Consider the following 288,358-nt stretch of genomic DNA (forward strand, 5'->3'; position numbering starts at 1 on the left):
GATATCGGTTTTGTAATTTTTTTACCAATAAATGCCGCCATCTTGTGGGTGTTTTGAGAATTGCGCGCAGGATCGCCATTACAGCGCATGAGGGGAGACGAGACAACGGCGTGCACAGGTAAAGTATACTTACCTGCGTTGCTGTAATTGGTAAACTTTATTTAACGTAACAGCCATTAATGCACAAATTAGATGTGTTAGCTACATAAATGCCTGAAATGTAGCTAGTTTATGCAGCTTGTCTCTAAGAAATAGAAAGAAGCTGACGGAGTCATGTAAGAAAGCCTGTCCAAATAAAGATGTAACTTTACATGAATTAAATAATACAGCTATTAATGAGCACATGAGTGCTGAATTTAATTCTCTCTCTGTTGTCTATGCTCATCATTAGTCTCGTGAAGTCAACTGCATTTTGCGGGTTGATGCTCTGGAAATGCTCCTCCAGCACGGCCACCGCATGTAACTTTTAAGAAGATTACTTGTTTAAAACACTGTAATTATATACACATTTACTATATAACCATTAATTCGCAAATAAACATCCAAGTGTAAACAACTCTATGGAAATTCATTATTAGATATAGATATAGATAAACAGCAGATATTTCATAATCTGTTTGTTATATTCCAATATTCCAGAGAATATTATTCAGTTATTTAACATTATCCAGCGAATTATTCTTCACTGTTTAGCATATTAAACAGCTTAGAAATCTACTAAAACTGTAGTTTAAAATGAAGTATTACATTTCTGCAAAGTTGATATGACTCCTGTCTTTAATTTATTTTTTCCATTTGAAAACATTAGACATTCTACATTTATTTTGGGTTTTGTTAACATGGGTGTTGCTGCGGCTGCTGCTGCTTTTTAAAGAAGATTTATTTTGTTTTCTATGCAAGGAGGGAGTGATTGTTATAAAATGGTTTGTTGTAATCGTGTCAAAAACAGAAGTATAACAGTAAATAAATATTGGTTCCTCATATTGGTTATTGTGCACATAAACACACAAATTATCGGTATCCATTCTAAAATAAATAAATAAATAAATAAATAAATATCAGTCGAACACTCAGTATTGCAAAAAATAGATTTTGGTGTTACTGATTTCATTTGGTTGGTAACAGGCATTTTTCCTATTATTCTAATTGAATTTATTGATTAAATTTAAGAATATGACATAAAAGACGCACACATTTAGAAAAACTTTGTCCGTATAAGGAAAAAAGTCCCTGGAAATCAATTTAAGGAGCAAATATTTTGCCTTAAAAGAAGAGCTCATTTCTGTCATAGTGCAGGTATGTTTGCATCATTACCTGATGTGCATAATTCCTCGAGTAAATTGTGTGCTAAAACAACAGAGAAAGCACATACAAGTAAATTACAACACTATCATTAAGAGCAATTCATTCTTAATAATTCCCCTCCTGAGTTTTCTCTCTGTGAGAAAAAATTAAATCAATAAATCTATTATTCCTCAATAACAGTGTAAAACACTGTTTACTGGCACTAATCCATTAGCATGTTAAAGCTGCTATTATTCATTACGTTATAAAAGAAAACAAAGCTAATTAAATTAGCTTTGATATGCACATAATAATTAAAGAGGATAGAATTTGAGGTCTAACCAGAACATTTCTGTTTGTTTAAATTGCATGCTAGATGAAGACCCTTGTGAAAAAGCATATTTATACACTTGTTAACTTTAAATGTATTATTAAATAACACACTACAATAAGTTAAAATTATAATCAAGTACTTTGTGCTTTAGTGTGTTAGTCAACACATCAAAATAAGTGCTACTTTAATGCATGACAAAAGACTATTAAAACATAATCATTAAAAAAGTAAAACTTTTAATTTGACATTATTATTTTTAAAAGTGTACTTAAGTGTAAGTAACAGAAAGTGTACTCTCTTTAAAGGGTTACATTTCTGTCATTAATTACTCACCCTCATGTCGTTCCAAACCTGTAAGACCTTTGTTTATCTTTGGAACACAAATTAAGATATATTTTGATAAAATCCAAGAGGTTTTTTGGCAACGAAATTCAAGGTCCAGAAAAGTAGTAAAGACATTGTTAAAATAATAAAACATGACTACAGTGGTTCAGTGCAACGCTTCCGTGTTTACGTCCGAAAGCTGGCTTATTATTAGCCAACTCCTGCGTCAGCATCACACGCAAGCGTCATGTTGCTCATGTGAACAGTGTCGGCCAGTACTGAGCCGGCGTTCTGATGTAAACATGGAGGTGCTGCACTGCATCAACTGCGTAGGAGAATGACATGGTAGAGGAGAAATTGTTGAATAAAGTCGTTATTTTTATTTTGTTTTTGCACACAAAAAGTATTCTCATGGCTTCAGAACATTACTTAGGTCACTTTTGCAAAACTCTTCACACAGTTCTCCTAACCAACTTTCAGCTTGGCAAAGCAGTTCATTTCACATTCAAAATGCACTAAATCTACCAAAACACTTTATTCAGGTCTCAAATCAACTAATTCTTCCAGAACACTAGCAAAGGTTGACAGCCGACAAACACACTTTGTCACCCACAAAACAATGACCTAAAAAATACAATTCAACTGATTTTATAACATTTACAGTTTTTTACGATTGCTTACACACTAAAATTAAAAGTAGTACACTATTAGCAAAACCTTACACTCAAGAAGCAAAACATCAGCCCATATTTGCACAACTATAAGCACATTGTCAATCTCACACTTGTTGCAAAACTCTACACACAATGATTTGCAAAACACTAAAAACACTTAACATACACTACACACAAAAATCTATCATGAAGTCACTTCCTTGCAATACCAAAGCACTGACTGTCAAATTACTGCACCGTTCAACACAGTCAGGTGTGCAAACACTTGTTTGCTTACAGTTTTTGCCCGTTGCTTGAACACTATAGACCCATGCTTAGACTAAAGTAACACAACTTGAAGCTTTTGTTACCATACCTCAAACACATGTACCCATACCTTAAACAAAAGCACTGCTTTGCAGTCTAGTTGCAATTCTGCAACACACTTACTCCTTTATGCAACACACTTGGTCCTGCATACTACACTCTATTTCATTCATAAGACACTTCATTCAAAAATGAAATCTCAGGGTGCCATTTGGAAAACACATGTATCTAAACACATCGGGTAATTGCAACCACTCAAATATACACCTCAAAAAACGTACTTACAAAACTGAACACCAATCAGCCAGCTACAAAAAGGCCTCAGTTAAGCCATTTTGAGAATTTTGCAAGCATGGAGAGCAAGAGGTGGAGGCAGAGGAAGACAAAGAGAGAGAGGAGTAGGACATGGTCAAAGAGGCATGGAACAATATTTCAGATGATATTAGAGCAATGGTGGTGGATCATGTGGCCAGACCCAAAAAGATGGCAGGATCTATAATCCCACCCACGCACAATTGGCCTGTTTTTCTGTATTTACAGTAGTGTATTTTGTTTTATTTTTGTATTATTGCGTTACTGCATTTACTTTACTGTACTGTATAGTACTGTGATGTGCAGTATTGAGTTGATGTCATCTGTAAACTTTCATTTTTGATTATTGTGAAAACCTTTGTTGGAAAAAAAACAGAACAAAAACTGTAAGTGTTGCATTGAGCTTCACAGAACTGAATGAACTGAATAAAAACAGTGAAAATGAAAGACTGCAGTGTTTTATATAAAGTAGACTAGTGTGTTCCCCCTGATCTGAAAGTGTATGCATATGATGCAAGTGTGTGTCATTTTGTCATCAGAGTTACATTTTGACAAAGGAATGTTAGGTTTTGATAGCAGAGTTTCAATTTGACAGAGATGTGAATGGTATATTTCCCAGTGTTGTGTCATGGTTCCCTTTCGTGGGAACTATCGACGCTACGTCAGTGACGTGATGGGAATCCTCTGCATTTTTGTGTTCGTGAAGCACTATTGTATCTAACCAATGAGAGAACGCGACGTCAGAGGCGGGTGACGTCACGAACCGGAACCTATAAAGCATGCCCGGAAACAAAGAACGCTAGCTTCTGTTGTCTTCAGTAAGCGCTATTTGTATCTTGTCTGTCTTATTTACTGTTGTCTGTCTACCATCTCGCCAGAAAGTGATCTCTTTGTCTGAGGACAAGAGTTTCTAAACAAGTGAAATAAGACACATAATAGACATATATATATATAAAATGACGGAGAAAAGCCAGCGTTTCACTAAGTGTGCACCTCCTTGCCCGCGATTCATCGTGGAGGGAGATACACATGAGATGTGTGTGAAATGCCTGGGAGTTGAGCACGCACAGGCAGCTCTTGAGGGGGCTGTCTGTGTGCACTGTGAGTGGCTCACTCTCAGGGCGCTGCGCTCACGCCGGGCGCTCTTTGAGGAGGGCGCCGCGGCGAGTGTTCCCCGCGGGTCTGGTCCCGCTGCTGCCGAGGCACAGCGAAGGCTGCACTCGTGGGGTTCACAAATGGATCTAGCAGAGGGGGGAGAGACGGGCTCTGCCTTATCGCTTCCCTTACCTGCTAGATCTAGTGTCTCTCCTTTGGTGGTGGAAGCACGCGCTGCGGTTTCTTCCCCGCAAAGGGAGGCACCGGCACTGAATATATCTTCCTCCGAGGAGGTTGATGTTGAAGGTGTCGAGGGTGGTGATGAGGGACCGTCATCCTCATCTCCAGCCCATGAGGAAGTATGCACTAGCGGGAGTTTTGTAGCTCCACTCCTGTTGGCTTTATTCTCGAGGGAATAAAAGTCTAAGCTCGGATCTCGCGCTTGCCGAGGCAGCGCGTGGATTGGGTTTTCATTAAAGAATATATGGCTCGGATCTCGCGTTGCCGAGGCAGCGCGTAGATTAAGTCTGCAAGAATGAATATACAGCTCGGGTCTTGCGTTTGCCGAGGCTGCGCATGTATCACGTGTCCGTAATTATGCATGTGTGTGTATGTATATGTGTATATATATTTATATATTAAGGGATCTGAGCAGACGGGAGTTTCCCTTTCTCTCTTTCCCTAAAATACCTTGCGAATTATTACGAGCTATAATTCTTTTTTGTATTCTAAATATATTCAGTCTGTTCAAAAATATATATATTTATATAAGAACTGGCTGCATTTAATTTGAGGATTAAATGAAATATTGAATACATTAAATTCTGAGGAATTTAAAAGAAAGTGTCGCCACCCTTGGTCCCCCGCAGAAAGCTTGGGGACAGGGACAGGCGACACAGCCGAAGTCTTTGTGGGGTAACACAGATCTGCGGACTGTAATTACTTCCAAGAAGGCTTCGAAGAAGTCCTGATGCCAGTGGCGCGGGACATTGGAGGGCAGTCCCCTCCAGAGAGGGTTGGGTATTAAAATACTTGGTACTCATCCCTCTTTGGCGCCCTCAGGGGGCCGTTCTGCTAACCCTGCCACCCAGTGTGTTTCAGGGCGCAGCGGTCTCCACCGATCCTCCGAGGAGGGCCGGTCATCATTTGATTCGGCTGTTCCTTGCCGGTTCGCCGCTTCAGGGTGCCGAGTCAAGTGTTCAAAAAACACCAGAGGCCAGTCTCGAGAGACTGGTTCCCTTTGTAAATAAGGCAGAATGAAAACTTCTCCCAAATATTTCAAAATGGGTGCTGCTCACAATAGAAAAGGGTTACAAATTCGGGTCTCGCCCGCCCCAGTTTAATGGGGTCCTTCCCACAGTGGTGGCCCCGAGCAGTCTCTGGTAATGGAACAGGAGGTTATGACGCTCTTGCAAAAAGGAGCTATAGAAGGGGTTCTCCTCCCAGCAAGCTGTCAGGGTTTCACAACCTATACTTCATTGTTCCAAAGAAGGGACAGATCAGGTCCGAGGAGCTGGTTTGTTGTGATAGACCTGAAAGATGCTAACTTTCATGTATCCATCCATCCTTCTCATAGGAAGTTCCTCAGGTTTGCTTTCGGGGACAAAGCTTACCAATACAGGGTTCTTCCTTTCAGCCTATCATTATCACCCCGCACGTTCATGAAGTGCGTGGATGCAGCGCTGGCTCCATTGAGACTCCAGGGCATCTGCGTGCTGAACTATATCGACGATTGGTTGATATTAGCTCAAACAGAACAGTTGGCAGTTCAACATCGAGATGTTGTTCTGTCGCACATGAGAAAGCTTGGGCTGAGGCTCAATGCCAAAAAGAGTGTGCTGGTTCCGAGTCAGATTGCAAACTATTTAGGAGTAATCTGGGATTCTACCACGATGCAGGCGCAGCTGTCTCCTGCTCGTGTGAATTCCATTTTCGGAGCCGTGAATGGGGTGAAGTTAGGCCAGTCACTCACTGTAAAACAGTTTCAGAGACTGTTGGGTCTGATGGCAGCTGCGTCCAACGTTATTACTATTGGCCTTCTGCACATGATACCCTTACAGTGGTGGCTCAGGACCAAGGGGTTTTCCCTGAGGGGAGATCCTTTTCACATGATCAAAGTCACGCGGCGATGCCTTCGTGCTCTGGTCATGTGGAAAAAGCCTTGGTTCCTGTCCCAGGGACCAGTGCTGGGAACTCCTCGTCGTCGCGTAATGCTTACGACAGATGCTTCCCTCACGGTCTGGGGGGGGGCGATCATGAGTGGTCGCTCGGCTCAGGGTCTAAGGGAGGACCATCAGCTCTCCTGGCACATAAATCGGCTGGAGATGATGGCGGTGTCTCTAGAACTGAAACACTTCCTCCCAGACCTGAGGGGCCACCACGTGTTGGTCCGTACGGACAACACGACGGTGGTCTCTCTTGACCAGTCATTCACTGTAAAAGTTTCAGAGACTGTTAGGTCTTATGGCGGCTGCGTCCAACGTGATAACTTTTGGCCTTCTGCACATGAGACTCTTACAGTGGTGGCTCAGGACCAAGGGGTTTTCTCCGAGGGGAAATCCTTTTCGCAAGATCAAAAGTCACGCGGCGATGCCTTCGTGCTCTGGTCATGTGGAAAAAGCCTTGGTTCCTGTCCCAGAACCCATGTTTGGGACTTCTCGTCGTCGCGTAATGCTTACGACGGATGTTTCTCTCATGGGCTGGGGGCGATCATGAGTGGTCGCTCAGCTCAGGGTCTCTGGGAGGACCATCAGTTCCTGGCACTTAAATCGGCTGGAAATGATGGCGGTATTTCTTGCAGTAAAATACTTCTTCCCAGACCTGAGGGCATTAAAATGTGGGAGCAGACGCCCTGTCGAGGCAGGGGCCGAGGCCCGGGGAATGGAGTCTCCATACTGAGGTGTGGAGCTCACTTTGGAAAACTTTGGTCGAGCTGAAATCGACCTATTTGCTTCAGGGGAATCAACCCAGTGTCCACTGTGGTTCTTCCTATCTCATTCAGCACCACTGGGTCTGGATGCCATGGTACAGACGTGGCCGAGGCTGCGTCTGTATGCATTTCCCCGTTCGCTCTGCTCCCGGGAGTTCTGGAGTAAATACGCCAGGAAGGGGTCAGTCTAATATTGATAGCCCTGTACTGGCCAACCAAAATATGGTTCTCAGACCTAGTGCCACTTCTAGATGGCTCCCTGATGGAGCTTCCTCTCAGGCAGGACCTCCTGTCTCAAGCGGGCAGCATGATAATTCATCCATGCCCAGAGCTATGGAGACTGTGGGCCTGGCCTCTGAGGGGGCCAGGCTCATACATGCTGCTCTCCCAACTGAGGTTGTGGAGACCATACTCCACTCCAGAGCTCCCTCCACGAGGAAGTGTATGCGGCCATTTTTGGCCATAGTCCTCTGGGGGATTCCTCGGTAGGTCGAGCCCCCCCTTTTTATACGCTTCCTCCGTGGTACTCTGAGGCTGGGGCCTTCAGTACCTACAAGGACGTTGGCCTGGGACTCGGCCGTGGTATTAGAAGGGTTAGCCGAGGCTCCCTTCGAACCACTAGAGGAAGTTTCAGAGAAATTCCTCACCTTTAAAGACCATATTTCTACTGGCTATTTCATCTCTTAAAAGAATAGGAGATCTTCAAGCACTTTCAGCTGCTTCTTTGTGTTTGGAATTTGCACCTGGAATGGTCAAAGCGTTCCTGCACACTAGACCAGGCTATATGCCTAAGGTCCCCACCAAAGTCCCAGGTTCCATCGTACTTTAGGCCTTCCATCTTCCTCCATTTACAACTTCGGATCAGGAGAAACTCAATCTGCTCTGTCCAGTGATGGCTTTAGATGCATATGTCCACAGAGCTGCCCTGTGGGGAAAAACAGATAAATTGTTTGTGTGTTTTATGGGTCTCATTAGAAAGGAGGTCCAGCATCTAAGCAGAGAATGAGCAAGGGGGTGGTCGAGGCTATCACACTTGCTTATGAGGGGGCCGGACAGCCATCTCCATTAGCTGTCCGTGTTCACCCGACTAGGGGTATGGCGGCCTAAAAGGCCTTAATGTCAGGAGTATCCATTAATGACATATGTGGTTCTGCTGGATGGTCATCCTAGCACACCATCAGATTTTATAATCTTAATGTGAGTAGAACTCCGGGTGCTTGGTTTTACAAGATAGTAGCCAGGCACTCGGAGGCACGGCGTAGTTGGGACAGCGTTCCCATCACGTCACTGACGTAGCGTCGATAGTTCCCACGAAAGGGAACGTCTTGGGTTACGAGTGTAACCCTTGTTCCCTGAGTAAGGGAACGAGACGCTACGTCACGTTGCCGTACCTCCAGCATGCCTGGAGCGCTTACTTCAGACATGTCACAGAAGCTAGCGTTCTTTGTTTCCGGGCATGCTTTATAGGTTCCGGTTCGTGACGTCACCCGCCTCTGACGTCGCGTTCTCTCATTGGTTAGATACAATAGTGCTTCACGAACACAAAAATGCAGAGGATTCCCATCACGTCACTGACGTAGCGTCTCGTTCCCTTACTCAGGGAACAAGGGTTACACTCGTAACCCAAGACGTTACTTGTGTGTAGAGTTTTGGCGCAATGAGCGAAGTTTTGCAAAATGTGCTCAAGCAACGGGCAAAAACTCACAAATCAGGTGTATAAGCACTATAAAAAGCATCAGGTGAGTTCATCGGCCTTGAGCACAAAGGAAAGAGTCAGAGAAAGAGTAAGACAAGGAGGACAACGAGGAGAACGAGGAGGAGGACAAGGAGGAGGAGGAAGGGGAGGAAGAGGAATCAACAGTGGAGGAATCAACAGAGGAAGAGGAAAAGAAGGAGGAAGGAGAGGAAGAGGAATCAACAGAGGAGGAATCAGCAGAGGAAGAGGAAGAGAAGGAGGTCATGCTGGAGGTAGAGGTAGAGGAAGACAAGATGGTGCTCAAAGTGGACCGAATCTGACAAATGAGATCCACGCAACACTGGTTGACCACGTTGTCAACCACGGCCTGACACTGAGGGAGGCTGGACTGCGAGTACAGCCAAATCTAAGCCGATACACAGTGGCAAGTGTGATATGAACATTACGACTGGAAAATAGGTATTGTAAAAATATCCTCATATCAAAAACATCTGCACGGTTTCAGTAACTGCTTACAGTACTGTATTCTATGCACTATCAGCACTTCTGTTACCATTTCCTGTGAAATTACTGTACTATTGTATACTGTTTTTCTACATAGGATTGAGGGTCGGGAATGACAAGGGGGAAGGCCTCGTATGTTCACAGAACAGCAAGAGAGGGAGATAGTAAACATGGTTTTGGCCAACAATGCTATAACACTCAATTAGCTCCAAGCTAACATTGTCAATAACCACACCACTTTCAATGATATCCATCTGGTCTCAACATCAACACTGGCACGCATCCTAAAAAAAAAACAAATGAAGCAAATTTATCAGGTGCCTTTCGAGCGCAAATCCAAAAGGGTGAAACGACTTCGGCATGATTATGCAGAAGTATGTATTCACTAGCAGTGTGATCTTGCATACTGTTTCATAATCTTACTGTACTGTAATATGTATACTAGATCTACACTGAACTACACAATTTTCCCTGACACTGTTCTTCAGAGAGTTTTACGAATGGATGGAGAGGAGATCCAGCATGAGTTCATTTACGTAGATGAGGCTGGGTTCAACCTGGCGAGAACACGAAGGAGGGGAAGAAACATCATTGGCCACAGGGCAATAGTCAATGTCCCAGGGCAACGTGGGGTAATATAACACTCTGTGCAGCCATTACACAGAATGGGGTCCTCCACCGCCATGCCCATATGGGCCCTTACAACACAGCACTCATACTTACTTTCTTGGACCAATTGCACAACATAACAGCAGCAAATCAAATCGATCATATGCAATACATTGTTGTCTGGGACAATTTGTCTTTCCACCGCTCTGCTCTGGTTCAGAAACTGGTTTCAGCAACATCGACATTTCACCGTCCTATATCTTTCACCATACTCTCCATTCCTCAACCCTATAGAAGAGTTTTTCTCTGCATGGCGGTGGAAGGTATATAATCTCCGTCTCCAGGCTGAGGTACCCCTCATCCAAGCCATGGAGGAGGCCTGTGACCAGATGGAGGTAGCAGCAATGCAAGGATGGATTCGTCATTCAAGACGTTTCTTTCCAAGGTGTCTTGCTAATGACAACATTGCCTGCGATGTTGATGAAATTCTCTGGCCAGATCCAGCTAGGCGAAGAGACAATGTCTAGTTTTTTTGTTTTTTTTTGTTTTTTTTTTACAGTAAACTTACAGTACAATACGTAAAGTGACATTTTGTTACAGTATTATGAATCTCCATGTCAACATTTTTGGCGTGTTGACAAATAAATGAGTTTCTTCAGTCTGCAACATTGGTCTTGTGTAGTGTTTGGTGAATTTACATTATATTTGTACTTTGTTGATGGTAGCCTACTCTAATCATAGGGAAGTAGAAGTGCTAAAAGTTTTTTAGGTTTATCACAGCAGAGTGTAACTCGTGCAAACAGAGTATAGTAATGTGAAACGTGTGTGTTTCATATGGTAACAAAGTGTGTTTTTTAAACAGAAGTGTATAGTTTTTACAAGAGTGTTTAATTATGCAAAGAATCTGAAGTGTTTTGCTAATTGGGTGTGTGGTTGTGCTAATTGTGTGTAGTGTTTTGAAAACACGAGCCCTGTTTTGAAAATCGTGCTTAAGCAATCCAAAAAAAACTGTAATTTTAAGATTTAAAATATATTACATTAAAATATTACTGTAGGAATGTAGCAAATTGCTGTCTTATTCATTTTTTTTATTATGTTATTGTTTTGAACATAAGTTTAACAGTTTAACAGTGAAAACAGTATGTAAGCATGTGCAAATTGGCGTGTACGTACAAAGAGTTTTGGCAGTTGTTGTGTCTGAGTGAGAAAAAAATTCATGAAATTTGAGAGATGTAGTCATTGAATGCATTTTGTGCCAAAGCAATGATAATTGATCCTCAGTTTAGCCCACATAGACTTCTGTTGTGCTCACTGTGTGAAGAGTTTTGCAAAAGTGACCTAAGTATTTATAAATGTGTCTAAGCGTCTGTAAAAAACTGTAAGGTTGAAACACTGCAGTCACGTTGACTATTTTTGTCTTCACTTTTGACTTTTCAACAATATCTAGTGATGGGCGATTTAGAAACACTGCTTCAAAGCTTTACGAATCTTTTGTTTCGAATTAGTGGTTTTGAGCACCAAAGTCACATGATTTCAGTAAATGAGGCTTAGTTTACGCCATCCGAACCACTGATTCAAAACAAAAGATTCTTAAAGCTTCGAAGCAGTGTTTCGAAATCGTCAATCACTAGATATAGTTGAAAAGACCGTATTTTGTTTTTTTGGCATACAAAAAAGTACTATATATAATATTTAATATTAAGGTAGAACCACTTTACTCACATGAACTGTTTAAATATGTCTTCAGTACCTTTCTGGATCTTGAGAGGATCAGGGACATTACTGACAATAGAGACCTCACTGAGCCATTGGATTTCATCAGAAATATCTTAATTTGTGTTCCGAAGATGAACGAAGGTCTTACGGGTGTAGAACGACATGAGGGTAATAAATGACATTATTTTCATTTTTGAGTGAACTAACCCTTTAATGGTTAATCAATGTATCATTTAGTACATCTATAGATTTCTATAGATACAGATTTTATAGATATAGTTTCTAGTTTTTTGCAATTTCTGATACAGATAACTAAAAGTAAAAGGAAAACAGTGAATGACTGTATAACATCAGACTGATCAGAGATACATCAGAAGAAGAGAGAAAGATGGCATCAAATACAACATCAAATAACAGAGACTGACACATTACTAAAACTCACCCTTATAAAGGTCAACTATTGTACAGATTTAGTCATATGGCACAGTGAGAACATTTACTGTATTGGCAGCAAACTCTGTTCTAGCACAAAACCTTATGGCCGTGTCATAACACACTGAATAGATCCTATTACAAACATTATGGATTTTATGCCAATTATGTAATTTAGGTAATGTAAGTGTATTTTCTAATGTGGCATCTGTAGCCCATAACTGTAATTATTTCAGAAACAAGGGTGATTTGAAACATGCATCTTGCATTGTTTGCTATTGAATTGATTGTTAAAAGAATTAAACTGAAATAAGATCATACTTTTGTGTTTCTGTGATTAAACCAAATGTTCCCATTACACAATGATCTTGTGTTTTGAAACAGTGTTTATGTAGAATGAAAATAACTAGAATGAAAGCATGAGATCAGGTTTTGAAAGAATGACTGTGTTACAAGTGTGATCAGTTTGGATTTTTGTAAGAGTTTTGAAAATGTTCACCTTTACATGTCAAAATAGTAGCAAAGTGCACTCAAAAAAATGGTTTTGCAGCACTGTTGGTTTTACCCTAATCTGTTTTGTTAAAATAACACACATACATTTCTTTTCCCACCAAAACACTATTGTATTGCGTTTCATTAACTGAAACTGTGCCAATCTCCACTATACTTAATTATCAGTCGTTAAACTAATGTAAAGTGTTTAAGTTCGCGATTCAAAAAACCGGATGTGACGACTTCCAACGTATTTGATGAAGACGGCGCGAAGGAGGTGGCAAGGTGAATGGCGTCAGACGTCAGTCAGTGAGGTAAGAAAATAAAAAGTTAATCTAAAGGCTTTAATTTCTGTTAGTGTTTCGCAAAGTCTGCGCTGGGATGTTTTTAATATATTGATATTGAATATTGTGTTAAACTTTATTGTTTAACGTTTATTGTGCCATTAATGGATGATTCCATGCGATTGAAAGATGCGTGTTTATTTGTAACATAAGTACTTGTACTTGTTACACTAATCTGTAGTGTAAAACGCTTAACTTGAAAAAGTTTTACGTGGCTTCATGCACTAAGACAGTGATATTAAAAGTTAAAACTCAGTACGCACCTTATTAATAAACTAAATGCAGATGAATCCAGCATATGAATGCAACGCGTTTAGTTAACGTAACGTTAAACGTCGTTCATATTTTAGGTTAAACTGCACGAATAACATGTGGTTTAGGCTATCATCAGAATTTGATATTTTTAGATTGCTGTTTCGGTATTAATAGCTATGTTAAGCATGTAAAACATGGGAGGAAAACGCTTATCGTGTAACTAAACGCATTGCGTTGATATTTTGGGCTCATCTGCTTTTATTGGAATTGTGTTTCAGAGTTTGGTCTTTGATTATCACAGTCTTGGTATATTAAGGCCTGGTTTCACAGACAGGGCTTAGGCTAAACCAGGATTAGGCATTATTTCAATTAGGGCATTGTAGCTTTTATAAACGTAAACTAGAAAAAACATTACTGGTGTGCATCTTTAGATAAAACAATGACATCCACATATTTTAAGATGTATCAGTACAATTTGCTTTTAGTTAAAACAGCTAAAATATGCATTTTAGTCTGTGAAAATGGGGTAAAGCGTTTTAGCTCCTAAAACCTCCCAGTGTAGTTTCTAAGCTATGCAAGTCCCAGTAAAATTGTACAAATAATGCCACGTTCACCTTGCAGATGCATACATTTTGACATTTTATCTGATATTACTTTTTTATGACAGTTTTTCATCATGGTTTTTGGAGTTCGTCACTGTCTTTGGTGAAATAAAGGAAGGAGATTTATTGAAGGAGAAAATGGCGTTTTGGCTAAGGTAAGTGAAGCACTGTATTTGTCTTTTTAGGTTTTAATAAAAGTAGTTAGTTAGAACCCATGGCTTGGCACAATAAAACTGCTAAACCTGCTCTTCATAACGTCTTTGTTTTAAATTTATCCCATTGGTGTCAACATTCGTTGTCAAGCTGGATGGATACTCTGGAAAACGGATGTTTGCAAATTGAGGAGTCGTCCTTGGACAAAAAATTAAACATCTCTTGGTGCCCACTACACTGGTATGAAAAACTACACTCAACAAAACCTTAAATTAAAGCGTTAGTTTACCCAAAAATTTAATTTCTGTCATTACTCTCCCTCATGTCGTTCCACACTGGTAAGACCTTCATTCATCTTCAGAACACAAATTAGGATATTTTTGATGAAATCTGAGGGTATCTGATCTACTCATAGGCAGCAACGTCATTACACCTTTTGACGTTCAGAAATATAGTTAAAAACATGGTTAAAATAGTCAACGTGACTGCAGTGGTTTAACCTTAATGGTATGAAGTGACGGGAATACTATTTTGCACAAAAACAAAAATAATGACTTTATTCAACAATTTAAACTGTTGTCATACGTAGTGAACTCACTGCTGACTGACTTGTTTACGTCCGAATAACAGCTCGTTATTGGCTGACTCCTGTGTCAGCATCAAATGCACGTGTTCAGCTTCAGCCTATACTAAGTTGGCATTCGGATGTAAACAAGGATGACAGTTCCAATTGTTGAATAAAGTCATAATGTTTGTTTTGTTTTTGACCACAAAAAGTATTCTTATCGCTTCATAACATTAAAGTTGAACCACTGCAGTCACATGGACTACTTTAACCATATTTTTAACTACCTTTTTGGACGTCAAAAGGTGCAATGACGTTGCTGCCTTTGAGTAGATCAGATACCCTGGGATATCAGCAAAAATATCTTAATTTGTGTTCAGAAGATGAACGAAGATCTTACTGGTGTGGTACGACATGAGGGTGAGTAACAAATGACAGAAATGTAATTTTAGGGTGAACTAACCCTTTAAAACAATATTCTCTCACTGGGGTTATGGTCATGAGCATGCATAAAAAAACGGATATAAGATTGTTTATTACCATGATAAATACAATAAATGCAAAGTAACTGACAGATGTTACATGTATAACACTATTGTTAATGGACAATGTTCTGCAGAGTTTAGCTCTAACTTACCCCAGCGCAAGCTGAAAGTTTAACACTTTGTTCTTATTTGAAAATTCAAAAAAACATTGATGGTTCAGGTGCATTTAATTTGGGTCGAGCTAAACTCCGCAGAACAGTCCCTCTAAGAGCAAGCTTTCACACCCCTGATGTAAAGCATGAGGCGGATGGATAACTGAAAGTGGTTGAGTATGATGGGAGCAATGGCAGGGTAATCCTATGGAAAGGTGAATTATTTTCATTTTAAAGGGTAAAGGCTATATTTGGGTAATGTTGTTGTTGTTGTTGTTTGCATCTTTAGAATGGTGACATTGAACTGAAGAGAGAGTGCACAATCAAATCTCTCTGTGTCTACATGAAAGAAGGCCCTAGCAGTCTGATCTGTATATGGTGAGTATATGTGCATTTTAAAATGTTGTTTATTTTCAAGGATGCTAAATGCTTTGTTAAAGTTAATACACAGGAATTTAAGAGTACTGTTTTTTTTTTGTTTGTTTGTTTTTTTAATATCCACACTAGGACAGGACAGGAGGCGATTCAGAAGACTTTGATGGGGATTTATTTCATAAGACTGGAAGGTGCAGATATAGAAGAGAGCCTAGATGTTGGAGTGGTGTTAGAGGGGCAAAAGGTTCTTCAGACCTTAGCAGTGTCCCATATGCCATATACAGCCATGTTGATGAGAGTAAAATATGGACTGAATTTGAGCTACCCTCCTGGATTCAGGTATACTTTCAAAGCACTGCAAAAGTTGATGGCAACAAGTTATCCAATAAAGTGCATTGAAGGGCACAGTACCATCTGGACACTTTTTTTTGTAAATTTGTATAAAAAAAAATTTAATTGTATTTATCCTTTGTTTTTTTTTGTTTTTTTCTAGGTTAATTTTCACTTTCTGAGTTTGCAGAAGTCTTTTGATTCTAACATTATCTAAAATTACTTTTACATCAGACTGTTAAAAGCATTTGCACAAGTTTAAAGATTCTTGAATGTAATGACTGAATAGGCTGTTTAAAACATAGTTTATTGCAACTGACAAATACAGTTTGATAACTTGTTACATATCTTGTCTTTTTTTTTGTCTCTACAAGGTAATCACACACAAATAAATGCTGCTTTGAAGGGAGTTACTTTAAATAGAAATCACTGAGTTAAAGTAACAAAACCTAATTGGATGGAACCACTGTCCATAATTTAATTGAGTTATTTGAAACAAATCTCCTTTTGTTGGTTGAATGAAACATATTTGGCTGGTTTTAAATAAACTAAAGCATGTCCACTAAACTTAACAAGTTTAAGTTTCAGGGAAGCAATTGCATTGATTTGATTTGACATTGCTATTTTAAATAGATTTGTCCTCATTCAGTTGTGTTGTCACAACACAAGAATTTTACATAGATTAAAAAAATTCTATTAATGTTAATAAAAAACAATTTGCTTGTGTGGAACCACTGTCCATAATAAAATTAAGTAGGTTTAAAGGATCATTTTTTTGAGTGTGAATAAAAAACCTGTAATGACAAATTTCATTTTTGGGTATAAACTAACCCTTTATTTCATTAATATATTATCTACAAGTATTTTTTTTTAAATATACTTTTAAGATTTAAGATATACTTTTAAGAAGTACACTACAAGTGCACATTAAATACAATTAAGCATACTTCTTGTTCACAAGGTGTGATGTGATCCTAAACTTGTGTTTTGACTGCAAAGTATTGCTTATATGCAGTGTTAAAGGACAGATGTGCTTGCTGAGGAGTAGTGCATTAGCACACATTGAAATCGTCTCAGGTTTCAAACGAGACGCTGCGTGGTAACGCATTGGGAACCTTCTGCGTGATGTCGTCACTGAAGCACTCATGTATCTAGCCAATCGCGAAGCGAGACGTCAGAGACGGGTGACGTCACGGACCAGGAAACTATAAAGCACACTCGGATGCAGAGCACGCCAGCTTCTAAGTAAGTCTGAAGCAAGCACTTGCAAGTGTGCAGGGGTACGGCAAGAGACGCAGCGTCTCGTTCCCTACTCAGGGAACCAGGGTTACATCTGTAACCTGAGACGTTCCCTTTCGTGGGAACTGTCGACGCTGCGTGGTAACGCATTGGGAACGCAATCCCAACTGAGCCGTAGCTCAAGCACTTGCCAAGGTTATCTTGACAGGACAGAGGACCCCGGAGTGGAGCCAACATCAAGGTTATAATATTTAATAAATGTGTGCTGGCATGACCATCCAGCTGCATCACATATGTCACTCATGGAGACTCCTGACATCAGAGCTTTTGATGCCGCCATACCCCTGGTAGAATGGGCGCGAACATTCAAGGGAGAGGGCTGTCCGGCCGCTTCGTATGCAAGTGAGATGGCCTCGACCACCCACTTGCTCATTCTCTGTTTTGATGCTGGGCCCCCTTTTCTAGGGGACCCATAACAGACAAACAACTGATCTGACTTACGCCACAGGGCAGCTCTGTGGACATAAGTATCCAAAGCCCTTACTGGGCATAACAGATTCAATTTTTCCTGATCCGCAGATTCAAATGGAGGAGGATAGAAAGACTGAAGCACAATGGGGCCTGGGACATTGGTAGGGACCTTTGGGACATACCCCGGTTTAGGATACAGGAATGCTTTCACCATTCCTGGAGCAAATTCAAGGAAAGAGGGAGCAACAGAAAGTGCTTGTAAATCTCCTATCCGCTTCAGAGAAGTGATAGCTAATAAAAGAATCGTTTTCAGAGTGAGGAACCTCTCAGGAACCTCCTCTAATGGTTCAAAGGGAGCCTCAGCTAACCCTTGTAAGACCACAGCCAAGTCCCAGGTTGGCACCCTTGTGCGCACTGGAGGCCTCAACCTCAGTGTGCCACGGAGGAAGCGTGTGACGAGGGGGTCTCGACCTACCGAGATATTCCCCTCAAGAGGAGCATGATATGCTGAAATTGCTGCAACATAAACCTTTAAGGTTGAGTGAAATAGGCCCTCCGAGAATTTTTTCTGGAGGAATTTTAGCACAAAGCTAACAGAAGAAAGGACAGGGTCCGTATTATTGTGTCTGCACCAGGTAGAAAACAAATTCCATTTGTAGGCATACAACTTCCTCGTGGCGGGAGCTCTGGAGTTAAGAATGGTCTCCACAACCTCGGTTGGGAGACCAGCATTTATGAGTCTGGCCCCCTCAGAGGCCAGGCCCATAGTTTCAGTCGTTCTGGGCGGGGATGTATAATCATGCCGCCCGCTTGAGACAGGAGGTCCTGTCTGAGAGGAAGCTCCATTGGGGAGCCGTTGAGTAACGACACTAGGTCTGAGAACCATATCCTGGTTGGCCAGAATGGGGCTACCAGTATTAGATTGGCCCCTTCTCGGCGTACTTTTTCCAGAACTCCCGGGAGCAGGGCGATCGGGGGAAATGCATACAGGCGCAGCCTCGGCCACGTCTGTACCATAGCATCCAGACCCAGAGGTGCTGGATGTGTTAGGGAGTACCAGAGCGGACACTGGGTTGACTCTCCCGAGGCGAACAGGTCGACTTCCGCTCGACCAAAATTTTTCCATAGGAGACTCACCACTTCTGGGTGGATTTTCCACTCCCCGGGCCTTGGCCCCTGCCTCGACAGGGCATCTGCTCCCACATTTTGATGTCCCGGGATGTAAGCTGCCCTCAGCGAGAGCAGCTTCCCTTGGGACCACAGGAGGATCTGACGGGCCAAGTAATATAGTCGGCGAGACCGCAGACCCCCCTGATGATTTATATATGCAACCACTGCAGTGTTGTCCGTACGAACCAACACATGGTAACCTCTCAGGTCTGGGAGAAAGTGTTTCAGAGCTAGGAACACTGCCATCATCTCTAGCCGATTTATGTGCCAAGAGAGCTGATGGTCTTCCCAAAGACCCTGAGCTGAGCGACCACTCATGATCGCTCCCCAGCCCGTGAGGGAGGCGTCCGTCGTAAGCATTACTCGATGAGTAGTGGCCCCCAACACGGGTCCCTGGGACAGGAACCGGGGGTCTTTCCACATGGTCAGAGAACGAAGACATCGTTTTGAGACTTTGATCATGCGAAAGGGATTTCCCCTCGGGGAGAACCCCCTGGTCCTGAGCCACCACTGTAGGGGCCTCATGTGCAGAAGGCCAAAAGGTATCACGTTGGACGCAGCTGCCATCAGACCCAGCAGTTTCTGGAACTGTTTTACAGTGAGTGACTGGCCTAACTTCACCCCTTTCATAGCCATAAGAATGGCACTCACCCGAGCGGGAGACAAATGTGCCCGCATCGTGGTGGAGTCCCACACTACACCCAGATAGTTGGTGGATTGAGCTGGAACTAGCACACTCTTTTTGGCATTGAGCCTCAGCCCAAGCCTCTTCATATGGGACAGAACAGCATCTCGATGCTGAACTTCTAGTTGCTCTGACTGAGCTAGAATCAACCAATCGTCGATATAATTCAGTATGCGAATGCCCTGGATCCTCAGCGGAGCCAGAGCTGCGTCCACGCATTTCGTGAATGTGCGGGGTGATAATGATAGGCCGAACGGAAGAACCCTGTACTGGTAAGCTTCGCCCCCGAAAGCAAACCTGAGGAACTTCCTGTGAGAAGGATGGATGGACACATGAAAGTAAGCATCTTTCAGGTCTATTGCCACAAACCAGTCCTCGGACCTGATCTGCGGTATAATCTGTTTGAGTGTCAGCATCTTGAACTTGAGCTTTTGTATTGAGCGATTTAGCACACGTAAATCTATAATAGGTCGTAGACCTCCATCCTTCTTTGGAACAATGAAGTAACGGCTGTAGAACCCTGACTGATTGCTGGGAGGAGGAACCCTTTCTATAGCTCCTTTTCGCAAAAGTGTCGCAACTTCTTGTTCCATAACCAGAGACTGCTCGGGGGTTACCACTGTGGGAAGAACCCCGTTGAATCTGGGCGGGCGAGACCCGAACTGGATCTTGTAACCCTCTTTTATAGTGAGCAGCACCCATTTTGATATATTCGGAAGAAGTTTCCATTCTACCAGAAAATTTACTAAGGGAACCAGTCTCTCGAGACTGGCCTCTGGTGTTTTTTGAGCACCTGATTCGACGCTCTGAAGCGGCGCACCGGCAGAGAACAATCGAATCAAGTGGCCGGCCCTCCTCGGAGGGTCGGTGGAGACCGCTGCGCCCTGACGCACCCTGGGTGGCAGGGTTGGCATAACGATCCCCTGAGGGCGCCGAAGGGAAGCGGCTTTTAGATGTATTTTCCTTCGGAGGGGGCCGCCCTCATCGGTTCCTGACCCACAGACATCAGGACCGCTTCGAAGCCTTCCGGGCCAGGATAACGGCGCGCAGGTCCGTTCTGCCCCTAGAAGGCTTCGGCTGAGCGGGCCGACCCGATCCCCAAGCTCTCTGCGGGGGAGCACGGGCGGCCACGCTAATCTTTTGTTGCGCTCTGTGGTGCGCTGAGGAGCTCGTTGACGGCCGAGGCTGATCCCGCTCATCAGCCTCGGGGGGAGGGATTCTTGGTTTGTGGGGGATGAACCTCTGGAACGCCGCAGATTGTTTCTTAGCCTCCTGGAACCTCTCGACGACTGTTGTAACGGCGTCGCCGAAGAGGCCCGCAGGAGACAGCGGCGCGTCCATAAGGGAGGCTTTGTCACGCTCCCTTATGTCCGAGAGGTTCAGCCACAAGTGCCTCTCCGTAGCCACCAATGCTGCCATAGAGCGGCCGATTTCTTTTGCCGTCTCTTTGGTGGCACGGAGAGCCAGGTCAGTTGCCATCCTGATTTCCTGGATGCACTCATACGTGGCCTCCCCGCTATTCTCCACTTCCCCCAGCAGGTCGGCTTGATATGCCTGTAGGAGCGACATGGTATGTAGACATGCCGCTGCCTGACCTGCTGCCGCATAAGCCTTGCCCACCAAGCCTGATGTAGTTTTTAATGGCTTGGTGGGCAACGTCGGGGTTTTCAGCGACGATGCAGACTCGGGGGAGAGATAGCCCGCAAGCGTCTCTTCCACCTAGGGCATCGCCGCATAGCCTTGCTGCTTCAGCCCCACGATGTTACTATACATTGAGGTCTGGGGGCTGAAGACACGATATGATGCCGGCTTCTTCCAAGACCTCGAGACCTCGGTGTGGAGGTCCGGAAAGAAGGGCAAACCCCGACGCTGGGGTAGTGACCGAGCGGGCAGAAAGCGCTCATCCAGCTTACTCTTTGGTCTAGTATCTGCCCGCTCTGCTGGCCAGTCAATTTTTAATTTGGCAACAGCCCTGGTCACTACCTCCAGGAGCTCCTCATGTGCTGGGGAAGAGGATGGCGGTTCCTCTTCCCCCACGCTCATCACATCAACCTCCTCAGAGGAAGAGAGATGAAGCGCGGGTGCCTCTCTCTGGGGGGAAGAAACCGCAGCGCGTGCTTCCGCCGCCTGAGAAGAGGCACTGGGGCTGGCAGGTAAAGGGCGAGATAAGGCTGGGCCCGTCTCAACCCCCTCTGCCAGCTCCATTTGTGAACCCCACGAATGAAGCCGCCGCTGCGCCTCAGCAACAGCGGGACCCGATCCGCGGGGAACGCCGACCGGAGCACTCTCTTTATCGTGAAAGAGTGCCCGAACTCTGAGGGTGAGCTTCTCACAATGAACACAGACAGCCCCCTCGAGAGCTGCCTGTGCATGCTCAACCCCCAGGCAGACAACACACATCTCATGAGTGTCCCCATCTGGAATAAACCGTGTGCATGGGTGAACACACTTTTTAAATTGTCTGCCTTCCGCCATTTCACTCGTGTCTTATTCACTATATATATATATATATATATATATATATATATATATATATATATATATATGTGTGGTGCACAATAACACTCTTGTCCTCAGACGAAGAGATAATGTTTTCCAAAAATAAGCAGGACAAACAACACCAAATAAGACACACAAGATAACATAGAGCGCTTGCTGAAGACACAGAAGCTGGCGTGCTCTGCATCCGAGTGTGCTTTATAGTTTCCTGGTCCGTGACGTCACCCGTCTCTGACGTCTCGCTTCGCGATTGGCTAGATACATGAGTGCTTCAGTGACGACATCACGCAGAAGGTTCCCAATGCGTTACCACGCAGCGTCGACAGTTCCCACGAAAGGGAACAACATCTCAAATCTTTCAGAATCAGCTCGCTTTTATAAAATATAAGAAAATATTGAAATGTCTTTAAAATTGACAAAAATAGATTTCTTGGTCATTTTCAACATAATGTATAGCTTTTGTGGTATGCTATTTATAAATCATTTTAATTCACAGTTCATATGAACCTACTGTAAGAAACAAGTGTATATATATTTTAACATAAGTGATTAAAATTAGTATTTTTTTATTTTACTTAGATAGATACATAAATAAAAGATATATAGATTTATAAAGAAACTGCTTCCATCAATTGTAGCCATGTAACAATAAAACAAAATTACACTATTTGAAAACAGTCGGTATATGTTGTAAACAATGGTTACTTATGTTAAAAGAACTTTCACCACACTGAACCAACTACTGGACCCACAAACTGTGCCCAAGGGGTTTCTTTGTCCCAACCAACCAAGGTCTTACTGACCTGTTTCGAGCCAAGGAAATCACACTGATTAAGGTGCTCACCTTTCTGCAGACCCTCTGTCCTTTACAACATATGGCAAACCTTGGAGTTCAAGGACACCACAGTTTCACAGATAATGGCTGATTCATTACCAGCACTGACATCAATCTTACAACAGCCCCCCCATTGTCACCCCCACCAGGAGCAAAGGGGACCTCCTCTCCACAATAATCCACTCTTGCATTTTACTATCTGTGTGAAAAATGTTTCAGTATGCTGCATGATGGCGCTCAAATTATTCCTACAAAATGCAGTCAGTGTTTTTCTTGCAGGGAGATTTAAACATAAAGATGTGTATTTTAACTGTGCCTAAGAGTATTTTTGAAAGGGTGTCGGGGATATGGTTAAATGTTTTGCTTTAATGGAGACCAGTCCTCCCTCCCTTTTTATCTTTTTTAACTGTCCTGTTTCTAGACCACCCCAATAGACCAAGGGAGACAAAGATACAGTTAGTAAATGCAAATGATAAGTGTGACATCCATTTATCCAGCAACTGCAGGGAGACCAGGTGTTTTATTTCAACATCTGTAACTGTCATAAACATTTACCTAATGCTAATTCTTTAAACTTTTCAAAAGTTCTTTCAAAATCTACTAACTACACCTAAAATGTGTATCATGTAAAATACAAAGAGGTCGACTGCAATGTGAATAGAAAACATTGACATCAGTTTGCATGTGCAACTGAGTTCATGATTTAAACTCACTATAAAATTTTTTTTTTTCAAAGTTGGAAATAACACAAAGATTATTGGAGTATGTTTTATATTATAAGAACATACTTTCAGTCTTTGTACAACACAATTTGACATTTAATTGTATTACTTGACATTTATTTGTAATTAATTGTGAAATTAGTGAAAACACTAGTGTTTCTACATCAATTTTTTTTTTTAGTGTGATAAAATGATTTGTTTAAACTTGTAAAATCTGACTATAGATTATATTTAAAATGTTTGTAAATTTAATATTGTAATCTGGTTGTGAATAAAATCATTCAATTTGTAAAATTAGTTAGTGCCAGTCCTTAAATTTGATTGGACAAACACAAATAAGGCTGATGTTAGGTCCAAAAGCACTGGGACTTGTTTCTATTTGTATCCCTCTGTATGTGTTTGCACATTTCCATACAGGCTGTCAGTCTGTGCATTGGATAAGATAATTTGTTCTGCCGGGTTGCATCATTATGATAGTAGTAGGTAGATAATGTCAATCTTTTATACGTCATTGAATAATTCACCCAACCAGGCTGTTAAAATGCACTGATTTAATTTAGTAATGCTGTATAACACCACTATGTGTGGGGATGCTCATTCTGCTTTGTTTTTGAAAAGATTTTTTTTTTTTTTTTGCAACTTCTGTGAAAATGTTTCAGAGTTTTGCAAGTTCTGTGAAAATGAAAATTATCCCATGATTTATTCACCCTCAAGCCATCCTAGGTGTATATGACCAAAAAAATGCATCCATCCAAAATCAAAGTAATCCATACGGCTTCAAGGGGTTAATAAAGGCTGTCTGAAGCGAAGCGATGCGTTTTTGTAAGAAAAATATCCATATTTAAAACGTAATAAATTCAAATAACTAGCTTCCGGCGGATGACCGCACACATAATGCGCATGTGGAAGTTGATTTGCTCCAAATGAGTAACCCCTGATGTGATGTATGACGCAGGATGTAGGAGTAGTGTAAGCTTAGACGCCTCTCGCGGTTCAAACAAATAGGTCTATGCAACTAACTCAAGCTCCTCTTCTCTTATATCAAAATCCTTTGACATTTCTCTTTACAATTTCTCATTTAAGACTTCTAATTCATGAGTGTTTGTTTTGCTCTATCTATTTGCTCTATGCGCTTCCGTGTTCATCATTGCGTCTACCATCGGGTCAGAGGTTGCTCTTCTGCTACAAATTGATGTGTACGGCCTTTTGCCGAAAGTATTATAGTTAATAAAGTTTTAAATATGGATATTTTTCTTACAAAAACCCATCACTTCACTTCAGAAGGCCTTTATTAACCCACTGGGGCCGTATGGATTACTTTTATTATGAATGGATGCATTTCTTTTTGCTTCAAAGTGTGGCCCCCCATTCACAACCATTATAAAGCTCTGAGGAGCAAGGATATTTTTAAATATATCTCCAATTGTGTTTGTCTGAAAGAAGATATACACCTATCATATACACCTTGGATGGCTTGAGCAAATCATGGAATCATTTTCATTTTGGGTGAACTAACCTTTAAGGCCAATTCACACAGCACTAACAAATGCTGACCAACGTGGACAATCACCAGATTACAGTATTTTACTTCTCAGACATTTCACAACAAACATGGTCAAATGGCGAAAACAAGCACAAACCAATGCCAACAGATGCCAACAGGGGATCACATCAGACAAAACCTGATAAAGGCTACACTGTCAATTTTTGGAGTTGATAACCGCATTTAGTTACAGATGAGTCTCGAAATGTCCTGTTCACACAGCAACTTGCAGTAGCATCTCGAATACTATCAAGCCAGTAGCCATAGCGACAGTGACCAAAGTAATATCAAAGATTGCGATGTCCATAAAACTGAAAAGTCTTATTACTTTTTGACATGACAAGAGTCCAATTGAGTCACGAGTTCATCCGTATTCATTACTCTTCATTAGACAGAAGCTTTGATGTAAATACGTGCCAGCCGGATGCATTTAACCATTGCACTCGAGTCTCACATCCTTTGCAGCAAAGAATATACACTAACAAGAAGTGACACTCAATAGAACGTTCCATTGCAACAGCCGCCCTGCGTTTCCGCCATTTTGTGGTGAAAGCGACTTAATAATAATAATAAACTTTATTTTATATAGCGTCTTTACAGGTAACCTCTCAAAGCGCTTGGCAGTTCACTAGTGTCTACGGCAATATCAGCTGCTATGTTAAAACAAAAAGTACATTAAAGCTGAAATCGAACCTGAATGATGACAACACAGAATAAAATACTATCACTGGTGATCATCAAATCAAAAAATCCTTTTAACAGTTTATTTTACACACTTTGTGTTTAAAGGATTAGTCCACTTTTAAATAAAATTTTCCTGATAATTTACTAACCCCTATTCTACTTACGGAAAAAAATTAAACTGGTGCTGCGTTCGATCCGTAAGTTGAATAGGGAAGGCGTAGGACATACGGTGTAAGAGTTTTGAAGAATGCGGAAAACGGAAGCAAGTGCAAGGTGATAATTTGAGTTTCCTCGTCTGGTATCGTTTAAGGCCCTTCGAAGCTGCACTAAAACTGTAATTCCGTCTGGAGGCCACTGAAGTCCACTATAAGGAGAATAATCCTGGAATATTTTCATCAAAAACTTTAATTTCTTTTCAACTGATGGAAGAAAGACATGAACATCTTGGATGACATGGGGGTGAGTAAATTATCAGGAAAATTTAATTTGAAAGTGGACTAATCCTTTAATTTGTGGAGCCATACAATTACTGATGACTTAATTTAAAAAACTGTTCTATTGCGCCTCTGATTTGGCAGTGAAATTCACCGATTTTCGGTGCGTAAGTTCCGTTCACACAGCGCGGGTTTTCCGAGAATGCGGCTGTGAGTCCTAAAAATGTACCGATGAGAGTTTGGTTATAGAATGCAGTTGTCATTCCAGTAAATAACTGTAATGTGTGTGAACGAAACTGCATTAAGGACTCAAATACAGGACTGACAACCATATTCTACTGCTGTGTGAATGTGGAGTGTCTGTTGCAGTTGATCGTTGTCTGTCGGTGCAGTGTGATTGGCCTTTATTGTTACTTCTCTCCCCTCTGATTATGATATTTTATACTCATGCTTTTCCAAAAACGACCTTCTCCCTTGAGAAACATAATTAACCTATGTCTATTTGTTTGCCTCAAGACATAACAAACAGACATGAAGTGAGGGAGATGTGGTGATTTGGGGGAGGGGTGGATCTACACCATAATACCAAACACTGAAGGAATTTGCTTATTTTAAAAACAGTCTGTTCGCTCCAGGCAGCTAACACAACCTTATTAAGAGTGGCCAACCGATGGAGGTCATCAAACAATCAGCTGAGAGACTTTCTTTTTACTCCCACACACTGTGATGTGAATGAACCATTTAACCTCATCAAATGTCATGCTATTTATGTAATATAAATCTATAATGCAGTGATTTTGATGGTTATGGGATGTTGTTAAATGGTCTTGTAGGTTTTTACTTTATCTTATTCAAACAAATCAGTGCGCTGGGACATAGAAGCCTTTTTGGTTTCCGTTATTTGTCAAAGGACACTGCATCCCCAGTCTAGAATGTTTCTAGAAGAAGATACACACCTTATCAGCATGCCATTTACATGAAGGATCTTGTGAACTGGCGGACTATCTGTTTAGTAGAATAATACATTCAAAGTAACATCAACAATGGGCTTATGAGTGATGAGCTGTACATGGATGGCTGAAAGGTGAATGGGATGTCACATTCTTATTTTTTTTTTCTTTTCTTTATTGCTCTCAACTCTGTCTTTGTCTTCTTCACACTCTGTCTGAGGCCATCTGGACTCTGGCGGTGTCTGCTCACTCAAGGTGAAAGTAAACTACAGCCTGGGCACTTGTACCACCAAGGCCGCTGCAGTAGAATGAATGAATGGAGTATGTGTTTTGACAAACTAAATAGAAAAAAAAACATTTGTATAATTTTGAAATTATACTATTATGGCAATATTTTAGTATTAATATACAGTGGCCATCCAAATGTATTTGGGCTGTTAAACTTAAAAATGAATGAATTTAATTGCGTTAGAATCAGCAAACAAATGATTTGAGACATTTACTTTTTTTTTGGCATTATATAAATTTGTAAAGTGTCACAAAGAATCTTCTATTTTCTCCAAAACACACAAAGATTCACACGCACACACACATAGAGTAAGACAGGCATCCTCCTGCAGAGGTGTAAATAGGCTGTGGGTGTTGTTTCTCGGATGGATGATGAGAAAATGGCTTATTTTGTCTTGAGGGCACCATCTGTTCTTCCTTTTTTAATTTTTATCTAAACACTATGGGTGTTTGTGTTATTCTGTGAATACTGAGAAGACGACAACAAGCTCAAACATGTTGAATGACAAACATGACAATTTGTTGGATAAAAAGACATATAAGAATCTTTGAGACTAAGGAAATGCCTGATCCATATGTACTAAGGTCCGACTTACATCTCATACTGTTTTTACTGTTTTATCTGTTTCGCTCTTTGCGTGTTTGTGTGTGTGTGTGTGTGCAGGTGTGTGTGTGTGTGTGTGTGTGTGTGTGTGTGTGTGTGTGACAGAGAGATTTGCAATTTGTGAACAAAATTTTAATAACACACTGAATAGATACTATTACAAAAATTACGGATTTTATGCCAATTATGTAATTTAGGTAATGAGAGTGTACTTTCTAATGTGGCATCTATAGCCTGTGTTACTGTAATTATTTCAGCAACAAGGGTGATTTGAAACATGTATCTTGCATTGTTTAATATTGAATGAACTGATTGTTAAAAGTACTAAACTGAAAAAAGATAATACTGTTGTGTTTCAGTGATTAAATCAAATGTTCTCATTACATATCACAATGTTCTTGTGTTTTGAAACAGTGATTATGTTGAATGAAAATATGTACAACTGGAATGAAAGCATGAGATAAGGTTTTGAAAGAATGACTAGTGATGTTACAGTTTTTTTTTTTTTTTTGGTACTATTTTCACAAGTAAGGTGTACATTTTCAAAACTCTTAGTACAAAAATCCAAACTGATCACACTTGTAACACAGCTAGTCATTCTTTCAAAACCCTCTTATGCTTCCATTCAAGTTGTACATATTTTCATTCTACATAATAGGTCTAGATAGATTTCCGCTTTGCTGAATGGCCAATTTTGATACATTTTAACTGAGGTATTTTATATTTTAAATACATTTTCATGTATTTATGCCCATCTCTGTTGCTAGGACCCATTTTTCGAGATGAAATTGACTATCACCTATCAGCTACTTCTAATTGCTCTGATATTATTTGATTTTTTTTAGATTCAAAATATATTTCAATATAGTTTTACTGAGTAAAGCAAGGCAATTTATACTTTTAAAACAGAAAACATATTACAGTCTAACTATATAATATTTTCGTCATGGAAAAGTAATGGACAATTAACAAATTAGTAGTTTTTGAGAAGCTGATTCTCAATAATTACACTGAACTCAGATGGCTTCTCCACTAAGTAAACCCATATCAACAAGCTCTCCATGCAGAAAAAACATGGGATAGATATTTGAGGTGTCTGACAGATGTTCCCATAGAGAAACAATCAGTCTCACAATCCATTACTGTCAACCATCTATAGAAGTTTATTATCTCTGTGCAGTCATTGTAGACACATGAACAACATTCAGAACAACATTCAGGCAACATGATAGGTGTTTTTCAAGAGACTGTACAAATGTTTTCAAAGTTCTCCAGTCTGTTGTGGACACACTCACTCTGTGATTGTAAAAATCAAGGTTGTATTATGAATAACCCACACTATTAGTCACTGCATGTCTGGTCAAATGTCACTGAAATGTGAAACTGAAATATACTGCACAATGTGGAGTAAGTCTATAACCATGTTTACATGTGCAGCAATAATGCGATTATTTATCATAATCAGAGTAAGGTCTTGATTGCAGTAAGATGTTTACATGACACGAGCAGAACTCTTTACTCCAGTTTTACATGCAATTTTCATTATTTAATAAGTATGGTTATACCACACTTAGATAGGCATACAGTGTGCATGTTACCGGCCATTGGATATTATTGTATAATACTGGATATTACTCAGTGCCGAGATGAATATTGCAATGCCGGGTTTGCCTACGCTTCTGTCGCGTTCTACTTTGTGGCGTCTCGATGAAGATACGGAGCAGAGACTGTGTGCGTCGAGTTGTTTTGGCAGAGTTTAGCAATTTGGAGAAAGGAAAACTTCAGAATAATGTCACAAAGTTCATTCATGAAGTTGTGTGTACAACACACGGCATCCGTGTACGTACGAGCACATGCGCATTTTTGTCAGAGCGTTAATAATGCGATTAAGGTGTTTACATGCCTGTTTATTGCGATTTAAAATCGGCATACACCATCTAGTTTAATGTGATTATGGTTACTACGATTATGAGCTTAATTACATTAGTATGTTTGAAGTATTGCGTTTACGTGAGGTAAAGTTTAACCACAATATTGCCAAAATCACATTATGAGGGTACATGTAAACGCACTGTATGTGTGTTAAATCCTGGCAGTCTATCCATCAAGTCAATAAAATGTTCAAATTCTGATATTACATTTTGTTAATTTATTACATTGGAAATAGAACGTGAGATTAAATGCACTGCATTGTGGCATACACTACTCGGTGTACCATACCTTGTTGACAAGATGCCTAATTGTATTGAATGCACATTTGTAGTGTACTTCAAATCTTAAATGTATATTTTAAAAACAAACTACTTCATGTACTTCATCATGACTATCTTTCTTATCCTTCAGTACTACATATTACAGTGTTAGTATGAATATCATAGTATGCTCTTCTAATCATAATATAGCCTTTATCAGCTTTCATTAGCTTATTAGCATATTTCAAATCAGCCCATGTTGTTAACGAGCAACACAAGTCCAAGCAGGACACATTAGCAATCAATGTTGTTCAGACAGGGCTGTAACTCTGTCCTTGTGGCCTACTGAGGAGTATAACCCTACTCAGTAGCCTTTCACATGCAATTAAGCTGTTTGTTTTACATGCATTTGTGGGTCCTGGAGGTCTGACAGACACAGGGCAGACCCTGCTCCCTATTGAGAACCATCTGCCATACAACCAATTAATATTCAGTAGGCCTTCTGGTAGAGCTTATATTCACATAACCTGCTCAGAGAGCAGCTGATGAAGGGGAGGTACCTCTGAGAATCACAGGTTTCTTGTGTGGACAGGCTGGGACAATGTCAATGCTATTCAACTTCCTGTACATGTGAGATGTGTTAAACTGCAAAGGAGCAAACAGATTTTCTCTTGCAGGGTTCCACTTTTAGCCTGGTGGATTGTCTTTGATTTACTCAGCAGTTCATATGAGTTGAAAGGGTTAGTTCCTGTTTCAAACTGCCAAAGTCACAACCCCCAGTGGTAAACCATTGAAATTTCAAAACATAACATTAAGGTTGAACTACTGTAGTCACATGAACTGTTTTAAGTATGTCTTTAGTAGCTTTATGGGCATCTGAAAGTGTTAGTTATCTTGCTGGCAAAGGTCTTATGTGTATGGTATGGAATGACATGAGGGTAACTAATTAATGACAAAATTTTCATTTTTGGATGAACTAACCCTTTAAGCAATAATATAATCACAACATAGTATAGTATAACCATGGGGTCAAGGTTGGGCTGGTTAGCATGGTCCAGTTAGCCTCTGCTAGAAGATATCGTAACTTGGTCCAAAAAACATCATCTCCATTGACGGCCATTCACAAGCAACATTATACAGTGCTGTTTAAAAGTTGGGGTGCATTGAGACATTTTTGGAAAGAAATTAATACATTTATTCAGTAAGAACACATGAAATTGTTCAAAACTGACAGTGAAGACATTTATATGTCTTATGATGATTCATATTTCAAATAAATGTTTCTATTCATCAAAGAATCCTGAAAAAGTTATCATAGTTTCCACAAAAATATTACAGTAAGCACCACAACTGTTTAAGATTGATAATTGTTCACTGAGCAGCAAATCAGCATATTACAATGATTTCTGAAGGATCATGTGATGCTGAAGACTGGAGCAATGATGCTGAAAATTCAACTTTGGCATCACATGAATAAATTACATGTTAAAATATACTAAAATAAAAAACAGTTCAATTTAATAATATTTTTTACAATATTACTGTTTAACTGTATTTTATCAAATAAATGCAGCCTAAAGAGCATACTATATGAGACCTCTTTCAAAAACATTTAAAAATATTACTGTCCTTACTGACTTTTTAACGGTAGAACAAATCAATTACAAATCAGCGACAAGAATGCTTTTTGTGTGCAAAAACAAAACAAAAATAACGACTTTATTCAACAATTTCTTCTCTCCCCTGTCATTCTTCTAAACAGTTGAAGCAGTGCAGCGCTTTTATGTTTACGTCAGAACGCCGGCTCAGTGTTTGTTGGCTCCTGCGTCAGCATCACACGCATGCGTCGTGGTGCTCATGTGAACAGCTTTGGCCAAAACTGAGCCGGCGTTCTGACGTAAACACAACTGCGTCAACTGCTTAGGAGAATGATAGGAGAATATAGGACTATTATCTGCCATGATATACTGTATATATCTTCTTGTGGAAAATGGGTTTTTGAATACCTTCAACTGCATAATCTATTATCTCATATTAAATTGATATGAATGCCAGGAATTATACACAGACAGTGATTCATTTAAAAACTATTATGTAGAAATGAATTTATGACATGCTCTCTCTGTTTTTTATCAATCTCACTTTATTTCTATGATACCTAACATTAAACACTCTGTATTAAGCAAATCAAAGTATAACATGTTTAATCAATCATTTTAAGTATGCAATATATTTTAATAATGCATGCCTCTTTAAGTAGATATAGATACTAAAATGAAAAATAGGAGCCATATTCTTTGTGGTTTGAAAAGAGCGAGTTAAAATACAAAAAAGACAAGCATAACACAGGCCCCTCTAAGCTTCTTCTCGCTTGACCGACCTTGAATGAAGCCTCTGATGAGAAGAAAAGCTATTTTCACTTACCTCACCATGCAGACGTGCCAGTCCTGGAGGCCTGTGATCTTCACTGCTCAGCTGGGCTGTTTTCACCTGCCTCTATTTTCCAGTGGATCTATAACCATAAAACACTGTTCAATTAATATTGTCCCTAAACATTCACACACAGGAATTGTGTTGTATTAGAGAGTTGATATTATAGCAGACATACTACTTAACAACCAAGGGTGTGAAAAAATAGTAAGAATAGTGCATTTAGTGTAGCAATAGAGTTTGATTTCAGTTTATAATTCACAATGTAGTGATGTTCAGGTCCGTAGGCTTTGAAATTGTGATTTGGCAATCATGTTAGTAGAGGATAATGTACAGCAAATGGGTCATTATTGCAGAATACACACTTGATGCGAAGTATGACCTGTTTGGTATGACCTTGAAGGGGTTTGTTTTGTGATAATGACCGGCTGACAACACGTTATCTGGATTATTACGTGGCTAGCTGCAAAATACATGGATGGCAAATATTGATTTTGAGTTATGAGAGAAGACAATGATGGAGAATGATAGAGTGATACAAGCAACATGAAAGTAACACAGCCATTGAATGAGAAAAGGCAATATATAGTATATTTGCTAAAACCTATACATACAATTAACTGCAGTTTCCAGCTGAAATGAACAGTAAAACAACAACAACTTTTATTCCTTTTCACACAAATTATGATTACAGGGGCAGATTATTGATTAACAGACTTAGCCTTTTTCTGCACTTCCTTTTCCTTGCACAATACTATGTTATTATGACCTCAAAACACTTTTACCATAATGAATGACATTTTGACGTTTGCATCACATAACCAGATCCACATGTATGGCTTTTCTGACAACTAAAATTACCATGAAATCAAAATGGATTTTTTTTAATGGAATATTTCAGTATTTATTATAAATGATGTATCTGTGCACGTCATTATTTTTTAAAATTCATGTGCCCTTCTAATCTTTTTTTCAAAATAACTTCCCCTCCCTCTTGCGGCAACATCTCTTCACTTCTCTGAAGACTTGCAAGGGCAGGACAGCCTGAGATCACAGCAATAGCAAACGAAAATGATCCAACCATCCGATCAATTGCTCCAATTCCTGGACTCGTATATGTGTCACAATAAGCAGGGAAAAGACTATTGCAACTTCCATTTCATGATGCCGACTTTAAACTCACTCAGTAGCTCATCTGGTACATCACAGGGACGAGTCCTGTGAAACACAAGAAATGAAAGACTTGCTTCTAGCAAGCTAAAACGTGTTTGCTTTTGTTAACACTATCTGATAGGTTAAGGGTTGGGTTTAAGGTTTAGGGTTTAGCGCCACTCACCGAACAATTAATTTCAAAACTGCCGAGACAAACATAATAAAACATTGGCAGATTCACATTCATCTGTTTCAGATAAAAGTGAACATGCTTTTAGCCCCACACATTGGACATTTCACTTTGAGAGTGTAGTGAAACGTTCAAGAAGCGGCATGCTCATTTTCAGAAAATGCCTGGGATAACAGTCTGGGATCATTAAACAACAATATTTTATAGCAGAAAGCTTCAAATGACCAATCAAAATCATATTTTCTAGAAAACTGAACTGCATTTGAATTCACATTAGCTGCTCTAACATGCACTTTACTTATATTTTTCCTACTGATCTAATAGACTTTACAAACTTAAAAACATTACCAAGGAAATCAAACATGGATGATTTGACTTATTTCTGCTTTCAAAAATAATAACTGTGAGATATGGGCTTTTTACATTGATGAGAAAAAAGTGAAGCATAAACATCTTTTTGGGAAGGGTTCAAGATCCTTGACTTGTCTCTTGCAAATACTTTTGAAATGTGTAGTCACAGCTATAAAATGGACTGTGAAGAGAGAAAGTTGTAAAACAGAGCAATGGGTCATGTTTCAGAGAGGATGTTGATGTACAAAGTATACCTCCCAGTGTTCTAGTCCTTATAGTCTGCCGGCTATTTACAACCTTGTGGCCAGATCTATCACATCATTTGTGCAGCATCTCGGGGCCCTCATCCCTACAGGCCCAACCTTTGGACCTCTAGGTCCCTCCCTCCCTTTTCCGACCGCCCCATTGTTGCCGTCTTGGAAAATCATCAGCTGACAGATTTACTGGTGTGAGCATTAGCTGAACTCAGGAGAGGGTACAGCTTCATAGAGTTGCACTCCAAGATGGCTCCCCTCCTCTTTGGAGGCTCAATAATTTACTGTACTGGCATCTCTGTGAATGCAGCAGTAAATGTTCTGTTACTGTTAAAGGAGATATGAATCGGACAGCTGCTCTGAGCAGATTCATTGCAGTACAGTCACCCTAATGACTCTGTTTGATGATATATAACAAAGACAGATTAAACTGCTGTTTTTAAGACATCCTGAGAACTTGATTTTCTCTCCTGCCCTAATCATGATGGGTCTGTAAAAACCATCTTGTTCTTTTCTCTTAAAAGAATGTTTTTCAGATATTGCATTTTTTTATACAGTGCATCCGGAAAGTATTCACAGCGCTTCACTTTTTCAACATTTTGTTATGTTACAGCCTTATTCCAAGAGGGATTAAATTAATTATTTTCTTCAAAATTCTACAAACAATACCCCATAATCACAACATAAAATAAGTTTGTTTGAAATCATTGCAAAAAAAAAAAAAAAATGAAAAAAAAAAATCACATGTACTTAAGTATTCACAGACTTTGCTCAATACTTTGTTGAAGAACCTTTGGCACCAATTACAGCCTCAAGTCTTTTTAAGTGTGATGCTACAAGCTTGGAAAAACCTATTTTTGGGCAGTTTCTCCTATTCTTCTTTGCAGGACATCTCAAGCTCCATCAGGTTGGATGGGGAGCGTCAGCACACAGCCATTTTCAGATCTCTCCAGAGATGTTCAATCAGGTTCAAATTTGGGCTCTGGCTGGGTCCCTCAAGGACATTCACAGAGTTGTCCCATAGCCACTCCTTTGTTATCTTGGCTGTCTGCTTAGGGTTGTTGTCCTGTTGGAAGATGAACCTTCACACCAGTCTGAGGTCCAGAGCAGATTTTCATCAAGGATGTATCAGTACATTTCTGCATTCATCTTTCCCCTCAATCCTGACTCATCTCCCAGTTCCTGCCCTTGAAAAACATCCTCACAGCATGATGCTGCCACCACCATGCTTCACTGTAGGGATGGGATTGGCTGTCATGTGCCTTTTACTGAGGATGGGCTTTCGCTTGGCTACACTACCATACAGGCTTGATTGGTGGAGTGCTGCAGAGATGGTTGTTCTTCTGGAAGGTTCTTCTCCACAGAGAAATGCTGGAGCTCTGTCAGAGTGACCATTGGGTTCTTGGTCACCTCCCTGACTTTGGAGGTCTACAGACAATTCCTTGGACTTCACGGCTTGGTTTGTGCTCTGACATGCACTGTTAACTGTGGGAACTTATATAGACAGGTGTGTTCCTTTCCAAATCATGTCCAGTCAACTGAATTTACCACAGGTGGACTCCAATCAAGTTGTAGAAACATCTCAAGGATGATCAGTGGAATAAGGATGCACTTGAGCTCAATTTTGAGCTGTGAATACTTATGTACATGTAATTTTTTCGTTTTTTATTTTTAATAAATTTGCAAAGATTTCAAACAAACTTCTTTCATATTGTCATTATGGGGTATTGTTTGTAGAATTTGGAGGAAAATAATGAATTGAATCCCTTTTGGAATAAGGCTGTAACATAACAAAATGTGGAAAAAGTGAAGCGCTGTGAATACTTTCTGGATACACTGTAAATTGATCAGGAATGTCGGGATTACGTTTATCTAATATTTCTTGAGTAATACATAAATTGTCTTTATCCACATATACAGTAATAGCTTGAGCCTAATGTTAATTGTCTGGGCATTTACATTTTCTGTCTGTCATCTTCTGTTATATCATCTAATAGTCTTCAAGGTGCCCTAGAACCAGTTTTTACAAGATGTAATATAAGTCTAAGGTGTCCCCTGAATGTGTCTGTGAAGTTTCAGCTCAAAATACCCCATTGATTTTTTTTTAATACATTTTTTTAACTGCCTATTTTGGGGCATCATTAACTATGCACTGATTCATGCTGCGGCCCCTTTAAATCACGCGCTCCCTGAATACAGTGCACTATAATAAAGTGCATTTACAAAGTTCACACAGCTAATATAACCCTCAAATGGATCTTTACAAGATGTTCATTATGCATACTGCATGCATGCATCGGATCATGTGAGTATAGTATTTATTTGGATGTTTACATTTTTTTCTGAATGAGTTTGATAGTGCTCCGTGGCTAACAGGCTAACATTACACACTGTTGGAGAGATGTCCATGTATTGTATTCTTGTCTATGTGAATACAGTAATAAATGATGGCAACTTTAACCACATTTAACAGTACATTAGCAACATGCTAACGAAACATTTAGAAAGACAGTTTACAAATATCACTAAAAATATCATGATATCATGGATCATGTCAGTTATTATCGCTCCATCTGCCATTTTTCGCTATTGTCCTTGCTTGCTTACCTAGTCTGATGATTCAGCTGTGCACAGGTCCAGACGGTAATACTGCCTGCCCTTGTGTAATGCCTTGAACATGGGCTGGCATATGCAAATATTGGGGGCGTACATATTAATGATCTCGACTGTTACGTAACAGTCGGTGTTATTTTGAGATTAGCTGTTTTTCGGTGGTCTTTTAAACAAATGAGATTTTTGAGACTGACTGTATGTCATTTCCTTGTACTGAACTCTTGTTATTCAACTATGTCAAGGTAAATTCAATTTTTGATTCTAGGGCACCTTTAAACAATGTCAAACATTTATTTTATTTGTTTCATTACATTTGCCATCCACCATTAAAGTGAGGCATTATACAAATAATGAAGGTCGGTGAGATTTATTTTTTTAAATAAATTATTACTTTGGTAACAATTTAGAAAACTGTTCTACAATAATGAATAACTACACAGGAACAAATCAGTAATGCAATATTAACATTCCAGTTAAGTAAAATATATTGAATATATAGGCTAATATAGTGCAAATATTTAGTGAAAGAGTCCACTTCTCTAGTGAGCTAACGTGCTGTGGATGCTGAATGACTTGCCTCAGAATGTATGTGTACCGAGACATTTACCTCAGAAATATAATGCTACATGACAGTGTTCACAAGCTGTTTTATTTGAGAGATGTGACCTTGTGTCTTAGAAAGTAAAAAACACAGAGCTTATTGCTATTATTGGTGGTTAAAAATGGTTCATGGGCTACAACTCTGTACCGAATGTGTACCGAACCGAAAGACACGTACCAAAAATTCTCGGTACACATACATGTACCGTTACACCCTTTGTAGTTACTATAAATGTTAATATTATGTTACTCCTTTGTTCCTGTGTAATTATTCATTAATAACAGAACAGTATTCTAAAGTACTTTTTCAGCAAGGAAGCATTAAATTGATCAAAAGTGAAAGTAAAGACATTTATAATTCAAACCCGATTCCAAAAAAGTTGGGACACTGTACAAATTGTGAATAAAAACAGAATGCAATGATGTGGAAGTTTCAAATTTCAATATTTTATTCAGAATACAACATAGATGACATATCAAATGTTTAAACTGAGAAAATGTATAATTTTAAGGGAATAATAAGTTGATTTTAAATTTCATGGCATCAACACATCTCAAAAAAGGTGGGCCAAGGCCATGTTTACCACTGTGTGGCATCCCCTCTTCTTTTTATAACAGTCTGCAAACGTCTGGGGACTGAGGAGACAAGTTGCTCAAGTTTAGGAATAGGAATGTTGTCCCATTCTTGTCTAATACAGGCTTTTAATTACTCAACTGTCTTAGGTCTTCTTTGTCGCATCTTCGTCTCTATGATACGCCAAATGTTTTCTATGGGTGAAAGATCTGGACAGGCTGTTTTCCAAAAAGAACTTCAAATTTTGATTTGTCTGACCACAGAACAGTTTTAAATGAGACTTGACCCAGAGAAAATGCCTGCGCTTCTGGATAATGTTTAGATATGGCTTCTTTTTTGACCTACATTATAGAGTTTTAGCCAGCAATGGCAAATGGCACGGTGGATTGTGTTCACAGACAATGTTTTCTGGAAGTATTCCTGAGCCCATGTTTTGATTTCCATTACAGTAGCATTCCTGTATGTGATGCAGTGCTGTCTAAGGGCCTGAAGATCACGGGCATCCAGTATGGTTTTCCGGCCTTGACCCTTAGATTGTTCCAGGTTCTCTGAATCTTTGGATGATATTATGCATTGTAGATGATGATAATTTCAAACTCTTTGCAATTTTTCTCTGAGAAACTCCTTTATGAAATTGCTCCACTATTTTTCGCCACAGCATTGGGGGAATTGGTGATCCTCTGCCCATCTTGTCTTCTGAGAGACACTGCCACTCTGAGAGGCTCTTTTTATACCCAATCATGTTGCCAATTGACCTAATAAGTTGCAAATTGGTCCTCCAGCTGTTCCTTATATGTACATTTAACTTTTCCGGCCTCATATTGCTACCTGTCCCAATTTTTTTGGAATGTGTATCCAAAATGAGCCAATATTTGGCATGACATTTCAAAATGTCTCACATTTTAATCATTTGATATGTTATCTATATTCTATTGTGAATAAAATATAATTTTATGAGATTAGTAAATTATTGCAAATTTTTCCTTTTTTATTCACAATTTGTACAGTGTCCCAACTTTTTTGGAATCGGGTTTGTATTAGGCCTACAAAAGATTTTTTATTATATTTTAAATTTTAATAGAATTCCAGAATATCACTGTTCTTACTGTGTGTGTGTATATATATATATATAAACTTACTAATCCCCAACTTTTGAATAGTAGTGTGCATATATACATAGAAAAACAAGGTGCTTTGAAATTGTATCATTTAAGCCTCTAAAACAACAGAGAGTATAGCAAAGAAATTTGAACTAACAGCCTTTTTTTCAGTGAGCAATGTTGCTTTACAGGGAAATCATCTCATTTCTGTTCCAACCTCCTTGTGTTCAGCTAAGTCATAAATAAAATGCATTACGCAAAGGCCTGGATTACAGTATTGAGAGCTTTGATTAAAATTCATAGGAGTTTGATTTGGCAATTCAGTCTTTGAGGGAATAATGGGAAATTAATGTTTAATCCTATTAAGATAACAATGTGTTCTTGGACTTGGACTTTCTGTATCTCCACAGCAACCATCCACCATAAATTGAATTCCTTCTATGACTGCAGAAGTCTCTGGCTTCCCTCAAGTCATTACTAAATCCATGACCAGCTCAAAACATACAATATTGTTATGATAGGGTGCTTATCTGATTACCAAATGGAAATCATGTGTGAACTAAATCACTCTGAATAACAGCTCTGATAGTATTAAAGGGATTTTGCCTGACACTGATAAGTAAAAGCAGAAATATGTTTAGATGACATGACTGCCCTTGGTGATATCATCCATGCACATTACATCAAAACAGCTTCTTTGATTCTGAAAAGGGATTTTTTTCACAGATTAAAGCAGGACATGTTCACATAAGTTTATATGTGGTTGAAAGGAGAGAAGTTGTTTTGTCAGTCCTTTTTTCAGCCTCAGAAGTTGAAAAAAAGTCAACAAAATTGTAGAACTGAATTCTACAATGCTTAAATACCATTTCATTCAAATGACCTAAAATAAATATAAGGGATAGATTTACATGGGTTAGCTGTGTTGATCTTGTTTATGGAAAAGTAGTTATGTGTCACATTTATAAGCTTCATCTCGGTTATTTGATCATAAAAGTAGCTTCACAGTACTACCTGAATTTCTGGTGGTTCCCGAGTCACTTATTCACATGGCATTTACGGCTTAGGAGATTGGCTCAAAAAACAAATGACGTACTTCCAACTGAGCAACTGCCATTGAGATGAATGGGAATACTAACAAATAGCTTTCTCCAGGTATTATCGACCTCCTTGAAAATAACATACATGTGAAGTAAATCTATAAAAATTTAATTCCACTGCCAATGGCACATTTCTGCATGTGTTTTGTGACAGCTGTGTGCAATGACAGCAATCAATGAACAGAAAACCTTTATCATTCCATAGAGGCTTTTATCTCTTCTCACTTTACTTCCCACTCTCATTGTTCAACCTTCAGCCTAATCCATCAAGCTCATGACTTGGATCCCCTCTCTCTATCTGGAAACTTCTATTGCAATACGGTCCATAAAACTCAGCAACAGTTATTACCATCTCACAATAGCATGGCTGAAGATCCCACCCTGTAATTAATGAGTGAACTAAGAAATGTATTAGCCCTTTTAGACACAGTAGCTTACATACATAATGAAGCATATCCCAAAATTTAAGTAAAGGACTGTCTGGAATGTTGAGATTGAAATAATGAAGGATAACAATGGGCTGTAACTGTGGAATAATAGGGTGATTAATTGCAATAGATGCAATGCATTTTCATAGACAAATCCGGATAAGTACTTGAAAGTTATTCTGTTTATATTAAAATTATTTGCACATATGCATGTATAAAAGAAGAAATAAGTATGTTGGTGAGTCTTGATTACAGAATGGACAGGTATCTTTTAAATAAATAGCACATTGTCTATGTTGTTGTCTTCTGTAGTGTAAATGAAGTGGCCTTATTTGCATGTTACACAACTCATGCTGCAACTGCAGTGGATGATTTCAAAGCATGAATAATAAACAAGGATGGTTTAAAAACATCCATATATAATACAGAAACCTGAAACCTTAACTTAAGAAGAATCATTAAGAATAAAAAGGTGATAGCTCCACTGAAAATCCACCAAACCTTGTATTGTTTCTGTTTATGTGTAGCAGCCCTTCATATTTCCTGAAGCATTCTGACTTTGAAAATTGTGGGACATTTTTGCATGGATCATTTTTACATTTATTAATAAAAGTGCAAAGTTTGCTCCCACTTTATATTAAGTAGCCTTAACTACTATGTACTTAGATTTAAATTAATCATTTGATACAATGCACTTATTTTGTACATGTTTTTACATTGTACTTTTATTTAAAAAAAAAAACACTTGCATGTAATTACATCTGTAATTAATTTCTGTTATTGCATTTATAATTAAACTGTTGATTCATCCGTTACACTTCAACCAACCCTTAAACCTACCCATACCACCAAAGCTTACCCTAACGTTACCTGTGTCCCACCTCAATAGCAGCAAAAGTGTTTTGCAATATATGAACCCAACATTGTACTTATTTTTTTTGATGTAAGTACATAGTAGTTAAGGCCACTTAATATAAAGTGGGACCCAATGTTTTATCCAATCTTTTAACTTGTGTCATGCAAACAACACCAGTTAACCTATTAACTTTTACATGTCAAAAGCAAATCAACATAGAAAAGTAGGCCCGCCATACAGTAAAGTGAACTCTACATCCCAAATAATAATCAACTTACTTTAACAAAAAAATTGTAACTTGACCTTTATGCTTTTAAACCCTTTGAAATGCTGACCTGGTGGTATGTGACTTACTGTATTCTTAATTATTATTAAAAAAAGAACTGAGGTGTGTGTCAAAATATTTTCTGTGGTAATTGACAGCATGTCACAGATGCTGTCAAAAGAGCTTATCTTGTATTGAACCTGGAACATTCCTTGATCATTTTCACACACTTCACTAGCTCTTCTCCTGTTTCAACACTTCCTATGGCTCACACTTAGGTCAGACTTCTTGAACTATCTCACCTGTCACACTTTGTCACCAACTAAATTTGAGCATAGCAAGGGAAGGAACTAACCTCACTTTATGGAATACATTAACAACTAGAACGACTCTGCTAAATGCCACTGGGGCCAAAAATCCACCGCGGCTTGGCGTGACTTATTGAAACGTAGTCCAGCATGAAATACCACCCACCATGCATTTCCCCTCTGTGCAGGCCATGTTCATAGCTACTGTAATTTCTGCCCGCCAATGGCCTATGACTGCTTTCTGAAGACATTTAGACCAAAACAAAAAGGAGAAGAATGCACAATCATTGAAACATAAAGTCCCATCATGTTTTTATTTTTTATATACTATGTATGCTTTATTAGCTTATTGTTTTTTCCTCATCCCAGAGTTTTGCTACATACTCATGACTTTACACATCATAGTAAATGTGCATTGTATTGTATTAAATGTGCACTTTCTGAAAAACTGGACATGCAGATAATATAATAGTAATGAATTAAAAGGACACTTAAATGTAGAGAGTTCACTTTCTTGGTTGTTTCTTTACACACTTAGATAAACTTTTAAAAAGTGCACTTTGTAACAAGGTCAAATGAAAAGTTTTACTTTAAAGTAAATTTTTAAAACATCATGTTAATTTTGATGTGTTGACTAGCACAGTGGTTCTCAAACCTGTCCTGGGGACCCCTCACCACTGCACATTTTGCATGTTTCCCTCATCTAACACACCTGATTCAACTTATCAACTAATTAGTAGAAACTGCAACAGTTGAATTGGGTGTGTCTGATGAGGGAGACATACGAAATGTGCAGCGGTAAGGGGTCCCCAGGACAGATTTGAGATCCACTGGACTAGCATACTAAAGCAGATGTAAAGTACTTGATTATAATTTTAACTGTAGTGTGTAGTATTTAATATTACATTTAAAATGTATTGTTGTTACAGTGTACAAACAAATAAGTACTGAGTTTTATTAAATAACTACATGTACTGTAAGGTTAGGGTTAGGGTTTGGTTTAGTGTTAGTTACTTGAAATTATGCATAACGTACTGTTATAACTATAGTAAGGACATGCAACGTGTAACTACATCACCTTAAAATAAAGTGTTACCCAATTAAGTTAACGTATTTAGTTTATGGCCCTGTTTAGACCTGGTATTAAGATGTGTTTTGGTCGATCTGATCACAAGTGGACAAGGGAGACACATATTACACCCAATATATTAATTCATCTCTTTTGTCCACTTTCAACCACTTCTGTCCTGATTTCTTAGAGGGAAGGGGCTATGGGTGGGTAAATGTTTGGTTTTTTTCAGATCTTTCAATCTAATGGACAAAATAAACTCATGCAATTTACATATGAGCGTGCACAGAGACAACAGAAAAATATACAGAGAGCAGCAGCTTTTGTTTCTGCTCTGATAGCCGCAAGACCATGTCAAACACTGTGAGTGTGTGTTAGAAATCAGGATTGGTCAGAGAACATTGTGCTTGGTACTTTTTTCGTCTTCAAACTAAACTTGTGTCTTCAGCCGACAAAGTTTAAATCCCGTCTGGCTAACGTGCTTTCCATATTGTTTACGTATTAAGTCAGTAGGCGGAGAGTGGGTGGTCTTTTGCGCATTCTACCGCATGAACGTTTACACTACGAAAGCAGTCGAATGTGTTTTCAACTACCTCTGGAAGTGGCCGAAAGTGAACAAGCTCAAAATGTTTTAGACCCTGTTTACACCTGTATTTAGCGTCGTACACTTGTAATCTGATCTACCAAAATGCATCTTATTAATACCATGTGTAAACAGGGCCTATAAGTACTCTTTCTACTGTGTCAAGTATGCTAAAATGTACTAGTAGTTGCAGTTTGCTGTAGATGGTGAGTTAATGCAGGGTTACAGAAGATTTGGATTTCATTGTCGGGATGAATAGGTTGAGGAATCCATCAGATGACATGCAGCTTTTCTGGCCTTGCTGCGTGGGGGAAAGTGGCAGAACACAGTTGACCTCCCCAGTGGTAGTCCCCTCTTTTGTTTACCCACAACATCCCACCCTCCACAAACCCACAAGCCCGCAGTGCTGAGCTGACCCTCTACCACCACTTGACTTCTACCCAATTAAACCAATTTGTGTCAGGGAACCGGGGTGATCTGTCAACATCCTGAATCAAAGTGTTGTGTGAGAAAGCCAGCCAGAAGAGAGTGCCCTGGAGCGTGTGAATGCCTTGAGATCATGCTGATGAATGTTAGAGTGTTCGGACTAACTCAAGTGGTTACAGTGGCCTCAGAGCAACAGTCCATATGGAACATTCCCATATTGTCAGAACCCTGTGACTGATTTTGGAGTTGTTTCACAGAATGGATTTCTGATTTGCTATGAAATAATAACAAACTATTCTTTAATTGAGTCAACCATTTCCAGTTGGTCATCCAGAAAAATGCCTGCTTTTCATTATTTTTTTCTTCTTTCCTCCTTGAGAATACATTCTCAATAAGTTAGCGTTTAGGGAGTGGCATCATCCGAGCCAAAAAATACAGTAATGGGATTTATCCTGTCATCTTCACTGGGATGTTCCCTATTTGCTGTCATCACTTACGTAAAATCTCAGCATTCTGCCTTAAGCATTGATGTATCAATGCCATCATTTCAGTGTGCTGACCCGCTGTGAACTTTTGGGGTTGATCTGTGAGGCCAATTTCGGAGCCCTTTATTGTGCAGCCAGTTGTTTGCGGAAAACATCCATAAGAAGTGCTGCATAATCCCTAGTTGTTTTTATCTTAAGGGAAACAATCGTTTACAGGAGTACAGCAGTGCTTTGTCTTTGTGATGAATCACTCAGCCGCTGTGTAAATGCTGGGCTTTAAAATGGCCCCTGCTGACTGATGAGAGGGCCCACAACTGTATTTTAAAAGGCTGGGACTGATCCTCGGCCACTAATGGAGGGAATACTTAGTCATCTCAGCGGAAGAGAAGAGCAAATGGAATTGGGTAGAAGTGTTGCTCAGGTTTGTGCGGTGTGAGTGGGTAGAAGTGGTGCATACTGCCAGGTGATAAAGAGAGTGTAGCAAAGTCATTTTTCATTGAGAGTTGTGGCTTAAAATTAAGAAACAGGCTAGATTACAGTGACAAATGAATGGGCCAGGCTCGATCTTTATCTAAAGAGTGGAATTCAACCTTGTCCTGAATCCTTCAGATGATTCTAAATGAAAATAAGACTAAATGTGTTTGGATCATGTCCTTTGAAATGAATGGTTTCCAAAAATCTGGAATATTTTCAAAGTGGAATTTAGGAGTTGTAACTTTGCAGTTCCTTTACAGTTGCTGATAAAAGTATTATATATATATAAAGTATTATATATATATATATATAACTGATAACTATAAATTTTGTTTGGATCACCCGATTTCAAAGGCATGCTGATAAATACATACCTATGACCATACAGTCTATATTAATGAGCTCAGTTGCAATGTTACTTGGCAGCTGCAAACAGTCTACAGTTATTATTGGATTATGTGACTTGAAAAAGAATTGCTTATGCAGAATATTATATTTAAAGGATTAGTTCACTTTCAAATGAAAATTACCCCAAACTTTACTCACCTTCAAGACATCCTAGGTGTATATGACTTTCTTCTTTCTGATGAGCACACTCTGAGAAATATAATAAATATCCTGATGCATCCAAGCTTTATAAAGACAGTAAGTGTTACCAAACGAGTATGAGCTGAAGAAAGTGTCTCCATCGATCATAAACATATTCCACACGGCTCCGGGGGGTTAATACAAAAGACGGTCTGGCGGAAGCAAGATATTTTACTTCATAACTTGTTATATATATATTTATTTATTTTTTTTCAATATCATTTTCAACACATCACTTCGATTCAGAAGGCCTTTATTAACCCCCTGGAGCCATGTGGAGTATGTTTATGATGGATGGAGACACTTTCTTCATCTCATACTTTTTTGGTAATGCTTACTGCCATTATAAAGCTTGGGTGCATCAGGATATTTATTAATATTTCTCTGATTGTGTTCATCAGAAAGAAGAAAGTCATATACACCTAGGATGGCTTGAGGGTGAGTAAAGCTTCGGGTAATTTTCATTTTAAAGTCAACTAACCCTTTAATACATTTAATTGTTAAACGTTTTGTGGTATGTTCACTTTTAGTCTTTTATCATATTGCCATTGCCAAAAAGTTGAATTGCTTAATTGCATTGAATGTGCTCAATTGTATTTATTTGTATTGTATGTGCACTTGTAGTGTAAATCTTAAAACTTTCTTTAAATGTACTTAACAATGAATATTATATTATAGTTAATATATTTTAATTGTACTAAATTGCAACATTATCATTGTAATTGTGTAATATATTTAAATACATGGAATACACGTTTAATCAGAAATTACATTAAATAGGCTATAGTATATTTTAGTTTACATTCAGCAGTACACTTTCAACATATTTAAAAGAGAATAGAAGAACTTGTGAAATAACTTAAATCCTACATAAGAGGGTCAAAAAGCACTCTAATGTTAAGCTAATTGCAATTCATAAAAATTTAAACTATAATACTTAAATTTTGATTTAATTGCAATTGACTTTCAATTAAATGTCAGAAAACATTACGTTCATTTTGCACTTAAGTATATTCTTTTAAAGTATATAATTTACGTAATAAGTAAACAATGCTTAAGTCTACTTATTTTATAATAATTTTTTTCTATGGCCCTTATTAACAAAGCAGAGATACATTTATGGATCTGTATAATATATTTTTAAGAGTTTAATGGCTAGAAATTATTTAATGGTTTTGACTTGAAACTAATTAAATTCTAATAGCAGAAGTTTCCATCTTGAGAGAATTTTTTAAATGTAAAAACTTAATTAAGATCCTAATGCTCACATTAATACTACAAATTGTATCATATCGTATTTTCAGTAGAATACATTGAAATAAAACATTAAATTTATCATGTTTAAGACAGAAAGCTCATTCAGAAGAAAGATGTAGTAAGCCACTGCTGGCGACAATCCAGCAATGCTGTTCTTGTTTAACTGGCTGAATTACACTGTATTGCTCTGTCATATTGCTGCTCAACTAAATCCACTGATGTTATTAGCTAAATGATGGTGACTGATGCTGGTTGTCTTAGGAGGAACAGATTGCAGGGCAGCAGTACAGCGCTCTAATATAAACCATTGATACTTCTTTTGATGTCAGTACTCTCTAGTCATTAGATTGTGCACAGGATTTGTCTGTTCATGAAAGTGTTCATCCACAAACAAAGCCAATCCATCTCAGTGCATCAGAAACACCTGTTCCATTTGATGCTGGTGAATGAAAGCTCTGTTCACGATCTCTCCTTCAGTTCAGGTGAGGCTCTCCTCCTTTGTTCTGTCTGACATGAAGGTCAGTTCAACTCAAGTAGCAGCTGGCTAAGAGTTCACTCGCTGTTTTTAAAGGAGAAAGTATGATATCAAAGTCAGGTTGCATGCATTAGGGTAGACCAGAGAGTGTTGAAACATTTTGTCTGTAACTGTTTTTTTGAAAGTCTCTCAAATTTTGATGTAATATTCTCACTTGTCAACCGCTATGCCAATCACTCTAAAAACATAACACACTGTTACACAGAGACTTTTACTTCTAATGTCCCTTCAGGAGTGTGGTGGTCATACTGTATAACTCTTGTGAAAAATAAGTACACTTTAAAAATACTAATAGACTTTAACAGAATATCAATGTGCAAACTGAATGACTGAATTACATTGTAATTTACAATCTAGTCAGAAGCTAGATATTTTACTTTATATCTGTTTAAATATAGATATTTTTCTTACACAAATGCATTGCTTCACTTGAAAGGGCTTTTATTAACCCCCAGAACTATGTGGAGTATGATTATGATGGATGGATGCACTTTTTTTTCAAACATGTGGTTTCTGTGCACTGCCACTATAAGCGTCAGAGTGATTATTATAACTCCGATTGTATTCGTCTGAAAGAAAAAAAAACAAAAAAACACCTAGGATGGCTTGAGGGTGAGTAAATCATGGGGTAATTTTCATTTTAAGGTGAACTAATCCTTTAAGAGGCCTTTTTTTAAATTTAATATTATATTATCTGCAAGTATAGTTAAATATACTTTTAAGGTAATGACGGCAATTTCGTTGCTTTTAATGGTGGATAAAAAAAGCATCTTGGATTTCATCAAAATATCTTAATTTGTGCTACGAAAGATGAACAAAGGTCTTATGGGTGTGGAATGACATAAGGGTGAGTGTATAATGACAGAAATTTAATTTTTGGGTCAACTAACCCTTTAAGCACACTTCTTTTTCACAAGGGAAGCTAATGATTTCACTCCTGTAGTTCCTGTAGTTCACCACTACAGAATGCTCTTTTCTGAAGAAACAGCTTCTAACAGATGGATAAAAATGCTTGGAAATCCGATGAATAACCCAAAACACAAATCTTAGCACTAAATTCTGAGTGCTAAACATTTTGAAGATTTTGTAATGAGGCCTAACCTTGTAGGCGCATAATGTTTCTTTTCGCTTTCAGCAGGGCAATCATGCACACATATGTTGCCCTTTGCAAGTGGCATTACGGTTACAGTCCGCAATCCCCCAAAATTCAGTTCTGTACTTTATTCCACACATTTATCTCTGATCATGAGCCATACACACCCACATGCCAGATATTGTTTACACAAGCCTTTCTCCTCCATTTCTGCAATCTTTCCATAGAATTGAGCTAATTATTGTCATTCCGGCTTACATGTGATTTTAATTCCAGAGCACATTTGCCTAGAGAAACAGGCACAGATTCATCATTTGTCCAAATACATTATGATGTCACTGACATTTACCCTCCCTTGAGTCAGTTAGCTGTTAAATGTAAAGTTTGATAAATTCTCATTTTGGATATTAATGCTCCAAATTTAAGTGTAAGTTGGTTGTTAGACAATCTCAAGAGACGTCTGTTTTCAAACTTGGTAGGAAAACATAATTTAAGTAGAGAGTTGGAACAGTTCTGTTTCCTTATAGGTGTGACCAAAGAAAACAGACCTCATCCTAATTTGTAGAAAATATTTTCCCAGCTTACAAATAAGCCTCATGCATTATTTCAATGTCTTTGATTAATTATATGCAAGTACACGTCTAGAAGCATTCTATGAGCCGTTTAGAAACATATGCACCAATGAAAGCCTTCATTGACTTGACCAGAGTTTCTTTTTCCAAGCAAAGTGACTTACCACACTGCAATCAGTCTTTCAGGGGAAAGTAAACTGCAAGTTCCGAAGGTAAAACTGTGCCTACATCAAAGTCAGCCCAGTCTAAATTGAAAAGGCATCTGCAGGCTGATGGCTTAAAAATGATAGGAAAACATCTGCATGGGGAACAGAACCAAACTTGCAATTTCATTTTCTAATTTACTGGTGGTCCAGCAATTTAGCTTCAAGCCCATATCCAAAAGTGATAAGAGAATATAATGATGATTGTTTTAAATTGATTATTTGAAAGTAGGCTGTGGGCCACATTATGACTCTTTATTTTAAAGCGCAGTAATTCTTTGAAGAATCGCTCTGTTGATTTGGTCAGGAGCTTGTGAGCAGCCGCATATCTTTTCTCGTCTCTCATCCTACACTCTGAAATAAATTAGCGCTTCAGGCACGCAGGTGCATGAGATCGGCATTTACAGTGTGAGTGCCTTCTGTCACTGGCCTTCTGTCACAGGTGTGATCCACACCACCTCTTACACTAATCTACATGTGAGGGAGCAGACATCATGGAAGCTGCCGTTGCTACACCTCTGGTAAGATTGCAAACCCCCATGTTGACACTCTAATTCAAGGTGGTTTTCAGTTCTGGTGATGCAGGGTCACCATCTTGAGTTAGACACAGGTTGTGAAATCAAGGTGTGCTGCACATCTGCATTGAGTTCCTGATGGTGTAACTGAATGTCCAGAGTGCAATTTCTTCATATGTATTTTTTTTTTTCTCTGTACAGGGTTGTGCAGCATTCTGAATAACTCAAGGGCATTTGAGGGGGAATATTTAGTTATTTAATAATGTTTCTTAGCACACTCATGTACACTTCTAAAAAGTGCACTTTGTAATAGTCTCAAATTAAGTTTTACTTTAAAGAGATAGGGACCACTCAGGTAGCAGCCTCCCCACTGAATGAACCAAACAGAGACAGGGGAGTCAAATGGTGTTTTGTTTCAGGAGGTTGGGCAGAAGGTGTTCCCCGTTCATTCCAATGTTGCCAACTTAGCGAATTTGTCTTTTCAGTCCCCTTATAGTGACTTTTTTTCAAAAAAGCGCCTAGCAATAAATCTAGCTTTTGGGCAAACCTCAGTACAGTGTTGCCACACATCAATCACTTGTTTGCTTCTCCTTTGTTTTATATTTAAAAGAATTTAGTTTGACTGTTTTGATTTACATTCTTTTTGTGTGCGTATCCCTTATATTACTCACTATCACAGGGCTATGGTTAATTCCAGTTTCCGAACTCTCTGAATTTAAATAATTTAGACTGCACATATTCAAACACAATAATACATTTTAAACTTTAATTAAACTTGCACACATGTAAACACAAATGTAGTCTTTACCGTCATCATATTCGTTCTGTTGTCTGACAGAATATATGTAAATGAGAACAGCTTTATAGGGGTATGCGCGTGACGTCACCGTCGACCGTTATAACTGTGGTTACGCCCACTGAGTGGCAAAAGACTGAGCTGCGGCATTGGTTTTCAGCGTGAATGTCGCAAAAAACACACAAAACACATCCAAAATGGGAAAGAGCTTTGTGATTGACTGTACACATAGCTTTGACACAAAGCCTGAGGTATATATTTAAAAACTGCAGAAAGCAACAGAAAAAAACAAACAAACATGGATTACTGCAATTCACAGAAACAACTCGACTCCAGCAGAGAAACATGGATTTGCAGTTATCATTTTGTGTCAAGTTGTTGGATTTTGAGGTAAAATCATACCGTATATATTGTATTGTTGTATATTATGTTGACAACTCATCAATTAAATATGTTCCATCTTATATTCTGCATAATTGGGTGTTTTTAAATAAACACTGACAAAAACTATACTATAAAACTATATATGTTTTAGGGCTGGACAATATGACGATATAACATTGATACAAGTGATTACATGGATTTAAACGTACCTATATTGTAGTTATATAAAATATTCACAGGCAGATTTGCTTTATGTATTTCCCCGCTGTCGAAATCAGGCACATATAGGCCTAAATGTCAGGAAACACGACTCCTGGCTGCATGTCAATATCCATGGATTAGGTTTATTTGACAAGTTGTAAGGAACACATTCAATTCCAACCTTTAGTGTAATTTGTTAGTATTACTCGCGTTTTTGCAGTTTCCTCTATTAAATCCAGTCACGCAGCAGGTTCTTTTGCCACTCAGTCCAGCTGAGGGAGCGTGCTTTCGGCGGGAAAAGTGACGTCGATGCATATCCTCTATTGGACATTTGTCTATATGTGAGCAGAAATTAGAAGAGGCGTGATGACATCACGGATAGGCTAATTGACACATGACGTAATTTAGCGACACTTAGCGACTTTTTGGGCCGGCTTTAGCTACCCAAGCATTGCTACTCTGACGCAGTGCGAGTTCCCTCGAAAGGGAATGTCTTAGGTTACTACTTTAACCATTGTTCCCTTTTAAGGGGGTGCTGTGTCAGAGTAGAGACGCTATCGAGACACCCCATAGCATTGCTACTCTGACGCAGTGCAAGTTCCCTTGAAAGGGATCGTTTTGGGTTTTGACTGTAACTATTGTTCCCTTTCAAGGGGGTGCTGCATCAGAGTAGAGATGCTATCGGGACACCCCATAGCATTGCTACTCTGACACAGTGCAGGTTCTTTCTTTTTCTTCTGTTCTTTTAAAATTTAGCATCTTCAGATATTTGTACAACAAAATTTTTCAGGGCCATGACATTTTGAAAATGATCAAAAACGCGGTGGCTGGCAACTTAAAAAAAAAATGCTGGTGGGGAAAGAGTTAAGTATATTGTTTTAGGGTAATATTCTTTTCTGTGATATGCATGTAGATATATGCATAAAGCTATATTTTAAAAAGAATGCTATGGTGTAGGCTACTTCCAAGATTTTGTCTCTACTAAGACAAAGTAGTACAATTAAAAGACTATCCAGAAGGCAACACTATTTCAAACATATTGGAACAATCTAAACATCCCATCATATTAAGCTAAGCTTCCGGACGTGAGTAGCATGCTTTTCAAACCACTGTAAACAAAAGGATTCCATATGTAGAGTACTTTCAACTGTTATAGCAAGTTTTCTGATTGGTTGCACTCTGAACGGAACTGACAAACCAAGGGTATGATTATGGTGTCAATACCTGCTGTGCAGACCATTTGACTTGTTTACATCTTGCATGAGTGCAGCCTCAAAAACGCTGGTTGCACTCCAGGAGCAGATTTCAATAAGGATTCAGTATTATCAGCTAGCTCAGTATTTGAACCTAATTCAAAGGGCCACACATTGGACTCATATTGATTTGCATATTGAAAGACTCTTCCAGTTGAGATTGGATGATAACAAACTAGATTGCTTTTTGTTTAAATACAACTTCTATGATGAGTTAATTCTATGATAAATTAGCAGATTTTTTTTGTCTTGTTAATTTTAAATTTAAAGTCAGCATGAAATCAAAATCGACCCTATTTAATAATAATTGTGGCGAGCAGGGCGGGCGAGAGCCGTGAGGGAACGGCGCGAGGCCGGTGGCGCGAGTGTTAATGAGCTTCACCTGGGTGGCGCACCGGCCTTGAGTCCCTCACGGAGGAGCTCCGGGAGCATAAAAGGAGGAGCGACTACCGTGGAGGATGAGAGAGGACCAGGCCTGGACTTTATTTTATGTTTTATTATGTTTGTGTGGCCGGCAGACGTCCGCGAAGGTCTGCCGGCATTACTTTCGTTTTGTTGTTTGTTTATTTTTGAATTAAAGTTACGTTGAATGTTCGCCGGTTCCCGCCTCCTTCTTCCCATATCTACTAACCTTGTTACAATAATAATAATAATAATAATAATGAAGGTGTAAATATGAAGAAGATCAGTAAGATCTGGAGGAGCGAGACTGTGAAGTGCCTTGAATGTGAGAAGGATTTTAAAGTCAATTCGATATTTCACTGGTAGCCAGTGAAGTCGCTGGAGAGTTGGTGAAATGTGCATGGTAGAAGGGGTTCTAGTAAGAACATGAGCCGCAGAGTTCTGAACCAACTGAAGTTTATAGAGAAGTTTGGAAGGAAGACCAGTAAGAAGAGCATTGCAGTAATCAATACGTGAAGTAACCAGTGCATAGATGAGAATTGCATTATTGTTCATTGAAATGGAGGGACGAAGACGATTAATATTATGCAGATGAAAGTATGCAGTACGTGTCATATTATTAATATGGGCTTCAAATGAAAGTGTGCTATCCAGAATAACACCCAAACCCTTAACCTGTGAAGAGGGATAAATGGGATGTTGATTGATATCCACAGAAATACAGTTAGATTGTCCCTACAAGTAAGACCTCAGTTTTATTACTATTAAGCTTAAGAAAGTTAGCTGAGAGCCAGTCTTTAATTTCAGCTAAACAACGGGACAAAGAAGGTGGTGGAAAAGAGTCAGAGGATTTGGAAGACAGGTAGAGCTGGGTGTCATCGGCGTAGCAGTGAAAGTGAATACCATATTTCCTGAAAATGTGACCAAGTGGGAGTAGATAGATAATGAATAAAAATGTACTTTATTTACTTTCTTAGTGCATATTACTAGTCTTAACTAATCTTATTGTGGTAAACAATTAATCTGTTCAAGTTAAAACACAGAAAAAAAATGTTTGTTGTCGCGGTAATCTTTAATCAAAATCTGAAAAGTTACTTCCGGTCTGGAATGGCGTTCCTTCTCTGATAACATCCGTTTGACGGCTTGGGTTGAAAACGCGTAAACCGCTCCCCTGCAACCGTTAGTCTGCTATGAGCGAGAGATGGAGAGTGAAGTAAAACTCTGCCCTCTATTCAATATTCGTTTCACCTGGAAATACATCACACAACTTGGAAATACGTTACATGCTGCCACTTGGCAATATTATAAGAAAACATGGAATTAGTTTCCACTGCTATGCCGATGATACTCAGTTATATATTTCAACACAACCAGATGAAATCTCTAAATTATCCAATCTGACAGAATGTATTAAAGAAGTAAAACATTGGATGACTAGTAATTTTCTTCTATTAAATTAAGTTAAGACTGAAGTATTACTTAACCGATATTCTATCGCCCTACAATCCGTCACGCTCTTTAAGATCACAAAACTCTGGACTTCTGGTTGTATCTAGGATATCTAAGTCCACTAAAGGAGGGAGAGCGTTTTCACATTTGGCTCCAAAACTCTGGAATAGCCTTCCTGATAATGTTCAGGGCTCAGACTTGCTCACCCAGTTTAAATCTAGATTAAAGATGCATCTCTTTAGCCAAGCATTCACATAATGCATCTCATATCAGATCAATTGAACATGAATATCTTTGCTTAATGTTATTGTCATGATCACCGTCTGTTCCTGTCAGTTCCCGGACTACATCTCCCATCATCCTCTCTGCCACTCACCTGCACACACTTAACACTAATCACTAATCACCACACCCAGCTGCTGCTCATTATCAGGACTATAAAGGACTTCCACTCACACCACCTCACCGCGAAGTATTGTTAACTGTTGTTGCAATTTCCGAGCGTTTATTCCCTGTTTGCCTGTCTGTTCTCGACCTTGTCTGTTCCTGTTTTTGATCCGTTGCTGCCTGTCCTGATCCTTGCCTTGTATACTGTTCTGTGAGTGATATCTGCCTGCCTTTTGACCTACCGCCTGTACCCTGACTACGACCCTGCCTGTCCTTTGCTGCTCCTGTTTGTTCCTGATTGACCCTGCCTGTACGACCATTCTCATTCTTAATAAAACGCTGCACTTGGATCTCCTGCCTGAGCCTCCCATTCACAACAGTTATGAACAGCAGCTATGTGAATTGAATTGTGAATTGAATTGAATTGAATTGAATTGAATTGAACAACACTGGAAAAGAGTCATTTGCAACTTCCGGTTCACGCAAACTTTAATAAGTTAGTACATCCTATTGAGTTCCATGGTTTTCTGTATCAGGGTGTAATAAAAAAATCATCTGGTCCTTGGCAGGTCTTAAAATTTGGAAAATAAAACCTCAGATGAATAAAAACACATGACACACCGTATCATTATTTATTTAACAAAAACTAGGCCAAAATGGAAAACCCATGGGTGACAAAGTTAGGACACCCTTACTGTTAACATATTTTAGAATTAACATAGGAATTAAGTAATGGCCAGGCACTGCTAATCAAATGCTTTTGATTAACTGATCATCATTAAGGGTGATCAACTCTATAAAAGCTGAAGTTTGATCATCTGGAGTCTTCAGGTGTGTGTTAACACAATGCCAAGGAGGAAAGACATCAGCAATGATCTCAGAGAAGCAATTGTTGCAGCCCATCAATCAGAGAAGGGTTACAAGGCCATTTCCAAACAGTTTGAAGTACATTATTCTACATTTAGATAGATTATTCACTAGTGTAAAATATTCAAGATAGTTGCCAGTCTTCCAGGAGTGGACTTCCCAACAAATTCAGCACAAGATCAGAGCTTGCAAATGCTCAGAAATTGCAGACCACCCAAGAACTACACCTCAGACTCTACAGGCCTCAGTTAATGATAAAGTTCAAAAGAGTACAATTAGAAAAAGATGGGAAAAGTATGGAATGTTTGTAAGGATTGCCACGAGAAAGCCTCTTCTCTCTAAAAAGAACATGGCAGCATGGGTTAGGTTTGCAATGTTGCATCTGAGCAAACAATAAGACTTCTAGAACAATGTCCTTTGGACAGATGAGACCAAAGTGGAGATGTTTGGCCATACTGCACAGTGCCACGTTTGGTGAAAAACAAAAACAGCATATCAGCACAAACATCTCTTACCAACGGTCAAGCATGCTGTTGGAGGGCTGATGATTTTGAGTTTGTTTTGTAGCCAAAGGCCCTGGGCATCTCATAGTCATTGAGTCGACCATGAATTCCTCTGTATACCAAAGTTTTCTATAGTCAAACGTGAGGCCATATGTCTGACAACTAAAGCTTGGCCAAAATTGGGTCATGTAACTGGACAATGATCCAAAGATCACCAGCAAATCTACAACAGAATGGCTGAAAAAGAAAAGAATTAGCCATAGTTATTGGCATATTCTGCTCAATAAGTGCCATAATTAATGAGGACTTAGGGGATCAAATTGTCTTTATTAGTACTGTATTAATGGCAGTTTAGCCATAATTATTGGCATATTCTGCTCAATAAACTTGAATATCCCTCAGTAAGCACCATAATTAATGAGGATTTAACTTTCACTTTAGAATAGGGGGTCAAATTGCCTTTATTAGTATTGTATTAGTGACAGTTTAGCCTTAATTATTGGCTTGTTCTGTTCAATAAACTTGAATATCACTCAATAAGTGCCATAATTAATGTGGACATACCTTTTACTTTGGGGGTCAAATTGTCTTTATTATACTATTTTAGCAATTTATAACTGAAAACCAGCAGTAATTAAACATAACTACTCGTTTATTGTTCGGTTAACTTAATAGAATGGCACATAAATATAATTACATCACTTGACAAAAATAATTATTAAGTTATAGATAATGACTAAAAGGTGTTTACTGCACCATTCAGTTAATCATTAATTACTAGGTTATTTTTTGTTTATTTATAGCATAAATGTGTATCTTTCAAATATTTGTAAATAATGGCTAATATGCCAAACTATATGTTAAGTTAATCATTATTTACAGTTGTGTCCACCCTTAACTAAAGCATAGTTGTGAACAAGTAAATCAATAATTTACTTTATTTTTGCTTAACTAATGCATAATTCGGACCCTTACAGTATTAAGTTAAGCATTAATAACTAGTGTGTTCATTCTTAACTAATGCTTAATTGTGAACAAGTTCATCATTAATTAATGCTTAACTAATGCATTATTCTGGACCCTTATAATAAAGTTTTAACAAAAAAGGTCAGAATTCCAAGATATAAACTCAGAATCACAAGAAGTTAAGATAAAAATTATGGCATGTTAAAATAAAAAGTCGCAAAAAATAAAAATAAATATAAAAATAATAATAATAAAAATAAATAAAAACGCAAAAAAAAAAAAAAAAAGTCAAAATTGTGAAAAGTAAAGTTGCAAGTTACCTTTTTATTTTTTATTCCATGGTGGAAACAATAAGCTTTCATAGATTTAATCAACATATAAAATATTGTAATGATGAAATTAATAAACAATGAATATAAAATAAAGAGTTTTATAAAAAATAGACTGTAGTTGAAGATGTATTTGGCCTATAATGACTTGATTCCTCATACTGATTTTGGGGCTCACTACTCTTTCTGAGTGATGAATATCTCACACAATGTGGACCATCTATTGTACATGGTAAATCTGCATAAAAGGTCTAGTTGAAAGACAAAAATTTAATATTTTAGCTGACTGTATAAGTTATCTCCTCTGTTAACGTTTGCAAAAGTGTTAGTGGACCATCACACAATTAAGAGGCATACCTCCTTTCAAAGAGTAGCATGGCATGTTTGTTTGAAAGGGCCTGCCACAAGAAATACTTCTGAAGTGGAGATCGGAGAGAGATCTCACTTCAGATGAGACAGGTTAATCTAATTGCTGCAGTTTCTGACCCCAAAAAACAAATCCTGTTTCCATTCACCACTCTCGTCTTCCCCATGCATGCAGCTCATCTTTTCCCTTCCCATTTGTGGTTGCCACTACAGAGCTGAGAGTAAAGATCTGTATTTACAATGGGTTCATCATTGCAATATCTATATTTTGGTAAGCCAATTTAGGAATCCAAGCAGTGATCTGCTTATGACATTAATAGAAAACTGAGAAGCTTTGGCAACATGGCAAAACATGCTTGTAAAGGCCTCTGTGCACACTGTCCCCATAAAGCCCTCTGTGATCTAAGCACTCCTAACAGTGTTTGACAATCCAAAGCACTAGTGAAAGAGTCACGGCCAGAATCCAAATGGTCAGTAATTGTAAATGTCAGGCATAATTAAGAGGGGAATAAATAGCTTTACCTTTGTGCTGGAGATCAACAATGCACAATCCATGAAAAACACGTTCTCTCTTCCCAACGGGAGGCTTTTGTCTGGCAGTGCACTCCGAGTGAACAAACCCTGTTGTGACAGCGCCTAATTGGAGAAACATGTTACACTTAATGAACAATAGCATAATAAGTGGTTTGTGATTCATGAAAGAGTTTGTTATCGCCACAACATCTGTTTCATCCAAGAAGCAAACATGAAATCATTTCTCACTTTCCCATGAGATAAATAAAGCAACCGTGTCTAAACGCTTTTTTAAATCTCAAAAAATTACTGCAGAACCAATATGGTATATGTTTACCAGTACACAGAGTTAAGAATATTATCACAATTCCAAGAAATTTCACAGATGCATAAAATGGACATAAAAAGGAAAGAAAACGGGGTTGCAAAAAATGGAAAAGTTCCCTTCAATTAAATAGAAATAAATAAGAAAAACAGCTTAGAATGTAATTTGAAAGGTACTGTATTAACTAAATGGATTTAATGAAATTCCTTTGAACTTATAATGCAACTTATTAATTTTCTAACAATATATTATTCAGTTTTACTCTGCAGTGTAGAGTTTTTTTTTTGTTTTTTTTTTTTGCATCAGGTTAAAAAGATGATACATTTTCATGCTTTGCAATTATTCAGCAATATCTGTGCAAAATCCAGTTCCAAAGGTATCTTTGAGATATGGGAAAGAGGCTAAATATATTGTACAAGTATTTTTGAGACAAATATATCTAATAAAAAAGGTACAGGTAAATACTATAATGTGCAAAAGCTTCAGTTGATAGTCAATTTAAAAAAAATAAATAAAATATCTTTAAAAAAAACTGTTTGTAAAAAATTTGTAATAGCTTGACCTCCTGCTTACCAACATTTTATGAAATTAAAATATCTCCTTTTAACAACCACTTATTGAGAAAAAAATAAGACCATTTTACATAAAGTGCTATAAACAAGAAAACAAATAAATAAGTGATAGGCCTATGTACATTAAATAATATAATCTTGGAAGGACATTGACCAGATATGAAAAGCCTGATTTGAAATCAGTCCAGCAATGAGATTAGGGTTTCAAAATTCCCAAGGAATTACTATGTTTTAGGCTGGACCGGATTTCATGGTGGAAGGCGGAAAGGATTGGTCATGTCTGAAGAGCATGGAAACATACTGCACATGCAGGGGGAGGCAAGACAAGCTAATGAAAGGAATTAAATTAAAACACAAAAACAACTGCATTCTTCAAGATTAGTGGATTTGGAAGCCTCAAAGCAGATAGTATAGCAGTTCTGCAGTGAATAGTAGTGTATAGGGCTGCATGAACCTCAATGTCGAGAACCATTAGGTCAAAACAGTCACAGCTTCGTGTTGTTTTACTAGTGAGTTATGGCCTGCATATAGCTGATTCCCCCTGCTTTTCTCGGGCTGGTTAATAGCTCTGCTCTTGTGGGCTCTCCTCTCAGCATGCAGCTTCCAGGCAGCTCTGTAGTGTCTTTGTTTGTTAGCCGCTGCTGTCCACAGGGAGCCTCGTCCACGCCGTCCCCCTGGTGTCCAGATGTTGCCTGGTCAACTGGCCCTCGGTACGACAGCCTGACCTACTCCAGCACAGTTTACCTCGCTGAAATCTAACCGAACATACTGTAGCATTTTCATAGAAACAAACATCTGTTTCAGTTCAAATTACTATTTAAATAATTGTCTACTTCAAGATCATGTCAAAACTGTCTAGGTTGATTAGTCTTAAAAGTAAAGTGTGCAATGTCTTTGTCGTCAGCATCATCAAATACAATATAAAATACAAAATAAAAGCAGCTATATATTTTAAGACTCATTTATACTGTGAGGAAAAGAAATTATGTGATAAATTAAACATTTTCATTATATGTAATTAAGTTAAATATTATTATTAATCATAAAATAGTTATTAATACTTCAAATTTATTTAGCCCTTTTTAAATTAATTATTAATTAAACATTAGTTTTTTTTTGTTTTTTGTTTTTTCATTAAATGTTCCCTAGATTCCAGTTTGAAATCCCTTGGTGTAATTTATTTATTTATCATTCTGGTATAATTTTGTTTTGTATAATATTTCACTTTTCTGATTTTTTTTTTATTTTTTATTTTTTTATTAAAATTTGTCTGTTGAAGTTCATGGTGACTACCCTTGCAAACTGCAAAATTCACTTAACATACATAGAAACTATTGCAAGTATTGTATCTTATATATATCATATATTTATATAAGATAAAATACTTAAACACAGACAGAATAAAAAATAAATAAAAATAAATAAAAACAAACAGACAATACTTATAATAGTTCGACCTGAGGTTGATGACAAACATTTTATGAAAATAAAGTACCTCTTTTTACTGACTGGTCATACAGTCAACTTGAGAATTATTGGTACCATCGTTAAATATGATCAAAGGTGGCTGTGAAAATAAATCTACATTGTTTATCCTTTTGATCTTTCATTCAACAATTTTTAAACTATAATCAAAAGTAAAATAGTGGAAAGTGGGGGAAAACTCACATTATAAAATAAATGTTTTTCTCCAGTTAACACTGGATGCAATTATTGGAACCCAGTTATTGGAACGTCCTTTTCCCAAGATAACAGGTCTGAGTCTCCTTCTATAATGCCTGGGAGTTTGAGAACACAAGAGATTAGACACCATTCCTCCACACAGAATCTCTCCTGAACCTTCACTTTTCCAGCTCCATGTTGGTGCTTCTTCTCTTCAGTTCACTCCACTCATTTTCTTTAGGGTCCAGGTCAGAGGACTGGGATAGTCATGGCAGAAGATTCATTTTGTGCTCAGTGACACATTTTTGTTTTGATTTTGATGTTTGTTTTGGATCATTGTCCTAAAGGAAGATCCAACCATGGCCCATTATAGGATTTCTAGCGGAAGCGGCCATTTATTTGTATCTGCTGGTATTTGCTAGAATCCATGATATCATGTATATGAACAAGATGTCCAGAACCTCCGGTAGAAAAATATGCCCACAACATTAAATATCCAGCAGTATATTTAACTGTGGGCATGGGGTACTTTTTATCCCTGAAAAAGCTCTTTTTTTTTGTTTCATCTGACCAGGTCCCTTTTCTGGTTCTGGTTGTATCTAACAACTGAATATGCTGGAGTTTGTTTTTGGATGAGGGAGGAGGATTCTTCTTGAAAGCCTGTGGTTTTGTAGGTGCTGTTTGATCATTTTTTTTAGCCTTTCTGACCCCAAGAATCAACTAATTTCTGCAATTCTCCAGCTGTGATCCTTGGAGAGTCTTTGGCTACTCAAACTCTCCTCCTCACCACGCATTAGGACGCTATAGACACACATCCTCTTCCAGGCAGATTTGTAACATCTTTAGTTGATTGGAACTTCTTAATTATTGCCCTGACGGTGGAAATGGGGATTTTCAATGTTTTTGCTATCTTCTTAAAGCCACTTTCTATTTTGTGAAGCTCAACAATCTTTTGCTGCACATCAAAATTATATTCTTTGGTTTTATGCATTGTGATGAATGATTGAGGGAATTTGGCCTTTTGTGTTTCCTCATATTTATACTCCTGTAGAACAAGTCATGGCTGGACAATTTCATGTTCCTAGTCACCCTGGTGTGCTAAAAAACATAAATATAAATGGAAAGATTCTTCAGAGATATTTTACTCATAAGAATTTCTAGGGGTGCCAATAATTGTGGCCAACATGCATTGGAGAAAAACATTTATTTCATAATGCCAGTTTTCCCCCACTTTCAATTGTTTTACTTCAATGAAAGGTGAAAGGTTAGAATTTTCTGAATTTTTTGAATCAAAGATCAAAAGGATATACGATGCAGATTTATTTTCACAAGGGGTGCCAATTATTCTGGAGTTGATTGTATCTTGTGCTCTGTTTACAGAAAGTCCATCCATCCATCAAACCATTTGTCCTCTGTAGGGTTGCGGGGACTTGTTAACCGGTTAACTTAATTCTTACCACATGAATTTTTACAACTACAGTGTAGCTGTGTCTGCATTTTAAGGAGAGATTGAAATAATATTTAACATAAAATAAAATAATAATGTTGAAGGACAAGCATGCTGAAACATAGATCAATCACCAACTAAAAATGTCTAAACTCAAGCTACACTCTAGTGTCCAGATAATGAATATCATGCTTATTAAAGGGATAGCTGGTAAAATGCGGGAAACAGGCAAGATCTATGGATCACTGCAGTCACACCTCTAAGTGTCACATTCAGGGTCAGCGGGGAAGTTTTGAGAGATCAGTCAGCAAAAGGGCACTCCATCACCAGCCTCTAGTCCATACCATAAAAGTCAAAGGGGAAAGATGATGATTGTTAGAGGCCTGTAAATCTTCTATAGGGTTCAGTTAACTGCTTTTGATCTGTGGCAGCACTGTATGAAATATATCTCCAATATGAGATCAGAGAGTGGGAGCTTTGGACGGGGGGCCAATTGTAAGGACTGAACTGCAGTAGCTTCTGCGGCGCCAATGAAATGTCATAATCAGGAATATCTTGCTCAGAGACGAGTTTGAGCTGTGGTAGCCGGGCTTGGCTATTGTGTGATGAGCAGCCTCTTCAAATCACTCATCATTTATCTGAAATCAATTATCATTGTGAAGATGAAGGCTGTGCTTGCAATAGACATCACAGACCCAGCTGTTGCCCTCTGTACTTATTAGCCTCACTCTGAAGACAACCATAGTATTAATCTGCAAACTCAGGACAAATATAATTACACGTTCATTCAATAGCTGTCACACTTAAAACCCTCGTGATGATGTATTGTTGTGGGATATACAGATTAGGGTTTCATAATTAGTTCATGTCGACATGCATATTGCAAAACAGCAGTGATGTAATGGACCCAAGCTAATTCTCCAAAATGGGGAAGGATGCCTGCTCTGGACCATGGAAATGAAGACGTCTGTTCTTCATCTCCGTGGCAAATGTTTGGAAATGAGTAAGTGTGCTTGAGTGGTTTTCAGTTGTCCCACTTCAGACGATTCAACACAATCAATCATAGGATCATCTGGCAAATCTTTAAGACATGAAAAGAAAAAATAAATAAATAAGAATAATAACATCTGCTTAAATAAAGGAGGTTTGAATAAATTATTTTCATTTATCTCCTGCTCTGGAGGTACACAACCTGTTTGATGCCATCTTTGCTCATGGGCACTTTGGAAACTAAGAACATCATTGAGACTACACTGGTGTGTACACAAAGGCAGCAGACAAAGAAATATATCAATTTGAATAAAACCTCATAATGCATTCAAACTCTGTTTGGACAAGTAAAAGCATATTGCATCTGATCAATAACTTCTTATTGAGTGAATGCTGTTTTGGTTGTACCTATGTTATTATCATGTTATTACTACATTTTCTTTTTTTTTTAATAATTATAAAATTAGAAACTTCATGCATTCCAGTGAATTATTAATGGGATATATCGTAAATTATATCGGGAGAACAGACCACAAATGTGCAGTATGTTGTTGTCCTTTTTCATACTATTACAGCGGTATACAAAGGGACAAAAGAAAATAACCACGAGGATAGAAAGCAGCTGATGAAAAGAGCCATAGATATTCTTGTTATAACGTTACGTTAAAATACCAAGCGTTACGTTATTCTCATGATGTCTAAAAAATAAAACATGAAAGAAAAATGGACAGCTCATTCAGTCAAACTGACGGATAAGCTTTATTTGTAAGGCAACCTTATGATTTGAAATGATTCGTTTCAGTCTTTTAAAATGGAAGTACCCCAAACCGGAAGTGCAACCCATAATTCGAAACGCAGGCTAGTCAGGAATGAGGTGGATATTTTTTTCTAAAAAATATTTAGTCGGAATACACTGCTACTTTTGAGAAGTCATTAATATATATATATATATATATATATATATATATATATATATATATATATATATATATATATATATATATATATATATATATATATATATATATATATATATATATAAAATGCTTTTTGTATCCAGAATGATGCAGTTACTGCCTCTTCCAGCAGGGGTTAACCGGGCCATGCTAACCACAAGTGATCCTTTGATTACATCAAGGATTCACATTTTTGCGGTGCAAGAAAAAACAAGCCATCAAAGTGATTAATATGCTTCCCAAAGATGCAATATTAATTGTGCAGTAGAATGTCACAGGGTAATATTCATTACCTAGAGATTTGTATGAAATAGAGATGGAGAGAAAATATTCTTTCCTCTGCATAAGTGGAAAAACCTCATTGTCGAGCATTTGTGATGATAATTTCCCCTGCGCATCCGACAGATCATTTGTTAAGCAGACAAGAACAGAGAAGCGTGTTTAATCCCCCGACCTGTTTCCTACTTGGAGTGACATTGACTTTTCCCTTGGTTCCAGTGAGATTGACGAGGCAGTCCAGCCACAGTACCACAGAGACTCCCTCCTCAATGTATGTCTCAGCCATCATCCATTCTGGCACACACAGCGCACGTCTTCTCCAGCCCATGCAGCGTGTGTGATGAAACACTGTTAGGGCAGTGCTCTGGCCCCGAGGCCATGCTTTCAGTTATTCACGCCACCAACCGACAGATTTAATTGTTTTTTTTTTTTTGTTTGTTTGTTTTTTAGCTGTCTTTGTTTAATTTGCATTTTACTGAATAATTTTTGAACACACAACAAAAGCTTTCTCCTAATCAGCATTTTGTCTCATGTTGCAGGTAAAATATCATTAAAGCAAGATCAATTTTATTTGAGAAGTAAGAGATGTACGTGTATTCAGTGAATGTGAATCCTTAAGCATTTTATTTTCTTGTTTAAACATAAATCTAACAAAGTGTATATTTAAAACAAGAACAAAATTATTTGCAAATAAACTCAGATACAGTATATTCTGGAACAAGTCAGCCCATTCACAAATAAAGATTGCTATAATGATAACCATATTAAAGTCCACACCAATGCACAAGGACTATAATGCACATTCTGTTTATAATAAGCATGTGCTGCTCTGTCATCTGCTGCTTTAAATGCACTTTAAACTTTTTAAAGCATTCTGATTGGCTGTCAAAGATTTTATCATTTACCATCTGGAAAAAAGAAATTGTTTTGAAAGTGATTCCAATGATATAGTTCCTTTGTAGCATTATCATTATAGTTTTGGTGTGGATGTCTCTATTCTTTTAAATTTAGAACTATTTTTAAAAATATATCTTCATTGTTATCACTATAGTTCTTGTCCTGGGTGTGAATAGGCCTTGATCCAACACAAGTATTATTTATTATTTATATTATTATTACCAGTGTGCTTCTCATGTAAATGTAACTTGTTATAAGAATGTTTTAATATTTGGTTACACTTTATTTTACAGTGCCATAGTTACATTGTATAACTTAGTTACAGTTATGGTTAGGGTTTGGTTTAGGTTAGTTACTTGTAATTATGAATAATTTACTGTTATTACTATAGTAAGTACATGTAGTAACATGTAACTACGGCACTGTAAAATAAAGTGTTACCAAATATTTGACTAAAAATCCAACACACACAAAAAATAAAAATAAAAAATACTTTTCAGCACAATGAACAAGCATCTATTGAAGCAGAGCTTTTTGCATCAATCCTTCTCCACATTTTTCTTCTTGAAACCCAGTGTCTTTGAGGACAGAAAAACAACAGTAAATGATCAACACATGACATGCCAACTTTATCACTGACCCAAGACCCTTTCCAGGAAGTGACCTGTGTGGACGACGCTCAATCAGGCCCGGGACTGCCAAAAGAAAGGCTGCTTATGGCTTTGCAAGGTGCTGTTCTGCTTTGTGCTCCAGCTGCAAACAGCTGGAGGCTTTTGAAAGAGCTTGAGATTTTTTCAAGGAAACTCAGCTGTCTTGTTTGTCATTCTCGTCATCTGATCCGTTGCACATGAGTGGAAGTTTAGAGGTTGTTTGACTTCAAAGTCTTGCCACCTACTTTGTCTCGGTGGAGCGCCCGTAATCCCTCTACTTGTAACCACGCTGTTGAGGACAGTGGACTCTTTTGCAATTTGTTTTGAAATTCATGACAAAGACTACACAAAACCTTCTAAAATTTCACCACTTTGAACTGTAATTTACCATAGCATGGGATTACTATGACCTACTCACACAACCCCGCTGGAATGAAGCCAGCTATGAAATCAGACTGTAATCATTAGAATTGAACTCTACGACATGTACTGTGAAGTCCAAACTGGTCCGAGACCCTATACTGGAACCCCCACCCCCTATTAAAACATTTTTTAACAAACGTTTCAAGATTTTGTAAAGTTGAACACAAAGAAAAGGTAAACTGAAGAGAAAAATATTCAAGATATGAGAACTCCTTTGTAGTTGGACAGATGTTCTTGCAAGGTTCTCATTAATCCTTTTCTGTCTATCTATGTACGTCCGTTCGTTCGTGCGTCCGACCACTATAATTGTATTATAGTATCTATCTGTATGTATTATTAGTATATTATAGTATCTGTCTGACTGTCAATAGATAGATAGATAGATATAAACTTTTACAAATGATAAATTACACCACATTACACCTGAACAAACCAAATTTAAAGGTGCCATCAAACTGAAAATTGAATTTACCTCGGCATAGTTGAATAACAACAGTACATGGAAATGACATACAGTGAGTCTCAAACTCCACTGTTTCCTCCATCTTATATAAATCTCATTTGTTTAAAAGACCTCCGAAGAACAGGCGAATCTCAACATAAGTTAAGTCAAGTCAAGTCACCTTCATTTATATAGCGCTTTTTACAATGCAGATTGTGTCAAAGCAGCTTTACATTGATAATTGGTATATACTTTTTCCTTTTAAAGAATAGTGTCAATGCAGGCAGATCAAAAGCACTGTTGAATAAATGTCAAGGATACTGTTGAATATTAAATGTCAAGTCAAATTAAGTTAAATTAGGGCTGCACGATTAATCATATTTTATCACGATAACGATATCTGCTTCTCTCGATTGATTTTAAATAATCGTCACGATATTGACCCGCTCTATGAAAATGAACATAATTTGGAAATATTGGAAGTAATATTAGGAATTTCGCTTTTTTATCTTTTGAAGTTCCTAAAGGTTTTACCAGTTTTCATAATGTTGATCAGCTAGAAATGATTTTTCTTTGCTTTACGAATTTGCCGGGCAATTTGAATCTGGTTTGTCTTATTGCAAACGAATTGTGTTGCTTTAAAATCTAATGTGAATACATATTACAAAGCGCTCACCAAAACCATGTTTTGTATTGATTTACCATCTAACGAAGTTATCATAGTTGGTTAAATTTAAGTCTTGTGTGCCACCTAGGCCTTTTGGGTGAAGTGTAGGTTTGTAAAGAACTTGCAAAATAGCCATAGTTACATTACTCTTTTGATAGAATAAACATGATTAATAATCGTGATTATAATTTTGAGGAAACTGTGGCACTGGCTGACGTGTTGATGATGCATAAACACAACTTCATTCTTCATAAATCTCTCCAACAGTGTAGCATTAGCCGTTAGCCACGAAGCACCATCAAACTCATTCAGAATCAAATGTAAACATCCAAATAAATACTATACTTACGTGATTAGACATGCTGCATGACAAACACTTTGTAAAGATCCATTTTGAGGGTTATATTAGCTGCGTGAACTTTGTTTATGCAGTGATAGAGTCGAGAGCTCGGGAGGGGGCGGAGAGCACGCGATTTAAAGCATGAATCGGCGCATTTCTAATTATGCCTCAAAATAGGCAGTTAAAAAAAAAATTATTAAAAAAAATCTATGGGGTATTTTGAGCTGCAACTTCACAGACACATTCAGGGGACACCTTAGACTTATATTACATCTTGTAAAAAAACGTTCGATGGCACCTCGATGTTTTGTTAAAATATTTATTTTATAGCTATATCATTGTCAGGTTTATGTTCTGTTCTCATGGACTTTTTCACATTGCCGCATCTGAATCGCATACTTCACTACTATATAGTAGGTGAAAAACTGTGTGTAACAAAAGAAGTATGTCCAAATTCACAGTACTAATAAAATATTTGGCAAAATGTTCCCGGATGACCTACTACTGCTGCTGAGATTCTGAATTGTGCATTCGATGGACACTTTACTATTGATCCTCTCCTTCGTGTCTCTGGACCACGCCGTGACAATTATATAGCTTTTTTTCTTTCTAAGAAACAGTACTTTCTGCCAAACTACTACAGTACTACTACTACTACTAATAATAATAATGAGGTTTTTTGTCAGGGCAGTTGCATCACAAATTTTTGACTTTACCCCAAAATATCTTCCCCAAAAATATAACTTCCCTAAACATATTAATTTTTAATGAATCAAATAAATTGAATTAAGCAAATAAATGTTAATCATAGTATGTATTCAAATCATATGTATGAATTGCATTTTTTAAATGTATAAATTAAATGTCATGCCATTGCCTTGCATAACAAATGCAAGAAAAATTTCAATTTCAACTCTTTTTACTCATGCTAATAAATGCCTCTTATGTGTAATAAATATATCTGTACGGTGGCTGAGAGAGCTCAACACGCTGCAAATGAAGAAAAACGCATGCAAATAGAAAGAACAATAGACAAACCGCTGCAAAGTCCACGACAAATAGACAAACACGCTACAAAAAGCACATACCGGGCCCAGCGATCTCAAACCCTTCTGCGATGATCTGAATGGTGATGATGATGATGATTAGGCTACTCTTAGAATTAAATTAATAATTTAATTTGACCCGCAATCATTTAGAGCACAACACGCATAACCGATGCGCTGTAATAAGATTATTACATTACATATGATTATCCTCATTAAAAAAAAAAAAAAAACTTGTAACACCTATATCTCTTAGATATAAATTAATAAGAAATAAATTAAGAAATAAGAAATAAATTAAGGTTAAATAGTGTTATCAGAACATGTTGAAGTAGAGCTCTCATCTCTGAGTTTTTAGTTTCACTTTCTGCAGTGAGTAATTGACTGGGATTTGAGACATAAAATCAAGTAAATTATTAAAAAATACATATTATCTATTATTAATAATTTATTAATAATATTTTTAACGCAAAATAATACCCTCCAAATCGTTTGTCCTGGCGCCGGGACTGTGTTATAGGGAACACATTGACGTAGGCTACCTGTCTGGGACCGCTGGTTGGGATTGTTCAAAGTTTACTCGTGGTGTGCACCTGAAAGGTGAGTTTTTTTGTTTAAACTTGTTTGTTAACATTCTGATCACATGTGCATTATGAGCAAAAAAAGCAAAGAAGTATGTTGGACCTGCCTTAGCTCAAATCCCTGACTAGGTGTTTTTCTAACAGTCCTCATAAGGAATCACAGCTCTGTATCTGAGGACCACATAAAAGAGCCCATCTCAAATGACTAATGTAGTTCGCCTACCTTGTCTGACCATATTATCACACACAGCACTCCTGTGGCCTTGTTATACTTATGTGGGAAAGATTCAGTGAGTCAAAGGCGTTGACTCGGTGCTTATACCTGCTTGTCTGCTTTACATTTCATTTCATTATCCTCAACCCACATGAGTCCTTCTGGAGCAGAGCAGCAGTAGATCACCTACTGAACAAATTGAGCAGCATCCCACATACTGAATTCATTGCCTCTGAACCAAGGAGGAACGGCCTGATCTCCCCCGCTCTTCCTGTGCCTGCGAACATCAGGCACATCTGCACCAGCACATCTGCTGCTTCTCAAGCTCTCTAGGTAGAGCAGAGCCAGCATCATTCATCCTGGGAACAGCCATGTTTGACTGCCTTGGAATTCTAAAGAGAGGTTGAATTAAAAACGCACTATAAATTACATGCCTAACTATATCTATAAGGGTATGAAATGTTTTATCGACAGAGGGCTGTAACATGGCCTTCTTAGACTATCCATAATGTTCTGAGAACAGAAGCCTGCAAACTGGTGGAGCTGCTAACCATATGTGCAATCCTAAAACTACACAAATCTTCAGTGTGTGTTACCTTAGGAAGCTGTCGCTTTGCCAAAAAGCGTTGTCACTTTTCCCAAACTTTCTTCTTCATTGTCAGATTTACTGTGGGAATTTTTTTTTCGTATTACGTTCCAAGAATGTCACTTTTAAATACTATAGTCTATTTCAAACAATGTCTTCTTTGTTAAAATAGGCCTCCGTTCCAACAAATAAGCCAATGAGTGGAAGACTGCAATGCTAATGGAAAGAGGAGAAAAAAGCAGTTTTTTTTTTTTTTTTAATTGCACACTGAAAACTACAGGAGTCTTAGACATACCGCTGACGGATGGCAAAAATTACATCCTCTAATTAAATCCTTTCTTTGTGGCTGTCAATGGGTACAGCGTGTGCCAAAAATCTTGGTGATTTGCAGGTTATTTTAGTTTGTTTGGAATGGAACAGTGGTAAGACAGAAAACTTACAGAGCAGTTAAATCCCACAAATTAGATAGTGCCTCCGAATGTTGACTGTTAATAATAATCTGATGCCCAGAAAAAGATTTATTTCAAAAAGAGAGAAAGTAAGAAAGAAATTACATCTACACAGTGCGTGCAGAATTATTAGGCATGTTGATTTTCTGATCATATTTTTTTCCAGGCACATCTTACCAATTCCAAACCACCTTAATCTTAATAACTACTATTGATTTTGTATTTAATCATTTATAAGTGGAATATAATTGTCCATGAGGGCTGGAAATGAAAAACATCTTATATTCAGGTGTGCAGAATTATTAGGTACGTTTTTTGTTACAGATAAAATGAGCCAAAAAAGACATTTAACTCAGACTAAAAAGTCAAAAATTATTAAATGCCCATGAGAAGGACGCAATACTAATGAAATACTAGAAATTGCAAAGTTAAAGCATAATCATTGGACAGTGAAATGTTCAATGTTTCAGCAGGGTCAGGAAATCTTAAGTCTCCAGTGCCACCATTTTACAGAACTGCAACTTAAATGGAGCCTCCAGAAGTGCAAGGTGTCAGGATCTCAGAGACTTAGGTTAGGTAAAGAATCCTAAAAAATGACCCCCACTTAATAAGAATCACAAGCTGAAGTGTTATTGTTTTTTTATAGGCTTTGTAGACAGACAGATTGAGGCTGTACTCACACTAGGCACGGTTGCCTTGAACCGAGCCCGAGCGCGATTGTCCCCCCTCCCCACTGCATGCAATCCATGCTCGAGCCCAACAGAACTGCGCTCTGGCCCACCTCTTCCAAGCGGTCCAGGACCGGCTAAACGAACCGCGGTTCAGAGCACCTATTGTGAGTACACCCCGAGAGTGACCCTTGAAGGACCAGCACCACGTCCTCTTGTACCACTGTTTGAAGAATTTATCTTTCAGAATCTGGCAGTAAGTTTTGGGAATTAATGTTTAGTCCATCTCCTACCCTGTAGTCCTTTTTGCATAGATGGACTAAAAATGAATTGGTAAGATGTGCCTGGAAAACAAATATGATCAGAAAATCAACATGCTAATAATTCTACATGCACTGTAGTATGTCATTGATTTAGGTCAATGGGGAAATCTTTACAAAATCTGTTTGGGAAATTGATAATTAAATCTTTGTATTTATGTTGGTTTATATACTACTGTGAAAAAAAAAAAAAAAAAAAAAAAAAAAAAGATTTTGAAAGAAGTCTTTTATGCTCAACAAGGCTGCATTTATTTAATCACAAATACAGTAAAAAGCATAATGAATTTTCAGCATCATTACTCCAGTCTTTAATGTCTTCACATGATCCTTCAGAAATCATTCTAATATGCTGATTTGCTGCTCAAAAACATTTATTAGTATGTTAAAACAGTTGTGCTGCTTAATTATTATTATTATTATTATTTTTTTTTTTTGACGAAACGTTACACTTTTTTTTTTTCAGGATTCTTTCATAAATAGAAAGTTGAAAAGAACAGCATTTATTGGAAATAGACTTTTTTGGTACAATGTTAACATCTTTACTGTCACTTTTGAGCAATTTAATGCATCCCTTACTGAATAAAAGTATTAATTTATATAAACAGAATCTTTTTGACCCAAAATCCTTTAAAACAAGTGATTTTAGACTAATTGACTAATGAAGTGAAAAGTATTAATAATAAAAAAAAATATATATATAAAAAAATGTAATGACTTATGAGGAAAAAAATAGAAAATAAAATAACATCATATGCTTTCATTGTAAAGTCTGATCTTTTTGTAATTCTTTTCAATATAAATACATTAATTTGTGCACGCTCTTCATCAACACCTTAACAGTGTGAATATCAGCACAATATCCTATGTTTTGGGGCAATGCATGTGAATCCTCTCACCAGGTGTTAAGGAAAATGCTGGCAGGCAGTCTGATCTGGGTCACAGATTCTGCTAGGCTCAGATAAGACTGAAACACACTATTATGTCTAGGCCTCAGGGAGCCCCACATGGCTGCTCTTTAGATGGTGCTCTGCACTCAGAGGGCTGGACACATGCACTATACAGTGGGTGGCTAATAGATTTATTAAGGTCATCTCTGTGGTGCACGGACCGTAAATGAACACCTGCTGATGCACCACCCACCTTGGACAAACAGTTATTAGGGTCAATGATAAATAAAGGTGCATGAGATAATGAATAAGAAAAACCCTTATAAAATCCATATAAGTTCTTAGAAGTATAACATTTCAAGTAAGCCTACTCAATTATTAATAATGGTACTTATTATTATCATTGTTGAAATGTCTGGAAAACATGATACTTTTTTTCATGATAGTTTGATGAATAGAAGTTAAAAAGCAGCATTTATTTAAAATTGAAATATTTTATAAAATTATAAAAGTCCTTACTATCACTTTGGATCAATTTAATGTGACCTTGCTGAATAAAAGTATTAATTTCGTTCTTTAAAAAATACCTTTATAACTTTTGAATGGCCATGGTTAAGTTGAAATTATTAAGCCAGCAAAATTGTTAAGCTGCAGTTTTTTTTAACATTGATAATAATAAGTTTATTAGAATGATTTCTGAAGGATCATGTGACACTGAAGACTGGATTAAGGATGCTGAAAATTCAGCTTTGCATCACAGGAATAAATTACATTTTTAAATATATTCAAATGTAAAAGTTATTATAAATTGTAATAATATTTTGCACTATAAGTGTTTTAATGTATATTTTTAAAAATATGGTTTTCTTGTGTATTACAATCTGCAGACAGTGACAGCTACTTTTTCTTTAGGCAATATATTAAAAAATCTATTAAAATTAATTTAAATTAAATTAATAAAAAAATCTTAATCATAAAAGTGATCAAGAAGGATTTTTTTTTTTTTTTTTTTTTTTTTTTTTTTACAGCCCTTTTCAAATATTTTTGAATGTCTGTAATTTTTGTACGTCTTTTCAGAAAGTGGGAGTGTGTGTGTCTGTGTGGTTCAGGTAAACCCTACGTTATGGGGACAAAGTGTCCCCACAAAGATGCCATTATCCAAAATCCTTGTTGTTGTGGGGACATTTTTTGCTCCCCACGAGGAAAACAGCTCGTAAATCATACTAAGTGATGTAAAAATGCAGAAAGTTTTCTGTGATGGGTAGGGTTAGGGGTAAGAGATAGAATATACAGTTTGTACAGTATAAAAATCATTATGTCTATCTCCATAAAACATGGAATCCCAACATGTGTGTGAGTGTGCACAAAACAAGCACCAAACGAGACACTTTCTTCTTAGCATTCATTCTTTAGAAAATATTTTGAGAATGTTTATTATAAAAATATAAATGTTTCCACTACAAATCATTTTACATTAGTAGACAAGGCCATCTACACACTCACACACATACACACACATCAATCTAAAGAAGGGGAACAGGACGCAAAACAGTATTGCTCTTCAAAACATCTTCTTCAACAAAGTAAAATATAAAAACACTGATAAGGTTGAAACATAACCATGTCATAACTTACTGAATTCTATGGGGAAAAAAAACAAAAAACATCTGCACTGTGTATGGTGGTTTGTTGTTAAGAAATAAATAATAAGTCATTATAATTGTTTTTATGTAAAAACAAATACAATACAAAATAACATAAAATATAATACAATGGAATTCTGTAAAGGTTGTACAGATATTTTGTTCATTCTTTTATACATACATACAGACATTTGTACAGGGATGGCCAGGTAAATGATAGTACCTCTAGAGTAACCATTGCTATCATCACAGGTCCGGTTCACATACTGTATGTACATGCTAACAGCAGGGGTAAAGCAACATTTACAGGCAGAATGAAAGGGACGTAGAGGAAAAGTGGACTGTTCCTTCATAAGGTAGTGCAGTAAATGGTCAGACCGGCATGTGCACCATTGATTTTACGATGCGGATGTCTTAAGAAAATAATTCAGATGATTTGCGATTGTTGAGCCACTTAGAAGTGCATTAGGCCTAATGCCAATATTCAGTCTCAAATTAATAAACGACCAGGAACCTTGTATTTTAAAGATGAGGGCTATGAATCCTGAGTGCTCATGATCAGATAGCCGCTGTCCTTTCAGAATACCCCTTTACATTAACCTTCTGGAAGATTTCATAGTCCTGGGGCCTCATTTATAAAATGTGCATATACGCACAAATTTGGAAAAGTGCTTAGCGTCACGTCAGGTTCTAAACAGACGTACGCACTTTTCCTTGTGACAGAGAGTCAGAGTATTGCAGGTATTTGGAAATCTAAGCAATTTTTGCTGCTCATCATTCTCATGTGAAGGATTTGGATGTTGACTGGTGTTCTTTTATGTGTTAATGCAATACAATCTCACAGCAATTTGTATGTATTTTACAAGGTGGCTAATTCATACAAATTCAGAGGACTTCGCTTCTTGTCTGAATTTGTCTAGACCTCACCTTTGTCTAGACCCCAGTGACCCCAGATAGGTTTAGGGGCAGGTTAGGGGTGGTCCTTCATGGTGATGCTTTTTGAAGCGAGGTCCTACTAATTCATACGAATTAGCCACCTCGTAAAATATGTACAATTTGCTGTGAGATCGGGTTGATTATTTGAAATTAATTAGGTAGTGTTTACAAGGCGGAGATCTGAAACCATTCAGCTGCACAGAATTTCATGATCATTTGCGATTTATAGACTTCACATCTGGAAGAGAGGCATACACATTTTTTTTGTGTGAGTACGTTCGTTCTCTGAATCACACATACGCACATTTGAGAAATGATCATACGATCAAATGTAGGACAGATTCTACGCAATATTTTATAAACGAGGTCCCTGATCTCAAAGTGAACTTCACTACAGGAAACTACAGAGAATGGGTATGTTCGGAATAGCACACTACCATACTACTATTACTATTTTTAAAGTATACAGTGTATGTACTGTGCACAGAATGCATATGTTCTGTATGCATGGAATATCCAAATGATATACTACTGTACACAGAGTACACTGCACACAATACTATATCCCACAATGCAACACGCTCGTTTTAAACTTCCGTTTCCGGTGTGACGCATTGCTGGGAATAGCTGTGATATTTGCACTATTCGTTTCCCTAAACCAGTTCAGCACAAAGCAGCAGATTTCACTGGTCATGTCAACAGCATGGGTCATGTCTTGACATGTGAAATCAGCTCTGGGGTGGGGTTTGCATTTAAAGGGGGTGTTCACCCAAAAAACGGAAATCCTGTCACCATTTACTCACCCTCATGTCGTTCCAAACCTGTATGACTTTCTTTCATCTGCAGAACACAAAAGAAAATATTTTGAAAATTTTTAGTAACTAAACTGTTTTGGCGCTCAATGAAAAAAAAAAAAAAAAAAAAAAGTAAAAAAATTCTCAGTATATCTTATAGTTCCACAGAAGATTCGTACAGACATACAGGTTTGGAACAACATGAGGTTGAGTAAATGATGACAGAATATTCATTTTGGGTGAACTATTTAAGTGGTTTAGGGGGAAAAATTCATGTGACATTTAATTGTCTTTCTTGACTCATTATTTGATTGGCTGCCAAATGTGAAAAAAATGAGGGCTGGGACTTTGTTTAATGAATTTGGAACTGATTGGATTGTAAAAAAAAAAAAGTATAGTGATATCAAGTCAACATGATTTCAATATGAATTTTACACATAATTGGATTAAAAATGCGAAAGGAACCATATTACAGGATGCCGTTGAATTAAACAAGCAGCATGATGAGGTCATGTCACAACACTATAATTTGAAATCTTGTTGCAAAATCCTTTGTTTCACCCACTAAACAGGCAGTATGTAGTAAGCTAGTATTTTATTTCGAACACAGCCCATGTCCCTTATCATATCTGAGATGGTATTCTGTCTGGTTTTCTTATGTGATGCAACCATAAAAATGATTCAGTACATTATGATTTACTGACTGTTACTGATTCTAGTAAACTTTTTTTTTTCTTTGTAGTGTATTGTTTTTATTTGATAATGAATTTATATATCATCTGAACACAGTGGTACAAACAAACATATGTCATGAGCTACATTAACAAATAAACCTTTTAAATGGCAAGTTTACCAAACGCCTCCTCTACTCCATCCCTGATTCTCGAGAATGGCTCTCTGCACGTGCAGATTAATGGTTTATTATCAAATATATAGCCAAATGTGTCAGATCTTAACAAGCATTACCAGATTGCTCTAACAGTAACCAGCTGTAGTTCTCCTGCTTTTCTCCAGAAGAATTAAAGGGGGCTTTTCCACAAGTGGCCCAAAACCACCAAAACTATTGCCTCTCTGAAGTGCTACCTTCCAAAAGGAAGACGAATGCTTTTGCAAAGTTTTTCCTGAAGGCTTTTTAATGCTCCCCTGTCACATGTGAAGAGCTTTTCATTAAATCCATTCAGATCGGACCGGCTTCCATCCTCTAGGAGGCTTTGTCTATAAGAGCCATGTAAGCATGAGCGTAGACTCCTAAACATGAGGCCCACGCTCATCCGCCTCTCCCGTGTCTCGCCGATAAGGCAACCTGTCAGTCGCTGAGAGACGCGCTCCTTGTCTTTGCACCTCGTGCCCGGGAAGACGTGATCATTCTCCAGGAAGGTTGTTCTGCTTCGCACATGTATTCAAGAATTCTAGTTCCACTTCCTCTTTTCATTTAATGTCTATTTCTGGTCTGTTAAAGCCAAAGCAGCATCAATCTCATATAAGTATCTTTCTTTTCCATCACTCGTTTTTAATTTTACACAGGAACTGGACCATTCTTTGAGTGTGTTTCAAGTGTTGTTAGGCTGCTCACGATCTTCTTCTGAGGTCCAACAATCGTCACACCGACTTTCTTGAAGTCCCTGTGTGTCAAAGTGGAGAGAGAGACAGTGAGTATGGGTAAAATAAAGCTCTCACTGTTTGACATATGGTGACATTAATGACAAGCCCGCAGCGCCGCTCTGCCTCAGACTGCATGTGTCAGTCATGTAGGACAAAGTATTCCAGGCGGACACCATGCTGCCATACGCATACAATAAGTCGAGGAGCTGCTCTCTGGACTCATGACAGACTTTTTGTTATAACTTAAAAAAAGGGCTGATTTACAGCTTCCAGTGATGAGAAATTGGAGAAGCTGCTTCATTTTCTGAGTTGGTTATTTCTACTGTAATTTGAAAGGAACAGCACTGTCAGGGTTACCCCGGAGGGAAAAAGAACAACATTTTTCATTTAATGAGATCCATGCAACAGCTGACAGAAGCTTGCATTATTTACAATTGTGGATAGACTCTCCAGACTTACCATATGGATGAGTTCATCCTGCGCCCACATATCCTACCTGGTCTCATAGGAAAACGTGACTCTACATGCGTTTTTGCACAACGTAAAATACGTCGCTGTAGGTAAAATCACTGTAGTTCAGGGGTGTCCAGACTCGGTCCTGGAGGGCCACTGTCCTGCAGAGTTTCGCTCCAACCAGCTCCAAAACATCTGCCATTATTTTTTTTAGTATGCCTAGTTAGACTTTGATTAGCTGGTTCAGGTGTGTTTAATTGGGGTTGGAGCTAAACTCTGCAGGACAGCGGCCGAGTTTGGACACCACTGCTGTAGCTGAAATGACTAGAAGTGCCACTAAGAGAGCTGTTTACTCTCACTGAGACATTTTTATTTTGTTCCACAAATTATGGCTTCAGTTTGTAATATAGTGTATATTTCAAACCTACTGAAGCCATACAAAAACAATAACTGTTTAAAATAACTGTAATAATGTATTTGATGAATAGTGTTCAGATTTTCAGGATTCTTTGATAAAGTTCAAAAGAACATTATTGATTAATTGAAACAGAATTTTTGTAACATTAAACATGTTTTTTAATGTTACTTCACTCTAAAAAATGCTGGGTTAAAAACAACCCAAGTTGGGTTGAAAATGGACAAACCCAGCGATTGGGTTGTTTTAACCCAGCATTTGGGTTAAATGTTTGCCCAACCTGCTGGGTAGTTTTACTTAACTCAACTATTGTTTAAAAATTACAGTATTGCTTACTTAAAATGAGCAATGTGTTTGCAGTGTTTCCATTTAATATACCCTTGCTAAAAATAAGTTTTATTTGTCTAAAAAATCGTACTGACCCCACAATAATATTGTTATAGTATATGGTTGTTGCGTGTTTTGCTTTAAATATGTCACCAAGCTGGCTGACATCTGTTGTGCTAAATTTCAAACAAAAAAAGAATTACATTGTAGCTTTAAAAAATACTTGTGTAAAAATAACTATATTATTTGGGCCATCCCAATGAAAATATTGGCAAAGAAGGCACAATTTGAAAGATTTTAAATTTTGCACTAACTATCCATAAACATATTACTGAATTAAATGCACCTGAAGATGCAATGGTCTGTTCTCAGGTTGAACTTTGGTTCTATAATTACATTTAATTACATTTAATTTAAACATCTATTCCTGTAGGTGGTACTGACTGATTTAAAGTCACTAGAACATTATTTGGTGATGTTTTTTGTTAACCTTATGAAAGCCTCATCTGTATAACAATACAATTCCACTCAATGGACATTTCACCTGGAAACTGCAGCTATTTGTACTGCGTATTTCAGGTTTTGTCAAGTCACGTTTTTCCCATTAGATCAGATTGCACATTGCAAATATATGACAAACCAATCACTTTCATGAGCTCAAGTACAGGAGTTTTTGCAAAAAATACATACATACATACATACATACATACATACATACATAAATAAATAAATAAATTCTTAGTATTGTCAGATCAGGGGATGCAAAAGCTGTGCAGTGAATATCATTATAGCATATTAGTGCAAGCAAGTTTATGTTACAACCTAGGTTAGGCTATAAACACCTCAGGCATGAGTTCTGTTAGAAACACTTCTACAAAGTGCAGCGTCGATATAGTCCCGAAATGGACATGAGTGCAAGCAAAAGCTTGAGGGAGCAGCCAGCAATAGATAAGCTATGATCGAAACCCACCATCCAGTCTATAAGCTTTAAAGTGTTGTAATTCCCATGGACGGCTCCCACTCAGGGCAAGTGGCTGCTGGTCTGACTTCAGTCAGACAGATTCTATGGGCAAAATAAAGCTTTAGATCGACTGACACAGGCTGTTTATCGTCAATGCACTGCTAATGCACTGACATCAGCCAAACAAATGCTCACAGTGTCAATCAAGACAGGCCTGCAACATTTCTGTGTGACAAAACTTTAACTAATCTGTCATCTGTAGTGCAAATTAAGATACACAGTGATCAGACTGAAACAGCTGAAATCAAGGATTTACTGTTATACCATTTTACAGCTGTAAAACATCTTTACTGCTGAAGGAATCAAGTAATTTTCATTTTAAAGCATTCCTTATAAAAAGAAGTATACTTTAAGTTAAGTAACCTTAAGTCAATTTTGAGTATAATTTCCAAGTTTGCTTTATGTTGTAAATACACTAGAATCAATGCACTACTATATTTGTAAGTGTACTTTTTCAATACTTTCTGGGACTAAATTGGTCCACTTTTTAGTTTATAAATTTATACATTTAAGTGCATATTAAACATAGTAGTAGACTACAAGTTTTTTTTTTTTTTTTTTTTTATTATTGCAACTTAAATGTTGAACTATAAGTGAATCCATACAATGTTTACTAGCTATACACTTCTAGCACACTTTTTTAATTTATGAAAGTACACTTGGAAGTACACTCTTAGTAAACTACCAGTTTAATAGTTTTTATACTGAAAGTATACTTGTAAGTATTCTTTAAGTAAACTTAACATCATACATATAGTTTACACACACCTTAGAAGAACTGTCAGTTAAATTATCTGTTTCTGTGTGGGTTAATAACAAAAAAGATGAATATCAGTTCCACCCCTTTACTATTTACTCTAAGCTATACTACACAAAGCTGATTTGTAACTATAAACTTGATCATGTAAGTTTATCATATATGTAAAATATGGTGGAGTACAACCTAAAATATGTATTTAATAGACCACTCTAAGGCGTAAACTTTGGAAGCTTGTTTCCACTACTGAATAAAAAATAGAATAAAAAAGGTCATTTTTATCTCAGACTTTTTCCCCCCTCAGAATTACAAGACATAAACTTGCAATTGCGAGTTATAAAGTTGCAAATGTGTGTTATAAAGTTGGAATTGTGAGATACAAACTTGCAAAACTTGCTTTTCTGACTTTATAGCATGCAATTGCGAGTTATAAACTTGCAATTCTGAGAAAAAAAAGGCAGTCTATCTTTTCCTCAGAATTGGACTCTGTAATATCCCACAGTTCTAAGAAAAATGTCATAATCGTGAGACATAAACTAGCAATTGCGAGGAAAAAAGTCAGAATTGTGAGATAAAAAGTCGCAATTATCTTTTAAATTGTTTTATTCCATCGCGGAAACAAGCTTCCATAGTAAACAGAACTAGCATTAACTCATTTATATTTTATAACACTAGCCAAGCATATTTAGAATATTAAATTATAATTCTCTTAAGTATCTCAATCAAAAAATTAAGTACAAGTATTGGCCAAACTTTTTCATGTATTTGTCAGTATAAGTTTACTTTAGTATAAGTTTACTTTAGTATAAGTTTACTTTAGTATAGTATAGTTTTTTTGTATCTCTGATAAGTTCATCAAAAGCAAACGAAAAGTATACTCTCTCTCTCTCTCTCTCTCTCTCTCTCTCTCTCTCTCTCTCTCTCTCTCTCTCTCTCTTTTTTAAGAATACTAATAGCACACTTGTATTTAATGTAAATGATCCCTCGGTGGAACTTTGTTTTAAATAACAATTTACACCTTATTCACTATATATATGAAAAAGTGTCACTATTAACTACCATTTTTCAAACAAAAACACAAGAAGGTATAACCATTGAATGCTGCTTGCCACATAAATTCATAGTTGTCTACAGTCTAATGTGACTCGTGCTAAATAAGGTAAAACTTTCAATGGTAGATTAAAAGCATAACATTCTGTTCAATTTAACATAAAATTGTAATAAGAGGCCAAACATCTGGTAAACTAACTACAGCTTCATCAACAACAAAAACCAGAGGCACACAACCAAGATAAAGTGATAAGTGAATAAATCATCAATAATGATCTATCTCTTGCGATTCTTTGTGTTTCTGGCAGATCCATTACACTGCAGTAGTTTTCATGGCTTATTTAAGTTTGAACAATTTTATGAAGCAATTTATTTTGGGTGCAAAGTTGATCTTTATGATCACAAATTTGTCTAGAACTCTCAAGTTGGTGCACTCTTTAAACATTCTGCTGAAAAGACCAATATAAATCCCCATGCTGATGTAGAGCTGGTCTATGTTGACTTTTGCTCATTTTGTGGTTTTTGTACTTGTAAGTGCTGACTTGTAGCTGATTAGTACTGATGGGTGGTAGTTAATGTTGGTGTGATTTTACTTTATCATTATGGTTTTTATGACCTAGGTGTACATTTTACCAGTTGTTACCTACAGTTTATACAAACATTATCGTCATCGACCAGGGGTTGATATCTCAAACATAATAATAGCGCGTTGAATAATACGATCGCATTATGATTAATTAAATAAATAGAACCGAATGTCAGGGCTTTACTGAGTCATATGTAAACCTAGTATTTATATTTAAACCTGTAAATTCAGCTGAAATTCACGCACATGATTATTATGTGTTAAAATTGTAATCTTAGATCAAATGGAACATTATGTATTATTACAACTGTATACATTATTTAAATAAGCATGTATATATTGTCTAATGCCCAGGTGGCATAAGCAAAAGCAGGCAGTGTAGTTGACATGGAGATAATATTTTGCAAAAGAAAAGAAACCTGTTCTTGATGCTAAATATTATCCCCGAACCTGCAGCTCCTGTCAAAAAACAACCAGACCATTATTTCCGGCGTGAAGATCGAGTCTGTCCCAAAAATACCTCTCAATGCGCCCTCGTGGACTCGCGCCAAGGGCCCTATAGGTCTGCACTACATGACGTCACCAAAGTGTGGACTCTGAGGAAGTCCACAAGTCCGGAGTGTGCCATTTGGGACAGGGCCTATGTTGTTTAATGATGGTTTGATGCTGACATTGTTCATGCTGCCTAATACCAGAGACTATAGAATAACACAAGACGTGTCACTTGTATTGTTTTTAATGGGAGAAAGTGCAACGCGCAACATGGCGGAATAAGCCCTGCCAATCGCCGACTGGTAAATTCATCGCATCACTGCAGCGGCCGTTAGAAGCACCAGTTCCTATAGAAACAGTCAGACGCGTGCCTCCGAAATGAGGCACAAGAGACGTGCATTTAGGTCTGTGCATGCGCATTAGCTTGATCCAGCCTATAAAAATACAGTTTTTTGACATGATTCGAGCGTTTGAAAAAAAAAAATTGAGACAGTTGTTGTCAGATTTCATTGGTGATTACAAATTTGAAATGTAATCGAAAGTTTGGCAAACAACTTTGGAGAATTTGATGTTTCCCCATTCAAAGAGATAGGAGTTGCACTTGCATGCCCGAGTGGCATTTCAAAGATTTCAAATAACTTGTAATACTTAACTTGGGATACACTTTATTTCGATAGTCCACTTTAGGCATTCTACTAAATAAGTAACTTTGCAACTACATAGCCTATCAACTAACTCTCATTAATTTGAAACCACATGTCAAAACTCTCATTAGTAGACTGTAGAGCTAGGGTTATGGTTGGGGTTTGTTTAATAAATTGACATGTACTTGCAAAGTTACTTACTGTATAGTCAGCAGAATGTCAGTTAGGGAACCATCAAAATAAAAAGTGTTAGCAGATATTAAGCAGACAGTCTTCTAAACAGTGTTAGCTAATTTGGTGCAGCTTTGAGCCTGGTTAGTAATGGTTTATTCTGTTGTAGTTTTGTCTGTGGTACTGGTTGTTGTAGCAAACTTAGTGAAGCTGATTGATCTTGCATAGTCTCACTGGTGAAGCGGGTTGGTGGTTTTGCTGGTCAAGCTAGTGAGGCAGCAGAAGGTTAGTGCAGTTTTCAGAATCCAAAACATTCCGTAAAGACCTGGTTTCACAGACAGGGCTTAAATTAAGCCACTATTAGGCCTTAGTTTAATTAGGACATTTAAGTAGCTTTTATAAACGTGCCTTTTTTAAACATTACTGATCTGCATCTTGAGACAAAACAGAGGCACTGACAAATTTTAAGACACAGTACTGTGCAAAAGTCTTAGGCACGTCAGTATTTTCACCCCCCAAAAAAGGTTTTAAGCCAGTTATTTATATCTTTTGCTGTAGTGTGTCAATAGGAAATATCGGTTCACATTTCCAAACATTCATTTTGCCATTAATTGTAATAATCCAGTGAGATTTCTGAATACACAATAAGATTGATAACAGCCGGTGCTCCACACAGTGATCTGATCTCACCATCATCGAATCCGTCTGTGATTACATGAAGAAACAGATTAAACTGAGACAAACTAGATCCAGAAGAACTGTGGCCGTGACTCCAAGAGATTTTAAGAAACCTGCCTCCAAAGCTACCTGAAAAATGATGCCCAAGTGTACCTGGACAAAAGCTGTTTTAAATGCAAAGGGTGGTTACACAAAATATTGTTTTGATTTAGTTAATATAAGTTAATTGATAAATAAAATCTATTTATAACAGTATTTTTTTAAAACATCCGGTGTGGAGCACCGGCTGTTGTCAGACTCCTTGTGTATTCAAAAATCTCACTGGATTATTACAATTAATGGCAAAATGAATGTTTGGAAATGTGAAAGGATATTTCCTATTGACACATTACAGCAAAAGATATAAATAACTGGCTTAAAACCTTTTTTGGGGGGTGAAAATACTGACGTGCCTAAGACTTTTGCACAGTACTGTATGTCAGTGCAAGTTGCTTTCAGTTAAAACAGCTCAAACATGCATTTTAGTCTGGGACTAGGCTTAAGCCTTAAACCTAGTCTGTAAAATGATATTAATGGTGATCCTGGTCTTTTCAGCAGTTCAGACATATAAATTAATGCATTTGATTTTAAAATTCACAAAAATTATAAACACACGATTCTGTGGTCAGCCTAAGAGTGGTGGTGTCCACTCACTACAGAAGGCCAAACAAACTGGAGAGACAAACTGCATATTAAATAACCCAATCTAGGTCATGGATGAGGGCTGCTATTTGCATGTGATTATTTACGCTGACATCTGAACAAAATATAAAGACAAGCAAACTTAATTACAGGCTGCTCAGTGTTTAGATGTTTAGTCCTGAGGGTACCATGCAGCACAGTACTGCCACTGTTCCGAGACCGGGCCTTTGATCATTTTGAAGTTATGAATGTCAAATTATTTACATTGTCAAATGCCTCGTCATTTGAATCAAAAAGTGGTCTCAGGAGATGCTAACCAGGCTATCAACATCTACAAAGTATTTCCCATAAAAGCAGATCTACATCGTGGAGCAGAATAGGGTCTTTATTATTAGACTTTTGTTTGACTAAGCTGAAAGCATCCAATACTGGGGATTATGGGAGGGAAGCACTTTTACTTTTGGCAAGAGGTGTTTTTTTTTTCTTTCTTTCTTTTTTTTTTGCATTTATTGGATTATAATGGGGGGAAAAAACATTACAAAAGCACTGTCATTGGAGATTAATAACACATGTAATGGCATCTTTAATGGATTAAACAAAGCTGGGCTTCATTTACTGGAAACTGATCTGTAAATAAATTTGTCACTGTCTTCTGCATCGGTTTTAGGCTGTTTTATGGTAATAACCCTAAATGATATCTCTTGTCTGTTGCCTTGGACTCAAAAATACAGAATGCTACATAAAAAACTCTTCAGTAATAGAAGAATGACCACAAAAGGGCACCCATTACATTATTTAGCCTCTCAACTAAATAAAGTGCTTTTACTCACATCAAAATGGTCAAAAAAGTCCCATTTTGTGTTTCAAAGAGAATCATATGAGTTGGAATAACAAGAACATGAGCAAATGACAGCATTTTCATATTTGAGTGTACTGTTCCTTCAAAACTGGTGACACTGTGTACACAATATAAACAAAAGTATGTTTGTACTTATGATTGTTTACACATATACAGACACTACCAGTCAAGAGTTTCTGGTTTGTAAGATTTTCAAAGTTTTAGTCTCTTATGCTCAGTAATAATACAGTAAAAGCAGTAATATTGCGAAATATTATTCCAATTAAAAATGTTCTACTAAAATATATTTTAAAATATAGTCCATTCATGTGATGGAAAAGCTGAACTTTCAGCTGACATTCCTTCAGTGTCACATGATCCTTTAGAAATTATTCTAAAATTCTGACTTGTTGTTTAAGAAGCATTTCTTCTTATTATTAATGTTTAAAGGTTTTTGCCACTTAATATCTTTGTGGAAACCATGATATACGTAAGTTTGTGGTAAGTTTCAACATTGATAATAATAAGAATTTTTTTTAAAAAATTGAGTACCAATAATAACTGATAATAATTAAGCACCAAATCAGCATATTAGAATGATTTCTGAAGGATCATGTGACACTGAAGACTGGAGCTTTACCGTCACAATTACATTTTATATTTAAATTTTGAAAATAAATGTAGCCTTCATAATCATAACCATAAAATAACCAAAAAAAAAAAATTAGTCCAAACTTTTGACTGGTGTAGTGCAGATTTTACTTTTATAATACAAAAACCTGAAAGGCTCTTACTCTGCTGATGTTTTGGCCAGTGTATCACAGGAGCTATAGCTAACACCACTGAACGCATCTTTACAGGGCAACGTCCTTGCACTCTCAAGCCAATCGCCCATTGTGTGAAAGGAAGTGATATCAGTGCTGGTCCTGTCCAGAAGCAGATTTACCGGTCTGGGGAGAGATGAAAAACACATAGAGGAAGCATTTTCAGTTGTATTGTGAACATTAAAGATAAACTGTTTAATTTCTGCACCAGTAGCAGTACTAAATGGTACTGAAAAGTACTTGGTTGAGAAGCCCAAAAGAAATTACAAACTTCACCCTAATGAAGACCAAGTAACATTCATTTGCAGTGCTGATGCACAACATCTTTTTATGAGAACACACCCTATGACTGTTCCTCTAACTTGCTGACTCTGAAAAAAATACAACACTGAAGTTGTGGTCGTCTGCAATTCCCATCACGTTTGACAAATGTCATTTATGGAGAAAACAAGCTTATAAAAGTGCAAGCAGAGGGTACAACAACAACAACACAAAGGCCTTCAAATCCGATATGCAAGCTCTGCCTTCAGGGTCTCCATAAGGAAATACCTGCAGAGAAGTGGGACTGATTCTCTCCATCTGTGTTATGGCAAGCATTCCCCTGGAATAAACCAATACATTTAGGAATGTTTATTCGAATACACAGACATCTCTGTTTCTGATGACTTCCCATTGTTCACATTCCAATGCTTGTTTCCATTGTTTATTTGGAAAAAAGGCTAATTCATTAACCAAAACCTTTATAAACCTATACATGAAAATATGTATTATTGCAGTATAATTAGATTCTCAAACAAACATTACTTTTCACCTTACTAGCATATACAGTATGCACATTTTTATATGTAATCCGACAAATACTGAATGCACATTTTATAATGTAAACAGACCATTATGAAAACAATTCTAGATCACATTGTAAAAGTGAGGAAAAAATATTTGTATAAATCATTTCAAATATGTTAATTAAAAACAAACAAACAACTGAATTAAATTCAGTGGATAAAAATGTTCTTGTCTTTGTTAATTCAGGTGAGACTCTAAAAATGTATGTCATGTCAAAGCATCTGAAACCCACAATTCAGGGCCAAGAGCATCTGATCAGAACCAGGGGAACAGACAGAAAGGAGATCACAATCCCTGTAGGGACTAATGTTTATAGTCATGTAAATAAACAAATTGGAATACCAGGAAGTCCACTCAGATCCACATGTTCCCAGTGTTCCATTACTGTGTGATGAAAATAAAAGAATAATGTACGCTGAGTTGACTGGAAAAGAATGCTGAATGGATCCAAGTTACTTGGCAAAGGGGATCAGTAAGTGCTGACACAGCTCATTGAATAGAGCTGTCTGCATGTACTGCACTGATGTGCTGAGGATCTTTAGAAATCATTTCCTAATGTCAGGAAAGAGTGCCTGAAGTTTATTTTTAAGAATATCTCTGATGATTTTAGTCTGACCTTCACAGTTTGAGAAGTGCATTTATGTGCTGATTGTTTTATGAACCTGTCTCAGTGTGATTCAACTTTGTAAAAAGGCTGTTATTTAAGGATGTGACAGCGAAGATTGCATTGGACTCAACATCGAACATGCAGCTTGTATTTATGTGCACAACAGTGCTATATCTAGTTTTACATGAAAACAGGGTGTTTACAAGACTAAATAGTCTTAGGCCCCATTTACATTGAAGGTCTGAATTGTTAAATATATCAGTTTTTTTTGATGACCAGCTTTTATACAGTATATATATATATATATATATATATATATATATATATATATATATATATATATATATATATATATATATATATATATATATATATGGTCAGATGAAACAAAAAAAAAAAAAAAGAGCTTTTTAGCAGCAAACCCACCAGATGGGTTTGGTGCACACATGGATAAAAAAGTACCCCATGCCCACGGTTAAATATACTGCTTGATCTTTAAAGCTGTGGGCCTATTTTCTGTTGGAGGTCCTGGACATCTTGTTCAGATACATGGTATCATGGATTCTATCAAATACCAACAGATAAAAATCAAAACTTGACTGCTTCTGCTAGAAATCTTATAATGGGCCGTGACTGGATTTTCCATCAGGGCAATGTTCTAAAACAAACAAAAATGTGTCACTGAGCACAAAATGAAGCTTCTGCCATGACCGTCCCAGTCCCCTGACCTGAACCCTAAAGAAAATGTTTGGAGTGAACTGAAGAGAAGAAGCACTAACATGGAGCTGGAAATCTGAAGGATCTGGAGAGATTCTGTATGAAGGAATGGTCTCTGATATCTTGTCAGGTGTTCTTCAAACTCATCAGGCATTATAGGTGAAGACTCAGAGCAAAAATCTTGGCAAAAGGAGGTTGCAAAAATAATTGAATAAAAGGGTGCCAATAATTGTGGCCAACGTGTTTTGGAGAAAAACATTTATTTCATAATGTGATTCCCCCCCCCCACTTTTTCAATTCTTTTCCTTCAATGAAAGGTTATATTTTTGCTAATTTTATGAATTAAAGATCAAAAGGATAAACAATGCAAATTTATTTTACAGTCATCTTTGATTATATTTATCAAGGTACCAACAATGGCCATGACTGTGTGTGTGTGTGTGTGTGTGTGTGTGTGTGTGTGTGTATATATATATATATATATATATATATACATACACACACACAAACACACATACAGTGCTCAGCGTAAATGAGTAATATAGGTAACTCTTTACAATAAGGTTCATTAGTTAACCATTAGTTATAATGTATTAACTAACATGAACTAACCATGAGCTGTAATTACTAATCTTCGCTAACATTAGTTAGGTCAGCAAAACTTTGGTCTCTTAAAGCAGAAAAAAAGAGGAAGCCTAAATTGCAGCCTGGGCATTGAAAAGAGTCATGTGATTCCAGTTGGTGTCCACCAAGTTGACGTAATTTGCCACCATCGCTCTTTCAATGAAGTACGACTCTCATTGATGGAAATATCCTATCTGTCTGCTCTGGTGCAGATGCAAATGCATATGTGGAAATAAATCTGATACATATCAGATTTATTTCCACATATGAATGAGGCCTGAAACCGACCTGAGAAAAAGCGGAATCCATGTGATTTTTTTCCTGCTTACACGTTCATGGATCATATCCAATCTGTGCCACATGGGAGAAAAAAAACAACAACAAAAAACAGATTTAGGTCACTTGAACCATGTAATGTAAATACGGCCTTTAAGGTACAGCAGCTGCCAAAAAAGGTTACATTTTATTTTAACATTCTACTAGCTCTAAGTAACATTGCAACTATCTGTCAACTAACTCTCATTAGAGTATTATTTAGGTTGGTTAGGTCAGACTTATGGTTAGTAGAATAAGTTGACATGTATTAACAAGTAGTACAGAACCCTCAGAGCTTGACTGGAAATGAGCAAAGCCAATTATGTACATAATGTGTGGGGGGAAAAAAATGTTTTATTATTGAACTACTGCAGATATGCATTGTGTTTCACATTTATAGCAAATTTATGCTTGTGTTGTGTCACCCACACAAATTGCAGAATATTGTAATTTATGCTTTGTGTTGTGTCACCCACACAAATTGCTGATTACTGTATCAGTGGGCCTATAGTTTTCTTTCATTAAAAAGGAACAGACACATTCGCTAACATGTTAACTGTGGGAACATATTAATACAATTGATATATTAATGCATTGACAGGACTACCTAAATTAAATGTGCATGTAGGCCTACTGCATTAATATGATAAATAATTCATACATCTTAATCATAATGGCCAACATGGTGGAAGAAAGTAGGTATTTGATAATATGATCTTGTGAAAACATTGACTTAGAAGCACCATACTGATAACAAACAGAGAGTCCTCTGTTGTTTGTTGTGATGTGTAGCTAAATTCTTACCAAAACTTACAAGGTGAAAAAGAAACAAGCAGATGACGAGGAGAAAAATCCTTGTTGTTGGTTATAGAAGTAATAGCATAAACTCTGCTGTATACACACTGCGTTTGACCGCATCAGCTGCTGGCGTCAGAGATCTGAGCCGTCATTCGACAGGAGCACAACAGGCCAGAGGGTGAGGAAGGAGAGGGGTAAACACTCGGGCTCTCTGCTGGTTCCCTCTCTTTTCTTTTGCTTTCCTCTCTCCCCTCTGGTGTAGTGACCTCTAAATAACCGAGGCTGCTTAGTATCATGTTTTTAAAGTTCTCTTGGGATAGGAAAGGAGGGAGGATGTTCCTCACGGAGAAACATCTGGGTAGCTTCGTCACGGACAAAAATGCATCTCTTGCTGTGAAGAGGCTCTGAGATTGTGCACCTACTCTTGTCCTAAGAGTGCCGACATTTTACTTCCGAGCATCTGCACGCCATCTTTCCGGCTTTACGTCTAGGGCCCATCTATGAGAATAGCAGGAGTGCTGCCCCATTAGCATGCAGGGCATGTAGATAAATGAGGTGCAAGGGCTTGGACGCAGCTGTGGCTGCAGGCCGGCGGCAGCGGAACCTCAGAGTGTGTTTTGCTCAGAGAGCCATAAATCACCTGGGCTCAATGCCGGTCCCAGATCAGCCATGTTAAAAGCCAATCAGGAAAATTACATGCAAACTCCCTGGGACCCATTTTCACTTTCTTAAGAAACCATTAGTCACTGTTACATACTTCATAATAATAAAGCTCCTGGTTATAGCACTTACGTCCACACCCGTGCCGGACGAACCCTCTGGTCAGTTGAGTCTTATTGCAATAAAGAGAGGAAAATAGGGTAGGATAGAGATCTAAAAACAAGAGACTTCAAGCTTTTTTAGGCTGAAGACTCTTTAGTGAACTGAGAGATGGATATATAAAACTTTAAGTTTGGCCTATAAAACCATGAAATTCACTAATTCAATATACTATTATGATATTATATACTATACTTTTTATTAATATTTTTCAATATTTTTTTAGATGACTACTAATTTAAAAAAGCCACCTCCAGAGTCTTGGATTATCGTTAAAAAAAAATTCATGGCCCCACGAATATTTTGTTGTATGAATATCTGATACCAAAACAAAAACCAAAACTACTGATAAATATATATAAAAAAAAAAATCCATGCATTCTTTTTTAATCAACACTTGAATGTGGGTAAGTTTCATAAAAAAAAGCAACATTTTGAACAAAGCACACAAATCTAGAATGTCATGTGCAAGATTTCACTGGAATCAGGGGCTCTTCCCAAACCCGTTACACAGAAGGAGTTGTCTGTATATTTTTGACCATGTTGTGTGTAATACTTTGAAAAACATTAGTACTGCATTCTGGGTACTGGAGAAACAGGATGTCAGCAAATGTTTATCACAAACACTGTCTGTCTGAGGACTGTTTCTGCAAACTGGCTCCAAAAATAAACTGATTTTGTCTAGTAAAATAATCTGTAGAAAATACTGAGGTCTTATGTACAACTCGTAGGAGTAGGAGTGTGTGATTATTCTAGACCTGAGGGGGAAGACACAAATTAGAGAGAAACATTTCCTCTCATTATAGGGATCATGAGAAGATGATCCGAATGTGACATAAAGCAGAAGAAAGACCAGAGGGCAATTTGGGATCAGAACAAGCATCTAGAACTCGGTCCAAAGGCAGTCCTCCTGAGTATGACAACAGCGACGTACCTGGACGCAGTGCTGGCCGTGATTTTGAGACTGCTGGGGTTGCGGATGAGTTTGTCCAAGATGCTGACGATCTGCTCAAACTTTGGCCGGTTGTTTCGGTCCTTCTGCCAGCAGTCCAGCATCAGCTGGTAAAGGGTGGCAGGGCATTCCATGGGTGGGGGAAGACGATAGCCCTCATCCACAGCTTTTATCACCTGAGGCACATAAGAAAATATCATCAAGCTGAAGTTCTGACTAAAGGCATGGTCACATTTTTTGAAATGTGGTGAAATGTCTATTCATCATCAAGATTCATTGTCTATTGTCAATAGTGTATCGATGTATGAAGCACAGCTCACAGAGAAGTCATTTTCAAGCCAAGCAGCTTTCTGTTGGTCAATGTGGCAAACTCATGTGACCCCACTGAGAAATCTGCATGGGGAAATCTTTCGCCCTAATGCGAAATTCCTGTTTTCATGAATTCCCATTAAAAATGACTGGATTTCACCCAAGAAAATTTGCTGAACAATTGTAAATGGCACCGCACCTTAGCACCTCCTCACTCCTTTCATAAGATCGGAAAAATATATATATAGAGTAAGTGAGTAAATTAAGTCAAAATTTCCATTTTTGGGTGAACTATTCCTTTAAAAGACGAGGCACTGTAATTTGCTGAAATATTTTCTCCAATTTCCTGTCTTTTGAGCAATTCAGTCAGGACATATTAATTCCTCTTCCCCAAATGTCACCATCCAGTACAATAAACAAAAACAGAGCATATCCGTTCATGCAACTACACAAAATCAGCTGCCTCAGAACTGTTACTCCCTTTTGCTTTTCATCACTTGATCATAGGCACTGCCACAATTCAGTTCAAATAAACTCTCAGGGCCTCATTTGCTCAGGGTTAAGTTACTGAACTGCAGCAATTAGGACACTGCTTGTTGTCAGTGCTAAAGAACTAATAACAATATCAACACAACAAGATTTCATAACAAACCACTACACATTCTCCACAATTCCACACATGGCTCTTTTTCTTATCTTTCTGTAAATGCTATAGTATTTCTCTCTGCCTGTGAATCAAAAAGAAGGTTTTCACCATCTGCCGCTTAGCGTGTGTTTGGTTTGATGCCTTTTTGAAGCTGACTGTAGCTAGCTAAGGTATTATTTATTTATTTACTAAATAAGAGCAGTTTAGAGCAGCATGAATGGTCTAGCCATGCTGTTCACCAGCAAAACTAGCTTGCTTGCTGGTTTATCAAAGAAAATCTTGCTGGTTTAATTAAATTGTTCACCCAGAAAGGAAAATTCAGAAAGGTCATTATTTATTCACTCAGGCATTTCAAACTCATAGTGGCTGTTCACACAGAGCACGTTTTTGCAGCCTTTCCTGTTGTTTTTCTGCAACAATGTCTTTTTTGTGAGGTGAATTTCGTAGATGTTAAGCATTTACTACCCCTTGAGATTTTAAGTTAATATTTCCATGTTCTGTATGAATGTATGCTGTTTTTGTTTTTTTTCCCCGTGGAAGACTCTTGAAATCAAATCAAACATTGAACATATGCCACACTGATCTATTTTGGCAGGGAAGACATTGGATTGCTTTGCTGACAGCCGCTCTACTCACGTCCTGATTGGACATCTCCCAATAAGGCCTTTCTCCGTAAGACATGACCTCCCACAGCACAATCCCGTAGCTCCATACGTCACTGGCCGAGGTAAACTTACGATAGGCGATGGCCTCTGGTGCGGTCCATCGAATTGGAATCTTGCCACCCTATAAACAGACAAAATCCATCTGTCAAGGATACATATTGCCATCTGTGACAATATCCAAACACATATTTTGGAATAACAAGCATATACTCTAACTTTCATATGCCAAATCATGTAATCTGTATGAATGTTGTTTAAAACAGGCCATATGTAATTTGTCAGAGATGGTGGAGGAGGGGGGATTTTTGAGAGTGCCATACATCTAATGAATGAACGTTTGAAACAAGCTCTGAGCTACAATTAGGATTTGATCATGTTTGAAAGGGAAATGATAATATAACATCAATGTTAAGCCCAAAGTATACTTCGTATAGTCTATGCGCAGAGTCGAACGCGTAGCCTTTTTTAAACTCAAAGTATACCTAATTTGATAGCGGCGGTCAACACATGTGCTCTAGAAAGTTTCATCTTTGGCCAGCATCTGCGCTGTTTTTCTCCAGAAGTTATGACTGATAAAAATGTCATTGTATTCTTTTAAACTAAAGTTGCAGCTGTCTCATAACCCCCTCATACAAGTGCTTATCAATGCAGGTGTCTGTTGTTGTTGCAGGCTCCGGTATTTTGTTGTTGTTCTGTCTCTTTAGTTTCATTTTCTGCTGTGAAACAACGGCCGGGGCCAGTGTTGCCACCTTGTGAAACAACTGATTATTGCAAAACAAATTCAATGCGCATGGGCGACCTGAAAATTATACATGAGCTGTGGGAAATTATAAGTGATGGAGGGACAAGATTCAAGTTTTATTAAAATGTCTTCATTTGTTTCAAAGATGAACAAATGTCTTATGGGTTTGGAACCACATGTAAGTAACAGATAACATAATTTCCGGGTGAACCATTCCTTTGAGGCAAAAAACAAAAAAACTAAAACAAAAATAAAACAAACAAACATACATAATTAACTCAATCAAAGAGTCAACTGGCTTTTTTAAAAGTTGGGACTTTCAAAAATCACCATATTGAGCGTTACGATTTTCAATTATTTTTTCTACAAGTGGTCCAGTTACTCCTAGGCTATATAAAATACAACAAAGAATACTGGAATATGTTTTACAAGAAAATACTATTTCAATTTCTGTACTTCACATTTTCACATTTATTTTTCAATGTGCTACTTTCTGTTTCTTTGCATTTGTGAAAATTGTTTCTCAAGGTTTGTGGTAGACAACCACCTTCATCGATCCTGTCCTCAGCTCTGAAAGCTGACTGCATGGGCTTGTTTCATGTGCTCAGGTCCTCTTCCTCAGAGGACATTGCGTAGTATTTACCCAGCTCGGCTGCTGGGGTAACTCTACACTCAACCTTCATGAAGGAGGTAGACTGAGAGAGAACAGGGTAGAGCCAAAGCCAACCAGCAACCTGGCCAAGTCACACAATTCCTACCCACATTCTCCAAACATAAGGCCTTTAAAAAATAAACCCACTTGTGCACAGGCCTCCCCATTGAGTGCGTACAAACAGTCCCTGCAAGATCACTGCTAATGAATGTAAAATGTGACACAATGTATCCTTTTGCTTTAATAGAAGTAGAAGGTGAATGTTGCCAGCATTCTTGTGGGTTTGAGGTTCTCATAGCCGCACAATGATGCAGTGGGGGGTCTGGTTGTAACGGTGAAAACACACATTTACATTGGCTGTCGGACACAAGTACAACCCAAGCAATTTGGGTTTATCTAACTAATAACATGTTGGACTTCCCCTCCCCAGCATATGCCATATATCAGTGTAACACTTATGTTAGGTGACACTTGTATTGGTAATTTAGGCAGCAATATCTCTTCAAGACTCACATGCTGTGGATTTATGCCCGACTCTAAGTGTATTTATGCATTAGTTATCTCTTCTGAGAATGAATGCTGCTCTTAAGGATGAGAGTGACGAATATGGTTATTAATCCCAGGGAATAACGATCAGACATGCTGGCTGAGAGGAGACAGTGAGCTACATTGGTCAACCATGGCCTGGCCCACACAAAATATGCTCTGCAGAATCATTTACAAAGTTCTACACATACCTTGTCCCTTGCATGTCATGTTGATGCCTTCAGCTACTAAAAGAGTGTAGTCCTCTCAACTCTGTTGAACACATTTTACCTTGTTTAAAATCCACAGATTCAGTGCAGAGTCTAACCACGGCTGAGAGAACCTTCGGTTTAAGGCGTAAAACATGTTCCTTCCCAAAATCTAACCTCAATCAATCAATCAATCAATCAATTATGTATCTATATATGTATGTATGTATGTATCTATGTATGTATGTATGTATGTATCTATCTATCTATCTGTCTATCTATCTGTTTTTCACTCCGTCTGACCATCTATCCATCCATGTTTAAAAGTGCGAGGTCAGCAATTTTTTTTTTTTTTTTTTAAAGAATTATAAATTTTATTTAGCAGGGACATGTTAATTGATAAAAATGACGGTAACACTTTATTTTTAGGGACTTTTAACTAGTTGCTTATTAGCATACATATAGAATATTGGCTGTTTATTAGTACTTATTAAGCACATATTAATGCCTTATTCTGCATGACCTTATTCTACATTCTTAATCCTACCCAATACTTAAATTTAACAACTAACTTACTAACTATTCATAAATAGTAAATTAGAATGGAAAAGTCGTAGTTAATGGTTTATATGTGTTCCCTATACTAAAGTGTTACCAAAATGACAGTAAATCACAATGTTAAAAAAAGATTTCTAGGCTTTTTTTATTTTTATTTTTATTTTTTAAATTCACCAGACTTATCCTTTGAGCTAGTCAAGACAGCAACAGGAGTATATTTCAACTTCCAAAAAATGTCAAGTTGAAGTATTATGGGACATTACATCTAAACAGATAAAACATGTAAATTCACTGGGTAATATTTGTTATTGCTTATTGTTTGATTTGACTGCCGAAAGAAAAAAGAAAAGAAAAAAGAAGAAAAGTGAGTGTGACTTACTCTTGTTGTGTAGGCAGCTTCTGGGTCATCCTCCAGCACTCTGGACAAGCCGAAGTCTGACACTTTACACACTAGGTTGCTGTTGACCAGGATGTTGCGAGCGGCTAAGTCTCTGTGCACGTAACCCATATCCGACAGATACTTCATACCAGATGCAATGCCACGTAGCATGCCCACCAGCTGAATCACTGTGAACTGGGCGTCGTGTTTCTGAAAGAGACGGGAAGAAGGGAAAAGTCAAATATGTGTTTTATATTGACTGTATAAACAGAAGTCATGCTATGGGTTATAAAACAAAATGGAACATTGGTGACTCATATCTCAAAGCACTGCCTGACATTTACAAAGACATCTGTCTTGAGCTAACTCCATCTCACGACTCATGAAAAGGTTTTGCTGAGAGTAGCAGATCCTTGACTTAATAAACATGAACATTTGACTGTCTTTTCTGGTTCTATCCATGGTGTAGAGCAACTTGTTGAAGAATATAAATAGGATGTACAGAAGAACACATCGCTGACTGCATATCTGAACTGATGCCCACTGGCAGGCTCGCAGTGTTTACACTGCTGCGTGTGAATAGGCCTTTTATACGAAGAACGATATGCTCAGGACTTGGAGATAAACACCATGGGAGGAAGCGCTTCAGTAGGAGAGGGAGAGACTGGCCGGATGAGTGAGATAGCATTGATTTGTCAGGGAGCTCTGGAGAAATGGCTTTCTATACCAAAGACTGCAGTCATAAAGAAATAGTTCTTCCAAAATGCTTTTTACTCATCTTCATGTAGCTTACTGTTGTTCCAAATAAGTGTATTTTTTGGGTTCATGTTTTGAATTAGATTTTTTCATTTTAATTAGTTTAGTCATTTTGTTGTGTATTTTTATCCTTTTTTTATTTTTTTATTATTATTTTTTTTTAGTTATTTTAGTATTTAAAGATAAACAAAAATGAGAAATGCCTTGGCAACTATCTGACATAAAATAAGTATTATATATATATATATATATATATATATTTTTTTTTTTTTAATGCATGAGTCATATGACTAATATATATTTATTATATATATATATATATATATATATATATATATATATATATATATATATATATATATATATATATATATATATATATATATATTAGTCATATGACTCATGCATTATATTTTAAGTCTTCTGAAATCATTTGGTAACTGTAGATTAAAGGATTAAAGGATTTTACTGAATCAAATATTTCAGTCTTTGGAGTCATTTTTGCAGCTTGTCATCTCCAGTCCCCATTCAGTTTTTCATGTTTGTGTTCCACAGAACAAAGAAAATCATACAGGTCTGGAATGACATGAGAAGTAAACAATGCCCAATCTTTATTATTGTTTGATCTATTGCGCTACTTGCAAATTTCGAGTTTTGCCCTTTCTTCCTCTCGTTCCTTGTCTCTGTCCACCCTATTTTCACTTTCTTTCTATGTCAGTGTTTATGTACTGCATACAAACTAAGTTTGGATGAAAATAAACCCTGGACCACCTGGAAGAGAAAGGAGCTCTGAGAGGTTCAAAGGCTTGCTAATAATAGTGACATGAGCAGTGGCAAGGAAGCGCGTTCGAGGGAGGATGACAGATCTCTTTGATAGAGTGCAGGCCAGGCTGCAGTGCGCAGGAAATTGCTGCAGAACACTGCAACTTTTCTCTCATTTCTGGGAGTGGGATCCTGTGCAGACACACATGGAACACAGTTCATACAGGTCTTGCTAACTCCATGCCTTGTTTGCTCAGGTTGTTTTAATAATCTGCCTTTGCATACTCATTTCGGTAGAGTGAACAGTTAGTGTCCACTTTTCCGATGCTCTTGATTCCGGATGTATTTTTTTAGTTCACTTTCCCCTCACCCCCATAGAACAACTAGCTTTGAGATGACTTACGATAAAAGTCTATGAAAAAAGGGCTGTGTACTTAAATTCTTGTCAATATAAGACCGATGAACATAAGTCAGTAATTAGTTTATTGCAAGATAATCTAATATACACAACCAATCACAAGAGTCAGTAATGAAGTAGTCATGTTAATTTTTTTTCAGCCATGATGCATTAAATTAATCAAGTGATAGTAAAGACATTTACAATGTTACAATAAATTTACACTAGAAAGGATGTTACAAATCCTGTTTTTTTGAAATTTCTATTCAAAGAATCCTGAAAAAAAAAGTATCAAATCAGCACATTTTTAAAATAGAAAAAAGTTATTTTAAATTATAATAATATTTCACAATACTGCTGTATTTTGATGAAATAAATGCAGCTTATGATTAAAAATCATTAAAAAAAATAAAACAAATAAAAAAATAAAATATCACACCGACCCCACACTTTGTACAATAGTGTATACAAATACTGTATAGAAGTGCCACAGGAGTGGGTAGTCAGTGCTGTGCTTGTTTCCATGGAAACAGAGACTTCTCTGATTGGTGGATCTCTTTTCAGGATTATGTGTAGTGTAGTTCTCCACTAGGCTCTTTTTAACACAACTTTTTAAAAATGAAGTTTAAAACACATCTCCTTGTGGCTTCTATATAACGCTGGAGTTCATGTTAAAAGTTCTAAGCAAAGGTTTACACATTCTGGCTAGAAATGAATCTCTAAATGGAGAAAATGAATAGGATTTTTACTTGCAAATTATGCACTCCCATAACACACTGTATATTTATTATTGTAGTATTATTAATTGTATTTATTATTGTATTATTCATTGTAGTTCCCAAGTCTAAACCACTGGACATTTAGAAACTCTTCATTGAACCTCTAAATAAATGGATGGATGCCTGAATAAAGATGAATTTGTTCCCACTTTTCAGTTATTTTTATGAGTGCAAGCTCCATCCAATGCATCAAATTCTGGCGTGTTCATTTTGTTCTACAAATAGCAGATTGTCTGGCACGCCCTGCTGGTGGTAAACTGCTGAAAAATGACACAAGGCTGATAAATTCATATGTCAGGTGTATTAGAGCCAAGGCAGGATGGCCACAGCCAAAGGTTAAGCTGACCCATTTAATGAGCTCATTAGCGCATTTATCAGCACTTTTCAGATGGGCCATCCCACAGCCTGTTGTTTGCTTGTTTATTTTCGCAGTGCGAGCGATGGGCTAAGAGGAAGTCATCTGAAGGACAGAGCATGCCCAGTCTGTTTAACTGGCACGGATGGGCTGGCAGGCGGCGAGCCAGTCTCCCCAGTGCCGGTTCAGTCTGCCTACAAGCGAATCCGCGCTCTCTATGAGCGTTTCTTCTGAGCACAAGCCTGGTCTGTTCTGTGTGAGAGAATGAGGCCATTGTGCATATAGGCTCAAGTGAAATTCAGACACTACAAAGCGTTTGAAACACAGGTAGTGTCAGTGTCTATTTAAAGAGGCCTGCGCCTCAGCAACGAATACGAATGTGATGAATTTGTGCGACGTTACGAACACAAAGGCACCGTCAAAAAAAAAAAAAAAAAAAAAAAAATCTAATCTCTGTGCAGCAAATAGAGACATAGGTGAGGCAGCGGAGAGCAATTAGTGTCTATCTGTATAAATGAGAATAAAATGTTCAGAGAGCTTGGGAGAATTTAAGGCATGCTGTGATAAGCAGGTACTGTGAGAATGCAGGAGAAGCTAAGATGCAGATGGGTTTTTAAATGATTTTAGGATGAGCCCTCTGTGCCTTTCCTCTGATCATACATAATGGAGTCTCATTAAATGCGCTCAGTGTGTCACACTCACTCGCAGGAAGCCATCCAAGGAGCCGTTCTCCATGTACTCGGTCACTATCATCACGGGTTTACCTGAGGAGAGAGAGAATTCAGACATGTCTTAGTCTAATCGAGAAAAGATGTGCCAAATCTAAGCTGTGCTTTTCTGCAATGCTGTCATTTCTGTTGGAAGGTTAAATTACCCAATTTGCAAACTAATGAGCTTATGTTGGACAAAAGAAAACATCTTCAAAGACAGAATCTCCAAGAAAAAAAAAAAAATACATTCAAAGGCATGGATAAGTTTGACCTTAAGTTTAGATATATATGCTCAGCATGACGACTTTCAAAGTTATTTCAATGACGACACTGAATCTGTCTAGAAGGGATTTATGAGTACGGGTCATGAAACCCGTCAAGAACGTTTTTTCATCATGATAATTAAGCAAATTTCTCTACAAAATACACTAATGTTCAAAATTTTGGGGTCAGTAAGATTTTTCAGCCTGGTCTCATTGTTAATACGTAGTTATTAATACGTAACTTTAAAAGACACAAAACGTACATATTTGTACGTTTTGAATGGTGCTAAAACGTACAAATACTGACGTAATTATGGCACCAAAACGTAAACATACTTACGTTTTTACTGCGAATAAAACGTAAAATATTTACGAATCTTTCATGTCATAAAAATATATGTATAAAATATATATAAATGTTCCCTTTTTAACATTTTTAGATGAATGTAATATCCCTAAACCCCACCCCACCCCGAACCTAAACCTAAGTTACCCATTTTATACATAATGTTAAAAGAATAAATCATAATGGACAGAAATGTGTAGGAAAATGACAATTTTAGTAAAAATATGACATTAAAACGATATTTTGAGCCACTTATCCTACACCTACCCCTAAACCTACCCATAACAATTTCTTAAAACTACATACTGTTAATAAATGAAAAACAGACAAACAAGCGTAACGTTAATCACAATCATTTATTTTTTGCAATTATGTCAAAAGTGGTACCAAAAGTTAAAATGATGATAAGTTCCAGTCGCAGTCCTCTCTGGCTGTAACGTAATAGTTTTTATAGGGTACAGAGCAGAATATAATTTATTAATCCGTGAAATTATGAATCTGTCTTCTCTCCGTGAAGGCGCGCACTCATTTCAAATGTCAATCGACTGAAACACGGCAAATCGCAATCTGCGACGAAGCAGATGAGAACCAATGAGAAGGAGGTCTCTGCGGAACAGAAAGGGGCGGTTCCCAACTTTGGGGTGTTGTCACACGGGAATAGGTGTTTTTCAACCTCTTTACCTGATTTGCTCAAATCGAGTGGGATATTTCCGGAAAAACAATTAAGATATGTATTATGAATGTAAGTGTATTATTTAAGTTGTTTAACGTTTCTTTTGTGTGAATATGTTTGCTAGCTCGTTGTAAAAAGCTCCAAGCAATCTTCCACTCACTTCTAGCGATAACTATTATTAGCTAACATTCGCTATTCTATTTGATGTATCTGTTAGTCACTTGATTTGTTTAAGTTTTGCGAGGTTGTGGCTACAGTGTCTGTGGTCAATAAAATGATTATAAAGTTTAAAGTCTTCAGAGTCATCATTTCAGGTTAACACATTTTTTTTTTTTTTAAGTTTACACAAGGTCAGTAAGTAGTCTTATGAATGCGCGGGCTTTGACTGTGACGGTCGCTGTTGCTGAGAATGAAGGTGAAGATCGACAGATAAAGGGCTGAATTTGAATCTGTTCCTCGCAAACATATGGATTCTAAAGATATGGAGTACAGCAAACAAATAAAATGGGTGTGATTTGTTAATTTATGTTGTGCTTTGATGTATCTTATGGTTGTATTGTCAGTCACTGCATAGGAAAAAAATCGCACAGCAAAATATTACAAAACGATTATAGAAATGTTATTCATTTTAAGGTTTCAAAGTGTAGTCTCTTTAACATTATGTAACGTTAATGACAATTGAACACAACATATTTGAATCATTAAAGCCACGATTTTAATATTAATACATGGTAATTCATATACATTCACACTTTACGTTAGATGTTTTACGTTTTTTAAGATGCTAATACGTAAGTATTTGTACGCTTTAGTGCTATACATACGTCAATGTTGTACGTTTTTGTGTGTATGAAAACGTTAGTAAATGTACGTGTGGTAGAACCACACTTCACGTCAAAATACACACGTATTCTCATGAGATCACGTTGCATTTTTTGAAAGAAGTCTCTTATGTTTACCAAGGCTACAGTTACTTGATTAACATATTGTGATTTATTATTACAATTTAAGACAACTGATACATTAATATACTTTAAAATGTCATTTATTTCTATCCGGTCTTCAGTGTCACATGATCCTTCAGTAATCCTTCACATATGCTGATTTGGTGCTCATGCAATTAACATTTCTTATTATTAAAACATTATTTTATTTCAGGGTTTTTGGATGTATAGAAAGTTCAAAAGATCAAATTATTATATATTATTGAACTGCTTGAATACAGGTAAAGTGTAACACCTGGTAAAGCTTTTATTCATCTTTTATGTGTAAACTCTTCCATTACTAAAAGTTCTATACTATACTAAAATAAAAGAAAGGACAATTTGACAGAAAATATTTTGCTTTACCTGTTGGTTTGTAGTATTTGATGTCTGTTTTTATGTCTGTATTTTTTTAATGTAATGAAAATCAGTATTGATAATAATGGGAATTAAATAAAGAAAAGGAAATATGCTTAATTGCTATGAAAATGAGGAAAATCTTAGTAGGCTTAGATTCTGCAAGAAAAATACAATTGAAAACATAATTTGTTTCATTTCATTTTGTGCTAAAATGTGACCTGGATGAGTTCCTGACAGGTTTCACAAGATTCACTCATATAGTGCTCATAGCTACATGTGGGTGTTATAAAAGGCCCTGGGTTAAGCAGCTGAATCTTTTTTATGGAGTTTGAGAGGGTGAACAGATCAGGCTGTTGGCTACACACCAGGTTTTCAACACATCACAGAATTTGTCTGAAGCCCATAACAAGAGCAGGGCTGTCGGATCAGAGGTGCACCTCTTCACATGACACCTCTGACACCACGAGGTCAGCAATCATAACCATGACTTACAGTGACTTCAGGTAAATGAGAGTTTCCTGCAGGATGAAAAGAGTCTTGGGCTGAACTTGGACGGACCACAAGGTCAACTGTCACTGTCTGACAGCTTTATTTTCTCTGTCCTGCTGCTCGTAAATCACTGGTTTTATCATCTGCACTTTATCTGCGCCTTATTTCAAAGACTGTACATAAAACGACTTTATATCAATAATAGCCTGATGACCAGCCTGTGTTGTCACAATATAAAGTGCAGTAGTCATAATTTAGTCTTTTTTTCCTATCAGAGTTCCAACAACTGACAGCACAGCAGTGTGATGAATGGAATTTATGAAATGTGTGTAATTAAAATGAGTGGAGAAGAGCAACACTGCATAGCTTATGAATATAACAGTCTTGCTTTCATCAAATTTCTTCTGCAGATTGGATGAATGCTGCAAAATTATTTTTGATTAGTTTTTGCATCTTAAAAGGAGATTAATTTACTTGGGAAACAAAATTGTGTAAAATAATAAGACTATGAATTCATGTGCCCTCGTAATCTTTAATCAAATTAACTTGCATATTCTTGAAGCTCATTTCTTCTCTTCTCTGATGATGCACTTACTGGACACCCTGTCACTCACATGACATCATAGCAAACCACAATGATTCAACAATCCAATCAATTCCCAATGGACAAAATCAAGTCCCAGCCTACATTTTTTCTTGCTCAAAAAGAAAATAGGGAACTTAAGTAAAGATAAAGATATATCTCTATAATATTCTCAAAATTCTCTGTTTTCTGTAAATAAAAATATATATTCTCTATATAAAAAAACAAGACAAAATGCTGATTTTTAATTAATTAATTAATTGATTAAATAATTTATTTTAATGCATTGCAATACTTTCAGTGTTTTACTGCAAACAGTTAAAACATTAGACAATCTGTAATGCCAGTCTTTAGATTTAAGTTGAGTTGTTTTATGGCAAAACAAATCCCTCCTCCTCAAACCACACATCTATCCTGTAAACTTTTGATCCTGAAATCCTGCTCTTAATCAGTATCCCGGCCCCTTCGTCTCTGTGAAGCAGCAATTGCTGCTCCGCAAATATTTTGCCTAACACAGGGCCAAAATCAGCAGGTTAAATGGGGTGTGAAAGTCTCTGGATTATTAAGAATTAACAGGGCAGAGTTAATAAATCACGTCACGTCAGAGGCTACAGGAGACATATGCCAACCTCCTCTGGCCCCACGGCCCAAACTCGGCACCCCAGACTTACTTTCAAACGCACGCAAAGTGCACCACCTCCCTAAATACACTCACACTCACACACACACAGTACAAAGCCTCGTTCCTTCCCAGGAACAGCCACATTTGACAGTCATTTACAATGAAGTTTCCCATTATTTACAGTCAAAAACTCTAGAGCGTGAGCACAGTAAGATTTACTCAACCAACATAATCCTCATTTTATGAGGAATTATGGACATGAAAGGAAACTGTTACATTCCTTTCTGAATACTACTTAAAACAGAATGAAACAAAACTTGGCTGGGAAACAGAATGTTTTTCATTACTTGTTTGAAAAAAAAAATTGCCTGTATGAAAAACAAGTAATGACTAAAATGAAACATTTGATTTTGCATAAAAATTATCAGGTAATTGTTCTTTTTATATATATATACTTTTATATATTTAAAATACAACATATGTGCAATTATTTTTTGGATAAAAAGATGCTGTTAATGATTACTTTACTTCAACAAATGCTTTTGAACAATAGACCATAAGAATATTTTTTTTTTGGGGGGGGGGGGTAAAAAAAAAAAAATATATATATATATATATATATATATATATATATATATATATATATATATATATATATATATATATATATATATATATATATATATATATATATCTGGAGACTATCAGTAAATTTGTAGGTTGATGTCCCCAAAATGCCCAACAAAATTCAGGATGCACACAAAAATCAGGCTGTGCACATCATTTGTGTTTTTGTGAGTGACTCAATGCTCAAATATCAAATATATTGAAGACGTCAAATATATAATGAAGACGTCATCTGTGCTCTCCATCAGTGGAGTGTACTTCGAAGGCTTGCAGACTCAAGACGGAGCAAAATGTGGAAAATTAAATACACCCAGGCCTTAGCAGTCTTATGGTAAAGTGTGAACATTTATTTTATTTTATTTTTTTCTATTTTCTCATATATCATGAAAAAGAGTCCCTGAAGAGGATTGTGGAATGGATTAGAGAATTTCGCTTTGATCATGCTACATAATAGAGACTGATCTAGGGAGATTTACTACCATAGGTGATTTACAGCCCTATGTGAATTGTCTCTCATGCTGGACATTGGCCCAACATTACAAGAAAGGGGTCAATAAAACAGTGGCTTTCTGTGCAATGGATTTGCCAACTTCATGACATTCACTAATATTCCATAACTGGAAACAGCTAATGTTTTATATGAGATACTCCCAAAAGGACGAGCTCTGAACTAACATCTGAAAATCTAAACATGATAAATGAATCTTCTGAACAGATTCAACTTATTATACAGCACAGGAGAATTATCACATGCTTTTCGTATAGAAGCAGCAGCAGCAAAAAAAAAAAAAAAAAAAAAAAAAAAATCCTCTTTCTCCTTTTAACGTGGAATAATAATAATAAAAAAAATTGTATTGAAACTAAATTTAAAACAAGTGAGTGCAATGTTACTTACTTCGTGTGACTACACCCTCCAACCTGATGATGTTGGGGTGGTCAAACTGTCCCATGATGCTAGCTTCACTGAGGAAGTCCCGCCTCTGTTTCTCTGTGTATCCAGCTTTGAGAGTCTTGATGGCCACACAGATCTCCTTCTTAGACGGTAGCTTCAGTCGGCCACTGCACACCTCTCCAAACTCCCCTGGTGAGAGATGCTTATTTTAGAGAAAATTAAGGCTAACAGGAAGCATTGATTTCTCTTCTAATTAAACTGTATTTTTGTTAATTACCTCTGCTTTCTGCAGTTGATAGATTTAAGAATTACATCTAAGCTTTGTCTAAGTGTCTCTGTCTAAGTAACAAGACATAATCATCTGTGGGAAAATGGGACTAAACATCCAATAGGACTTTTTGGTACAATTTTCTCATAAAGTGGGTTTTTTATCTGGGTTGGAACATTGTTATCAGCCATTTTTGTTTTAGATTATTAAATGCAGCAATGTGATTAGTAACTGTTGAGACTGCATCTCAGAATAGAGGCAAATGATTCATTAAAAAGGGAAACGTCTCATTTGAAAGTGATCACATTAGTGTAGGTGTACAAACTTCTTCCCAACATTTTTACTAAATATTTAATGGTACTATGAACTGTTTGGCTGCTATTGACACTACTGACACAATGTGTAACTGAAATTGTGCTAAGTTAGTAACATTAATAATCTCCCCGGTAAAATAAATAAAAGTTATATAAAGTAAGAATGCAAAAGTAACAGTAAAGACATTTGTAATGTTACAAAAGATTTATATTTCAAATAAATTATGTTCTTTTGAATTTTCTATTCTTTAAAAAAAACCTGGAAAAAAGTATGATGGTTAAGCAGCACAACTGTTTTCAAAACTGATAATAATGAGAAATGTTTCTTAAGCGCTATAAATTCATTTTAGATTTCTGAAGGAATCTAAAACTGAAGAGTAAATCAGCTTTGCCATCACATGAAGTACATTTTAAAATATATTAAAACAGAAAAGTGTTCTTTTAAATTATAATAATATTTCACAGTATTACTGTTTTTACTGTATTTTACCGTAAAAAAAATATGATCAATAAGTTATGACAACATAAGTTTTTACATTGCTTTAACACATCAAAATAAGTTTTTTCAAAATAAGCAATTTTCATCTTTGTTATGCTATACATGATTTTATTTTAAAGTCAGTTTAATGTAATTTAAGTTGAAATGACTTCCAATTTGACTGTACTTACAAATTTAAGGAAGCAACTTTTTTTGAGTGTGTGGTTAGGACAGGTAGGACTGGCCAGTAATGTTTTAAGGTGGAGCATAATGATGAAAAGATCCTTAAATTAATTTCCAGGGCACATACGCAGGTGTAGGGCAAACTTCAAAGTGCTCAGCAGGAGTTCAGATCTCCACAATGGATGATGTTGACAGAGACTTGGATGGACATTTGGGTAAAGATGATGTCACCACCTAGACATCCAGGCCAGGGCCATGTCTTGTTTGCGTAATTCGATGTGCAATTACTTTATTTCCCATGCAAGTTTAGAGAGATGGGTGAAATCCAGGTTTGCTGTCTGGAAAAAGTTAGCTGGAACAATTGCAAGCTGTCTAAACAACAGCCATGCTGGACTTGGCCAGTGTTCAGATGATGTTGACCATCTTAAATATCAACCTGGCTTAATCCTCAGCAGTGATCGCTCTGATAAGCTATGCAGATAAATGAAGGTCTACCAAAACCAGGCTAATACAGTAGATCATGTTCCAGGTCACCTTTTTGCACCTTGCCAAACTGTATGAAAGCTGTAAAATGCAGATTTATAATAGAAGTGACATTTGAAACTGGGAATGTGCTTATTTGTAGTGCGTAAGCCCTGATGTTTGCATGCCGACTTTATGGTGGTGCATCAAAAGTGAAGTTCCTTTATTTGCTGGCCGCTGCTGCATTTTCTTATAGAGCCATGAATCACAAGGCATTATCTTGATATGTGCTTCGCTGTTTAAGACATCAGGGATGCGGGGAGAGAGAGAGAGAGCTGTGGGGAGTGAAATATAATATCCCAGCCGGAGGTGTGCTATGCTTACCCATGCTCCTCTGCTCCGGCAGCAGGCAGTCTATTAAAGGCATTGAGGCAGTGAGGATGAGCACTGGGAGGGACCCTTTCCCCATATCAAAGCCACACACCTCCAGCTGTGGTGCTAAATGATTCTCATTTACACCACCTGCCATGTTTGTTACAAGTGTAGTTTTGTCCCGGGCAGGTAACTTTGTTTCATTGCACCAAAGAGTGAGGGATGACACCGCATACCTGCCCCAACGACTTTGTCAATGGCAATACAAGACGCTTCCAATTCCTTGGCGAATTCGTGCACGGCTTGACTCGGGTCTTCATAAGTATGTGGGTCCACATAGGTCTTGATGCCAGGCAGTCTCACTGAAAATAAAACAAAAAAACTAGATTTAAACTAGTTTTAAGGAAATGCCAGCATTTACGAGGCAGGGGGTTACCGATTCAGTTCTGTGTAGCTTTGCTGTTGTTGTGACATTTATTGCTTCTTTCTCCTGTCCGCTGCATGTTAGTAGCAACAAACAACGACTATTTGCAGTGTAAAGACAACTATATGGTCGAATAGGTACAAGAAAGAAAAGACAGAATGCGGGACCTGGGGCCAGTTGCTTAAACTTAGCCACTTATTTAGTTTGACCAAATTGCAGTTAACCAAGTAATCAATGTAATCAATGTTATTTTTTTCAATTCCAATTAGACCAATCTAGCTTTTTATGTAACACACTTCAAAAATTTAGGACCACTCTTCATGAAAAAAATTAGAGTCTTAACTTTTAAAAGTAAGCAATTTATGCAACTGGCCATAGATGTGACAAAACACAGTGAATGATGCAGAAATAATAACAACAAAACCAACTCTAAATAACTGCTTTCCAAAAGCCTCTTTTTATTGACCATTTTATAATATTGAAGTATACTGTTATGCAAAACTGGAAGAGGATATACCACCAGAATGAGTGCCTCGTCCATTTTGGATCTTCAGTTTTGCTTTACACCTGGTATTAAGATTTCTAACCCTAACATTTTGGTCGATCGGATCACCTAAATACAGGTGTAAATGAGCTTATTTTGTCCATTAGATCAAAAGATCTAAATATATTTACCATATATTTACCCACGATAGACCATCTCCTCGAAGAAATCAGGACAGAGGTGGTTGAAGGTGAACAAAAGACACGGATTAAAAGACCAGGTGTAAACAGGTATGTGTCTCCCGTGTCTACTTGTGATCCGATCGACCAAATAGCATCTTAATACCAGGTGTAAACAGGGCCTAAGTTACGAATCTCTGGCCATACAGCGCTCAATGCTGAATCAAGAGGCTTGCTGTTGGTTGGCACTGCAAATTTATGTGTCACCAAAGTTGAGTCCAAAGCAAAATTCGCTTATGCAAATTTCTTCGCCACCAGATGTTCATCAGCCGAAATTATTCATCATGCCGATTAGAATAGAAATGACTGGATTTTGTTTATGAAATTTTGCAGAGCAACGATAAAATGAAAATGTACCATAAAGTTGACATGAAACAGAAATTGTGATTGCCTTTTCTTCTGTATTGTGACATATGATTTTGTTCATCAGGAATTAATTGGGTCATTGTTGTTATTGGCCAGTCATCGCACTGGTGCACACATCATCAGAAAAGAGATGTGTTTCCATTAAATATTACGAGATTATGGTGACTTTACTTAAGCTATATCTACAAAATTTTGTTTGTACTGTATGTTTATCAATTCAGGCCGAATTAATTGGAGAAGTTTGACGTGGCATTAGAAAAAAAGCCTAACTAGAATGTGTGAGCAGTAAAAACTGTAAAAATACTGATGCTTGTGAGCAGCATTTGCTGTGCTTGGGAGGTCCAGTGGAAAAAATACCATATTCCGTCACATAGGTTGTTGATTTGAATCTAAACGATAGAAAGCTAAGGTTGTCAAGAAACGCAATTTGCTGGGTTTCAAGATGGATAGGTCTATTATGGATGACCTAATCAGGTACCTAAGCTATAGTCCTACAGGGCAGCTCATGCAGGTTAATCTAAGAGAAATTGTGTGGGCCTCCATTAAATTTCCTTCCTGATACCTCTGCCAGTGTGAAAAATGGTAGCATATGGACAATTGGCTTGCTGTGACTCGGGAGCAAAGGGATATTATAAAAACCTTAGTCGTTACTAGGTTTTTGTGGGCTGTCTGACATTTAAAAATAAATACCACAGCAAAACTTTGTTTTTATTTTTACTATTTGTAAGGAATGAGTAAATCCTTGGAAAGATCCTGAATACTTGCAGGACTGAAGAATTATTGAGATTTATATATACTCACAGTGGCCGTTGCCAAAGGGCAGCCTCTTTTCATCTGGATGTTTGGACTTGCTATATCTACACAACCTGTCAATTAAAGTGATGAAAAGCGTTAATTATTCTTAACAGCTTTAATTGGAACATTTTTCTTCTCTAAATGATGTACAAAGAGACTTAAAACCTGAACAGACAAAAGTCAGAGCCAGGAACAACTTGACTGTTTTGCTTTGCTATGAGGCATGACAGTATTCTGGGGTCCTATAATAAGCCATAAATTCATGCACTTTCAGTGGTGCAGTCTGCCAAAATCAGCCCCTCTGCATGACATGACACTTGACTCTCAGGGTGCCCGTTACATTCGGCAAAGCAGGGGCAGGAAAAATAACAAAGCTTCTGCCAAGTGAATCGTCTACAACTATATATAGGCAGCAGTCATGAAGGGTCACACATTTTCATACTTCATATCTGAAGGGTGGGAGATCAAGGGTCCTGGGGAGAGACTTCAGACAGCAAAGTGACAGCTTCAAGATGGGCACACTTAAACCCCTGTGTGACTGTGGTTTGAGTGACAGACAGACCTGCTAATCACAATGTAGAGCACCACAGTGAGGAGGATGATGGCCACAGCGGAGGAGATAGCGATCAGCACTACCTGACTGTTCTCACTGGAGATGGAAAAGGCTGGGTAGAGAGAGAGAGAGAGAGAGAGAGAGAGAGAGAGAGAGAGAGAGAGAGAAAGGGGGATTATTATGTTCACAGTGGACAGATTATGTAGCTTTTCAAGGGCTTTCTTTGCTGCTCAAGGTCAATTAACACAAATGTATCATTTCATTTGATTGTTCTTCTTTATTCACTCTAAAAAATGCTGGGTTAAAAACCCAAAATATGTTGAAAATTAACATTTATGAACATTAAATATAACAATTAAACAATAAACATTTATTAAATTGTTTATTAATAAATGTTCACCTTTTGATTATTATGTGTCTGATTTTTAATTTCAAACCCAACTTGGGTTGTTTTTAACCCAGCATTTTTTCATGGCATCATCAAAATAATGGCATTATCTGCCACTAACCCTAAAACCCCCTGTCCACAGATCATAACTCAATACTTCATACAGACTGAAAAAAGTCTTAATTGTATAGAATGTATAGAAAATATATAGAAAAAAGAGCTTTATTGTGTCGAATGTGCACTTGAAGGGTACTTCAAATCTTAAAAATATATTTAAAAAATATGTACATGCAGATAATACAATATTAATATGAAAGGCCACTTAAGTGTAAAAGACTACACTTTCATGTTTTTTTGTAACAATTTGTAACAATTACATACACTTTTTAAAAATGAATTTTGCAATAATGTCAAATTAAAAGTTTTATTTTGAAGTTGTCTTTAAAATCCTATTTTAATAAAACTTTTTTTTCATGTTTTATGCGTTGACTAACATACTAATGTTACATGTACGGTGTCCTGTGACCTAGTTTTTCCCCAGTCTGTCTTATTAGTTCATTTGATCCACCTGTGTCTTGTTAATTATCCCATCACCTCGTTTAGTTCCTTTGTTAGTCTCTTGTATTTATATCCTGTGTTTGCCCTCATTCTTCGTCTGTTCTCGTTTGTATCAACACGTGTGTATGCTGTCTCTCTCTGTTTGGAATTAAAGTATTGTTATATTCGTCATCTTCATCGTCGTTGTGCTTGTCCCTACAACCACACGTAACAACTAAAGAACATGGAACGTATAATTTTAAGTGTAGTGTGTTATTCAATATTACATTTAAAGTTAATATTTTGTAAATGTACTAAATTGCACCATCATTGAAACACCAGATATACATAAATGCTTGTCAGTATTTTCAGCAGTGCACCACTTTAACCATATTTCAATGAAAATAAAAGTAATTCTGAAATTGCATAAAGTACATAACGATGTACTTAAGTGGGTAAGAAAAGCACTATAAAGTTCAGCTAATTGCATTTAAAATTTAAACTATTTTACTTTTTCAATTAATTGCAGCTAACATGGAATTAAGTGTCCGAAACCATTACATTCAGTTCACACTAGTATATTCTTTTAAAGTGTATTATATTTGTAATATTTACTCTTTTTTAAGCTAGGACAGTTTCAGCTTTCATGAGTTTAACAGGGTCACAGTGAATTTAAATTTTAAGTAATTGTGTGCATATTTTCGTTCACAACATGTTAACACAACAAAATAAAAAATTTTTTTTTTTAGACTTTTTAGGTAATTTTCCACATTTTAAGTAGTTCCCATTTGTAGCTAAAACACCAGAAAAATGTGGAAAATGTGTAATGTGAAAAATACTGTACAGTTATTTTGTTAGCTTCATAAACACTGTCTGTTTTCCTTTAGGAGATGACAGCAAGTTTGGAACAATCCTGTATCCTCAATCCATTCTTAATCAAAGTTGAATGCAAGATTTTAAATATTTATCATAAATATGTGACATGACAGCACAGGGTTTTCTTTGTATCGGATGATGTTGACACATATTGAGTGATGACAAAGAAGACTCATTTTGTGAGAAAATGGAAGCAGCAGGAGGTTCCATGCCGACGTAAATCAATAATTCTGGATATATACTGAACAGATTAATCCAAAATCATTTATATTTTTAGATCTGTAGCTTTTTGACCAAGTACTTAATAATCAAGACATCAGAATAATTAATAAATCAATGTTGAGCAATAAACTTCTGCCAATCATTATGATGCTACTCATTTCCAATAGATGATTATTTTACACAATATATGCACACTTCGTACACATTAAAACATTTTTTTTTATTATGGAATAGCTGGTGACTGAGAAACATAATTCCATATTCAGACCTTTTCTGCATAAATTATGATCTCATTTGTGCTTTGGTGTATATTTCACACCAGCTATAAGTGTAGAGGTGCCTATAGATCTCTGATCATGCCCAGAAACCTGTGGAGAGCCACTCACAGTATCATTTCATTACATGAGTGTGCATTGATTTCCTATAAATGTTTCATTAGATAAAAAGGCCTTCAGCAATGATGCTCCACAATATAGGGTTTACAAGTGCTTAATAGTGTTGCAGACAACAGCTGCCAGCCATCACGGGACAAAAGATGCAGCATGTATCCTTTTAACCATGTGGTTTACTGTGTGAATGACTTGCTAGACAGTGTAGGAGATGAGAAATCAAGAGAATTGCGACTATATTGTCTATATATGTTCTGCATGGCTGTGAATATATTGAATCCAGCGTGGTGACTAGGGGAGTGCGACTGTAAATAGAGAACAGTATGACAGGAAGTAAGTAAATGCTTACAGTCTGGACTGGTCTCAAACTCAAACTTGCGACTGCTACCGCCGTAACCGGCAGCGGTGCGTGCTCTGATCTGCAGCAGGTAGGTAGTGTCAGGTTTTAGTCCATTCAGTGTAACATTTGTGCCCTTCGACCTCAGGATGGTGTAGCTGGTTTCTTGTTCCTGCTGTAGGAAATAAACCAAGAGGAGAACAGAAAGGAGATAAATTAGTTTCAGCATGAACAACTGAGCATCTTTTGCCTGCATTAACAATGCTAGATTAATGAATCCGATTAATGGTGACTCAAATACATCTTTTATGATATTTTTGGTTATTATAATGTACAGTATAATATCACAACATATTTTACTTCAAAATCTCATATACACTACTGTTCAGACGTTTGGGGTTGGTAAGGGTTTTTAATGTTTTTGATAAGTCACATGCTCACCAAGGCTAAATTTATTTGATCCAAAATACATTGTAAAAAACTTTTTGAAGTTGTAAATGAAACAAAGATTGAGTATATTTTGCAAGAAAATATTATTTGTCGTTCTACTCAAAAATTCAATGTGTTGCTGCTTTCTGTTTACTAGCAGTTTCTGAGTATTTTTTTTAAGAGATCATAACCAATTTTTTTGGTTATGTACACATACAGTATGTACAGTAAAAAAAAAAAAAAAAAGTTTTCAGTTTTCTATTTCAATATATTTTAAAATGTAATATCTTTCTGTGATGCCAAAGCTGAATTTTCAGCATCAGTACTCCAGTCAGTCATGTGATCCATCAGAAATCATTCTAATATGCTGATTTAGTACTTGAGAAACATTGCCTATTATTTTTAATGTTTTGCTGCTTAATATTTTTGTGAAAGCCAAGATACATTTTAGGATTCTTTCATGAATAAAAAGTTCAAAATAACAGCATTCATTTTAATTAGAAATGTTTGTGACTTCATCAATGTCTTTAGATAAATTTAGTCCACCCTAGCAGAATAAAAGTATTATTAAAAAAAAAAAAAAGAAAAAAAAATCTTACTGACCCCAAACTTTTGAACAGTAGTGTATTTCTGAGTAACAGGATATTTAATAAGACAATGTAGGCCGGGAATTTTATCCAACATGATCTGAATTGATTAAGTGGGCGTATTTTCAATTTTATTGAAGCTTAAGAATCAAACATTTTTAAAAAATAATTTCCTATTAAAGTAGATGCATGTTTAGCATCTACACTGAAAATAGCTGCCTGGGACGGTTACTAATATGGATTGACTTGCCTTAAAGGGATTTCAGAGCAACCCCAGGCCACTTACGCAGAGCCTTGTCTTAAACATGACTAGTGAGCATTTGAAGTAAATCATATCTCATTAGAGACATACAAAGATATCCGTCTGTCTGAGATCTGACCAGTCAAGCGGACAGGAAAGGGACATCCCGGCCGGACGGGAAAATGCCTGCTCATCAGGAGCTACTTGGGACAGTGCCAGCTCATCTTAATATACTGTCACCTTCATTTCACATTTTTATGGCTTTCCTAAAGATTTCTGTGGTACGTTGATCCTCTCTACAAGAAAAAAAAAAAAAAAAAAAAAACCCTAACTGATTTATGGGGCGTCTTTGCTTTCAAACCATTGTTTCCAGATGTTTCTCTGACTGGAAAAAGAGGCAAGAGTTGAATGAGAAAAAGTGGAGGTTTCAGTTGTTTATTGTAGGAGTCCAGAAAAGAGGGAAAACATCCCACAAACAGAGGGATCACTCATTTGCCGGTATTATCCAGCACATTCATCCATCCAACCTATCAGTCTTCAGTCATAACTAGTGTTATGGCAAAACTTCAAAAGTTCATTTGCATTTTTCTCCATCGTTGACCTCTAAGAATAGCTCACTTGTCCACACTGTAGATATTGAATTTCCCCATGCTGAACTAATTAATGGCAAATGAGATTTGAAAGCATCTTTTCGAGGGTTGGCAAACACGTAACAGATTAAGCTCTATTGGGTTTCATGTCTAGACTACATGTGCTAATAGGATTCTTGATGCGCTATGGTATGGACCATAATTGTCAAATGTCACTATATCAGAGATGTAGTGTACAGTTACATACGCTGGATTTCTTTGAATATCCTCTGCTTATCCACTAATCAGAAACAAATAAAACAGCAATAAAAGTGCAGCCACATTTATAACAATGTGATAGCAAATAGACAAGAAACAAGGCTTTTAAAGTGCTCAAACAGATGTAAAATGGATGATGATACTACCAAGTGATAAAAAGTGACATTAAAAGACTTTTACATTATTATAAAAAAAAAAAAAAAAAAAAAAGCGCACAACCATTCTGAACATTGATAATAATAAGAAATGTTTCTGGAGGAGCAAATCAGCATATCAGAATGATTTCTGAAGGATCATGTGACACTGAAAATAATAAATATTAAATTTAAAATTATATTTTAATTAAAATATATCACAACAGAAAATAATAATATCTCACAATATTGCAATGTTTTTTGATCAAATAAATGCAGCCTGGGTGAACATGAGACCCCGAACTATAGAAAGAAAGTGTTTTAATTTTGAGAAATTATGATTAATGTTAATAGATTGTTGGCATATATATGATTGTAGAATTATAAAATAAAATTATAAAATTATATATCAATTATTACATAGTAGTAATATAGTATTAATTAAAAAAAAAAAAAAAAAAAAAAAAAAAAAAAAAGACCAAGTCACTCAAATAATTTGGCTAAATGTACCTCAAATTTATTTAACATTTCTAAAGCCTAAGAAATGTGATAAGCATGAAATAAAATCAACAAATATGCACACGCAATATGCGTCTTTACTGCTTAAATACACATTTCACCACATAAGTAATAATATTTGACGTTGACCAGACTTATACAATCAAAACCAGACCGCTGGTTTAGTTTGAACATGTTACTTAGAACATTCAAAACAAATGAAAAACCATATTTTATCAGCATTGCATGGTTTTTATTCACATGTTCTGCGATGACGGCGTTAGATCATAGATGGTCTTGTACTTGGCCTTACATCTGTCATTGCGGATGAGCTTTGGAAGTTTTGCAATGTGATAATGTTGATATTATTAGAACTCAGAATCCTATATATTTTTTAGCAACCACTGCAATTTCAGGAAGGAAATAGACCTTTTTTAAATCTTAAGTCAAGAATTAAGATAGGACATTCTATAATAAGCCACAGAAGCCTAAATCTCCAGCAATATTTTAGAAACGGGGTATTATACAGCACTTTTTGAATGAAGAACTAATCCAAAAAAGCTCTTTCCTGGGGTGCCCAAAGAGCCTGTAAGTGTCACCAGTGAACATTTGTTTGTAAAAAGTGATTTCATCTGTATATCTAGCAGTTTTATAAATGTGGTAGGACGTCTACTGACACAACCCATGATGGAAAGAAGCATCCATATGATGTAGCGGGACTCTAGTGGAAACCCAGTGACTAATGCAAACATCACATTTGATCTGGATCTGAAGACAATCATTTCTACTTCTTTCCCGAACGCAGCACAGAAACCATTTCAAATCTTTGGACTCTGAATGCAAAGCCACAAATGGAGCGCATCAGGTTTTATGATTTGAGGAGGCCTCGAATATAAATTCACTCTGCCATGGAAGACGAAACCAATACCTTGCGTCGTATTGTATCCGTCTCTGTTTGAGTCATAAATCTTTTCACAGGTTGTCACCGTTCACTGCTCACGACATCATGTGATCAGATGGAAATCATACACAGGTGTGTCTAAATTTTCGCTGCAAAAAATATATTCTTACCATATGTCCTAGGTCCGCATCAGCCACCTCCCAGCTCTAGGGTTTGACAAGGCGTGCAATTGTTACTTTTCGACAAGTGCGCTATTGGTGGAATTTAATATGCTTGTCATGTTCTACTTTGACAGTCTAAATATTGCAATCTGGGCTTACAGCCTTCCTCTCCGCTAAAGATGAAATTCTGTAAATATGAAATGGATTTTCCAAAGCATTCCCTCCATTTCAGTTTGAGGAGAAATAAACATTCTCAAATACACTGCGAGATCAATACGATAAACGGACAAAATAATCAAAAATGCGAACCATTTCACTTGCATGAAGAACATTAAAAACACCGCTTTCAGAGTGTTGCCAAAAAGACAAGAACGATCGGGATGCTGTAACGTCAGGGAAACATGAGCCAGAGCGCTCAAGTATTTAGAGATGCTTGAACTGTAAGGCTCTTTCCCCCTTCATAGCATTGTTAATTTGATATATACACACAAAGAGCAGAGTTTTTCCCCTCTGGCATATAATCAAAAAGAGATTTATTTTAAGTGAAGCAACATGGACCTTTTGGACCTCCGGATTGGATGACGCTTTCTCACAGGAGCTGCATCACTCCGGTAACCACGCATCCCGATGCCTTTTTGAGAATCCATTAAGTGCAGTTTGTTTGATTTTGCGCTATACAACATTATGCAGTGTAAACATCATGGTGTTTTTGAACTCTGCCCGTTGATGCCACATTTCCTTTGAAAAGTCACTTAGCGATTCTAGCTCTCTTTTATGAGGTTTATATGTTCAAGTCTGCGGCCAGTGTGTCAGTGAATCCGGTAAGAAGATTTGGGGCCCCCTTTCCTTCTCAATGTGTGTTTTGTGAGAGTAAAGGTGGCTTGTTATCGTCTGCCAGCCTAGATCAAGGGGCACCAAGGGCCTTACCGAGGGTGTCCCTGGCTTTTCCACATGGCAGCAGCAGTTGTGTAGGATTTGGGCGACTCCAGCTATGCCTGATGAAGCAATGCCTCACAAGGCTGTGTAATTAACAGGAATCAATGGAGAGAAGGACTAGATTTTATTGTGAACGGGGAACACTGTGCCACCCAGGGTCAAGGAGGATTTCAGGAGCCCCCGAGTGTACCTGTGCCAGAAAATGGCCCATGATGAGCTGTCTTTTGCTTGCAAATAAGGAGCTTAGGGCCAAGCGAAAGCATTTCCACAAGCAGAGATTTGGGCCTCACTGATCTCACTGAAAGGCACATCACAAAGGTCCTCTGTAGGAAGCACAGAGTACAACGAATCTAACCATACTCATTTTTTGCCAGCAGATGGAAAAGCAATATCAGCATATTTGGATTTATTGTAAATGTTGAACGCATTCTGAGTTTGTAACTCCCCAAAAGGTCAACTTATAAAGTTTGCCCGTTCAAAAAATTCAGATGAAACATGCAGGCCCAACTTTCTTCAAGTAGTTCAAGCTGTTTCTATGGCTAACTTATTAGCTCATTCTGCAGAAGCTTAGGTTACATAACAGTTGTTTTTTGTTCAGTGTTAATCTTCATACGGTAAATCTGAGGCCGTAATAAACCCTGTTTGGAAATAAATCCCCCGTTAACTCCGAGAGCCCTGTCAAAATTACTTAACAGATAATGCTTAAAATAAAATTTAGAATAAAGTGCCATTCAAAAGTCAGTATGATTAAAAAAAATAAATAAAAAATACTTTTATTCAGAAAGGACACATTAAATTGATCAAAAGTGACAGTAAAGACTTTTTTATGTTGTAACAAAAAGAATTTGATTTCACATTCATGCTGTTCATTTGAAAGTTCTATTCATAATAATAATCCTGGAAAAAAAAAAAAAATCATGGTTTCCACTAAAAATATTAAGCAGCACAACTGTTTTCAAAATATGAATAATTAGAAGATATGTTTCAGCATATTAGAATAATTTCTGATCATGTAACAATGAAGACTGAAGTAATAGCTGCTGAAAAATCAGCTTTGCATCACAAAAATAAATTAAATTTTTTAATATACTGAAAAAGAAAATACTTGTGATAATACTTGTAATAATATTTTACAATATTACTGTTTTACTGTATTTTTTTAAATAAAATATATGCAGCCTTGGTGAGCATAAGATACTTTTAAAAACATTTTTAAAAATCTTACCGACCCCAAACTGTATTTGGGGTATTCAGAAATGATTTTGCTGCCATATGAAATTAAGCAACACTGTGCATATTATGTAATTTTTAGGGCCATTGAGTTTCATAAAAAGCATGTGTTTGCATGAATCATTTTAAACTGTTTGTTTTAATGAATCTATTCAATAAACAAACATAAAAATCTTAAACATAAATCTTTTTAAAGATTAACTGTGTATATGTGTATATATAATATATATATATATATATATATATATATATATATATATATATATATATATATATATATATATATATATATATATATATATATATATATATATATACATATTGAAATTCATTTGAAATCAGCCACCTCAAAGTAAACACACAAATCTCAAAAGTCAGAAGGCTGATAAATATCTAGATATCATTTTTCTTTTTGCTACATCACTCAGCCCTAGTATTTGGAGAATGGAAAGCACAGACTGAAATGAGCTGCTTGTCTACAATATTGGCATGAGCTTTCAATTTTGAACTTTTAAGACCTTTTTGTCATGATGAAGATGAACCATGTCTTGGAGACAACCAAATCCTGTCTACAATTTCACTATGTGCGTCTCTGTGTGGTCATACAGTCAAACCATTTACCCACAAAGCTACGGAATGTTTTTGCTGCGGGAAGAATTCTGGATGGTTGCCATTGGAGACTGTTCTAGGGCTTTCTTTCACACCCTTAGATCCCCTGCCAGTTCGGGAGAGGAGTCTCCCACAATGTCAGGGCCCAGTTAAGTTCCAAACCCAGAGTCGCGCTTTCTTTAGAGTGAGGGAGACGTTACCCACTTCACCTAGGAGCAGAAGACATCACAAGATCTGACAGCATGAAAGAGCCCTCTGAAAACTGACCCTAAAAGAGCAGTGCTGATGTGGCACAACAATACTGACCCTCAATCAAGACTACGGCTCATTAATCATATGGCATCTGTAGGAAACCAGCGGAAGGCCCGACCGGAGTGGGTTGTGACAGGAGAGGAGAGATTGTGTTAAGGCTTTTTTTTTTTTTAGATGGGCAAGCATGGGCTTGCAGCCCACAAGGGCTTTAATGGGCAGGTGGTGTTTAGATCAGTGCCTCCAGTGTTACAAGACCAAAGCCGAGATCATCTGGCACTTTCACAGATTGTTAAGAAGGCTTAAAATGAACTGACCTGGTCAGTGACTACTAAGCAATGTTTCCTCTAAACTGCCTGTGCACTTCCTACACAGACTGAAAGAAATCTGTGCAGAAGACAGACTCAGAAAGGATAGAGAAAAAAAAAAAAAAGAAAAAAAAAAGAATAGTCACAAATTAAACTGGAGTACATCTGCATGTTCTTATTTTGAATTTGGAACTGGAGCTATGAGAAATTGTGTGCATAAATACACAATGCCGATTAACTGTAAGCCCACGGAGGCCATGCATTATTATTATAATTATATAATTAATTATTATTTTCTGTCTTGCTCTTTGCACATTTTTCCATCCATCCATCCATAGATATATATTTAGACAGTTTATATATTTAGACAGACACGCAATTTGTCTACTGTCTAAAGTTAACAATCAAATTGTGGACTGCATGATTCAAGTCGTAGTATTATTTTGATTAATTTTTTTATATTTAATAATATTAATATTATTAACAACAACCATAATAATAATAATAATAATAATAATAATTTTAATTATAATTTGATGAGTTGTTGCTGTTATTATTATTGTATAATGTTAATAAAACTATTATTGATATCATGAAATCAGATTACTTATGGTATAAAACGAAGAGGGTATAAAAAAAGTCTAATATAGAAATTAACTACGCTTTATATAGTTTTTTTTTTAAATGTTATATTATGATATATTTATACAGAATAAATAACAGTTTATTACATTATTAAGTGTTATTATATAGCAGTGGCGAGGCTACATAAGGGCCAGGGTAGCACTGACCCACTCAGATTGACAGCTAGTCCACCCAATCAAATGAGACACAATATATATGAAAAAAACAAAAGTTTTATTTAAATTCGGAATTGATTATATATTGCCTAGAAAGTGCGCAAAGAGCAGCCCCTTTTTAATCACTAAAAACTTCATTTAACCACTAAAACCACTAAAAAAGTCATTCATCTCACCAAGTTCTGCTATAATGAGTGCAGAGCTGTCTGCACTGCACAATGAATCCGGCGTTTTGAGAGATGAGTGGATTGTAACTCAAACACCACTGATTGGCCACTGTGTACAAGAAATCAACAGACATGTCTGTGATTGGCTACATTGCTCAACACTATAAAAATATGTGGTAAATAGAAAACGTCTTGGGTTACGAGTGTAACCCTTGTTCCCTGAGTAAGGGAACGAGACGCTACGTCAGTGACGTGATGGGAATCCTCTGCATTTTTGTGTTCGTGAAGCACTATTGTATCCAACCAATGAGAGAACGTGACGTCAGAGGCGGGCGACGTCGCGGACCGGAACCTATAAAGCATGCCCAGCAACAAAGAACGCTAGCTTCTGTGATATGTCTGAAGTAAGCGCTCCAGGCATGCTGGAGGTACGGCAACGTGACGTAGCGTCTCGTTCCCTTACTCAGGGAACAAGGGTTACACTCGTAACCCAAGACGTTCCCTTTCGTGGGAACTATCGACGCTACGTCAGTGACGTGATGGGAACGCTGTCCCCACTACGCCGTGCCTCCGAGTGCCTGGTTGCTATCTTGTAACACCAAAGCACCCGGAGTACTACTCACATTAAGATTATAAAATCTGATGAAGGTGTGCTGGGATGACCATCCAGCAGCGCCACAAATATCCGCCAAGGAAACTCCTGACATGTGAGCTCTTGAAGCAGCCATACCTCTAGTTGAGTGTGCCCTAACATCCAAGGGGCATGGACGCCCCAGGGCTTTATACGACAATGAGATGGCCTCAACCACCCATTTACTCATCCTCTGCTTAGACGCTGGGCCCCCTCGACTCAGGGACCCATAACATACAAATAGTTGGTCTGATTTTCTCCACAGGGCAGCTCTGTGAACATAAGTGTCCAATGCCCTCACAGGACACAGCAGATTAAGTTTTTCCTGATCCAGATTAGTAAACGGAGGGGGATAAAAAGCCTCCAAAACGATAGGACCTGGGACCCTAGTGGGGACCTTAGGAATGTAACCAGGCCTTGTATGTAGAAAGGCCTTAACCATGCCTGGTGCAAACTCTAAACATGTTGGTGAAACCGAAAGAGCTTGAAGGTCACCTATCCTTTTCAAGGATGAGATGGCCAGTAAAAACACAGTCTTCAATGTGAGCATTTTATCTGACACATCTTCCAAAGGTTCAAAGGGCGCCTCAGCCAACCCTTGTAACACAATGGCTAAGTCCCAGGTCAGAGATTTTGGGCGTACTGAAGGCCTCAGCCTCAGTGCGCCACGAAGGAAGCGAACAACTAAGGGGTCTCGACCTACCGAGACACCACCCATAGGAACATGATAGGCTGAAATAGCAGCCACATACACTTTTAATGTGGAGTGAGTTAAGCCTTCTGAAAGCTTTTCTTGGAGGAATTGAAGCACATAGCTGACAGATGAGTGGACCGGGTCCACCCTATGATGGCTACACCATGTAGCGAAAACCTTCCACTTATACATATAAAGCTTCCTTGTAGATGGAGCTCTGGACTGAAGGATGGTCTCCACAACCTCGGTTGGGAGACCAGATTCTATGAGCCTTGCCCCCTCAGGGGCCAGGCCCACAGTTTCCACATTTCTGGACGGGGATGTAAAATCATGCCGCCCACTTGGGACAGGAGATCCTGTCTGACTGGAAGCTCCAGAGGAGAGCCGTGAAGAAGTGATACTAGGTCCGCAAACCATATTCTTGTTGGCCAGAAAGGAGCCACCAATATCAGGTCTACCCCTTCCTGACGGACTTTGTCCAGAACTCCCGGGAGCAGAGAGACTGGGGGAAAAGCATACAGACGTCGCCTCGGCCACGTCTGTATCATGGCATCCAACCCCAGAGGAGCTGGGTGCCTCAGAGAGTACCACAGAGGGCATTGAGTTGACTCCTCTGTGGCAAAGGAATCGACTTCCGCTCGACCGAATGTTTTCCATATGAGCTCCACTACCTCTGAGTGAAGCTTCCATTCCATGCCTCGACAGAGCGTCCGCCCCCATATTCAAATACCCCGGAATATACGCCGCCTTTAGCGAGAGTAATTTCCCCTGGGTCCACAGGAGGATGTGACTGACCAGTTTGCATAGTGGCCGAGACCGCAGTCCCCCTTGGTGATTTATGTAGGAGACCACCGTAGTGTTGTCTGTCTGAACCAACACATGGTGGCCCCTCAGGTCGGGGAGGAAGTGCTTCAGAGCCTGAAACACTGCCAGCATCTCCAGCCGATTTATGTGCCAGGAGAGCTGGTGTACCTCCCAGTGACCTTGAGCTGAGCGACCACTCATGATCGCTCCCCAGCCCGTGAGGGACGCATCTGCCATAAGCATTCCGCGACGACATGAAGTTCCCAACACGGGTCCCTGGGACAGGAACCAAGGCTTTTTCCACATGACCAGAGCACCAAGGCACCGCCGCGTGACTTTGATCATGCGAAAAGGATTTCCCCTCGGAGAAAACCCCTTGGTCCTGAGCCACCACTGTAAGGGTCTCATGTGCAGAAGGCCAAAAGTAACAACGATGGACGCAGCTGCCATCAGACCCAACAGTCTCTGAAACTGTTTTACAGTGAGTGACCGGCCTAACTTCACCCCATTCACGGCCCCGAGAATGGAAGTCACACGAGCGGGAGTCAATTGCGCCCGCATCGTGATGGAATCCCAGATTACCCCAAGATAGTTGGCAACCTGACTCGGAACCAGCACACTTTTCTTGGCGTTGAGCCTCAGCCCAAGCTTCTTCATGTGCGACATGTTGAGCTGCCAGACGTTCTGTTTGAGCTAAAATCAACCAATCGTCGATATAGTTCAGCACGCGGATGCCCTGGAGTCTCAGCGGAGCCAAGGCTGCATCCACGCACTTCGTGAACGTGCGGGGTGATAGTGATAGGCCGAAGGGAAGAACCTTGTATTGGTATGCTTCGCCCCCGAAAGCAAACCTGAGGAACTTCCTGTGAGAAGGATGGATGGAAATGTGAAAATATGCGTCCTTCAGATCTATCGCCACAAACCAGTCCTCGGATCTGATCTGTGGAATAATCTGTTTGAGTGTAAGCATCTTGAACTTCAACTTCTTTACAGATCGATTTAGTATACGAAGATCTATGATCGGACGCAACCCCCCCATCCTTCTTTGGAACAATGAAGTAGCGGCTGTAAAAGCCCGACATTTTGCTGGGAGAGGGAACCCGTTCTATAGCCCCTTTTTGCAAAAGCGTCGTAACCTCTTGTTCCATTACCAGAGACTGCTCTGGAGCTACCACTGTGTGAATCACTCCACTGAACCTGGGCGGACGAGAACCGAACTAAATTCTGTAACCCTGTTCTACCATGAGCAGCACCCATTTTGAAACATTCGGAAGAAGTTTCCATTCCCCCAAAAATTCTACTAAGGGAACCAGCCTCTCGAGACTGGTCTCTGGTGTTTTTTGAGCACTTGGCTCGTTTATCTGGCACGGCGCACCGGCAGATAAGCGAATCATGTGCTGGCCGACCCTCCTCGAAGGATCGACGGGGACTGCTGCGCCCTGTCGCACACTGGGTGGCAGGGTTGGCAGAACAGCCCCCTGAGGGCACCGATGGGGAACAATAGATGTTAATCGTCGAACCCCTTCGGAGGGGACTGCCCTCAGAAACCCTGACCCATGACCGTCAGGATTTCTTTTGGGAAGCCTTCCGGGAAAGAATGCCGGTCCTCAGATCCGCCCTACCCCCAGAAGGCTTCTGCTGTACAGCGCGCACCGGTCCCCAAGCTTTCCGCGGGGGAGCACGGGCGGCCACACTAGCTTTCTGCTGGGACCTGTATCCCGAGGAGCCGGCTATCGGCTGAGGCTGCTCCCGCCCAGCAGCCTCAGGGGGATGAGATTTCCGGGGAAGGAATCTTTGGAACGTGGCTTTCTGTTTTTTCGCCTCCTCGAACCCGTCGACGACAGTAGCAACTGCATCACCGAACAGGCCCTCGGAGGAAAGCGGCGCATCCATAAGGATATGTTTGTCCTTATCCTTAATATCTGCGAGATTGAGCCACAGATGTCTCTCCGTGGCCACCAGGGCTGCCATAGAACGGCCTACTGACTTGGTCGTCTCCTTGGTGGCACGGAGAGCTAAATCTGCGGCTTTTCTCAACTGTTGAATCATTTCAAAAGTAGCTTCCCCAGTCTCCTCAATCTCCCCCAGCAGATCAGCTTGGTATGCCTGCAGTATGGACATTGTGTGCAGACATGCCGCAGCCTGACCCGCTGTCGAATAAGCCTTGCCCACCAGACTCGATGTTTGTTTTAGTGGTTTGGTGGGCAACGTCGGGGATTTCAGGGACGATGCAGACTCGAGCGAGAGATAGCTCGCAAGCGTCTCCTCAACCCGAGGCATCGCCCCATACCCGTGTTGCTTCAGCCCCGTGATATTACTGTACATTGTCGTTTGTGGGCTGAAGACACGGTACTGCACGGGTCTATTCCACGACCTCGACACCTCGGTGTGGAGGTCGGGAAAGAACGGCAGTCCACGACGCTGGGGTAGTGACCTAGCTGGGAGGAAGCGTTCATCTAACTTGCTTTTTATTTTTGGAACGCTCTCCTCCGCGGGCCAGCTTATTTTCAGTTTTTCTACTGCCTGGGTCACTACCTCCATAAGCTCCTCATGGGCTGGAGATGAGGATGACGGTCCCTCATCACCACCCTCGACACCTTCAACATCAACCTCCTTGGAGGAAGATATATTCAGTGCCGGTGCCTCCCTTTGCGGGGAAGAAACCGCAGCGCGTGCTTCCACCACCAAAGGAGAGACGCTAGATCTAGCAGGTAAGGGAAGCGATAAGGCAGAGCCCGTCTCTCCCCCCTCTGCTAGATCCATTTGTGAACCCCACGAGTGCAGCCTTCGCTGTGCCTCGGCAGCAGCAGGACCAGACCCGCGGGGAACACTCGCCGCGGCGCCCTCCTCAAAGAGCGCCCGGCGTGAGCGCAGCGCCCTGAGAGTGAGCCGCTCACAGTGCACACAGACAGCCCCCTCAAGAGCTGCCTGTGCGTGCTCAACTCCCAGGCATTTCACACACATCTCGTGTGTATCTCCCTCCACGATGAATCGCGGGCAAGGAGGTGCACACTTAGTGAAACGCTGGCTTTTCTCCGTCATTTTATATATATATATATATATATATATATGTATGTCTTTTATGTGTCTTGTTTCACTTGTTAGAAACTCTTGTCCTCAGACAAAGAGATCACTTTCTGGCGAGATGGTAGACAGACAACAGTAAATAAGACAGACAAGATACAAGTAGCGCTTACTGAAGACAACAGAAGCTAGCGTTCTTTGTTTCTGGGCATGCTTTATAGGTTCCGGTCCGCGACGTCGCCCGCCTCTGACGTCACGTTCTCTCATTGGTTGGATACAATAGTGCTTCACGAACATAAAAATGCAGAGGGTTCCCATCACGTCACTGACGTAGCGTCGATAGTTCCCACGAAAGGGAACTTTGACACTCTCCAGAACATGCAAACAGATATGCACAGGATCGCTTGCCATATCGCCAATATGCTATTATTACAGAGAAAACTCATTCTAGACCAGCAGTTATGCAGTTTTTCCCTCTAAAAGCAATTAAGAGCAGCATCAGGCAGTGGTTTGAGTGAGAAAATTCCACGCTAGTCTCAAGTCCATGACCAAGAGAAAGGCTAAGCCTCGCCCAGCCTTACACAAGCTCCACCTATAATTATCTATCTTTATTTATTCTTATTCTGTTCATTGGTTATATTATTTAATGCATGGATTATTATTTTCATGAAACTGTTGGCTGAAAATAAAATCGTAATTGTCAAATTGTTTGTATTGTAAAATGATATAATTTGAGAGGTCCACCCTATTCACACTGGTCCACTCACTGTAAAATTTCTGGCCTCGCCATTGGTTTATAGAGTTCTAATAGAGTTTCATAGTAAAGAACATCAAAGTGAACAGTTGGATGATTCTGTTCAGATGGCTGAAGGGTCTGTCCAATGGAAATAGGTTTTGCTTAGCAAAAACGAAAAATAGAGAGAACATTAGTACCTGGTTAAAAATTTAATTTCAGGCAAACATCTCTCAGCAGAGCAGACAGACTCTATTTCACCTCGAACAATCAAATTAAGCCACATAAACTAATGACTTGAAATGCTCCCAGGTATATGGATGTGCACTCTGGACCAAGATTCCTAACGAGGCCAAATAAAAGGACAAAGTGATGACTTCAAATTAAAATGTTAATGCAGTGAGTGCCCACAGCGAGTCAAAATTAAACTGCCCCCACCTTCTCATAGTATTTGACCTCGTAGTCCAAAATGATCCCATTGGGTCTCTCTGGCTCCATCCAAGACAGTGAGATGCTGTTTCTTGATGTCCGGTCCTTCCTGATGACAGTCACTGCAGATGGAGCTGCGGAGAGAGAGGGAGAGAAACATTACAGATTAGCTGTTTCCACTCTGTATCACAATCACAAAAAGCCTAAGGTCACAGGAAGTTCAGCTGACATTTTCATTCAACAATTTGTATCCTGTGAACTGGTTCCTGTTGACCTAATTGAGTTTCTTCTCCACTGGGGGTCGGTTTCAAAGTTGGGAAAGGTGGAGGACTGAAAGACAAACTGATGTAATCGGGCAACGGCTGGTCCCTGCAAACAGTGGCCACTGTTGTGTCAAGTGAATACCTTAAAGTTTGAGGCATGGCTCATTCTTTTAGTGATTTTTTTTATATTTATTTTTTCCCAAGGACCCCCAAATGTCATGTGATTCAAATTTGGGAGGTTTTTTTTTTTTTTTAAATAAGTCTCTCACCAAGTCTACTCACCAAGACTGCTTATATGTGATCAAAATATTATCAAAGAAATAAGAAAAAAACTTACATGACATGACAAAAATGACAAAAAAATAGTACATGACAAAAAATAGTACGCTAAATTGTGTGCACAATTTACTAATTTGTTCCCTCGATTTATAAATCATGCGCATGATTTATAATTTGTTCCTTCAATTAGGGAACAAAACAGTACATCAAAAAATTTAGCACATCAAGTAAACGAAATAGTAAATCTTTTCATTGGGAACAAAATAGTAAATTGTGCGCATGATTTAGTAAATCGAGGGAACGAAATAGTAAATCAGGAGCATGATTTAGTAAATCGAGGGAACGAAACAGTAAATAAGGAGCACAATTTAGTAAATCGAGGGAACAAAATAGTTAATCATAAGCACGATTTAGCAAATGGAGGGAACGAAATTCTTTGAAGGGTCATGAAACCCCAAAACACTTTTTTTGAGATGTTAAGAGATATGTATAAGCTGCACATCATTGAAAACACTAAAGGTACTCATTAATGTTATTCATGAGTGAAAAATAGTTATTTTTCTGTCTTCCGGTTTGAAAAGCTGAGTCGGAGCAATGTCACAAAATCTGACATCGTCGTGTACTTTCGGCCCAAGTATGGGCATGGTCGAACATGCTGACGTAGCCTGTTTCGAGCCATTCTCGACATATATTCATGATATAAAGCTCATTTAATCCAATCACTGTGCTGTAGTATGCATAAGATTATAATTGCGGTATTATGCATGAGGAAGTATCACTTCTCTCGCCTCTGTTGTCATTCAGAGACATATCGCTGGTGTTCATTTCCTCAATGCTACAACATGTGTTTTCCTCCTATGCGACCAGAGCAGAGGTTTGTGTGCATGTGGATTGTTTTGCCGTAATATACCAGCACAAATGGAAAATATGTTTGCATGAGATCGCATTACAGTGGATAATTCAAATGTCACAAAAGTGCGGCTCATTCACCTCTGCCTGCTCTAGCTGCGTTCCAACACGCGAGCCGTAGGCTGTTTCCTTCAGCACAGCAGCACGTGTTGTTTGTATTTTCCTCGCGATGCGGTCAGAACTGGAGTTTGAATATGAACACATGAAAAATACGATTGTTATTATGATATACACGCGGAGCGTGCATATGATCAGTGCAGAGCGCTTTGATGAGTTTAATAACACTAGCCACGTGGCACATAGCTCATACAGAATAAAGTATCCGTGTTTAAAGTTTTTATTTCACACATTCTCCTGCACCAAACATTAACCACACGGTGTAGTTATGCACACATATTTCATCAAGTCTTCTTTAAATGAATTATATGTGCAAACTGGACACTGATACAGTGGTGTAGCCTACGACGACACGATTATTCTAATAGACAAAAGACTGATTTTGAGACTGCAGTGCTCATAAACGTAATCAAAGTAGCCTATTATTAGCCCTAATAAATATTCTTTCACATTTCTCTCTTGTGCTTGGGAGTTTGTTGTCATTTTCCCATTTTAACAGAATTTTTGCAGCTCAGAGGTGTGAACGACCAGGGTAAAACAGGGGGGTTTCATGACCCTTTAAATTCAACCCTTTTAATTAATGTCCACTGTATCACATTTTTTTGATGGTCCCACTATGAGCATTGCATTTTTAAGAGGCTATATGAAGTTTTAACTTGTAGCCTACAAACGTGTCTCAAAACTCTTCCATTGTGTGTCCTTTTAGTTGTTTTCTCATGTAAACTCCCCTAAGAAACATATCTAAACAGGGTCAAGTGAACCAGACTAATTATTCAAGGCATCCTTGAGACATATTAGCCTTCTACTGTAGTTTTTTACTTTATGTAACCCACCAATTAGTATTTTATTTAATTATTAAATAAATAGTTTTGCACATATATAATTGTGTTACATCCATCCGGCTCAAAAGTCTCCCTCCACTCTGGCACTTCACATGGTCTCAATCTGTGATCGTAATTCAAGTCAGAGATTGGCCCAGCTCTCCTCCTGCCTGGCACTCGTGTTCTTTTTCAAGTTTACAGCTCTGTAATTGTGAGGCAGCAATGAGGCCATGGAGGCATCTGACTTGCCTGTGTTTTAATTTTATTAGACCACAGGAAAAAACATGTTGTTCTTTCAAATGTTCAAGCTTTCCTTGATTGTGATTATACAGTCTTGAAATGCTTCTTTTCCCTTGGAACTTTTTTTTTTTTTTGGGGTTCCTCGTCCATTTCTTTTTGTTAATGAATCCAGATGGGCACAGTCTGTTTCAGTTTGCAGCCCCCATACACAACACTCTTCCTTACGGCACTCTGATAGAGGAGGTATTATTGAAGTTTTAGTGGCCACAGTTTATGGAAGCTATGATTTATAATGTCTGGACAGCAGGCTCATTTGACACTGTGTATCTTTCTCAGGGTTCACAGTGTGAACAGAATGACTTTGTCTTAAAATCACAAGAACAGCCTTGGTTCCAACAAACCTTTCAAATGATAGGGACAGTAAAGAGCTATAACTTTATGGTTTCTTAAATTAAGAGAGCTGCCTAAGTCGGGCCCATCGTACACACTCGAGCAGTGTCTGAAACAGTGTTGTTTTGGTATCATTGATACAGTTATAGTTCTTGTTAATATTATGAATTAGTTTTTTTTTTTATATATATATATATTTTCTGTTTTCACTTTAATTTTAGTTAAATTTTTATTTATTATTTTATTTATTGGTTTACTTAATTCTTGTTAGTACTTCAAGCTAAACTAAATTAAACAAATTTTATTGTTTTAGTTTTACAGTAGTTATTGTTAATAACCCTGGTATAAAACCACCCCCAATACCTTTATATAGTGCACTATTAGAGGGGACAGCCATTTGTAGTGGTATCAGGAACCATAGTAGACATTAAGAATCCCACAATGCACCTCAATAACAAGTATACAAACATTGTGCCCTCAACAGACAGCCACAAGTGAAAACCCATGCACTGTGAGCATCACACCGAATCACAGCATTTCTGGCACACACAGTGTCTGAATTCACCCACTGTTTTTTATTCAGTCACTTAGTGGACTATATTATTGCAGTAATGTAAGGAATAATACATGAAGGCATGGGGGTGGCAATCCCAGATAGGCGTACAGCCTCGACATGCAAAGCTTCAAAACATCATCAACATTATTACTCTGCTGTCTAACAATACATGTACCATTAACAGAGGAGTGAATCACAGAAATAGCGTCAATTTGCGACAAGCTAACTGAAAAAATAAAAAACTAAAAAACAAAAAAAAACTAAAATGGCGGACGAAGTGAAAGAAATGTTGAATATAATTTATTCAATAGTGGTACGTATTGATAAAATACTTTAAATAATTTGACTGTTTTATCCAATACTGTTTTAATGATCTTTCATTTTTGAGTTGTTAGCTTAGCATCATGCTAATGCCAAACTGTATTTAAAATAATCGTGAGTTGAGTCTCTTATGTGTTTCAAGTGAGAAGTGCTAATTGTGCGGCGGCAGATCTTTCAACAGGATGTTCACTCGGTTTTGGAACTGTGTATGTGTCTTGGCTTTCTCCTTGTGAACAGATCACCTCTAACTTAAAGCCAAAGGAAATCATCAGTTCCCACAAACCTTCCAGAAGAAAGCAACAGCAAAAAGAACCACACGATTATGTATGTGGGATACTGCAAGCATATTCAGTTACGAAAATTTCAGAAGGGAGGAACCTTGCTGTTCTGCTACATTCTGCTTGAACCCACAACCTCAGAAAAGGATTGCATTCAGAGCTCTACATTTACAGGTGTGGCATGCTGTATGCTGCAGTGGAGACATAAGCATTTATAAACAATCCTAGTGAAGTGCTGTTGAGATCATGACATGCTACAGAACACGGTCTCAAAATGTCCTCCACATGGCTCTGCAGATGTGGGACAGAGGCATGGCATTAATGTGGGTGCCAGGGAGCTAGACCCTCCTTTCCAAATAGAAGCAACCGCAACAACGTATTTCAGGAATGCATGAATGAGTCATGGAAAACCTTCTGTAATGCCATGATCCAGCTAAACACTTCAATGCAGATCAGTGTCCAAAATCAGCATCTGTAAAAAAAAAGTAAAAATTGGCTTTGGCTGTTGACCAGTAACATTATGAGTAACTGCAACATTTTATTGTTTAAATCAAATTGTTGGAATGATAATCTGACCCTCTCTGATGTTACATGAGCAATTCTAATGAAAAATAAACTGCCTTGTAATGTCCATAGTGACTTCAATGTCTTCTAATACTTTCATTATAAACTATAATGAAACTCACTATCCGCTAGCTGCCTGTCCCCTGAACACACTGTAAAAAAACGCGGTCTCTGTAGTCACCACAAGCTCCGAAAACGGCAATTAAAACAAACTGGTGCAGCCTGGACCACAAAACATAATAAGGAGGGAGGGAGGGTCTAGCTAGCCTCTGTTTGTTTGACAACACTTTGAACGTCAACAGGAAGTTAATCCACCCAGGATCGCTTAGAGCACCTTTAATTAATCATTATTAATAAAATAATTATAATAAAATAGTGCAAAATACTGATTTATAGCTGTTATAGCTTATATTCGTATATTTTTTTCCTTCCAATTTACTCGTCATAATACTATGTAAGTAAGTCCAAAATGAACATTGTTGCATGTTCCTCTGGCTTTGTTTGTCTTTGCTGAAAATCTCTGCTGCCCTGACTTGGGTGAATCGGCCTGTTAAAAAGGCAGAACAGTCAGGTCTCAGCACAAATGTTTTACAGCTCTGATGAGGTTGAGAGCCAAGCAGAGAGCACCATCCTGACATGGAGGGCAGCTTACGTGTTCTGTCTCCCTTGGGCTGCGGAGCACACACTGGCTCTGTTTAGATGGATTGGGCTGTGCTGACAACCCTCTGAGCCCCTCGTAAATGTGCTCTCTGCAGGCCAGACTCACTGGATTGGCTGTTCACACATCCATCTCCTTGTTCTGGCTGTGTTTTATAGGATAGTAAAGGAAGCTGGATTACTTGTCTAAGAGCAAGAGTAGAGAAGAACGGAGAGAGGTCACGATCTTCCAGGGTTTGGTTTCTGAAACAGCCCGAACTAAAAAACTGAACTGAAAAGACAGAAAGTGAGGGCGTAGTGCAGTCTCTTTGCTCGGAAATGAATACCATTAAACTAGAGCGCCTACGTCAAGCTATGCTTCTTTGTACTGTGTCATTTGAAAGCAAATGAGAATTGTGAGTGGGAGTGTGTATGTCTAATGGGATTAATAAATTGTTAGAGAGTAGTAAGGATATGCAAAGCAACCGACAATAACTAAAACAAATGACCTTAATATGCGAAAATAAAAACATAAAAAGGATGCAATTTAAGGTTTTTAAAATGTTCCTCTGAGACAGCACTGAAGGACTAGGAGAGAGAAGCGAGAAATCCATATTTACTGCCCATCGTTCTGAGGGGCTACAAATCTGTCACCTGAAATCCTTGTCTGAGGAAAAAAAACACACCTTTAATGGAGCTGTGACCTAGCAAAAAAAAAAAAAAAAAAATCTGGTGCTTATGGTCAGGGTCATTCCAACACTGCAATACATTTTGACGACCTCATCTTCTGTATGTCTTTATATATTGGAAAAAATATCAAACCCAGATTTTTTTCAGGTGCTATGCACTAAACGTGTACATTATAATGTATTAATATTAGTAATATATGAATAATTATTTCAGTTTTTATTGCTTCATTTTTTCCCTTCTCTAAGTGAAATGTTTCTTAATTCAAGGAATGTTTTTTTTTTTTTTTTTTTTTTTTGTGATTTTTCCAGTGTCCTTAATATCACTTTCTATCCTTTTAATTTTTTGTAACATTCCAAAAGCCAGTTTCTTAATGTTGTCATCCTCCAGGACTAAACTTATTTGTGTGGGAAAACAAAAGCTCAAATATACATTACAATTTGAAGAATTTTGATAAATTATTATTATTATTATTATTATTATTATTATTATATTTATTTATTTATTTACAATTGCAAAGTTGGTTTAGTTTACAATAAATATATTCAGTGTTGTCCGAAACCCTATAATGTCAAACATGGCAGAAAATGAGTAATGACTAAATGAATGGTAACACTTTACAATAAAGTTCATTAGTTAACATTAGTTAACTAGGTAACACTTTGTTTTACGTTTTTTAACTAGTTGCTTATTAGCCAGTTATTGTCATGCATATTACTAGAATACTGGCTATTTATTAGTACTTAATAAGCACATATTAACGCTTTATTCTGCATAATCTTATTCTACATTCTTAATCCTACCCAATACCTAAACTTAACAACTATCTTACTAACTATTAGTTTATTAAGGGAAGTCGTAGTTAGTAGTTTATATGTGTTCCCTAAACTAAATTGTTACCATTAACTACTTTAGTTAACATGAAATAATAATGAACTGCCCTTCTACAGCATTTATTAATCTTTGTTAATGTTAATTTCAAAATTTACTAATAAATTATTAAAATCAAAAGTTGTATTTAACTTTGTATGTATGTAACTAATGTTCACAAATGAACCTTATTGTAAAGTGATACCAAATGAACAATACACACTATAATTCAAAAGCTTTTGAACAAAGTTTTGATAGAAGTCTCTTATGTTCACCAAAGCTGCATTTATTTTATCAAAAATAAAGAAAAACTGTAATAATTGTGAAATATCATTACAATTTAAAATAACTGTTTTCTATTTCAATATATTTTAAAATGTAACTTATTCCTGTGATTACATTATATTTTGTAACATCATAAATGTCTTATTTGATCAATTTAATGCATCATTGCTGAATAAAGGTATACAGTTTTAGTTAGTCATTACTCATTTTCTTTAATTATTAACATTTAATAGGATTTAATGATTTACTGTAGTTAAAGTCTGAAAGTCTTATATTAATTTTCAAAAGTTACAGAATTTTAAAAGGCACTGCATAACAGGAATGACCAACAAATACTGAAAATATTGAAGAAAACATGAATGTTCAGGGAATACAATGTAGCATTGATGGTCAGTACATTTAGCCCTGTAGTGCTGTATCATTCTGAAAAAAGATGCCTTTCTTCGCAGATAAATCAGCATCTGCTCTACGACAGAAGATGAAAGATCTACTGAGTGAAATTGCAGTCCTCTCACAATGACAGTAAGGATTTTATGAGGTCTCAGGCAAAGTCAACTGCTCCCTCTGGTAAAAGGGTGCAAAACTATCAATCCCTAGCCTTTGAACCTCTAGTAGTCCAAGTAGTCTTCTGCCTACTATTTCATGACACCAGACCCCAAAGCCTGTAAGCTGTGGACCAAAGCCTACTCTAAATCATCCGGCAGAACCTGTACCTATCACTCCACAGACAGCACTGAACTGACAGTGGCCTGAGCCCCACAGGGCTAAAGAACAGAAACACTAGTCTTCACAAAGGAAGCTTGCATGGAATGAGAGGCAGATGGCCTGCCGTTCAGCATCCCTCCGCTTTAGTAACCTGAGGAGTCGTGACCCTCAGTCAGCCGTAATAGAGGCCAGCACCTGCAGAATGATATGTTCACAGACAGCTGTGATAGCGGGGTGAGCAATAAGCTTGCGGAGGCATTAAACGGTTCTTTTCTTCCGTCCAAATGGAATTTTGAGCTTTGTTGCACATCGCAGAGAGGAAATTGAATTGTCATGTGAATACATTCTTGGGGGACCATTGAAACATTTCACTCAATCAATGGAAATCTTTGAATACATTTTTCTTTTAAGACATGGCTTTGAATGAAGTGTAATTCATGGGAATATTGTGTTAATATCCCATTAGAAGACCTGTTAGAATTAAACGGATAGTTCACACATTTATTCTCATGTTGTTCTGAACCTCTATGATATGACATGACAGTAACAATATGGTGGATGTAATACATCCGAAATGTCATTTATACGACCCATATTCATACTATATAGAACATACTTTTTGAACAGTCGCGAAGTAAGTTAAAAATCAAATGTAGTAACTATTCAGACAGTATGCGATTTCAGACGCAACGAAGGTCTTACTAGGCATACTAGAAACTTGCAGGCAGGTGTGTTGAGGCAAGTTGGAGCTAAATTCTGCAGGACAATTGCTCTCCAGGTGCAGGTTTGGACACCCCTGCTATATATAATGACAAAAGTATTAAAACAATGACAAATTGATGCCATTTGTGGTAAAACACCATTGGTAATGATTTAAAAATATGTGTTTAATTCCTTAAATCAAAAAAGCAAAAAAAAAAAAAAAAAAAGCACTGGAATCATATGTACCTAATACGTATGGACTTTTATAATACATTTATGAGGCTTTTTGTCATTTTGAAGCTTTTGTGTTTTGTATTTCACGACCGAGAGAACATCATAGGGATTCAGAACAACATGATGACAGAAGATTTGTGAACTGAACTATTCCTTTAACAATAAGATCAGCTAGGATGAGAGACTCACCTGCTTGGTTGGTAGTGATGGTGACAGCAGCATACTGGCGGATCGTGGGGGCCTGAGAGGACACTCCGTTTTGGGCCTCAATCTCAAAGGTGTAGTTGGTGTGTGCCAGGAGGTCTGCCATGGTTACTGTCGTGTTAGTGAGGCCAGAGGCACGGGGCAGGAAGCGCACAGCCCCTCTGCAGGGCTCGCATTGTCTGGGACCCGGCCAACATCGCTTACACACTACGTTAAATGTCACGTCCTTCCTGCCTCCACTGTCAGCCGGCCAGTTCCAGTCTAGAATCACTGAAGTCTCATTAATGACAGAGATCACATTGCGTGGGGCAGATGGGGGTCCTGTGGAAAAAAGATATATGATATATTTACTCATCGTTTTTATCAAGCTATAAATATATAGTACAACACAATTAAAATCTATTTGTGCTGTACTGAAATGCATATCCAACACTGACACTGTGAACCAATAACTAAACTTAAAGAGATTAAAGTCACCATGAACTCAAAACTGACAATACTTATTTTTTTATGGAATATTGTGGTGTTTATTATAAATGATTTATCCATGCAAACTGTCATGTGCCCATGTAATCTTTAATTAAAATAACCTCCCTTCCTTCTTGCCTCTTCTCTGATGAGGGTGGGACAACCTGTCAAACATGTGAAATCACAGCAATAGCCAATGACAATGATCCAACGATCCAATCAATTCCCAATGTACAAAATCAAGTCCCGCCCCATATTTTTTATTTTTTTGTTTGAGAAGCCGCGTTACTTGGATATACACTATATTGCCAAAATTATTGGGACACCCCTCCATATCATTGAATTCAGGTGTTCCAATCACTTCCATGGCCAAAGGTGTATAAAATCAAGCACCTAGGCATGCAGACTGTTTCTACAAACATTTGTGAAAGAATGGGTCGCTCTCAGGAGCTCAGTGAATTCAAGTGTGGTACCGTGATAGGTTGCCACCTGTGCAATAAGTCCACTCATGAAATTTCCTCACTACTAAATATTCCACGGTCAACTGTTAGTGGTATCATAACAAAGTGGAAGCAATTGGGAACAACAGAAACTCAGCCACGAAGTGGTAGGCCACGTAAAATTACAGAGCGGGGTCAGCTCATGCTGAGGCACACAGTGCGCAGAAGTCGCCAACTTTCTGCAGAGTCAGTAGCGACAAACCTCAGATTAGCTCAAGAACAGTGCGTAGAGAGCTTCATGGAATGGGTTTCCATGGCCGAGCAGCTGCATCCAAGCCTTACATCATCAAGTGCAATGGAAAGCGTCGGATGCAGTGGTATAAAGCACGCCGCCACTGGACTCTAGAGCAGTGGAGATGTGTTCTCTGTAGTGATGAATCATGCTTATCTGTCTGGCATTCCGATGAACGAGTCTGGGTTTTGCGGTTGCCAGGAGAATGGTACTTGCCTGACTGTATTGTGCCAAGTGTAAAGATTGGTGGAGGGGGGATTATGGTGTGTTTTTTTTGTTTTTTTTTGGGCTTGGCCCCTTAGTTCCAGTGAAAGGAACTCTTAATGCTTCAGCAAACCAAGACATTTTAGACAATTTCATGCTCCAAACTTTGTGGGAACAGTTTGGGGATGGCCCCTTCCTGTGAATGACTGCGCACCAGTGCACAAAGCAAGGTCCATGGATGAGCGAGTTTGGTGTGGAGGAACTTGACTGGCCTGCACAGAGTCCTGACCTCAACCCGACAGAACACCTTTGGGATGAATTAGAGCAGAGACTGTGAGCCAGGCCTTCTCGTCCAACATCAGTGCCTGACCTCACAAATGCGCTTCTAGAAGAATGGTCAAACATTCCCATAAACACACTCCTAAACCTGGTGGAAAGCCTTCCCAGAAGAGTTGAAGCTGTAATATCTGCAAAGGGTGGGCCAACTCCATGTTAAAACCTACGGATTAAGAATGGGATGTCATTAAAGTTAATGTGCACGTAAAGGCAGGCGTCCCAAAACTTGGCAATATAGTGTATGTTACAATAGGGAAGCAAGACTATCGCAACTTCCATTTCATGCCAACTTTAAATTGAGATATTCATTTATTGTATTGTTCATTAACATTTTCATGTAAAAAAAAAATTTAAAAAAATGCCTAAGCAACTGTCTCATTTTGTCTCTTTTCCTAAGGGATGACAGGAGAAACATCTGGGACAAAGTTTATACTTAAATGAAACACAACTGAGAACTCCATTATATCTCATGAGCTATGAAAGACCAATAAAACATCCCTCTGGTGAAGTACGTTTACTTTAAAAAGTGTGGGTTTAATCGTTAAAGTCATCAGTTATGGATGGATACGGAATTTAGGCAGGCATGTCCTTCCTCTTGTTAAAACGCTGGCAAAGCCTCTAAAATTATTCCAGAGTTCAGAAGTGTCCTCACTGGATTGTTATATTAACTTTAAAGATTGTCCCGATAAAAAAATGGGGTATGAAGTGCGGCCAGCGGGCTCTATACTGATTGAAATAGCAGGCCTACAAATCAAGTGACGACTTCTCCATATATGTGTACAAGAGTGAAATCTCAGATTCAAGTAAGGAGATGGACACCAGATCAAAGCCAGATTGTAATAAATAACAATTAGAATATTCTGAGAATTTAATATCTGACCTCTGGGTATTATTAAATAAAATTCCTCCTAGATCTGCCTTAAAGATGGTGGTAAAGTAAGAAATTGAGAGCACAATGTTTGGTTGGTTTGATTTGACATGAATTCACACACTGAAGCCCTGGAACTCAGAGAAGGTTTCCTGCCTCTTGAACCTGAGAATCATTTTGACAGACATTTTGTCTGAGAAGGAAAGTGGGGGAGAGATAGGATTTGATACTACATTAAGAAATAGAACATTACACAAAGGAATCTCCCCCACAAATTCGCTCTGGAACATTCCAGAACACTCCCTGTTGCTTTCCCTTGATTCTGACATGACAATAAATCAGACGTTTAGCTTCAAGGTCAAATACAGGATTCACCACACTGGCCTTTTTAAAAGCACTTTTAGGAAGAAGAGCAACAATCCTTAAGGAATAATTCACTCAAAAACATAATTTCATAAATTATAATCATATTTGCCAGCTCCTGTGGAGGGAAAGACTTTAAGTGAATGTCTTAAATATCAGTCTGGTCCTCACATGTAACTATGGTATAACTTTAAAAGTCACAGAATATACCACATAAGTCTTAAAGGATTAGCTCTCTTTAAAATTAAAATTACCCCATGATTTACTCACCCTCCAGCCATCCTAGATGTATATGACTTTCTCCTTTCTGATTAACACAATCAGAGTTATATTAATAAATATCCTAACGTGTCCAAGGTTTATAATTGGGGTGAATGGGGGCTAAAATTTGAAGCACAAAAAAGTGCATCCATACATCATAAACATACTCCACATGGCACCGGAGGGTTAATAAAGGCCTTCTGAAGTAAAGCGATGTATTTGTGTAAGAAAAATATCCATATTTAAGACACTATAAAGTAAAATATCTAGCTTCTGCCAGACCGCAAAGACTTACGAAGAAAGTGTGATGCCTCTTGCAGTTCAAAACGCTTACACTATGTCCTACACCTTCCATGTTCAACTTATTTAAACAAATACATCACTGCGCTTCAGAAGACCTTTATTAACACCCCAGAGCTGTGTGGAGTATGTTGTATAGAAGCACTTTCTTGAGCTTCAATCTTGTAGACCCCATTCACTGCCATTATAAAGCTTGGATTCATCAGGATATTTATTCATATAACTCTGATTGTGTTCATCAGAAAGAAGAAAGTCATATACACATAGGATAGCCTGAAGGGTGAGTAAATCATGGGGTAATTTTCATTTTAAAGTGAACTAATTGTTTAATTACCAATGGTTCTCAACCTCTTTGATTTGAAAGCCCCTTACTGTCCAACACAATATCTGAAGGCCCCCCAAATACTATATTTCTTCTAGTATTTATGTTTATGACAAAGCAGCTTGTTTTCTAACTTTATATAAACATGAACTATGAGTGTTGATGTATTAAATTAATTAACCAAGATTATTTTAAAATCTCAGATTTTGAAAATCTGATTGAATCCTTGGTTGAAAACAGACTACTTTTTTTGTCCTTTTTGGAGCCTGGCCCTGTAAATCACCAAACACTTTTATTTTACAAAGAGCAGCAATGAGATTATTACCTAAAACTATTAATAATAATTTTGAGAAATAGCAATATAGATTAAATCAAATCAAATCTAAATAACGAGTAAGTAAATGATGACAACATTTTCATATTTGGTTGAACAACCCCTTTTACTATTTTAAATTATAGTGGACTTTCAATTTTACAACTCATCCCTGATCTTTCCTTCATATAAAAAATGAGTATTATAAAAAAGGAGGCTTTCTGTGCCAGTACAGATCAAAAAAAAAAAAAAAAAATGCATTACATAAAACAAAGTCTCTTTTTATAGGATGGAGGAAAAAGTAGTTATATGTCACTAGGTAACATCTTTGCCAGAGCAAGGCGTCCTTTGATCCTGACATTTAATAGAAATCACAGTGAGCAGGTAATGTTAACAGACTGGCTCGGCTGTTAGCGGGAGGATGTGAGGTGTGCCAGGGTAAGCCATCCGTTACACAGACAGTTCAGTCTGACAAGCAGCTCGCAGAAGTGTGACTACAGCTTTCATATTAAAGTGGACCTGAACAATCACCACCACAACATGACAAACCCATGAAATTCTCTCCATGACATATGGGAGATGTTTGCATCGCTTTTGATAAGTGGTACAATTATATAACATGTCCGGTGTTGGCATTTTCCTCACGTCAAGGATTTACGCTGCAGAATATCGCCTTTATGAGGTCATAAAAAAGGAGACAGGCAGAAATAAACAAGTCCATTTATACGTACTAAAAACAGGCATAAATATGTATGCCTTTGAAACGTTCAACAGTGATTAAATGCCGACCTTCACTGACACGACATAGAATGCAACATAAACTGTAAATTTTACAAAGCAATAATTCACGGAATAACTGTGCGTATAATGCAGCCATGACCTGAATACAGTCAAAACAGTGAGAAAAACCATCTCTGAAGAACTCAAATTGACCTTCCGCAATTATTTCAGATAATATCGTGCATCGTCTTCTTTTAATTGCAGTTCCGCTCTCAGAGCTGCACTTAAAGCGTATCTGTTCCACTGCCTGCATCTGAGCAGATTCTATCAAGATAAATGTATAAACTCGAGGGCTATGACAGTATGAAGTGGAGAAATTAAAGTCGCACACTCTGTGCAAGCACTTTTCCTCTCACTGTACCCATCAAAGTCTTAAACTAACATTGGCAATGAGTGCTAAAGTGGAGATGAAGACTCAGTATTGCTTCTGACAGCCAAAATACAATGCGACTCGCATGAGCGTGGTATGATCCGACGTGCTGACTACTTCGGATGTCACGTAAGATACACCCTATTAAACTTGGCCGCAGAATTCAATAAGGCTCTTGGTGGTTTTATGTGATATGAATCAGCACTGATAGCAATGCAATGATTTATGGATAATGTGTTTTGGAATGCTTGGCAGTCGCTGCATGCATCTGTCTACCATCTGCGTGCTTCTCCATAAAAGAGAATGGGTTAGCTTGCTCCGCTGCGCAAACCTGAGGAGGCCCATCGGTTGAAACGGTTAAAAATAAGCAAACACGGACTATTCTCTGTGGGATAGCTTGAAGGCCGCAGAGGGGGTATCGGAAGCTTTGTCAGAATGAGCCAACACAAATTCATCAATCCTTGAACAAACATCATCCTTCAAAAAGCTGCGGCGCTTCTGAGGGCGAATAGGAACGCTGCTTCAAGTAACATAAATAGTTATCTGTATAATAACATAACTTGTAACTGCTTGTGGATATTTTGTAATTTTCTCTCTTCTGCTGAACACAAAATATTACACAAGATATTTTGAAGGATGCTGGTAACTAAACAGTTTAGCTTTCCATTGACATCTATTGGCAAAAAATACAATGGGAAACTGTTTGTTTATCAACATTCATCAAAATATCTTCTTTTGAAATGAAAAAAGACATTTTGAAGAATGTTGATACGCAAAATGTTTCGGTTTCCATTGACTCATTGGAAGTCAATGGAAACTGAAACTGTTTAAAATATCTTTTTTGTGTGTGTGTTCCACAGAAGGAAGTACCACAGATTTGGAATGACACAAGAGTGAGTAAATGATGACAGAAATTTCTTTTTTTGGGGTGAACTTTAAATGTCACTTTTTAAATGTCACCTCTCACTTTAAATGTGAAGTTAAACCTATAGAATCTAGAGAAAATGTACTTATGTGGGTTAGCAACACTTACGGGAACAGGCCATAGATACGGGATCTTCTTCCGCGCGGAAGTAGTTTTTCTCGCAGCCGCAGTGGACGGAGCCTTCCTGGTGCGTATAGCTGTGCGGAGGACACTTGGAGCACTTGACGTTACCGGAGGAGGCCTTATAAAAGCCGGGCCGGCAGGCTGTGGAGACAACAACAAGAGGGAAGACAAATTAGGATGCTGTGAGACTCTAGCCAACAGGACCATTCATTACCCCATTACTATGCTGCCACTTTTAATGGAGCGAATCATTTCACATGACCATATGCATCAGCGGACACAATGGAAAGACATTTAATCATCTGCATGGACTTAAACAAACTAATAACTGTACCAACAGCGCTGAGATGTGCGTACAGTCGGCCACACGCATATGCGATTGAACATTATGACCTCATAGGAAAGAAATATTGTTTCTAGACGGCAACAAGATTAAAAGGAGAGCAAATGGAGACTGCTTCTCAACGATGTCTTCAACTTTGTTCATATTTGCAAAGATATCACAGTCTAAAGTCTCAATTATGAACTCAAACGTTTCTCATTAAATTTTATGAATAAATTATCTAAGCTGTACTATTCAAATTCACTGTATTGCTCCATACTATACTTGTTCAGATGTAATTTGTTCAGAAATGCATAAAATTTAATTTATATATAAAATGACTTGAATACACGTTTTTCTATTATGAACTTTTTTTTTCAATTATTTTTATTTTTAGATTTTTAATTAAGTGTCAGAGTAATATAATTGTCCTTATGTCATAATGAAGAATAAATAACTGCTTACATGTGTAAATGCCACAATAAAGCAAATATATTTATAATTACATAAAATAAGTAACAAGTAATACGATTCTGGTTGATGTGTGATGATCTTCCAGTGCTGTTTTAGCTGTATGCTCCTATTCTATGGTCTATGGTAAATCAAGATCTGTCAATCTGAGTGATCAATTCAAATCAAGCGTGCTCCAGCTTTGAAACAGTGTCCAATTAGTCTCTACACCTACACACCATACCTGAGAACTCTCAAATTGGAATGTTGGAAATGTTGGAAAATTGTTGGAAAACACTGAATCATCATTGCAACGTGATCGGATACTGGAAGTGTTATTGCTTTAGCTAAGCAGCATGTCATATCGCTCCATGAGTATTTTCTCAAGGTTTAGGCATTGTGTTATGTTGTGTGGGCTCGTTTGAATTGAGACAACCTGCTCTAAATAAAGATGTTAAAATGATTTACAATGGTTTACAAATGCTTCGTGTTACAAGGCAAACCGAGGCGCTAACTGTTTACTAACTGGCGACTTTTCATACAAATATTTGATAGTTTGATCACAAACTGAAGCATAGATGTTTTTTGTATTCTAGTAATTGAGACCTTTTTAACTATATATGACAAAAGACTGCAGGCCCTATTTTAAAGATCTTAGCGCATGGCGCTGGTGCACTTAGGGCATGTCCGAAACGTTTGCTACTTTAACGACTGAAAAAATGGTCAGCAAAAAAGTTGTACCTAGTCTCTTAATGAGTCATGATTGTGTTTTGTGCATTACGTGCAATAAACCAGTCAGAATCACATCACCCATTCCCTTTAAAATCCATTTGCTATTGCCTCAAAATAGCAATGCGCACCAACAATGCACCTGAATGCGCATCGTTTTCAGACCAGTGTGCCAATGGGCGAATAGATGGCCGCAAATGCATTTGCCATTTAAACAACGTGGCACTGGACGTGAAAATTATAACTGTGTTGGGCTGAAACTAGCAAAAAACACTTGCGTCACATCTGCCGTTGCATTGTGCCGGGTGTATGATAGGGCTACATGTTATGTACTATGATGCTCTTAAAACAATCTGTTTATAACAGCAAAGTTAGTTCAGGTTGTAAAATGTCATGTGGTGTGATATTACAGTATATATAAGATGTATACATTAGATGTGTTATGTACGTTGAATGTTATGTTTTACTTAATGGTTAGACCACGTCACATTTTTAAATGAAAACCTTTCTTGAATACGGAATACATTTTTCAAAACAACATGACTAGTAGTCCTATTCTCAGGAATTTTAGGAGGAACATTCTTATGTTTAAAGTTTGAAGTTTAAGTTTGACTGAAATATAACTGTGAAATCTATTTTCCTCGGGGAGGAGACAAATTTTGGAGGCTAAAGTCATAGATATGTGATAAAGTATGTTTAAAAATACTTTTAAAGGCTCCTTTAATGTCAAATTCAGTGGCTGTTCCATGAATTATGCAAATTAAAAAAAAAAAAAAAAAAAATCTCTGCTATTAAAGTGTACTCATCAGTTCATCCATCCCTATTCATGAGAATCCCATTCCATTACCCATAATGAAGAGGGAAAATGATGATGAGCTGGCTAATTACTAGGGCTCACACACACATCTGTATTCCACTCCCCTTTTTGCAGGTTCAATACCTGATACAGTTGCTGAACCAAAGCTTCAAGTCAGCACCGTTTTCATAAAATCAATTGAATTCTACTTCAGGGCAAGAAAACTGAAGGGGCTTTATTATTATAGAAGCAGCAAGGTCAGGTTCTTCCCTGGGAATACAGCAGAAGACCATCTTACCGTTTAATAAGGCTTTCTTGGGTGGGATGTGTGCATCTACTTCCAACATATCAGTGAAGTTTATTATGTATATTATCTCACAGTAGACATTCCCTCCACTTCAGCACACCTATGCCTGTTGTTTTTTTCTGAGAGGTTTTCTTATGCATAGTGTGAGCAGAAGGTGGTGTGGAGAGTACCTGGGATGCATGAGAATGCAGGTTTACATTAACCTGTTTCTCCTCTGAGGTCCTTCATTTGGGACTGCACAAAATGAGGCTGATGAAAAAAAGAAAAAAAAAAAAAAAAATTAGGTGCTCTTAATAGCGTTTGTTACAGGAAATCTAATCCAACATACTGTTACCTCTGCAAATCAGAAAACACAGAGTCCCAAATGTGATAAAAACCCCTGTGTGGACCTGAGGTAGATCTGAGGACCACATAGGAACATTTTATCGCTCAGAGGTGGCTTTTTCAGACACCCAGAAAATGAATTAATTACCTTTAATTTATTTTACAAACTTTTTTTTTACACACAATGTAATTTATTTCATTCAAGTTATCATTGGGTCAACACAATGTAGTTGGATTAGGTCAAATTAATATTAATATTAATATTTAAATTTAAATTATCTTTCTAATTAAACTAAATCTTCTTATGCCAGTCCAACTTAATTTAATTAATTTACTAAGGTATATTTAATTTGTTTTATTTTTTGGGTGCTATTTAATTTAAGTAAATTTACTATTATTTAATTGTCTTATTTTATGGTTTTATTAACTAACTAAGGTTTAATCAGTTTTGTTATGTTGGTTTAATTTAAACTACTTTAAATTTTTACTTTACTATAATGGAATAATAACTTTTTTATAAATATATAATGTTTATACTTGGTATAGGTAACTTGTAACTTCAACTAACGTATCCACAAATCTAAAACTAAAGCTAAAACTATTAAAAAATGTTTTTGATAAAACTGAAATAAAATAAGGTTACTAAAAAATAAAACTAAAGTAACAAAAAATTACTAAAACAAAAACTAAAGATTAAAAGAAATATGAAAAAACTAGTAAAAATGATAAAAGCACAACTAAATTTTTAAAAATTCTAAATATTAACTATATTAGTTAACTATATTAATTACATTAGCTATATAACTAACTATAAATAGTATAATATTAAAATAACACTGGTGAGAATTACAATAGACCTAAATGGTAGAATTTTTTTCCCCAGGAAAATATGTAATAAGCAAAAAATGTACATTTGCTCTCTAGGAGAAACATTTGAGATCTCAATTGGGATTTTCTTTTCTATGTGGATGGTCAGAGAACAAAAAAACGTATTTTCTTCCAATCAGCTTTGATTTTGAGACGCCCTTGACAAGGGATGAGCGTTACTTATAAATAGAAATAAATTACACAGGCCAAAAATAAGCAAAGGAGATGCAAGACAAAGAGTCGCTTGGGTCAGTGAAGCAGGTGATGATGAAGAGCAAGGTGCCCCACTTTCCGTCATAAGAGCTCTTGCACTTGACAGCTCTTTAATAGAAGCCTGGGAAACCAATGGCTCTCAACGACATCATCCTCTCATCTCTCCAAGCTCTCATACTGCAGTGAAAGGCTATGAATGACATTACCCAAAGCTATGCCTACACTTCCTCGACGTAATCCAAACACCTCAGATGTTCTGGGGAGCGCTGAGTGTGGGATGATGTATAAGTTTGTGTGTCTAACACGACGTGCTGAGGTGGAAGCGCTTTGTGTGTGTGAGCGAGACTGAGCTCGGGGGCTGTTATTGATTACACGTGTGCTGCGAGGAGACGTTGGGGCTCACTCCCGGGCTAACAGGCACGGGAAGGGAGTGAGACCGCTACAGAGGGGCGCGGAGGTGATTTCTCATCCAGGCCTCACAGCACACGCTCCATACGCACTTGATCTTAACAAGAACACACACATGCTCTCCCTAGAGCAACCCTTAATAAGGATATGAGAGATGATCTTATTACTTTGTCGATCTTTTCTTTGCTATCTTGGCGATGTTTGATGGTGAGGCGGTCGAGTAAATACAAAGAACTGTGAAAGAAACCTTACCATAGGATAGAAAAATCAATTGTTTTAACAATGAAATGAAGAGTAAACCGCTCTCATTGCTTATCCATTTTGATTTCAACTGTGGGGCTGATAACAGAGCTCTTTTGAATGTATTACAATGTGTCAGTTATTGCAAAAGTTTAATTAAGTCAAGTCACCTTTATTTATATAGTGCTTAATACAATACAGATTGTTTCAAAGCAGCTTTACAGTGATAAGAAAATGATTCAATGATTCAAACTGTTTATTTTGGCTGTGAAAGTAAATAGTGTCATTGTTCAGATACAAAAAAAAAAAAAAAAAAGCCTAATGCAGATACGTTGGATAGATTTATAATAAGCGAGATGCTCGCGTTCGCTCTAGACAAGAATGTTACCTATTCAGTTGCTAAAAGTTTCCTAATATGTTGGACCTTATATTGAAAGTAGCTTAGATTTACCTGTTGAGACATGCCTTCACAAGCACCTGTAAGATTGTGATTGTGATGTTTGAATTGAGGGAGGCATGATGCTTGAAAGGAGAGTTTGCAAAATATGCTGTAATTTGTAATTCTGCAAGGTGCCACTAGTGTCGCAGAAACTACATACTTCATCTTAAGACTCCCCTATTTACCAGCAAACTAATGAGAACATGGGACAGTGATGATGATAAATAACAGCAAAGTCTAGGCAGCAAGGCTGCTGTGGATCTGTGCTGTGGAAATGGCAGATGTGAAGAAAATTACTGTCATTTGGCAAATAATTAAATGACGGACAGTATATACATACGTATTGACAGAATTTTATCATGTGAGCTTTATGTTACACCTCAAACAAGGGAATTTATTGTAATATATAGCAGCTCTGGAGAAAACAGTGATGTCTCCATCCAACTCAGTTCAGTTCTTATCCAATAGTGTCAGTGCAGTCAAGTCAATAATACTGTCCCCAACTAAGCAAGCGAAAAGCCGACAGTGGCAATGAACCCAAACTCCATCAGGTGACAGAATGGAGGAAAAAACCTTGGGAGAAACCAGGCGCAGTTGGGGGGTGGGCAGTTCTCCTCTAGTCAATGGAACGAACATGGTGTGATTATGATTCAGGCTGCATCACAAGTCAGAAAGTCATCACAAGTTTACAGCGAGCTTGGTCAGCTTCAGAAGCTGTGTCCGTTTCAGTCTGACCACTCTGATCGCATTTCACATGGTTTTTGTGACTTTCTCACGCAATGTAAAACATAAACGTCAGACGTTGTTATAGGAAACATTCTGAAAGTCGCTGCAGAAACAAGGCTGTGTTGTTGCAAAGTACAGGACGAGCAGAAACTAGCAATATGACATGTTTTGAGACTGGCGGAGAGACGACAGCACGGAATAAAGAGCGGTGGCTACACATTGTCATGTTGTAAATAAGTCAACATCTGTATTGCAAACCCCTCTATGTTGCGGTTGTTGTTGTTTTGGCGTATACCTATCAACTCAATGTCATTGCCATAGAAACCAATGCAAATATTCCAGAAAACTAAAAAGCACCATGGACGCACAAATCGGATCTGAACAGTTGCGATATACGGTGTGGACATCAATAATTTTAGATCAGATTCCAATCGGATACACAAATAATCAGATTTGGAATGACAGTCTGAACGTAACCAAACTGTGCTCAGATATGCCAAGATACCATAATGTACACTTGACTTGATCTTAATATAAAATTTTAAATTAGAAATTGTAAACATTTGTCATAGAAGAGGTGTGTTTAACATTTTTTATGGATCCAAACAGTTTTAGGGATTTTTTGTTTGTTTGTTTTAAGCAAACCCATTTAATTTTGGTAAAACTTTCAAAAAATAAGACATAATTTTCATTTTGCTTCTTAAGTAAATGTAACTTGATTTAAGAATGTTTAGATATTTGTACTGGAAAACAGGACAAAAATACTGAAAATAATAAAATACTGAGAATTTTTTTTTTTTTTTTTTTTTTTTTTTTAATCTTAAAGGAGTTTCTATTTTTAATTTTCCTTATTTATTTTTTTTCAACGCAGAAATATCTGACACAAAGGTGATGCTTAAGTGAAACAAAATGGATATCTCCATTAAATTACCCGAACAATGAAAGTTTCCTGTGGGAAAGGTTGATAAAATGTGATAAAATACAATTTAAAAAATAAAATGTTCCTCTGGACTACAAGATAGAAAACTGAAAAGACTCTTGTGTCATCGGTAACTAGTGATATGATATGAGCACAGACCTCCTTGTGACTAAACAGGATCCTATCAATCAATAGAAGCATAATGTGATGACATGACGGTAAGTGCTGGCTAGATTCACTTACGGTAGTGTCTTTATACAGTAGCTGGCAGTGAGGGAGAGGATACAAGGAACAAATGCATTCATTCAGCACCCCCTGTTCAAACTAATTGCCTGTGAAACTGTATCTGACTCACTGGTTCTCAAAAGAAAAGCCCACAGTAGATGTCCTTCCTCTGGGGAGACGAGAGCAAAGTCCTCAAAGGTCAGAATCTCATTCCTCTTGTCACTTACAAAATTTCTGATGTAAAAGTCTAAAATTAAGACATTTTATACTTATAATATATGAAATATTAAAGGTGCCCTAGAATCAAAAATTGAATTTATATTGGCATAGTTGAATAACAAGAGTTCAGTACATGGAAAAGACATACATTGAGTTTCAAACCCCATTGCTTCCTCCTTCTTATATAAATCTTATTTGTTTAAAAGACTTCCGGAAAACACGCGGATCTCAACATAACACCGACTGTTACGTAACAGTCGGGATCATTAATATGTATGACCCCAATATTTGCATATATGCCAGCCCATGTTCAAGGCATTAGACAAGGAAAGGCAGTATTAACGTCTGGATCTGTGCACAGACAAGGTAAACCAGCAAGAACAACAGCGAAAAATGGCAGATGGAGCAATAATAACTGACATGATCCATGATAGCATGATATTTTTAGTGATATTTGTAAATTGTCTTTCTAAATGTTTCATTAGCATGTTGCTATTGTACTGTTAAATGTAGTTAAAGTATTTATATCATTTTTTAACGCTAATACACCACTTTGTCCAACTCCGTTCAGCTTCCTGCTAGTGAGGTCAAAAAACGTGTTCTGGTGACGGAAGTGATGTCTCGCCCATATACTTCAATGAGCACGAGACATCACTTCCGTTGTCAGAGCGCGATCTGACCTCACTCACCGGAAGCTGAACGGAGTTGGACATAGTGGTGTATTAGAGGTAAAAAATGATATAAATACTGTTCGGTTTCTCACACAAACCGATCGTTTCGTGTCTTAGGACATTAATGTGTCGTCACGAGCCGCAGGGTTTCATTTGGATTTGTCTAAGCAAGGTTTATTCACTCCTCTAGATGAAGTTCCCATCTACTGCAATTATTTGAATGACAGAGGGCAGCGGTTGCAGTTAAAAATCATCATTTGTGATCGACTGAAGAAAAAATGTCACCTACATCTTGGATGCACTGGGGGTAAGCAGATAAACATCAAATTTTCATTTTTGGGTGAACTATCCCTTTAAGTAGTGCATTCTTAACATTGAATATTTATGCAACAGCACAAATAACAAACATGTATAATTGAAGTAAAATCCAGCACACATCAGATGATGATTTGTCCCTTTCTACTTGGAAAGCAGAGCTTAGTTCATTTCCAGGAGAGTTTCATGTATAAAGTTTAAAATGAAGGTTATTGCTAGATGTTGAGTTGAAAACCACTAAGCGAGCATCATGGGAAAAGCCCCAAACCTAATTAAAGTGAATGCATGGGTTTCATTTCCACTGCTAATTCAATCACTGCCAACACTGACACCTCTAGAGCTCTCCGTTCAAATGACCTCTGACCTTGATCAATGCCTGCTTGGCACTCCTGCACAGCCAGAGGCCTGACAGTGCCTCTCTAAGCATATTCACATTGCATGACAAATCTAGTTTGTGGTCCGAAAGTTTCAAGCCACAACGGACTAAATAAAGTTTCAAAGTTTATACATCTTCTAAACATGCTAACAAGTTACATGTGATCATGTGTTGAGGATAAACAAACAGAGGAATACACAAACAAATTCCTCAGCACAAATGCACAATTAAACACACATTCATAAATCACAGATTCACATATGTGTCCGAACTGTGTTCACATAAGCAACCTCTCTTCACTCAGTGGTCCATTTGTAACCGCGGGCACTTAGGAGAGCTCAGCTGTAGCACTCAGAGAGGCCTGAAATGTGATCAGTGCTCCTCTGTTTGTCCTGGAACCTCTACAATGGCGCTCTCAGAGGAGAATAAGGCCACCTCTCTTTGAATCAATACATGCTGCCTTGTAAACAACACCAATGACACCACCAAAACACCCCATTTTATATAAAAAAGGACTCAAGAACACAAATGTGGCCAAGGACATCAATGTCATATCATCGCCTGCAGGCTTTTCAGCTTTTGCATTCAACAGCATTGGTTCTAAACTTATTTAGTTTCACGGCCCAAATTTTACATACAAAAACAGGCACATTTCAGCCCAATATTAATCTTTTCTTTTTTCTTATTTTTCCTTAAATACATAAATTCTAAATATATAAAAATAAAAGCTAATTAAAAGTATCAAAGGGGAGCTATTATGCCCCTTTTCACAAAATGCAATATAAGTCTCTGGTGTCCCCACAATGTGTCACAGATAAATTATTATAGCTTGTAAAATTTGCCCCAAAATACACTGTTTTAGTGTGTGTCCCCTTAATTAAATGCAAATGAGCTGCTGGTCCTGGCCCGCTTTCCAAAAGAGGGCGGAGCTTTAACAGCTCACGCTTCGGTTGCACAACAACAACAAAGCTGGAGAATCTCATGCAGCCAAAATGAGGATTGTTAGTAACGGTGTTCAGCCTTACATTGTTCAAACCGGAGTCGGAATCTGATGGAGAGACTCAGGAAGAAGTTACAACTTTTAGAATACATCTGGACATTTATAAATGGTTACTGGATAAATTTATGTAGTTGCTGTGGAGCTGATTCAACTCCTGGTCATGTTAACCTTTTGTGCAAATCCAGCATTGAATTGACCCTTGTTTGTGAAGCAGTCCAGCGTAAAGTAACGGCATGGCAACAACACCTTACTATAACAGCTCTTCCTCTTCTCTAAAGCAGCCCGACATGGCCTCACCCCCTTTGTTGCCTGTTCCTGGGGGCTGGGTTTATGTAAATTTTGGGATTTGTGATGACACCAACCCAGGAAGAAGCTTGTTGTAGTCTCTACCTGTGGTTTGTTGTAGTTCTTAAAAAGCGATTTCTGTAAAAGAAAATATCTCCCTTTGCTTTGAACTTTGAGGGTCGTAACTTTGAAGATGTTCGTTATGCTCTAACAGCAACAAAACACACTAAATAAAGTTAAAAAAAGATAAATCATAATCAAGGACCCTATAATAATAAATACTGTAATAGTGTAAAAATAATGGTAACATTTTACAATAAGGTCTCATTTGTATCAAGATTAATGTATAACATGAACTAACAATGAAAGAGCAATACATTTGTTACAGTATTTATTCATCTTTGTTAATGTTAGTTAATAAAAATCCAGAACATTGTTTGTTCATGTTAGTTCACAGTACATTAATAATTACATTACATTTTTGTAAATGTTGAAATTAACATAAACTAAGATTAATAAATGCTGTAGAAGTATTGTTAATTCTTAGTTCATGATAACAAATGTAGTTAACTAATGTCATAACTAATGAAACCTTAACACTGATCTTGACAGTTTTCACGATATTCATAGTCAGGAAACAGATGCTGACTGTTTCCTTCCCAACCTTCCCAATCTGAGCATAATATAATATTGCAGAACCATAATATGGAACCTTAAGTGCAACTTTTTTTCTGTTTACTTAAAAATAAATTCCAAAAGTTCTGTTCTGGGAGCGTTCTAAGAACCAAAGCCTAACATTCCCAGAACATTCTGGGAACCAATAATTGGAAAAACTATGCAGTTCACAAAGCGGATAAATGTGTTGTGGAGAGGGAGCCAGGCTCTCCATCAGCTCTCTCAGAGTGAAAGGAAAGGTCAGTGAAGGTTTCGCTCCACTTCGATGGTGCCAGCGGTAAACAGAGCGAGTAGTTGAGAGTGTTGACTAAACAAATGATTTCCTGGTTCCATAGACCTGCTCCCACCCCTTCCATTCCACAAGGTCAGAGGGACTCTCGCCCCCCTCCTACTCTCCTCTTTGCGTCTCCGCTCACTCTCCCACCCCAGCTCTGGGTAAAATTAGATTTGATCAGGCATCCTGCGGGACAGCTATTCTTCTGTGTTAGAAATGGCAGAGCGAAGCCCCCGCTGGAGCCCATCGCACTGAAGATGGATATTAGAAATGTAATGTGTGCCGCGCTTCTGGGACTGTTTACAGTTCCAAACATGTGTTTCCACCCTGCTTTTGCAGCACGGCTATAATGCCTCCAGTGTGCCCGCACCTTCCCAATCCGCTCATCAGCGGGCTTTCTCATTCAAATCAGCTTGAGATCAGACTGCTTAATTAGGCTGCACATTTCCCAAAGTGAAGCTCCAATGTGAGGAGCCTCTTTAAGACCCTTTTGAAATGAATGAGCCTCCACTCCAGAAACATTACCTTGTAGTTACCAGCACAAACACCAGCAGAGGCCTGAGAAAGCTGATATGAATTCGTGTCGTAGAAAGCGCCAGCTCGGCAGCTCCCTCATGCATCTGCTGGCAAGCTAACAGAGTGAATTTGTAATTTGTTTTTGGGGGTTCGTTTTGATTAGTTCTGGCTGTGATGAATGCACTGCATCAAAGGTAACAATAAACATTTTGCTCTGACATTACTGCAACTTAGTGATGCTCGCAAGTTCCTTGGTGTTGGGTTCCAAACACCATTGATGCACCGTGATATGTTACAAATGTACTCGGCGAGGCTAATGAATAGCTTTGCAGGCACTCCGACAGGAATGAGAAACAGCGACGCCATTTTAATACAATTATCACACAGCAAATGACCACATTGGGTAATGCATTTGCCTTTAAAGATCCTTATAAATTAATTAAAGACCTCTGTGGTTGATTCCTCTTTGTAAATCTGTCAAAGAGAATCATAATATTGTGCTTGCACTAAAAGCGCTCTAATTATGATTCAGTAATGACTCAGAGCAGAGCGGGTCACTCATTGTGAGGGCCCTGTACCATCTAACTGGCATATTTTATAATTAGAGAGCCAGCAAACGAAGGATTTCGAAGCATCTCGTCTGTGAAGTGGGATAGAGATGCAGCTGCACCTCATTAAAAGCAGCATTTCATTCTTGTTCAATGGCATAATCCTGTCGCTACGGACGACAACGTTGTGTCTCACCGCTCTATTAACGGAGAGATAGCTGCATACTTTCCTGGAGTGTCTCACTCTCTCCTTCTTGTGACATCTTTGTTAGGCAAAGATGTCACAAGAAGGTGTGTTAAAATTCCTATTTACACACTGTCAGGGCAGCCGGTAGCCCTGCCGCAGGATGGACACACAAGTGCGTGCAAACACACATACTCATCTGCATTAATGTGCCGTCTCATGCGAGCCCCTCAGGCTTGATCCCTCGTCTTGCCCATCATTGTGATGCCAAGAGTACCTCTGAAAATGAATCTGAATCCATCCACCAAAAGCTAATTAGAATATATGCCGAGTGAGAAATGTAAAACTCTGAAGGGGGAGAAAACTCTGGCTTTACTACTTTTAAAAAGTGTGTATACTGTACATGCACTAATTCAGTAACTCTTTATATTGAGGTCTAATTTGGTCTAACATTTGTTAATGCAATAATTAACATTAACAATGAGCAATATATTTTACAGCACTTTTTAAAAATTATTATTATTATTTTCAGTGCTGAATTTGTTTCAGTGCTGACAGAGAAGTTTATTGAATCTTAGGGTTGCAACTTTTTTTAATTATTATTATTTTTTTTACTTTTTTAAAAATAATTATAACAACAACAATATAATAAAAACAATACATTTGTACATCTGCAACACTTTACAATATATACATTATATATATATATATATATATATATATATATATATATATATATATATATATATATATATATTAGTAATTCATTTGTAAGATCAAAAGTTGTATCTGTTAACATTTATGCAGTATGAACTAACATGAACATTTTTTAGTAACTAATGTATTAAATTTAATTGACTAACATTAACAATGTTACTGAATAAAAATCTCATGTTCATGTTAGTCATTAAATCTATGAAATAAAAATAAAATAAAATGATTTTTTTTAAAGGATAAACACACACATATATAATTTGTCTTACTAAAATGTTGCACCCCTAAAACTTGCATGTTGGGCATGGACAAATGTCTCTTTCCCCTAAAAATCAGCACTGAAAAGAAAAAATAAGTCCACAGATTTGATCAGGGCCTCATTATGTGGGACTGTTTTGGTGCACTGCCTGGGCAGTGTATGTTATAGAGATGCTATAGGACCACAGATTTATTTACCTCCTGGTGATGGACCACCTTTGCAGGGACTGTTGTTTCCAAGGCTTAACTCTACATCAGTGTTCTTGTCAGCAGTTAAGGTCAGTGTGTGCTGTGTGTTAAGGAAAGCTTAGCTCTGTGTTCACAGCTGGACGCATGTGTACAGACTATAAACTAACGCAGGGAACAGCTGGGGGCCCCAATAGCATCTGCGGATGGCTACATGCAGGAGTATGTTGGGGCTGTTAAACAGTTCCTGATATCCGCAAACATACACAAATAAACAGTGAATACATTCTTATAGAAACACTATTAAAATAAGGACAGTTTCAGTTTCAGTGATGTTATCCTATCCTATCGCTCTTCCTCAATGTCTGATCAAAACGTAGATATCTTTTTATAATCAAAAGTGTTTTAATCTTTAATCTTAGTGCTATGCTAAGTTAGCAGACTAAGCTTTCAGCTTGCAAATGGATAGTTAACTGAAAACACAAAGAATGAGATATGTTTAATTTGATCATTTTAAGTTTTGGTATGCAATTACATACAATTTTGAATAAATTAATTAACATTTTTCATGATCAAGAGTCAAGACTAAATACATGGTAAAGTTTTTTGTTTATCATTTCTAATCAGGCACTAAATAGAACACACATAAAAAGCTGTCTGAGCAATGGAATGCCTTTGTGGCTCTAAAACCTGTATCTAATTGAAAAGTCAATATGTCAGACATTCATATAATGACCATAAAATATATTCAATGGAAGATAAATATTTAATTGTGGTTATTATATTGCAACTCATGTGATAACTGATTAATTGAAATATTTTTGGGGGCCTTTTATAGCCATTGCCACATTTGCATTAACAACTCATGGTAACTATTTATTAGTTACACATTGATTAGTTACACATTGATGTCTTTTATTATATTGCTGTTTTAAATAAAAAAGTAAGCCACAAGATATTACTGTGTTAATATATTACATGAATATTGCTTTAATAAAGCATACGAACAAATGCAAAACTGAGCTAGATGTATGCAAAAATGTTCCTGCATCTTTCTCGCTAAGGCGCTAGATGTGATTGGGTCAGTCAGTAATTTTAGGACATCATTTCGCCAAAATCCCCTGACACGTCTCAATAAGCCACCATGATGCCTGTAGCAAATTGAGAGCAGGAGAAGAAGAAAGAGGGAAGAAAAAGAGAGAAAGTAGCTTTGAAACAACTAAGCCTATTAGCATAATTTTCAAAGCTTCTCAGAATGCGAGTCCTCCTGTCGGAGCCATCCCTCTTCCTTGGTGCCATTGTACTGAATGTACTGCTCTGCTACAGAAGCCAGCACAATGGGAGCCCTGCATCGGCCACCACCTAATCCCCTATTGTGGCAGGTTTATGGCCGCCTCTTTTTTCGGGGGCCCCTTAGGACCCTCCATTCCTCTGGAGCTGCTGGACCACACGGAATCGGCTGCCACTGATAAATCTCCACTACAGACAAAGAGATGGCGGGTCAGCCAAGGGTTCAGGGATTGTGCTGGCCACTTTTAATGTACGCTGACTGTCAGCCACAGGCATGACTGATAACAGAGGTATTATTTTCACAGAGGAGCAGTGCCCAACACCAGCCATAAAACCTCCTATTCTAATCCAAATGACCTCCCTCTGGCTATTGTGGAGAGGACGCGCTTCCGTGCAGAGCTCAAGTGCGATAACCGTGGCCAACACAGCCGTAGAGAGAGTAGGGATCTGTCCGCTGAAGAATTACTGTCTATCTCTCCATTGTGTCCCTGTGTGGGAGGACTAGCTGCCAACAGCCGACAACAAGGAGGTGTTCCATTTGCCCACCTCCGTGACGCTGACAGAACATAAAAATTCAGGTGGCAGATTTGCTATCTGCTCAGCATAGGTCCCTTTCTTCCCCATCGCGTTTCCCCATCTCTGCTGATAAAAAAAAGAGTGAAACGCCTAGAAATCTAATGGGCCGAAGAAATTATTCAAATGCTTATGCTATTACTCCACCCATGTCATCAATGAATAGATGCATATGGGATCTGTGTGAGAGTGTGTACGCTTTTGGCTCTGTTCCAAAACTTCAACTATCTATGCAGACATTTGTCTTTTAAGGCAGTATCCTAACCTCCTAATTGACTGATTTGGAACAATCTACACTCTGTATGGAAGATGCAACTTACAACTCATTCCAATAGAATGTGATGTTAGCATGTTGCTAACCTAGCAATGCAACAGTACAATAAGCATAACAATACACCATACATACAAATGTGAATGAAATGTTGGTATTAATAATCCACGTTTCTGGCACGTCCTCCTTGATTTTTTTTTTCTTTCTTTCTTTTTTTCACAGAGCTGGATGGACAATATCACAATGTAACAATGCATTACAAGAGTGCCTTCTTCACAAAGGACGTATGTAAGGATGTCTTAGATTTTGGCTGAATTTAGGTATCTTAGGAGGCAGCGTAATTATCATAATTACCTTTTGGAACAGTCTCTGCAATGGGAACCATTCATTCCAAAGCCTATGTAGGCAGTTCACTAGGTTTTGGAGCACAAAGTTTCAGTGTGTGTGTGTGTGTGTTTGTGTGTGTGTGTGTGTGTGTGTGTGTGTGAACTGTATGCTAGGTAATGGAGGAGAGAGCACTCAAAACAAAAGCCTGCACGAATGACCAGCATGTGTGAGGAATAAGTGTCCTCCTTTCAAGAGAGTTAAAATAGGTCATCTCCAACACTTCATAAAAACAACACTGAACTCCAAGTGAGGACAGCTCACTTCCTCTTTCACCAGCTCCTGACCAAAAATATATTAGTATTCCATGCACAGGAAACAAAATACCAGGATTGTCAGACCTAAGATCATTAAAGGCACAATTAACTCTAATATGAAAATTTCTGTCATCATTTACTCACCCTCATGTTGCGAACCAGCATCACTTTCTGTGAAATATAATTATTTTTTATTTTTTTAAAGAACATTTATTTTAGCTGTTCCTTTTCATATGAAATTCAATGGGGATGATAGCTGTCAAGCTCTGAAAGTCATACGCTTTCGAACGACATGAGGCTGAGTAAATGATGACAGTATTTCTTTTATAGCCAAAAATGTGTAAATGTGATTTCACAAATCCCAGTTTTATACATCATAACCTTGATTAATACCCATTCTTACAAAGAGTGACATGTAATTTTATTTTCGCAATTTATTTACACAGCTGAAGTCTTGCTTGGCCAGTGTGTGTTCAGTAACTTTATCAAGGGAACTAAAGTAATGCTCGGCAAGAGGATGTCAACCACTGCACTAGAATCTGTTGAATTTCTAGAAAGTCATTGCCAAACCACAGCTTTTCATTGTAACCATATGGCCAATCCCCATGGTCACCTTCCCGCTTACTTCACACCTGCTGTTCCAGCCCAAACATGAAGCTATTCAAATAGCAGATGAGTGATCACTCATTTACTGGAGATCATTATCAAGAACCCGTTTAGTTTCCAAATGACCTAAGGACCCTGGTAACCCACACTCAATGTTCTGACCAAATCATTAATAAAACAACATTTGCCTTTCCTGAAGGAAATACCAGTGCTTGCAAGGTAGAAAAAAAAAAAAAAAAGATAGTATTTTAGTTTCAAGTTTTAGGCGTTGGTTCCGTGCAAATAAAATGCTGCATCAGAGCAGCTTTGCCATTGTCACAGTATGACAATCAGCCCACATTTCATTTTAATGGTCAATACTTAATACTTATGTAGTACAAACTGTAACCTGATGAGCCTCAAGTCTTACCGAATTTCATAGTTCTACAGCAGGGTGTCCAATCCTACTCCTGGAGGGCCAACATCCTGCAGAGTTCAGCTCCAACCTCCCCAAAATTTACTTGGCTGAAAGTTTCTAGTGATCCAGGCTTGATTAGCTTCAGCTGTGTTTAATTGAGGTTGGAACTAAACTCTGCAGAACTGTAGATTGGACATCCCTGTTCTACAAATTCTTACAATGATGATTTGTCACTTGCTCGTAATGAAGTTGTAAGCATGAAAGCCCCTTAGGAGGCCTTGGCTGCCTGAATATAAAATATCCAGAGAAAAGATCAGGTTCTTTAGTGATCAGCAGCTCCTGCGAGGGTCAGGAAGGGGTCTGACGCCCATGCCGTTACGGGTAGCTAACAGAGCGAGGATGCTATTTACTGTAGATTCCTCCGGCAGGTGCCCCGTTCCAGCCTGGGCAGAGGGGCCCACAAATCAATCTTCTCTGTCGAGCCACTCCACAGGGTGTCCGCACATTTGTTAAGGCTTGCCTGCCAGCCAGTCCCCATTCGTCTCTCTGAGGGGGCCACTCTAGGGGAAAGGCTGTCTCACCAGGGGCCGCGCCGTGCAGGCTGGGTACAGGGAGCAGTGCTGCCATAAATCAGAGGTCCCCTGCACGGAGCTACGCTACGAGGCTGTCAGGGTCGGAGGAGACGCGCCACCGCAGGTGATCCACAGACACCGTGGCAGGACGACACCGGAACATCAAGAGTCTCTTCTTACCTACCCTCAGACAGCTGTTGAGAATGTCCCTCTCTTTCTTCATAAATACCCATGCTCGCACTGACAGGCGCTCACGCTATGCTCTTCTGTTTGTTAACAGTGTGTTACATAAAATGCCCTCCTGCGGCTCGGTTCCTGAGCCACGGATATTTTCTGATGACACAGCAGAGCAGTAGAATTTATGAGACTAGAATAAACCTTTTCTGAAAAGCACAAGTGCTTGCAAACAACCTCAGGCTTTGTCAGAGATTAAATGTGAATGCGGCGGGTTGGTTGATGCCTGCGCTTTGACAGTGAGAGAAGAGGGGTGGGGGGGGGGGGGGGGGGATGCAGAGGTTTTGAAATGAGCCAAACACCAAGGGACCCTCTCTGAGACGAGCGAGCTCCTCTGGGTCCAACTTAGATATCTTGAGTGCACCAAGAAAGGGAATGCTTGAGGAGGGCTGACATTTCACACAAAACCCCCTCTTTATACAAGGAGAGGGGCAATTATCAGACTGTTTGCACCAGTCAGGAGGGCAATTACCTGAGAGAAAGGTCAGAAGCAGTGTTCTGCTCTGGGTCCTCCTCCACAGGATTGATTGCTCACCTGGGTTCATCACTGGTGCTGATAAGCATGGTCTCATGTGATTTTGTCTCCTTGGACTCACTGAGATATCCTAACACAGTTCTCTGACGGATCTGTGTTTCCACCAACTGAGGTCTTAACATGAAGAGTCAGCTGGATGGACTTTGCTATGTTGTTATTTAGTTTCTCTGGCAATAATTTTTAAAAATAAATAAATAAATTTATAAAATAATGAGATTCATTTTTTATTTTCTTTTATTTCCTCTATTCGTTTCTAAATAATACTTACAATTTTAATACTAAATAATACAGTCATATTCATTTTCAAAAGTTACAAAGCACTGTACTTGTAACATAGACTCGCTTGCTGTCAGGATGATCCTTTATGCAAAATGTAAATACTATGAATTTGTAATATTTACAATGTACTATATAAGTTGTGCGCTAAGGAAAAGCATCTCAAATGCATTAATGCATTAGTTTGAAGCACTTAATTTAAAGATTTAGTTTTAAGTGCTTAAAGGGGTGGTTAAATGTGATTTCACTTTTTTAACTTTAGTTAGTGTGTAATGTTGCTGGTCGATCATAAACAGTATCTGCAAAGTTACAGCGCTGAAAGTTCAATGCAAACAGAGATATTGTCTTTTAAAGTTATGGCAGTTTACTGCCTACAAAAACAACCCGTTTTAGACTACAACGGGTTGGTGACACCATAAACCCTCAAAACACACCCCTGGGATTGCGCAACAACATGTGGTGCAGCATGTGGAAACGAACAGTTGTGTACACTGGACGCGAGCAGCGCGGCGCGACGCATCAAAAGATAATAGAACCCATTATAATCTGTGATATTTTCTACACTGGATGCACGGCTAAAGACAGCTTCCAGAATCTACACGAGTTCAATGCTGGATGGCTATTACTGAATGTACAAAGGCTTTTACTGAAAGAAGCAGTTCCCACTTTAAAAGCAGAAGCTGCTGTTTATTGGCTTCAAATTGTAAGTACATTTTATTGCTTGTACAGTACATGTCTTTTAAACCTATAGTTCTGTTGCTATTTTTGGTTGCATCAAGGACATATACAAAGAGCAACTTGTTTTTGCTTCGCTAGTCAGTTAGCTAAATTCTAGTGCATACTTCAACAAACGCCAACAAACTTCTATGTTCATAGACAAACAGTTGTTCATGCTATAAATTAAATGCTACCTTTACAAAAATGCGACTACTCAGTTATGTATTCGGCTACAGTAAAGCTTTAACCAGGATAAAACTGTATATTGAAAGCTAACAAACAGCAGTGACAGCTTATCTAAACACTTTGACACAAATACAAAATGAAATACCATTCATAAACGTCCTTTAAAAGCCGCGATTGTGATTGACCCTCTTCATCTGGGTCTAATTCGGGCTCAATTTGATACAGCAATATGCTATTATTTACATTTTAACTGAAATGTAAGGGGCGTGTCATTTCCAGACGCTTCAGAGAATCATGATACACTGGGCCAGCTACCAACCTGCTAACCAATCTGAGCACATTGCGTATTTCGGAGGGAGTGGCTTCATAGAAGCAGGAAGTCAAACAAGCCGTTCATATGAAAGTGGAAACAGAGGTGTAGTATAAAAGTAAAATGTATGAAAAATACAGCATTTTCAAAAAAACGAAGCATTAAGACTTAAACTGTGGCCCAAGAACACAATAAAGCCTAGAAAAAAACACTTAACCACCCCTTTAATATAACGTACATCTCATGTTTAAAATCACAGTATGTAGAATTTTTGGTTTAAAATATCCAAAAAACACTAGAACAGTGTTATATATTTTGTTGACTTGTGTACCAAGAATCCAAGAATGTTTAAATCCAGAGAAATAAGCAATTTTTAACCAGGACATTATTGACATGTCCGACTGTCCGAATTTATTTTGTAGAAACCATGGAAACACCAAAGACTCTTTAATATATTACATGTTTTATTAGACAGGTGAGCAACTGTTTGGTTACATTTATAGGCAGAAAAAAAAAATATATATATATATATTGTTATATAGCTCAACACATTAAGTCTTATTGTTTAAATCTAGTTTTCTTGATGTTCTGTGAGTATCATGCTTTTACTATGCCTCTGAAAAAAACTGAACAAAAAAAACATAGCATAATCAGATGCAGCTTTATTTTTAGTAACAGTATAATACAGCATTTTCTTCATCATATAATATGTTTGTATTAATCGCATGCCATTTATCAGCATAAGCCATTCAGCATTTATTAATATGATATTCTAAAATTGATCTAGCTTACTTTAGTGCGCAACAAGGTTCTCACTGCGTTCGCTTGGCAGCAACTCACTCAAATGTATCTAATATGATAAAACAGAGCTGCGTTACCTCATTCGCTTGACCGGAAGAAGCGGCGCTGGCAACTGTGCCATAATAAAAGTTCCTCTGCTGTCGAGCCGTGTGTCGCGCTTGTCTCACTCCAGCGGCCTCGTTCAGCTCCCACAGCACTCAGCCCTGCTCTGCTTCATACTACAGTAATAATCTCATCCATGAGCATGAATTCTGTGAGGTTAAGACGACATATCCCAAGATTCTGTGCTCAAACTCGGCGTAATCAAGCTATGCCTTTGTTTTGAATAGGCGACCTCTAGCGGCGAAAATTCTTCATACTGTGCCTTTAAGACAACTTGTGCACTTTACGGCAGCAGCTCACTCTGTGTCCTTCATGTTTTTTTTTTTTGTTTTTGTTTTTTCAGATGTGTTCGCAACATCAGAGTATTAGATATAAATGATATTGTCCCATCCTAAGGGGGAAACATGGAGTTTGAAATTACATTCTGCACATGGTTAAAAGAACACTGTATTTGTTTGGTACACATGTGTACCAAACTGAAAGACCCTTACCGAAAATTTTAGGTACGAATACATGTACGTTACACCCCTAATGTATATATGATCAGAGTTGACATTTTGATTTATAATAAGTCTTGAAACAGAAGCAAGGAAGCCCACTGAAGACAAAACTTCAGACTGCTAAATTTGATCTGGGTTTTTAATATAAAGGGGCACATGAGCTATGCCTCTTATCACAAAACCCAGTGTTCAGCTTGTTTCTGCTCATACTTCAATCTAACCACCGTGTAGTGCAGAGAGAAAACCTCACACTTCAAGACAGTCCTCGCTAAATTAGTGTTATAAACTCACACATCTCCCAGATTCAATCTCACAACCTACATAGACTCAAAATTTCTCTTTCTGTCTCTCACACACTCTTCCTGTATCCTCAGTGTTACTGCTACTCGAAGAAATGCTCATACAGCAGAACACAACTTTAAATAAAGAATCATTTTGCAGGAAGTTTTGAGACGTCGGCATAAACTCGGATCGAGTGGGAAACAATGGCTTGATCTTCACTGTTACAATACATCATGGCTCTTTTTGTAAAACAGAACAAACGCATTGACAATTTTCAGTTCTACTCATTACACAACAACTGTGCACTGACATTAATCAAGACATTAATGAAGACCATGTTTAATTGGCATTGACCAGTCTGCCAGGAAACAATATTGTGGTTAAAAGTTAAAGGGTTTGTACAATAAATGGAAGAAGAAATATCCAATACATCAGACCTACATTGATCGAAGTACAATTTTTTTCTGTTCATGTCTATTATTGTATATTTAATATGGTATATTTAATTCAAGGGACCTGTAACCACAACTTAAATAAACAAATGATTGCAAGTTAAAAATTCTAATTTATTTATTTATTTTAAGTTGCAAACATTAATTTGTTGAGTTCTATTAACATAATAATGTTGATCATTACATCAACTTAATATCATTTGTAATTTACAACTCAAGCATGCATTAATTGGCTTTTTTTAAATGAAGTTGTTGTAACTTAATGATATTTTCTTAATAAATTAAGCAGTGGATTTCTATTTCATGCTTTGCATAAGACTGGATAAGAAGAATAAATGATGAAATTAAGTGTTAATTTATTTGTTTTTAGTGAAGGGAAAGACCTGTTGGTGTTTAATGCTGTTATTTTTTTACATTTAAATGAGTTTCTGTAACGTTGAAGTTTTTGTGGTTGAAATTGTGCAGAAGAGTAGGTAAACACTATTGACTCTATAAGCAATGCGCTAATGCCTGGAACAAGTAATCTTACTTGTTCGTTAAATATACATGTTAAATAAGTTATGTTAGCATGTGCTATGATAGCTGTTGATTTAAACTGAAATATGATTAATTGGTTCCAGGGCTTTGGTACTCTGGTAGTTGGATCGACTTTTTTTTTTTTTTTTTTTATTTTTTTTTTGAGTAATCAACTTAAAAATGCGTGTTTATGCTACAAATGATTAAGTTCCTCTAACTCATTGTAGCTTGTTGGTTGAATGTAAATTCATTAAAAATGGTCATAACTAAATAAATAAAAAAAAGATATAAAAATATATATTACAAATACATTCTTAAAACTTTCTGTTCATCAAATAATCAAAAAATAAAACACTTCTTTTCTACACTTCATTATGCAGCACAACAAATTTCAACTATCATTATAGTAAGAAAGGTTTTATCAAATCAGCAAATTAGAATGATTTCTGAAGGATCACTGAACATAACAATCTTACTGATCTTTGCCAGATCAGATTTTCACTTTTAAGGCAAAAAACAGGGACCAGTAAAAAATATTTTCTGTAATAATTGACATCATGCCACAAATGCAATCAAACAGAGCTTGAACAGAGACTAAAACATTCCTTCAACTCATCTGACAACCAACCATCTGGTGGGAGTGTGTGAGGTTTGTAAAGTCGAGAAGCGAGGGGGATTTTATAGATGGAGGCCTATCAAGGGAGCAGCCTTGGTCTCTGGCCTTTAGCAACTCACTATTAGTTACACTGATAGATCTCTTAAGACATCAGAGGGGAGATTAGAACACACTTTACTGTGAAAAACAATCCCTTCAGTGGGCCCCTCTACCACAGCCTGATCGATGCACAGTCAAACAGGCCTTGTCAGGACTGGGCCACTTTGATTGGCTGGCGCTGAGGAACAGACAGCAGACAAGCTGACAGCGACCCTCCCTATAAGCCTCCCATCGATCTTCTGAAGGCCCGGCTGCTGCACACACAGAGATGCTGTCTGTCCCCCGCTGCCGAGCGGCCACTCTGGAGAGCACACAGCATGTCACCCTGGCGTGACACATACATGCCAACAGAAGCTCACATACACACATGCACACAGGCTGTTTTCCCACATGTGTGTTAAGAGAAGAATGTGAATGAAATGTTGCATAAATGGGCATTAGGCTGCCTGAAAGGCTGTTTTGTTTGGAAAATTCCTTCCATTTTCACACAGATGATGATTGCAGACTAAGATATTATTTTCTACAAAGGCAGATCTTAGTGGGTTATAAAGTGATATTACAGAAAAGTATTAAAACTAAATGTATGTATGGTGTATTTAAAGTTACATTATACTGTATATTTTATTAATATGTCTTGCAAAACTATCACACTTTACTCATTTTATTGAATTACAAATAATACTCTGTTTCTAGTGAAATATTAAATTTGCATAAGTACGCACTTAAAGTTTACACAGATGAGAAACTAACAAGGGCACAATTGCCTTATAATTGGTCCCTATACCAGTGAATCATTAAAATAACTACCATATTTTGGTTCATTATGAGAGACAGCTGTGAAAATGAACACTTAAAATCATTTCAAAGAAGATCTTTGCATTACATTAGCTTATTACAACAAGTGTTTGGGTGTCCCAGTGGGCTCTGTTCAATTATCAGAAAGTAGACTAAACTCAAGGGCTGGGCAGCATGATGGTGTAAATCAAGTTACAGTAAAAATGGGTTAGCCCATTGAGATTTCACGTTACCTTTTATGCCATGGACAGAACTGCATAAACGTGGAGTAATATGGAAATACAGAGCAGGAAGTGTCCTAAACAAGTCAAGTGAAGCTGAATTTTGCTCATCCTGCCAAATTAATATAAAATTCAATTTATATTCATTTGAATCCGCCAAAGCTTTCAATGTTATACACATCCAACACAATATCATGGCAGTTTTGGAGTGTGTGAGGTTTGTAAAGTCAAGAAGCGAGGGGGAATTTTACATTATGATAAACTGGTAGCTAATCCATCTGAAAGCACTCCGAGTTTGAGTCACTAATAATGTACATTTGAAAAAGCAACACACGTCAAACATCTTTCCATACATGAGAACCATTTATTAACAACTTGTCCAACAAAAGACATTTAATATCACTTCAGTTGAACATCCTTCTGTGAGATGATGTGGCTTCTTACACAGAATAAGGCAGTCGTGTGTTTATTAGTCATGTTTAATCAATCAAAGCTTTTCAATTTTCTGTTTATTCAGCTACAGTGATAGTATTGGATTTTCTGGAATGACGTGTATCATCTACTTCTGCGGCAGGGCATATTTGGAGTTTCTGCGTGAGAGTGCCCTCTGGCTTTCAGATGGAGAAGCATTTACTACTGATCACAAAGCCATACAGCTCTGACAAGCTGCACATAAAACAATCGCAGCCTTTGCCAAATTGCGTGCGATAAAATTTGCGAGAAATTTCAATATATCGTGCAGCCCTAATGGTTAGGTTTGGAAATTGCCACCTTGTAAAATAGTTGTGTTTGAGTTTGAGTTGACAGATCTCATGTAATTTGTGTGTTTATAAGTTAGTGTTTTTGGTTAAAGATTATGAGAGCACATGAATTAAAAAAAAAAAAAAAAGAAGATGAACATGGATAAATAATTTAGAATAAAATCTGCAATATTTGATGAAAGAAAAGAGGCTGAAACAGAGAAACATTTTTACATTAGTTGCGCTACCACACTGCTCTTCATCATATGAGATTACCATATGAGAGTAGAAGAACACAAAAAATGTTACAAGACGTGCATTTGAAAAATATATTTGTTGTTTAAGCAAATAAGCATTATATCTGCCACCAAAATAGCTGGGCCTTCTTTTCTTTGTTTGCCAAATTGAACTCGATAGCTATGAATTAAAGCCATTGTTGAAAGCTTAATCTATTTGCTCCGATCACAATTTATTAGGTATTATTTTTTAAGGAAATATTAAACAAGTATCTGTGATGTACCTTAAAAATCTTTGGCTAATCAAAAATAAACGTGTAGTTCTTTCCACATTTTAATAATCTATTCTGCATATTTCTCCTGTTCCCTGCAGTTTCCATCTGGCCCTGCATAACACCTCTGGAATGACAGTTATGCGGAGAGGTATTGTTGATACAGTGATGGACCCACAACATTTCTGTTCTTTCACAATGTAACATGGGTGGTGGAGTCGACATGCTTCTGATGAGGGGGTTTGTTAGGGGGCTAAGGCTCAGAACAATGCGATTACAGTGGGGCTTCCAGAGGACGAATGTGATGAGGAAATCATAGGATTGGAGGAATGTCCCCCTACTGGGCACACACATGGTATTTCGCTCTGTTCCACCTCTCCTTGCTCACCGCTGTGGCTTAGACAATGAGCCCTGCAAAGCCCATGACCACTCTCGCTGGTGCAGGATTGCAAAAACTGTGTCAGAGAGCCAGTGGGCCCCATAACTCTGCCTGGAGAGCCTTTATGCCATGCAGATATTTAGCGTCCACACATTCCTTTCAGCAGGACAAAACAATATAGGCTCAATCTGGATGGTTTTTCAGCCAACCGATGCTTATATTTAACATGCACAATGAACATGCATGTAAATGGCTTTTACGCCATCATAAATAGAGCTTGATGCAGATTCACTGACCCTACGGCTGAACTGGTGTAAGAGTGGGCAATGATGATAAATGGCTTCTATTTATTGGCATGAATCTCACTTGGCAAAAATATTGGCTTTGGATGAACTTCCCTCCGCTCTGTTAATGTATTTCGAGACCTCTTCTGGCATTGATTTATCCTAAATACAGCAGCAATCATAATTAGCCCAATTAAAGTGATGAGTAATAACCATGCTGATTCTTCATACACCTGGAGACAATTTTCTGATGCTCTACACTATGGTGCATTAATTACCATTGATCCACAGCATGCAATTTCCATTTGCACATTGTTCTATAAATCTCAGCTGTAATTTACACTGAGCAAACAATTATACAAGATTAGTATTCCTTTAGTGATGGTTGCACAGAGCTGGTGTGTGTCAAAAATGTATACGTGCAATGCCACTATGGAAATCTACAGAAAACATGGTATGTGTCATACTAAACAATGAAAAGTTCGCAAAAAGATGTTAAAACATCCGAAAACCCCATGTTTTATGTATGATACTGATTAACACCTAACGTTCAACAATCATATTCAGTGTGATCAGATATCACTATGAGACACTCATTTGCATAATAACTACATGCAAATGACACTTAACAAGCAGTCATATCTATTTAAATGTAAATCAATGCATTCATAGGTCTTTCTTCATTAAACATGGCAGGCTGTTAATGCTGACGTCAATACCCAGATGAACAAAAAATCACAAATGTGATTCTCATTAATATCTCAATTGTTTCTCCAAGACAGAAGTGAGATTAAAAAGACTGCAAATCGACAATGGCTAAAGTCTCCTGATATGAGGTTTTTTTTTTTTCCCTCTGGAGAGACAAGCTCCAGTGTGTGTGTGTTTGTGTGTGCGTGTGCGTGCTTGTGTTTTTGTGACATATCAGGACACAAATTTGTATAATGACATGGGTATGACATAGGTATTACAAGAAGAGGGTGACTTATGAGGACATTACCCCATGTCCCCATTTTTCAAAAGGTTTATAAAACATACAGGATGAGTTTTTTGAGAAAATAAAAATGTGCACAGTTTTCTGTGATGGGTAGGTTTAGGAGTATGGGTAGTGTAGGGGGATGAATGTACAGTTTGTACAGTATAAAAACCATTAGGCCTAGGGAATGTCCCACAATTCACAAAATCAAACCTGTGTGTGTGTACTTATTTTTAATATATATTTTTCTTTTGCTTCATATTGAGAGTTGATTCTTAAATGAAACATAAATAAAAACTTCATTATGTCTCTAGTTCTGAAAGAGGAAACTTTAAGCAATATAATTTTCTTCTGGGTAGGTCTGCAATCACAAAATGATATTACTTTCTAAATTGTAACTGCACCACAGAAAAAGAAAAGAAAAGAAAAAAAAAAAAAAAAAAACTTAGTGTCTGAAAATTGTTAATAGTGCTCTGTTTCAGACATCCTCATAATTTGTTTTCCATTTCTTATTAGAGTCATTGTACTCAGCTGTTGTGGTTTCCAGTCATCCATCTGATTGTACTGTTAAGTCTTAATGTATGGTGAGTGTCAAAACACTGATATAATGCACAATTAAACATGACTATTACTTATTTCATAGACATGACTCTCTATAACACAAGTCTGTTTCAGCTGTGTAAACGCTGCAAGTCTTTTTTTACTGGGAAATGAAGAGGTTCTGATGTCATGGTTTTACTGCTCTGCTCTGGGAGTGAGTCTTTTCTTTGGCATCATAATCTCTGAGGAGCACAATAAATGAGCACAGTCTTTATGCTTTAATTGTGTAACACTGTCTCGGTGAGTGACCTTTGGCAACGGGGTTGGCATTCCACTGGCAAGCCCAGAGAATCAAGGGAAGTTAAAGATGGATAAAATATGCATGTAATCAGTTCAACAAATTTCAGTGATTAAAGATCTACCCTGTCAGTCAACAGAAGTTTTTGAAGTTTAACAAGTTTTAACAAGGAGCCAGTACTGCTTTTGTGTGATATTGCTTTTATATACATCCACAGTTCTATGAACAAGAATATATTATTGAGTAACTTGAATTTCACTCAATCTAAATAGTTCTAAAAAAACAAAAAACAAAGAAGAAACACTTCAACATCAAGCAAAAAAAAAGTAGAGATTGAATCAGAATGAATCAGCATTTTTGAATGATTCAATTGAATCAATGAGTCAATGACTCACCCATGAAGACAGTCTGATGTGTGTTTTTGATCATTTAAATGAATAATAAATGAATCAGCACTTCTGAATGAATGTGCTGAATAAATGTCACTTGTTTTTGTTCCTGAATGAATAAGCATTTTTGAACAAACTGGTTGAGTGAATAATTCAAATGACTAAATCATAAAGACATTCACTTGTTTAGTTCCTGAATGAATCAGCATTTATGAATGAATCTGTAATAAATTCATAAAGACTGTCATTTGTTTAGTAACTGAATGAATAAGTATTTTTGTCGAATGAGTCAAATTGCTCACAAAGACAGTTACTTGCTTCGTTCCTGAATTAATCAGCTTTTATGAATGAATCTGTTGAATATCATAATAACTTATTCATAAAAAAGTCTATTGTTTTATTTCTGAATGAATCAGCGTTTTTTAACAAATCGGTTGAGTGAGTTTATAATTCCAATAACTCACACCATAAAGACAACTATTGCCGTAATAATGTAACCCAGAGAAAGAGTTGCCAAAAATCCCAACCACTAATAGTAATACACAGAAAATCTGTCTGGACAAGCAAACAAGTGGAGTGATACCAACAGTGAAAAGTCCAAATGCTGTTGGACTTTTATTTCAGAACCTATAGAATGATGTATGACCAATCAGATTTGAGGACTGGAACTAACATTATACATGTGGTATTGTGGTATATATATATATATATATATATATTTTTTTTTTTTTTCTGCTAAAGTGGGCAGTTCTTGGTCAAAATAAGCAGCATTGTGGACCAGACTTTACACTGTTAGTCAAAGGTCTGGCTACATGAGAACTAAAACTCAACCAAGACGGCTCAGGAATCCAGTAGGTAGCTCATCACCCCTTAAAAACCAATTACCGAACCCTTTATGGGTTCGGTTTCATTCCATTTGACAAATACCTCGACGGGGGAATCTTAGCGGGAAAACGTCTGCAGATTAAAAGGAAAATAAGGTTGGAAATGACTGCCGGTCAATTTTCCATGATGGGTATATTAATCTTAGTGGACTGTTCTCTGTGGCATTTGGAGTCTCTCTCCACGGTCCCTAGCACCAGCCGTATGTGTTTAAGGACACGGCTCACAGACAGTGGCTTCCTGAAAGGTCAATGCACATCTCAAAGGCATCCCACAACCTTTAAAGGTCTTCTCTTTTGTCCCCTCTTTAAGTGCCAGATGCATCAAAGAGCGGTCCGTGCTGTTTGGAGCTTTTCGCAACAGATGGATTACAAGTTCAGATGTGCTGGATAAATTAAAGTGCAAAATGACGCCTCGGGGCTGTACTTTACAGCTTTAGCTCCCGATAGCATCTCCACTGAACATCCTAAATGAAAAAAAAGTCTCTCTGTTGAGTCTCGGCTCGGATTCAAGCTCCCGGCTTTCATCATTCTAAGCCTGAGAGCACAACGTTTTTTCCGGGTAGCTATTGTAGCCTCCACGCACTGCTGCTCTGGAATATCCAGTGTTATGCTTGGCATTCAAGGTGGAGAGCAGACTCAAAGGTTGGAGAGCAGTACAAGTGCACTGGAGCTTGAAATGCTTTAATAAGCTGAGGGTGCAGAAATTGTGGTCTCTCTGGAATGATGCATGGACTCACCAGACTGATCCACACTATGGTGTAAAAGGAAGTGTGTGTCTCTCTGATGTCGACCTCTCTACTTCTCCAGCTGATGGGGGCAACGCAAAACCATCCTATGTGAACTTTGGACCTGGTTTCCTCCTGTATTTCTCATCTTTGCCGTGTTTGTCCTGAAACATATGCTTTTCAGGGCTGGTGGAGGGCATAGTGGACAGCTTCACCTCATTGGACAAACTTGTGTCCTTGTGCATTAGAGGTAACTGTAATCAGCATACTGTAGATTCAACTGTTATGCCCTTTGGGCAAGTTCAGAGATATGTGTGAACGCCATCTGTGCACATTTCATTGGGTTTCATTGGGAATCATAGGGATTTGAAAAAGCTCTAAACCTAACTTTTTTTGTGTAACTTTTGTGACAATTTGTGTCTGGTCTAGGAAAGGTGTGTTAATATATATATATATATATATATATATATATATATATATATATATATATATATATATATATATATATATATATATATATATATATATATATATATATATATTACTTAAAATTAAGGAGAGTCATATATAGGGATTCTACAATGACCTTAGAGGGAAAAGCTGCCCTTAACTGCTGGTCTAGGATCAGTTTTCTCTGTAATAATAGCATATTGGTGAAACAGACTTGGCAAGCGATCTAGTGGGTATCCATGTTTGCGCTCTGGAGAATGTCAAAGGTTTCTATTTACAACACGTTTTTGCAACGTTGAGCAATGTAGCTAATCCCAAACATATCTGTTGATTTCTTGAATGCAATGGCAAATCAGAGGTGTTTAAGTTAGAATCCACTCACTTCTCAAAATTAGTATTTGTTCAGTGCTGCATGCTCGCAAATCCTCTCATTATAACAAACAAAGTGTGGACATTTTGAGAGATTCATTGTGCAGTAAACTTCAATGATTATAACGGAACTTTGTGAGATTGCGATGAGCTAAAATGAGTTACATCTTTTTAGTGATTATAAATAGAGCGCTCTTTGTACACTTTCTGCCATGCCAAATTACGCATATATTATAGCCTATACTTGCTTTTCTGTTAAAATTAACAATTTGTGGATGTAAATGCTTTGATAACAAATAATTTATCTGGAGCATTTAGCTGGGATTTGTCGGATGTTGCTAGGTGGTCTACCTTGAAACTATTTAATGGAAATTACTGGGTATTGGACTAACTGAAAAAAATCTATGTTTACGGGTGGGAGCAGGAAAAAAAACATGAATGTTACAGGTGGGAGCGGGAGAAAGCACCTTTTTTCTTTCTTTTTTCTTTTTTTTTTTTTTGCGGGAGCGGGACTGATGTGACAGTAAAGGCATTCATAATAAAAAAAAAAAATTTAAATTTCAAATAAATGCTGTTCTTTTGGACATTCAATTCATCATAATCCTGAAAAAAATGTTTTACGGTTTCCACAAAAAAATGTAAACAGCACAACTGTTTTCAACTTTGATAATAGCAAGAAAAGTTTCTTGACCATCAAATCAGCATATCAGATTGATTTCTGAAGTATCATGTGACACTGAAGAATGGAGTAATGATGCTGAAAATTCGGCTTTAGCAACACAGGAATAAATTAAATCTTAAAATAATTTCCTTTGTTTACATTGGTTAACTACATTAGTTAACATGAACTACCGATTAACAATACTTATACAGCATTTAATAATCATAAGGTAATGTTAATTTCTACATTTACTAATGCATTATTAAAATCAAAAGTAGTATCTGTTAACGTTAGTTAATGCACTGTGAACTACCGTAACATGAACAAACAATGAGCAGCTGTATATTTAACTATCATTAACAAAGGTTAATAGATGCTGTAAAAATATATTGCTCACTGTTAGTTCATGTTGACTAATGCATTAGACAATGTTAACAAATGAGACCTTATTGTAAAGTGTTACCAAAATCTTTTATGATCTCAAATGTTTCAACGGTAGTAACATTCACCAAGAACCCTCCTCGAAATTGCATAACAATGTGCCTTGGCAACCGCACAGCAACACCCTGGTATCATGGCAGCAACATTTGCACAGGTGATCATCAGTTTTTGTCAGAAAATGTATTTATTTTGAAATAAAGAGTATCCCTCAAAACGTCTTTGAAAATACAGCTTTATTGAGGAGGAAGTATTTTGGGAAACTATGGTTGTTGGGTGCCTGCCTCTTTCTTGCAGGAGAGGGGTGGAGCACAGCATGCCCACTTCATCACATGGACACCCGAGGCTATCCCAGGAGGCAATGGGTGTATAGCAACCAATATAACTGGGAGGGGTCATGTCCTCCTTACTTTTTGGGAGATAATTATTATATTTTAAAAGTTTCATTCTGCTTGGCCATAGTTAAAAGAAAAAAATAAATCTGCTTCGTACAAAAATGTTAAAATTCTGCAGAAATCTGTGGACTCTATATGTAGGTATATACTTTCCAATACTACAGGGTGAGCATCACAAAATTAATATTCATGTGCAAAGCAGATAAGTTTTATATTGTGTCCCTCCACTTTTCAGACAATACCAATACCCTTGCCAAGATGCCTGAAAAACAAAAGCATGTGGAGACCCATGGGATACTGCTGTATGCGCTCATTTACAAAAGCAACAAACATGTGCAGGACAATGCAGGTGTAGTATTAAGCACTTTTACTACCTAAAGCATAAACAATGTATATAAAGTGATTACGGTGCAGGATAATTGCCAGAAACCGTTCCGCTGAAAGAAACAGTCTGGGTCAGGATATAAAGAGTGTAATAGTACAGTAAATGTCTGCGGTGTAAATGGAAGTGCACTTTAAGACCTAATGAGAGACAAAGGTTATGCTGTCATGTGCATTACATCTGCAAGCTTCTCTCTGGTTAACTATAACGATCCGACTGAATCGACGACGCTGCTGAGGCGCCACACAAATGAATCCCCGGCAGACATGCTGAGGTCTCATTGCCTTGCGCTGTGATTAAGATGAAGCACTCGAACACAAACAAAGCAAACCCACATCTAACATCAAAGAGCACAGTCAAGGACTTTGGTGCACTCGTCCGAGTGCTCCGCTATGGGAGCTCAGGCGACTTGAATGACAGAGCGAACACAAGGTCTGACTTAGAAATACCAGCGTGGCCTCAGATTGTTTTAAAATAAACTTCTCTCCAGGAGAAGTGTCAGAGGATGTCACAGTAGGAGAATTCAGAGAATGGCCCACTTGTATTTGCCCTCGCTGTATAGCCAGGTTTCTCGCAATCTGATTGGACAAATTGCATGGGCCACTGACATTGCAATATATACATAAATATTAAAAAAATGTTAATGTTTTTCTTTGTAACTTGACCTCTCTAAAATTTTCTAGCAATTTCTGAGTGAAAATTGCTTCTACTCCAAGTTTTTCAGTGTAAATAAAAAAAAAAAAAAATGTATATTATACATACATGCATATATAATTTTTTTTTATCTTGTTGTAAAAAAATCTAGACTGAAAAACAAAGAGATTAACAATTTACAATTAAGAGAATATCAATATTAAATGATTAATATTAATAATTATTTTCAGAAAATATTTCTTAATTAAGTTTTGTTTGTTCATTTGTTTATTTTACCAAGTCTTATTATTGCAATTTTACTTCTCAAGTAAATGTGTTTTATTCAGGATAGCTTGGATACTGTTCGAAAGTTTGAGGTCTGTCTTTTTTTTTTTTTTTTTTTTTAGAAACAGTAAAAACAGTTATAGTGTGACATATTATTATTGTATTATGTATCTTAAAATGTAATTTATTCATGTGATGGCAAAGCTGAATTTTCAGCATCATTACTCCAGTCTTCAGTGTCACATGATCCTTCAGAAATCATTCTAATATGCTGATTTGGTGCTCAAGAAATATCTATTATTGCATAACATTTACTATTTTTATCAATGTTGAAAACATTGCTGCTTAATATGTTCATTAAAAATAGGAAATTCAAAATAACATGATTTATTTGAAATCAAAATATTTTGTAACATTATAAATGTTTTTACAGTACCTTTTGAAATATATTATTTTTTTTCAATAAAAAAAATATTTCTTCAAAAGTATGACCCCAGACTTTTGAAGAGAAGTTAAGGATGAATATCTTTACAGGAAAACAGAACAAAAACACCAAGAAACATATGAGTGCTTTCCTGAAACATGTGAGAGCAATAAAGGAGCATAGCCTTCATCAGGAACTCATTATTAACAGTGCTGTCAAAATTCAAGTATGATTTCAGAAAAACAGACATGCAGCACTGAGAGAGGCTTCCATTGTGTTTGCCCTTGTGAATGGTGTGCTTCCCCCTGTGTGGGAAGAGAGAGAGAGGGAAAGAGGGGGCGGCTCAGTCCGAAGCAGGCCTGGAACAGTGGTTGTCAGAAAGGCCTTGTCCTGCTGTCAGACCAGCACCATGCTCATCGATCACAGTCACACCCCCTTCCAGCCTGTGTCCCATCCACCATTGGGGGGTCCATGCCGCATAAACAGCCCTATCCGTGGCTTGCATCTGCCGCCTGGGGCCTGCATTCCAGGGCCTGCAGAAACCATCTTTGAAGTGAAAAGCATTGGCTCTGCTTTAGAAAGAGTCCTGTTACCCTTCGGACTGCCTCTTACTCCAGCGCTTTGGAAGGTGAGGCCATAAAGGAACAGTTGGAAAAGCAAACAAGCTTTGACGCCCTGAAAAGACTCATGCGCACGGAGCGCCAGAACAGCCCTGGCACTGTAGAACTCGTCTTGGGCATTGTGATTTGTGTCTTTCTTCATTTTAATTAATTCTTGGGTCAGGACTTCAGAACGGTGTCTTCAATACAAATGTAGCGTCTGTAAACCCACGCAGGTTATTTAGACGGCTGCTTTCCCACAAGATTCCTGCTCAGCTGATGTTTGGTGGAAACATCATTAATGCTACAGGGGTTTCTGAGATTTAATTAGTTTTTGTTATGGAAAGTGGAATGATGGGATTTTCAAAAGTCAAATATCTCCTTGGGTGTTTACTCGGATGCATCAGGAAAAACGCAGCTGGAAGACTACACAAATAACTCGCTGCTGAATTGATTTGTTTGCAGGATTAATTGACTTTTTGCACTGTAACAACATCCTTTTGGTTTCAGAATTGGATTATATGGACAACACTATTGACTTGGAAAAATAAACAGCATTTCTACTAGGACTGGGCCTGAGACGATATATGACGATATATAGTGTGATGACAATGTAAAGCGTCTATCGTTAGAGATTTTGCTATATCATTTATATCACGGTATGCAGTGTTGGGGCTAACGCATTATGAGTAAGGCAGGTTTTTTCAAGTAACTAGTAAAGTAATGCATTACTTTTAAATGTACAACAAAATATCTGAGCTACTTTTTAAAATATGAAACATGAGTTACTTTGTTTTCCCACTTATTGACTAAAACCTCTCTTGTACCTTATGTTGAGAGACATCAGGAGTAAGTGCAGAGGTGTTGTGTGTGCTGTGTAAGCATGATGGTTATTGTACTTTTAGACTAAACGTGAGCGTGCATTTACTCATCTCACCTGCACAAAAACAGATTCAGTATTCATCAAAATGAAGGAAAACAGTGAAATATAAACTCAGAATAATATGCAAACCTGCAATAATTAAATGTTAAATTACACAAATATACTTTATGTATTTAATCTCAAAATGAATCTCAAAAATTACTTTTGGTAAGCATCTCATTTGTGTTTTTTTCTTTTTCTTTTATTGCTTAAGTACGAGCGTTGAACTTTCTTCTCCTGCGTCCTATTCTTCTGCAATCTAGAATGGCAGAACAGCTAGGTTGTTTGAGCTGCGCCCTCTAATGTACAGGCATGAATTTGCATTTCCTTCTTTTTCATTTCACTTTTGGTGTAAAAGGGCTTTTACATTTGCCAATAATTAAACTTTTTTTTGTTATAAAATACAAACAAGCAGAGAAAAAGTTACGTGATGTTCTATTAAAATAACTTCGTAACGTAATTACTGACACGCACACAGAAGATTCAGAATTAATTTCTCTTTTTCAGCTTATTGTGTTGGAATGGTCAAATACACACAATTATGTCAAAATGCCCATTGTGTGGAGTATTTACATAAACACAGTCAGTTATGTCTCAAGTGAACGTAAAGAAATGGGTGAAAATGTAATGTGTGTCAATATATTAGACCCGTGCATTAGGTCTTAAATTGACAGCAGCCTAATCCCTTCTGCCATCTGTGTCATTATTGTTAACCAAACCACAAATGACAAATATAAAAAAAGAACGGTGAGTAATTTTCTAAGTAATACAAACAGTGAAGACTATGCATTTGATTATTCAATTTCTGTAGTATTTCTTATGACATTTTAAATATACCTACTGTACCTGTTCTCATTTTTAATAACAAAAATAAAATAAAACAACTATATTGTGATATATATTGTTATCAGGGAATAAAATGTCTTATATTGTGAAAAAAGATTTTGTTCATATCGCCCACCCCTAATTTCTACCATGTTTCACTACCGTCTGCTGTCAGCAGAACTGCTCTTTTTCATGTCATGACCATTTGGACGAGTAACCTCTCACGGTTTATATGTTGCAAGCACATCCCGAAGTAATCTCACATCATTTGGCCATGGAAAATGTCAAGACTGAGACTTTATGGTGGAAAATGTTTTGGGGTCACATATTCGTTGGAAAAAACAGCTAGAAAAATACTCAGGGAGTGAATGTCCCCTTGCTTGAAATTGATAGAAAAACCAAATGCAATGAGTCAGAGGTACAATAATAGCTTCCATCTGGGACCTGACCCTAGTTTACGAAGGATAATTCCAGCATGAAAGGCCCACAGCAAACCTGAAAATGACAGAGCTCTTAAGAACAAAGCTTCAGTCGTGTGTGCGAGAAGCCAATCTGTCCTGCAAAGGTGTTAAACGATTACCAGACCAGGTGAAACCATAAAAACCCAAGGACAAGTCTTATTATTTGTCTTATTTTAAAAGATAAAACAATTATGAGTTACTTTGAGTTCTCTGATCAACTTTGTTCATTGGGCTTTCCTCACCAAACAGATAGACATGCTTCTGAGTCAGCTATTTTTTAACTATGCTTATTTAGTGGGTCTGACACTCTGTCATTGAGAATTACAGCACAAACCACTGCCCTCCTGTTTCAAAAGGAGACAATGTCAAGGGCACAATCCCATGAGCTGCGTCCGAAGAAAATACCCAGGTTACATAATGCACACTATGCACATATTAAAATTACACAAGGTGTTTCAGATGCAGATGCATCAGATGCAGTAAAACCCTTCTCTCTTCTCTTCTTGATGTAAACAAATGTGCTGTAACTATGCACATGTGACCTGATCAATATGAGATTTCTGGGGCTTTATTATCTCAGAGCCCCAATGATCATGTGCAGTGCATTTTCTGAGGCCTGAGCAAATCCAGGTCCTTTCTGAAACCCATTTTGCCCACTCATTACTGCCAATGCCTCTAACAAAGACCCAAAAGAAGTGAGCCAAAAAGCAGCACATCAGGAACATTGTTTCTCATTTTAAGTAGGGGAGATTTGGTCAGTACAACCTACAATATCCATTAATTTGGGAACACTGGTGTGGATTGCAGGGTGGTGACTGGGGATCTCAAAATCTCATTCAGAGAAAGGTTAAGGAGTGGTGTAAAACATGTGGAATGAGATCGCCAGACAGACACGCAAATACAGCCTTTGATCCACCAGCCAGGACAATCATGCACCGAGACGGCAGCACTAACTTGCGGTGAATCGGTCAGAATCCAGTGGTGGAAAAACAACACTCTGGCCTCCCTGTACTACCCTTATTACTGCTTACGATTAGCGTGTACTAATTGTGCAACGAAATGAAAAATCTGCACAGATGAAGATCTATTAAAGTCCCATCATCTGCCTGAGTGAGAGAGCATGACCCTTGAAGGAGGCCTCACTGCTGTTTTAAGATTTTTCAGGAGTGTTTTTAATTGTCCATCGAGGTGAGCACAAACTATCCTAACTGACTGAATGCTCTTCAGGGACTTTCAGTCTTAGCAATCAGTGCATAAAATTAATGAGCTGTCCTGCTGCTGTGATTTGAAACAAAGCCGGGCAAGCGAACACGTTCCCCATCTGAGGCTCATGCTTTGGGTATTGCAAAACTCAGCCTCATTATCACCACTACCGACTCTAAGGAAACTCAACATTCAGAACACACAAACAACACAAGTGCAGCGATTGTTTTTCAAATACAGAAAGGAACAAACAGTCTATAAATTCATTCCCTTTAAAGCATCCAGCTACAACCATCAAAGTGCTTTTGTAACAAATCCACCATCTTCAACAGTGCATTTCAAAATGTTTTTCTAAATTGTCTAAAGTGAGGTGTATATAAAAAATAAAATAAAATAAAATAAAATAAAAAATACAAGAGTTTGGTCACCATGATAATAATAAGAAATGTGTCTTTAGCAGCAAATCAGCATATTAGAATGATTTCCGAAGGATCGTGTGACACTGAAGAATTTAAAAATTTGCAGGAATAAACTACATTTTCATTTTCTGTTTTTACTGTATTTTTGTTCAAATAAATGCAGCCTTGGTGAGCAGAAGAGACTTCAAGACTTGATGCTGATATTCCATTTGGTGTCAATGTCAATTTAAATGCTCAAATCCTAATGTGACTGTACTTTAAGATTATGGAAAAGTATAAACAAATTGCAAACTTGTACACTGCTAAACCAATTTTTGGTTTGTAGCATAAGAAGTATTCTTTTCAAAGTGAGGGACACCAGTAGGACTACATCAGGACAGAAGTACAACTACTTCGAGGTGGTGCATCACTAAACCATATCAACCCCCAAATCTGCCTGAAAACCAAGAATAGCCTCCGTCAGGCTATATTAAATCCAGCTTTTGGCTCAGAGATTTCCATCCAGCTTTAAGGGCTTGTTAAAATAACTCATTGCACTTTCTGCCGCCGCATTAATAAGATCTGATAACTAATCAGGGATAGCAAGCACAGGGATTGTATATCTTGGTAAATCCAGCCGGAATGTAAACCATTGCCACTCTCAAAGGAGCCCCGTGGCAGCTGCGAACATGGGAAGCTTCACAAAACAGACAGACATCCGGCTCAAATACTCCTTTTATTTGCTGTTTTAAGATCAAATTATGGTTAGAAGAATTTCACACAGATTTTGGATCGTTGACTCGCTCCATTTCATTATTATAATGGGCTGTAATTTTCAATCCTGGACCAATTTAACTAAACAGTGCAATGCAGCAGCCATACGGCAAAACTTGGATAAAGAATGTGCAAATAACAGCGCAAAGGTTATGATATGGTGCAATATTTTTACACTCTTAGTGCTGACAACGTTACAGTGGAGTCTTTCTGTTAGCGATAATGAACATGTGAAAATCCACTTAAGAATCACCCCTAGGTCTACGGCTCTACCCGTGCTGATAATTAAAGTAACCTTCATTTCATCTGTTGGAAATATATCACTTCTCTCCACAAGTTCACACATATTAACACACAAAATCACACTCATTCACACACAAGCTCACACCCACACGTGCAGATGCATACATACATTAGAGAAATGGTTCATTTGCATTCAGAAAGCAAATCCCTTTAAAAATATTACAGGCATATTAAGGTTCTCGATTCCTTTTACGGCTACAATATGTACGATTTTTGGATTAAAATATCCAAAAATCACTAGAACATTGTTATATATTGTTATATATTCAATCAATAAAGTAATCAATCAATATTTAGTTGGCTTGTGTACTATACCAAATGTTTCCAATAATATTAAAATCCAGAGAAATCAGCAATCTTAACCAGTTTAATGGCCTGTGTCATTGCGTCGCCTGTCAATGGACGTCATATCCATGTTACCCTCAATTTCCGGTTTTACTTCCATAGAAACCATGGAAACACCAAAGACGCTTTAATATAGTATGTGTTTTATTAGACTGGTGAGCAATCTTTAGCCCTATTGTTTGAATCTCTTGTTTTCTTGATTTACCACAAGTAAAATGTTTGTACCATGCCAGAGATAACACTTTTTTTCAAGTGGCTAACATAGCATAATCAGAAAAAAAGAGCTTTATTTGTAGTAATAGTAGTGCAGTCCCCCTAATGCACTAATATTTCTGATAAAAGTTGTAATTTAAAACCCAGCACAGGTTTGAAAAAAAAAAAAAAAAAAAAAGTAATTATACATCAATATGACTATAAAATGACAATAACCGTGACCCGAGCTGCTCTGAGACACTGAAAACACCAGATCATGAGCAGCTCACATGTATTAAAGTGTCCCTATTATGGACTTTTGAAAATTACCTTTTATGCTGTGTGTAATGTAGCTGTATGTGAATGTAAACAGTCTGCAAAGTTGTAACGCTGAAAGTGCATCATAAATAAAGTTATTGTCTCTCAAAAGAAGGAGTCGACTCTGAACCGCTTAAACGAGTCGTTTGTAATTCCAATCCCATTTCCGCAAAGTTCATACATCATAAGTTAATACATTTGCATAATGCCCGCCTACATTCTGTCTGGACATCCCGTGAAAACTTTAACCCCTCTCAAATGCTGTAGCTTGTTAGTGTGGATAACATGTCGACAAGACGCTGTGTTCTACGCTATGAAAGGAAATTTGGTTTATTTTCACTTCCAAAGTGTGAGGCTGTGAAGAATCAGTAGTTAAAGATGGGAAAGTACCTGCTTTATGGACCAAATTGCTCCTCAGAATCACAACCTGTAAGTGTGATTAATTATTGATGTATTTTATATGGAGTGTTCAAAATACATGTTATTACTCATGTTATTACTGTCCTACTGAAATACTTCTGCTAATCAGCTGTTGGCCACTATTACCTAAAATTGTGTCCATTAATGCAGAATGTCTTTCGTTCTTACTACTTTGAGTAATGATAAAGGATGGAGCAAGATTTGCTTTACAAACTTTAATGTTACATCAGTTATTCATGTTGCTCGGCTAACATATGCAACGTTATTGGTACTGTAAATAATACAGTTCCTACATTCCTTGCAATGGAGGTTTGGGTTGAATAACTAGTTCTTCCAATATTTCATCACTGGACTGAGCTTGGATTGATATGGTAAAATTGACGCCATCGTTACTGTCTTTACAGTGTGTACAATTGCTGAGATTTAGGAAGCCTCCGGAGCTGTAATCGGTAGACCAATCGCAACAGACTGGGCCATCTGGTCAATCAGAGCAGAGCATGTTTGCGAAAAGGGGGAATTTAGAGAGACTGATTCATCCGACGAGTCATTTCAGAATCTTTGAAAAATGTGCTGATGTGCAATGTATATTATGAGAATGTTTTTTTTATTTTATTTTTTTTTTTTTTATACCTTTGATTCATGTAAACCTATTGTAGAAGACCTCCTAAACATAAACAGGAACCTTTCAAATAGCATAATAGGGGCACTTAAAATGAACACAGTGCCATGCTTTATTCTGAAATAGCATATATATTAATTTCATAGCAGCCTTTGCAATTTGATAATCACACTAGGCTAATCACACTTATCACACTACAGTTGTGATTATAGTTTTATTTCAATTAATCATGCAACCCTAAAGGTGATGATACAAAAAGGTCTAATGCTTTTATGTTAAACATTAAAATAATTTCAATCTTCTTCTGAATCCTTGTTTTTTCTAAGATAAATTGTGTGCTATGTACTATTCACTTCCAGTTCAGATACTGTAATCCAATATCCAAAATTTAACTCTTCTGCATCTCAAGTAAAACTTCTCAACCCAAACATTTACAAAGGCATTACCCAGGAAACTGCATGCAGCATTTGTACTCCACAAAGACAAAAAGCTATTAATTATTTAAGAGGAGCTCTCTCAGTAAAGCATCAAAACCTGCTATATGACTCATCCACACTTGAAGTGTTGAAATGGAGGTCTGCACACCTCAAAATATCTCTGTCAGAGTCACACTCGGGCTCCCTGCCGTAATCAATCCGTTAGCACAGCAGGCCTGCAGAGAGATTTGTGACTTAGACCCTTCCTCTGCACATGAGTGTACGACGCAGCAGCTGTCGCGCTCTGGTAATATAAGCCCTTATTAGTGTCCATTAGGCTGCACTGAAACTAATAAGAGATTGTCAAATACATCCAAACATTCACACAACTCTTCAGAAAACAGAAGGGCATGGTGAAACACGCTCTTAACGCCAAGCTCGTCGACATGACCACTTCCATTACAGGGTGATCAGGAGGAGGGACAGTAGAGATTTATGGACAAGATAAAAAATAAATAAATAAATAAATAAAAATCTAATTGTTAAGTGCACAAAAATGATGCTGAGATTCATTCAAAGATCACATTCACTCGATCCATCACTCACTCACTCACTCACTCACTCACTCACTCACTCACTCACCCGTTCATTCACTCAATCATTCATTAACTCACTGAATCAATCAAACAATCAATCAATTAATACCTCACATACTCGATAAATCATGTTATTTTAGTATCATTTATATACTATTATAGTTTACTAAGTATACTATTTACATTTATTTTAGTTTAAATTTTAGTTTTTATTTATTTCCAGTTAGTAATTGTAGTGCTTATGCTTAACGAAACGAACGAGTGAACGAGCGAACGAGCTAACGAGCGAACGAAGGAACGATAGATAGATAGATAGATAGATAGATAGATAGATAGATAGATAGATAGATAGATAGATAGATAGATAGATAGATAGATAGATAGATAGATATATAGATAGATAGATAGATAGATAGATAGATAGATAGATAGATAGATAGATAGATAGATAGATAGATAGATAGATAGATAGATAGATAGATAGATAGATAGATAGATAGATAGATAGATAGATAGAAAATCCTGGTGCACTCATTCTTTCAATCATTCAAAATCATTCAAATCAAAATAATTTGCTCATTCATCTCATTTATTCTTTCATTACATCACTTGTTTATTCATCACTCATTCACTAATTCATTCACTCATGTACTTATCAAAGACCTCCCATTGCCCTGTCATTATCATTTACATCATAGAGACACACGGAATCACTTGACAGGCGTCTGGTTCTACACACCACAAATGGGTGTTTGGATTGATAAATTGTATGGAGCAGTCACCTTCAGAGGCATCAGTCCTACACTTCTCTTGCCAAACCACAAGCTAGAAAACTAGCCAGCAAAAAATGCATGACCACGCACAACTATTTGAAATGTATGGTCAGGCTTCAGACATCAGCATTTGTATTCAGTTTCATCGTGTTTTGGCTGATCCCACGTTTCATTCCACTCATGGGGTAAAACGAGAAACGCCAAAATCACATGTGTTTCATATAAATCACTTTTGATGAACAAGGAATTAGGAGAGAAATATTGTCTGCTTATGCATATTAATGAGGAACTTTCCAAAAGCATATTCTCAAATACTGATGTTAAATCTATGTTAAATATTTAAACCTAGTCATCAGTTGTTATAGCTAAGTATTTATTTATGTGATTTCATTTTACCATTCTGATTTACATATAGCATTATAATTTCTAGGCATCTTTATTTATATTATTTCGTTTTGTTATTCTATGAAGAACTGTTCATATATTTTACAGTAATACATATTAAAGGTAAATGTTAATACAGTATATAAAATTAGAACTGGCCAAACATGCACAACAGTCCATCTGATGCCCTCAAATCCATATTACCTAATGTAGTGGCACATTTTAAATATTATAAATCATTGTCATTGCTTAATTTAATTAGTTAACTTAATAGTTATAGTTCAATTACATTTTGTGAGAGAAGAAAAAAACTTTTTCAAAAACTTTTTTTTTTTTTTTTTTTGTGCTGACAATCAAGTAGTGCTGACTGACAATCAAAATAACCACATTGGAATGATGTTAATGTATCTGCAGTTTCATTAGCCATTTAACAAATTTAAAGTGTAATAATTATAAGCAGTGTTATGATAATCAGTGATGAAAGGTCTTTGATCTTCAAAGGGAAGGATGTCATCTCTAAACTTAAAGCACCAGGTCAGAGGTCACAGTTCCTTAATGATTTAACCACTATCCTCCGAGTACACAGGCCAGTAACAATACTAGAACAAGAAGTCAAGTTTAGCCTATAATCTTCCCTTTTCTTAGAGCAGAGAAAACTGTAGTGTGGCCTTGTTTTCCTCATCACTTCGCCTATGGCATGCAAGTCTCAGATGCATCTTGATGTAAACACCCTCATGACCCATTTTGCAGCTGTTCCACATATAGTATTCCATAACAGATACAAAAATACACACAAATACAGACGTCTAACTGAACACAAGCCGGCAATCAGGGATACACTCACATCAAGAGAACAGTTGGACAGAGAACATGGTGAAAATCTCAAACATCTCTCAGTAGTGCTGAAGTCCAGAGGATAGACGCAGAGCATTTTATGAAGAGCAGAAGTGATTTCTCCAGGGAGACTGCGTAACTCAAGTAATACCATGGGCAGGACTGAAGTGCTCAAACCAGCTGCCAGCCAATCTATTATCAGCTCCCTCAACCACAGCAAAACTCACACCTACACACACTTAGTGCACTTTCACATTAAAGCTTAATGTGCTTTTTGGGATGAAAACAGATTTCCAAACTTGGGTGTTAATTTGAAAAGTACAGAAGAATTCATAATTGGTATCAAACCTCAATAACAGCTTAACTTGTGCAACTGAACCACTATTGATCACATTCCCATTCCTGAGTTTCTGACATTATTTTTAAATTTAATTTTATATAAACCACAGTGTCCACAGTGTTTGAAAAATGTCCAAAAACTGTAACTTTAGGGGTACAACAGCTTGTAACTGGGGCAGAACCCTTAAGGGACAACTTTGTACCTTATCTACTGCTGAAGGTGCATATTGGTCCTTTAGAATAGTAATATGTATCTTAAAGGTAATACTTTGAACCTTTTAAGGGTAAATAAGGTATCCCTAAGTAAGGATACTGCCCCAGTGACAAGATGTTGTACCCCTAAAAGTAAAATTTTTGCACAAACATTTACATTTAAAGGATTAGTTCACTTCAGAATTAAAATTTCCTGATAATTTACTCAATCCCATGTCATCCAAGATATTTATGTCTTTCTTTCTTCAGAAAAGAAATGAAGAAGGTCCAAATTCCAGTTTTATTGCAGCTTCAAAGGGCTCTACATGATCCCAGCTGAGGCAAAATGATCTGTCATTTTCTAAAAAAATAAATAAATAAAAATGATATACTTTTTAACCAAAAATGCTCATCTTGCTCTAGCTCTGTGATGCACCACACATTACGTAATCGTTGGAAAGGTCACACGTGATGTAGGCAGAAGTAAGAAGTACCGCAGTAGGGTGTAAAGCTCCATCTCATTTTCTCCTCTTCAAAATTGTCAGACATCGTTGTTTTACCTTTTTTATGTAAAGGCCGTTTGACTTTGCACATTCCCATTTAAACACTTCCTCAGTACGGCCTACATCACGTGTGACTTTTCCAATGTGATCACGTAATGTGTGGTGCATTGCAGAACTAGTGCACGACGAGAATTTGTGGATAAAAAGGTTTTTTTTTTGTTTTTTTTATGAAAATGACCGATCATTTCTCTAGATAAGACCCTTATTCCTCAGCTGGGATCATGTAGAGCCCTTTGAAGCTGCAATGAAACTGCAATTTGGACCTTCAACCCACTGTACCCTGTTGAAGTCCACTATATGGAGAGAAATCCTGGAATGTTTTCCTCAAAAACCTCAATTTCTTTTCGACTGAAGAAAAGCCCAAACACTAGCAATACAACTGAGTCTGATCCTCTGAATCTAATGCGAGACAAAGAATGATGGCCAAGATCTTCTCTTTTCATCAGTTTACAATGTTTGAATTTGAGTATATGAAGAGAATTTGTGTCTTTAGACTATAAAAAAGCACACATAAAGCAGTGGAAGTCTCACATGCTTTACATCAAACACACACACTTATCCCTCTTCAATGACTAACGTACATCTATTTGTGCGTCTGATGAGGTGATGCAGAGAAGTGTTTCACAAGCTTAACTGCTTCAAGCTGCCCTTTAAGGGGGTCTGCACCACAGATCTCCTCTGTCCTCGGGTACACAGAACTCTCATATTCCTCTCTCCAGAGCATGGCTGACAGATCAGAGGTGTGGCCGTATCTGGGAAAAATCCATTTGCACTCAGAATGCGGGACATATACTCAACTCACCATGGAGTTTAGAAACATTTCCATCGTGAGCCAAATGCTTCGCCATTACAGACAATGAGCAGCATAAACAAATGAATGGTATTCCAGGGACACACTCAGTTGTCCTATTTAGAGCTGCTGTATACAGAGCCGTTGCTAGTACATTACGCTGATGAAAGGAAGAAAATGGGCCGTGAAATGAAAAAGGCACTGTAAGAAGAAAAGTGTGCATGTGAGAGAAAAACTCTACCTTGGCAAGCGACTCCCCGCTCCTCGTAACCTATGTTACATAGGCATTTCCCAATAGGCACCAGCCACTCTCCCTCAGTACTGCAGTACATTTTTGGTGGATCCTCCTCCTTGGAATTGTTGACACAGGAGCCCCTAACCTCCACCAGCGACTGAGAGTCCGTGGGTACCGTGTCAGGATACATAGCCAAGTTTCTCACCGTAAAAGGGCATTTTTTAAAGTACACCCGCACTGAAACAAGGGCCACGCAGGCTCCCACATCCTGGAAAGCCAGATAAAAGCCCTTCTTAGTCATGGGCCCCACCTCACGGACCTCTGTGTTTAACTTCAGGATGCGGTCGCCTAGGTCCATCTGAGTAAAGCTCTCATCGGCGGCGATGGTGTCTATTTTGGAGAACTGGTGCTCGCGGAACTTACTTCCCTGGTCTTCATCTGTCTCTAGGTAGTGTAAGTTGAATGTCTCTTTGCAAGTCAGGACCATGGGAATACTGTTGCAGTCTCTCAGGGTAAACTTGAGCTCCACATAGATCTTCTGCGCAGAATTGCGAGGAATCCAGTTGGTCCTCAACCAGTTGTTCTGGCTGTACTCCATCACGTTGCACACCTGGAAGGTCCGGATGGGTGTGTAGTGTTCATCCACACCGCTAATTTCCTCCCACTGCAAAAAAAGAAAGAAGTTAATCAAATCTATTCAGAGGAAAGCGAACAGCTACTGTACTCCTACATTTCAGCGGAACCGTGACGAATGTAAAACACCTGAGCAGCGGGCTTATTTATTTCTCAAACACATTTGGAATAATGGATCGTTTCAAATTAATATCTCCCCTGTTCATATAATTAATGTGGGACATAATTAACGAGGCTCTCCACTCTGAGTACTCTCCCTTGTAAGGCGAGCCTGACAAATCATTTTGTTTTGTCACTTGGGGTGTCCGAAGTCACAATGCGGCCAGAAGTCTGAGGTTTAACGTACACAAAGCAGAATAAATGATGAACTGAGAGACAGTGTTTTCTATTACAATAATGGAGTAGAATATGGCTCTCTGTCAAGCCGAAGTTTATAAAAGCCCTTGGCTGAGTGAGACAAGGCCTCTGGAGTGGCTGTGAGCTGTTCATTACCCAGCAGAACAAGTGTGCCCTCAGACTAAAGAATTGCCTATTTGTGTTTCAACTGTGAGGGTGCTTAATGAAACACCCAAAAAAGGAGCTTTCAAATGTTTTTCAAATGCAAACTGACTGAATTCATTGACAGCTGGAATTCCATCCACATATTTCAATGCACATTTTGGTATATTTCATAATTAATGGTATATGGAAAACCAAAAGGGAAGAAAGTTTCCAAAATTCACACAATATACAAGCAAGCAGACTAAATGATTGAAGAAGTCTCACATACGTCACCACCATTTGCATAAATTACGGGGGATGGTTTTATTAACTTTTAATAAAACCTAAATTTATCCCCCTCACTTTATTTTTTGGGAAGGTGTGTTCATGTAAAAGTCAATGCGAACAAATCTAAGATTTAAATTCTAAGAGACAAGATAGTCTATGCATGCCCTGTCATTTTATTCTTATGTAAACGAGGCGATCTGAACATTACGGCGTGCTAAACACTCTCATGTAATGTATGTTTTATTCATACTCAAAGCCGGAGGACGCTCTCTCACAGAAAGTCCAAAACAGATTCACAGAAGTAATAACTTCATACTTAAAGCCGGAGGACGCTCTCTCACAGAAAGTCCAAAACAGATTAATAGAAGTAATAACTTATGACCTTCCAGGAATTCCCTTATATGGACAAAAGCATCCTTCGCTGTGGCAGCAGCTGAATAAAAATCACAAATGTTTTGACTGATGAAACGTGAAGACAATAAACACACGATTGCGACAATATATGATTTATGTGTTTTTCAAGCTATCTTATGGTATTTATATGACAATAAAGTATATGAAAAATGCAGCGCAAATTGACAGCTTTTATAGAAACTATAAAATACAGTAAGTCTACCTGTCAGAAGTTTGAAAACATTATAATTTTTTAATGTTTTTGAAAGGGATTTATACTCCCCAAGGCTGCATTTATTTAATCAAAAATACAGAAAAAACAGTAATATTGTGAAATATTAATACAAATTAAAATAGCTGTTTTCTATGTGAATATATTGTAAAATGTAATTTATTCCTGTGATCAAAGCTGAATTTTCAGCATCATTACTTCAGTCTTCAGTGTCACATGATCCTTCAGAAATCATTCTAATATGCTGATTTGAAACAGTTGTGCTGCTTCATATTGTTGTGGAAACCTATATATGAAAATATAGGAAAAATAGATAATAGAATTATAGATATTATTGTTCAGCAGTATATTTTATTTAATTAAAAGCAAGAGATTATATAAAAAATAAATAAATAAATGAAACCAGTCAATTAGACAAAGGTCAGTTAAAATATTACAACTGATATTACAACTGATATTTCTGTCCCCCTCACTTCTGAAATGATGATTACGCCCCTGGTCACCACTCAGAAAGAACTCTGTTTCACCGAAAAATCAAGATTTTGATAAAAAAAAAAAAAAATGAATGGATTATTATTTTATGAATAACAGGCATCGTGATTCTGTGTAAATCTGCAAGCTTGGCATTAAGGCAGGGTCTAAACGAGGCATTATGATTCTAGAACAATTGTATCTGCTTCTGATATTGTGTTTATGAAGTTGTGAAGTGAACAAATATGATGCAAATTGAAATAAATCAATGGAAATTTCAGCTGGTCATTTGTCTCAGAGATATTTACTGAGCCAACCTGTGTTCACCAGCATAGCTGATGCTCCAAATTAAGTCCAGGTGCCTGGGCTGTGCCGCATTATCAAACTGCATAGAGAATGACTGTACTGAAACCATGACTGCCAAAATAAATGAAACATCATATACGATGTGTAAATCACACACGCTTGAGAATATAGTGTGGACTGTCTGCTGCCATGAATGACATCATCACCAGCACAAGCCAATCTCCTTTATACTACTTTATAATGCATAACACTCAGTCACAGAGAGGGAAAAACTGTAAAAGCCTTGTCTGGATATCTCTTTTACGGACAGCAGCTTCTAAAGGCCGCATTGATTTCTAGGAGAGCACAAGTCTACGATTGGACACCAATCTGTATTTCCTTCTCCACAGCGGGAGACGTCAGCCGTGCGCTTTGCAACTTAACACTCGATGGGAAGACTGAAGATGACTTTAGGTTTCTCCGAATATCACTTTACAATAGTAATCCCCCTCCAGCAAGGAAAGCAACAGAGAAACGAGGAAATCAGCAGTTGGTACATTTGGCAGGGCTGCGGCCCAACTCCCCCCTGTGTACACTCAGTGTGTACACAGGCCAACTGGTACTTTAAACTAATAGATTCCCTGGCACTTGTGGACAAAGTGGGGCAGAGCTTATGTTTCAGACAGATATATAATAAAATTATAATCCTCCCCTTGCTCGTATTACAATGGAATTGCATTAGTTAGTGAAGACTGACATATACTGCTGGCTTTTGCTGGTATCGTATGCACATTTCTGGTATAGGTGCACACAGTTTCTCTTGATCAAATCCCACTCTCTTCATTATAATGAACAAAATTAGAGCAGATTATCTTTGTGAGGACTCCATTAGAGTCTCAACAATGGGATGCCAGAGAGGCCATAGAGGAAAAGACATACTTATAGGTACACAGGAGATCTAGTAACGGAAATTGCTTGCTGTAAAAATACACATTTGTACTAATCAACACAACTTGTGCAGTGAGGGCTTGATATCCACTAAGAATACACATCGTTCCAAGCTTGAGTGGTATTAAAGTGTAAGTGACATGATTTAGCTGAAGACAAGCAAATGCTAGCTTTTGTAATTTATTTTTAAGCAAACTTTTTTTCTCGATTGGTAAACATTTAAATACATTTGCTTTCAAAAGTGTATTTTTCTAGTAACAAGCTATTTTCCGCCCAAACAAGTAGTGATGAAGAATGACAAAAACTAGATCAATAGTTTTTGTCACAGTGTATTGCAAAAATAATTTAATAATAAAATACACTGTTTTTTTCCACATACAATTGGGTAGTATGATTAATTACATTAAATTGCTTCATGTAAAAAAAAAAAAAAGGAAGAAAAAAAAAAGGAAGAAATGCTATTTGCTAAATACTGATTCCTTGGGAAAAATAAGTACACTTCAGCATACTTTTAAAAGAGTACTTACTACAGAAATAATATATGTTAAAAGAATATACTTAAGTGCAAACTGAATGTAAAGTTTTTGAACACTTAATTGCATGTTATTTGCAATTAAATGAATTGTTTAAATTTATATTAAATGCAATTAGTTGAAATTAGTTCACTTTGAATTAGTGCTTTTTGGTAACACTTTATTTTACAGTGCAGTAAGTACATGTTAGTAATAACAGTAAATTATGCATAATTACAAGTACATGTAATTAAATTAATAGTACTCAGTACTTATTTGAGTTATTACAATGTAACTACGGCACTGTAAAATAAAGTGTAACCTGCTTTTTTGACCTAAGTAGGTAGCACTTAAATAAGTCATAGTACGTCACAATTACTTCTATTGACTTTAAAATATGATTAAAGTATGCTGCCATATTTACTAACAAGCATTTATGGTAAATAAAAAATACAAGTCATTTCTATTGAATACATATGTAATTCCACATTTGTAATTCCACAAGTGGCAATTTAGTACATTTAAAATATATTATACTATAAAATATATTGTAACTTTAAAAGTAATACTGAATAACACAGTACAGTTAAAATTAATAAATGTTCTTTACACATGCTTTAGTATGTTAGTCAACACATCAAATGTGTATTTAAAGCACAACAAAAGATAAAAACACAATTATTTAAAATGTACAACATTTAATTTGACATTATTACTAAGTGCACTGTGCACTTTTTAAATGTCTACTTAAGTGTATGAAGAAACATGAAAGTGTCATGAAAGTCATGAAAGTGTATTCATTTTAAGTACTCACGAAGTACTTATAGTAATTTTATGTATGCAAGTACAGTTTTTAAATAGATTTGAAGTACTTTTTAACAGATTTGAAGTACACTTCAAGTTTAGATTGCATTCAGTAAAATTCAGCAAACTTCTTTTTCGGAAAGGACTGCAAAGAAAGAAAAAGAAAAAAACAACAACATTGAAAGCACTGTGCACTACAAGTACACTAGCTTCAGCGTAATTAGCTATTTTGATGGTTGCTTGTTGTGTAGCTAACTACTTAAGTGTAGCTAGCTAAATTACCTTAATTTATGTGTAGCTTGTATCTTAAAATCTACAGTTTCAAAGCAGTTTACCCAATGCTGTTCAAGAAGCACAAACTCATCCATATTATATTATAAACACCTAGCAAAATTTAAGACACAAATCACTCCAAAATGAAAACTGAAAAAGACTTATGGTTATACGTGAGGCCCATGAGCTTTCATTCCAAGAATATAGCAGGAAACACTAGAAATGACAAGTGCTTCACCATCTAAGATTTCCTGCACTAGGTCACAGCAACAACTGTACCCGATCAGTCAATACCTTTTCATCACAGCTTTTACCACAGAGGAACCATAACACATTGTGTGCTGCCCGCTCACCCCGCTGCGGCCATATGACGTGCTAATCCACCTTTATAGAGGGGGTTTTCTTTGCACTTTATACAGCTGGAGACCTTTCACAGTTTCTTTTTGGGGAGGTTGGGGTGGGGTGGGGGGTTGGTAAATGAGTTTCAGGATCATGTTGGAAATATTGCCTTTCGCTGTGGGCATTGGCAGAGTGTGAGAGAGCAATGCATAATGAAAATTTTGTGTTTGCTGCCTATTTTGTCTCAGTCGATTATGCTACAATGCTAGAGATCTTCTAGCTTCTACTTCAGATTTTTAGAGACCAAAATATGACAAGGAAATACATTATTACGGGAAATCGATGTGCACAATGTGTAGTTTGCCTTTTTTTTTTTTTTTTGATGACATTCATTTGTTATGAATAATCTTTTGTTTTTTCATCGAAATAAAACTATAAAAGAAATCTAATTGTAGTGAAATCTTATTTACTGTATTTTACAAAACACACACATATTATATATATATATATATATATATATATATATATATATATATATATATATATATATATATATATATATATATATATATATATATATATATATATATATATATATATAAATCTGAAAAACATTAACATTTGTAAAATGTATTTGTGCAGCTTTTTCACAATTAACTTGTCATATGTACATCATGTAGTTAAATGAAAAAGAAAAAAAAAAAAAAAAAAAAATAAAAACCAGGGGTTTTTGGTCATACTGACCAATTTGATTAATCAAATCATATATACATTATTGGGTAGTAACGGATTATATGTAATCTGGATTCCGTAATCAGATTCCAAAAATTAAATACTTGTAATTAGATTATATTACATTTTAAAATACTCATAATCGGACTAGTTACATTTTTATTGATTACATGATTACTTAATATTCACAAAATGACAGTAAATTAATAATCATTTATTGATTCTCACTCATTTTAATTTTTTTTATCTTTTAAAACAGCCTATTGTTTATGTCAAGAACGTCTTCCAGTTTTGTGGAATTATGTGGGAAATCAGATGCCACACAGCATAACAAATAAAATATTTCATATTTATTGTGTTTTGTTTTGATTATTTGTTAAAAATTTACAATAAAGTTCCAGTAGTTAATGTTAGTTAATACATTAGCTAACATGACCTAACAACGAACAATACATTACAGCATTTATTAACCTTTGTTAATGTTAGTTAATAAAAATACAACTGTTAGTTCATGTTAGCTCAGGTCCGTTAAATAATATGAACAGATACATCTTTTGATTTTAATAATGTCTTTGTAAATGCTGAAATTAACATTAACTAAGATTAATAAATGCTTTATAATTATTTACTGCTTAATAATAGTTAGTAAGGCAGTTGTTAAGTTTAGATATCGAGTAGGAATTGGATATAGGATTGGAATAGGATTAAGGGATATTGAATATGGTCATGCAGAATTTGCAGCTCTGAATATTTACATTTCTGGCCTACTACCCAGTACAGCCACCGATACTCCCTCTGCGAGAGATAATTCATTCAAAAATCTTAAATGGAAATAAAAACAATGCCAATGCCAAGCCAAGGCGGTGTTCAAGAGTCATTTGCACTTCTCTTTCTGTTCCTCAGGAGAAACGAGGCATTCCAAACCCAAAACTACAACCACTAATCAAGTTCTAATCAGTGACTTCACAGATGCCACAGCAAAGATGCTTTTTAAGAACTCAAATAACAATTGTGCAGGGTCCTCAGAGCAACTCAACAGATCTTAGCAGTTCATACGGTTAGTCGTGCCGCAAACAGAGTAATCCGACTGCCTTGGGTAATGAATCCCAGGCTGAGGCCTGATGCAATTTGGAGAGGCCATAATAAACAGCGCTGCATGTTTAAAGAGCTGTCTGCGCAGGGCCGATTTATATTTACTGCCCTTATCTGAGCGTGCGGCCGCACAGGGAGCGTCCGATGGGCTTAGCTCTTAATTTGCTTTAACCGGGCCGATTTGTGCTTACACTGGCAGAAGGCGGGCGGCCCATCCGTCAGTGTCAGCGCTGCAGCGGCACATTATTTGAAATCATTTTTGAGGGCATAGCTTTCAGGGCAAAATGCTTATCGCTCCAAACTAGGGAGAAGTCCTGAGTAATTAGAGTTAATTCACCTTGAGAACCTGATCTTCGGTGTAGTCGTGACAATAGCTACACGTCGACTTAATAAATCCCACAGCATTCACCACATATCTGCGAGGGATTTCCTTTTTCATTCTAAATCACCTTTATGGCTATTGTAAAGATTAATGATGCCTTCTCTGTTGAACTTATGAACGTTTAGAAATTAATCTAGCAAATTAGTGCAATTACTCAATTTTCAATAAATGCAGTCTACATTAAAAAGCACTTAATTTAAAATGCAAATGACCTTTTTTTATTTTTTGCTTCATGTTTTTCTTTTTCCTGCTTTTCTTCTCCCTTACGTCTAAGAAATGAAAGCTTCACATTTTACTGTGCCAACAGTAAAAAAGAACGAGGGGAAACAAGGTTTGGCAGCTATATGGAACAAATTACTGGATTACCTTTAGCAACTGCCAGCAAGTCATTTTAACACATAATAAAGTTTAAAGAATGTTTTGGTCTGAGTAGCCCTTGAGACCAATACCTGTACAACTCGACAAATAAACATGGTTATTATCGGAAGTTGCGACCTTGAGGTTTTGACAACAAAAATAAAGTACCCAGACTTGTTCCACGCTGACAGGAGAAACATACCTTTGGGTTTATTATGTTTATAATATATGTTATCTGTATATATTGCTGGTCAAAGTTTGACACTGAAATCATTCTAATTTGCTGGTGCTAAATTATTATTATTATTATTATTATTATTTGTGCTTAAAAATGTTGAAGAAAACATTTTTTGCTGCTTAATTTTTTTGTGGAAACCATGGTAAATTTCCTTTCAGGATATTTTATGAATAAAAAGTTCAAAAGAACAGCATTTATTTGAAACTAATGTTTTGAAACTAGGGTTACCTTTTTTTATCTTACTTAATCCAAACTTTTGAATGGTAGTGTATCACAGTTTCTAAAAAAAAATATTAAGCAAAAACTCTGATAATAACATTGATAATAATAAGAATTGTTTCTTAAACAGCAAATCAGCATATTAGAATGATTTATATAAATTTAATTCTAATTTTATCTGTTAAAATCTAATTAATTTATATAATTATTCTCAAGCCTAAATAGTTCCCACATCTTTATGCACATATAGTTTTGGCTCCCCAACAACATCCTCACAGCATGAAACCTCTGTTCTCTTCTTTTCCACTAAGAAATATGGATTAGGGCTGCAACAACACTCACCCCATGGGATGGGGATGATATCCAACCCAGCTCCCCTTGGCTTGCTTTGGAGTCCAACAGGTTAACTGTAGAAAAGGAGAGAGAAGGGGAGAGAAACAAATAAGCAGTTATCCCTTTTTAGATCGGGTTTCACCCCCCGCCACACAGCCACTCGGACCGGGATACAACTCTCAGTGTGCAGCGTCCCGATCAACACAGTATTTACTCAGCTGCGCTGCTCTTGTGCCACAATCCAATTAAACAAACAATGGAGTCAACGGACTCATCCTTCAAACGAACATTATTCAATGTGCCGTACTAGCTTTAACCGGACGGAAAAAAGTTCCCCCCATTACCCCGTGCGTGCGTGCATGGGGTCTTTAATGTCAGACCAAACGTTGATCTTGTGTGTGTCAGAGTATTATTTCACTGATACTTATCTTTGACAAGGCAAACAAATCTCAAATGGTTTCTTTCATCTGACAAACTGAATAGATGATAGGAGATTGTTGATAAGAGATTGTTGCTCACCACTGTGTGATTTTTTCACTATCATTTATTATTTATACATAAAAAGTATTTTATTTTTCATTCATATTTTTCTTATTGCTGTTTTTCTCATTCGTGCAATATAAAAATTCTCAGATGTTATTGTTTTATTTAGCTCATATGATGTTTAATCTTTGTGTTCAATATTTATTTCTGTTTGTGTAGACTTTTTTTTTCTTTTTAATTAAACACATTATCAAATCCTTGTCAAATCCAATCAATTTAAAAATTAAAGAAACAACAACGAAAACCGAGATAAAAAAACAATAGAAAAAATAAAAAAATAAAACAATGGGAGATGACAGAAAGGAAATATTACTGCATTATTAAAAATGGCTGGCTGCCTGCATGGCGTGCTACAGAGGAGAAGGTCACGGCAAGCTCTTGACATCTCAGTGTCTCCTGCTCTCATAATAACAGCTCCTGTTTGATTGAGCAAGGCTTCAGCAGGCACAAAGAGAAAGAACAAAAGCCTCCATCGGCGTACAGTAAACGCATAATCCCAGCTGACATGTGGGGCACTCAGCATGGCGTCTATGGCCCCGACTCATAGCTGTGTCACTCATTCTCCCTACAGCGATGGCGAGGAAACATCCAGCCAAATCAAATGGACATATGGGACATGGATGACATAAACCTTTCTTTTATAAAAGTGCCTACAAACATATACTTTAATGCCAATATTTATAACAAGCTTATCCTAAAGTGTGACGTGATGTCCAAGTCTAAGACAGTACACCTTCCAAACATAAGAAATCAGTCCATAAATGCAGTTTGCTGATTCGTACCAGTAAAAAAAAAAAATCTCATTCTTTAATATATATTGATATTTACTCATTATTTTCAGCATTTTAGAAAAATAGTAAAGTCATCAATATTATGAAATTTGGTAGTGACCAAAAATAATTTTTTTTGGCTTGTCTCAGCTCTGAAATTTCTGGACAACTTCACGGTGCAAAATAAGTATTGAAGACATACTGAAGTTCACATTTATGCTGGGCACTTTGTTTACCTTTATTATATGGTTCAACCAGGGGTGCGTTTCTTGTACAATGTAGAGTAATAACTTATTTCAATCCATTTTGAGATTGTTTTGCTATGAATTATGGACATGGCATCTGAGAACTAATACTCATTTTTCTCAGTTACTTTGCTTTATTTCCAGTTTCCAGGCTCATTCTTACATACTACAGCACGTACGCACATGTACACTTTTCAAAAACGGTGCTTTAAATCTCTTGACAAACTAAAAGACATCAATGAAATTTGGGTAACACTTTACAATAAGGTTCATTAGTAAACATTAGTTAACATGAACTAATACTCTACAGCATTTATTAACCTTTGTTAATGTTAATTTCAACATTTACAAATACATTATTAAAATCAAGAGTTGTATTTGTTAACATTAGTTAATGTACTGTGAACAAACTATGAATAGCTGGATTTTTATTAACTCATTTTAACAAAGATTAACAAATACAGTAATAAATGTTTTTGTCACAAATCCTGTCAATTCCCCGGACTACATTTCCCATCATCCAATCACATGCACTCACTCCACCAATCACCTGTTGCCACATACAGCCATGCACACTCCACACTAATCACCACACCCAGCTGATGCGCATTACCTGGACTATAAAGGACTCATACACACACCACCTCACGGCGAAGTCTTGATTCCTAGTGACAATTCTGAGCGTACCTTGTATCCTGTCTGCCTGTGTTTGATCTTGCCTGTTCCTGTGTACTGACCCGTTGCTGCCTGTCCTGACCCGACCCGACCCTTGCCTGGTATAGCATTCTGTGTATGATATCCGCCTGCCTCGATCTACTGCCTGTACCCTGACTACGATTCTGCCTGTTCCTTACTGTTCCTGTTTGTTCCTGTTTTGACCCTGCCTGTACGACCACCCTCTTGCTTTAATAAAAGCTTGCATATGGATCTTACCATGAGTCCCGCTTCGTTACAGTTTTGCTCATGGTTAGTTCATTTTAGTTAATAAATTAACTAATGTTAACAAATGAAGTGTTACCAAAATTTGTATCTACATGAAATGAAAAATATAGATTGCACTGAATGTAAGCTTGCCTATTTTGCACAAGATAAGGATTTATTAAGTCCACATGCCATGCAAACAAGAAACTATGCTTCTAATCACAGGTCGAGTGCTGTAGTTCCACCACACAACCACACAACTCTGCGATGCAGTTTGTGAATGTTAGTTGGAACTATGGTTTCGGGAAACAACGACTCATTGAACTATTCTGATAACGATGGAACTTGCAACCATAGTTGGCAAACAATGCCTTTGGGAAACACACCCCAGGCTGATTGAATTTTTGATTGATTATTATTTTTTTATATTTATTAAATTAAACATTTGTTTTGTAAAGAACAGTTGCCCATCTATGTACAATACTAATTTCAAGCATTTAATTATATGTTTTTCTATAAAATGTTAAAAAACAACAACAAAAAAAAAAAAACACATAATTGACTCAGGTGCATCCATTATTTTGAATAGTGTATATATATATCAGGGTCTCTAAGGAGGGTCTGTTGGAGACCCCATTATCAAATTCCAGCACAAAACGGCACCGCACCTGAGCACTAGCCAAACAGCTGGCTGTTCTCATACTGTAGATGATCCCTATTACCTATAATAAAGCTATCTGCTTATGTCAGATAATGGCAGCTCACATCCAGCTCCGTTGGTTCCAATTTAAAGTTCTCAATGAGCCGAGCCGGCATCTCAAATTGAGCCGACCAGGGAAATTTGAGACCATAAAATTAGATAGCTACAAGGGTGAGGCAAATTCTGCAGCTGTAAGAGAAGGAAATCACAGCCAACGTCATTCCCACCCTCTCCACAAAAAAAAAAAATTTAGCATCAAGCAACGTGTCTAAGCACAAAACAAAGGCCTAATTATTAACAGCTGATTCAACGGCCATTTCATCCAACCAACCACACCAGACAAAATAGGTAAATCAATACAGAAGTGAGACAATAATCTAGGATTCCAACCACAGGCCGCCAAGAGGTATCTGTCTCTCTAATGTATCATCCTTGCACTACTACTGTAGCTATTATTTTCCTTTCATCAGCACATGACACACTGATCGAATACATTAACAGAGCTGACAATGGAGACAATGGTAATGTTTCATTCACAAACTATCTAAGAACAGCTCAATCTAAAATATATATCTACACTGAGATCATAATATTGAACAAAGAAGACAAGAAATCAGTATTAAAACTGCCCCATTACTTTTACCCATCAACCTACAGATAGATAAACAGTTAAATCATAATTTCACTTTTATATTATGTGTAGGTAGTTCACATGAAATATTAGTACAAATGTAGAAATGTCCTGTTGTGAAAATCCATATACAACTATTTTAAGCATAAGTTTAAAAAAAAATAAAAATAAATATATATATATATATATATTTTTTTTTATTGTGTATATATACAGTATATATGCTGTCAAATCGATCAATCATGATTAATCACAACTATTATATTTATATATTACATATGTGTGTGTGCCTGTGTACACACACACACACACACACACACACGTCAAACCAAAATTTATTCAGACACCTTGAACATTTCATTATTACAGTTTATTCACTATTGTAAAAAAAAATGTTAATAAAGTATGACAAGTCCACTGTATGAAGAATTTTAGTCACAGTTTACTTTATTTTGTTATCATTATAGTGCCCTGCACCCACTAGTAAAAAAAAAAAAAAAAAAAAAAAAAATATATATATATATATATATATATCACGATTAATCGATTTGAAAGCACTAATATATATAATATATAAAACTAGATGTCTCGTCACATACATCTTAATATTTTACTGTGTTTAATATTATTTTATTTACAGGTGATAGGATTAGAGAGCTCACAAAAAATAGCCACTAACCTTAAACATATCTGTGAACATGGTCGTTGATTACGGTCTGAATGAGGTTTGCATGAGCACAAAAGAACCATATGGCCTGTAAATGGCACACTGCCTTCTCTTCTCGGCGTCCTCCTCACCTCTCAGGTAGTTAATTAAATCTGTTATTGAATTAAGATGAGAGTCAGGTGTCTGAACACCTCGGAACCGCCGGGCCCTCGGAGAGCAGAGGAGTTGATGCCTGGCTTTATTAAAATCTGACTGTGGGTGTATAAGACACATGGCGGACTTGGGGATTATTTTCAAAGGATTTTCAAGTGAGCACGACAGGCCTTAATATGTGTGTCCAAAATACCCACTGCTGCTCCAATGATCCCTTTTCTCACCCTCACTAGATCCTCCCATGCAGCTGGTCTACCTTCACAAGGGCCGCAACGAACCCCACACGTGCATCGCAAATATCTGTCCGAGAGGTCAATACTTGTATGGGATGTTATCACAATGATTTATGGCTTGCATTTAAGCCAAACCACATTTTGGGGTTTAGATTCAAGATCATTTGGCACTTTTAATTGACTAATTCCCTAGCTATCAAAAATAAACAAAATGGAAAACAATAGCAAATTGCAGGGCTTGCAGCTTGATTGAAGGTTCCGCCCATAGTGGCAAGATGGCAATGAAGTATTAACCTCTACACTATGAATAATTCAGTCGAGTCTCAGGGTGTCTGCCTCAGCCCCTCTGAATCCTCACAGCTTTTTTTGCCCACCATCTTCATCCAAAACACACCCATCAGCATGACCATGCACATTACTGTTTTACTGATGATACTATATGTGTTTTGTGCATTTGTATGCGTATAAGCAAATTTCCATACATCCGAAAAGTAACGTCACTCACAAAACATTAGCCGTCCCAGCTGGAAACTAGTGCATCATGACATCACACCATGTCGTGCTGCCATCACATAGTCTGAGCGAGCTGAGCATTGTGGCTGGAGCACTGCGCCATTTTGGCCACAAGTTAGAAAATGGAAACCGTAGAAATGTAATAGTGTTGTATGATTCGTTTACATCATATTTATATTTTTGGCAGAGGCTTTATTCTGGAGCTGATCGGCTTTGTGAAGATTTCCTGAGATATTTCAATAAGACTTTTGTTATTTTCGTTGAAATCGTCCTTTAAGGATGTGGTCAACTGTTAGCTGTAATCCCACATGCTCGGAAAACTGTCTGCCGTAAGTGTACTGACAGTAGAATAGGCGATATGCATTACAGTAGACTGTAAGTTTACCCGCCACAAACTTGACTAACATAGGCCAAGCTAAATGGCAGAAAAATTAATTTGCTTTTTTACACAGAAGTATGTTTCACTAGGCAGTGTGCCCAGATCCAAAAAAAGATGATATCAATTCCATGTGTTTTTTTTTTTTTTGTTTTTTTTTTTCCCTACCATGTGTTGTTTAGTAAAAAAATATAAAATATTAAGCTGGCATTAAACTCAATGCTACTAATTAATTCAATTGCCTTTATTAAATAAACTTTAAACCAGTAAAGTTGAATGTGTATATTTTACATATGAAACAAATTATTCCATTTTACTCTGAACACATAGCCCAATTTTACTCTGAACACATAGCCCAATTTGTGTTTGAAAAATGAGAAGATAAATAAATAAATAAATAAATAAATAAAAACACTGTGTCATGAGCAAAACATGAGAATGCATGCTGTGCACATCTATAGTATAGTGTTAGTAGGCCTCAAGTGGATACTTCGTTGTTTTCAAACATAGTCTATAGGAAAAAATTGCTGTAAAAATAGTTGAGAATATTTTTAGACTATTACTGTGCTGCATAGATACTCAGCATATTCCTTTAGAAATACCTCTAGGTATACCAGAAAATATCTACCTAAATTACAGAGGTCAATTATTCAGTCAAAAAATATTGTTATTATTATTATTATCATTATTATACGTGGGTGTTGTTTTATAGTTGTCGTTTTTAAGTGGTCTGTTTTCTGTTAAATTCTGTTAAACTTTCTAATCGTCTAAAAAAGGCCACCAGCTATGGCTTTTTAAAATGATTTTAATGCTTAATTCTGCTCAGTTAAAAGAAAATGACATAGTAACATGTTTTAGGCTTATATTTATTTTATCCTTCATCTTTAACGACAAATATGCTAATAACATGGTGACCGACACAAATGAGGTCGCAATGCGGTGGTTTTGGTTATTAAAATTCATAACTTGTAATAAAGACTTTACTTTAAAGTTTCAATTATTATTATATTCCTATTTTACGATTTGAGGGTTAAAGTGCACTGTCCATGTAGTAAATCGGCCCATTTCAGCTCGAGCAGAAGAAAACGACTGAACTGAAGAGTATGTAGTGTCAGGTCAGCAATTAGGCTATGGGATTTGATAACCAAGGAAAGTTTTGTGATTAAATATTATTCAAATTAAATAAGGAGTGGCAAAAATGTCCCAATTAACCTGAATTCAAAAAATAAAGATGAACAAGTTTCAAACTTTACTAGAGTTTATTTCCTGGTGGGGGTAAACAAATAAATACATAAATAAATGGAAATAGGCTTGAGTGTCGCATCGATATAATTTTTGAATAACATACAACCTCTGAAAGGATTTATGAGTCTATTTTTTTCCTGAATGAATGCTCGTTGTGTAAAGACTGAGACAATACATGAATTTCGGGATGTGAATCGCGAATATCAAACTGACCTTTGACGCTTAATACGTTCAATATATATATATATATATATATATATATATATATATATATATATATATATATATATATATATATATATATATATATATATTTTTTTTTTTTTTTTTTTTTTCTTAATAAAAATAAACCTTTTTATTGTTTATTCTATTCATATTAGGAGATTATAACCCCATATTAGCTTGAGCTGATTAGGCGACTGCAAGCTGTAAAAAAAGCACTTTGCTCAAATTATATCAATGGCTGCGGCTCTATACTGACACTCTCTGGTGAAAAACACGTCCCATTACATACTATTTGAGCAAAAGGTAATTCACAGCCTATAAATCACAATAAGAGAGAAAAGTCGTTCTGTTACACAGAACAGACATCCAAACACCCAGAAACATCACTTTGAGTTGACAGCATTTATGAACAGTTCTCATCTTTTCTACACAGATCAGACTCTAAACTCTGATACAAAAATACCAATTCTAAACTTAATAATAACAAATGGACCTGAATATTTAATCAAACATGAAAAGCAAAATCACCAAAACGAATCTCTCTATCTACATATCGCGTCACAATAGACTCCTGAATACGATAAGCGAAAATCTCTCTTTTTCTAATTAGGCCAACAGAACACCTGAAGCTTTGTAAATGCTAATATGTAGGTATATAGGTCTATATAATGAATATGAGACAATACTGACAGAAACTTTTGTAATTAGTAGCCTATAAAGAGGCTCTACACAAAGATTTAGATTCTCACGTTATTTTCCCCCCGAACGACTCTAAAAACTTTACCGCTCTGAGCGGGACACAATTCTAATCTCTGTGAACTAAACAGTTAAAGATACGCAGGAGATGCATGTAAACAGGATGCACATGCATTTCAAACAATAATAAAATAACTTAAATATATATCCGTTGTTTAGGCCTATCTGTATCTCGTTTCATAAAGGACGTTCAGATATCAAAATACAAATAGCCTACAGTGCCCTAGAAATATAATAGGCCTAAATGTTTTGTTAAAAATGAGAGTGCTACTGTACCTAGCCTAACTTTGTTGGCTCCAAATATAAGTTATTGACTACTTTGCTGTACTGTTTTGATTGTTCACTTTATTTGAAATCTCATTAGGCCTACAGTGTAGTTATAGCCTACAGATTATCCAATAGGCCATATGTGATTGAAAATTAAAAATATAACTGCAACATGTGTTCCAATATGTTTTAGTTAATAACTAGGCTACTCGTGTGATTAGCTTTAGACAACTGACATGACTGAGGTTTTCAACTTAGATTTAGGTTAGTTATTTTTAAAGGAATATTTATAAAGCCACCGTCCACTGTAAGCAGTTTCACTTCAAAATATCCGTCAAGTTAAAATCAACGTGTGCTTTATGTCAATCAAATAAATACATAAATTAATGTATAGGCCTATAAATAAATACATAAAAAATAAAAAATAAAGAGAATAGCCTAATATCTAAATATGTGACAGACATCTGATTACGACGTAAATCTCTGCTTACTCAGAGATGCTCATGCATTTGTAGCAAGGTAGGCTGTATCCAGTAAGTATTTCATGTAGCATATTACAACAAAAGCGCAAGTGTAACTGAAATAAACTCGGCACACAAACTTGCAGCGCATGGTAGTATAGCTTGATTCTATCATTTATACAGCAAAAATACAAAATAATTAAAGCAATTTCTTAATTAACAAGACAGCGCAAATACATAAACTGCGCAACGAGTCTTTAAACACAGGCTATAGCCCATATTAAAATTATGCTGTATGCTCGGCAGATTTTCGGACTGGATTTCGCGCTCAGCCGGTGCGCGTTCGTGCTTTCCCAACCGATCGATCGTTTCAAAATATGCCCTTATCATGTAGCCAGCTGTGACCCTAAAAAACAATAATAAACAACACTAAAAGTTTGATTAGCAGTTATCCCTTTGTGGCTATTTCTCGCGAAATCAAATCAATGCGTCTCGCGCAGATCTGCGATCATTTTGATTCATCAAATCGGTTCATTTGTAGCAGCTGGTCTGACATAAAGTGAATAAGCGAGTGAATTAACCAATATGATCAAATTCGCCGCGGTTTATTGGATGAGCACCGGAGGTAAATCAGGTAACTATTTCACTTGAATTTCATTTAGCTGTCAACGCTCTGAAGACTGAACAACCCTGTCTGGACCAGCTCAAGTCAACTGACAATATTGTAAGGACAGTCTACTACACGCTATACTGTATAAGCAGAGATGAGGATATAATATGTCTCTCACTCCAGACGTTATCTTACCTTCATTGGATGGATGAATAATGAATTCTGCGCTGGAAATAAACGTGAAGAGAAAAATGAAAAGTATTAAGGTTTTGAAATCCATGATAGCAGTTCAGGGGGCAAAGCAAGGTACATAACTCCATGAAGCATGCCACTCATGTGAGGGCTTCTGTTCCGACACAAGTTACCATTCTCGGCTCAGAGGCTGATGTCAAGTTTGACACCGGAGACGAGGAGGAGTCTCTCTCTCTCTCTCTCTCTCTCTCTCTCTCTCTCTCTCTCTCTCTCTCTCTCTCTCTCTCTCTCTCTCTCTCACTCACTCTCTCGCTCTCTCCTCAGTTCTCACCGGGAGCTTCCCTTTTTCGCTGGGTCCTACATACCAGACAGCTCCGTTTATTAGACCGGCAGGTTCAACAGAGGTCATGTCATCTCTCGGAAATTGAAGAGAAGACAAAAACACATGAGGCAGCTCATCAAATTCCAGTTACTTTATGTCACACTGTGGAATTTATGCACTTCATTTGCCTAAGAACAGTACCAAGCTCTACCCATTTGTAACATCACGAACGCCTGAGCGACAACAACTCGAAGTATAAACACATGGCTTTGTTTGGGCAAATGAATGTTGCGGTCACACACTGTTCAGTGTACATAAGAACTGAATAATAGAAATAACAACATACTAAGCCTATTTTATTGAGCTGATTGCAAATACATTTTGTTAGTATTACACAGTTAACACAATCTATACATTGGAAATGCAAGTCACCATGAAATCAAAATTGACAATTATATTTTTTTCTGTGCACATTATATTTTATTTATTTATTTATTTATGTGCCCTCATAATCTTTTAATCAAAATAATATTTATTCTCGGATGGCGTGTTGACTGGTTCGAAGGTGGGACAACCTGTCAATCACATGACATCAAAGCAACAGCAAACCACAATGATCCAACATTCCAATCAATTCCCTTCAGACAAAGTCAAATTTTTTTCTTGTTCCAGAAGCCTGACTGTAGCTGTAAATAATGTAAATAAATAATATTGAGTATATTTTATTAAAAGTTACATTTATGGACACCAATATGCTGTTTTTCCACAATGATGAAAATATTTATAACTATTGTAAGATTTCCATACAGAAACTCTAGGCTGCATGCTGTCATATCAGGCTTTTAAAACAGTCGGCAGCTGTTGGGTGGAGAGCCGGCCTGTAGAGGCTGATCGAGCCTGGGACAGACACCATACATAAACCGACTGGAACAACTTTCAAGAGACACTTAGAAGGGAAGTAAACATCACTCGAGTTTCAATAAAAACACTCACAGGAGGTGAATAAAGTAGACAAGGGGGGATTTTTCCATTTATTAAACCTATAATATGGAGCCATAATTGTTGCAACATGTTTCTTGATATTGGATGTCAATAAATTCATTTAAAAGCAAAATGAGGTAATATTACTTTTTAAAAAGGTTTGCAATTAGGTAAAATATTATTATTAATGAATATTATTAATTTATATTATTAATAAAAAGTTTTATTTTAATACTAGTAAGTTACTTTTAGTATTTTTTTATTTTACTGTTCCTCAAAAATAGGAATATAATTAAATAATAAAATAACATTCATTTATATTTATAAAAAAAATAATAATTTTTGTATCATTTAAATTATGTAAAGGTAGAGGTTTGCAGAACAGCTCTACAGAGGCTTAGTCTTGTTGTTTTTAAAACAATAATAGTCATATTTAAATAAAAAAGCCTATTATGCCACTGTGCACATAATTAAGAATGCCCTCTAAAACATGAAAATGTAAAAAAAAAAAAAAAAAGAAAAAAAAAATTCTTGAAAGGAATGTGGAGACTCTTAATGTCAATGTAATACATTTCAGCTGTGAAATATATTGCTTTTGTTTGTAACAATTTAATGTCTTCATTGACAAACTGGGTCTAAAAGTTTTTTCCAATTTAACATCATGATAGATGGATGCTTAATGTCTGAATGTTTTTACAAGCATACAAAAACCTATTATATTAAATTTGTTTTTCCATAGCTGAAATAGGCTCAGAAATATTTAATACTTGCCTGCTTATACTTGTGGTGAAAAATGATTTTATTACATTTATCTTTCAGAGCAATTTAATACTTTAAAAGGAATAAAATCAGATTAGAATATATATATATATATATATATATATATATATATATATATATATATATATATATATATATATATATATATATATATATATATATATATATATATATACACAAACTTTGATTTCTATTGCTGACAATTATATTACTTTCTCCTTGTATTTCATTATTTTTCCCCCACTGGTCCCGTTTCCACACTGGATATGATATAAGCTGTCAGACTTATGTAAACTGTTTTATAGTATAGGCATTTTTTTTGTTCCTTAGCTGCACTTTTGAGTCTTTTTTGTAAAACTCACTGTCACCGCAATGAAGTCTGCACATTGATTTAATGTTCAAATGTGACTTAAATACATTGAGAGGAAGAACAGCATTCTTCACTTTTACAAAAACAGAGAAAGCAGATGTTGAAATATATGCCCCTGCAGCTACAGAGAAAAACTGTGCAAAATACAAATTTTAATGTTTATGTTTAATGACAGTATGGAAGCCCTTTCCTGTCTGCTGAGGATAATCTTTTCTTTTTGTTTCTTACCAAGTTGGGCTTTATTCAATCTTTTCATTCAGAGTTTTTCCCTAGAAACTTTGTCAAATAATTTGGCGGGATAAAAACACATGATTTAAAGCCATTGTCTCACTGACTTTCTGTCTTGAGCACGAAGTTTCAGCTCAACATCAAACCTGAGTTAAAGGCAGTCAAAAGGGATACATACGTTTCTTCAGCAGAATCATTTGTCAATTCAACCCCATTCCCACTCCAAAAGTGCTAACACCATGAAGCAAATCCCAGATTTAACAGTATGTTTAACAAGTAAATATGTCTGGAGCATGATTTAGTGAAGAAAAGCAAAACAAAGAGACAAATCAACTGAAGTAGTGATTAAAAACAGGGAAACAACATTTGGTTTTCCCAGTACCATTGAGGTTTTGTCTGAGGCATACGCTGCCTCGATGTGTGGCCCCTATTATAGCGTGTGAAAGTTAAACATGATACTTTTTGCTGATCTCAGCACAGTCAAAAGAACTTAAACAGGAAAACCATACACCACTTCATAAGATAATACTGCCTCTAATTTTCTCATCACATTAATTCATACAAATACAATGTCAAAACAAGTACAGATCATTTAACATAATTGTTTTTAATGTAACATATTTTAGTATAATAAATACAGCAATGTTAAAAACAATCAGTAATCAACTGCAATTCTGCCTAGGTCTAACAATAAAGCAGCCCAGTATGAGTCTGAGTTGTAGAGTTTTCCAGATCTCCGTAAAGCCTCTCTTTTGTCTTGCACTTTAATGGACTTTGCAGTTTTTGTCGAAGAGCCATGTTGTGTTCTGGGTGCCAGTTTTGGATGCCATCCCTCCACCATCTGCTCCTGGATCATGCCAATCAGAGTTTGGAATGGCACCTCTGTCTTGCCAGCCAACATAACAGTTGCATTGCAATTGGTCAGCTGTAGATTTTCCCTCAGGCCACACCTATCTCTCATTTCACAGAGGATGAGTTTCCCTATTATTTGGTCAGTTTGCTATCGCAAATCATGAATCATCTGTGCCACATACTTGTTAGATACACCACTGCATTTAATGAGTAGGATAATGAATCTAAAATGCAAATGTGTGGCCAGTATATATTATCTTCACATATGTGTTTATGATAGCTTTATATACATGTGAATGAGGAATAGTTATATAATTTGTGTTGAAATTGATTTATTATTCATGCATTATGATACACAGAGCAGTAATGCTTTGTTTAGCATTCTTTCCACAAATACTATTGGCAAGTCGCAGCGATATTGCTACAGCCTGCAAATAGCTGAGTACACATTATTCATCAACATTGAACTGCAGGGATTTGGGTCATTGCATTGCTTCAGATGAATGCACAAATAGTTCAAAAAGTACACATGAAATGGGTCATCACTTATGAAGCATGCAGTTTCTTCAGCTTTACAATAGGACACTTTGAGTTTAAGGCAAGACATTAAGTGCAAAATCGTTTTTTTTTTTTTTTCTTTGTTTGTTTTTGGGCTGTTGACAGTATTTTTACAGTGGCCTAGTAGTGCACAACCCAACGAAATGAAAAAAGCAAATATAAGTTCACAACACAACAAAATAAAGCCACAACACAACAAAATCAAGCCACAACACAACAGAAATGAGCCACAAGACAACGAAATTAAAAAAGCAAAAATATGTTCACAAAACAAATAAATAAAGCCTCAACACAACGGTAACAAGCCACAACGCAACGAAATCGAGCCACAACACAACGGAAATGCTCCCAACAACTAGGGGGCTCTTGTGTTACAAAGATATCAGTGCTACCACGGTGCATGATTAGTTTTAAGAATGTAAACATTGTATATCGACATGTATATTGATTCACAATCAATTACATGCACAATAGCTTCATATTTGTACCCGTGAATGATTTGACATGCTACCACGGCGCATGATAAAGGGAACGTCTGCCAATTCCACCAAGTGGTTAAAACGAACAATTTGTATTAATTAAAATTACTTTTATCATTTAAAAACAGACATGTTTAATTTCCAAAGCTTGTTAGTTCCCGTTGGAGAGACTGACTTACTACAGGTGACATTTCATCAGTACTTCCCTTGATGTACTTACAATAAACAATTATTTTCAGGAATAAAAATCACTGTAATTCACCAAAAGACTCCGTCTAAGACCCAGTTTGGACACCCCTGTTGTAGTAGTTTCCTATTAGTAAGACTGACTTACTACAGGTGAAATTATACCTCCTTGTGTGTATTGTCTAAATGTTACCTGTAGTAAGTCAGTCGTACCAATAGAAACCTACTACAAGCTTTGGAATTTACATGTCTGTTTTTAAATGTTAAAAGTAATTTTAATTAATATAAAAATGTATTTTTACCACTTAGTGGAATTGGCAGATGTTCCCTTCATCATGCACTGTGGTAGCACGTCAGATCATTCACAGGTATAAATATGAAGCTATTGTGCACGTACTGTAGGTGATTTTGAATTAATATTTCATGTCGATATGCAGTGGTTACATACTGTTAAAACTAATCGTGGTATTGCTATTACTGCCGACTCTATAAAAAATTGGCAAGGAAAACTAACTTTACCGAGCTCTGAAATGAAACAAGAATTTTGAACCTGGCTTTATCCAATTATCCTATGGAAATATATACATCCAAAAATAAAACATTCTGTCATCATTTACTCACCCTCATGTCATTCCAAACCTGGATGACATTCTATCTTCCACGGAATATGAATGAAGATATTTTGGAGAATTTTGTTAACCAAACAATTTAGGTGACCACTGACTTCAAATGTAAACTATAGAAGAAGAACAAAAAAACACATTTCTCAATATCTTCTTTTATGTTCCAAAAAAAAAAAAAAAAAAAAAAACCTTTATTAACCCACAAGAAATGACCAATAATAGTGTATTTTTTTTTTTTTTTTTTTTTTTTTTTTTTTTTTCACAGTTCATTAACTTTTAAAAACATGGATATATGCATGTCATACATCTTAGGAACTGACAAATTACCCATCGAGGACTAATGCAAGCACAACACTGGGAATTATAATGCTGTATTGTGTTTGAAAAATGGCCAAAAATAAAACATGCTGTAGATTAATCACAGTGGGGTATATGATATAGCACAGGCCTCATGTGTGCAAACGATGTATATGAGCACTTTGTCTAATAGCACATTATTGGTCTCGGGCTTATTAGGGATCTGTTCAGTGAACACATTTGTGTCGTCTAGACTGTAAAGCAGAGGGGGCTCTACCACAGACCTAGTGTTACAGTACTGGATCGCTCGAGACAAGCTTGCATCACACACACCACACACATGATCTGCCTCTGCATAAAGTCAGAGAATTTGCCCTCGTGAGTTCATTAATCATGGCCTTTAATTGCAGCTGATTGAATCGCAGCCATGCAGCTGCAATGGCATAAAAAAAGAGATGGGAAAAACTGATACAAGGCAGTCTTTGCAGATGACAGGCCTCAGTTATACTCTATAGCATTACAATGATTACTCTTCTGACAATTGCGTTATTAGCTACAGTCCAAACCCACAGAGTCTGCAGAGCAAATTTTACGCTGGTGCCAATTCACAAGAAAAGTCAGTACTCATTTACTCTGTAATATGTATTTTCATTGCAAATAAAATAGGCGAAAGCCAGACCACTTTGGAGGTACATTATTAGGAAAACAGAGACCTCTCGGAAGCAATTAGTTGTGTCTACTTCTCATTTAGAGCTAAGTGTAATTGCTCTCTTAATTAGGCTTACAGCTCTGACACAAAGTCTAATCTGGCATGATTCTGACTTGAGGTTACAAGACTTTCACAACTCAAATGGCAGGGATCTGCACTTAATGCTGTAAAGAAAGAGCACACACAAACAAAGCGCAGGCACGAGTGCACAGGCTCACATTATTGAGCACACATTAACACACAGGCTGCTATTGCTTTAGATAATAGATGGATTAGTAATACATGCACACAAACAAAAATTAAAAGTAAACTTAAGTGGCCTACATAAAAATAAAATTTCCTAATAATAATTAATATAAAACAAATATAAAATATAATTCTAAATATTTGGACAACACTGAAGCAAGACGTAAATTTGGTTGTAAAAAAAAAGTTGCTCCAAATTTATTTTAGAGAAAGATGCACAAACACACTTTACAAGTAAATAATTGGACAAAAATAAGTTTATTAAAAAGTATTGTGAAACTTTGTGGCTGTCAAATGTTAGTAGTTATTTTTCATTTATATATTTTTTATCATTAAATGCTGTATTATTTATGTACACACATATTTGTGCTTTATTACATTTTTGTTTTTTACTAATATTTATTTATAAATCAATAATTTATATCAAATTTAAAAAGTATTAGTATTAATTCCATTGAATTTTAAATTTAATGGAATTACATTCAGATCATCGTGACTCGTGTCAGTGTCTTAGAACATTTTAGGGTGACTATATACATATAATCTAAATAAATCTCTCTCACTGAAAAAAAAATGGTACATTATGAAAACATTGAGCTAAATATACCTGCAAAAAAAAAAAAAAAAAAAAAAAAGCTTTTTTCTCCCACTCACGCCAAAACAATTTTCCGAGCAAATGATAATTTGTGCTCAATTTAAAGTAATAATATCAACCAATAATGAGTGGCTGTCAGGTGTATGATTATAGGTTGCCAACTTAAAGCCATTTGCATTTATTAAACTAGACGTGTGGGTGAGTCTACCAGCGCACTGAAACACAACACAGATTCACAAGACACCTTAAACTTGCGCTGATGACAGCAAAGCTCAGCGATTTTTTTCTGGGAGAAGCCTTCGAGTTCTCTCTAAATATAGCAGGATATACTCTGCTCGATCAAAGGCCAAGGAAAGAGGAGCCGTTGAAAACCTACAAAGCAGAGTTAATTACAACAGAGCGGCATCTGCATATTCAAGGAGACCTCTGCTAAAGATGTGGGTTTCAGGGGGTAATTAACTGAATACAGCATAATTACAGCTGTCTTGCCCTGCTTTTTTGGCTGGGCTTGACTGCATGGGGGGTGTCTTACAGTGGCAGCCCGTTCCCCATATCCCACCACCAGTCACAGAGCACTTTAATGAGGCCAGCCATGCCAACTGTGGGGCTGCTCCTGTCTGAGAAAGCCACTAAAGACATCACCCACTAACAGAAGAGATCCCATAGACCCAAGCATTCCCTAGGGTTCTTGAAAGGTTTTTGTTGTTGTTGGGAAACAAGCATGCATATATGAAATATGTGGCATTTAACAGGCCACAAATTTTTTTATCCATGATCATCTTATTTGTGACAGTATTTTAAAGTATAGGCTTTAGATAGAAAGGATCAACTTATTGACAACCTCTAAAACAAACGCAATTTTACAGACACACAAATCTTTAGAAATACTGAACTTGGAACTGAAATTGACAGGACCTTTGTGAATGTGCTGCTGCAGATGGAAAATATCAGTACACTATCTGTAACATTTGGGCCTGGTTTCACAGACAGGGCTTAGATTAATCCAGGATTAGAAAAAAACATTATTGGTGTGCATCTTGAGACAAAACAACGTCACTGACATATTTTAAAGGGTTAGTTCACCCAAAAATGAAAATTCTGTCATCAATTACTCGCCCTCATGTCGTTCAACCCGAAAGACATTCGTTCATCTTTGGAACACAAATTATGGTATTTTTGATGAAATCCGAGAGCTTTCTGACCTCTGATAGACTGTAACATTATTACCACTTTCAAGGCCCAAAAAGATAAGACATCATTAAAATATTCCATGTGACTATAGTGGTTCAACCTTCATAACCTTAATGTTATGAAGTGACAAGAATATTCAACAATTTATTCTCTTCCCTGTCATGTCTCCTCATGATGTAAACACAGTGCAGTGCTTCTGGGTCCTTCGTCAGAATGCCGGAACATTATTGAAAGTGGTAATAATGTTGCAGTCAATGAGAGGCCAGAAAGTTTATGGATTTCATCAAAAAATCCTAATGTGTGTTCCAAAGATGAACAAAGGTTTTAAGGTGATGATATTTTGAGCAATGTTACTTGGGCACTTTCCCATTGAGAATAAGCAACACATTTCTATCTGGATACTTAAGAGAGGTCATGGGCAATTTTTTGAGATCCTTCAATTAATGCTAGCAGCCGATCACGTGACTGGCTTGGAGTTTTCAGAATAAATTCAAACAAGATGGCCTCTCAGCGGCAGTGGAGCAAAGAAAAGGAGCATGAACTTATATATTTTTATGCTGGTTGTCATGTGTCAACCCAAAACAGGGAATTTACCTCATTTAATGCTTAAAATACCAACAGCAGTCCAATTTAATGTATCTAGGCTATAATTTGGCCGTCGAATATTTTTTAGTTAAATGCTAAAAAGACGTGCTTCATGCAACGTCTGCAGTGGTGTAGGCTGTAAGGAGTATGGCACGTGAAAGTAGCTTTTGGCGTGATTGACCTGGGTTCAAACTCGCTCTTCTCCCTTTTCCCATCACAAATCAGCGGTGCGTTTCCCAAAGCGAACTATAGTCGCAAGTTCCGTCAATACCAATAGAGTTCAATGGGACTTACAACTATAGTTGACAAACAATGCTTTCGGGAATTGAAGAAAATATTGAAAAGTTGAAATAAAGTGCCTAACAAGTATTTAATAATAAAGTATCAATTGGGTTGGCAGTAGATTTGCTCCTCTCTGATTAGTTGCTGCCAACTGTCCGTTGCCCTAATTACTTGCCCTGTGTCTCACCAGGTTGTCCGTTGATGGCAGCATTGCCCAAGCAACATTGCTCTTTGCAACATTGTGTATCATCACCTTAATGGGTTGGGAATGACATGAGGGTGAGTAATTAATAACAGAATTGTAATTTTTGGGTGAACTAACCCTTTAAGATGTCAGTGCAAGTTGCTTTCAGTTAAAACAAGTCAAACATGCATTTTAGTCTAGGACTAAGCTTAAAGGATTGGTTCACTTTAAAATGAATATTACTCCAAGCTTTACTCACCCTCAAGCCATCTTAGGTGTATATGAATTTCTTTTTTCTGATGAACACAATCTGAGTTATATTAATAAATATCCTGATGCATCCAAGCTTGGCAGTGAACGGGACAATTAAGCTTTTTCGTAAGTTGAATACGGAAGGTGTAGGACGTAGCGTAAGCGTTTTGAATTGCGAGAGGCATTACACTTTCTTCCTGAGTTGAATACAGAAGGCAGTCTGGCGGAAGATACATATTTTATTTTATAATGTGTTAAATATGGATATCTTTCTTACACAAACGCATCACTTCAGAAGGCTTTTATCCCACCAACTCACCACCAACAAGTTACATCAACAAAGCTAGACATGGCACAATGGAAACATGATGGCTATATACACAAGGACCAAAAGTAATGAACACAATGAGCCAATCAAAATATGACACATGAACAGGTGGGCAAAAGATATCAAATGACTGTATCACATGAGGGGAAGAGGTAGTCACATGACACTAGACAGGAACCACGGGTGCTTCTCAAACGGAAGGCTGCATCCTAGTGAGGTTGTGTCCTTCCTAGTCCAGTCCTTCTGAGGCTATAGGCTAGACTACTGCTCAGCATTAAACACTAGAATGAGACGGTCTAGTAAATGCACATGGCGACGTCAAATATATTCCCGCCCCCATGGTTACGACACGAAAATACTATTACAACTTCATTTTGTAAAAATACTTTGTATTAAAAACCTTAATATTAACTGGCTTCTATTAATATAATACAGTGAATGACAGCCATATATGGTCTCCCAGTGGCTTACATTATTGGTGGTTTAGTGTTAAGTGATTAATTTACAGGAAAACAAATGATAACATCTATACTTTAATGTCCAAAAATATTATTTTGTCTTACATTTCATAAGAATCTCAGACGAGCTTAGTATCAACTCGTTTTCCGTCAGTTTATTTTTGTAAATTTGGAATGTGTGCAAAGGATTGTGGGTGCAAAGGATGTGTCCTTCAAAACAGGCCGAATGAAGGACACGAAACAAAGGCTGCCTTCCAAGGATATTTCTAATTGAACTGGCCTTCAGCAATGTTTGGTCACGTGGCATCTAAGATAACTATGACAATATACAAAATAAAAGACATGACATCTTGAACTGAGAACAAAAACCTATACAATAGAAAAATGGAAAAATGGAAAAGCATTTACTCAATCATATTATTTGTGGAATCAAGTTATGTGGAGTTATGGCAACTATACATTATTAAATCATGTAAATCCAACACACTTTTTCAGTGCACAGGACTCTTATTTTTCAGTAAATGTTGGAAAAATTTTAAGAATGTTACACTGATGTTGCATGAACATGTTCTTAGTGTTTTGTGGGTGTTAAGTGTGCCAAATAAATATGATGATGTTAACATTGAATTAATCTCATGTATTATAAACACAATTAAATTAATTTATAAATTACAGGAATTCACTATTCTCTGAGCCCCAAATGAGTTATACACTTTTGTTTGTTTGTTTGTTATTGAAGCTCTCCACATGTTCACACTGTGCAAACAATATGCACACACACATAAATACACATACATACATACATAATGAATACAACTGAATGAATGAATATTAATGAAGCCATTTTGCAATATCTGGACACAAGTTATGGGCAAAAAAACAAGGTTTTAATTTATATATTTGTGGTACACAGTTCCTATATCTTCATGAGTTTTGAAGATTATGGAGAACCGCAGCCATTCTGCTAATAACCAGACATCATTTCCTGTTTGTGTACGTGTGGTAGATCAGGGTCTCCAGGCATTGTGGATTTGCTTCCCTGCAGAAGGCTGTTGAGCAAACATTAATGCACCCTGGCCAGTTAACAGCAATGCATTTCGACAGGGAGGAGATTACTAGTATTTATCTTCACTAGCACATTAGAATACTGCCCCTCGTCTGTGCTCGTGGGAGGCTGAAGTAATTGCCCGCATGGCCTGCAAATACAACACAACAGAGATCCAGGAAGTTCTGAAGTCCTAGGGCTTCACCTTGACATTTTTTTCTCTTGGAGAGGTGAAGTATTGACTGAGTAAAGGCCAGCAGCAAGACTCAGAATGAATTTTGTTTCACAAGACCTGCTGTGATTATTAGAATTTAACAAATGTTTGTCATAATTACTCAAGCATTCCATATTTTAAATAAGAGCCAATACCAGATTATTCATAGAAAAATGCATATAATTTATACAGTGGCATGAAAAAGTATGAGAACCACTTGCATAATCTGTGAAAATGTGAATAATTTTAATAAAATAAGTGAGATCATACAAAATACATGTTATTTTTATTTAGTACTGTCCTGAGTAAGATATTTTACATAAAAGATGTTTGCGTTTAGTTAACGAGACAAAACAATAGCTGAATTTATTAAAATGGCCCCATTCAAAAGTTTGTGAACCATTGAATCTTTTGTGATGGTTGCTCATGAGTCCCTTGTTTGTCCTGAGCAGTTAAACTGAGCTCTGTTCTTCAGAAAGATCCTCTACGTCCTGCAGATTCTTCAGTTTTCAAAGATTTTTTGCACATTTGAACCCTTTCCAGCAGTGACTGTATGATTTTGAGATCCGTCTTTTCACACTGAGGACAATTGAGGGACTCAAACTCAACTATTAAAAAAGGTTCAAACATTCACTGATGAGCCGGGGGGTGAAAACTTTTGAATTTAAATATCAAGGTAAATTGTACTTAATTTGTCTTCCGGGAAACATGCAAGTATCTTCTGTTGCTTCCGAAGGGCAGTACTAAATGAAAAACAATGATATTTAAATATAATAAGAAAAATTGTGACTTCTTCATCCTGTTTAAAAGTTTTCACCCCCCAGCTCTTAATGCATTGTGTTTTAAATCACTTTTTTTGTCTGTACTGATTCATTTTAAATAGTCCTAGGGTGTAACTAAATAAAAATATAATATAATATAATATAATATAATATAATATAATATAATATAATATAATATAATATAATATAATATAATATAATATAATATAATATAATATAATATAATATAATATAATATAATATAATATAATATAATATAATATAAATGACATTTTGACTGTCTGTCAATGGAGAAAATGCTTTTTAGAAATGACTCAGTCATGCTAAATGAAAGGGTAGATAAACAAATATCTCAAACCCTGTTTCCAAGTTTGTTTTCCCTGGCCTGGGGTTTCCTGTAAGGGTGTGTTATTTTAAGGTGTGGCTGATCAAGCTTAAAGACGAGTCTTATCCTGGCTTATAGTAGAAAATAGGATGGTTTGGAATGGGACGGTTTAATGATCCAACTCAGCTCTTTCATTCAGAGTTCACGCATTCCAACAAGACTTGAGCACTTGCACGCAAGCTCCCAAGCACGCACCTCAGGCACTGTCAAACTCTAGCGCTGTTTTCCTCATGCTCGCTAGTTCCATCAGGACAATTCACCACACAAAATAAAGCCCTGTACAGAGTGCTTGCCAATGACACATAATTAAAGTCACCACGGTGCAGGAGACCTTGCAGCAGAATCTGTTCTCTTGTCTTTCTATTCCCTTGTCCTGGGGCCATACGGGATGCGCAGGGGGCAAATGATGCGTGCATAATGCTAGCTGGCTAGTCAGAATGGATGAAGTGAGAACCTGGGTGTGCCGCCAATGGCAGAAGCTCTCTTTTTGCCAAACCACTTTGCCCAGAATCTGCCATACAGCTCACGCAAGAGTCCAGTATATATATTAGAGAATATACCTCACCAAGTTCAAAGAGACACCAGCCATCATGTCCCATTTCAACCCTCACACAATTTTTCCTTCGTCTATTTCAGGACACCTCAGATGCCAGTGACATGTCTGGCGGCCACAGTCGCCAAGAGAGTTCGGAAATGAAATTACAGTGTAAATCATGCACGTCACTCTCTGATGAATTCAAGGTCCAAAATGGTTTTGGTGAAAGCCATTTCACTGATACTGTAAAAGTTTAGAGTGACTTTAAATTTTAATACAGTATGAAAGTACAACTAGTAGCCAGAAATATACTTTAGTAAGTTCTTTATTATATTTATTATCTTGTATTATAATATTGATCAAATGTATCATAAATGAAATGCTACATCTGTACGATATATTTAAATATGAGTATTTAAATATGTATATCTTATTATACATATTTAAATTATATTGTATCATATTTCTTATGTCTTATTATATTATATCTTGTAATATTTAAATATAACCAACAACAAAGGTTATGAAAAAAAAAATTATGCATTAAGGCATAAATTGATGTTTTTTTATTATTACTTTTAAATTACTTTTGATTCTGGCTGATAACTGCAAAGCTCACAATCATAACACTGCAAACACTCCACCCATATATTATTATTGCAGTTCTACAACATAATTGTCATGGTCATGTTTAGTTTCATTGTCTTGTTCTGTTTAGTTACTAGTAAAAGTTTTCTTTGTCATAGTATTTGCCTGTGTTCTCGTTCATTCATTTGTTGTTCCCTGTTCTGTTGATTATCATTTCTTGTATATTAAAGCCCTCAGTTTTCGTCAGTTCAGTGTCTTGCCTTAACATTATTTTATGTGTAGTGTGAAACTCTTTATATTTCTTCATTCATTTTGCCACACATCTCTTTATTGGATATCAATCAGATTTGAAGGACAAGTTTACAGTTTATATCAAGTTAAGGCTTATAACCAGGGTTAGGTGGTTCTACTTCAGTGTTATTCACCTATCATTTTCAGTGATAACTTCATGGGAAGGGTTAGGTTTAGGGGTAGGGATAGGGTTAGGACTACATTTTTTTGGACAGGAATGTTGTTCCAGGAACAACAAAATATGTTGATCCAGGAACATGTCTTACTTGGCAAAATCACAGAGACCGAATATAACCAGCAAGGGGTAATGACTTGGATTGTTTTATTATTATTTTAATATGTTTCTTGAGGTTCACTTATAATGTTAATAAAAAAAAATAAAAAAATTGCACAAAAAACAAAAGAAAATACAAATACATATTTATGACGCAATCCATATAATAAAATAAACCATCCAAAGCGAATATTCTGTTACTCTTCCATTTGTCCTGTTTTTAACAGACTCAAGCATGTAAAGTATATGTCAGAAACTGAACATGCATCTGTATACTGTATCCAGTGTAGACACCGTCAGTGATTATCTGCTTTTAACACGACACTCCCATCCAGTGTAGGCAAATGCCAGCGGTTAAGTCACTGAATGCCAGTGGGCGGGGCCTATGGTGTGATGATGCATAATTATTCATCAGTCAAGTCAAGTCACCTTTATTTATATAGCGCTTTTTACAATGTAGATTGTGTCAAAGCAGCTTTACATTGATAATTGGTACATTATTTGGCTGCACAGAAGCTCTTAAAGAATAGTGTCAATGCAGACAGATCAAAGCACTGTTGAATATCAAATGTCAAGTCAAATGTCAAGTGTCCCCAACTAAGCAAGCCAAAGGCAACAGCGGCAAGGAACCCAAACTCCAACAGGTGACATCAGGTGGCAAATCAGTGTCTTCCCCTGGAAGCAGGTATATGCAAATGAATTTCCCTGTGTGACATCACAGGTACAGCAAAATCAAAATGAGCCATTTTTGGAGCTTGATTAAAAAAATTATGTTAATAATGAGGAAGACGTTTTAAGCTATGAAACTTGCAGAATGTTGTAACAGTTCAAAGACTTTTTAAATGTCGAAAGATCAAGGCAAATCTGATTCTCATGTCATGACCCCTTTAATCATAAAGCTAATCTTACCCTTGCTGTAAAGAAGTGTGCATATAGGGCCAGATTTACTAAACGGGGCAAATTAGCATGAGAGTGCAATTCCACAAATGCACCGATGGGAGTGGCAAGTTTTGCACATGATCTACTGCTGACGCGCAAATTAAAGAACATAGACGCAGTCAAATCATTTACACAATGACCAACGCAATCTACAGTACCAAGAGCAGCGCAAATTAGTGTTGGGTCACAAATAAGCAGAGCTCATGCTCATCAGGTGTGGGTCGACACAGGTGCAACTTACATGTAATATATGGATAATGTCTTTCTCTGGCATTCCAAAGAAATTAATACGAGTGGAAAATATTTTCTCCCTTCTACCACGCGCTCGCTGTTCTCTGTGGTGTTTCCTCCTAGCAGCAACAATTACAGCCATGTCACAAAATGGGTTAAGACATGCTTTTTTTCGGCATTAAATAATGGCGCAAATACCAATACATTGACTAGCATAAACATTAGTAAATCGCATTGTATGATTTATTTAAATACTCTCCTCCCATAAATTTTGCGTCTGAAAAGGAAACTCATACAAATGCATATGCAATAAGTTCAGCCTTAAAAACAACTTAGTCCACACCTTTTCAGCGCTAATTTTGCACTGCGTGTCTTTAGTAAATCCCGACAGTAGTTTTTTAAGGCCAAAAGAGGGTTTGCGCTGCTGCAAGCTGTTAGTAAATCTGGCCCTTAAAAGTATATTTAAAAAAAAAAAAAAAACTGTACTAGCAGATAAAATTATTTTATCAAAATAAAAGGCCACTTAAGAGAGACATTTTCATTCTTTTTGTACATTTTTGTACGTTATATTTTAATATTCTTTTGTCATGCTTTTAATTTTAACTGAAGTGTTTTATTTGATATTACATTTAAAGTAAATCCATTTTAAATGAAATATATTGTAACTTCATCATTACAAATGATATTAAAGTATATTTCCTGTCAGTACATTAAGCAGTACACTTGATCTATATTTCAAAGACAATAGAAGTAATTGTGAATTTACATATAAATATGTATTTATCTGGGCCAAAAAAAAGCACTCTAAAGTATTTGAAATTGTGCTTTCTCCATGTAACACAATGTAGCAATTGTCTGTAATGCTGCACAGCAAATGGGGCAGTTGTGGCCTAATGGTTAGAAAGTTGGACTTTTAACTTGGACTTGTAAGGTCATGGGTTTGATTCTCAATACTGACAGGAAACAACTGAGGTGCCCTTGAGCAAGACACCCAACCCCCAATCACTCCCCGGGCACAGCAGAGAATGGCTGCCCACTGCTCCAGGTGTGTGTGTCCACAGCTTGCAGTGTGTGTTCACTGCTCACTGCTCCTAATGTATGTGCACTAACTTGAATGGCTTAAATGCAGAGGACAAATTTTGAGTATGGTTTACCATACTTCGCCTTCACTTCACTTCACCCCGGGGGGGATGTTCTAAACAATTCATATCTGCCTGTTTCTATTTATGCATGTTGCCGAGAGAATATTGCTAAGCCTGATCACACGCATGGGGCTTTCCATTAGCGTCTGTCTATGATGGCACTCATCCACCGCTCCTCAACACCACTAATGAGAAGCACACCCAGCCTGTGCCAGAGCCAGACACTCCACACCTCTCACACAGCTGTCCGCTTGCTGCTGAAGATGAACAGGAAATCGCCAAATCAAATCCCCACCACAGTGCTAAGGATAAATTCTCTCCAGATTCCTCTACAGAACTCAAGGTCATAGTTTATCATTATCACTTCAGTTCATTTTGGTTCTCTTACAATCCTGCAGCCTGTGTGACTCCTACCGCATGAAAAGAGCCATAGAAAGGTACAATCAGGGTTTATTTCAGAACAAACACAGCCCCTTAGCATTAACAAAATTGGCAGCTCAATATAACGTGTTTCTCGTATACATATGGAATATGTTAAACAATACAACATAAGTATTTACATTTCAAGCTTGTTTAGTTGTGTGTAGTGTTGCACATTCTGAGTGCAGTTACAAATGTAAACCAAACACACCGCCTAAATGAAGTGATTGAATACAAAGCTACATTTAGTTGGAGACAGTGACGATCGATGGTTTATTTTATCGTCTCTTTTTGCGATAAAACAAGCAGGATAATATTTCATTGTACTGAATAGTTCATGTGTAACAAACTATTGCCAAAACCCAGTGATGATAGTTGTGCATTAGCTTGAAACACTAGTCTCAGCCATATAGCACACTCATGGGCCGCACACAGTCCATTCACTGGCTGGCTGATGCATATTGGCAGTTTCAATCTGATTGGCTGGTCTCAACTAAACTTTCAGTAGTCTCAGTATACCAATCCACCTGGAAACAAATGGGCTTTTCTGGTTTCACTTAACAGTGTCTTTTTAAACCCTACTTTTACAAGCAATATTTCATATATTACAATCATATATTGTTCAAAAGTTAGGGTCAGTACGATTGTATAATGTTTTTGAAAGAAGTCTCATGCTTAACAAGACTGCATTCATTTGATTAAAAATACAAGAAAAAAGTAATATTGCAAAATATTTTTGAAAAATAAAATCTTTTCAAAAGATTCCAATCTTCAGTGACACATGATTCTTCAGAAATCATTCTAATGTGATGATTTGGTGCTTGAACAATCTTAGGATCTGTTTCAATAGCAGTGTAACGAAACGGGACTGAGGCAGAGATCCATTTGCAGCTTTATTTAAAGTGAGCGTAGTCATACAGGCAGGGTCAATCAGGAGCAAACAGGAACAGCGAGGGACAGGCAGAATCGTGGTCAAGATACAGGCAGAAGATCAGGGCTGGCAGATATCATTCACAGAACAGGATGGCAAGGCAAGGGTCAAAGGCAGGAACAGGAACAGACAGGGAAACAGGATAATCACAGGGAAACGCTTAGAATTGACACACAGAGTAATCAAGACTTCGCAAACTGGTGGTGTGAGTGTGAGTCCTTTATAGTCCTGGTAATGATGTGCAGCTGGGTGTGATGATTAGTGTGGAGTGATTGTGAAGTGAGTGCAGGTGATAAGCAATGGAGGATCATGGGAAATGTAGTCCGGGATGTGACAGGAACAGACGTTGATCATGACATAACGCCCCCCTCCCGGAAGGCGCGTCCTCGCGACGTGAAGGAACAGCTAGGGAGGGGGGGGTGGGTGCATTGGAGATCTAGTAGCAGCCAGGAACGGGATCTCCAATGCAGCCCCTGGAACTCGGGCAGCCACGGTGGGTCAGGTGGCTCGGGCGGCCACGGCGGGTCAGGTGGCCTGGGCGGCCACGGTAGATCGGGTGGTTCAGGCAACCACGGCAGGTCAGGCGGCTTGGGCAGCCACGGCAGGTCAGGCGGCTTGGGCAGCCACGGCAGGTCAGGCGGCTTGGGCAGCCACGGCAGGTCAGGCGGCTTGGGCAGCCACGGCAGGTCAGGCGGCTTGGGCAGCCACGGCAGGTCAGGCGGCTTGAGCAGCCTCGGCAGGTCGGAGTCCATACATGGCCTTAGTGGCCTACAGTCCATTAATGGCCATAGGGGTTTATAGTCCATGGGCGGCCCTAGCAGTTCGGAGCACGCTGATGGTTGCGGCCGTGCAGGGTCCCCACCCACAAGCTCCCCACCCTCTGGTATATGGCCCCCCCCAAAAAGTTCTTGGGGAAATCAACGGTGGCCATGGTCGATTCGTGGACAAGGAGCTCGTGGGGCGCTGGCAGGGCAAGTAGCACAGGTTCTGGAGTGGACTCGATGGCTGGAACACCCCCTATGTTCCTTGACACCAAAGGGGCGACCATCTTGCCCGTAGGCACTGGCGAAACAGCCATCTTGTCCATCGCATCCAGAGAGCTGAGGTGCGTTGCAAGCGGCGAACTTGAGAGCGTTGCAAGCGGCGAACTTGAGAGCGTTGCAAGCGGCGAACTTGAGAGCGTTGCAAGCGGCGAACTTGAGAGCGTTGCAAGCGGCGAACTTGAGAGCGTTGCAAGCGGCGAACTTGAGAGCGTTGCAAGCGGCGAACTTGAGAGCGTTGCAAGCGGCGAACTTGAGAGCGTTGCAAGCGGCGAACTTGAGAGCGTTGCAAGCGGCGAACTTGAGAGCGTTGCAAGCGGCGAACTTGAGAGCGTTGCAAGCGGCGAACTTGAGAGCGTTGCAAGCGGCGAACTTGAGAGCGTTGCAAGCGGCGAACTTGAGAGCGTTGCAAGCGGCGAACTTGAGAGCGTTGCAAGCGGCGAACTTGAGAGCGAAGCGGCCAGCGGGGCAAACGGCTGCTCTGAGACGGCAGCAGGCCGTTCTGGGACAACAGCGGGCTGCTCTGGGACAACAGCGGGCTGCTCTGGGACAACAGCGGGCTGCTCTGGGACAACAGCGGGCTGCTCTGGGACAACAGCGGGCTGCTCTGGGACAACAGCGGGCTGCTCTGGGACAACAGCGGGCTGCTCTGGGACAACAGCGGGCTGCTCTGGGACAACAGCGGGCTCGGGCTGGCAGACTGCTCCCAAGTCCATAGAGCTCGAGTACATCCTCCACGCACGCATGACAGCCAAGACATAAAAAGTGAAGACAGCCCTCTTGGCCATCACAGGACTGACAGGGAAAGCATGCTGGACTGGAGTGGACTCACTGGCTGGAGCGGGCTCGGGAACGGATACACTGGCTGGAACGGGCTCTGGGTGATCAGCGGAGACGTGACGTTGCTCTGGGCGATCAGCGGAGACGTGACATTGCTCTGGGCGATCAGCGGAGACGTGACATTGCTCTGGGCGATCAGCGGAGACGTGACGTTGCTCTGGGCGATCAGCGGAGACGTGACGTTGCTCTGGGCGATCAGCGGAGACGTGACGTTGCTCTGGGCGATCAGCAGAGACGTGTCGTTGCTCTGGGCGATCAGCGGAGACGTGTCGTTGCTCTGGGCGATCAGCGGAGACGTGACGTTGCTCTGGGCGATCAGCGGAGACGTGATGTGATGTTGTTGTGGTGGCCGCCATTTTGTGAGTGTTCTCTTTAGCGGCCGCCATGACGTGATTCACTGTGGTGTCGCATTCCTCTGCGATACCCACAGTAAAAAGTGAACCGACAGTGAACAGGGCAAAGTCCAGAAATTCCATGAGCGACCCTCGGGGACCATTGGTAAGTAAGCAGTTCTTTAATGGTTCGTTTAATCCATAGGTAAAGAAGTCAATGAGGGCGTGGTCCGGCAGATCAGATAAATTAGCAATCCCCAAAAATTTCTGGATATGTGCCTCGAGAGTACTGTTACCTTGACGCAGGCTGACGAGACACCATGCTGGGTCCATGCTGAGGCTGGACATGCTCACCGAAGCTGCTGGATCTGGGTAGTGCGAAGTCTTCTGTAACGAAACGGGACTGAGGCAGAGATCCATTTGCAGCTTTATTTAAAGTGAGCGTAGTCATACAGGCAGGGTCAATCAGGAGCAAACAGGAACAGCGAGGGACAGGCAGAATCGTGGTCAAGATACAGGCAGAAGATCAGGGCTGGCAGATATCATTCACAGAACAGGATGGCAAGGCAAGGGTCAAAGGCAGGAACAGGAACAGACAGGGAAACAGGATAATCACAGGGAAACGCTTAGAATTGACACACAGAGTAATCAAGACTTCGCAAACTGGTGGTGTGAGTGTGAGTCCTTTATAGTCCTGGTAATGATGTGCAGCTGGGTGTGATGATTAGTGTGGAGTGATTGTGAAGTGAGTGCAGGTGATAAGCAATGGAGGATCATGGGAAATGTAGTCCGGGATGTGACAGGAACAGACGTTGATCATGACAAGCAGCATGTGTTTAAGAGAGCAACCACATATTTTTGTTTGAAACCCAAAACCAGTTAACTGCCAGTCTTATCTGGTACCCAGAAATGTGTTAACAGTCTTCAGCCAAAGAGGTTAAATATAACAAAACAAGTGTTGTTATACCAAACTACTGCACAAAAACACCCCACAAAACCATACAAATGGGATATTCCTTCTTATCACTTATTCGTGTACACAAACATTCCACAAAACCCCGCAATTATAAGATTAAACAACAATAGCAAGCATTGCAAGAGCAAGGAAAATAAGATATACAAAATAAAAAAATCAATAAAAAAATCAATGTAAATTAATAAATGATCAAATGGTAAAGGTAGAACTAATAAAATAATAAATTACATAATTATTAATGATTACAAATGATTGTAAATAATAATAAAACAAAATTATGAAAATTAAGAAAATAAAACATAGAAAAACATCAGTACATCTTCTGACGGGATCTAGTAAAGAGACTGGATCCAATATTTCTGGTGTGGAGATCCAATCTAACAATGAACATTTATTATTATTATTATTATTATTATTATTATTATTATTATTATTATCAATGTTGAAAACAGTTGTGCTGTTTAATATTTTTTGTTAAAAATGTGATACCTTTTTGTCTTCAATGAATATAAAGTTCAAAAGACCAGCGTTTATTTGAAATAGAAATCTTTTGTAACATTAGAAATGTCTTTGCTGTCACTTTTGAACAATTTAATGTGACCTTGCTGAATAAAAGTATTAATTTCTTTAAAAAAAAGAAAAAGAAAAAAAGAAAGAAAAAAAACATAGACACATTTTTTTGAACAGAGTTATACTGCTTTCGAATTTCCAGAAATTATGATCACAAAGTCTCAACACATTTCTGCTTACTGTGGTCTATTATTGTAGCACCAAAAAACTAAACGAAATGTGGTTGGTCACTTTATATGTCATTTAGACAGTCCCTTCCTGTCTATGTAGGCGGTTCTTGTTCAGAATAACAGTGGACCAGATTTCAACTATGCATCAGCCTCCATCATGAATAGAGCAGAGAGGCTTGGTTATGCGTTTCAGCATGTAATAACCCTTTTATTGCACTCTAAGCTTAAAGGTTTCACAGGGGAGGACTGACCATGGAGAGGCCAGAGAAAAGCCTCTTTTTCAAAGGGCTCTGCCCGGGCAAGAGACAAGTGGAGGTGCCAAGGGCATTTTATCACAAACCTCCCATTATAAGGCTTTGATGTCCCGCAGCGCAAATCTCTGTAATAACTCAAAGCAGAGCTGTGTGAGCATGCTCCGGACATCTGTGACAGATGCATATAGGGCCTGGGTTGACTGTCACAAAACCGTGCAGCTCTAACAATGTCTCTGTGGCCTTGTTAGTCACTCGAAAGTCCAGTCGCCACAGCACGGCTGTGTGCTTATTACAAGGCTCACAGGAAATTAAGTCTCTCGCTGTGTAAGTGTTTGGTTTTGTGTGACATGTTAAACTATGTGCATGCATTTTTTTTGTGGTTGTGACAGATTCAGTAAACTATTTTAATAAATTTTAAAAATATAGTTTATTCCTGTGATGGCAAAGCTGAATTTTCAGCATCATTTCTCCAGTCTTCAGTATCACATGATCCTTAAGAAATTAAGTCAGATGCCCAGAAAGTAACTAAAGACATATTTAAAACAGTTCATGTGACTACAGTGGTTTAACCTTAATGTTATGAAGCAACGAGAATACTTTTTGTGTGCCAAAAAAACTAAATAATGACTTTATTCAATAATATCAAGTGATTTCAAAACACTGCTTCATGAAGCTTCGAAGCTTTACAAATCTTTTGTTTCGAATCAGTGGAGTGGGTATCAAACTGCTGAAGTCATGTGATTTCAGTAAATGAAGTTGCGTTATGTCATAAGTGTTTCAAAATTTCAAAGGTTCACCACTGGTGGGCATGGCTTTGGCAGTTTGATACACTCTCCGAACCACTGATTCAAATCAAAAAATTCGTAAAGCTTCAAAGCTTCAAGAAGCAGTGTTTTGAAATAGCCCATCACTAGATATTGTTGAATAAAGTCATTATTTAGTTTTTTTGGCACACAAAAAATATTCTCATCACTTCATAACATTATGGTTGAATCATTGTAGTAGTAGTACTGAACTGATAATTTGTGTTCCGAAGATGAACGAAGGTCTTACGGAAGTGGAACGACATTAGGGTGAGTAATTAATGAAAGAATTTTCATTTTTTGGTGAACTAACCCTTTAATAAAATTCCCAGTTAATCATTTTATTTCATGTCTCAGAATATTTATTTCTTGTTTGTAATTTCAACACTGCAACACCATAGGTTGGAACCACCGATGCTCTTTCCCGAACATGATAAATGTAATTCGGAAAACTGTGCTAAGGAGAGTCTGAGGGGATAGAGAAGGGCAAGCAAAATCCCTAGCCGGAGACTTATTATTCTTATTATTGGGAGATATGAGGGTTCGTGGCTCTACCATTAGAAAAAGCGTAAAGGCTAAATTCGAGCATGTGTGCCTTGATAACAAATCACATTACAGCCTTGACATCACTGAATTTCGTTCAGAGTTGTGTGACAGTCAATCACTGTTTGCGGATATAGAAATTAATGATAAGTGCTGTAAACGGTTACGCAACTGTATGTGAACTCTCTTATAAAACTTTTTTTTTTTATATGTAAATATTTTTTTATATTTTTATATGTTGTGAAACCACAACCACTTTCCAATTAGCCATCAACATCTTAATACATTAACAAGCAAAAACACACAAGCCATGTGTCAGTCATAATGAACTGGTTAGAATGTAAATTGCAGCTGAGGTAAGAGCTAGGGTTGGGGGTTAGAGCTGCGAAGCTAGGTCGTTAGCCTCCATCGTTAGTGGGTCAGTCTACATGTTTGCATTTGGCAGTGAACTGCATGAGTTCAACTGCCACCAAATTACTTGCCAATGTTGGGAAAACATTGAACAGATAATTAGTTCAGTCTCTCAGTCAATGCGATTAACTGTGGCAAAGAGGCTTGCAAATGACTAGGCGACCAATATAGCAATTAGTCCAATGTGTGCAGTGAATGGATGATGTCTTTAAGGCAATCTTAGGCCACACCAATGCACTCAGTAGGCTCCAGGCAGACAAACAGCTTTCTCTATTAAACCTGCTGTCAAGCTCACTTAATGGGTGTTAGAAACAGGATATTCTTAAGTTAATTCAGATTCCGTGAAGAAGGGATAGTGGGGGAGGAGCCTGTTCAGACACAAAGGCCAACTTAGAGTTAAGCATGTACAAATTTGCAACCTGATCTTTTTCCCCGATAAAAACTGAAACATGGTCAAGCACCCTGTGTGTCACTAAAGGTATCCCTGGGCTTCGCAATATAGACAAACCGTATGCCGTATGTGTCTCTGTTATTATAATTTTGGCTAAAATGTCTCCATATTTATGATGTTTGTAAGGTAATACACATTTTTTTCTTTTCATATATACAACAATATTTAAGGTCTTAATTGCTGAAAATCTTCACATTCCAGGAATGCAGACATATCTTGTTCAAAAATAAATCTGAACTTCACAATTGGTCATGGGACACAAGAGAGCCAAGACTTCGCAAGCAATCACTTGGCCTTGGAAAATTTGGAATATTTGTATTCTGAATAAATTATTGTGACTGGAATTCTAATCACATAGCCTCATATCCTGTGTTTTAATTGTTCTATACTGAGAAGTGGTTAAGTTTAATGGTAGGAGTCAGATTGGTTGGTCAAAATGTCTAAATAGTGCAATCTAAATACAATAACTGTGGCTTTTCAAATTGAAAATCATACCCCAATATATATGTCATAATGACAAAATTATATCCCAATATATATGATGATAAAATTCCCATTCCCTTCACATCTGTGCATTGATGCAAATGGTTTCTTATTAAAAAGCAATGGAGTTCCTACTTCAATGGTATAGAACAACAAGAAGTGCCTTTAGTGTCTTAAAGGGATAGTTCACCCAAAAATGAAAATTTGATGTTTACCTGCTTACCCCCAGGGCATCCAAGATGTAGAGGACTTTTTTTCTTCAGTTGAACGCAAATTATGATTTTTAACTGCAACCGCTGCCGTCTGTCAGTCAAATAATAGCAGTGATTGGGAACTTGAACAATAAGAGTCGAAAAAACTTCCATAGACAAATCCAAATTAAACCCTGCGGCTCGTGACGGCACATTGATGTCTTAAGACACGAAACGATCGGTTTGTGCGAGAAACCGAATAGTATTTATATAATTTTTTACCTCTAATACACCACTATGTGATCTGAACGCGCTCTGACAACGGAAGTGATGTCTCGCGCTCATTGAAGTATATGGGCGAGACATCACTTCCGTCTTCACAACACGTTTTTTGACCTCACTAACAGGATGCTGAACGAAGTTGGACATAGTGGTGTATTAGAGGTAAAAATTATATAAATAATGTTCGGTTTCTCGCACAAACCGATCGTTTCATGTCTTAGGATATTAATGTGTCGTCACGAGCCGCAGGTTTTAATTTTGATTTGTCTAAGCAAGTTTTATTTACTGTTATAGTTGAAGTTCCCATCTACTGCTATTATTTGACTGACAGACGGCAGCGGTTGCAGTTAAAAATCATAATTTGCGTTCGACTGAAGAAAAAAAGTCACCTACATCTTGGATGCACTGGGGGTAAGCAGATAAACCTGAAATTTTCATTTTTGGGTGAACTATCCCTTTAATAGGGACACAAGGTGCTTGACCGTGTTTCAGTATTTGACGCCTTGGGATTGAAATGAGAATTGAAAGTTGTTAGTAAATAGCAATCATGTAAATTGTCATGTGTTTATGGAAGAGTAATTCCTTAAGCTTTACATAATGATACTTATGTCGTCTTGCAGCTGTAAACAAGAAACATGAATGCTAAGAATTTGGCCTGTTTGGTGTTGCATTTATTTTGACTAAAGTAATATTAGCAACCAGTGGCATATCATCTGGCAATTTTTAGTAGACTGCCATCAACACTGGCACTGTGTTGTTGATGCTCATTAGGAGCTGTTCACACAGAATGCATTTGTGTAATTGCTTGTTTATGTAAACATGCACTAAAAGGACGTCTTTGGCTATACAGGATGTGATTAAGCATTAGAAAACTGTACCTAGTTGCAGTGTATTTGTGGCTGTTACATTATCCTGACTCTGCACATCAGATTGAATTCACATTTCCCCATATCCCTGTAAGATGTTTACAAAATGAATATGTAGATGTCCATATGTCCATATGATTCTGGTCACACTAGTCCCAGATTTTCTTATTTTGGGATTGTTATCCATTATTCATGTAACTTGACTGAAGATAATTGACTTCAGCATTTCAGCAAAGGACACATTGCCCCTGACACTGCAGAAACTTCACCCTGCTCTCAGGGGAACTATGTTTGCTCACTCTATCCCTATAGGAGCAAATGGACATTTGTTTCTCATTAGAGTTAAAATGTGCATTTAGAACTACCATTCCATCATTTCAATACAATTTCAATGAATCAAGTACAGACGTGCATAATGCACGGAACCACATAATAGCTCCAAGCAGACTTGACTATTGTTTGTGGAGACTGTGACTTGTGCTACATGGTCTTGTGAACTTTAATGCAATCCATGAGGACTTTAAGGTTATTCTGCTGAACTCATATGAGTGTGGAAATATGCATGATTTTTAAAATTCTGGCATGGTGATGTCTTAAAGTAGATCCTTCATGTAATTTGCATTTTCCTCTGTACTTATCCTTGTTAGAGAAGATGGCGCTAAAGCTTAGGCTGTTGAGATTAGTGAAAATGTCTTTTTCACCCTGTTGCATAGCAAACACTGCAGTTGTTGAATTATTGTTATGGTATTAATCAAAATAACTACTACAGTATGAATTCCATGATTATTAGCTGAGAAACGGCTGTACATGTATAGAATTAAAGCAGTTAAATCAAATTTTACGAATTAAAATATTTAATGCAATTAACATTACATTATAAGAAGACGCTATCATTCATTCATTCAAGTGCTATTAAAGGGATAGTTCATGCAAAAAATAAAATTACCCCATGATTTACTCACACTCAAGCCTTCCTAGGAGTATATGACTTTTTTCTTTCAGATTAATACAATTGGAGTTATATTAAATAATGTCCTGGCTCTTCCAAGCTTTACAATGGCAGTTATAATGCAACCATGCATTATAAAAGATATCCACACGGCTCCGGGAGGTTAATAAATGCCTTCTGAAGCGAAGTGATACGTTTGTGTAAGAAAAATATCCATATTTAAAATTTAAAAAAACTAAAATAACTAGCTTCCGTACGCACATCGACTTAGTAACCCCAAAATAGTAACCCCTGGCGCGATGTAGGAGTAGCGTAAGCTACTTTGTTTGTGTTCAAATAAATAGAGCTGGGCAACAAACTCAAGCTCCTCTTCTCTTATCTCGAAATCCTCCGACATTTCTCTTTTAAAATTCTCATTTAGACTTCTAATTCGTGACCAGTGTTTTGTTTTGCTCTATCCTCTGTGCTTCCGCGTTTGTCAATACGTCATGCTTCAGGTCAGAGATCACTCTTTCGCCCGTAAATCAATGCGTACGGCCGTCTGTCAGAAGCTACTTATTTTAGTTTTTAAAGTTTTAAATATGAATATTTTTCTTACACAAATGCATCACTTCGCTTCAGAAGGCCTTTAGTAACCCCCCATGAGCCGTGTGGATATCTTTAGTGATGGATAGATGCACTTTTTTTTTTCCATCCTCAATTTACTGCCATTATAAAGCTTGGAACAGCCAGGACATTAATATAACTCCATTTGTATTCGTCTGAAAGAAGGTAGTCATATACACCCAGGTTGGCTTGAGGGTGAGCAAATCATGGGTAATTTTCATTTTTGGGTGAATTAACCCTTTGAACCATTCAAGACGCAAAAAAAAAAAAAAAAAAGACTCAAACCTGTACTGTTGTCTGTGAAGCAGCTCTCTGTGAACAAACACCCGAAATGCGTGCACAGAATGACGCTACAAACAGCGTACCAGCACCGCATTGACTTCTCTTTCATGCTTGAAGGGAAAAAACACAAAATTATGTTGAAATGCCAGTTATTGGTTAGTATCCTCATAAGCAGAGTCTTAAATCAGTTAAAAAGTGTTAAATGATTGTAAAGAGAGTGAGGAAATATGATGCGTGTCAGATTCGTGTTATGTGCGTCTTAAAGTAAAAGCAGCCTAATAAACTTGCTGCTGTCATTAATTTTAATCAAAGAACAAAAGACAAAGAAAATCATTCACTGCTCTTGACTGATTTTTTTTTTTTAGCTTTCATAATGATTAATCTATATTCAATTTATAATTTATTCAGACAATACAGAAATTGTTCAAGAAATTATTCTCTTTCTGTAAATGTACCTGTTAGTCCTAAAATCTTAAAGCATTGTTCACAAGGTTAGATGGGTCAAAAACAACGAAAAAAATACACATTTTGTGTGTATTTTAGCAGAGTAGGTAAAAATCAGAACCAGCCCAACAGTGGAAAAAGCCCTTAGCATTTAGCCCTGACATATTAAAGGAACACCTAAATGTGACATTTCTTGCAATAGGTTTATGTGAAGATTGTTTTAAGTTCACTTAAAAGTTGTTATATATTTTTAAAGCCTATTAAATATTAAAAATGATAGCTTTCAATTATATTGTAACGTTGAATGGGTAAACAGTGCCCTCCACTAATACTGGCACCCTGGGTAAATATGAGCAAAGGTGGCTGTGAAAATAAATCTGCATTGTTTATACTTTTGATCTTTCCTTAAAAAATTCACAAAATTCTAACCTTTCATTTAAGTTAAACAATGGAGTGCCCCAGGGATGACGCTTTTTTGTAGGCAAAACCCGGAAGCGAGTTTTTAGGACTTTGAATGAGTTTTTAAGACTGTGTGCTGCCAATATTTCAGTGAAACTAAACAAGGTGTTATATATTCATTCATTCGTTCATTTACTTGCTTAGGACTGCAATCCTGAAGAAACTGAGGGAGGAATTTCTGAGACCACTCTGGGCCCTTTTGTGACCCTTAAAGAAAGCGCTGAGGATGAGCCAGTGGATGTTGGCGTAGCAACAGAGGGTTTAAAACTACTACAACACTTAGGAGTTTTTCCTTTGGATGCTGTTTGCTGTTTGGATTGATCTACGCAATCAAGCTATGCTCCGAGTCTCAAATTCACTTTTGAATTCTTCCAGAAGGTACTGATGAATTTAGATTTTAGGACATCACATAGATGTTTCGATCCACTGGAAGGACTTAGAAAACTTTGAAACCTAAGAAACATTGAATTGAAGACTATGGCTTCCTCTAACTCTGATATTTTTAAAGGGTTAGTTCACCTAAAAATGAAATTTCTGTGATTAATTACTCACCCTCATGTCGTTCCACACCCGTAAGACCTTCATTCATCTTCAGAACACAAATTAAGATATTTTTGATGAAATTCGTGAGCTATCTGACCTCAGATAGACTGCAACACAACTACCACTTTCAAGGCCCAGAAAGGTAGTAAAGACATTGTTAAAATAGTCAATGTGACTGCAGTGGTTCAACCTTAATGTTATGAAGTGACAAGAATGCTATTTGAGCGCAAAAACAAAACAAAACAAAAAACAGACTTTCTTCCCTTTTATGTCAGTCTCCTACGCAGCTGAGGTTGTACACATATAATATCTTAATTTGTGTTCTGAAGATTAATGAAGGTCTTAGGGGTTTGGAGCAAAATTAGGGTGAGTAATTAATGAAAGAAATTTAATTTTTGGGTGAACTAACCCTTTAACAGAGATGTTAGCCCTTGTGCTATTCCTTGTCCAGGAAGTTAACTTGTGAGTAGGACACTTGGGCTGCTGAATGTCTAAATGCTGAAATGTGACAGATAACAGAAATCCTGTTATATGTAAAGTCAAATATAATCCCTCAAATTGCTTTTCTTTTTTCCACAAGTGTCCTGGTTGTTTGTTTGTTTTTTGTTTTTTTTACACGTTTACAAGGAATGTAACCATTTACTGTTATATTTCAAGTTTCAGACAAGCAAAAAGCACAAACTGACTACCATACAATGCAGAGAGATCCCAATGTTACCTTGAATATATGAAAATAATGCTTGATGTTGAAATTTGGTTCCTTGTTGATCTATGAACTTTTTGGCACACAGACTTAAAACTAAAAACTCAAACAAGGAGCCATAACCATTGTGTTAGTTTCGGAGAAAGCACAAAACTGCTGTAAATAGTTGTCTTAACTTGTGAAATACTGTTTTATTTTTTTTTGTCAGATTGGATGTTTCTTATTATTCCTGCAGCAATTGAGACAATATTTTTTTTTTTATGAATGTAACATGTGTTTGACCATTTATTTAATATAAATAAATTAATTTAAGGTAGTTATATAAAGCAAGTAAGAATAAGTTATATTAAAAGAGTAAGTTTTATGTATTACACAAGCTTAAATTGCAGTTTATCAGTTAACATAACCTTTATTTAATTAATTCAAGTCAACTGAACATGATGGGGAAGCTTAAGTAAAAGTTAACTTTTTTACATTGGATTTATGTGATTAAAATGGATGGAAATTTTATATGCAATTGAATTACATAAGTTTTAATTTTTGGGGTTAAATATTTTTTTGAGTGCAACGCAGATCATAATCAGTGAGCATGTTTTTAAATAGAGTTGTTTTCTTAATAAAGTTTGAGGACGCTTGGTGGTGACGATGTTGATCCGCGACCATGGTGTGTTGTAGTCCGTTTATAGCATACTGTTAGCCTTTTATATCTGACGATTTTATTTAGGCTTCAAAATCTATAAATGTTGTGTTAACTTGTAAAGATTATCTTGATAGACAAAACGTGTAAGTGTCATGTTAAACACAGAGCTTATTTTCTGCGATTTTCCAAAAGTCTATGGGAAAAATGAATAAGCTTTCAGTTGAGGGAACCCGTGTGCCGCTAACTTCAGGGCTGGCCTACAAAAGCGCGTCATCCCTGGGGCACTCTATTGAAAATGGGGAAAAAGCTCATTATGAAATAAATGTTTTTCTCTAGTTCATGTTGGCCACAATTATTGGCACCCAATTATTGCAACCTTCTTTTCCCAAGATAACAGCTCTGAGTCTTCTTCTATAATGCCTGATGAGTTTGAAGAACATATGACAAGATATCAGAGACCATTCCTTCATACAGAATCTCTCCAGATCTTTCAGATTCCCAGCTCCATGCTGGTGCTTCTTCTCTTCAGTTCACTCCACTCATTTTTTATAGGGTTCAGGTCAGGGGACTGGGATGGCCATGGAAGAAGCTTCATTTTGTGCTCTGCTCAGTGACACATTTTTGTGTTGATTTTGCTGTTTGTTTTGGATCATTGTCCTGATGGAAGATCCAACCACGGCCCATTATTGAATTTCTAGCAGAAACAGTCAGGTTTTGATTTTTATCTGTTAGTATTTGATGGAATCCATAATGCTATGCATCTGAACAAGATGTCTAGGACCTCCAGCAAAACAAATAGGCCCACAACAATAAAGATCTAGCAGCATATTTAACAGTGGGCATGGGGTACTTTTTATCCCTGTTTGCTTCAAACCCATCTGGTGGGTTTTCTGCCAAAAAGCTTTTTGCTCTTTTGAAGTTCCAGTCGTGTCTGACAACTGAATATGCTGAGGTTTGTTTTTGGATGAGTGAGGAGGATTTTTCTTGAAACCCTCCTAAACAACTTTAGGTGCTGGTAATTTTCTTTAAGCTTTCTGACCCCAAGACTCTCCAGCTGTGATCCTTGGAGAGTCTTGGTCCACTCAAACTCTCCTCCTCACCGTGCATTAGAACGCTATGGAAATATGTCCTCTTCCAGGCAGATTTGTAACATCTTTAGTTGATTGGAACTTCTTATTTCCTTGATGGTGGTTGATGGTTAGCTTTTTTCTTATAGCCATTTTCTATTTTGTGAAGCGCAACAATCTTTTGCTGCACATCAGAACTATATTCTTTGGTTTTTCTCATTTTGATGAATGATTAAGGAAATTTGGCCTTTGTGTTTACACATATTTGTACTCCCGTGGAACAGGAAGTCATGGCTGGACAATTTCATGCTCCTAGTCACCCTGGTGTGCTAAAAAAAATTGTAAATATGAATGGGAATATACTTCAGAGATATTTTACTCATAAGAATTTCTAGGGGTGCCAATAATTGGAGCCAACATGTATTGGAGAAAAAACATTTATTTTGTTTCCCTCCACTTTTAATTGTTTTACTTCGATGAAAAGTTAGAATTTTTTGAATGAAAGATAATAGGATAAACAATTCAGATTTATTTTCACAGCCGCCTTTGCTCATATTTACTAAGGGTGCCAATATTAGTAGAGGGCACTGTATATAATGGCTAAAATTGAGAAAAACATTCACAGTGCTTAGTAAAAAAGATGACATTAAAAATATTTAAAATATACTGTATGTTGTTTCTACATTATATATATATATATGTACACAGAGCGAGAGAGAGAGAAATGTGCACCTATATATATATATATATATATATATATATATATATATATATATATATATATAGGTGCACATTTCTCTCTCTCTCGCTCTGTGTATATATATATATATATATATATATATATATATATATATATGTGCACCTATATATATATATATATATATATAGGTGCACATATATCTCTCTCTCGCTCTGTGTGTATATATATATATATAATCTCACCTAACAATACAGTTTTTAATATATTTTTTATATTATAATGCTTTCACATTAAATATTCAAAATTATATATATATATATATAATATTAAATTTCAACCCCTTTCTTTGTTTCTATCCTAAGCCTCCAACAATCAGACTATTTTAGATTACAGTAGCTATCAACTTTACGTTTATAAACATATATATATATATATGTTTATAAACGTAAAGTTGATAGCTACTGTAATCTAAAATAGTCTGATTGTTGGAGGCTTAGGATAGAAACAAAGAAAGGGGTTGAAATTTAAGAGCAGGGATGAGAACAGACAACCATTAAATATATGTCAGTTAGGGTCATGGCACTTGTCACAAAGAATTACCAACACCAGCTGTGTTTAACCCTACTGTCATATTCATTCCAGTTTAAAACTGATCATTTAATTCAGGGGTCAGAGTTCAATGGTCCACAAGGATTATTTGACTCTTTCCATGACCTTCATAGACGTGATTTGTTAATGACTGGCATGAGAAACAGAAATTAAAACTGGCATCACACCTTTAGTGAAGGTAAAGCTAAAATTCATGTGGGGACAGAATAGAAAGATGCAATGAAGATGATCTTTGTGATCAAGAGCATTACATTTGTAATCCAACTGGCCATTCATTTGTTCACTGATGTGGTCTTCTTGAGTTCAAATCACTGACTCGATGATTGGGACATAGTGGTTTCTGAGTTTAATTAAAAAACAAAAAGTTATTTTACAGCATATAGGTTTGGAATGACATGAGGGACTAATTTTTAGGTGAATGATTCCAACCATATAGTTAGTTATTTTATTTAATGCACATTTTTTTTTACACAGTTCACATTCATTGTGGCTAGGCAGTGGTTGGGTTGACAAAAGTGTATTAAAAAGACACCATGTGTTTACTGTGAGCATCCATAAATAAAGCCGGAATTTAGCTGTAATCGGGCTGTATTAAACCATGTACTAAAATCAATCATAGACCACACTGAAGATATACATTTTACAGTCATTCCCCCAAATAATGCCATTTTGAGCGGTATTGGGAGAATTTCTTTTGCGCAAATAGACACAGAAGGTCGGTCTTGTCAGCTACCACACCCTAGTACCCATCTTATCCTCTCCTCCCCTCTTTTTTCTAGTTTAGTTCATCATTCCCTTCATCTGTTGTCCTCTCACCTCTTATTCACACATACTTTCTCCTCCATCACTCTGCATATTTTTCACTTTACTCACTAATTCACTCTCCTGTCTGTCAGTGCTGTGCCTCTCCTCACCTCGCCTTCCCTCCATCGCTCACTGTTTCTCTCTTACTCTCTAACATCTCACCAGCACCAACACTTTCTATTAATTAAGTCCTGAGGGGAGGGAAATACTTCCTGTCTGACACTTTGTACATCTGTTTGCCCTACCAAAAAGATCTTTGCTTTCACTGCTGAAAATAACTTAAGTGGAAAAAAAAAAAGAAAAAAAAAAAAAAAGTGCCAAAATAAAGTGTAGCTTCCTAAGAAGCAAAAATATTCTTGCTGGGGAAAGCCTTTATAGAGGGCAGGAACTCAGTCTGTGTAGAAACACCACACTACACCACATTACGGTGACTACATCTTAGAATATAGCAGGAGTATTGAACTAGGACCAATGAATAATTCAGCCACAGCAAGTATTGATGAAATGAGAGCCAAAGTGTAGCTCTACATGATTATTTACAGCACCATTCAACCCACTGCAATACACAGTCAAGAAGTGCTGCAACAGTCAAAATTATATTTGGGGAGTCTTTTCCAATTCAAAAAGCAAATGGGTTAATGACTTTTTTTTTTTTTTATTAAACCATTCAAAAAACTTAGAGATTCTAAAAAGGGCCACGGAGATGGGGAAAATGAGATAAAATAATTAAATTTCCATGAACTAACAAAACCATTGAACCGTCTCACAAAAAAAGTGTTGCATTCACCCACAAAACGTATGTGATCAAACTCAAAACTGGTGTTGGCAATAACATGAAGTGGGGGAAAAAAATAATAATTTCAATTCATGTAAATACAAAATATTTCTGGGAAAGCAATACTTTTTGCGAGAGAATGCAAAGAAACATTGAAATAATAACAATACTAATTTTCCCTCACCATTGTTACAGACAGAGGAGATCAGAGACAAACGGAATGCAATAGGTGGTGTTTACTGACTGACAGCAGAGGTACACAGTCAAGTCAAGTCAAGTCAAATTTATTTATATAGCGCTTTTACAATTGGTAATTGTTTCAAAGCAGCTTTACATATTAGAAGCACAGAAAAAAAGGGAAGTGGTTAAAACTGTACAAACAAGCGTGGTAATATGTAACATATACAAGATGGTGCTACATTAAGCCAATGTCGGCTGACTTCCAGGGGTGGAAAAAACCCCCTAGGAGAAAAACCCAGCGTGCTAGCACTGGGAAAAAAGTCCTAGGAGGGAAAAAACCCCTTGGAAGATATATATATGTAAATGTATATGGAGATCAAAATCTGAATTGTACATTTTTATTATAGAGATTAAAAATCGATTATATATAAATATATGCAAGCGGATACGGGGATCCTGGGCTACGTTGTAGTCAGGTCCAGACGCAGGTTCTCCATCTGACCTGGATACGGCCTGGATCCAGCACCCGGCAAACCTCAGGATAAGCAGAGAGACAGATATTAGCGTAGATGCCATTCTTGTTCTGATGTACAGGTATATCTAGTGTTATAGGAAATGTTCTCGGTTCCGGCCGACCTAATTATTGCAGCGTAACAATCCTTTAACGGATTTGAAAAATGTTAATGTATTGATGATGTGTTATGTGTATGCAAGAGCAAAGAGATGTGTTTTTAGTCTAGATTTAAACTGACAGAGTGTGTCTGCTTCCCGAACAATGCTAGGAAGATTGTTCCAGAGTTTAGGTGCTAAATAGGAAAATGATCTGCCGCCTTCAGTTGATTTTGATATTCTGGGTATTATCAACTGGCCTAAATTCTGAGATCGCAATAAACGTGAAGGACTATAATGCATTAAGAGCTCACTTAGGTACTGGGGAGCTAAACCATTTAGAGCTTTATAAGTAAGTAGCAAGATTTTAAAATCTATACGATGTTTAATAGGGAGCCAATGTAATGTTGACAGAACTGGGCTAATATGGTCATACTTTCTGGTTCTAGTAAGAACTCTAGCTGCCGCATTTTGAACCAACTGTAGTTTGTTTAAAAGCCGAGCAGAACAACCACCCAGTAGAGCGTTACAATAATCTAGTCTTGAGGTCATGAATGCATGAACCAACTGTTCCGCATTTGTCATTGAGAGCATATGTCGTAATTTAGATATATTTTTTAGATGGAAGAAGGCGGTTTTACAGATACTAGAAACATGACTTTCAAATGAAAGATTGGTATCAAAGAGCACACCCAGGTTCCTAACTGAGGACGAAGGTTTAATGGAGCACCCGTCAAGTGTTAGAGAGTATTCAAGGTTTTTTCGTGAGGAAGTTTTTGGTCCAAAGATTAGGAAATCAGTTTTTTCTGAATTTAATAATAAGAAATTTCTTGTCATCCAGTTTTTAATGTCAGCTATGCATTCTGTTAGTTTTGTGAATTTGTAGGTTTCGTCAGGGCGCGAGGAAATATAGAGCTGAGTATCGTCAGCGTAGCAGTGAAAACTAACACCATGCTTCCTAATTATCTCTCCTAAGGGCAGCATGTACAGAGTGAAAAGCAACGGTCCTAATACTGAGCCTTGTGGTACCCCATATTTAACCTGTGATCGATACGACATCTCTTCATTAACTACCACAGACTGATAACGGTCAGATAAGTATGATTTGAACCATGCCAAAGCAATTCCACTAATGCCAATATAGTTTTCAAGTCTTTTTAAAAGAATGTTATGATCGATAGTGTCAAAAGCAGCACTGAGATCTAATAACACTAATAGAGAAATACAGCCACGATCGGATGATAGGAGTAGATCGTTTGTAACTCTAACGAGAGCAGTCTCAGTACTATGGTATGGTCTAAATCCTGACTGGAAATCCTCACAGATTCCATTTCTTTCTAAAAAGGAACACAGTTGTGTTGAAACTGCCTTTTCTAGTATCTTTGACAGAAAAGGTAGATTCGAGATTGGCCTGTAATTTACTATATCTCTCGGATCTAGTTGAGGTTTTTTAATAAGAGGTTTGATAATAGCCTGCTTAAAGGTTTTTGGCACGTGTCCTAGTGTTAAAGATGAATTAATTATATCAAGAAGTGGACCTACGACCTCTGGAAGCATTTCTTTCAGTAGTTTAGTCGGCATTGGGTCTAACATACATGTCGTTGATTTTGATGATTTGATAAGTTTAGATAATTCTTCCTCTCCTATAGCGGCGAATGATTCTAGTTTTACCTCAGGGACACTACAGTGCACTGTCTGAAGAGAAACTGTAGACGGTTGCATGTTTATAATTTTCTCTCTAATATTATCAATCTTGCAAGTAAAGAAGTTCATAAAGTCATTACTGCTGTGCTCTATGGAAACGTCAGCAGTTGAATCTCTGTTTCTAGTTAATTTAGCCACTGTGTCAAATAAATACCTAGGATTATGTTTGTTTTCTATTAAGAGATTTGAAAAATAAGTAGATCTAGCATTTCTTATGGCTGTTCTGTACTCAATCATTTTTTCTTTCCACGAAAGGCGAAAAACTTCTAGTTTTGTTTTCTTCCAACTACGTTCAGCTTTTCTAACAGCTCGTTTTAGAGCCCGAGTGTGCTCATCATACCACGGCGTTGGATTAGTTTCCTTAATCTTCTTTAGACGTAAAGGAGCGACCGCATCTAATGTGCTGGAAAAGAGAGAGCCAATAGTTTCTGTTGCAGCATCGAGTTCTTCTATGTTGTCAGGTATACTAAGGCGATGAAACTGCTCGGGGAGATTATTTATAAAGCAATCTTTAGTGGCAGACGTGATTTTTCTACAATATTTATGGCTGGGTGGTGGTTTTGTAGCCTTGGCTAATTGTATTATACACGAGACTAAATAATGATCTGATATATCATCGCTCTGCTGTAGAATTTCAACAGCATCAATATCTATTCCATGCGACAGTATTAGATCTAGGGTATGATTACGACAATGAGTGGGTCCTGACACGTGTTGTTTAACTCCAATAGAGTTTAAAATATCTGCAAATGCCAATCCAAATGCGTCTTTATTATTATCTACATGGATATTAAAATCACCAACAACAAGGACTTTATCCGCAGCCAGTACTAACTCTGATAGAAACTCAGCAAATTCTTTGATAAAGTCAGTATGGTGCCCTGGTGGCCTGTATACAGTAGCCAGCACAAATGTCAACTTACATAATGTTACATAAAGCACCATCACTTCAAAGGAATTATATTTGAAATTCTTTTGAATGATTCTGAATATATTACTATAAATTACAGCAACACCTCCCCCTTTGCCTTTCTGTCGAGGATTGTGTCGATAATCATAACCTTGAGGACTAGATTCATTTAAAGTAATGTAATCGTCTGGTTTTAGCCAGGTTTCTGTCAAACACAGCAAGTCTAGTTTATTGTCTGTGATAATTTCATTTACAATAAGTGCTTTTGAAGAAATAGATCTAATATTCAGTAACCCAAGCTTTATCATTTGTTTATCTGATTTATCTGTGATTTTCATTTTTTGAACATCAATTAAATTTTTACCCTTAAAAGGTTTTGGAAGTTTTTTGTATTTACTAGTTCGAGGTACAGACACAGTCTCTATGTGATAATATCTAGGTGAAAGTGTTTCTATGTGCTGTGAATTATCTGAGTTATGTGACGTGAGGCGGCTAGCAGACGGTCGGTTTAGCCAGTTTGTCTGCGTCCTGATCTGGGCCCTGGTTTGTCATGTTTCAGCTCTAAGACTATTTGCCAAATTTCTAGAGAGAAGAGCAGCACCATCCCGGGAGGGATGAATACCATCTCTTTTCAACAGATCAGGTCTGCCCCAAAAGCTTTTCCAATTGTCTATGAAACCTATATTATTCTGCGCACACCACTTAGACAGCCAGCCATTGAGTGATGATAACCTGCTAACTATCTCATCACTCCGACGAACAGGAAGAGGGCCAGAACAAATTACTTTTGCTGACATTGAATTTGCGAGTTCACACACCTCTTTAATGTTAATTTTAGTGATCTCCGACTGGCGAAGTCGAACATCATTTGTGCCGACGTGGATAATGATTTTAGAATATTTACGTTTAGCATTAGCCAGCACTTTTAAATTTGCTTTGATGTCAGGTGCTCTGGCCCCCGGCAAACATGTGACTATGGTGGCTGGTGTCTCTATTTTCACGTTCCGTGTAATAGAATCGCCAATTACTAGGGCACTTTCAACAGGATTCTCAGTGGGTGCGTCACTGAGTGGGGAGAACCTGTTTGATGTTCTAATCGGAACGGAAGAGTGGTGTTTGTTCTTGCCATTATGCCGCCTCACAGTCACCCAGTTAGCCTGCTGCGTGGCTTCTACAACCGGAACCGAATGTGTAGTGTTTACTAGGCTAGTCGCATCCAAAGCAGTATCTAAGGCCCTTTCATTCTCACTATCCTCAATTAAAGTTTGGATGCGTGTCTCTAATTCTGAGATTCTCTCTGTCAGCCTGACAATATCCCTGCATTTATCACATGTGTAAGTCTCACTGCTGACAGAAAGAGCTAAGCTGTACATGTTGCATTTACTACACATGATAATCGTCGGACATGACTGACCGTGTGTTTGATGAACGCCGTCCGAAAAACTGCAACGCACACGGGACTCGCTGGCTGGATGTCTCGGTCGCTTGCCGGTGCCTGGGGCGAGGGTGATGTGCGGGACGCTGTACCTCGCGGTGGATCGATGAATGCCGGGCAGCAACGTCTCCACAGCTTCCCGATCTGGCGAGGACAGATCAGAATAACATACATCGGATAAATCCGCCATTCAATCGACAAGGAAGGTAGGTTTAGAGGAAAAAAAGAAAGTAGACGGTAGCTAGCAGGCTATGGCTAACACTAGGTGATTACACTGGTGGATTGCTAGTAATAAATCGTTCCGTTTAGTAATACTATGCAATAGGTTAAGTAATCAGGTGAAAAATAAGAAAGTTATATTATGCGAATAGGAATAAAGAGAAGGATTTAGGATAATCTCCACGAAGCTCCGAGCGTAGATCAGACAGCTGGCAGGCAGCAGCGTTGTTCAGCGTTGAACAGCGTTGAACCTGCTACAGTGTAGCAGGTAAGTATATAGCAGATTGAGTCTTTACTGAGAGTCAATAGGAATGCTGATACTGTCCTTCGTTTTGCAGATACATGGATGGTGAATGGAAGCAGGTGGAGGTGCTGGATGACAGGTTGAAGTAGAACAATAAACTCACACACAGACAAGACCACAGGAGGACAAGAGAGACATGCTGGAATGGAGAAAGTAAATATAACCAAGGCTTTGGAATAGAACATACGGAGTCCTTTGTTGAAAAAAGAACGGACCAAGAGTGTGGTGTGAGGTGTGCATATATACAGCTTAAGTGATGAAGTGATCGCCATCAGGTACAGGTGATTGGAGAGTGAGTGCAGGTGTGGAATGAGGAGGATGCTGGGAAATGGAGTCCGGGAATGATGGGAATTGTGACAACCATGTCCCCTTAGGGGCTCCATACAAATTTGTTTTCATGACTCCACAAATGTCAAGTGGTATAAACACTTGGTATAACCATGTGACATTTTTAGAGAAAACATATTTTCCTTACATCTGGAATGTTTCTGTATGTTGTTTGTTCTGTACGTTTAATTACACATTACATTCTCCAGACAGTTGCAGTGTCTAGACATTTAAGCCCCACAAAACTTAATTTCTTTTAATTTATAAATTATAAAACATGTGTATTCAGTCATCTTACAGTAAGACCAAATGATTTAATTGATCTAGACAAAACAATGAGCATTTTGTCATTAACCCTAAATATTTGGATTTCTGCCAGAATATATTATGCAAATCTCATTGTCAAAACCTAAGACTGGGCAAACTCACTTATCTATTGCAGACTTCACTTGCTGAAGGCAAAAAACAAACAGTAAATGATTAACATTTGGGGTGACCAAGAACAGGCACCTGCACATGACTGGCCAATGTAGACAATCTCCATCTCCAGACTTCCTCTGACCCCTGAGGAGGGAAAGAAATGCCCTTATCAGAGGGCCTGACCCAAGTCCCGGTCATACTCAGATAGGAGCCCCCCAGAGAAAAGCCTCCATGCTCCTGAGGAAACAAACATGCTGCCTATCACAACAGTGGGCCCAGATGATGGCCCCAGGTCCCCTGATCTCATTTGGCCTAAAAAAACCCATGCTGCTGGTGTGACTCTATCCTATATTAGGGTAATAACCTCAAGATGACCTTGCAGTAGGATGCCCCTTAAGGTTCATGCACAAATCTTCCCTGTGTGCATCCAGCTGGTCTTGATCTTGCTGACCCACACTCACCTCAGTGAAAAACACTGGCTCCATTTGCATTCTTCAATATTGAGAGAGACAAGGACCCAGGCACAAAGGCTCTGTTCCAAAAGCTAGTGAGCTGCATTGCTGTCTACTGCCTACTGTACATAAGCATTTACTTTCTACTTGCTAGCATGCTAACTGTCATGGAATTTGATATGTCATTATGAAACACTTCACATAAGAAACAACACCGAATCACAGGAATAATATGCTCCTAAAGCAAAATTCTCAGTAGATTCATCTTACAATTGACCCTTCGCTAAGCCACGCCCGGAAACCACCACAAGCCAATCGTGGTTTAGCAACAATAACTAGGCGCGGGAGGTCTGTCAAGCTTTCGAGCGGGGGAAACATGCTGAAGCACTGTGCGTATGGATTGTGTAAATCTGATACCCAGTATCCTAAAAGTTTGGACGGGGTGGTGGAATTTTTTTCCCTTCCCGAAACCTAAAACCCAAGGACAGAAATGCCGGTGTTCTGACAATTTATGCTACCCTGTCAGATTTTGCTACCTCCAATTAAAACAGTTGACAAAATCCGAAAAAGATTGAGCGTGATATTAACATGGTCTATGGCTTTATTAACATCTACACCTACCCCAACCCTAAACCTACCCTTATAATAATGCAAGTACAGTAGTGGTAGCACAATATGATATGGCATTAATCATTAGAACAAGTATAAATCGATAGCGGAAAATGCTACTTATCAGATTGTACTTTATTAATGTCTACACCTACCCCAACACAATTACAATAATGCAAATACAGTACAAATACTGTACAGCAAATACAGCAAGTACAGTAATTTTGTGTTATTTATCATGACAACAATGATGTAATATTGATGTGCGGACATGCAGTAAGCCCAGGTAGGACAATCTGACAGGTTAGCAAACACAGCACATCATTGCTTGGAAATAATGGCGGTTCTTTGTTCATAATGCATATATTTGAACGTAAAATAAGATAATTAAAGGCAAGACGGAGTAGCCTGGGGCGTTAAAAATATAAGCAGGAGAATGTTATCATTGCAAAGTGTTCAGGCTAATGTCTGTTTATTCCAAAATATTTATGGATAATCTGTTTGATTTATAATTATTAGGTTATTTTCACAAACTTCACTTAACCTGCTGTGGATGAACAAAGCTGTTCCTCAATTTGTGTGTTTCCCATTTGAATAGTCAGCATATGAAGCGGCTGCTGCTTGCGCTGGGACCTATAGGCTTTAGCTTCAATTTTTATCAAATTATTTTCTAATCGGTTGCATATTATGTCATGGATATATCCCTCAAATGCATACTTCTGTCCCTTTTGTCTTACTCTCACAGATATTTCACCTGTTCGCCAAAAATTAATAATTATCTCCTTGGAAATGTCTGACACCGGTGCATACGTACTGTAATTGACTTGCCAGGTGCGAAAGCTTGACAGGCGTAGCAACATTAACTAAGGAGGGCGGGGCTTAGTGAAGGGTCCATTGAGTTCAAAAGTGTTTGACTCTAGAATGTAGCTAAGCTAACAATATGATATTCTAATAAACATAAAATAGCACGTCACATTTTGGGTAACATGATATGTTGTATGCCTGGATTTTTTCACTAAGCTCTTCACAGTGAATTATGAGATGCTTTTCCACAAATTATACATGCTGTCTTACAGTTTGTCCAAAATTAGGTACAGTATAAGGATCGTTCTCACAGGATGTGTTCTTGTGATCAGTGTGCTTTTTTTTGCAACTATTTTACGTGGTGTCAGTTTCGTATGAGTCCGTACAATATTACCATACTATAATAATTTTGCATATTTTTCCTTGTTGAACAAAATTATTAATTGCTTTTAATTAATTAATTATCTGTGTTTAAATGTGTCCTTGACTGACATCTTTGTCTCTTTGTCCAACCCGACCTCATGAGAAAACACAACTATTTCACAAGGTGGTGATTTTGTACTACTTGTATGATGTGATTCGTACATAAATGTATAATTTATAGAAAAAAAGTAAGAAAAAAACTAAGCAAAAAGTTCCTATCCACCAAATGTCAGTAGGGGCACAAGCTGAAACATATTCAGTTCTATTTTGAGCTCCAAAATTTGTGTATAAACGATCCATTAGAGGGTAACATAATTAAGCTGCCTACCTTTTAGAACAGCTATTGCATCGAGAGCAAACCTATGATGCTTTAAAATGCTGCTTACATAGCATTTTGGAACAGTGGTAAAGTAATCATTCTATCTCTCACCATTAATTAATGTCTTATTAATCCAGACCTATTATTCTTTTCTCTGGATGCAGGTTAGGACATAGGTTAGGCTCATTGGCCCGGTTTCACAGACAGGGTTTAGGCTAAACCAGGATTAGGCTTTATTTCAATTAAGGTATTTAAGTAGATTTTATAAACATACCCTAGAAAAAAACATTACTGGTGTGCATCTTGAGACAACAACGGCTCTTGACATTTTTTAAGTTACTTTCAGTTAAAGCAGCTCAAACATGCATTTTAGTCTAGGACTAGCTTAAGCCTTGACTGTGAAACCAGGGGATTGAGTTTAAAGGATTAGTTCACTTTTAAATAAACTTTTGCTGGTAATTTACTCACCCCCATGTCATCCAAGATGTCCATGTCCTTCTTTCTTCAGTCGAAAAGAAATTAAGTTTTTTGATGAAAACATTCCAGGATTTTTCTCCTTATAATGGGCTTCAATGGGCACCAGACGGTTCAAGGTCCAAATGACAGTTTCAATGCAGCTTCAAAGGGCTTCAAACGATACCAGATGATGAATAAGGGTCTTATCTAGCAAAACGATCGGTCATTTAAAAAAAAAAAAAAAAAAAAAAAAGTTTACGTTTTATAAGCACAAATGCTCGCCTTGCTCTGTTCTGGGATGCGCGTTCGTGACGTCACATAATACGCAATTACGTTAAAAAGGTCACGTTTGGCATAGGCGGAAGTATGAGTCGGTGTTTACAACTTGAATGTGCAAATACTAACCCTGCGTCTCAGTCAGCTCCCTAGTTCCCTAGGTCGTGAATCAGTATATCATGGACGTGAATGTGGCTGATTCCCTGATCAGTGCCGTGACTACTGAACTAGGGAGCTGATTGAGACACATGGTAAGTCAAACGCCGTTTACAAAAAAAGGTAAAACCACTAAGGGTTCTTCCATCCTGTGTTGTCAGTGCCATCAGACTGTCATACCCTTCTCCATCAGAACAAAAACACCTCTAAAGGGGGTCGCACACCGGATGCGCACATTATATACGCGCAAGCTCAATTTTGACTCGACTCCTGATAGAAGAGCTGCACAATGGGAGTGTTTTACATCAACAGGGAAACGTTACATATGCTTTAATATTTCACACTGAGGTTAGTGTACATGGAAAATGGCACAACAGAGCAAAATGAAAGAATTATACATTTTTAGACTTTATTCAAGCTGTTAAAGTGTAAAACTAATGTATCTTGCAGCACAGGGTGAAGTCAGTATGTACATTAATGTTTATTTGAGAGAAATATAATATAAATTTAATGTAAAACAATGTACATGGCGCTCTGTGGCGTGGCAGGATTTTAATTCGTAGCTGGGCACCGCGGACAGGCGCCGAATGTTGCCGCCGGTGTGTACACTCATAAAAAACAATGCGTTCGAATTTTAAAGAAGTGGCGCAGTGCTGAGCTTCGCGTCCGGTGTGCGACGCTGTTGCTTAGTAACGGTGGAAATCCATTTTGTCCGTAATGCAGCGAGATGGAAACAGGGACTCACCGACTGATTCTAATGGCGGGATTGAAATTGTCCAGTCGTGGCAGCATTGAGATTCTTCCTCTGTTCCTGATGGTTGGCATTTGCCACATGTGCACCACCACGTCTGCCCGATGCTGGAGAGGTGTGTGTCGCCGCAGCAGTCTCTTCCCTCTGCCTTATTTCTTCCTCTGTGTATTCTGGTTCAAAAGGGTAGGGCAGGGTGAAAAACTCATCTTCTCCTCGTCCGACATTGTTGTTTTGCCTTTTTTTGTAAACGGCGTTTGACTTAGTATTTGCACATTCAAGTTGTAAACACTGACTTGGTACTTCCGCCTATGTCATGCGTGACCTTTTCAACGTAATTGAGTATTATGTGACGTCACGAATGCGCATCAGAGAACAGAGCAAGGCGAGCATTTCTGCTTATAAAACTTAATTTTTTTTTTTTTTTTTAAATGACCGATCGTTTTGCTAGATAAGACCCTTATTCATCGTCTGGTATCATTTAAAGCCCTTTGAAGCTGCACTGAAACTGTCATTTGGACCTTGAACCGTCTGGTGCCCATTCAAGCCCATTATAAGGAGAAAAATCCTGGAATGTTTTCATCAAAAACCTTAATTTCTTTTCGACTGAAGAAAGAAAGACATGGACATCTTGGATGACATGGGGGTGAGTAAATTATCAGCAAAAGTTTATTTAAAAGTGAACTAATCCTTTAATGGTCTATACAGATAATAATAAAGATAATAATAAGCATACTGAATAAGCTGTATGACTTAAGCATGCATTTCTACTTACACTTACACTGTTATGTAGAAACAATTTATTTTTCTCCCATTTGGCGCAAATATATATTTGTAATCTCGATACAACACTTTTGAATGTTAAATTGCTATTGTTGCTCGTCCACAGGCCACCAGTGACCCTCCTGAACTAACAGCAGTTCTCCTTGCGATTTATTTCTATGCATGTGATCAAGGTTAGAAAAAGATGATATTTTAGCATAACAGAAAAACAAGAATAAACATGGAAAGGAAGGTTCCAAAAGGGGGTTTTCGCAGCGATACAAGAACCATTTTTGGTTCCCCAAAGAACCTTTCAGGGAACAGTTCTTAAAAGAACCTTTTTTTTTTTTTTTTTTGTAAAGTGTAAAGATTTAAATAATCTAAAGAACCCATAAAGAACCAATGTGCAATGGAAAGATTCCATGGATGTTAAAGGTTCTTCATGGAATCATGGATGCCAATAAAAAACCTTTATTTTCAAAAGTGTGCAGTCCAGAACCAAACACCTTATCTTATAGATCATAAGATAAGTCCTAAATAAAATCTTTGAGAACCCCTCTGCCAAGTTAATGAATAATTAATTGATAGATAAAAAAAGAAAATCCTGCTGTGCACATGTATGTAGGTGACATTGGTTCTCACTTTGTCCAGTTGTTTAAACGATCTGACATTGGGTTGGCTCTGCTGATGTGCAGAGACTGTGTGGCCAATCTGTTGTTGTTTTTGAGGCTGATACGGATTGGGAGGGCCGGCTGTCAAGGGAGACGACCCGGCCACACCAAGGGAGCACCTGCTCTGTTGCCGGGGAAACAGCAGGTGTGGGCTGGAAAGTGGGGGTTAAGTGGGGAGGGTGGTTGGAGATCAGAGTCTCCAGAGAGCCTCTCGGAATGTGAAAGTGAGGGACGTGAGAAAACTACAAATGTCCTGACGGTATCAGTGGCAAGTGGGCCTCCACATCAGGGCCAGCGGACAGTCACTTCTCAAGCACTACACTGCTGATAACAGGCCAATAATGATGAGGTTCTGGTTTTGAAAGTGTGAAAAATCAGAGACTTCAAATGTCCTACAAATTAATTACAACATGCAATCTTAATTTTTTTTTTTTTTTTTTTTTTTTTTTTTCTCATTTAGGAAATTAAGCACTTTTTTTTTACATTTATTATTTACATTTATTCACTTACACATATACATTGTTATCCAAAGCAAATATTAAAATCATATACAGGATTAGCATCAAATTTCAAACTGAGTACTGGAATCGTAAGTTAGCTAAAGTACAAAACAGTAAAGAAGGGTTTTATTTTTGTAATATTCTAAACCAAAATGTTGCATGTCTGTATACTGAAACCCAAATCCTAGCCCACTATCAGTACTAACAGAGCAGCACTGTCACATTTAATTAGAAATAAACTCTGTAAATCAACTAGATCCCTTAATGGGTTTTCAAATAAACCCATTAAGGGATCTAGGCACTAACAAGACATTGTCACAGCATCTTGGGGTTAATTATTGGTTGGGAATTAATTTATGTTTAAAGTGTTAGTTCACCCAAAAATGAAAATTCTGTCATCATTTATTCACCTTCATATTGTTCCAAACCTGTAAGACTTTCGTTCATCTTCGGAACACAAATTAAGTTACTTTTTAATAAAATCTGAGTGATTTCTGTCCCTCCATTGACAGCTACGTGACTACCACTTTGATGTTTCAAAAAGTTCAGAAAGAGATAGTAAAACTAATCCATATAAATGGAAAGGTTTAGTCCAAATTTTCTGAAGAGACATAATCACTTTATAAGATGAACAGATTTAATTTAGGCTTTTATTCACATATACACATTCATCAACACACACATCAGTTACGGTAAACATAAGCTCATGCATGTTTGCTTGACGTGCAAGAACCAATGAGGATTGTTCTTGCACATCAAGCATGTACAGATGAGCTTCTGTTTATGTTCGCTGATCAATGTTTATATGTGAATAATAGCCTAAATTTAATCTGTTCATCATATAAAGTGACTGTGTCTCTTCAGAAAATGTGGACTAAAACACTTAATTCATATGAAGTAGTTTCATGATCTCTTTATGATTTTTTTTAATGCGTCAAAGTAGTTGAGTAGCTGTCAATGGAGGGACAGAAATTGCTCAGATTTTATTATTTATTATTATCTTCATAGAATCATATGTGTTCAGAAGATGAACAAAACTCTTACGGGTTTGGAACAACACGAGGGTGAGTAAATGATGACAGAATTTACCCTTTAACCCTTTAATGGCATCATTATGCAGTTCATTCATAAAAATTATGAATAAATAAATATAGTTTAGATTTCAGATATTTTAGTGATTTTAAATTCCTTTTAAATCACATAAATTATGATGGTAAATATTAGCAGACCAAATACTGAATCACAGAGCATTTGATGGAAAATTTAAATGGTTCTGGGCAAATTCCCAGATGAATAAAGAGGGGGAGAAAGGGAATGAAAATTAAATACATAAGAGTGATATGTGAAGCTGGTAAAAATATTTTTAAGGAGACTGTAAAACAGAGCCATTTTACCACAGGATAACAGATTATATTTCCCTCTGTATGGACTTTTACTCTCTGTGTGAAAATGTTTCAAAGCGAATTACATTTCTCAGACGGTTCTGCTACGAATCAGTGTGTAGACCTTCTTATGTGGTTAAATATACCTGACACATGCATAAAAGAATCACCTCAGAGTAAAGCAGGGGAAAAAAATGAATCTATTACACAGCTATATTTAGCACTGATAACACACAGAATAATGGAATCGGGGAGAAGATTCATTACAAAACACATTATGATTTAATCAAACTGCACAAAATTCTATTCATTACTCTCTGACAAAAGGCTCATTTATTCCTACTGTCTTGTTAGCTGGCAGACCCACAGCGTAAGTGCTTCCGCCAGAGAGGTGATCTGACTGAACACCAACTTCCTCTGCGGAGCCGTGAAGGTGAAATTCTCTGCTGGATATGATAATGACTTCTGACCAAGGTTCTTCATCTTTAATATTATGTAAAAGTCTTTTTTCTTCTCTCAAGTCTACAATCTACAATAGTCTGACTTGTGAGGTTTTAAACAGCATATTTTGAATAAGTATTGTGCATTATTGTTGTTCTCTTGTTTAAATGTCTTTAGCATTTCTGCCTTCTCAAGTTGCTATATTTGAAGTGTGGTTTCTGTTTGAGAAGAAGCGCAAAGGTGGATAACAAACACTGACAAAGGAAAAAAAGAAGTGACTTAATTTGCTTTAGTCTATGTCAGTGGTGTTTACACTAAAGCAGCTGGCTCTCTGTGCGGCTTGGTTCCAACTCGCTCCTGCTCGTTTGCAACAGGTTGTCCAGGAGAGGGCACTGACTGGCACAGTGAGGAGCCTGCTCTCATTCAAGTTTTTCTTCTTACTAGCGGCCTCACACACACACCTAATTGAGAGCGGTTTTAGAGAAAACTCTACATTGGTGAAATAATTAAAAATATTGGGTCACACTTTATATTAGGTGCCTTTAACTACTATGTACTTATGTCAAAAAAACCTTAGGTACAATGTTTCATGTTGTATTGCAAAACACTAGCTGCAATTCAGCTGGGATACTGGAATGGGGGGGGGGGGGGGTGTATAGTAAAGTTTAAAATTGCATTAAGGGGTAGGGGTAGATTCAACATTAATTACAGATGTAACTACATGCAGGTTCTCTTTCAACAGAATTAATTTATATGTAAGTACATAATAAAGACATATAAAGTAGGTCCAAATGTTGCACTGAATCATTTTCTAAAACAAGTGTAATTACTTTTGCTGATTTTGTTTGGGAAAAGATAATGCAACTTTTAAAATGAACAATAAAATACATACATACATACAGGTGCTGGTCGTATAATTAGAATATCATCAAAAAGAAAATGAAAAATGGAAAATGAAATCTGCATCTCCATAAAGTTGGTCAGCAGCAGGAAGCATGAAGTGCTCTAAAACTTCCTGGTATACGGCTGCGTTGACCTTGGACCTCAGAAAACACAGTGGACCAACACCAGCAGATGACATGGCACCCCAAACCATCACTGACTGTGGAAACTTTACACTGGACCTCAAGCAACATGGATTGTGTGCCTCTCCTCTCTTCCTCCAAACTCTGGGACCCTGATTTCCAAAGGAAATGCAAAATTTACTTTAATCAGAGAACATAAGTTTGGACCACTCAGCAGCATACCAGTCCTTTTTGTCTTTAGCCCAGGCAAGACGCTTCTGACACTGTCTGTTGTTCAAGAGTGGCTTGACACAAGGAATGCGACAGCTGAAACCCATGTCTTGCATACATCTGTGCGTAGTGGTTCTTGAAGCACTGACTCCAGCTGCAGTCCACTCTTTGTGAATTTCCCCCACATTTTTGAATGGGTTTTGTTTCACAATCCTCTCCAGGGTGCGGTTATCCCTATTGCTTGTACACTTTTTTTCTACCACATCTTTTCCTTTCCTTCGCCTCTCTATTAATGTGCTTGGACACAGAGCTCTGTGAACAGCCAGTCTCTTTTGCAATGACCTTTTGTGTCTTGCCCTCCTTGTGCAAGGTGTCAATGGTCGTCTTTTGGACAACTGTCAAGTCAGCAGTCTTCCCCATGATTGTTTATACTACAGAACTAGACTGAGAGACCATTTAAAAGCCTTTGCAGGTGTTTTGAATTAATTAGCTGATTAGAGTGTGGCACCAGGTGTCTTCAATATTGAACCTTTTCACAATATTCAAATTTTCTGAGATACTGAATTTGGGATTTTCCTTAGTTGTCAGTTATAATCATCAAAATTAAAAGAAATAAACATTTGAAATATATCAGTCTGTGTGTAATGAATGAATATAATATACAAGTTTCACTTGTTGAATGGAATTAGTGAAATAAATCAACTTTTTGATGATATTCTAATTATATGACCAGCACATGTACATACATACATATTTTTTACATACATAAGTATCATCGAGATACTATTATAGTTTTATTAATATTTCTAATTAGTTTTGAAATTTTCTGTTTTCATTCAGTCAGTAACTGATGTAATGGGGACTCGCCTGGGAGCCCAATCACCTCCAAGTGGTGCAAAACAAGCCAATGGGAATTGGCCAGTGAGATTTACATGCTGGGCCACACCCCTGGCATCTGGGTATGAATAGAACCGGCATACTCACTTCCATTCATACTTTTGCTTCGGAGCCGAGCAGTTGTACAGCGATAGCTCTTTCCAATTCACCTTTATTGAGAGTAAATTTCTGAGCAAATAACAGCAATTTTAATTGCTATCAGTAGAACACCCAGAAAACAGCAATTTTAATTACTATTTTGCTTGCAGCTCATCATGGGATCTCTCTCTGCAGGTGTGATGCCGCATTCCAGCGGTGTTTGCATCCAGCTTGCTTTGCACACAGGGCAGCATTTGCCCTTGAGCGCTTTGGCAAAGAGTATTTCCCTAAAAGAGCAAGCAGGGCAGAGAGTGTCTTTTTAAAAGAGACAATTCTCTGTCCGTGCATTCCTGGATGCGGTCGTTTCCTGTTTTCATCTGACGGCCACGATCACTGTGTCACATGCCCAGCATGTTGATACAGCGTTCGTGGGTGATTCATGTTCTCGAGGGTTCTGCATCGGTGAGAGGGCTATCGTTCTCTGGAGAGGAAGATGAAGCTTAACTTCCCACTTTGGTGGTGTTTGCTCATGCTGAATCGGATTCAGAGTTGACCACCATGCTTTCCCGGGCCACCACGTGCTCAGACTCACTGGTGGATTGGTTCTGGGCTTGAAGCGCAACGCGAAAGATTGCCTCGCCCCGCCTCCATGCCTTCCTTCACGGAAGTGCATGAAGAACGTTGGCAGTATGGATGCACATTAGTGCCAAAATCTGTTCAAATTTTTACACTACCCTCATCTGTGGGGCGGTCAGGGGGTTCATGGGGGTTCCTCAGGTGGATTGTGACCATGGTCCAGTCTGCTTGTCACCAAGAACATCCCCCTGTGAGCAGTGCTCCACCCCGGCTCAGCCGTGAGGCCGAGCCCTCTGCAGGAGGGTGATGCAGCCTGTACCCAGGTCACTGCTGAAACTAAATGGTTGGTGAGGTGGACCTGGTATGGGTGACCTGGAGTTGCAGGCAATGGCTCTTTCTCAGGAAGTGGTGTACGCACCACTCCTTCCCTTGGAGGAGGGCCAGGTGGAGAATCTTACTACTGTTCCGCCATTAGCCCAATGGCCAGTGGTCCCAAATTCTCACGCTTCCTCCTTCCCAGCCCCTGTTCTTTAACACTCTGAGGTCTGAAAACGTGCCGGCGCGTTTTGCAGGTTTTTTTTTTCACATTGCAGCAAAACAGACTTAAAATACTCTGTCATTTTTTGTCATAGAGACATAAGTAATATATCAATTGAAACTATAGAATATCTTCTTTTATTTGTACACACTCAGAGTAAAAACACAATGTTGTGCCTTTTGTAAAATAAAGAAAACTAACATGATGCGTGATTTCTCCTCTCCCTCTGAACGAAGTCCAATCTGATAGTTCTCAGAAAATGAACTGTAACTTAGTGAATACTAATCACAGAAAAATTAAACTTATGTCTAAAAAAAACGTTAAGATGTCAGGTTTTAAATCATGTAAGTCAAATCGAAAACAAACCTTCTGTGTTTATGTAATCTGTATGAAAAGAGAGCCATGTCAGAAGTCAGCTCATTATCCGCTAATGCAGCCACGCCCACGGAGCCAGCGCTATTCAGACGCAAATTCAGAGGCAATACATGCATTCATCGTCTCAATCGTGTATTTATTGTCTTGAAAAGTGTTTATCTGGATGTAAAAGTCATGGTTAGCGAGCTCTAGAAGACATGCAGTTAGTTCCTGTTTACTTTTCTTCTATAGATGAATTTTAGATGAGTTTTTGTTTCTTTAGCGCCCTCCGGCTGCAGTATGAATTGGAAACTCCATTCATGGAATAGCCTCTTCTTCTTTTAGATGAATTTGTGAACTAAAAATGCACAGAGAGCGCCCTCCGACTTCAAGGATGAATTGAAAACACCAGCGCTCATAGTAATGACAATGAATATTAAATAAATATAACTCCTCTGTATAGAAAATTGACATAAGCATATGAGAATCCAATATTTCTCCAAATGTGCATGCTTTTAAACTAAAAGCCTATATTCAGACTCTTTGCATCACAGAAATACATTATATTTTAAAGTAATAAAACCATTACTTTATATTGTAATAATATTTTTCTGTATGTTTCATATATCATGATGAGCTTGAGACATCACAGAAGGTTTTTTTCACAGCCTACCTGACTGAAATGCCTCATTAATATGCAAGTCATTTCAGCTCATTACTATCCAATTCTTTTGTCTTCTCAGGTGAGAATGGCCCATTATTCAGTGGTGATTCACGCCTCCACGCATACTGTGTTTCTTGGCAAAAAGTGTCTTACAAAAACTAAATCAATATATTGTTTTATATGAAGGGGTAGGCAGCATAATTTTTACATAATTTTTAAGCAAAAACTCTAGTTTACAACCTCCAATACCCTAAAGTATTGTAAACACAGATTTACTATACTTTTTTTGGCCTTATTTCAGTGACTTAAGTTTTTTGTTTTTTCAATAACCACACATAAATGTTATTCCTTCAAAAACACAAACATGTACATACATGTTCCTCACATATTATTGTAGCCTAGTTTGTGCTGAATACAGTGTAATGACACTTTTTCCATTAATATGTTTATGAACAACTGAAAAAAGCACAAATGTCAGGGCATGTCAAAACTTCTCCAGGCCCCAAATCAGCCTCAGACTCCAGAGGGTTAACCACAGGCTTGGAGTATGCGTTAGAGGACGCACTGCTTCCTCACGCCTCCCAAGCCAGTCCCTCACGGGACCCACAGGGACGCTGTGCTTCCCGGGTTAGGCCCAAGCGCCCTCTCTGCCCCTGCGGGTACATCTGTGTTCCCTTGGTGCCACTCATATGGACCTTGGTAGCCTTGCTAGAGCTTCCCAGTCCGTACAGCTGGCCCATTCGGACAGTCAGACTCTGCTATGCGATTCAGTTTGCCAGGTGGTCCTCCAGGTTCAGCTGTGTCCTGTTTGCCTCATGTCAGACAAGGACACCTCTGTCCTGTCAGTGGAGATTGCGTTCCTACTGGCAAAGGATGCAATAGAGCCTGTCCCTCCAGCCGAGATAAAGGATTTTACAGCAAATGTCCTTCATCGTATCCAAAATAGCGATGGGTTAGGGCCAATCTGGGATCTGCGTGTCTTGAATTGGGCCCTTTATAAGCTCCTGCTCAAGTTGCTCACACAGTAATGCATCCTCATATGTGTTCACCCCATGATTAGTTTGCAGCATTTGACCTGACCTCGTTCCTGCTGGAAAAGGATGCAATAGAGCCTGTCCCTCCAGCCGAGATGAAGGATTTTACAGCAAGTGTCCTTCATCGTACCCAAAATAGTGATGGGTTAGGGCCAATCTGGGATCTGCGTGTCTTGAATTGGGCCCTTTATAAGCTCCTGTTCAAGTTGCTCACACAGTAATGCATCCTCATATGTGTTCACCCCATGATTGGTTTGCAGCATTTGACCTGAAGGACACATACTCTTGTTTCACCTCGACGCAGACCATTTTTCCACTCCTCCCCATTTAGGCTGTCCCTGTCTCCCCGTGTCTTACCAAAGCCGCGGAGGCTAACCTTACCCCACTCAGGAAGGTTGGCATTCGCATCTAGAACTATCTTGATGACTGACCCTCTCTGGCTCACTCTCAAGATCAGTTATGCAAACACAGGGACCTGGTGCTCAGGCACCGCAGCCATCTGGGGTTTCGGGTCAACTGGGAAAAGAGCAAGCTCTTCTCTGTGCAGAGCACACAGCCGGAGTGCCCCTAGAACAAGTGTCCAGGCATGTTGTTGTCACAAGAGATGCCTCCACTAACGGCTGGGGTGCCGTATGCAATGGGCATGCTGCGTCGGGCTCCTGTACAGGACCCCATCTGCAGTGGCATATCAACTGCCTCGAGTTGCTAGCGGTACTCCTTGCCCTGCACCGGTTTTGGCTGCTGCTGCACGGCAAGCATGTACTGGTCCAGATGGACAACACACACTACGCAAATATGCGTTTCCCCCAGTGAGCCTTCTCTCACAGAAACTGTGCAAGGTCAGGGAGGATGAGGAGTAGGTCTTGTTAGTTGTGTCGTACTGGCCCAACCGGACCTGGTTCCCAGAGATGATGCTCCTCGCAACAGCCCTTCCCTGGCAGATTTCCCTGAGGAAGGACCTGCTTTCTCAGGGACGGGGCACCATATGGCACCCACAAAGAAATCAAGTGGCCTACTGCCAGCGGTGACACTATCACTTCGGCTAGAGCCCCCTCTACGAGGCGTGCTTATGCCATGAAGTGGAGTCTGTTCACTGGGTAGTGTTCTCACCTCTGGGAAGAACCCCGAAAATGCCCAGTCAGAGCTGTGCTTTCCTTCCTTCAAGATGGCTTGGATCGGAGGCTGTCCCCCTCCACCTTGAAGGTCTATGTGGCCCCCATTACAGCACATCATGATGCGGTCGGTGGCAGGTCACTAGGAAAGCACCTTGGGGTGAGAGCTCACTCCACTTTGGGTGTTGCTTGCTCCTGGGCGTTGGCGCACGGTGCCTCTATGGTGGACATTTACAGAGCTGCAGGATGGGAAACAACGAACACATTTGTGAGGTTTTATAATCTCTGAGTGGACCCAGTGTCCTCCCGTGTGCTGTCTACAAGTAGATAGCCACGGGTTCTTGCTTGCTGTGACATTTCCCTTGGACGAGGGAATATAAGCACTTTTCTGCTCCTCAGTTCAGTTCCCCAGATGGTGAACCCTTCCCCAGATGGTGAGTTCCTCCTGCATCCTGTGGCAATCAGACACAGCAGAGGCGACAGATGCCAGGTCCAGTACTCGTGTGCACGCCCAGGTGGTCAGCCCTTGTACTGGGCTAGATGCCCATATGATGTGATTCCCTGCGGTTAATCCTATATGTGTTTGTGGCGAGGGGGGCGTGGTTCAGCGAGGTCTGCAACCGGAGAGAATAGCGGGAGACGCTTGGTAAGTGAGTGGGTTGGATACAAATCACGAACACCTGTTTCTCATTCCAGTGATTGGCGCGGAGGCAGGATAAAACGCTGTGAGAAGCAGGAGCGTGTGAGAGAGAGGGGAACTGTTGACTGAGTCGAGTCGAGGTTCGTGGAGAGAAGCCCTTGTGGATGGTGTAAACCAAACTTGGAGAGAAGCCCTTGTGGATAGCGTATGCCGAACCTGGAGTGAAGCCCTTTGTGGATTGTTTATTTTCGTTGTTGTGCGTTGCACAGTCCTTCTGTTGAACCGTTTTTCAATAAAGACTCAGTCAGCAGTTGTTTGTCGTCCCTGACCTCTTCCTTCCCCCACTACGAACTTAAGTTTACTACAGTGTTTGTCCACGGTACGGTTTCCCTGATGATAAACCCGTGTCTTTCCAAGGGTGGGTCTGCTCTGCCCTATCTCTGTTCCATAGTGTTCCTCCCTGGTTAGGTAGGTCCTACCTCAGAGATATCCATATGCGTTACTGCGGGTCAGTCCATATTTGTCTTCCACATGCCACCTTCCTTCAGGCAGGGTGTGGTCTCCATAGCTTCCCCTCCATTGGACTGGGAAAGCTTTCCTGGCACTTTGGTCATGGCTAAGAAAACTTGGGAATCGAGTCCCAAAGCACTCTCCGGGGGTAAGGAACAGCAGCTTCGACCATCCTCTGAGTAACGCCCTGTCTGCTCCATCCCAATGGTATGGAAGACTTCCTCTGGCTTACTCCAGACGCTGGAAGGTTACAACATCTGAGGTAGCACTTGCATTGGGCATGCCACGGCTTGCCAGCATCTGCTTCCCCAACACTCGTAACATGGTTCAGCTGCTATGGCATTTTCCATTGGGACCCCATTACGTCAGTATCAACGTAACGTTGAACATTACTGACTGAATGGGAACATCTAGGTTACTATTGTAACCCCCGTTCCCTGAAGGAGAGAACGGAGACGTTATATCCCCTTGCCATAGCCCTGAATCAAAGCTTTTTGGCAGGGTTCCCTGTTTCAGCTCCTCAGCAAAATATGAATGGAAGTGAGTATGCCGGGCCTATTTATACCCGGATGCTGGGGATGTGGCCCGGCATGTAAATCTCACTGGCCAATTCCCATTGGCTCGTTTTGTACCATTTGGAGGTGATTGGGCTCCCAGGTGAGACCCCATCACGTCAGTATCGATGTAACATCTCCGTACCCTCCTTCAGGGAATGGGGGTTACAACAGTAACCTAGACATTGTCATTTTAATTTAATTCAAAGTTTTAGTAATTTTGTGCATTTTGTCATTTTTAGATCAATGAGTCAATCACCATCATGTTGCTCCAGAAAAAAAAAAAAAAAAAAAAAAAAAAAAAAAAATATATATATATATATATATATAAATATAAACACAATTAACGTCTAATATATAGCTGCACATTCAAAGTCACATTCAGCTACAACAAATGACATCGCATCAATGTCAGACCATGGCTTCAGTAAACTTGGAATATGAGCTGTTGCTGTTGATCTGTGAAATTAAGTATGAAAATTTTTCCTGTGTTCGACTGACAAAAAATAACAGGATATGAGTTTAAAATGGTATAAAGCAGAGTAAATAATTATGAGGTTTTCATTTCAAAGTGAACTATTCCTGTAAACTATGAATGAAGCTAACTTGGCTCTAAATGATGCTAACGCTTTCCCATTATCCCATCATGCTGGAAGACACATTATTGTAAATGTTCCCATGCATGTTCACTAATAAACTTCTGCAACATCCATTAATTCAGAACTTGATCTTTAGCCAAAGCAAATTTGCTTTTGCATCAATATCTTATGCAGAGCGCACGCAGTAAAGAGTTAAAGCAGGTCTGCGGCGAAGACAAGGATAAAAGTGATCGTGCCTAACTAGGTTTTAGTTTTACACATTTCAGGGCCCCTGCAGCATATGTCAAGAACCATTTCACCCTCTTCCTGCATTACCTGTACACGGATGGCTATGTCAGGAACTGGACCATTAGGACCATTGTGGTATGCTTCTGTGGGAATGTGTTTAAGAAAACGGGGGAGGGAATCTTCAGACCCAAGGTTAACGAGACACCCAGGAGCTGCTGCGCACTACCTCATTCTGATGCACTCTACGGAAAGTAAATAAGATTTAAATAATAATAAATTAGATAATTTAGGAGCCTGCCTTCTCCCGTCAACCTGTGAGGCTTGGGGCCAAATAGGAGAACAGTCGTACCTTCTCTTTTATGTTAATGCGGTCTCTGACTGGCTCAAAAGGCCTGGAGAATGGGAAACACATGTCCAGCTCTGCACAGATGGCACAAATTGTTCTTTCATTCGGTGGACATCGGCTCCCTGAGAAACTGCAGTCAGAGCCGGCCCTTACAATAATAGTTTGAGGGGCTTGTCTGCCCTCAGATACTAAGCGGTAAGGAGCCCAACTCACCTTGGGCCTCCGTATGTACTGCAGTCAAAGCGTAGGGGCTGCATGGGGAATCATTTACATGCTCTGCTGTGGGCGTCTCTGCAGACACAAGTGTCTTTCCTGCACACCTCACAAGTCAAGTCATTGTGTGCCTGCTGTTGCTGTTAATGTAATTTTATTGTAAGACTGTTTGGTTACTGCTTGAACATTTGGTTAATACAAAAGACCCCATAGGGTGCACAGCAGTGGCGAGGCCAGAAATCTTAAAGTGGGTGGACCTTGATGAAATAGGGTGGACCTCTATTTTTTGTCTAATGTGTGTATATATATATATATATATATATATATATATATATATATATATATATATATATATATATATATATATATATATATAAAATTCACTTAATTTTATTATCACGGGAAATGACGTGGACAATATGCATCTGCCGCTGCAATAACGCCGCAAATCTCTTAGAGACAATGACAGATTAATCTAGTTTATTTTCTTATTATTTCTCTTGTAGCCCATAGTGAGAAAAAATAGTATTTTTCGTGAACTGATTAGTATTTCGTGTTAAACAAGTTGTTGAGTAGTAAGCTATCTTACTAATATTTTATTGTCCTCGAAGCGCGTCGGTTATGCGGTGATGTGCTATGATATACCTGGCCAAAAGAATTGCAATATTAATTTAATAATAAAAGTAGCATGATAATAAGAAAAAATAATAAGGAAAGGATTAACGCGAGGTTCGGGCACGGCATCAAATCGATTAGCCTAACATTTTTACCCAAATCCACATGGCGAGTCTCTCCTGTCCCATGATGTTTCTCATTATGTTTCTCATGTGTTTTCAGTCGGCGCAAACAAGAAATATTTACTAGAGTGTGGACTAGCTTTGACTCTCTGCGCAGACTAATTTTTATGACCATGGACGGTTCATGCGGCGAACGCGTCTTTCCGCGCTTATGGGCAAGAATTGCACTCTTAACTGTGCGCGAGACGGAGGGGAACGTGGGAAATGAAGCATACCCGGGCCTTAACCGCTCCAAATTAGTGGACTGGAGCTGACGGATCACGTCAGGAAAAATATGGGGGGCATTTGCTTGTTTGGAGAGTTACCGTCTTAATGGTGTGGGGGAAGCTAGGAAACAATACTGAACCAAAGCTCGATTTAATTTCATTGTCATCACTTCAATTTTTAATTTTTTTTACACATAGGTGACTATGTTACCATAGAATAAATTGTTACTGTAGAATAAATAGGCTAATCACAGTAGAAATGAAACAAACCGGCACACATAGTCTATTATAAGCGCAAGTCATGGACGGTGACGCACGCCGCATAGAAACAGCTGCTGTCGCGACTCTGGAAAGCTGAGTTTACCGGCGCAAAATAAAAACACATTATGTATTTTTAATAATACATTTTTCAAATTATATATAGGCTTTCACAACAGATATGACTATTTCCAGGCCAAAGTAGTGTCTGGAAATAAAATGAAATATTCTGGCACCTTTGATTGGGTGGGCCAGCCATCAATCTGGGTGGGCCAGTGCCGCCCTGGCCCTTCTGTAGCCTCGCCACTGGTGCACAGCAATGTTTCCTGTGAGAAGTGTGCAGGTTTCCACACTTTTGATGTTGCTGCCATCCAGAAAGAATTCTCTGCAGAAGTGAACAGACAGCATTTGAGCTAGAGTTATCTGCATGTCCATTTTTAAAAAATGTAATTATTATTTTTTTGTTTTGTTTTGCAGTAATGATCTGTAAAAGATCAATTTACTGAGAAGCAAAATATTCATATAAAATATACACAATTTTGAGCCTTGAAGATATATTTACTTGAAATCATGACAAAAAATAAATAAATAAATAAATAAATAAATAAATAAAAAATATTGTTATTACAGTATTTCTTCTTGTTTTCCCTTTCCACAGTGTAGCGGATTGTAGCTAAAATGGAATTGTCTGAGGGGCGGAGCCATTTAGCTTAATATTTTACCCATTATTAAACACCAATTATGAGAAATTATCAGAAGGAACTGTTTAAAATGAAACAGTCTCAAAGGCTCTACCAAAATATGATAAAGAATGTAATGAAAAAATGTACTCTTCTGCATTAGATGGTTATTAATATTTATAATTCTTTTGTAAAGCTTGTCTCAGTGGTGCAGTCTGTTTCTACTCAGAGGGCTGAAGGAGCTGCCGAACAGAAATACATTTCAGCAAGAACAAATATTTGAGGTAACAAGGGTGAACATTTGGTAATTATTACTATTTTTGTTAGTATTGTTATTATTATTATTCACTGTCAGAAAAAAGGTATGACGCTTGTCACTGCAGGGGCAGTAAGGTACAAAAGTGAAAAGGTACTAATATGTACCATTTAGGGGTAAGTAAAGTGCAAAGGTGTACCTTTCCACTTTGTACCTCTTGTACCTACATCATGCATTGTCTATAAAATGTTTGAAAATGCTTAGTTAGTTTATTGACTTTCTTTACATTAAAAGTCTAATATAAATAAGAGTGGGGATAAAATAAAACTAATTTGACTAGTTTTACTTTTGTATTAAATCATGAGAACGTTTTAGTGCAGTGTGTATCCAGACTCATAAATACTCATGAGAAAGGACCTGCATGTGAATGCTCTAAATAAAAGTGCTTTCACCTAGTGAAGTGATGTGTTTAAATCAGGCCCACGAGAGTGTCCCATTTGTCTATTGGAATGCTTTATGAGCAAGCTTTTGGAAGGGGTTGTGTTAGACACTTCGATTTGTGAGGTACTTGTCTATTACTAACAATCATTCCCAGATGTGTTATTTTAATTAAATATATAGATTAGTTTAATTGTTTCATATACTGCCTGTGCTGCGTGTTATTTATCTTGCATACCCAGCACAGTTCAATTCACTCTCTGTAATTAAAAGATTCCCTGGAAAATATCCAGACTTAAACGGTTGGGTTTGCAGGAGAATGGCAGCTGTATAGCATTCTCTTAATTCCCCCAATTCTTGTGTAATTCATTTTAAAACAATAATTCTTAATTATAACTGTGTCCTAATGTGTAATATTTTGTTTATTTTGTCCTGAATGCTGGTGCATCACTGTGAGACTAACTAAAGATTGCAGCATGTCACTAGTCTATTTCCTATTTCTAGAATTTGCTTAAAATAAGTGAAATAGGTTTTTGTGAAAATGTGTGCGTTTAATATTTTAGACTAAGAGCAAATAGCAATAGATTCTATTTACACTAAAAAGCCATATTTTCATATCGATATGCTATTTACACTAAGTGCAAATAGCGGTAGTAGCTAGATACTATTTGCACTTCGGTATTTTAGTACATTATAAAACAGCATGCAGTAATAACATATTGAGTGTAAATGATTATATTTATTTAAAAAATGAGCTTGGGACATGATCGTCCTACACCTACCCCTAACCCTGCCCGATAAAGAGTTAATTATTAAAGGCTTTATTATTAAATAACAGTTAGGGGCTTTAATTCTTTTCACACACACACAACATATATATATATATATATATATATATATATATATATATATATATATATATATATATATATATATATATATATATTAGTTAATTTGCAAAAAACGATAAACACCACTTAAAAAAAAAAAAGAAAAAGAAATAAGTGCTGTGCATTATTCTCCATATATAGCACGTTCTGTACCCTAAATCCCTTTTGTCAGAAAAGCCGGTTTTGTCCACTGTCAGGCATCGCAAGTTCACGTTTTACAGCAGAAGCCGACAAGCGCCCTTGTTGTTTGTGTACAGAAACCGATAAGTCCGTTTTAGAGAATCAGCGCACAGTATTCAGGTCAAGTGACAAGGCTTCTAGTAACTTCAAAAAGACGCGCTAGCTGAGGGAAGTTTTGTCAAAGCTGTCTAAAAGTGATCGAGGTTTTATAATTTCGACTCCTGTATGTCCTTGTCCTTATGTCCTAATATATATAAAAAAACATACTTTCAATTAACTTTTTTTTTTTTTTTTTTTTTTTTTTAGAGTTATTACTTAATCAAAACAACGCAACTGCAGTTTGATTGATATTACTTGGAATGCAAAATAATAATATTAAAAAAATAACAGGATTTGTGAGAATTAATAAAAATGGAGTTAACTGTTTTTGCAAATGAACTCTTCATTTTTTCATTGAAAATAAATGCCTTTCCAATCTGATATATGATGGGAAAAGGGAGAATAATGAGATTGGCAAAAGGCGAATTTGAACTCGGGTCTATTGCATTGAAAGTATGTGCAATGCACCTTATTCCATACACCATTGCTGCTAACAATTCTCAGGTCTTTTTTTGTTTGTTTGTTTGTTTGTTTGTTTGTTTGTTTGTTTGTTTGTTTGTTTGTTTGTTTGTTTGTTTGTTTTGTACTTTTGTCTGGCCCAACCAAACATTGGTGGGTGGAGTTAGTGTAAATAGCCTCTGCCAACAAGGTGGGATATTTGCACATACAACAACCATTCTATATTATATATATATATATATATATATATATATATATATATATATATATATATATATATATATATATATATATATATATATATATATATATATTGACACTTGAGGCTAGCATACATATTTTGTACATATAGTCATAGCTAAAGGGGTTAAAAGCTAACAACGCCGCTACAGTATAGTCACATCCTTTTCTTTTAATGATTAACAATTTTTTTTTTTTTACATACAAATTTCCCCCACCAAAGTGGTCTATAACAGTGCACATTTTGTATGTCTACCTCATCGGATACATCCAATTCAAGACTCAAGACTTGCAGTCTCCATAAATGCCAAAACAGCATCATGACAGCAATCCATAAAAATGCATAAAGTGGATGGTTAGGACATACCAGTAGCTGAATCTTGCTAACCAGTCCAACATTTGTTTCCCCCTCCCCTGGATTGTATTAGTCAATTTTTGAATGACAACTACAAGGCAGTCAGTGAGTGAGGTTTACTTAACGCCTGACAGATTTTGAGCATGGCCTGATCATTCCTCCAGAGGCTGAAATCCTATCTAATTGTGAGAACAGCAGTGGGATACACTATTTAGCTACTACATGTGTAACCGATTTCCACTTCATGAATCCCATGATATGGGAAATGCATAACTTATTCTTAGCTCATATTTCTTTTGGATTCATTCTAAGTAAAATAATAACAGAATGGCCTAACATGCTAATTGGATAGCATTTCACCCATAATACCACCCAGAGCTATTAGATTTTTTTGTTCACAGAAGCAAATCAAGTAAGACGTTTCCCCTGACTTCAGCAAAGTACTCTTCGAAGACTAAAACGAGAATGATGAAGAGTTTGGCCAAAGGCTGAACAGGACAGCACTTTTGAGAGGTTTAAGGCTCAATTGTATGTCTCATATTCATTTCCTTTCTCTCTTCAAGCCCATGTGTCACACCAGGTTTTTTTCGGAGAGCCTTGTTAGCAGTAATTAACAGCAGTGGGTTCCATTGTACACCCAAGTAATTTCCCCTACTAAATACCACTGCGGCTGCCTTGAGCTTTTCATTCCAGCCCATGCCTTCCAAAAGCTCCCTTAAGTTGGTGAATTTTCCCATGATAGCACTGTGGGTTGTGGCAGGATGGGGCTGGGGCAGTACACAGTGTGTCAACGTGGGGCTGAACCACAGGGTCAGGCCCAACCAAAGGCTTTCACAAACAGGGGCCTGAACTCTATTACAAATGCAAATCCAAGCTCTAAGTAAGAATTGTTTTAAGGGTACAATGGAGCTAAAGGACTTACCAAGCCCCTCTCCAAAGGTCCCTCTTCTCTCTCGCTCTTTCTCTCTCTTTCTTGCACCTTAGGTTTCACTCCTTTGCCAACACATAGGTCTCTTTTTGTCTGTCTTACCAAAATTCTGCAGCCTTCCCCCATTGTTCCGGCACTTTCGCTGATTTCCTTCCCTGCCAGCATCTGACAATAGCCTTATATGAACAACTTTGTTACCGCCATTGTCTGTATATCAGAGTAATGTTGCACCATTTTGGTCCTGGTTGGAAGAATTAAAACCTTACAACACACGTTGTCAAATGAATTGTCGGATTTACATCTCATTTCACTTGATTTTTTACTTGTGATACTGAATGCCTCTTGTCACAAAAGCTGCTCTGAAAAATAGGGGCCAATTTAGATGCACAGTAACAGCTTAATATAGCCCACCGGATACAGCCATTTCATCTTCAAAAAGGGAAGCATTTAGTCCTATGCTCACAGCTTTAATTATAGGTGGTTCCCTTCGTTATTTAGCATGCACACAAAAGCCCTGCTAGCTGACCTACAAAATGGTGGTCAAGGCATGCTATTATTTGTCTAATGAAAGAAGTGAATGTCCTCTGAAGGGGAGGGTGAGGAGTTCAACAGGCTTGGTAGTCAAGGGCTAAGATAGTTGCGGTTGGACATGTCTCTATTGAGCTGCATGGTACGGCTCAGTGGCTATGAACGGGACAGATGCCCATACATCTCTTCTAAACAGGTCAACACCAATGCAACTCAACAAGAGCCTGTTAATTCAATCTCTAGTGCTTAAATGCATAAAAGCAAAGCTTTGCAAAACATCACGCTTGAGAATTTTTAGGAACCTACAAGTGAATTTCAAGAATTTTCTAATGCAGAGATCATAACCTCTCAATGTGACTTTACCAAAGAAAAAGTGAAAGCAATTTCATGCCACATAGTTGCAAAACCTAGAGACACAGGTTACATTCAGTTGAAAGGGGTGTTATAGCTGATCCTCTGGGTTAGGTCCTGCTCTCCACACTTTCACAATTCAATGAACGTGTTCTACAGCTCTCTTTCTTAATTACTACAAAGCACAAGGGTATCAATGAGCCTGAGCTTTGCGGAGGCCCAGCCTGTTGAGATCCGTACAGGCAGGGCAGGAGCAGCCATGTCTCTTTAATGATCGCGCTTGAGCACACATGAGCCGCCCACCATCTACTGACTACTAAGCTGTCACCTCCAGACCTCCATCTTAATTTAGCTAATGAGAAAGCACCTCAAAACTTAGCACCCTCCTTTTCTAGCTTACTCCCATCTGCTGCAACCTTCACAAGACTCATGGCATTGTTTGTTTTTGTTAAATGTAAATTGGTTTGGTATTCTCTGGGGTCCAGTTTGTACCAAATGCAACTTTGTTTTTTCCTCTTCTCTTTCCTCACATTGAAAATAGGGCCAGTCCCAAGAGAGGGTAGATGGGCTGCACTGGACTAAATATCGTGCTTAGTCACACAGAGGGTCAAGTTATGGGTCTTACCTCTTGCTGTTTCCTAAAGAGATGGGTGGTTTCATGAAGCAGTATTTACATAGATTGTGGGACATTCATAGCAGTTCTTCTTGTTTCCTGAGAAATAGTTGTTTGCCTGCCTAGTTTGCTTTGACAAGAACTGATTATCTGCTGCCTTACCAGCCTTACAAAAGAAGACCTGTGCCTTTAAAATTGGAAAGTTAAAAAAAGCCCAAAGTACACTTAAGTACACAGAGTACAATAGTTTGATGTTGTTTGGTCTGTCACACCATACAGAGTATGTGCAGTTAGACAAATTTGCCAGTGCGCGTACAGTACGCAAATACTATGATGATAATGGATTTTAAGTAATGCACACTGTATGCATACTCTAGCATACACATAAAAAAATGGAGAATACACTTAGGGCTTTACAATGGAGCTCTCAGTTTTGTCTCATTTAAAGGAATAGTTTACCCAATTTTGTGATGCCTTGCCAAACCTGTATGACCGACTTTCTTCTGTGGAACACAAGAGAATTTAATTATATGGATAAAAACATTTAAAAACAAAAGAAAGTAAGTCATACGTCTTAAGTATAAATATTCTCTCTAAAAATTCATGAGAAATTAAAATTAAAAAAAGACAAACGTATTTTGTTCGTTTCACACTTGTTAGACACAAATGAGACAACAATTATAATTAGGTTATAGAACTATAACACTACTGTGGACAGAATATCCCACATAATTTGGTCTTGGGAGAATTTGATAATAAATGTGTGCTTTCATAGTAAACGCTCATGTTTTGAGAGTTTTTTTTTTTTTTTTTTTTTTTTTATTGGGACAAATGTTTGAGACTTTGAAATTTCTTCTCAAAGTTTAGTGGAGTAAAATGAACTATTCTAAGTGAATTAAATATTGGAGAAATGTCAACTGGATTATTTTCTGATTATTTTGCACTTACTGTGTAGCATCAGTGACCCTTGATTATGCAAATGGTATGGAGTCGTAAATGTTGGGCAGTTTGTTTAGGCAACGCACATTCCAGTGTTTAACCCCATTTAATGGTCTATTATGAATACAAAACTCCACACCAAGGGTCCTTGGTCTTTTTCTGCACGACCAACCCTGTATCCTGATATAAATCTGTTTGTAATTTGGGTCGCCCCAAGCAGCAGAAGTGATTCTGCGTTCTGTGGCCTTTCATTCTATTGAGCAAGAGCTGTAACTAATGGATGACTGGCTCTGTGATTAACTCAGTCAAATGTCTGTGGCTTGGATTCAACAAGATTCTTCTGGTTTTTACAGGTTTGTTCTGTTTACTTAAGAGAAGAATTAGTAAGTGCCACAATGATCACAATTTTTTTGTCAGCAATTTTATTTTAGAGTTACTGGAGAAGGTTTTATTAATAGTGTGACATTTTGGTGGCTGCTTACCACAATCTGACAAATAACAAATCATTAATCTTGATATGGGCATGCTTCTATCACAGAAAATGGCTGTATTGTTACTTATTTATAATGATAATTGATGATCATGTGGGATTTATTTTAATAAACAACAAATACAAACACTGATTTCCCTCACTGAGCACAACAGAGCATTCAAGTTACTTTTTCCCTTTCTATGAATGAAGTGTGTACGTCCCAAGAGAGTTTGATGTCTCATATTGGTTTACCAATAAACAAACAGTGACACCAGACTTCTCACAAATAGCTCCGGTTGGTAGTAAAATCCTCTCTAGTTGGGGTTTGAGTTTTCTGCACTCTTTTTAAAGTGAGAAAGATATTTTCTTTCAGATTTATAATAAATAATCTGGCTGTAGTTTACACTTTTTTAAACTTTTTTTTAAATTCTACATTTATGCCATACAAAACGGTCACATATAGTGAGGCCAACTTAAATTGCTTCTCTGCAACAATGATATAATCCAACCATAATATTGGTTTGGGCACATAGGCAAGGAATGGAGGATATAACTGACAGTTGGAGACCTTAATTAATTTCCTGACAGAAATCAGAGGCAGTATCTCACGGTTTTCTATAGCTTTAAAAAAAACAAAAGATGTTCAAAAACATGTTGTAAGTTCTTGCAGAGAAGGCAATCCCATCACACTGAGTTATAAAAAAAAAGAACTCAAAGATGATTATGTTGCTAAGATTACTTGTTTTCTTTATGAATTATTAAAAATATGCATAATTTATAATAATTTATACATATACTTCATTTATAATTCACTAATAATGAACAGTTGTATTTAAATGTTCTTTACCCAATATTTATGTGTGCCGAGCATTTTATGCACATTATCTCATTGCTAGCTTAGCAACATGCCAATGGCAAACTCTATTCACATCAAATGTGAAAAAAATTATTCCTTGTGCTTCATGTGAGGAATGGTCGCTTTAAGTTCCCTTTCAGTTAAGAAGTTGTCTTTGAAGACAGAAAAACACTTCATAAGGTTTTGGACCACAGCCTATTAATGTTTCATCTCATAACATTTATTGTTTTGTTGCATCTCATTTTCCCTAAACATTTAGTTCAGTTTGTGGAAACATCTGAAAAGTGGTTTACTTTATTGGGTGAAACTCGACAGAGAAGTTCAACACAGTTTCTATGAACTTGCTTGCCCGCTCACTTTGGCTGAACATACGGCTCTTTATGTGTGAAACACTGTCTGCTATTGTTAGCCTCCAGTTCCCACTGTGGTCTCGCCAGATTGGAGCTCCAAGCTCTGCCTGACAACATGGTGTAAAATCCTATTTGCATTGTATTTGTCCGTGGAATCGTCAAGCCTGTGAGCTGTAGAATCACCCACTTCTCCCCTGCCAAGCCCTTCATCTTCATCACCTCTCTCTCTTTCCTTCACACACACACTTTTTCTCACTCTCCCTCTCAGTGAGCGTGCCGGCACTCTCTCAGACCACCACCCATCGTTCTTAATCAACACTCTGAAGACTCTCTTCACAAGTACTCACATAAGTAATAAAGGAGACCAGACATCGCATGCCGATTAAATCACTCAACTTAGCTGCAAGATCGCTCCAGCCTAGCTTAGTCTTACCTACAGTATAAACTAGTAAATAAACTAGTAAATATAAAACCTATAAGATAAGTCTGTAGAATAAACTTGTACAACGGGTCTTAACTGATTTTTAGATATAGACCCACATTTTATATACAGTAGGACATCTGATGGGTAGTAAACAAAATTCTAGTAAACAAAATTGTCATTAAAATAAATTATTTAAAACCTATTAATAAAGGGAAAAACATATTTTTAACAAAATTATAAATATATAAAGCCTGCACACAATAGTTATCAAAAAAGTAAAAATAAATTATATATATATATATTAATTTCAATGGTTCCGCACTCTCTGCACCCAGCAAAGTCAAGATGTAACAGTTGTAGCAATAGATATTTTCTTCTATAATGTGACATACATCCAAGTGAAACAGATTATCTAAAAAAAAAAAAATTTATAGGACGGAGACTTCTATCCACTGGTTTTTGATTGGATACGGCAGATTTGAATGCTATCTTGTAGCCGCTTGTAAGAAAGGTACAGGGTTTAAATTGACTAAATGATAGGAGAAGTCTGGAGTACATTACCAGAAAGAAGTCCATTGTTTCAGTGGAAGATCGAGTTAAGCAAACATAACATGTAGTTTGATTGAAGGAACAAACCTGGATGTTACAATGAAAAAAATATGGTAACACTTTATTTTACAGTGCCGTAGTTACACGTTACTACATGTACCTACTATAGTAATAACAGTAAATTATGCTTAATTACAAGTAACTAACCCTAAACCAAACCCTAACGTAACTTTAGTTAATTAATAATACTCAGTACTTATTTGAGTAATTACAATGTAACTACGGCACTGTAAAATAAAGTGCAACCAAAAATATATATAAAGCTGGTACATGATTACATGGTACGTTGCATTCTATTTGCATTTAGGGTCACACTTTAGGGTCCAATTCTCACCATTAACTAACTATTAACTATGACTTTTGCCTCAATAAGGCAGTGATTTCGTATGAATTCGTATGATGTGATTTTAGAATACGTAAGCATGAAGGTCCATCCCTATAACCACACTGAAGGAGGCGTAATCAGATCATACAAAAAATGTACAAATGAGATTGTACAAATTCATAAGAATTAGCCATCAATTCATCACACAAAATAGTAATGAGTTGCCATGAGAGTGTGTTGTGTGAGCCACACGTTAAGAACCACTGACCTTGTAACCAACTCTAATCCCAATAGAAGTTGTTACCCCTGAATTCCTACCTTGTAACCTGCTGGACTAAGAAGAAGCTAAAATGGAGGAATTGAAACACTCCCTCTGAGGTATCTGACACAGATGCCATCCTGGCGTAATCTTCTTTCATAGTCCCTTGCCTGGGGAAAAGACTGGGGCAGCCTGCATCATAGAGAACTCTTTTGGGAACTTCAGGCAAACAAGCACCAACCCTTCTCTTTCACAGCATCCTATATGCTTCACTATAACCGAGCTATTGTAAATTATTTGTTTTCCTTCAAATTTCCTACCATCAGTCTCAATTCTAAGTCAAACTTTCCAAATTATTCAGAATTTTTAATAATAGCTCACTGACTCCAAAACATGTGGATTAATAGCAAAAGGCATTTATTAATATTCATACTCTGGGATGCCAGGAAAATAAAGGCTTATTTATTGTGCAATCAAACTTTAGCAGCAACAGAAAAACAACCAAGCGGCACCATTTTTCTACTGTCCCTCTACAGCTCTGACAGCTGTGTGTAACCGTGTTTCATCTCATGTCTTCATCTGAGTCTCTCTGGAGAAAGAGCAGTGGCCCCCACCCTGGGCTGCCAGTGAAAACAAATCGTCACGGTGATCAGGCTTGCCAGTTACCCGCTGTGGGTGGGGATTGGGATATAATAGGGGTGAGTAATGAAAGGCGACAGAGAATTCGAGTGCTGGGGCTGAGGTGCTCCAGCAACGCCCCAGAGAGCAGGTGCGTGAGGATAATGCCGCTAAAACCCGTGTCCACAACTCCACGCAGGGCATGGGGAACTAATGAGGGGTCGGGTAGATAATTGAGTTGCCGTATTAGTCTTTGAATATCAGCTTGGACGTCAAGGTGTACAGAGAGCTCAGCCCCTTCATATCCAGATGCGTCTCTGTGAGGCAGAGCCATTTTTCACCCATCTCATTACTCTACGTTTACAGCCCCCTTCTCAATGTTTTACGGCATACAGTAAACCTCAGCATAAACGTACGCCAGCCTTTCTATTAGGCTTTATTGAGGGAGGATCACTCCGACAAGAGTCTTTTATTTACTGCTTTGCTTCACAACGTCAAGCTCAGGCTCTGGACATTTTGAGGACTTTGTTGGAGATTGAGGCAATTCACGTCATCAACACACCTCTTTTTTTCTTTCTACGTCCCCATTTTTTTTTTCCCTGCTGAATTATCTTTTAATGTTCAGATTACCATCCTCAGGTTCAAGTTCCCTAGCAATGATTCATCATGGAAAGCTGAATCAGGGATAATGTGTTTAGCTCCTAATGGACTGAGACACAAAATCTATACACAATAACAATGGACAAATGTGGTATACCTTAAAGGAAAAGTGCACCTAAATACATAAAGAAGAATATTTTAGCATACTTTTAAAAAAAGAGAGTACTTTACTTAATAAGAATATACTTTTAAAAGGATATACTTAAAGGGTTAGTTCACCCAAAAATGAAAATGTAACTTCCTCTCTCAAGATCCATAAAGGTACTAAAAACACATCTAAATCAGTTCATGTGAGTACAGTGGTTCAATATTAATTCTATTAAGTGACGAGAATATTTTTTTTAAAAAAACGAAATAATGACTTATTTAGTGATGGCCGATTTCAAAACAATGCTTCAGTTTGCAGTTTGACACGTGATCTGAATCATGATTCGATACACTGATTCAAACTGATTGCAAACTGGATGTAATGTTTTTGAACACGTAACTGCATGTTAATTTTGAATAAATTAAAATGTATTAGAGTTTAAAATTGTATTAAATACAGTTAGCTGAACTAAGTACATGCATGTTGTCACGATCACCGTCTGTTCCTGTCAGTTCCCGGACTACATTACCCACAATCCTCCCTGCCAGTCACATGGTTACTCCACACCAATCACCTGTCGCCACATACAGCCATGCACACACTCCTCACTAATCACCACACCCAGCTGCAGTACATTAACAGGACTATAAAGGACTCACACTCACACCACCAGTTTGCGAAGTTTTGATTCCTTGTGACAATTCTGAGCGTTTCCTTGTTTTCTGTCTGCCTGTGATTGATCTTGCCTGTTCCTGTTTTTGACCCGTTGCTGCCTGTCCTGACCCTTGCCTGTTATACTGTTCTGTGAATGATATCTGCCTGTCCTGACCATTGCCTGCATCCTGATTACGATCCTGCCTGTCCCTTGCTGTTCTCGTCTGCTCCTGATTGACCCTGCCTGTACGACATTCTTAATAAAGCTTGCATTTGGATCTTACCATGACTCCCGCTTCGTTACAGAAGACTTCGCCGCCACCAAGATCCAGCACCTTTCCCGGAGGATCTCATTACGGTATGGACATTAATCTATTGCTATTGTGGAGTTCGCAAGGCACACGATCGTTGGAGGAATATGTGCAGGAGTATCTAAACATTGCTTACCTCTCTGATCTTCCGGACTGTGCACTGATTGACTTTTTTTGTGATGGCGTCAACCAACCTCTCCAGAATAAAGTCGAGAGGGACCGCGTTCATCACTTAGCAGCTTTATGGACTATGCATTGTTGACTGTTGGCTCTCCATTTACTGTGGGTGTCGCGGAGGAATGCGACACCATGGTGAGTCCCGTAATGGCCGCCGCGCCAGGTAACACGCACAAGATGGCGGCTACCATCACAACAGCAACAGTTCACGTCTCCGCTGATCGCCCAGAGTCACGTCACGTCTCCGCTGATCGCCCAGAGTCACGTCACGTCTCCGCTGATCGCCCAGAGTCACGTCACGTCTCCGCTGATCGCCCAGAGTCACGTCACGTCTCCGCTGATCGCCCAGAGTCACGTCACGTCTCCGCTGATCGCCCAGAGTCACGTCACGTCTCCGCTGATCGCCCAGAGTCACGTCACGTCTCCGCTGATCGCCCAGAGTCACGTCACGTCTCCGCTGATCGCCCAGAGTCACGTCACGTCTCCGCTGATCGCCCAGAGTCACGTCACGTCTCCGCTGATCGCCCAGAGTCACGTCACGTCTCCGCTGATCGCCCAGAGTCACGTCACGTCTCCGCTGATCGCCCAGAGTCACGTCACGTCTCCGCTGATCGCCCAGAGTCACGTCACGTCTCCGCTGATCGCCCAGAGTCACGTCACGTCTCCGCTGATCGCCCAGAGTCACGTCACGTCTCCGCTGATCGCCCAGAGTCACGTCACGTCTCCGCTGATCGCCCAGAGTCACGTCACGTCTCCGCTGATCGCCCAGAGTCACGTCACGTCTCCGCTGATCGCCCAGAGTCACGTCACGTCTCCGCTGATCGCCCAGAGTCACGTCACGTCTCCGCTGATCGCCCAGAGTCACGTCACGTCTCCGCTGATCGCCCAGAGTCACGTCACGTCTCCGCTGATCGCCCAGAGTCACGTCACGTCTCCGCTGATCGCCCAGAGTCACGTCACGTCTCCGCTGATCGCCCAGAGTCACGTCACGTCTCCGCTGATCGCCCAGAGCAACGCCACGCCTTCGCTGATCGCCCAGAGCAACGCCACGCCTTCGCTGATCGCCCAGAGCAACGTCACGCCTTCGCTGATCGCCCAGAGCAACGTCACGCCTTCGCTGATCGCCCAGAGCAACGTCACGCCTTCGCTGATCGCCCAGAGCAACGTCACGCCTTCGCTGATCGCCCAGAGCAACGTCACGCCTTCGCTGATCGCCCAGAGCAACGTCACGCCTTCGCTGATCGCCCAGAGCAACGTCACGCCTTCGCTGATCGCCCAGAGCAACGTCACGCCTTCGCTGATCGCCCAGAGCAACGTCACGTTGCCGCTGATCGCCCAGAGCAACGTCACGTTGCCGCTGATCGCCCAGAGCAACGTCACGTCTGTAAATCAGTCCGGGAGCGGAGAGGGTTGCGTTCCAGTGTGGCTGATCCTCCACTGACTACGGTCCGAGCAGCTGGCATCCCAAAGTCCTCGCCGGACGCTTCGCTCTCAAGCCAGCCTGACGCTTCGCTCTCAAGCCAGCCTGACGCTTCGCTCTCAAGCCCGCCGGCCGCTTCGCTCTCAAGCCCGCCGGCCGCTTCGCTCTCAAGCCAGCCTGACGCTTCGCTCTCAAGCCTGCCGGACGCTTCGCTCTCAAGCCTGCCGGACGCTTCGCTCTCAAGCCTGCCGGACGCTTCGCTCTCAAGCCTGCCTGTTGCAACGCTCTCAAGCCTGCCTGTTGCAACGCTCTCAAGCCTGCCTGTTGCAACGCTCTCAAGCCTGCCTGTTGCAACGCTCTCAAGCCTGCCTGTTGCAACGCTCTCAAGCCTGCCTGTTGCAACGCTCTCAAGCCTGCCTGTTGCAACGCTCTCAAGCCTGCCTGTTGCAACGCTCTCAAGCCTGCCTGTTGCAACGCTCTCAAGCTCGCCTGTTGCAACGCTCTCAAGCTCGCCTGTTGCAACGCTCTCAAGCTCGCCTGTTGCAACGCTCTCAAGCTCGCCTGTTGCAACGCTCCCAAGCTCGCCTGTTGCAACGCACTCAAGCGCCCTGGACGCGATGGACAAGATGGCTGCTTTGCCAGTGCCTACGGGCAAGATGGCCGCCCCTTCGGTGCTCACGGAGGTAGGGGGCGTTCCAGCCATTGAGTCCGCTCCAGAACCCGCTTCAGCCAGTGAGTTTGCTCCAGAGACCGCTCCAGTCGGTGAACCATCGCCTCACTCTCGGAGGAAGAGGAGGAGGAGGAGGAAGAAGGCGTCCTCCTCTCCTCAAGACGCTAACGCCATTCAAGAGGTCGCTGTGGGCCTGGAGACCACTCCAGAGGTCTCTCCTGCTCTGCCCAAGCGTCATGCTCTACCAGCACCGCCTAAGCGTCTTGCCCTGCCGGCGCCTACTGAGCTCCTCGCCCTGCCGGCGCCACCCGTGCTCCTCGCCCTGCCGGCGCCACCCGAGCTCCCCGCCCTGCCGGCGCCACCCGAGCTCCCCGCCCTGCCGGCGCCACCCGAGCTCCCCGCCCTGCCGGCGCCACCCGAGCTCCCCGCCCTGCCGGCGCCACCCGAGCTTCCAGCCCTGCCGGCGCCACCCGAGCTTCCAGCCCTGCCGGCGCCACCCGAGCTTCCAGCCCTGCCGGCGCCACCCGAGCTTCCAGCCCTGCCGGCGCCACCCGAGCTTCCAGCCCTGCCGGCGCCACCCGAGCTTCCAGCCCTGCCGGCGCCACCCGAGCTTCCAGCCCTGCCGGCGCCACCCGAGCTTCCAGCCCTGCCGGCACCGCTCAAACTCCTTGCGCTGCCAGCGCCATTCAGGCGTCTTGCCCTGCCGGCTTCACCCACACGCCTGGCCCTGCCAGCGCCACCCGAACTCCTTGCACACGAACCTGCGACGGGCTCCGCTGAAATCCCCAAGAACTTTTTTGGGGGGGGCAGTATACCTAGGGGTGGGGAGCTGGTGGGTGGGGACCCTGCCCAGCCACTGCTGTCAGGGCCATTTATGGACTCATTGCTGCGGCTGCCCAAGCCACCTGACCTGCCGTGGTTGCCCAAGCCACCTGACCTGCCGTGGTTGCCCAAGCCACCTGACCTGCCGTGGTTGCCCAAGCCACCTGACCTGCCGTGGTTGCCCAAGCCACCTGACCTGCCGTGGTTGCCCAAGCCACCTGACCTGCCGTGGTTGCCCAAGCCACCTGACCTGCCGTGGTTGCCCAGGCCACCTGACCTGCCGTGGTTACCCAGGTCACCTGACCTGCCGTGGTTACCCAAGCCACCTGACCTGCCGTGGTTGCTCAAGCCACCTGACCTGCCGTGGTTGCTCAAGCCACCTGACCTGCCGTGGTTGCCCAAGCCACCTGACCTGCCGTGGTTGCCCAAGCCACCTGACCTGCCGTGGTTACCCAGGCCACCTGACCTGCCGTGGTTGCCCAAGCCACCTGACCTGCCGTGGTTGCCCAAGCCACCTGACCTGCCGTGGTTGCCCAAGCCACCTGACCTGCCGTGGTTGCCCAAGCCACCTGACCTGCCGTGGTTGCCCAAGCCACCTGACCTGCCGTGGTTGCCCAAGCCACCTGACCTGCCGTGGTTGCCCAAGCCACCTGACCTGCCGTGGTTGCCCAAGCCACCTGACCTGCCGTGGTTGCCCAAGCCACCTGACCTGCCGTGGTTGCCCAAGCCACCTGACCTGCCGTGGTTGCCCAAGCCACCTGACCTGCCGTGGTTGCCCAAGCCACCTGACCTGCCGTGGTTGCCCAGGTCACCTGACCTGCCGTGGCCGCCCAGGTCACCTGACCTGCCGTGGCCGCCCAGGTCACCTGACCTGCCGTGGCCGCCCAGGTCACCTGACCTGCCGTGGCCGCCCGAGCCACCTGACCTGCTGTGGTTGCCTGAACCACCCGACCTACCGTGGCTGCCCAGGCCATCTGACCCGCCGTGGCTTCCTGACCCGCCGTGGCTGCTTGAGTTCCTGGACCTGCCCTGGAGACCTCCATACCCGCCTGAACATCCAGTATCTCCTGCCTGTAGGTCTCATAATTATCGTCTTTGAAATATGGTTAAAATGTACCACAATATGTATGAATGTACTGACAAGCATTTATTGTAAACTAAAATATACTTTAATGACATTTCTTTTGAAACTTGCATGTCATTTAAATATATTTGCAATATCACTTTTGTAATGAAGTTACAATTTAGTACATTAAAATTTAGTACAATAAAATATGTTAACTTTAAATATCAAATATGCATTAGTATGTTAGTCAACACATGAAAATAACTGTGCTACTATAAAGCATGACCAAAGATCATTAAAATAATGATTTAAAATCTACTTTAAAGTAAAACTTTTTACAAAGTGCACTTAAAAAAAAATTAAAAATACTTAAGCGTGGTATACTTTAAGTAGACTTAAGTGGCCTTTGGTATTATTCATGTATTATTTGCAAGCAGTCTTTGAAACATACTTTTAATATTTGAAGAACCTTTTCATATGGCTATGTTGTCATTATTGACTCAACCTCGTGTCATTCCAACATTGGCACAACCGATCACTCGTCACACCGATCACAGCAATAGTAAATAAAGATCCCTTTGGGCTAAACTTACCTCATTGTCTATGCCTCATTAGAAACCCACTATAATGGTATATTATATATATCATTTAAAATATTAAGAAAAGTGTTTGTGATCTTAAAAACTAGATTACACCACAAAGATTACTGTTGGATTTAACACACCCTACAGTGAAGATAAGGAGATACCAAATAAACAGGCACCTGGGTCTCCAACAGATCACAGAAGGAACAGATGGATTGCGTGATGCTGTGAAAGATGAAGAGAGTGTGCCAGATCTAAGCAGAGTACTTTATCAAACTGTAATCCACAGCTTGTAAAATGATAGAAGAACTCAGACAATCTTTTTCCACCTTAGTCAGTACATTTAGACATAAATACATAACAGCAATGTCAGATATAGGCACAGGTAATAGACAGTCATCTAGGGCATTTTCGGGGGCAGCATCCCAAAATAAATTACTTTGACATACATAGTCGTAGCCAGCTATGAGGTCACCAAGGTCAGGACCTCGAAAATGTTTTTAAAAATTTGTTCTCTAAATGACTAATTAGCAGTTTAAAATTCCTCCTGAGTGACTGCATGTATAATTCAGTTTAGACAGTTCACTAGATTGTTTAGTGTCTGTGGTGTGAAAATGATGGATAGCGATTCATGTTGCTGCGAGATGCTGACTGAGCAAGAGTTGTTTTTTTTCCACTTAATGTGACACTTTAGGAAGTTAATAAAGTTATTATTAATAAAATATTAATAAAATTATAGCAAGGCTTATAATTAAGTATTATTACATGAATAATAAACAAATAAAACAATTTACAAATAGTGATGCAATAAATAAGGTCTAATGTACCTTGACATTTGATATTCAACAGTGCTTTGATCTGCCTGCATTGACACTATTCTTTAAGAGCCAAAATAATGTACCAGTTATCAATGTAAAGCTGCTTTGACACAATCTACATTGTAAAAAGCGCTATATAAATAAAGGTGACTTGACTAAATTTAAATCTCTCTATTGTTTTATATGAACAAGCAGGCAGCATACATTTTACCTCATTTTGAAGCAAAAACTCTAGTCTACAACCTCCAATAGCCAGAAGTCTTGTGAACACAAATGTAATATATTATTTTTTTGGCTTTATTTCAGTGACTTAAGTTTTTTGTTTTTTCAATAACCATGCATAAACATTATTCCTTCAAAAATACGAACATGTACATACATGTTCCTCACATATTATTGTAGCCTAGTTTGTGCTGAATACAGTGTAATGACACTTTTTCCATTAATATGTTTATGAACAACTGAAAAAAGCACAAATGTCAGGGCATGTCAAACCTTCTCCAGGGCCCAAAAAAAAACCTCAGACCCCTGAGGGTTAACAATGAACAGAGAGTGTACATGTCTGTAGATTGTAAAACATTATTTTAAATAAAATAATGTTTTACAACCCCATCTGAAATATTTTCTTCAAATAGAGCCATTTTGAAATTTACTGACTACCCTATTAGTGAAGCAGCTCACTAAAATATTCAACATCTGAATGATTTTCATACCCACTGGGAAGG

General features: G+C 38.0%; 1 protein-coding gene and 1 long non-coding RNA gene across 4 annotated transcripts; one reads left to right on the top strand and one right to left on the bottom strand.

The window, feature by feature from the left end:
- The first annotated feature begins 12,974 nt into the window (after nucleotides 1-12,974).
- Nucleotides 12,975-15,642, top strand: LOC137035713 (uncharacterized). Its single transcript, XR_010897112.1, has 4 exons — nucleotides 12,975-13,021; nucleotides 13,974-14,063; nucleotides 14,212-14,301; nucleotides 15,553-15,642. It is a non-coding gene; the product is annotated as an uncharacterized lncRNA (long non-coding RNA).
- Nucleotides 15,643-74,577: 58,935 nt separating this feature from the next.
- On the bottom strand, nucleotides 74,578-209,623 carry epha3 (eph receptor A3). Of its 3 annotated transcripts, XM_067410715.1 has the most exons (18): nucleotides 209,476-209,623; nucleotides 199,974-200,038; nucleotides 190,960-191,617; nucleotides 144,503-144,658; nucleotides 138,138-138,473; nucleotides 129,101-129,225; nucleotides 114,691-114,853; nucleotides 111,939-112,041; nucleotides 111,383-111,447; nucleotides 109,305-109,430; nucleotides 106,995-107,180; nucleotides 101,146-101,207; nucleotides 97,395-97,604; nucleotides 94,301-94,450; nucleotides 92,692-92,885; nucleotides 87,002-87,157; nucleotides 80,260-80,352; nucleotides 77,980-78,114 (listed from the first exon to the last, which is right to left on the bottom strand). In XM_067410715.1, the coding sequence occupies exons 1-17, from the start codon at nucleotides 209,558-209,560 to the stop codon at nucleotides 80,277-80,279; spliced, it is 2,916 nt and encodes a 971-aa protein (XP_067266816.1). In that variant the 5' UTR covers nucleotides 209,561-209,623; the 3' UTR covers nucleotides 77,980-78,114; nucleotides 80,260-80,276. The 3 variants fall into 3 exon arrangements, with proteins under 3 accessions (XP_067266815.1, XP_067266816.1, XP_067266817.1); XM_067410714.1 differs by lacking the exon at nucleotides 80,260-80,352 and having other exon boundaries at nucleotides 74,578-78,114; XM_067410716.1 differs by lacking the exons at nucleotides 77,980-78,114; nucleotides 80,260-80,352; nucleotides 87,002-87,157; ... (8 more) ...; nucleotides 114,691-114,853; nucleotides 129,101-129,225 and adding an exon at nucleotides 133,455-133,737.
- Between the last annotated feature and the right edge of the window lie 78,735 nt (nucleotides 209,624-288,358).

The sequence above is a fragment of the Chanodichthys erythropterus genome, chromosome 14 (genome assembly GCF_024489055.1).
Source record: "Chanodichthys erythropterus isolate Z2021 chromosome 14, ASM2448905v1, whole genome shotgun sequence".
Lineage (NCBI taxonomy): Eukaryota > Metazoa > Chordata > Actinopteri > Cypriniformes > Xenocyprididae > Chanodichthys > Chanodichthys erythropterus.

What these genes read in the sequence shown, in the direction of transcription:
- epha3 (XM_067410714.1), bottom strand. Translation starts at nt 209,560, where the DNA reads ATGGATTTCAAAACCTTAATACTTTTCATTTTTCTCTTCACGTTTATT. An exon ending in TATTCATCCATCCAATGAAG is followed by an intron (nt 200,039 to 209,475) that starts GTAAGATAACGT and finishes CCTTTTCTACAG; the next exon opens with TTAACCTGTTGGACTCCAAA. An exon ending in GGAGGGTGTAGTCACACGAA is followed by an intron (nt 101,208 to 106,994) that starts GTAAGTAACATT and finishes CTCTCTCCTCAG; the next exon opens with GTAAACCCGTGATGATAGTG.